Source organism: Suncus etruscus, chromosome X (assembly GCF_024139225.1).
Source record: "Suncus etruscus isolate mSunEtr1 chromosome X, mSunEtr1.pri.cur, whole genome shotgun sequence".
NCBI classification, from domain to species: Eukaryota; Metazoa; Chordata; class Mammalia; order Eulipotyphla; family Soricidae; genus Suncus; species Suncus etruscus.
Genome location: NC_064868.1, coordinates 51041937 through 51294208, shown reverse-complemented (window position 1 = coordinate 51294208; position 252272 = coordinate 51041937). Strand labels below are relative to the sequence as shown.

The window sequence follows — 252272 nt, the reverse complement described above, 5'->3', positions numbered from 1 at the left end:
GCCAGGAGTAACTCCTGAGCATCACTGGGTGTTGCCCAAAAACCAAAATAAAAAAAAAATAGAATGCTGAGATATCAAGAGAGAGTACACTGGGTAGGGCACTTCCTTGCCCTCCCAAAAGAGGTCTGATACTAAAACCCTCGGGTATCCCCTGAACTCCTCATAGGACTGATCCTTAAACTCAGAGCCAGGAGTAATACCTGAGCACCACTGGTTGTGGTCCCAAAACCAAAATAATTTTTTAAATTATTATGTGGGATCTGAGAAATAGTACAGTGGGTAAGACCTTGCACACAGCCAATTCAGTTCTATCTTTGGCACACTACATGGCACCAGAGCATCACCAGGCATCATCCCTCAGTATAGAATCAGAGGTAAGGGGCCCGGAGAGATAGCACAGCGGCGTTTGCCTTGCAAGCAGCCGATCCAGGACCGAATCCAGGTGTCCCATATGGTCCCCCGTGCCTGCCAGGAGCTATTTCTGAGCAGACAGCCAGGAGTAACCCCTGAGCATCGCCAGGTGTGGCCCAAAAAAACAAAAAAAAAAAAACAAAAACAAAACAAAAAAACAGAGCTAAGCTCTAAGCTCTGGTGGGTATGACTCAAAACACAAAGACAGAAAACAATGTGTATGGATACATGTTTCTAAGTGAAGAAAACAATGTGTACGGATACATGTTTCTAAGTGAAGGTGTGTTAAGTTTCAGGCACGTGATGCTACAAAGATACTCTGTTATGAGAAATGACCTTTATAAGGTCACAAGGAAACATTTGGAATATAGCCTCTTGCAAATTGTAAATTGAAAGTCAGAGTGTTTCAGAATTAAGACTTGGATCAATTTTTTTTCTGGTTTTTGGGCCATACCCGGTGATGTTCAGGGGGTACTCCCAGCTTTGTACTCATAACTCGCTCCTGGCTTGGGGTACCATATGGGACTCCAGGGGATCAAACCAGGGTCCATCCTAGGCTAGCACAGAAAGGCCTTACCGCTTGTGCCACCGCTGCGGCCCTGAGAGTTGGATAGATTTTGACAAAAACTGTATAGATAAAAGCAAAAACTTTGTAGATAAAAGAATACAATCAACATACAAAAATGCATGGAGGTACATGGGGCAACGTTTGCACTAATAATTAAATTCTGCATCTGAGACTGAAGACATTTGACGACTGCAATAGTGACTAAATTCAGAAATCGTCAAGCCTCCCATCTGTTCAAAGGCATAGGATTCTATCACAGCCCCAACTTGTTGCACAGAAACCTGAAACCCAGAACCTTCTCATAAGCAGCAAAGTTTTTGAGCTGAAGTAACAGGTCATATTTTGGTCTTAAAGAAAAATCTAGGGACTGGATAGAGTACATTCGGAACGTCCTTGCCTTGCATACAGCTAATCCAGGTTTGATCCCTTGATTCCCATGGTCCCTCAAGGCCACCAGGAATTATTCCTGTGTGTAAATGACAGGAACCAGCCAGCTATAAATGTGCACTTCAATCTAGTCTCACAGCATTAGTGTATGATCAAAACAGGCTGACCCACTGTAGCTAAACACAGAGAGCACACACCCTTCTTTCCCCCAATCCCCTAAATACGCAGATCTTACACTCTGTTATTCCCTAAACACACAGAGCTTACACCCTACTTTCCCCTAACCTGAAAGCATACGGACAATATACAAGGGGGGGAATAATTACAAATAACATTATCTGAGAATTTTCATAGAACTTTCATTATCTTAGAATGTGCTGAATGTTATTCTAAGCTATTAACATGTGTTAACTGAATCTTTACAGCAGCAACCTTATGGTACTGGTCTGATACCCATTTTTATAAATAAAGAAGCTCAGTTTAGAGACTTTGCATAATTCGAAACAAGAGGAAAACAGTGTTTTACTTACTTGGAATAAAAATTAACAAAATGTTCCCCAAGTAACTGAGAACATCAAATCATTTGTCCAAGGCTATTGCTTCTCCTACTTCTGCCTTGACATTTGTAATAATTTTTATCTTTGAACTTGTTACTTCTAAGAATAGTTCAATTTGACAGTGGAGCATAAAAGTACAGCAGGTGGAGAATTGGTCCAGTTCCTCATATGCAAAGTGCACTAGGGCAGTCTAGGACTCCCCAAGACCCTGGAGGGGACCCTTGGACTATTGACAATAGTGGTAACAGAAGTAGAAGCATTAGTGAGGTGGCAATTGCCATAGCCCTAACTGAGAGAATAGCCTCTGCATGAAACCAATGATAGGAGTTGTGAGGGGCAAACTTGCACTTCTGTCACCAAAGCCTGCTTCTGCAATATCTGCTCTAATACTAGCTATGTCCTGAACAATAGGGCAAGACTTGCTGATTTCAGGCAATGTGAATTTGCCAGTAAATTATTAGAAAATAAAATTACCATAGACTGAATCAGACACTTTAAAAACTGGGAGAAATATTAATAGCCATCATTTTTGTTATAACATCCTCATAGTTGGCCATCTTTGGGTCCCCAGCAAAAGTTGGCTTGCACTCAGCTGAACCAGATTCAATCCTTGACACTACTGAGCAGAGCCAGAAATTCTGACACTGCCAGATGTGCCACCCACCACCACCAAAAACCAATAATGGCCACTCTCACAGATGGCCATATTTTTTTATGTAAAGGAAGGGCACTAACACCATTTATAAAGGCTCTGCCATAAAAAGCTTACCAAAGTCTCCACCTAATACCATCATAATGGAGCTTCTAATTTTTGTTTTGGGGTCATAGCCAGCAGGATCAGGGAATACTCCTACCTCTTCACTTCAAAGTTACTTCAGGCAGGCACAGGAGACTATATGGAGTGCTGGGGATTGAACCGGGTCTGCTGCATCCAAGACAAACCCACTGCCATTTATGAGGATGTTATAACAAAAATGATGGGTACTTAATAAAAAATTATTTCTTTCAGTTTTATTAGAAGCCTCAATCTAATGTGGGGCTTCTAATATTTGGGGTGGTGGGTCATACCCAGCACCGCTCGGGAGTTACTCCTGGTTCGACGTTCAGAAATCACACTTGCTCTGTGCTCAGAAATCGCTCCTGACCACCAGGGGGACCATATGGGATGCCAGGAATTGAAACCAGGTAATCTAGGGTCAGTCCTGGCCTGGCCGTGTACAAGGCAAATGTCTTACCTGCTGTGCTATCACTCCAATCCCATGGAGCTTCTAAATTTTGACATAATAACTGGAGAGGATTAAGGCCCAAGTGACAGTATACAGTGGGCAAGTGTTTGCCTTGCACCAACCTAACATCCCATATTGCCTACAAGCACTGCTAAGAGTAATTCCTGAGTACAGAGCCAGGAGTAATCCCCTACACACCACCACTTATGGCCACAAAACCAAAACAAAACAAAAAGAATTGGGTAGGATGTAAATATTCCATTGTAACTAACCTCTATAGATATCTCTCCAAATGTTACAGAAAATTTCACAAGATGCATTAAAAACCACTGTATAAATTTATATTTGAAGTCACATTAAGTTTTATGCAAAACTGATTATTATAAAGTTAAATATTTTATTAAAAAAGTGTCCCACAGGGGCCGGAGAGATAGCATGGAGGTAAAGTGTTTACCTTGTATGCAGAAAGACTGTGGTTCGAATCCCGGCATGCTATATGGTCCCCCGAGCCTGCCAGGTGCGATTTCTGAGCATACAGCGAGGAGTAACCCCTGAGCGCTGCCCGGTGTGACCCAAAAACAAAACAAAAAAAAAGGTCCCACAATAAACTATTTACACTAAAATTTATTTTGAGATAATTTGTCAGAAATGGAGCCCAATATCACTACAGCGTATAAAATAGTGTCTCGGCTGGAGAGATAGCATGGAGGTAAGGTGTTTGGCTTTCATGCAGAAGGACGGTGGTTCGAATCCTGGCATCCCATATGGTCCACTAAGCCTGCCAGGAGCGATTTCTGAGCATTGAGCCAGGAGTAACCCCTGAGCGCTGCCGGGTGTGACCCCCCCCCAAAAAAACCCAAACAAACAAAAACCAAAACAGTGCCTCTTGCTTTGCATGAAGATGATGCTATGTGATTCCTAGCCTTACATATTCCTCAGGGGCCTTTTGCATGAGGGGCCTTTCCTTTTGCATTGGGAGGGGCCCCCAGACCTTCTATGCACCACTTAGGAGACTTACCCAAAAGATATATTTTTGAAAAACAATGTTTTACCATAAAACATTCCTTGTCAAATGCTTTTAAAGTTACATCAGTAGAAAGTTCCTTATCAAAATGAAGTTAGCAGATACTATTAGATCTGATGTTAGTTAGATATCAATCTTGTAATGTTATTTTTAACTACATTGATTAAAAATGATGTAGCTAAAATTTCTGATGACTTTACTGAACTTTCAGAAAAATTAGTCAAAAAGATCTTATATTCAAAGTACAGTACCACATTAGACCAAAAAGAAAGAAAAAAAGAGAAGAAATTTAACCACTTAAAAAATTCTTGTTCTAGGATGTTGGAGAGATAGCACAGTGGTGGGGTGTTTGCCTTGCACGCAGCCAACCCAGGACTGACAGTGTTTTAAATCTCGGCATCCCATATGGTCCCCTCAGCCTGCGAGGAGCGATTTCTGAGAGCAGAGCCAGGAGTAACCCCTGCGCACCACCGGGTGTGACCTAAAACAAAAACAAACAAAAACTCCACAAAATTCTTGTTCCAGGGCTAAAGTGATAGCACAGAGGGTAGAGAGTTTGCCTTGCACACTGTCGACCCAGATTTTATTCCCTGGCATCTTATTCGATCCCCCAAGCCTAAAAGAAGTGATCCCTGAGTGCAGATGGGTCTGTTTAGATCCAGGGATCCTCAAACTTTTTAAACAGGGGGCAAGTTCACTGTCCCTCAGACCATTGGAGGGTCTGACTATAGTAAAAACAAAACTTATGAACGAATTCTTATGCACACTGCATATATCTTATTTTGCAACGAAGAAACAAAACAGATACAAATATAATATGTGGCCCGCGGGCCATAGTTTGAGGACCACTGATAGACCATCCTGGTTTAACCTTGCAAGATTATAAGAGTCCAATAATTTTTTATTTTTCTTCCAGGTTCTCATGTTTTGTGGCATAAAGTAGTCTCTGATTACCCTTTAAATCTCTACAATATCTGTAGTAGTCTTCCCCTTTTCATTTCTTTTTTTGTTTTGTTTTCTTTTGTTTTTTGGGTCACACCCAGTAGGGCTCAGGGGTTACTCCTTACTCTACGCTCAGAAATCGCTCCTTACAGGTTCGGGGACCATATGGGATGCCAGGATTTGAACCACTTTCCTTCTGCATGCAAGGCAAATGGCCTACCTCATTCATATCTCTCCGCCCTCCCATATTCATTTCTTATCTGGTTTATTAAGTACCTCTTCCTCCTTTTCTTTGTGAGTTTTGCTAGTGGTTTGTCAATCTTGTTTATTTTTTCAAAGAACCAACTTTTGCTTTTGTTAATCTTTCTAACTGTTTTTTTTTTTTTTTTTTTTTTGGTTTTCCATTTCATTGATTTCTGCTCTAAGCCTTTTTTTCCAATGGCAACTTTTTTTAATTTTTTTTTGTTTTGTTTTTGGGTCACACCAGGCAGTGCTCAGGGGTTATTCCTGGCTCCAGGCTCAGAAATTGCTCCTGGCAGGCACGGGGGACCATATGGGACGCCGGGATTTGAACCGATGACCTCCTGCATGAAAGGCAAACGCTTTACCTCCATGCTATCTCTCCGGCCCCAACTTTTTTTAATTTAAACAACATTATTACATACATGATTGTGTTTGGGTTTCAGTCATGTAAAGAACACCATGCATCTCCAGTGCAACATTCCCACCACCAATGTCCCACATCTCCCTCCTCTCCACCCTACACCCACCTGCACTCTAGACAGGCTTTCTATTTCCCTAGTACATTCTAATTATTAGGAAAGTTCAAAACATAGTTATTTCTCAACTAAACTCATCCCTGTTTGTGGTGAGCTTCATGAGGTGAGCTGTAACTTCCAGCTCTTTTCTCTTTTGTGTCTGAAAGTTATTATTGCAAGAATGTCTTTCATATTTTTAAAAACCCATAGATGACTGAGACCATTTTGCACCTTTCTCTTTCTCTGACTTATTTCACTCAGCATAATAGATTCCATGTACATCCATGTATAGAAAAATTTCATGACTTCATCTCTACTGACAGCTGCATAATATTCCATTGTGTATATGTACCACAGTTTCTTTAGCCATTCATCTGTTGAAGGGTATCTTGGCTGTTCCCAGAGTCTTGCTATGGTAAATAGTGCTGAAATGAATATAGGTGTAAGGAAGGGATTTTTGCATTGTATTTTTATGTTCCTAGGGTATATTCCTAGAAGTGGTATAGCTGGGTCGTATGGGAGCTCAATTTCCAGTTTTTGGAGGAATCTCCATATTACTTTCCATAAACGTTGAACTAGACGGCATTCCCACCAGCAGTGGATAAGAGTACCTTTCTCTCTATATCTCCGCCAACACTGCTTGTTCTCATTCTTTCTGATGTGTGCCAATCTCTGGGGTGTGAGGTGGTACCTCATAGTTGTTTTGATTTGCATCTCCCTGATGATTAGTGATGTGGAGCATTTTTTCAAGTGTCTTTTGGCCATTTGTATTTCTTCTTTGTCAAAGTGTCTGTCCATTTCTTCCCCCCCCCCCCATTTTTTGATGGGATTAAATTTTTTTTCTTGTAAATTTCGGTCTATGCCTTGTATATTTTAGAGATTAGCCCCCTTGTCTGTTGGGTATTGGGTGAATAGTTTCTCCCAATCAGTGGGGGGCTCTTGTATCCTGGGCGCTATTTCTTTTGAGGTGCAGAATCTTTTCAGTTTAATATATTCCCATCTGTTAATCTCTGCTTTCACTTGCTTGGAGAGTGCAGTTTCCTCTTTGAAGATGCCTTTAGTCTCAATGTCCTGGAGTGTTTTACCTATGCGTTGTTCTATATATCTTATGGTTTGGGGTCTGATATCGAGGTCTTTCATCCATTTGGATTTAATCTTCATACATGATGTTAGCTGGGGGTCTAAGTTCAATTTTTTGCAAGTGGCTATCCAGTTGTGCCAACACCACTTGTTGAAGAGGCTTTCTTTGTTCCATTTGAGATTTCTTGCTTCTTTATCAAAAATTAGGTGATTGTATGTCTGGGGAACATTCTCTAAGTATTGAAGCCTATTCCACTGATCTGAGGGTCTGTCTTTATTCCAATACCTTGCTGTTTTGATAATTATAGCTTCGTAGTACAGTTTAAAGTTGGGGAAAGTAATGTCTCCCATATTCTTTTTCCCAATGACTGCTTTAGCTATTCTAGGGTGTTTATTGTTCCAAATGAATTTCAAAACTGCCTTATCCACTTCTTTGAAGAATGTCATGGGTATCTTTAGAGGGATCACATAAAATCTGTACAATGCTTTGGGGAGTATTGCCATTTTAATTATGTTAATCCTGACAATCCATGAACAGGGTATGTGCTTCCATTTCTGTGTGTCTTCTCTTATTTCTTGGAGCAGAGTTTTATAGTTTTCTTTGTATAGGTCCTTCACATTTTAGTCAAGTTGATTCCAAGATATTTGAGATTGTGTGGCACTATTGTGAATGGGGTTGTTTTCTTAATGTCTATTTCTTCCTTATTACTATTGGTGTATAGAAAGGCCACTGATTTTTGTGTGTTAATTTTGTAGCCTGCCACCTTGCTATATGAGTCTATTGTTTCTAGAAGCTTTTTCATAGAGACTTTAAGGTATTCTAGGTAGAGTATCATGTAATCTGCAAACAGTAAGAGCTTGACTTCTTCCTTTTCTACCTGGATTTTTTTCATATCTTTTTCTTGCCTAATCGCTATAGCAAGTACTTCCAGTGCTATGTTGAATAGGAGTGGTGAGAGAGGACAGCCTTGTCTTGTGCCAGAATTTAGAGGAAAGGCTTTCAGTTTTTCTCCATTGAGGACAATGTTTGCCTCTGGCTTGTGGTAGATGGCCTTAACTATATTGAGAAAGGTTCCTTCCATTCCCATCTTGCTGACAGTTTTGATCAAGAATGGGTGTTGGACCTTATCAAATGCTTTCTCTGCGTCTATTTATATGATCATGTGATTTCTATTTTACTTGTTCTTGATGTTGTGTATTATGTTGATATATTTACGGATGTTAAACCATCCTTGCATTCTGGGGATGAAACCTACTTGATCGTAGTGGATGCTCTTCTTAATGAGGCCTTGAATCCTATCTGCCAGGATTTTGTTGAGGATCTTTGCATCTGTATTCATCAGCGATATTAGTCTGTAATTTTCTTTTTTGGTAGCATCTCTGTCTGGTTTAGTATCAAGGTTATGTTGGCTTCATAAAAGCTATTTGGAAGTGTTTCTGTTTTTTGGATTTCATGAAAGAATCTTGCCAGGATTGGTAGTAGTTCCTCTTGAAATGTTTGAAAGAATTCATTAGTAAATCCATCTGGGCCTGGATTTTTGTTTTGGGGCAGACATTTGATTACTGTCTTACTTTCCTCAATAGTGATGGGTGTGTTCAGATATGCTACATCCTCTTCATTCAACTGTGGAAGATTATAAGAGTCCAAAAATTTATCCATTTCTTCCAGGTTTTCAGTTTTAGTGGCATAGAGTTTCTCAAAGTAGTTTCTGATTACCCTTTGGATATCTACCATATCAGTAGTGATCTCTCCTTTTTCATTCCTGATACGAGTTATCAAGTTTCTCTCTCTCTGTCTTTCTTAGTTTTGCCAGTGGTCTATCAATCTTGTTTATTTTTTCAAAGAACAAACTTCTGCTTTCATTGATCTTTTGGATAGTTTTTTGGGTTTCTACTTCATTTATTTCTGCTCTCAGCTTTGTTATTTCCTTCTGTCTCCCTGTTTTTGGGTCCTTTTTTTGAGTACTTTCTAATTCTATGAGCTGCATCATTAAGCTATTCAGGTATGCCCTTCTTCTTTCCTGATGTTTGCTTGCAAAGCTATAAATTTTCCTCTCAGTACTGCTTTTACTGTGTCCCATAGGTTCTGATAGTTTGTGTCTCTGTTTTCATTTGTTTCTAGGAAAGTTTTGATTTCCTCTTTGATTTCATCTCGAACCCACTGGTTTTTCAGTATTAGGCTGTTTAACTTTCAGATATTGAAGTTTTTCTTCTGTGTTCCTTTGCAGTTCACATATAATTTCAGGGCCTTGTGGTGAGCGAAGGTAGCCTGCAAAATTTCTATCCTCTTGATATTATGGAGGTATGTTTTGTGTGCTAGCATGTAGTCTATCCTGGAGAATGTCCCATGTACATTAGAGAAGAATGTGTATCCAGGCTTCTGGGGGTGGAGTATCCTGTATATATCTAGTAGGCATCTTTCTTCCATTTCTCTTTTCAGGTCTAGTATATTCTTGTAGGGTTTCAGTCTTGTTGACCTGTCAAGTGTTGACAATGCCGTGTTGAGGTCTCCCACAATTATTGTGTTGATATGGATATTATTTTTCAGATTTGTCAACAATTTTATTAAATATTTTGCTGGCCCCTCATTCGGTGCGTATATGTTTAGGAGAGTTATTTCTTCCTGCTGCATGTATCCCTTGATTAATACAAAATGTCCATCTTTGTCCCTTACAACTTTCCTAAGAATAAAGTTTGCATCATCTGATATTAGTATGGCCACTCCAGCTTTTATATGGGTGTTGTTTGCTTGGATGATTTTCCTCCAGCCTTTTATTTTGAGTCTATGTTTGTTCTGACTATTCAGGTGCGTTTCTTGTAGACAGCAGAAGGTTGGATTGAGTTTTTTGATCCATTTAGCCACTCTGTATCTCTTAACTGGTGCATTTAGTCCATTGACATTGAGAGAAAGAATTGTCCTGGGAGTTAGTGCCATCTTTATATTGAAGTTTGGTGAGTTTGTTGGTCAGTCTTGTCTTAAAGTAGGCCGTTCAGTTTTTCTTTTAAGAATGGTTTTGAGGGGCTGGGCGGTGGCGCAAGAGGTAAGGTGCCTGCCTTACCTGCGCTAGCCTTGGACAGGACCGCGGTTCGATCCCCCAGCGTCCCATATGGTCCCCCAAGCCAGGAGCGACTTCTGAGCACATAGCCAGGAGTAACCCCTGAGCGTCACTGGGTGTGGCCCCCCCCCCCAAAAAAAAGAATGGTTTTGAGTCTGTAAAGTTTCTGAGCTGTTGTTTGTCTGTGAAACCATGTATTGTTCCTTCAAACCTGAAAGTGAGTTTTGCCGGGTGCAGTATTTTAGGCGAAGCATTTATTTCATTGAACTTTGTCACTATGTCCCACCACTGCCTTCGGGCCTTGAGTGTTTCCAGTGACAGGTGTGCAGTAAATCTCAAGGATGTTCCCTCGAATGTAATTTCTCTTTTCGATCTTGCTGCTTTCAGAATTCTGTCTCTGTCTGTGGGATTCGTCATTGTGACTAGGATGTGTCTTGGGGTGTTTTTTTCTGGGGTCTCTTTTAGTTGGTACTCTTCGGGCATGCAGGATTTGATTGCATGTATTCATTAGCTCTGGTAGTTTCTCTTTAATGATGTTCTTGACTGTTGATTCTTCCTGGAGATTTTCTTCCTGAGTCTCTGGGATTCCAATGATTCTTAAGTTGTTTCTGTTGAGCTTATCATAGACTTCTATTTTCATCTGTTCCCATTCTTTGAGTAATTTTTCCATTGTTTGATCATTTGCTCTAAGGCTTTTTTCCAATTTCTTCTGCTGTATGGAATTGTTATTCATCTCATCTTCCAGTGTACTAATTCTATCCTCAGCTGCTGTTAACCCGTGGGAAAGCTCAACCATGTTTTTCTTCAATTCATCTACTGAGTTTTTCAGACCTGTTATTTGACCTGAAATTTCAGTTTGGAGTTTTCTGATTTCTATCTTCATATTCTCTTGATTCTTATTAGTGTTCTCTTCTATACTTTGTTTGAGTTCTTTGAACATCTTTCATATTGCGACTCTAAACTCTTTATCTGAGAGACTGACTACTTGGTTGGTCATGTTCAAGTCATCAGAGTTGCCATCATCATTCTCTATGTCTGGCTCTGCCTGCGTTGTTTCTTCATTGTCACATTTGTATTGTGGGTTTTTCTACATGTTGTGGTTGTATTCATTGGCTAAATGATGTGCATGGCCGGGAAGTGAAGCAGAGCGGCTGTGCTCCTCCTGCTCCACCCTTTCTGGGCCTGTAAACTCACCTCCAGGGAAGGCTCCAGGGAAGGCAAGCGGTCCTCAGATGAGCCACACACAGGATAAAATCAGGCCAGAAATGGAGCACAGCACAGAAGATAGGCAGATAGTGGTGTTGGCATCTGACTGCTCTAAGCTTTAATATTTCCTTTTGCCTACCTATTTTTGGTTCCTTTTGTTGATTCTTTTCTAATTTTGTAAGCTGTCTCATTTAGCTATTAATGTAGACTCCTTCTTTCTTCCTGATGTGTGCTTGCGAAGCTATAATTTTTTTCCTTAGTGCTACTTTGTATGTCCCATAAATTCTGATAATTTGTTTCTTGTCATATTTTCAGGAATGTTTTGTTTTCCTCTGTGATTTCATCTCTGACCCACTGGTTGTTCAGTAGTGAGCTGTTTAATTTTCAAGTGTTAAAGTTTTCCTTTTTTGTGTCTTTGTAGTTCACTTCTAATTTCAATAACGTGATCTGATAAGGTAGTCTGCACGATTTCTATTCCCTTGATTTTATGGAGATATGTTTTATGGGCCCGCATGTAGTCTATCCTGGAGAAGACCCATGAGCATTGGTGAAGAATGTTTATCCATTTTTCTGGCGATGGAAAGCCAATTATATACTAATCCACTTTCTTCCATTTCTCCTTTCAGAGCTAGAATATTCTTGATGGCTTTAATCTGGTTGACCTATCAATAGGTGACAGGGCAGTGCCGATGTCTTCTGCTATTATTTTGTTTCAATAATAATAAATTGTGTTTCTCCTGCTATTATTGATATTTCATTGGGCGAGTATATGTTTAGGAGTATGATTTCTTCCTGTTGTACATATTCCTTGAGTATTACAAAATGTCCATCATTGTCCCTTATAATCTTTCTGAGTCTAAGGTTTGTGTCATTTGATATTAATATGGCCACTTCAGTTTTTTAACAGAGTTGGTTGCTTGGATGATTTTCCTCCAATCTTTGATTTTGTGTCTATGTTTGTTCTGACTATTCAGATGTTTTGTTTTGTTTTTCTAGGCAGTAGAATGTTGGCTTTAGCTTTTTGATCCATTTTGCCACTCTGTGTCTCTTAACTGGTGTATTTAGTCCATTGATGTTGAAAGATATGATTGTCATGGGATTTAATTTAATCTTTGTGTAGAAGTTTGGTGTGTCTGTTCTATCTTGTCTTAAAGAAGACCTTTCACTTTTTCTTTTCAGGCTGATTTTGAGTCTGCAAATTTTCTAAGCTATTGTTTATTCATAAAGCTATGTATACTTCCTTTTAATTAATATCTTTATTTAAATACCTTGAGTACAAATATGATTGTAGTTGGGTTTCATCATGTAAAAAACATCCCCCTTCATCAGTGCAACATTCCCATCACCAGTGTCCCAAATCTCCCACCTCCCCACCCCACCCTCACCTGTACTCTGAGTTTTTCATTTCATCTATTTAGATTTTCAGACCTGCTTTTTGTTGTTGTTGTTGTTGTTGTTGGAAATTTTTTTATTTCTATCTTAATATCCTCTTCTTTTTTTTTTTTTTTTTTGGTTTTTGGGTCACACCTGGCAGTGCTCAGGGGTTATTCCTGGCTCCAGGCTCAGAAATTGCTCCTGGCAGGCACAGGGGACCATATGGGGCGCCGGGATTCGAACCGATGACCTCCTGCATGAAAGGCAAACGCCTTACCTCCATGCTATCTCTCCGGCCCTAATATCCTCTTCTTATTTGTGATCTTTTCACCTCGATCTATGCTTTCTTTAATTTCTATGTACAACCACCATATTTCTTATCTAAAAACTCCGTATCTGAGAGACTAACTAGGTGGTTAGCACTTTTTTGGTCATCAGAGCTGCCATCTTTATTGTCTATGCATGGTGTTTGCCTGCATTGCTTCCCCATTGTAATGCTTGTTGTATGGATTTTCTTCTTGTTTTATGTTGGGGTTCTTTGGATAGATGATGTGTGCGGCCACACCATCCTTGTGTGTTTCCAGCTCACCTCCAATCACACAGATTCCCAGATGCTTCTGGGCTGGGTTGGTCTCAAAAGCCACAGCTGATGGTCAGGCTTTAGCCCCTTGCAATGGTGTTTGGCAGAAATCAGGCCAAACCCTCCTTGGGAGTTTTCAGCTCACCTCCAATCACGCAGCTTCCCAGGTGCTTCTGGGCCAGGTTCGTCTCAAAAGCCACCCTGAATTCTCTCCAGCTATGTTCAGGGCTCACTCCTGGCTCTGTTCTGAGAGATTACTTCTGGTGGTTCTCGGTGAAGCAAAGTTCTAGGTATTTAACTGAAGTTAGCTATGTTCAATGCCAGCACTGGAGCCTCTATACTAAAAATTTTAAATTATTTTTACAAGTTACTCAGCCTTACCTTCCTGGGTCACTGTTCTGCTCACACATGTGCTCACTGGGCATAGCACTTCAAATCATAATGCTTGAATATCTTTTGTTGTAATGCTCACTGAGGATCACACACATTATCTGTCATCTACTGGAGATCACATTCTTTATTTCAGTGCTGGGTCCCAAAAAACAGAGATTCCTGAATTGGCTTTGGTGCATGAATTTCCAATCCAAAAATTAAAATTGGGACCTCATGCTTGCAAGGCTGGGACTGAACCATGCCTATCTGCCTACCATTTTGTAGTTAGTCTATCTTACTAATTTCCTCATCAAAACCTTTTTTTTTTTTTTTGCTTATCATGATCTCTTTCCCTCCATATCTTCCTATGGCTGAATCCTTTAGATCTCAGTTCAGGGCCCGGAGAGATAGCACAGCGGCGTTTGCCTTGCAAGCAGCCGATCCAGGACCAAAGGTGGTTGGTTCGAATCTCGGTCCCCCGTGCCTGCCAGGAGCTATTTCTGAGCAGACAGCCAGGAGTAACCCCTGAGCACCGCCGGGTGTGACCCAAAAACCCAACCCCCCCCAAAAAAAGATCTCAGTTCAAATGCTACTTCTTCTAAGTGGAATCTCCTAACTGCCCTAAATGAACCCACCAGCTCACCATTAAAATGTGCTCTTTGGAGCCAGAGCAATAACACAGCGGGTAGGGTGTTTGCCAGCCCAGTTTGATCCCTGGCATCCCCTATGGTCCCTTGAGCCTTCCAGGAGTAATTTATGAGTGCAGAGCCAAAGTAACCCCCAGGCCCCACTGGGTGGGCTCCAAAAACGACTAAATATTTTAAAAATATAAAATGTACTCTGTTTTATTATCTTGATTTTCAATAGATTACCTATTTGAAATTATTTTTTATCCACGGTCCTTCTTTATATTGTAACTTCCATACATATTTGATTGCAACTCACAAAGCTAGGGACTTTATCTTGTTATATTTTTAGAATTGTTTGTTTTGTTGTCTCTGAGCCATACTCGTAGGTTCTCAAGGACTTGCACTCAGGGATCTGACTCTGCACTCAGGGATAATTCCTGGAGGGCTCACAGGACCATGCAGGGAGCCAGGGATAGAATCCAGGTCAGCCACATGCAAGATAAGCACCCTACCCACTGTTTTTTTTTTTTTTCTGGTTTTTTTTTTTTTGGTTTTTGGGACACACCCTGTGACGCTCAGGGGTTACTCCTGGCTATGCGCTCAGAAGTTGCTCCTGGCTTCTTGGGGGACCATATGGGACGCCGGGGGATCGAACCGCGGTCCGTCCTAGGCTAGTGCAGGCAAGGCAGGCACCTTACCTCCAGTGCCACCGCCCGGCCCCTGCACCCTACCCACTGTAATATCACTCTAGCCCTGCTTCTAAAATTGTTTTAGAGCTTATTGTTGTGAATGTGATATTATATAGAGACAACCTTCCCCTTTCCCAAAGGAACCTTATAGTATGAACACCATGACTCTTCCAAATGATAATCATTTCATTTTCTTTATTTTATCCTCCTAATCTTTATTTTCCTAATCTTTATTTTCTCCTCCTAATAAACACTGGGTCAAAGATGGTTATCATTGTTATTCACTCTAGTAGTTCTCACTCCTGGTGATGTAGCAGAATCATATTTAAAATTTAAAAACAAATTTTAATGTAGGGCTATATTCATATCCTAGAACTGATGTAACAGGGTATAAATGAAAACAAGTGGCTTAAAACAACATAAATGTATCATCTCACAGTGGATAGAGCACTTGTTTTTCATGCAGCCCACCCTGGGTCTATCCCTAGCATCACATGTGCCTGAGCCAATCAGGAATGATACTTAAGTACATAGCACTTAAGCACTGAGACTACCAGATGTGATCTAAAAACAAAGAAAAAGTGTTGTGAAGCAAATAAATAAATTTAAAAGATAAAAATAAACTTTTCTATTTTTAAAGGAAAACAAACTTGCATTTATGTATGCCAAAAAAACTCATTTCTTGATATTATAATAAGCTCAGAAAAACACATATGAGCTCCCCCACCCCCGAAGCAGATGCGGCCAGTCACAAGTGCTTTTCTCTCTGCAAATGTAAGCTGGGTGTGACTCCCCCATAAGCACTCATCACCCCAATTTTGCAGACCCTGTCTTTTTATGAGTGTGAATGACAAACAGGGGGAACCAGCTTTTAAAATCTAACTACATATAAACACACCCCCATCAGCAGCCTCAACCTGTCACAAGCCCTACTAACTGTTAAGGAGAGCTCAGAGGTATCTACATATAAGCACTCTGACAATAGTGTCTCACAAACCCAGCTGACACTTCAGGCTATACCAGATAGTCCTAGCAGACCAGACAAGATGCACCTTCCTTCTCCCTTAGAAAATACATAGTCCCGGGAAAGCCAAGGAAGACTGTGTCCTAGAGTGAAAACCAGCTATCAGCGATAAATTGCAGAAAAGCAGGTCCTCTGTCTCTGTCTCTGTCCTCTATCGCTGACCTCTGATGCTCCTGCTGTGTGATTACCAATTGGGAGAGACTATGTCTGATGCCTGTGCATGTTTCTCTATCATCCTCTGTCCTGAACCAAGAAGGGCCCAGCAAAATCTATCTCCTAGAGGCTTCAGAAGACCACGGCCACGAACCCCACCATAACACACACACACACACACACACACACACACACACACACACACACAATAAATCACACTACAAATGTGACCATAGGGAAAACTTGCAGGCAAACACAATGCACAGAGAATGAAGATGATAGCTCTGATGACACAAAAAATACCAATCATCTAGTTAACCTCTCAGATAAGGAGTTTAGAATAGAAATATGGAGGATCCTCATGGAAATCAAAGAAAACATAGTTCTAACTGAACAGAACACAAAGACAGAAATCAGAAAACTCCAAACTGAAATAGCAGATCTGTAAAACATGGTAGCTCAACTGAAAACTCAATGGACAGCCTCTCCAGCAGGGTAACAGCAGCTGAGGACAGAATCAGTGAACTGGAAGATCAAATGCAGAACAACTCCATACAACAGAAGAGACTGAAAAAGAACCTTAAGGCAAATGATCATATAATGTATTTGTGTATAACAAATAATGATAGGGAAGAAATGGACATTAGTAAAACAACCCCATTCACATTAGTGCCACACAAACTCAAATATTTTAGAGTAAACTTGACTAAAGATGTGAAGGACCTATACAAAGAAAACTATAAAACCCTGCTCCAAGAAATAAGAGAGGGCATGCAGAAATGGAAGCATATATCCTGCTCATGGATGGGCAGGATTAACATCATTAAAATGGTAATACTCCCCAAAGCATTGTACATATTTAATGCTATCCCTCTAAAGATACCCATGACATTCTTCAAAGAAGTGGATCAAACACTTTTGAAATTCATTTGCAAAAATAAACACCCTCAAATAGCTAAAGCAATCCTTGGGGAAAGGAATATGGAAGGCATTACTTTCCCCGACTTTAAACTGTATTACAAAGCAATAGTTATCAAAAGAGCATGGTATTGGAATAAAGACAGACCCTCAGATCAGTGGAATAGGCTTGAGTACTCAGAGAATGTTCCCCAAATATATAGTCACCTAGTTTTTTATGAAGGAGCAAGAAATCCTAAATGGAGCAAGAAAACCCTCTTCACCAAGTACTGTTGGCACAACTGGCTAGCCACTGGCAAATAATTGAACTTAGATCCCCAGCTAACATCATGTATGAAAGTAAAGTCCAAATGGATTAAAGACCTTGATATAAAGACCTGATACCATAAGGTATATAGAACAACATGTAGGTAAAACATTTCATGACATTGAGACTAAAGGTATCATCAAGGGGAAACTGCACTCTCCAAACAAGTGAAAGCAGAGATTAACAGACAGGAATATATTAAGCTGAGAAGCTTCTGCACCTCAAAGGAAACAGTTCCCACTATACAAGATCTACCCACTGAGTGGGAGAAACTATTCACCCAATACCCCTCAGATAATGGGCTAATATCCAAAATATACAAGTCACTAACAGAACTTTACAAGAAAAAAAATCATCTAATTTCATAAAAAAATGGGGAGAAGAAATGAACAATTTGACAAAAAAGAAATACAAATGGCCAAAAGACACATAAAAAATGCTTCACGTCACTAATCATCAGGGAGATGCAAATCAAAACTACTATGAGGTACCATCTCACACCACAGAGATTGGCACACATCACAAAGAATGAGAACAAGCAGTGCTGGCGGGGATGTGGGGAGAAAGGAACTCTTATCCACTGCTGGTGAAAATGCTTTCTAGCCCAACCTTTATGGAAAGCAATATGGAGGTTCCTCAAAAAACTGGAAATTGGGCTCCCATATGATCCAGCTCTACCACTCCTAGGGATATACCCTAGAAACACAAAAATACAATGCAAAAATCCCTTCTTTACATTTATATTCATTGCAGCACTATTCACAATAGCCAGGCTCTGGAAACAACCAGATGCCCTTCAACAGATGAATGGCTAAAGAAACTGTGGTACATATACACAATGGAATATTATGCAGCCGTCAGGAGAGATGAAGTCATGAAATTTTTCTGTACATGGATGTACATGGACTCTATTATGCTGAGTGAAATAAATCAGAAGAGAGAGATGGACACAGAGTAGTCTCACTTATATATGGGTTCAAAGGAAAATGAAAGACATTCTTGTAATAATTTTCATAGACAAAAGAGAGGAGGGTTAGAAGTTCCAGCTCACTACAGTAAGCTCACCACAAAGATTGATGAGTGCAGTTAGAGAAATAACTACAGTGAGAACTATTATAACAATGTGATTGAATGAGGAAGGTAGAAAGCCTGTCTAGAGTACAGGTGGGGAGTGGGGTGGAGAGGAGGGAGGTTTGGGACATTGGTGATGGGAATGTTGCACTGGTGAAGGGGGTGTACTTTATATGACTGACACCCAATCACAATCATGTCTGTAATCAAGGTGTTTAAATAAAGATATTAATAAAAATAAATAAATACAATGAAAAAATACATAGTTCCCATATCTACTGGAAAACCCATCATCCCTACCATACTTGGGTAACTCGTGAACTTAGATTATTCTAAGTTTGTTTATACAAACCCTAAAACAGGCCTACCTCCAACCACCCCATACGCCATCAAACATGACAGTTTAAAAAACTCTCTGAAACTCCAGCACCTCCAAACACCCTATGCAAAGAACAATGGGGAAACTAAGGAAGTTGCCAGCATTGGGGGATTTGGAGAGAAGTCCTAGCAGACTCCCAAGTCCTCTAAAATGCACAAACTTCCTAGATGAGTCCCTAAAATCGGCACGTAATGTGTTATCAATGGAATTCAATGAATCACTAACCAAAGAAATTAAGAAATCCATAGATGAACAATTCATCCAACTCAAAGAAGTACTTTAGGGGCCAGAGAACTAGCATGGAGGTAGGGGGTTTGCCTTGCATGCTGAAGGACAGTGGTTCAAACCCCGGCATCCCATATGGTCCCCGAGCCTGCCAAGAGCGATTTCTGAGCATAGGGCCAGGAGTAACCCTTGAGCACAGCCAGGTGTGACCCCCCCAAAAAACAACAAAGAAGTACTTTATCAAAAGATGTGAGAGTCCATAAAAACGGAACTAAGGGAACTAAAAGGTATGCTAGCAAGTCGCAGTTGCAGAATCACACACATAGAGAATCACATGAATGAACTGAAAGACTAAATGTAGTCCAGCAACAAGAAAATCAATAAAGAAATGAAAGGCAGGTCACCCCAGCACCCCTCTACCTCCTTCCTCCGGAACTCCAGGGCTTTCCTTGGCCATATGCCTGGGCAAGCCAGTGAGGTGGGTCCCTTGGAGGAGCGTATTGGTTTCCCTAGGCTTTCCCCATTTCCCTCCTGGCTCCAGAGGGAGGGTCTGGGGTGGGGGCTTTGACCTTCCGGCCTTCCAACTCTGGAAGGATCTCTTTTCTTCCTGGGAGCCAGGAGGTTCTGACAGCATGGGGTTTGGCAGCCCTCTGCCATACCAAAGGCCTCTTTAATCAGGCCTAGGAAGGGGTGCGAAACATGGGTCACCCCAGCACCCCTGGCCCATATGCCTGGGCAAGCCAGCGATGTGGGAATAGCAACATAATAGGTTCTGGCTTCAGGAATTACCAGGGAATTTTCCTTACTAAACCTTTCTAGTGTGAAACCGTGCGGAACATATTGACAAAAATTGGATATCATTGTGTTTCATCTGTTTGTCATAATCTGAAAGCCATCCAGGAGCTCGTGTTATTCCTTTACTCCCTCACTCCCATCTCCTCTTACCCCACGTTTAACCATTTTTCTGTACTAATGATTTTTGTTTTGGCCAAAGTGGATTACATATCTTTCACAGTAATTCTTTGGGTGGAGTCTGAAGCTTCAGCAGGCAACACGTCACGGCAAGGGTCCATGCTGTAGGCATTTTGGCCAAGATAAGGGGAAGATGCAGCCTCGGTTGCCCCCAACAGCCTTCTCTCTCCTTCCTCCCAGTCCCCAGGGTTATTCACGGACACCTGCTCAGGGTCCCAGCAAGTGGTTTCCGGTGAGGTGCAATTTGAAAGAGACCCCAGGCTTCCTAGTTCCTGCAGGGGGCTGTGAGGGGACTGGTGAACTTCCAACTTCCAGCAATTAGGAAGCAAATGCCTCTCAGGGAGTCGGAAGCTTCAGCAGGCAACACAGGGAGGACATGGATTCATGTGCTCTTATCTTGTCCAAATCACAGACCAAAGTGGTGTCTCGGAAACAACACCCTCCCTCTTGACTATTTCTAAAACATAAAAGGGACACGTGTATCTCCTTTGTATATCTCAGAAGTATTCCCTTAACATCTATAACTCTTTTCGAACATTCTCATATAGTGAAAATTTTGCCCACTGGTTTTGTTATTTGATTGTTTGATTTTCCCCCTTTGAGATCTGTATTATAAGCAATACTGGTAGAAGAGTATCTCTGTATAGATTTCACGTTTGAACTAAGTTACGGGGAATGTTGGACTTTATTTTTCGGCCCCCAGATGCACCAACAATATCTTTTGGCATTGCTTCTCTTTTGCATAGGCACATTAAAATAGGAAAATAATACATATGCAAACAAGTTCTTATCTAATAGAGATGGGAACACACATTTGGTAATGCAATTAGGCCTTATACACTGAACATTGGCATAATGATTTGGCATAGGCCTCAGAAGAATGGGTATCGCCCACACACACCTGAACAATGGATATCATCTATGGAAACAACCACAATTGTTTATAACATTACCAGGATCCAAGCCTCTACCAGGGAAGACCTACCACTGCTTTGGCATTGACTTACTCCAAATAGTGCTCTCAAAACCCAGACGACTCAGCAACAGCCTGCTTGCAGGGCAGATTGCTCTGCATTTAATGGTGTGCTGAAACTAGAGGATGCTCCACATCAGCCTGACACCAATGAAAGAAATGCACAGAATCCAGAATCTTTAAATATAAGAATCTGATACCAACAATTGCTAAAATGTGAAAAAGTTTCACTGGGACCACGGAGAATGATTGGGTTGGACAGACTGGTATGCCTGGAACCCAGAGTCGGTTTTATGCCAATAAACTTCTGGGGTGAGGCCTTTTTGTAATCAGGTCATTTCCCCCCATTTTTCTGGACCTATGCAAACAATGGCAATTGCCACTATCACAACTTTACTATATTTTTTAATTTTATCCTTTAAGGAAAAATACAATTTACTGAACTTAAAACAAATAACTGTAGTAGAATGCCTGTCTCGAATACAGGCAGGGGATGGGAAGGGGGAATGTTACACTGGTGAAGGGGGTGTTCTGTTTGTGACTGTAACCCAACTATGATCATGTAACTTAAATAAAAATATATTTAAAAATTAAAAAAAGAAATGAAAGACAAAACATTGGCAAAAATGTAAAGTAACTGTAAATGTAAAATGTAAAAAATGTAAATTAAATGTAAATGTAAAATCAACAAAAACAAAAGAATTAATATACAAATTAAAGGAATACTAGAAGGGGAGGAAAAAAGAAATGGAAAAGAACAAGTAGCAAGGGAAATAATAACAGAGAACTTTCCCACCCTCACTAAAGAGGCACCTGTACAAATCCAAGAGACAAAAAGAGTTCCAAATACAATAGACCCAAATAGATCAATACCAAGACATGTAGTAATCTAAATGGCAAAAAATATAGAGAAGAATTCCTCAAAGCAATATGGAGAAAAGAAACCTCAAGTACAAAGGAAAAAACATAAGAATCAAACCAGACCTTCCATTTGAAATAATTAAGGCAAGAAGACAGTGGAATGATATATTTAAACTACTGAATGAATAAAACTTTCATCCTAGTGTCTACTACCTGGCAAACTCTCATTTTTGTGGATGAGGACTAAAAACATTCTCAGACAAAAAAGAACTCACAACATTGTGCTAACCAAACTGGCTCTAAATGGACTGCTATGTAGAAATGCATATTACTTATAGAGTCCTGAATGGTTGTGGATGATGGTGAGATGAATGGTGAGGCCTTTCTCTGCTGACCAGTGCCACGTGCCTCCATCACCTTCCTGCAGGCAGGTCTCAGGGTTCAGGTTAGCGTCGAGGAAATGATCCACAGCAGTCATGAAGTTTCAGGAGACAAGGTTTTATTACTAGCCATAGCCACCATGTGTGGCATTAATTTAACCTTTTAAGCAGGCTCGCTCCTTCAGCTGCCCAGCATTTCAACCTGTTTCTATCATCTCTACTGTCCATTCTCTGCAGGCTTTTCCACCCGAATCCCCCTTCTGCCCTGAGGCAACCCATCTGTTACCTTCCAAAGACCATTCCCTAAAATGGGCTGGTCTTACCATCAGGTAAGGTTACATAGGAAGATGGGGGATGGGGTGACACTGCTCAGAGATCAATTACACAATCCAAACACCCAATTGTAATAACAATAACCCTAAACAATGTAACAGTACAACAACCCCCTCTCTCAATAATCTCCTTAAATGACAATGGGCTAAACTCCCCTATTAAAAGACACAGAGTAGAAGATTAAATCAGAAAAAAAAATAGATATTTGCTGCCTGCAGGAAACACACCTAAAAGATCAGGATAGACACAGGCTTAGAATAAAAAGATGGAAATCAATTATTAAGACACTGGAAAACAATAAAAGCTGGAACAGCTATTCTTATATCAGGTCAAATTAAATTCAACCTCAGTAAAGTGCTCAGAGACAAAGATGGACACTACTTACTGATCAGGGGAACCTTAGACTAAGAAATACTAACTATGATCAACATTTATAAACCAAATGCCGGTCAGCAAAATACATAAGGTGCTTGATCACAAACCTAGAGAAACAAATGGAAGGAAATGTGATAGTAGGAGACTTCAACACACCATTATCAGTACTAGACAGATCCACTAGGCAGAAATCTAGCAAAGACATAAGAGCCGTAAATGAGAAACTATAAGAACTAGAACTAATGGATATATACAGGGACCTCCACCCTCAGAAAACAGAATACTCTTTCTTCTCAAGTGCAAACAGAACCTTCTCTAGAATAGATGATGCCTTAAGATATAAATCTAATTTGCACAAAGTCACAAATATAAGAATTATAAGAAGCATCCTATCAGATCACTATGCAAGAGATCAAGAATTGACTGTGAAAAGAAGATGTGGAGAAAATCCAACACCTGGAGATTAAACAACATGCTGCTCAACAACAGCTGGATCAAAGAGGAAATCAAAGAAGATATCAAAAGATTCCTTGAGATGAATGACAATGAAGAAACAAATTGCCAAAATCTATGGGACACAACCAAGCAGTAATTAGGGGAATAAACATAGCAATACAAGCCTACATTAGGAAAGATGGAAATGACAAAATCAGCAACTTAAAGGGATACCTTAGGTTCTGAAAAAACAGCAGCAAAGAAACCCAAACACAGGTAGAAGACAAGAAATAATAAAAATCAGAGCAGAAATAAACAACATAGAAACAAAGAAACAAAGAATCAATGATACCAGGAAATTGTTTTTCAAAAGAATAAACAAGATAGATAAACTGCTGGCAAGACTCACAAAGAAAAAGAAGGGGAAACATCCAAATAATAAGATCACAAATGAAAGGGAAGAGATTACAACAGAACCTCAAGAAATCCGAGACATCATGAAGGCTTACTATGAACAATTATACTCAGTTAAGTTAGAGAACCCAGAAGAAATTGACAGACTCCTAGAAAAATATCATCTCCTGAGACTTAATAAGGAGGAAGTAGAAAGCCCAAACAGGCCAATCACATCTAAGGAAACTGAAACAGTAATTAAGAAACTTCCCAATAATAAAAGTCCAGTACCAGATGGTTTTACAGGTGAAAATCCTAGGGCTCGTCCAAAATATTGAAAAGACAGGAATCCTCCCTAACTCATTTTGTGGGGCTAATATCACACTCATTCCCAAAGATAAACAAAGATATCACCAAGAAAGAAAATTACAAACCAATCTCACTAATTAACATGGATGTAAAAATCCTCAACAAAACCTTAGCAAACTGAATCCATCAATACATCAAAAAGATTTTATACCATTACCAAGTGGGTTTCATCCCAGGAATGCAAAGATGGTTCAAAGTATGCAAATTAATCAGCATCATACACCACATCAACAAAAAGAAAGACAAAAACCACATTCTCATATTAATTGACCCAGAGAGGGCATTTGATACAATACAGTACCCATTCATCATGAAAACACTTAGCAAAATAGGATTGGAAGGAACCTTCCTCAAGAAATTTACAGCTATCTATAAAAAAATCCCACAGCCAACATTATCCTTAACGGCAAAAAACTGAAAGCATTTCCATTAAGGTCAGGTGCTAGGCAAGGCTGTCCACTGTCTCCACTCTTAACATAGTTTTAGAAGTCCTAGCAATAGCAATAAACAAGAAAAGGGAATGTAATCAAAGGAATCCAAATAGGGTAAGAGGAAGTCAAATTATTTCTTTTTGAAGATGATATGATGATATACATAGGAAACCCTAAAGAGTCCACAGAAAAACTCCTAAAAACAATAAACCAATACAGCAAAGTGGCAGGCTACAAAGTCAATAAACAAAAACCAGTAGCATTCCTCTATACAAATAATAAACCAGAGGAGAAAGAGATAAAGAAGTCCATCCCATTTAAGATAGTATCTAATAATATCAAGTACCTAGGAATCAACCTAACAAGAGAAGTGAAAGATCTATACCATGAAAACTTCAAAACGCTCCAGAAAGAAATAAAAAAGGGCCTAAGGAATTGGAAGAACATCCCATGATCATGGATAGGGAGAAACAACATCATCAAAATGACGATCTTACCTAAATTACTATATAGATTCAACGTAATACCAATCCAAATTCAGTCACCATTTTAAGGAATTAGATCAATTATAAAGTTCACATGGAATCAGAAAAGATCTAGGTACTGGAAAAAAGACAGAGGCTCAGACCAATCCATCAGAATAGAATATCCAACATCATACCTCCAAATATATGGTCAACTAATATTTGACAAAGGAGCTAAGAATTTGAAATGGAACAAAGACAGTCTCTTCAACAAATGGTGTTGGAACAACTAGATAACCACCTCTAAGAAGTTAAAGATTGATCACACTTTACACAAAAGCCAACTCAAAATAAATTACAGACATTGAAATCAGACTCGAAACCATAAAGTTTATTGAGGAAAAATAGGCAGAACACTTCAAGACTTATACCTCATAAAAGTCTTTGATGATAGAATGCCAATGACAAGAGCTACAGCATCAAACCTAAATAATGGGATTACATCAAACTAAAACATTTCTGTATGGCAAGATAAACACTGATTAAAACTAGAAGACAGCTAATGGAGTGGGAAAATTTTTGCACTCAACACATCAGATAAAGGGTTGATATCTAGGATATACAAAGCACTCAGAAACGCTAGCTCCACAAAACCTAATAAAGCCATAGAACATTGGGGAGAAGAAATAGAAAGTTCTCTGAGGAAGGCCAACTAATGGCCAATAGACACATGAAAACATGTTCACCATCACTCATCATTAGGGAAATCCAAATCAATTCAACAATGAGGTACCACCTTATACCAACAAGGATGTCACCCATCAAAAATAAAGGGACCAATCTCTGTTGGCAGGGATGTGGTAAGAAAGGAATGCTCATCCACTGCTAGTGGGAATTCTGCATGGTCCAATCCCTATAGAAAACAGTATGGAGGGTTGTCTGTAAGATAAGAATTGAGATGCCATTTGACCCAGCAATCACACTCCTGGGTATCTATCCCCAAGAAAGACATTCATCCAGAAACATGTATACACCATTATTTGTTGCAACACGCAGCACAATAGCCAAGATTTGGAATCAACCTAGATGTCCAACAATAGATAGTGAATATATGGTACTTATACACAATGGAATACTACATAGCAATAAAAATACAATCATGCAATTTTCAGCAACATGGATGGAACTAGAAAATATTATGTTGGGGCTGGAGAGATAGCATGGAGGTAGGGCATTTGCCTTGCATGCTGAAGGATGGTGGTTCGAACGCTGGCATCCCATATGGTCGCCCAAGCCTGCCAGGAGCAATTTCTGAGTGTAGAACCAGGAGTAACCCCTGAGCACTACTGTTTGTGACTCGAAAACCAAAAACAGAAGAAAATATTATGTTAAATAAAGTAAGCCAGAAGAAGAAGAAGAAGAAGAAGAAGGATAAATACAGAATGATATCACTTATTTGAGGTATTTAGAATACACACACACACACACACACACAATGGCGGGTGTCAGGGTATAGTGAGGAGAAACAATCAAATCAAGTGAAAGAGGAGAACACGAAGCCTTTATTATCTTTTATACCATAAAGAAACAGGCAACAACAGAAACAGCTGTTTAGAGTGAACAGATGTTCAAACAACCTCTCACTACAAAGGCCTATAATAATGTTCTAATGTATTTATCCACAGAACCAGGTGCAGAATACGATTGGAATCCAGGGACTCCCGCTGCAGTGTTTACTATCAATATGTTTAATGCCTTAATTTTATTAGGTATAAAATAACTCTTCAACTTTTTTGTCCACCGTGTTTCTTGAAAATATAGGATGGACACGTAATATTGCAATTTGGCACTCTCTCGTATTAGATACCATATACAGTGGTCATTATGACAATGTCTTGATAAAATACTCCAATTTACCCATTTCATTTTGATTTTGTTTTCTATTGCACCTAAAACCTATGACCACTGAGACCACTGAAACAGACAACTGCACCCCAGACTTATGTTACAGGTCCCACTCACTGAGTCCTTTTTTGCAAATTTCTGTTATCCCTTTTCCTTTTTTAATTTTTTCTCTTTTCTTTCTTTTTTTTCAATTCAATCTATGTTACCATTATATCATAAATCCCATGCTGTCAGTTTCTTTTTAGGAAAGGAACCTCAATGCACAAGGCATGGTGGATTATACTACATAGGGAAGAACCTCTTTTAGTGCTCACTACCATATTGCTTAGTACTCTAGACGTGAAAATTATGCTTATCCTAAAATGCTCCATCCACAATCTAACCCTGAAAGCTTCATTTGGCAATGTTCACCCCTGCCATTGATTAAGTGTCTAGAAATGGAAAACCTTCTCAGTCCGAGGCGACAGCCCCATCTTTTTTTTTAATTATTTTTTCTTTATTTTTCCCCTCTTCTCTTTTTCCTCTTTCTCTCCTAATCTATATTTTAGTTATTTGTTTATATTTTCTTAATTCAATTATTTCTTAAGTGCTCATACCCATCCTATGAAGGTCAGGCATCCAACAACAATTTATGAGTAGATCTCTAATGTCTATACATAAGGAGGCATGACTTTGTATACAGTGGACTCATCTATGTCTGCCCAATCTATACTGTAAACAATCCATGCCTATATTGTATATAGCCCATTCTATATATCATTCCTCCTCCCCCATTCAGAACTCCTTCTATCCTCCCATCCCCTCAATTCTGATTCATTACTCTACCTATTTAACCCTCTTTACCCTTGTTCTTAAATCATTAGGTACCTAGACCGACCTCCTGTCCCAATAAGCCACCACCTAGCTCAAAAAGTGAAAGGACACCCTCTCAGTCCCATATCTCATGCCCCGGTAAGAAGCTGCAACTGCCTCTCCTACTGACTCATTCTATGTGGCCCTTCTTCTCATGCACACCCCTAATGTGGACTGTTGCATGCTACCAGATTCAGCTCTAGAAGGACCCAGAGCTCAAGGACATTACCTAAACTCTTATTGCTGCAAACCATTTCTCAAACTCAATAAACCATGGTATGGTATGCATCACATCCCCCCAATAATATCTCAAAAGACTAAATGGAAATATCCATATATTCTTTGTATGTTTCATTACTCAATAGTTATACTTCTTAGTGTGGTTATTTCCAAATGTAAATAAAAAAGAACAACCCAAATGAAAACATAAAATTCCAATAGTTTTATTGAGAGGGAGAGACATACTAAGGGGTTTAATATGCTTGTGGCTGCATTCAATACTTCCAAACACTGAGCAGACCAGTGGTCCCAAGCACCACCAGATGCCTCTCCCATACATTCACACAAATAATTTATACAGTGACATATACACATCAATAGAGATTTGATGAGATAATTATTCTCAACCACAATTAAAAATAAAAGTCAAAATAATAAAGCACCATCTTCACCTATGAGATTTGGAAATATTTAAAGTTTGATTATATTGAAATGATATATGTACAGCTATGTTCATTGATTCACCTTGTGTGATAGCTAAAATATAAAAACTGAAATGCAGGCTGGAAAGCACAGTAGGGAGGGTGCTTGCCTTACACTTGGCTGACCCAAGTTTGATCCCCAGCATCCCATATGGTCCTAAACCTACCATGAGTGATTCCTGAGTGCAGAGTCAGGAGTAACTCCTGAACACTGCAGGGTGTGGGCTTCCACCTCCCAAAAAACCCTGAAATGCCCAACTACATATCAAGAAAATGTGACACACACTGAGAGATGAATAAAATACTCTGTAGTTCAAAGAAAGAAGATCATACAATTTGCAGCAACTTAGGTAATGCTGAGTGTAGTCTATCAGAAAGAAAGGGATAGGTACACAACAATTTTTCACTTATGTGGGACTTAAAGATATGCTGTAAGATAACAACAAATCAAAAGTAAAATAATGGGAGTACTAGTGTGAATGGAGGGGGTGGAAAGGAGGGCTATTAGGATCCTTGGGGAGGAAGGGAGGCACATTGGTGATAGATATGGTGTTGGAATTATGTGCACGAGAAAGCATTAAGAGTATAGCAAAACATAGACTCTCCTTAAAAAATAAAAATAAGGGGCCGGAGAGATAGCATGGAGGTAAGGTGTTTGCCTTTCATGCAGGAGGTCATCAGTTCGAATCCCGGCGTCCCATATAGTCCCCTGTGCCTGCCAGGAGCAATTTCTGAGCGTGAAGCCAGGAATAACCCCTGAGCACTGCCGGGTGTGACCCAAAAACCAAAATAAATAAATAAATAAATAAATAAATAAATAAATAAATAAATAAATAAAAATAAAGTCTTATTATATGCAGAGTCAAGTGAGGATAAGTAGGAAGGTTCTTTTGTTTTGTTTTGTTTTGTTTTGTTTTGGGGTCACACCTGGCATTGCTCAAGGGATATTCCTGGCTCTCTTCTCAGGAATTATTCCAGGCAGTACTCAAAAGACAGTAAAGGAGCATGAGGATTGAACCCAGGTTGGGCAGGGCAAGGCCTTATCCACTGTACTATCTACCCAGCCCCACGAAGATACTTTTCTACACTAATGGTCTGATTGTATGTTTTTTCAACTTTTTTCAGGTGCAAAATGGCATATTGTTTCTACTAGAACAATTATATATTATTTGACTAGTGTGGATTTTGTTATTTGCCAACTCAGCAATCATTCACTACTTTTATTTTCCTAACAAATTTGATTTTTGTTTGTGTATCTCTTCTTGCACTCATAGCCAATCTCATAGAACATGTTTTTAAAGACTGTATTTTGGGGGTTAAGTGATGCCAGTTCTGGCCACAGACATTATTAATTTAAGGGACATCTTGTAACCTAAGCAAGGAAATTACAGTAAGTCTTGAGAGTTCTGTTCACTTTGAATGCTGGGTCAGAAATTTTCTCTGTGAGACTTAAGACAGAGAATCACAGCCTCCATTGTGACATTGGCTAAAGCAGTGATTGTCAACCTTTTCAGTGCATCAGAATCACCTAATTTATTAAAACACAGATCCCAGAGGTTTAGATTCTATAAATCCAAAGGAGAAATCAAGAATCTCATTTTCTTTTCTTTTCTTTTCTTTTCTTTTTTTGTATTTCAGCCACACCAGTGGTACTCAGTGATTATTCCTGGCTCTGAGCTCAGAAATCACTTCTGGCAGGCACGGGGGACCATATGGGATGCTGGGGATCAAACCCAGGTCGGCCACATGCAAGGCAAATACTCTATCCACTGTTATATAACTCCAGCCCCAAGAATCTCATTTTTTAAGAAATTTCTAGATGATTCTGATCTACTGGTCTAGGAAACAAACATAAGAATTGAGGGACCGGAACGGTGGCATAAGAGGTAGGGCACTTGCATTATGTGCACTAACCTAGTACTGACTGTGGTTCAATCCCCCAGTGTCCCATATGGTCTCCCAAGCCAGGAGTGATTTCTGAGTGCATAGCCAGGGATAACCCCTGAGCGTCACTGGGTGTGGCTCAAAATAAAAAAAGGAATTGAAAGGAACTGGGTAACTCTATTTCACTATACCACCAGTGAAAGAACTCCCCCGCAGGGGAAGTCCGCTCCAGGCTCAGGATATGCGCGCACCCAAAGAGACTCGAAGACCAGACTTGCTGTAATAACACGAGGGATTTTAATATCTCAGCATGCTGGAGACCGAATCTCATAACTCAGGACCGAGTAGAGAAGATTCGGCCCCCCTTTAGCATTCAGCAAAGCTTTTATAGGGTAAAAAGTCTATACATATCATGGGAACACACCTGCCAGGAAGGAGGCATTTCTCCTTATCTCCCGCCACAAAAGAAGTTATGCGTCAGAGCCCAGGAAAGAGGCATTTTGTTTTCCCTGTGTAACAGATGGGGCAGTGTTTGCCCCTGGGGTCATGTGCGTATCTTTGTCCTTCCCCTGACGGCATATGTCTAATTTAAAATGAGGGTCTTCCGCGAATTGTGGTGGTTAGTTCAAAGGAAGGGGAGTTAGGGAGTGGGGGAGTGGGAAGGTTCCCAGGGAAAGGAAGGGGAGCCAGGGAGTGGGGGAGTGGAGGAAAGGGAAAAGTGGAAAGGTTCCCAGTGAGCTTGAATGAAGTGTAAATTAAGGCACTTTAAGGAATTAGCTTAGTTGGGATCTTTCTTAAGGCACTTAATTAAAGTGTAAATTAGGGAAGTTAGAGTGCTTAGCCGGGAGCTTTCTTTAGGAACTTAGAGAAGCTTAGGGCTTGGCTTAATTCTCTTAGGAAGTGCAAGTTAGGGAGGGTGCCTAGTTTTTTCTTCTGTTTGCTATTTTCCAGTTCTTACTTATATTTATTATTTTCTTCACACCTTTTCATCCCCCACTTTTTTTTTTTGCACATAGCTCTAATCTTAGAGCATCCCTTCATTCTGCTGATATTGCTGTTTGAGAACCATTACATGGACTGTATTTATTCTTTGTTTCACAAAACTAACTAACTTATTTAAAATGCAGGGACCGAAAGTAAGCAGGAAGAATAGGATTATTAGGGGTTCTGTTAGAGTGGAGATAAGAGTTGTAAACCAAGGGGATCTGTTAAACCATCCCTCAAACCAGCCCTGATGAGAATCCCTTTCCAGTCTGCGTTTGTCTAATCTTTCTCTTAACTTTGCCATGGAGTCTCTGACGACTCCGGAGTGGTCTGCATAAAAACAACATTCTTCCTTCAAGGCTGCACACATTCCTCCTTCTTTTAAAAACAAGATATCCAGACCCCTTCTATTCTGGAGGACTACCTCTGATAGGGATGTGAGAGACTCTTCGAGCTTAGTGATGGATTGCTCTATTATTTCTAAGTCTGCATCCATTGCAGCACGCAGTTCAGTATAGTAGTGGGGCATTTGGACTAGGGCGGAGGTCCCAGTCCCAATTCCTGCTGCGACCCCCAAGCCTAGAAGGACTGCCAGTGTAATAGTTACAGGTTCCCTTTTCCAGCGAGCTCTTCTGTCAAACTCATTCACAAAAGACTCGCTATCATGGTACAAGAGTCTAGGGACTAGCTGGACTAAAATACAGTAATCCTGGAGATTGTTGAACACGCTGGTGGAGATGCATGGGGTGAGTCCCGTGTTACAGGCCCAAACCGTGTCTGGAGGGGGAACGAGGTATTGCCCCCGTGTAAAGGATGATTGTAGGGTTGAGCTGCAGAGGTGCTTTCTATCAGGGGGAACGGTACCTAAACAGAGGCCCTGCCCAGACACGGCAGCTAAGGTTAGCTTTCTGCTCCCTCCCCAGGCACATACAGAGGAACTTTCGCTTTCGTTAAAGGTTCTATTTTGGGCAATTCCTTCATAGTAGGGGGGGCTTGAGGCGTAACAGAGCCAGCAAGATTGGGTGATATCAGAATTGGTTCGGTTGAGTACCAAGAAGGCTCCTTCTATTAAGTTTAAAAGGCGGTTTTCCATCCCTGGGGGGGCAGGGGCGTCTTTAGATTCATGAGTCTGGGTTGTTGGGTCCGAGTTTAGGGGCTGTGAGGAAGCAGGAGTAACAGGGACTAGTGTTGGCCTAGGCTTGGGTAAAGGCTGGGTGTCCGTTAGGACGGGGTTGGGCCCTATTGGCTGAGAGGGAGGATTTTGAATTTTCAGTCTGAGTTTGAATGTGAACCCCGGATCGGTTCCAGAAACGTAAAATCTCAGGCCCCACTGTTTTCCTTTTATCCAGCCGCCTTTTTCCTCCCTCCCTTTCTGCGTGAAAGTGATGTTTAGGGTGTCACCTTTACTACCTCTAACTACTGTAATGAGGTCCCAGCTGGAAGAGGGGTTCCAATAGGCAGTGCCAGAGGTTTCACATCCCCATGCTTTACAAAAGAAACTTTCTATTCCCCCACATCGGCGACCTTCCCTCTTAGACTGTTTTTCCCTGGGGCAAACATAGAACGATGCCTGCCGCAACTTTCTCTGCTTTGCCAAGGAACTGCACCCTGGCAGGTCGGCTACGTACTGGCCCCTAGTGTACACTCCCTGTGAGAGGGCTCGTTTCTGAAAGACGACTTTTTCCTGGGGAACCGTTTCAGGTGACTCTTCCGGGATGTCCCATGCCTCTACACCAGCAATGAGGGCGCAAACCTCGGGGCGCAGTGGTGGCCACCAAGTATACGGGGGGGCCACCTTGGAAATGCTCCACACAGTGTCTCCAGCCTGGGAAATGACTTCCCAGGTCAGTGTCATAGGAGCGTGGGGGTTACCGCTCTGGGCAGAGGCGACGGCGCAGGCGAAGTTTAAGAGGATTATCAGTTGCTTCCACTTTCCATTCATTCTTAAGCTTTTCAGCAGGAGCTTTCTTTGTGTGTGACGCGTGGATCCAGGCAGCAATTCCGTCTACTTTCACAGCTGTTGGGGTGGTTAACAGTACTAAGTAGGGTCCCTTCCACCTGGGCTCGAGGGTTCCCACTCGATGACGTCTAACAAGGACCAGATCACCGACTTGGATCCCGTGTGGCACCGCAGGAGTCCCAGGTGAATAGGCTTCTTTAATCTGGTCCCAGATCTGGGTGCGGACAGCCTCTAGAGCCTTAAGGTGGATAAACAAAGCAGAGGGTGAGTGGGAATCTAAGGCGGGGTCTAATACTCCGTCTGGTCTGGTCAAGGGGGGAGGTCCCCCAAAAAGGATCTCATAGGGAGTGAGCCCGAAACGTCCGGGTGTGTTTCGGGCTCTGAGGAGCGCAAAGGGAAGGAGGCCCAACCAGTCCTTCCCGCCGGTCTCAATAGCCAATTTAGTGAGGGTCTCTTTTAGAGTTCTATTCATTCTCTCTACCTGCCCTGAACTCTGGGGTCTATAAGCGCAATGCAATTTCCAATTGGTCCCCAGCTGTTTGGCCAGTCCCTGACTTACCTGGGCGACAAACGCGGGCCCGTTGTCGGAGCCGATTACCTTGGGTATCCCGAACCGGGGCAAAATTTCTTCCAGAATTTTTTTCGTGACCACCTGGGCAGTTTCAGACTTTGTGGGGAAAGCTTCAACCCATCCGGAGAAGGTGTCTATGAAGACTAGAAGATATTTATTGCCATACCTACCAGGAACGATTTTTGTGAAATCTACTTCCCAGAAGACTCCTGGTCTGTTTCCCCGCAGCCGTTTTCCTGGTTCTACGAGCGGGTGGTGGGCATTTGTTAGAACACAGGCTTTACAGGACTGGGTTACTTGTTCTGTTATAGTTCGTAGTCGGAGTACGTGATAATTGGAGGCTTTTACTAGTTCGCACAATTTCTTTTTTCCTAAATGTGTTAGGTGATGGATACTCTTTACATAGTATTCACCTTCTTTATGAGGCAAAATGATTTTGTTGTCTTTAGTTTTTGCGATCCCATGGCAGTCAAATCCGCTGGATAATCCTTTTTCCTTTAGGCGTTCAATTTCCTCACAGTCTATTGGTGTGTAGTTTAGACTGAAATTATCTTCTTTTGGTTGGGGTTTCTTTCGTTGCTCACATAAGGCACAGGAGACAGTTCCTTGTGCGGCTTTCTTAGCAGTGTGATCTGCCATTCTGTTCCCTGCTGCCACGGGGTCCATTCCTTTTTGATGTCCAGGACAATGAATAATAGCTACCTTTTTCGGCAGGTGTATGGCTTCCAAGAGAGCAAGGATTTCTTCCTTGTTCTTAATTTCCTTTCCTGCAGCCGTGAGGAGTCCTCTTTGTTTGTAGATCGCGCTGTGAATGTGAGCGGTGGAAAACGCGTATCTGCTGTCGGTGTAGATGTTAATAACTTTTCCTTCTGCCAGCTCAAGGGCTTTTGTCAAAGCTTGTAATTCAGCTTTTTGTGCCGAAGTCCCCTCAGGAAGGCTGCTGGCCCATATTACTTGCTTCCCATCCACTATGGCTGCTCCGGCTTTTCTTTTTCCATCCATGATGAAGCTACTACCATCTGTGTACCAATTCGGCGCCCCATGCCAGGGCAGATCTGTCAGGTCTCTCCGGGTTCCAGTTTCCTCAGCTAAAATGTCTGTGCATGAGTGTACCGGCTGGGATCCGTCTGTCTCCGGGAGCAGGGAGGCGGGGTTAAGAATAGCAGGCGGTCCGAACGTTATACGGTCGTTTAGCAAGAGACTTTGGTAGTGAGTTATTCGGGCGTTGGTCAACCAACGGTCAGGAGGCTGCCTGACTATACTTTCTAATGCATGGGGAGCGACTATAACTACATGCTGGCCCAGAGTAAGTTTGTCAGCGTCTTTTACCAGGAGAGCCACCGCTGCGATTACCCTCAGACATGACGGCCAGCCGCTTGCCACTGGGTCGAGTTTTTTTGACAAGTAGGCTACTGGTCTTTTCCAAGGTCCCAGGGCTTGGGTTAGCACTCCCCGAGCCACTCCCGCACGTTCGTCCACATACAGGGTAAAAGGTTTGGTTAGATCCGGCAGGGCCAGGGCTGGTGCTGTGAGTAGAGCAGTTTTAATTTTTTCAAAGGCTTCTTGACACTCCTGTGTCCAAGCAAAGGGAGCTTGATCCCGTGTAAGTGGATACAGGGGAGCGGCTAGGGAGGCAAACCCAGGTATCCAAAGTCTACAGAAACCGGCTGTCCCCAGAAATTCCCGTACCTGCCGTGGAGTCTTGGGGACAGGAATGGTAACTACTGTCTTTTTCCTGGCTTCTGTGAGCCACCTCTTGCCGTCTTTCAGGACATACCCCAGGTATGTTACTTCGTTGCGGCACAACTGAGCTTTCTTGGCCGACACCCGGTACCCTAACTCACCCAATTCTTTTAGGAGTTCTCTGGTTCCTTCTTCACACGCTTCCTTGGTGGATGCTGCCAGCAGGAGGTCATCAACATACTGAAGAAGGGAGACTTGGGGGTTCCGAGCCCTGAAGGGGGCCAGGTCCCTATGGAGTGCCTCGTCGAATAGTGTGGGGGAGTTTTTAAAACCCTGGGGCAATCTAGTCCATGTCAGTTGTCCAGTGTGTCCCCCTTCCGGATCTCTCCACTCAAAAGCAAACATCAGTTGGCTGCTGGGGTGTAATTGGAGACAGAAAAAAGCGTCTTTTAAATCTAGCACTGTGTACCAAACCCGCTCCGGTGGGAGGGAACTCAGTAGATTGTAAGGGTTAGGCACAGTGGGATGCAAATCCTGGGCCCTTTTATTAACCTCCCTTAAGTCTTGTACTGGTCGGTAGTCCCCAGTGCCAGGTTTCTTCACCGGCAGCAAAGGCGTGTTCCAGGGAGATCGGCAGGGTACTAGAACTCCTTGCTGTATCAGCCTCTGGATGTGGGGACGGATGCCTTCCTTTGCTTCTTTACTCATGGGATATTGTCTCACCGAGATAGGTGAGGCATGCGCCTTCAGCTCTACCACTATCGGGGGTACTTGTTTAGCCTTGCCAATTCCTGCCTGTTCAGCCCAGACCTCAGGGAATTGGGTAAGCCATTCTGAAGCAACTACTTCTCCAGGCTTTGTTTCATGGAGGCGGTATTCCTCCTCAAGTCCGACTACCAGACAAGTCACAGGAGCTTCCCCCAAAGTTACTTCAGGTCCCTCAGGGGTAAACTGAATTTGTGCCTTTAATTTGGTCAGCAAATCTCTTCCCAGGAGGGGCGCAGGGCACTCAGGGATGACCAGGAAGGAGTGAGTTACTCGGCCCCTCCCAACGTCCAATTTTCTTTTTGTAGTCCAATGGTAGAATTTGCTGCCCGTGGCCCCCACAACCATGGTTTCTTTTGTTCCTAATTTTCCTAGGGGCCTGGTCAATACCGAATGTTCAGCTCCCGTGTCCACCAGGAAGTTGATGGGAGTCCCCTCTACTGGAAGCATTACCCTGGGCTCGGGGAGGGGGACCGAGCCCCGTCCCCCCTAATCATCGAGAGCCAGGACCTTGTTCCTCCTGAGTTGCTTTTTCGGGCACTCCCTTGCCCAGTGTCCTTTTTCTTTACAATGGGCACACTGATCTTTTTCGAGTGGACGGTCAAGTCCTTTTTCTTTACAATGGGCACACTGATCTCTATCGAATGGACGATCTTGTCCTCTCGGGGTTCTTCTTGCCCTGTCGCCCAGGTGCCCTGTCTGCCTGCTTCTTTCTCTTTCTGCTATACTATCCCCTACTACTGCAGCCAAAATTTTAGTTAAATTTCTCTCTTGTCGGCGATCACGCCGGTTCTCTCTGTCCTCTATCTCTTTCTTTTCTCTTTCCTTTTTCTCCTCCTCTGTTTCTCTCTTGTGGAACACTTTCTCTGCCTCCTTCACTAAGTCTCGCAACGAATAATCTTGAAGTCCCTCTAGCCTCTGTAGCTTACATTTTATATTTGTGGCTGACTGCCCAATAAAGGCCATTGCTATGGCCGCCTGTTGTCCCTCTGAAGCTGGATCAAAAGGAGTGTACCTCCTATAAGCTTCCATTAGGCGTTCCAGGAAAACCGAGGGCGGTTCAACTGGACCTTGGACAACCTCTCTTACCTTAGCCAGATTCGTGGGGCGTCTTGCAGCCCCTCTTAGACCAGCAATGAGAGCCCGGCGGTAGACGGTGAGGCGCTCCCTACCTTCTGCGGTATTGAAGTCCCAGGTTGGCCTGGTCAGTGGAAACCCTTCATCTATGAGGTTAGGGAGATTAGTGGGAGTCCCATCGGCCCCCGGGACGTTTTTCCTGGCTTCTAGGAGGACTCTTTCTCTTTCCTCTGTCGTGAAGAGGACCTGGAGCAGTTGTTGACAGTCGTCCCAGGTGGGCTGATGCGAAAACATGAGAGACTCGAGGAGTCCCGTCAGGGCAGAGGGATTATCTGAAAAGGTGGGGTGCATAGTCTTCCAATTATATAGATCTGCCGAGGAAAAAGGCCAGTACTGTAAAGGGGGAAGCTGGTCATCTCCTGGCGGGGGCCCCATTGCCCGAAGGGGGAGGGCAAGAGACCGTGACTCGGAGGGGCGAACAGTTTCTGGACTGCGGCCCTTCCGGCTCCGGGTTCCCCCTGCTGGTCCCGGTTCGCGTGGACCGGCCGCCGGGGGTTGCCCCACAGCGACGTGTGGCACGTTAGGTTGTGCCGGCTGGGGAGAGGATTGAGGTTGGGAGTACGGAGGGGGGGAGAAGTCAAGAAGAAGATCATTGTCTATCTCAGGGTAGAGGGGCGGGGGAGCTGAAGGTCGGGGGGGAACAGGCAAGTTGGGCTCGGGGTCTGAGGCTACTGCCATTATAGTGGAAGTTGGCTCAGGGCGGCCAAATATCCAGGGCTTGACCCACACTGGTGGATTCTGGACGAGGTCCTGCCAGACGAGAATGTAGGGTATTTGGTCCGGGTGTCCCCCTTCAGACTGAAAAATGACCTTTCTTACTGCGGAAATAAGAGAGAGGTTAAAGACACCTTCTGGCGGCCAGCCGACTCCAAAGGTTGGCCATTCAGAGGTGCAGAAGGTCTGCCAGGGGCCCTTCCGTACCCCGACAGACAGATTGTGAGCCCTAGCTTTTACGTCAGTCCAGTGGTTAAGGGTTAGAGTCAAAGGAGTCGTCACGGTCTGTCCCATCTTAGTCCTAATTTCAAGGAAAACTGACACAGAAGTTACAATCAAGAGACAAATGACCCAGAACAAGCGCCGTTCCCGCGTTGCCCAAAGGCACTTCAAAGAGTCGGATGGCAGGGGCCTCCGCCGCCAGCCTAGTTCAATGAGGAAGCTATTCTCCTCGCGACTCTCCAGACCAGGGGGGTACACCAGGCGTCCCTGGTCGTCCCCGCTTCCTCCCGGGACGTCTCCCAGGGTGATCGGACGGTGGACACCCGGACACGTCTGTCTTTATCCACGAAACCTCAGACTTGCTGAGCGTCCGTAAAGCCGAAACTGCGATCGCGCCAAACCTCAGAGAAAAGTACAGCCAGAAGCAAACGAACCCAGACTAAGTAGACACAGACACAGACACAAGAGCTCACCTCCAAGTGGGTCTGGGGTCTCTGGGTGGTCGCAAATCTCCCGGCCGAGCCCCCAAATGAAAGAACTCCCCCGCAGGGGAAGTCCGCTCCAGGCTCAGGATATGCGCGCACCCAAAGAGACTCGAAGACCAGACTTGCTGTAATAACACGAGGGATTTTAATATCTCAGCATGCTGGAGACCGAATCTCATAACTCAGGACCGAGTAGAGAAGATTCGGCCCCCCTTTAGCATTCAGCAAAGCTTTTATAGGGTAAAAAGTCTATACATATCATGGGAACACACCTGCCAGGAAGGAGGCATTTCTCCTTATCTCCCGCCACAAAAGAAGTTATGCGTCAGAGCCCAGGAAAGAGGCATTTTGTTTTCCCTGTGTAACAGATGGGGCAGTGTTTGCCCCTGGGGTCATGTGCGTATCTTTGTCCTTCCCCTGACGGCATATGTCTAATTTAAAATGAGGGTCTTCCGCGAATTGTGGTGGTTAGTTCAAAGGAAGGGGAGTTAGGGAGTGGGGGAGTGGGAAGGTTCCCAGGGAAAGGAAGGGGAGCCAGGGAGTGGGGGAGTGGAGGAAAGGGAAAAGTGGAAAGGTTCCCAGTGAGCTTGAATGAAGTGTAAATTAAGGCACTTTAAGGAATTAGCTTAGTTGGGATCTTTCTTAAGGCACTTAATTAAAGTGTAAATTAGGGAAGTTAGAGTGCTTAGCCGGGAGCTTTCTTTAGGAACTTAGAGAAGCTTAGGGCTTGGCTTAATTCTCTTAGGAAGTGCAAGTTAGGGAGGGTGCCTAGTTTTTTCTTCTGTTTGCTATTTTCCAGTTCTTACTTATATTTATTATTTTCTTCACACCTTTTCACCAGGGCTGAAGTACAGCAGATTGTATGCTTGCATAAGGCCAACCCAGTTTTGATACCTGGTATCCATGTAGTCCTGCAGAGTCATTCCTGATTAAAGAACCAGGAATAACTCCTGAGCAGTTCCAATTATGCTCTTCCCACAAGAGAAAAACTCCCTCTAAATCCCATGGTCCCCAGAGCCTCACAGATGTAAGTTTTGAACACAGAGCAAGGAGTAACCCCTGGGTGCCAGTGGATGTGACTCCAAAACCAAACCAAACCAAACCCAAGCAAAAAACTCACTGTTTCTCTAGAGTTGTGATTTGTTTCCTGAAACCAAAACCTTCCTAAAGAATATATTCAACAATCTTATTACTAAAATTTAACCCTTTGAATATTTTTGCAGCAGCTCAACAAAATGTATGTAAATGAATATTTGTTGAAGCTTGATTCAGCATTGTTTGTAATAGTTAAAACTCGAAGCATCCAAAGGATATATTAATAGGAAATTGTCCACTTAATGGAGTATGTAGTATTAAAATTATGAAATAGTCTGCATATAATCACAAATCAGTATCTCTAAGATGTATTAAATATAAAATATCAAATTAAAATGAATTATTTGGATTTTCACAAAAATAAACTAATATATAACCAATATTGTTTTTGTTTCGGGCATAGCCAGAGGTGCTCAAGGATTACTTCTAGCTTTGCTCTCAGCAATCACTTCTGTCAGGGCTCAATGGACCACATAAAGTGCCAGGAATCGAATCTGGGTTGGTTGCATGCAAGGCAAGCAAATAGTTCTAGCTCCCTGAAAAATTAATTTTGATAAGGATGGCTATAATTGAGGATAATATTTGGGACTGAGCTGGTATAAGAGTTTTTTTTTTTTTTTTTGTGGTTTTTGGGTCACACCCGGCAGTGCTCAGGGGTTATTCCTGGCTCCAGGCTCAGAAATTGCTCCTGGCAGGCCCGGGGGACCATATGGGACGCCGGGATTCGAACCGATGACCTCCTGCATGAAAGGCAAACACCTTACTTCCATGCTATCTCTCCGGCCCCGGTATAAGAGTTTTTATCAGACATTATTTTGTATATTCTTATTGTAAATGGATTGCCTAACATTAGGTAACTTTATTTTAAAGAAAAACATTGCATTGGAGTGGTATAGTGGGTAGATAGGACATTTGTCTTTGATGTTTCCATTCAAAGTTTAATCCTCAGCACCCAATATGGTCCCCAAAGCCTTACAAAGAGTGATACCTAAGCACAAAGCCAGAGCTGGGTATGAGTTTTTACTCGATTAAAAGAAAGAAAATTTTGTGTGGAGTTATGTGTGTGAGACAGGTCTTGTGTGCTTCTGACAGGGTGTGTAGAATATTAACTCACAAGGAATCACACCTATCAGACTGAAAATTAACTAGGCCACTGCTTATAATACTTTAGTAATGTTTGTATACCATCCCCTAAGAATTTTATAAAATATCTGGGTCTGGAGAGAGAGCACAGCGGCGTTTGCCTTGCAAGCAGCCGATCCAGGACCAAAGGTGGTTGGTTGGAATCTCGGTGTCCCATATGATCCCCCGTGCCTGCCAGGAGCTATTTCTGAGCAGACAGCCAGGAGTAACCCCTGAGCATGGCTGGGTGTGACCCAAAAACCAAAAAAAAAAAAATCAATTCTGATTTGAGTCGATCTTAGGAGGGATTCAATATTCATTTACAATAGGCTACCAAGCAATGTTGATGTTGAGCTTTTTTTTTTTTTTTTTGATGTTGAGCTTTTGATTACATTTCATTATTGCCTTTTCTGGCTGAGGGGAAGAAGCTTGGGACCACATCCACCTGTGCTGAGGTGTAAGTTCTAATAATGCTTGGGTGGCCTAGGCAGGGCCAGGGATCCAATCCAGGCCTCTTGCATGCTTTGAGCTATCTCCCCATATTCAATTACACTTCGAAGAGCAATCAAAAGGAAAATAAAGAAAGGAGAGGCAAGAAATGGAGGGGGATATATTTGAAAAATTGCAGAGGCAAAATGAACGAGTATAAGGGATTAGGAAAAGAGGAATGATGAGGTTTATGTCCTGGATGACTGTGAGGGAAGTAATAATATTAACCAGGATTACAGAAATAAAAACTGGCAGAGAATAATGGGAGAGGAACATTAAACCACACTAAGTTGTGATTTTTCTGGGGGAGTATTATCTGGATGTGTCCACTTGCCCATTTGAACACTGCATCAAGCTCAGCAGAGTTCAGTTAGAAACAAAATTTTGAATTATCTGTGTAATGATAATGGTTTAAAGACAATGTAATAGGTCAGGATGACTGAGAACAGAAAGTCCAAGAAATGCTAGTTTTAAGAGACAATGGGAATAAAGTAGTAGTCCCAGAAGAAAAATATATTCTGAAAGGCCCTTCTATTACTGAACTGCGGAATACATAGAGCATAACTTTTGTTACATTGCTGAATACTAAACCATTTCCAAGTCCAGTAAATTTTAAGAGAAATCATTTATTATATACTAATTGATATATAAATTGGCTACAAAGCTATGCTGATCCAGACTAGGCAGCTGACCTTAACTAGGTTCACTCAAAGAGTTGAGGTCTGTTGACTAGATTGGCTAAAGAGTCACAGAATCCTTACACATAAAATACACATACATAAAATCCTTTCTTATAGGCTTATACAGCTGGATTTAGATCTCACATTATTAGACTTACATGATGGGATTATGAGTTCAGAAGTGAGCAGAAGCATGCAAGTTTTACTGATATCTAGACTTGGGAGTGATATGGTATCAGTTCTGGAGAAGATTAACAACCAAAGCAAAATTAAAGATTAATCCAGATTTGAAAGGTGGAGAAATAGATGCCTTCTCTTAATATGGAAGATATAGACACAGGAAGATGTGAACAACCATGCCCTTTTAATAACTATTTTTGGGCCACATCTAGAAGCAGTATTCAGGGATTACTTCTGACTCTTAGGGATTACTACTCCAGGGAAGGCTTAGGGGACCATAGGATATATTAGGGATCTAATTCTGATCATCTGCTTGCAAAGCAAGTGCAATGTGTTCTCTTATCTAGAACATCTAACATTCATAGAAGCTGTATTATATTCCAGGAACTTGGCATATGCTGTATCAGCTAATTCTCACAGGGTTGGTTTATATTCACTCACAGAGAATCACACACAGAGAATCCTTATGAGAATGCAATGGGAATGAATGTTTCACTACTTCATTCTAGAATTTAGGCATGATTCAAGCAGCCAAGTAATCACAACTATCCTAAAGTTAATAAACCAAGTCTATTTATAAATAAATAGGTCATTTCTTTCTTTGATTTTATTAGTGCCACTCACACAATGTACCTCTCCCTTGTTATGAGAATAGTACAATTGTACCATTCTACCCCTATGAAATTAAATGCAACCACATTGAATTGCTTTGGGAAATAAAAAAGAGGAGCAATATGTAATAGTGTGCTTTTAAAAAGAGAAACACAAAACTTACTCATTTAAAGTTATGATCAAGGTTAACAGTGTTAAAGTGTGAACAATATTAATTTAATGTAACATTTCAAATTTATAGTCAATATGCAGTTTTGGTCAAATGCCTTTCCCATCTAACTCAGGGCTTTCATTACTCTGAGTTTTCAAGTGACCATAAAAGAATACATCCTTCGCAAATCTATGATGAACAATTAGCAAGTAGTTTACCTTTGTTATGTGATTGAGATTTTGGCGGTTATTGCAGCATGCAATAACCATTTTGAGTGCTAGAATTAGAAATTATGAAAGTATAAGGGCTGAATAATACAATGAAAATGTGTAGAAATATCTAAAGTTACTTAAATACTCTGACAGGAAGTCACCTTTCAATAGATGAGTTTCTATGTCTGTTTCTAATAAATGATCACAAACATTTATATTACATACAAATAAAGACTAGCTGTAGATATAAACAGAATGCGATGTTTTGTGTGTCATGTGGACCCAACTTAGATTCCATGTGATTGGACAGCGACCGTCCAACCCAGAACCCCAGATCCCAGAAGTGGAACAGACACAGGTCCCAGCAACAGCACCAAGAACCAAACTCCTCCTGGGGAAACTCAGAATACCATCCTGGCACCAACTTGCACCAATTTTACCATGACATCCTGACATGAGGAAAAGGTAACAACTTGAGCTAAGAGAGGGATGCCCTATCTCATCACTTAACTGTATGATGCAATCAGGAGACAGGTCATCCTTTGCCCTAAGCAAAAACCAAAATCGCTATCTAAAGAAGACTGACTTTGACAAACATGGACTGGACAGAATCTCTAGAGGGATCAATGAAGAAGTTCCTAGCTTAGGCCTTGGCCTGGGATTAGTACAAAAACCAAAGATTTCTAATTCCAGAGGTCTGACTTTGACAACTGCCACTGAGCAGAACTTCAGGAACCATGCTGAAAGACTATATCCTAGGCTCTGTTGTTTTTATATTTTTATAAAATAATGTCTTTAAGGACCGGAGTGGTGGCGCAAATGGTAGGGTGTTTGCATTGCACGTGCTAACCTAGGATGGACTGTAATTTAATCAAAGGGCGTCCCATATGGTCCCCTAGGAGCTATTTCTGAGCTCATAGACAGGAGTAAACCTGAGCATCACCGGGTGTGCCCCCATATAAAATAAAATAAAATAAAATAAATAAAATAATGTCTTTACTTAAATATCATGATTATAAACATGTTTGTAGTTGGCTTTCAGTAATAAAAAATACCCCCCCTTCACAAGTGCAACCTCATCTCTACTGTTTTTTATTTTTCTTAAATATCACAGATGAGTGAGACTATCTCTGACTTATTTCACTCAGCATAGTAGTTTTCATGTCCATCTACATTTAGGAAAATTTCATGACTTTATTTTTCCTAATAGCTGCTTAGTATGCCATTGTGTATAAGTTTCTTAAGGCACTCATCTGTGTTGGGCATCTTGGTTGTTTCTAGATTCTGGCTATTGTAAATAGTGCTGCAATGAATATAGGTGTGCAGAAGGCATTTCTGTATCATGTATTTGTGTTCCTATGGTATATACCTAGGAGTGGTATAGGTGGATCATATGGGAACTCAATTTCCAGTTTTTTGAGGAATATCTATATTATTTTCCAAAAAGACTGGACTAGACAGCATTAATACCAGCAGTGAACAAGAGTACCTTTCTCCATACATCCCCACTAGCACTAATTATTCTTGGGGTTGGTGTGTGTGTGTGTGTGTGATGTGTGCCAGTCTCTGTAGTGTGAGATGGTACCTCATTATTGTTTTGATTTGCATCTCCCTGATGATTAGTAATGTGGAGCATTTTTTCATGTGCCTTTTGTCCTTTTGTATTTTTTCTCTGTGAAAGTGTCGGTTCATTTCTTCTCCCATATTTTGATGGGGTTAGATTTTTTTTCTTGTTAAGTTCTGTCAGTACCTTGTATATCTTAGATATTAGCCCCTTACCTGATGGATATTCGGTGAATAGTTTCTCCCATTTTGTGGGTAGCCTTTGTATCCTAATCACTATTTCCCTTGAGTGCAGAAGCTTCTCAGCTTATAATTGTCCTATCTGTTTATCTTTCCTTCCACTTGTTTGGGCAGTTCTGTTTCCTTATTGAAGATACCTTTAGTCTCAACATCCTAGGGTGTTTTACCTACAAGTTATTCTATATATCTTATGGATTCAGGTCTGATATCAAGGTCCTTAATCCATTTGGATTTGGCTTCTTGCATAGTGTTAGATGGAAGTCCGAGTTTACTTTTTTGTATGTGGCTGACCAGTTGTCCCAACACCATTTGTTGAAGAAGCTTTCCTTTCTCTGTTTTGTTTTTTTTTCCCCATTTTGTTTTACCCCTTTATCATATATTAATTGATCGTATGTTTGGGAAACATTCTCTAAATACTCAAGTCTATTCCATTGATCTGAAGGTCTATCTTTTTTTCAATACCATGCTGTTTTTAATGACTATTGCTTTGTAGTACAATTTAAAATTGGGGAAAGTTATGCCTTCCATTTTCTTTATCCTCAGGATAGCTTTAGATATTTGTGGGTGTTTTTTGTTCCAAATGAATTTCAGGAATGCTTGATTCACTTCTTTGTAGAATTTCATGGCTGTCCTTAGAGGGATTACATGAAATCTGTACAATGCTTTGGGAAGAATTGCCATTTTAGTAATGTTAATCTTCCCAATCCATGAATAGAGTATGAGTCTCCATTTCCTTGTGGCTTCTTTTATTTCTTGAAGCAGTGTTTTGTAGTTTTATTTGTATAGGTCCTTCACCTCTTTATTTGACTCCAACATATTTGAGTTTCTGTGGCACTAATGTGAATGGGATTTTTTTTTTTTGGTTTTTGGGTCACACCCGGCAGCACTCAGGGGTTACTCCTGGCTCTATGCTCAGAAATCGTCCATGGCAGGCACGGGGGACCATATGGGATGCCGGGATTCAAACCACCATCTTTCTGCATGAAAGCCAAATGCCTTACCTCCATGCTATCTCTCCCGTCCCGAGATTGATTTTTTTAATGTCCACTTCTTCTCTATTATTATTTGTGTGTAAGAAGGCCACTGATTTTTGAGTGTTAATTTTGTAGCCTGCCACTTTGCTATATGAATGTATTGTTTTTAGACGCTTTTGGGTAGAGTCTTTAGGGTTTTCTAAATATATTAGTATGTCATCTACAAACAGTGAGAGTGTGACTTCTTCCTTTTCTATTCAGATGCCCTTGATATATTTTTCTTGCCTAATTGCTATGACAAGTACTTTTAGTACTATTTAAATAGGAGTGTGAAAGGGCCTCAAGGTGTTTAAACTGTACTTGATTTATTCTTTTTTTAAAAAAAAGTTTTTGGGTAACAACATGATACTCTTGCTCATGTTGATCTAAATAGTAATCTTTTAGGTCTCAAATAGTCCGGTTGCTGTGCAGGAGGCCATACAAGGTGGCAAAATCAATCTGGTCTGGCGTGTGCAAGTCAAATGCTTTACCTGCTTTACTATATAAAAATCCTGATTTATTTGAACATTCATGTGGTTTGGTTCTAGTTATCAAAAAGTTAGATATCACTGGACTGAATTGGGAGCAGAGATGCAGTAAAGTGTTTTAGGGACTTGCTATCATCAGTACCCTCTAATCAGGGATCATGAAAAGAATCAAATACCTGTGTTGCATATTGACAGCGAGTCAAGACTTCACCAGTGTTGTTGAAGTTGGTAATGTGAGACCCCAAGCAAATAGGGTCCTTATGGAATCTACAAACCATCCAAGAGTCACTTCGATAGGAACAACTTTCTATTTTTGGTGGGAATGGGATATTTATAAGGTGCCAGCTTTGTGTTTTGGGGAAAAACAAGATGTGTGCTCATTTAAGGGAAAACAGGATGTGTGCTCTTTATGTTTAGTTATATCTCCCTTTTCTGTGTGATAAATACAAATAATTGTGATGAGCTAGATAAGTTGAGTTCTCCATATGTACTACATTTCTCTGCATGAGGCAAGATCCCAGAATCAGTAATACTTATGCTGCCAACAGCATGGGTGAACAGAACCACTATACCCAGAACAGAGCTTATTGCAAAGTGATAAAGTGGCTGTTATTTTTGCACAGGCACAGAAAATGCTGGGATAAAAAATTCTTAACTAGATTTAGATTAGAGCAAGGTGGCCATTCCCAGGAAGCATTTGGTCATATCTTTCTGCTGCTGGCTTCAGGCCAGTCTTTACTTTGCCTAACCCCAGAGGGTTCTTCTTCTAGATCTTGGGGGAAAGTAAAGACTCCCATTCCCCATATTTTTCTGGTTAGTGTTTATCATTGTAAGACATCACACTTGAGCTCTTTGACTTTCTTATGCCCTATATCATTTCCAGGATGGCAGAAAACCTGCCTCAGTTCCATCCAAGGTCCTCAGTGTGACCCATATTTTGGGGTGTACAGACAATCTCAGATAAACTGAAGCTTAAGTCATGCCAATATGACAAATGTTCAGGGTTTTTAAGGACCCACTTGAAACATTTGAGTTTTAGAGTTCCGAGGTTTAATAGATGAGAACTCTTCTTTCAGTATGATATCCCATTTTACTGTATCTATGCAAAAAAGGAAAAAGGCTATTGCTACAAAATATTAGATATGTCAAAAGACCCATGGGTGGGGAAATTTTGGATGTTGGACTGGTGATGGAAGGAGAGGGAAGAGAATAGAGTAGGTCAATGGAGGTATACTATTGGGGAGACAGGAGACTATGACTTGGTTGTTGTATCTTTCTCTCAGTTGATTCCATTCTCCACTATCCTTAATTACTAGGTATAATAACATTTTTGTTCCCCAAAAATACACATAAAGAAATATACATATTCCCTCTTCATATGCTGTGATCATGTCCAAGGAATGTTCAGGAGGGCTACTTCAGCTAATGAGGAAATCTGTCAGTTCTGGATAACTACTTAACATTGTTCCTCAAGAAATGCACATATGCACCTATACCCCTTTGATCTGCTGTGAGCAAGTTCAAGGTATGTCTGGAGTAGTACTTCAGCTAACGAGGTAATCTATTAATGAAGAGCAGCCAGTGAGACAATGGAGGTGTCGATAATTTCCTGCAGCTGCTGGGCAAACTCATAGGTCAAGATCAGTTCCTGAGCAAGGGCCCCTCTTGAAAAGCCGATCAATTTAGTCAGTCTGGACACAAGCGGCAGTCCTATTATTACAGTGGCATGAAACTTGAAAGGGTAGAGGGGGAATTGGTGCTTCAGCACACAAAGTTTGTTGAGCTGCAGAGGTAGTGGGGGTTTAATCAGGACAGCAACAAATCCAAGGTAGGGAAGCACAGGGAACACAATCTTGGGTTTCTGGGATATTGGCAGTTGCCAAGAAGGTAGGTGTAGGGGGATAGAAAGGGCTTTGCTTAGGTACAACACAGAAAGACATAAGAATTTACTACAAACATAAAGGGGGACACCACACATACACACATGCTCAAAAATACATAGTTTATTGATCAATTTACTTCAGTTATTATTCTGATCCATCTAGGGTTGAAGAGATGAAACTTTTGATGAATTGAGAAATGAAAAGACAGTTCCCAGGGCAAAATTAGCCTTGTTAGCTGATTGGAAGTTGGTCCCATGTTTCTGAAACTCATACTGAACTATGTGAAAATGGGTCAAAGTGATTCATTAATATAAACCAGCTATGGTCTAGTATGTCAATCTAAGACAGTGAAAATTTACATATCAATTCTCCCGTTCTGAGGGAGAAAAATAATATTCTCTTAGACACATGGAGAGGCTGCCTTAGTGGCCTCTGCCAAAAGGATAAGTAAGAAAACTTTAAATCAGGTACTGTAATTTCTAGGAATAACTTCTCATGAGTATAAGCTTTTCTGTAAAAGTATCATAGGTTAAATTGTGCATTCATCATTCTCAGATCAATCAGCTTTTCCCATATCCTTTCTTTATATATATAACAAAAGCTAAGGAGTTCCAAAGACTGTGGAAAACTTTAAGCTTTCTTTATTCACTCAATTTTTGCACTTCAAGAGCCATTCTCCCATCCTGATGGTCTGAGTGATTCTATACCAAGCATATCAATTTAGGACTCATAGCAACAGTAGTCCCAGTTAAAATTGTTCATGTTATCTTAATTTTAATTGGGGTCTATGATAATTAATTGGTTTTGGACAGAATTTGTAAAAGATCATATCAATTACATTGAAGAAAGCCATTTAAAATTATCAGGCCCTGTAGCAGCAAAGGGCCCTCTCTATCCTTGGGAGGATAGAAGTTTGCTGGGATGGAGACACAGAAGTTAAATTCTAAGAACACTGGAATATGAATCTAGAGCATCCATGTACCTTTTATATAGATTTCTCTGAACAAAATCATCATAACCTTTCATAAATAAACATAATATAAAAACAAGTTGCTAAATATCCTTACACCAAGCATTGTAATATGTGTTTAGAGCATCTAAGTTCTTTTTCAATAGATTTCTCTGAACAGAATTATTAGAACCTTTCTACAGATTTACGTACTATGAAAAGAAGTTGCTAAACAATTTTACACTAGCTGGACAAAATTGTACTCTTCTTGAATATAAAACACTAAATTACTCCTACAGATAAACAAGTTATCTTAGGATATTCATAGTTAAGCATCATAGCATTTGGGAAACATTTTATAAGATTACTAAAAACCATTAAAAATATAACAACATCATGCATTTCCCCTGTATTGTGCAAATTGATTAACAATGTGGTTCAAGAAGGTAATCATAGTAGTTGGCAACATTTTAAGCCACTAGAGTTAGATATAACTTATATGCTTACAATGAGACATAGAGCAAAAAATAGCTGTTAAATTCTATGAAGGTAAAACACACAGTTTAACCAGCAATATAGAGATTGATGCAAATCAAATCAAGAGAGTAACCTACAGGAAAATTAAAAGGGGAAACAGGCATCAAGGGGCTGCAATATGAAATTGCTATTATTTAGGGGTGATCCAGGTGAAGAAGGTTCTGAGAACAGCCTCTCCCACTTGTGTTAGTTCTCTCATGTAGCTTAATGATGTATTGAGTTAGTGGCCTTTTTGAATTTCAGTAAATTTAACTTCTGATGAGGCATAAGGAGACCCAGAGTTTCTTGGTAGGGCTTCCATTTGTGTATATATAAGCACAACATTTTCGTCAAATGAGGAGGTTACCCACTACCTATTCTTTGTAAATTTTCACCCTGATAGATGAATGATCTGTTTTCTGAGTTAGAGAACCTTCTTGAAAGTGTTGTCTGGCAGCTGTGTGAGGATCTCATTGGGGTAAATTTTTTTTGTTCCTGATAATTAGTTTTATTTTTATAAATAATTTTATTGTGACCAAAGTGGATTACAAATCTTTCACAGTAATATTTTAGGTACATAGCAGCATTCATTGGGGGTAAATTTAAAAAAGTTAAAGAGAGTAATTTTAGGTATAAGGAATCAAGAGGGGCATACCCACATTTTGTTTTGCAGTTATTGTGTTTAGGGGGTCCTCTGAGCACATTCAAAGATGCTGTGTCCCTAAGGATTTTAGTGAATACCATGACATGTTTATTTGCTATTTATTACAGAATGATTGAAAAGTTTCACTAGTGTAGGCTGGGATATTATCAGTTTTGATATCATGGGAACACCCATAACAGAAAAACATTGTAACAAATGGGAACAAACAACCTTAGCTCTTTCAGAAGTTAAAGAAACAGCCCACCAAATGTGAGAATAAGTGTCAATGACTACTTGAAAATAAAGTTGTTTCTTTTTTTTTTTGTTGTTGTTGTTGTTGTTTGTTTGGATTTTGGGCCACACTCGGCGGTGCTCAGAGGTTACTCCTGGCTGTCTGCTCAGAAATAGCTCCTGGCAGGCACGGGGGACCATACGGGACACCGGGATTCGAACCAACCACCTTTGGTCCTGGATCGGCTGCTTGCAAGGCAAACGCCACTGTGCTATCTCTCCGGGCCCAAGTTGTTTCTTTTTAAATTAACATGTATAATATCCATTTTCTGCAGACCTTGAGGGTTAGCTTCAGCCACATGGGGGAATACAAAGTTAAGGATCACAGAAAAGCACAGTCAATTTGCCTGGCTTGTTGTAATGGGATGCTATTATATACATAAAGTTGGCGGGTACCTGTGTGTAGTTTCAGATGCTCTTCTCTAGATGAGGTAAAGATGGGCACTGCTAAGCAATCAGCAGTTTCATTTTCTTGAGCCATCAATCCAAAGAAATCAGAATGATATCTACATGAGTAATGAAAGTAGGGTCAGAGTACTTTGCGAAAGAGGTTGTAATTGCTGAAGTGATTCCTAAACCACATGGTAAACACATGGTTATGGGCATTTAGAGAAGCAGTGAGGATTCCAGGGCAAAGGCCAACCACATAGGCTGAGTCACTCACCATTTTAGAGGGGATGACTCATGGCAGAGTAAATAAACCAAAGAGCTCCACTTACTGGGCAGAATTATAATTGGTAAACACTGTTGCTGTCAGGGTGGGGCCAACAATACTGCCTTTCCCTGAGGATGAACCATAAATGTAATAAGCTGAAACACTGGGAATGGGGGAAGAGTGATTGATGGAAGAGATTACAAGGAGTGCCCTTCAGGAAAATACCCAAGCTTTCCAAGCTGGGTAGTGGGAGGAAAGTTCTGAGAAATCAACCAAAGATACTATAAAAACATACTTGAGGGGAAAATGGAGTCATTTTCTTTCTTAGGGATGGGGAGAACAATGGCATGAGGGTCATATCTCAATATAGCATGCCCTCACAGCCTTCCTTTAATTATAAGGGCAACTATTAACTCGAAATATGGCTCAAAAGTGCAAGAAAGTTTATTGTGTAAAGAGATATTAAAGCAGGCCTAATAGCTGTGCAATCAGGGCAATGGGTGACTGAGGGGTAGCAAAGAGAAATAATCACAATATTTCTTCAGGAGCAAACCAGAAAAGACTGGACTTGTGGAGCCTATCCGTAAAAAAAATTCCAATTTGTTCTGCACCTCGGGGGTTAACTATCTTGGGCTATCCAAGGCAGAGTCCTCTTCAAGGGTGAAGAATAGATCACTAAGGCCTGAGTTAGAAATGCTGAGGTGCTGCAGGCTTCTTGTGTCTTAGCATCTCTAATGGGGATGAAATCTTTACAAGAGGGAAGTGAGTACACGTGCAGACGAATATGAAATATGAAATAATGAAACCACACACAAGTATGCGGGTCCAACACATCTTCTGGCAGGAGTGTGACAAGTTTAATTTTTTCCAAACAGGGGATTTTATAAGGGTAAGCCAGTAACAGGTTCAGGGAAAGATGTTTATAATCACAAAGCAAAGTTTAACAACACTAACATATGTGCACGAGCTGTAACAATTGAGTTGCAAAAGAAAAGGTCACATTCAGGGCAGCTTTCAATAACCAACCTCAAATGCAAAACAAGGGAAACTAAAAGGTAGAAAAAAATCCAGGACCGTAGTTCCAACCAAGGTGAACTCTATTGTTTTAGGGGTCAAGGAAGGGGCCAAATCCCCCTAAAGTGCACCTCCCATTTTCTGAGAAGGGTCAATAGTCCAGGATCTGCATTCTGACTATGCCCTTGTTTACCAGACACTGAGGCTTCAAGGACATAAGAGAAAAATATTGTCTTTTGACTTTAGTGCTAAATATTATCCAGAAAAGGGGCTCTTTTAATCGTTGGTGCTGAGATTTCTGAAAAGAATTAGATTGAGGCCAATTTTTGCAGAGATTTTACAAAGGAGAGATAGCTAAATAATGACAAAAATGTAATACCATGCATGAATTTATCTCTTTGGGAAGTCCTCAACTGTCCACACAGGGAAAAAAGTGTTCACAGCCGGGCCTTTTGAGGAACCCTGTGGGGGTCACCTTAAATCACCACACCAGGGAAATCCAGGGACACATCTGATGTGCTGAGCACTTCTAAAATGGAGATGTTTTTGCATGCTGTGGCACTGAGGGAACAGTAGATCCAATTAATGTTTCTCACATTTTTAAATCATTAAGAGTTATGAGGTATTTCCAATATTTGGAAATTTTCTGGGGAATGCACTGTGGACACTCAAGAATATAACCCAGATATTCATACAGTGGCAGCATCTGAAATTTTCCTGTGGTGACCTGTAATCTGGCCACTGATAAGCATGTCATCACACCTCATATAATTTCTAAAGCTCCCTGTTATTAGAACACAAAGCAATATTTAATTCATATAGTTAATAATATAAGCATGGGGCAATATTGTACAAGAAGAATGTAAAATTACATCAACAAAATATTGACACAGCAGGGAATTAGTCATTCCCTGAGTACATTGAAATTCAGTTCATTGAAATCCGCACATATATGCCTTATCGTTAAAAGAGGGAAGAGAAAAATGCAAGGAGTTTAAGGTCTTGTTGGTGGATAAGGACTGTATAAAAAGTTTTTAAAATAAAATCATAATCAGCAGCCCATCTTAAATACTCGGAAAATGTACCCCAGAAATACAATCACCTTGTTTTTTATAAAGGAGCAAGAAATCCTAAATGGAGCAATGAAAGCCTCTTCAACAAGTGGTGTTGGCACAACTGGTAGCACTTGCAAAAAAGCGAACTCAGACACCCAGCTAACACCATGTACGAAGGTAAAATACGAATGGATTAAAGACCCTGATATCAGACTTGAAACCATAAGGTATATAGAACAACACGTAGGTAAAACACTCCATGACATTGATACTAAAGGCATCTTTTTTTTTGGGGGGGGGCACACCTGGTAACGCTCAGGGGTTACTCCTGGCTATGAGCTCAGAAGTTGCTCCTGGCTTGGGGGACCATATGGGACACCGGGGGATCGAACCGCGGTCCATGCAAGGCTAGTGCAGGCAAGGCAGGCACCTTACCTCTAGCGCCACCTCCTGGCCCCTACTAAAGGCATCTTTAAGGAGGAAATAGAACTCTCCACAAACAAGTGGAAGCACAGATAAACAGATGGGAATATATTAAGCTGAGAAACGTCTGCACCTCAAAGGAAATAGTGCCCAGGATACAAGAGCCACCCACTTAGTGGGAGAATCTATTCACCCAATACCCATCAGATAAGAAGCAAATATCCAAAATATACAAGGCACTGACAGAACTTTACAAGAAAAAAAATCCAATCCCACCGAAAAAATGGGGAGAAGAAATGAACACTTTGTCAAAGAAATAGAAATGGCAAAAAGGCACATAAAAATGCTCCACATCACTAATCATCAGGGAGATGCAAATCAAAACAACTATGAGATACTATCTCACGCCACAGAGATTGGTGCACAACACAAAGAACGAGAACAAGCGGTGCTGGCGGGGATGTGGAGAGAAAGGAACTCTTATTCACTGCTGGTGGGAATGCCGTCTAGTCCAACCTTTATGGAAAGCGATATGGCGATTCCTCCAAAAACTGGAAATTGAGCTCCTATATGATTCAGCCATACTACTCCTAGGGATATACCCTAGGAACACAAAAAATACAATATAAAAATCCCTTCCCCACACCAATATTCATTGCAGCGCTATTTACAATAGCCATACTTTGGAAACAACCAAGATACCCGTCAACAGATGAATGGCTAAAGAAACTGTGGTACATATACACAATGGAATATTATGCAGCCGTCAGGAGAGATGAAGTCATGAAATTTTCCTATACATGTATGTGTATGGAATCTATTATGCTGAGTGAAATAAGTCAGAGGGAGAGAGTTAGACACAGAATTATCTCACTCATCTATGGGTTTTAAGAAAAACAAAAAGACATTTTTACAATAATTTTCAGAGACAAAAGAGAGGAGGGCTGGAAGGTCCAGCTTACAACATGAAGCTCACCACAAAGAGTGATGAGTGCAGTTATAGAAATAACTACACTGAGAGCTATCATAACAATGTGAATGAATGAGGGATGTTGAAAGCCTGTTTAGAGTACAGGCAGGTGTGGAGTGGGGAGGAGGGTGATTTGGGACATTGTTGGTGGGAATGTTGTACTGGTGAAGGGGAATGCTCTTTACATGACTGAAACCCAACTAGAATCATATTTGTAATCAAGGTGTCTAAATAAAGATATTAATAAAAAATAAAAGACACTAGTAATGAGTAAGAAAAAGTGGAAATAAATGTAGGACTAAAAGCACCTCTTATTTAACAATTGACTAATTTATAATCCAATTCTATAAATGTTCTTTTCTAAATAGAAATTATTAGTTTATAGTTAATTTTTGTAAATTATTGTTCCTGACTATTTATTTTGTGTGCTTTCTCTATTAAAATGTAAATTTATACTAAAAGAATATCAAAGTTCAGGTGTCTTTTTTTTTTTTTTTGGTTTTTGGGCCACACCCGGTGACACTCAGGGGTTACTCCTGGCTATGAGCTCAGAAGTCGCTCCTGGCTTGGGCGACCATATGGGACGCTGGGGGATCGAACCTCAGTCCGTCCTAGGCTAGCGCAGGCAAGGCAGGCACCTTACCTCTAGCGCCACCGCCCTGCCCCTCAGGTGTCTTTAGACACTTTCTGCTTCAGCAAGAAGCTTTATCTTCCTATATGTTCTTCCTTTTATGACTCTTGTACTGGTTCACTTGTCATGATTTTCTTCTATAAACTGTGGCTGAATCCAGGAAAGGCAGGGCCTCATGACAGTGGTCAGGTTAAGATAACTGGGCAGTTAGCCCAGTGCTGGCCAAGAGGCCTTAAGAACTCCAAAATGGCTGCATTAAGCTCATCGAGGGGAAGCAGGCACCCTTATGCTGCCATCTGGTCTCTGGTATGAGGGACTGACACATAGCCTGTGCTTCCTGTCACTTCCCACCTAATGTAGATTAACCCAACTACAGCCTGCTTGCAGGAAACACGAATCACCACATTCCAGCACACTGCCGCAGATAACCCACCCTACTGTGGGTGGGAGATCTACCCCATATTCCCATCCCTTCCCTCTAAGCTTCTTTCGTGTGTGGGCTTTTTCTGCAATATAAATGGACACAGCACCAGATAAATATACATGTTCTCTGTATTAATTTGAACTGTAACACTGAACTGCCTTGGGTGGATCTCTCATGTCTCTGTGTCCCTTTCTCCTCTCTTTGTCCCAAGTAGCTGCTCTCCCTCCACCGCAAAAATGGCAACACAAACAAGCTTCTAAATCTCTGTTAACATTTTTAGATTGAGACAAACATACCTCCATTTGCAGCAAGAGACCCAGAAAGTGGAGAATACATTAAACTTCACACACAAAATAATTTTATAGCTCTTTACTAAAAGAATAGACTTTTATTAAGTGCTGTAAGTTTTTTCCATCTGCATTAACAGAACAACAGACAAATTTCCATTACAGAATAACTTGAAGACATTCTAGTTCCTTTATGAAACAGTTCCACTAACTCCCTCAGGTTCCCCTAAGAAGCATCCATTCAAACTTACATTAATAAACTATGGAGATTTTATGGTCAAGTGGGCCAAAAAGGCAGGGGATTTGGAATTTGGGTGTGGGGAAGATAAATACATATTATCCATTCACTAAACACAGTTAAAAGCACTGTTAAAAGATATTAATACAGGAAAAACAAGGAATTTCTTACTTTTGTCAATAACATAATTTATCAGGGAGCACTAAGAATCACTGACTCCTTGCAGTTAACGTTTCTTTACCTAGTATGTAAATCTAAAAATTAAAGAGAAGAAAATAAGAGATAGGGTGGGAAAATGTCTTCTGGCAAGTAACTAAAATAAAATAACCAGATTTGGCAGTTATGACAGATTTAAAAGTTCTGAAATATCTAGTTTGTTTAATTTACATAAAATTCACTAGTCATTAGTTACTACCAACACAGACAAAAAGAGCATTTATAAAAGTACAAGAATAACATCAAAAGCTAAACTCGGTATACAAGCACAGGGGTTATTTTTATTTTGCTTTTAAATTGGAAAAGATGATTTTGTAAAACATGATGTTCTTTGAACATCAAAATAACCTGTGACAATATTATGTAATTAGTGATAGCAGGGCAACAGGTGCACTGAGCTCTATTTGCACCAGCAGACTATTGCAATAAGCCAAGAAAAAGAAAACGAAAAGTTAAATAAAAGAAGATACCAGAGTCACAAACAATAATACATTGAAAATTTATCCCTTCCCCAAATCCCAAGCATATTTAGGAAAAATACATCAGGAAGTGAACAGGTAAAATAATTACACCTCAGATTTATACTAGCTACTTTAAACTGTGGTCTATTTGTATTTTCATTTGAAAATAGGTTAGAGGGGCATCTTAGGGTAGGACTGACATGCCCATGGGCACCTTCTAAAGTTCCAATGGACTGGACCACTATAATCAAATAGTTACTTCCACATTCTTTCTACCCTACAGAAGTATTCCTCCCCCACCCCACCTTATGTCTCCCCCTAATGTCCCATCCCACTGTTTTTCTCAGTGACCACAAAATGTTAATGGAACTTGGCCAACAATGTCAGAAAATCAGGATGGAGACAAATATCAAAGGTCAAAGCTAGTGTCATTCCTTGGGCTTTAATGTCTACCCAAAGTCCTACTGGCTCAAAAGAGAAAATAATGCAAGTGAGCAGAGAAGTTTGTCAGGCTTGGTCTAGAGGGACTGAGTAAGAATGGAAATTATAGGCTGACCCCAAAACCCATCAACAGAAATAAAAAACTAAGCTTTGGGATCAGGTGCATTTTCCTGTTACCCAACAAGAAAAGAGATCATCTCTAGGCATTTATATGTGACTGTCCAAGAAAGTTCACATCATAGTGAGAAATGGGACATTAAGTAAACAATGATAGTCTCTCCAAGTGATATTCAAATCAAAGATCAAAGCAGTCTTCAACAATTTGTCCTCCAATGAGAAAAAATTCATTTTCCAGTAATGAGCTCAGTCTTTCTGGATTCTAAATAGGTATTCTGGCATATATGTGAAATTATAGCTCATTCTTACAATTTTCCAAACTGAAAATGTTGAATCCAAGTAAAAATTAAGGTTAGAATTAAGCCATATTTTATGCTGGGACTGGTAAAAGTGGAGGTGTGTGGAAGGAGAAAAAAGCAACCCTTGTGGCAAACTGGAATCATTCGTGTCAGAGCAGCAATTCTATTTCTCACAGTAAAGGCCTGTAAAATTAGAAATCAATGCTGTGAGAGTTAACAATACTGTCATTTAATTGTGTGAAATAGTTTCAAGGTGCGCTGAAAGAGCAATACCTTTCCCCTGTAACTCCAAGCACTTCCAATTATAAAATGATATTTTATTTATAGTCAATTCAATGTAGCTTAGTTATTCTATTTGATTTTAGAGCTCAAAGGGTTCCTCCTTCTCTGGCTCCAGAAAGACATTTCCAAGACATTTCCTACTACTAAATCCCTCTTTTGTTGGGTATAGAGGTCATAATCTTTAGGATGTTCTAAAAGCTGAGCAGATCAGAGCAGAGGGAGAACCACATTATGAGAGCTGATTCCAAAGAGGTTTTTATTTTTATTTTGTTCCAGATTATTTCTGGCTAGGTGTGCACTTTTTTCTTCTTGCTTTGGTTTTATGTAAGTGTCTGTGCAGGGGTAAAGTATTGTAGGGCTCCATTCCTCTTGCAAATGATGGGTTCTTTTAAACTGGGTCAGAATAGAATAAAGCAGTCTTTCTTGATACATTGTGTTAGTGGGCAGTGAGCAAAAAGCCTTCTGGTCGTCTGGTGAAAAATTTACCAAGGCCTACTAAGGGTTCAGGTCCATGGCATCTTTCAAAGAGCCAGAAAACTCTGGTAGAAGTCTAGTCAGTTGTATTTTTGTAGAAATGATCATTTTTTTGGCTAAGAATATCACTAAGCCAAAAGGAGTGTGGGGCTAGAAGCCTCAATTTCTTAATGAAGTTCTTAATGTAATGTTTTCTCAATGAAAACACCATGCTTATCTGATGAGAGCCATGTTCCCATTCCTCATACTTAGGCTGCTGAGGTGGGACATAGGAAATGCAAGGTTGCCTTAAGAAGAGCTCTGATAAGACTGAACATTTTTGTTCTGCGTTGAGTGTGGACTCAAATGGGACTGACTAGAAACCTTTTTACAAAATATGCCTAAAGGCAAGGGGCATAATCCTCTTAAATTTTCCTTACAAAGAAAATTTAAAAAATCCACTAATCACAACATCCAAGGACAAATGAAACAATTTAGGCATGTAAAGTCAAATTATTGATATCCTCACACCCTATTACCTATTTTTCCAATGCTAGTCCTTTCTTCTTCTTTTTCTTCTTCTTCAGTGATTTATGGCAATCATTCCTAACCTGAGATTAATTTGATCCTGAAGTTCTGTGTGATATTTTCTCAAGTAAGTTGCAAGTTCCATAATCACTTCCCACACTCATATTCTCTCCAGACCAGGTTGCTCCTTCATGAGGAAATGCCCAATTCTTCCTAATCCCATTCCAAATTCTTTTATCACTCAGGATGTGCGGTCTCTATTCAAGAGTAAATTCATGAAAACTGTTTGTTGTTCTGAACAGGTAATCTCTGGAAAGTATTTCTGTCTGTTTTAGAAAAGCCCATTTTGTCATAATTGTGATGGGCTGTGACAGTAACTAGATTTTCAAGTGCAGTCTTTTGAAACGCACTACTCCATATCAATGGAAAGCATTTCTGGGAAATTCAGTAAGTCTTCTGGGAAATCAGCAAGTATGTATACATAAATGCATGTGTATATATGTATATATACACATACATATATATTTATATATAAAATATGTATAGATAAATAAATCTCTTTATATAAAGGGTATGTGTATGCATACAGATACAAATATTCATATATACATCCAACCACATACTTCTATATACATGCACACAAACAGTATTTTAAATTCTCTATCATACTTGAATCTCATCACACTCATTCCCACTTTTTCAGGGTGTGGGCAGCAGGGAGTAGATGAACTGCACCACATTATCGAAAATTACAAATAATGCTTTAGTTTAATGGCAGGAAAATCTGCCTAGTACTTTTCTGACTCACTTGAATTACCCAGTATAAAGGCCATTGGTAGACTTTGTGTGTGTTCTTAAGTGTATAAAATTAAAAAAAGGAAATAACCAATTCTACCTCACTTACCTGAAAACAGCTATTTATCTGATTGTCAGGCCAGAGTTAGAACTAAATCCCATTACTCCAGGGGTTTAGTAAATGATCATCATGAGAAAGACTCAGAAAATCAAGGTGGAACTTTTCTATGTGACATCAGCTTACTACTGAAAATCAATGCCTTAATAGATATGGTAAAGAGAATAGTGGCACAAATATATTCAATTTAAGAACAAGAGGGAGTCCTGCCTGCTGCCATTCATCATCTTTGACAAGAGCTTCCCAAGAGGCAGACCACTAGGTTTGGAGGTCCAGAAAATATGAAAATGGGGAAGATAGATACAATAAGATATTCATAAAATCCTAAATACATCTAGGTTAGCATTTTTATCTTCCTCTAACTTAGGCTTAGAATTAGAAAAGCATAGGTTTTCCTCTCTTCTGATTAGGTGAAGCTATCTTACACTTGTTATTCCTCTTTTTGCAATGCCACAGTTCCTATCTCTTGCTCTTCTGAGTGGATCTTCTCTTCATTCTTCATTGGGAAGTAGTGGTTACCATTATTATTACACTTGCTGCTGTCTCTGGATAAGGCACATTGTGATGGAGTTGGAGGCTGATGATTATTCTTCTCTTCTTTGACCAATGTGCCATTGTTTCCATTTACCTGTGAGTGGAACTGGCCTTGATGAGGCTCCAGGGATTTAGAAATTCCATCTGAAGTGCACTGTCAAAAACCAAGATAATCAGTAAAAATGGTAATCCCAAATGAGCTGATCTTCCCGAGCATATTCATTGGCTAGTCTAAGGAAACTGTTTCAGGTCATAACCAACAGAAAGGTCAAAGCTTGTTAACACCTATTCTGACATTTTCCTGACAACTTAGGGTAAGAGATGGATCTGACCAACAATTTAAAGGCAATGATAACACAATAATGATATAGCAATCACTTACAAGGTTTTACAATATATTTTTCTAATACAAATAAGAATCTTAAATGGTAATTACTATGATGTATTATTCATTTATTATGATGAACATGAGGAAGCTGAGGTTTTGAAAGATTAAAGTAACTTGCTCAAGGACACCCAGATAAAAAGTGATAAGGCTAGGATTCCACTCTAGGATGATTAATGTCTAAAGAGTGTCCCTTTTCCTATTTTTTGGTTTTGGGACATACCTGGTAGTACTCAAAGACCATAGATGGTGCTAGGGATTGAACCAGAATTGCCCAAATGCAAGATAAGCACCTTACCTACTCTACTCTCTGTCTTTTTCTCTTTCCTCACTTATCTCCCAGTTTAAGAAATATATATAAAATACGGTGAACTTATTTGGGAGGGAGTTTGGATCACACCCAATGGTACTCAGGTACATCTGGTTCATAGGACCATATGGGATGCTAGGGATCAAACCCAGGTCAGCAGCATGCAAAGCAAGAGCTCTACTCACTGTACTATCATGCTGTGATAGTACATATTTGGTGAATTGCTGCTCCTTTAAGCAAACTAGTGAAAATTAAAATTCTAATCAGATATTATTGGAAATATAAAGTAAAAGAAGTCATGCTTCACAGAATCCTCAATGAAAACCACATTTTAAACTGATTTAATTTAAATAAGTTCTTTTTTTCTTTTAATTCTTCAAGTTAATGAAATGCTAGTAATATATAAGATAGATAATAAATAATACTATATATATAGTCACATATACTATATTACTTTGTATTGCAGTATAGTCTCAATGAATACCTTCTGACTATGTGGTTAGGCATATCAGGTAGTAATGTTTTACAAATTAGAAAAACAAGACTTAAAAAAGTTAAAAGACCAACCCAAAGTCACTGGCATACTTAAACTTGCATCCGTGTCATTTTTAATTCCAAAGACCCATTTGTTCTATTATGATACAACATATTTACTATGTTGTATCTATTGATTTTTGATAGATAACAACTACTAAATTTCATTGAGCACTTACCATGTGTGAGGACTCATGCTAAACTTTTTATATATCATTTAGTACCCATAACAATTTTGTGATGCATATAGCAATTTCTCTATTTTACAGATGAAAAAATAGAGAACAGAGAGGTTAAGATAACTTGTTCACAGACTTTGATAAAAAAAAAAGAAATACAAATGGCCAAAAGGCACATGAAAAATGCTCCACATCACTAATCATCAGGGAGATGCAAATCAAAACAACTATGAGATACCATCTCACAGCATAGAGATTGGCACACATCACAAAAAATGAGAATAAGCAATGCTGGTGGGGATGTGGAAAGAAAGGAACTTTTATCCACTGCTGGTGGGAATGCTGTCTAGTCCAATGTTTATGGAAAGTGATATGGAGATTCCTCCAAAAACTAAAAATTGAGCTCCCATTAGATCCAGCTATACCATTCCTAGGGATATACCCTAGGAATACAAAAATACAATACAAAAATCCCTTCCTTACACCTATATTCATTGCAGCACTATTCACAATAGCCAGGCTCTGGAAACAACCAAGATGCCCTTCAACAGATGAATGGCTAAAGAAACTGTGGTACATATACACAATGGAATATTATGCAGCTGTCAGGAGAGGTGAAGTCATGAAATTGTCCTATACATGGATATACATGGAATCTATTATGCTTAGTGAAATAAGTCAGAGGGAGGGAGAGAGACGCAGAATAGTCTCACTCATCTATGGGTTTTAAGAAAAATAAAAGACATTTTTGCAACAACCCTGAAAGACAAAGAGAGGAGGGTTGAAATTCCAGCTCACTTCATGAAGCTCACCACAAAGAGTGGTGAGTGCAGTTATAGAAATAACTACACTGAGAACTATCATAACCATATGAATGAATGAGGGAAGTGGAAAGCCTGTCTAGAGTACAGGCAGGGGTTGGGTGGAGAGGAGGGAGATTTGGGACATTGGTGATGGGAATGTTGCACTGGTGAAGGGGGGTGTTCTTTACATGATTGAAACCTAAGCAAAATCATGTTTGTAATCAAGGTGTCTAAATAAAGATATTATTTAAAAAAGATAACTTGTCCATAGATCCCATTCTAGTAAATAGTAGGAAGCTACTGTGAAGAACCTGGAAATAAAATGAAACTAGTAAAATGTTTCACAATGGTTGGAACAAACCATATAAAGGAGTCAGCAAGGAGAAAAAGCCTTACAAATAAGTGATGTTATTTTAGGAACACACAAAATTCAAGTGGCTTAGGAATAATCACAAAAAATATAGGTCTAGAACCAGTGGAAGGGAGTGAAAATGTGTTTTTAGAAAGAAATGTGCAGGCTCATTCCCTTAATATTTCAGTGGTCTTAAAGGATAATCTACAGATTTATACAAAGTAACTTCTCTTAAGTGAGGTGATTTATAGAGAAGCAACATATTTGACTTGATAGGGAATTAAGCAATTTTAAATGTTGACTAGATTAGTGGGGCCATAGTGATAGTATAGTCACGTAGTGGTGGGCAACCTTTTTTTTCAACTGAGCCAAATCTCACCAAAACCACGACTGAAATTTGTTCTGAAAGCCACACAGGGCGTGCACTGACAGAGGCTAGGAGCAGAGTCCTGACTCCTGGAACGGCTGCCCAGCACACAGAAGAGCCACATCAAAAAGTGTAAAGAGCCGCACATGGCTCGCGAGCCAAGGCTTGCCGACCACTGGAGTGAATAGGGCTTTTTTGCCTTGCATATGGCCAGCATGGATTAGATTCCTGGCATCCCATATGGTCCCCTGAGCAAGGAGTAACCCCTGAGCACTGCCAGGTGTTGCCCAAAACACCCCCCCAAAATACCAACTACATTAGAGATTGCAGAAAAATGTCTAACAGTTTAAGAATTTTTATTCATATTTTTCTCTGGCATTTCAAGAACCACTCATGACCATTATTACACAATGACACTTTTGATTTGTTTCCATTGTAATGAGTGGCCAATGGTGGAGGAGGAATATTGGAGGAGGAAGAGAAGGAAGAAGAGGAGAAAGAGGGAAAGGGAAGAAGGAGGGTGGAAGGAGATAGGTTTATAATGTAAGAAGATTTTTATTTATTTATTTATTTATTTATTTATTTATTTATTTAGGTTTTTCGGGCCACACCCGTTTGATGCTCATGGGTTACTCCTGGCTAAGCGCTCAGAAATTGCCCCTGGCTTGGTGGGGACCATATGGGACGCCAGGGGATCGAACCGCGGTCCCGATCTTTCCTTGGCTAGCGCTTGCAAGGCAGATACCTTACCTCTAGTGCCACCTCGCCGGCCCGTCAGAAGATTTTTAAATGAGATATAGCAATCATCTCTCACTTTAGAGTAACAATGACTAAATATATAAAGGAGAATCAATAGACAAACTGCAGTAATTTCATTCATGGAAAATGCATCAGGTAGAAACAAAGTCAACCTGAGAATTTTCTTAACTAGGCTTAATATAGAACAGTTATCTGTGACTGACTAATAGAAATTTAAGATCACCTACCATCCCAATTTTTGTTGGTTTTCTCATCTGTAAAATAGAGAGAATAACAGCATCTACTCTACAGGTTACTATGAAGAATCAGGACAGTCCATGTAAAGCACTTAGATTATGTTTGCTAAGCAATCTATAGGAATCAATAAGTGTCACCTAGTGTTACTTTTCTGATTGCATGTATTCAAGCTAACTTCTGATAGCTTTCTATCTTACAGCTTGTGTTAAAGAAAACCCTTGCAGGGTAGAGTACAACAGGTAGGGTGCTTGCCTGCATACATGTGGCTGACCAGGGTTTGATTCTCAGCATCCTTTACAGTACCTTGAGTACAGGCAGGAGTAAATCCTGGGTGCAGAGGCCAGAAACATTGGCATAAGCCAGAATTATGTCTGAATCTTGTCTGCAATTATTAGAGTTGTTACACTGTACTGGAATCAATACTTCTAGGGCTTTAGAGTCAATTAACTCCGATTGAAATGTCAACTCTGATACTAAATTGATGGATAACTCTGGGCAACATGCTTCATCCCTGATACTCAGGTTCTGCTACTAAAAATGAGGCTAATACCATATAAGTATTTGTAAGCATGCTAGAAATAGAAATCACAGTACATTAAAATCACTTTTTCTTTCTACATAACAGTATTTGTCTCTCTTCTCCTTTTTATTTCCTTCTCAATTCTATTTTCCTTCTCAGTAGTTTTAAGTCCAGCACAATTTTTTGTCACACCGTGGAACAGCTCAGGGGTTAATTCTGAATCTACACTAAGGAATTACTCCTGACCGTGACCCAGGGGGGCCATATGGGATGCTGCAGATTAAACCCAGGTTAGCCACAGCAAAGCAAGCACCTTACCCACTATTCTATTACTCCATCCTTGCTCAGCACAAAAATTTAAATTATTACAAAACAGAGGCCTTCATATTTAGGGAAGAGAAATGTGTCTAATGACTAGTGATAACTGTGAAATAATTCAAAAGTAGAATGGAAAAGTTTAAGTCCATCTGAGATATTAAGAAAAATCAGAATGATAATGCCCATTTCTCTTCTATATGTACCCATAGCTAATCAACTTAAACACACACTCTACTTTTCCTAATCTACTTACCCTGTTTGCCCTAAACACAGAAGCACCCACCCTGTTTTAATCCCTCTCACATTCTTATTGGCTAACACAGAGTCCACAGCCTACTCCCTCCTAATATAAATATTCCTTTCCCACCACAAATAAACTGAGTTACTCTCCTAAGTGGCTAGTGGATGCTTCTTTGTGACTACTTGCCCAGGATCCTACCTCATCAGGATCTTCTATATCTGAGATCTGACTTTACCAGCATCATTCACAACTGTGCCTGAACAAGGACACCAAACAGGGCCCTGAAAAGGCCCTAAGGATAATGAGTAAAATGATCCCCTCATAGGTCAGGGCCATGGTTCCTTGGTGTATCAGGGCCAGAATTCCCTGAGTGTTCAAAGCTATGATAGTTTCTTGGTTTTTGACTGATACTGTTACACCTTTAAGTATATCTCTTACTGGGGTGGTGATATACATGCTGGGTGACCTAATATTTCTTTTGATGTTATTTTATGCATATACATTCATCTCTCTCTCTGGACTACAAAATTCTTGCTCAGGAATGTGAATACCAAACTCTGAAATATAAAGAGGGGGACTGGAGCGGTGGTGCAAGCAGTAGGGTGTTTGTCCTGCACGTGCTGACCTAGAACAGACTGCAGTTCTATCCTCCGGCATCCCATATGGTCCCCCAAGCCAGGAGCAATTTCTGAGCGCATAGCCAGGAGTAACCCCTGAGCATCACGGGGTGTGGCCCCAAAACCAAAAAAAAGGAAATAAAAGAAATATATTAGAGAATATAAGTGCTTTCCCAGTGGTGTTGTGTTCTTGAGATAGAAGACTTTCCAGGGCTGATAATTTGATACTCACCACTGGTGTAAAACTGGAGAAATCACCATCTGCTAGATCAAATGCCTTGGGTAAGGGAGAGATCTATAATGAAGTGGCTACTGCCCCTTTGGACTCAGAGGCTGAAAGTAGCTTTGTAGAAAAGTATATGTGGCAGATAGGCCTTTAACCCTGAACATTTGTCATACTGGCTTGAGTTAAGGTTCAGTTACTCTGAAATTGACCACACACTGCTAAATTTTGGGTCCCATCTATGAAACTAAGAATAGGTTTTGAGCCACCCTGGTGACAAGGGAACCAGTGGCAAGCTTCATGCCATGCTGCCAATGGCTTGATACCCGGGCATCCTTCATGACACCCTGGTAAAGAATGGGCATATTTCACGACATGGCAATGACTTAAGGCTTGTGAGAGCCCAAAGGACTCTAGTATAATGCCTGTCAGTGACATCCACTAAAGAGAAGATGAAGGAGAGATAAACTTTTACTTTTTCCAGGACCTAGAAGAAGAACCCTCTGGGATTAGGCAAACTAAACTTTGGCCTGAAGTCTGCAGTTGAAATGTATGACCAGATGTTTTCTGGGAAAGGATACCCTGTTGTAAAGGTGAAGTTTTTTCTAGGTGAAGTTTTTATCTCATTTTTACTGCAACTACACAAAATAACAGCTGCTTTTTAACACTTTGCTGTAAGCTTTGATCTGGGGTTCCCTCTTCTAGGGGAAGACAATCTAGCATGATTTGTCTAGCCCTTCTCTATTTTTTGTACTTAAAAAGCCACCTCAATTCTTGTTTAACAAACAGAAAAAGGGAGATGTAGCTAATCATTTTAAGTATACATTCTGTTTAAACACCCAGAGCACAAGTACCCTGCCTTCCTTAATTCTCTTACCCTGTTTTCCCTAAACACAGAAACACCCACCCTGTTTTATTCCCTTCCACTCCCACATTCTCCTGATTGGCTGACGCAGAGTCCACACCCTGCTCTCCCCTAATATAAATACCCCCTTCCTATGCAAAATAAACTGAGTTATCCTCCCAAAGTGGCTAGTGGATGCTTCTTTGTGAGTACCAAAAGTTGAGTTTCCTAAGCATCTACAGTTCAGGCTTATTATACTCACCATTAACCTTACCCTGACCCCTTTGGGCTACATATAGCATCTGTATGCTAGGTACAGGTCTTCTGGACACAATATGATTTTTATTTTGTGTTGTTATAAAGGGAAAAGATAGAAGATTGGCAGTTCTGTGGGAAGAGATAGAAGATTGGCAATTCTGGGCAGTGTAACCCAGCAAAATCATAAGTAAGAAGAACACAAGTTTCAATGTAATTTAGCTTAAAAGTACAGAGATAACAAACAGAATCTAAATAATATCATAAAGTGCTTACTTGTTTATTTCCTTTTCTATGTCCTTTGGATCCTCTACCAGTTTGTTCTTTTCCACGCCTTTAGAAAGTAAGGGAAATAATCATGAAGAATATATAAAACCCATATACCCATTTTATATTTAGTTAACTATTCATCTCTTTTAGCATGTTTGACCATTATTAATTCAATGACTTTTCTTGTATTTATACCTATAAACCTGTATCTATTGTTGTTTTTATAGCATTTTGAATTGTGTTCATATCCTCCTTCAGGCGAATCTCTGTTATTCAGGCAGAGAAATTAGTATATATTTGCTAATTGAATTTTTTTTTTGGTTTTTGGGCCACACCTGGCGTTGCTCAGTGGTTACTCCTGGCTGTCTGCTCATAAATAGCTCCTGGCAGGCACGGGGGACCATATGGGACACGGGGATTCGAACCAACCACCTTTGGTTCTGGATCAGCTGCTTGCAGGGCAAACGCCACTGTGCTATCTCTGCTGATTGAAATTTAAGATTGGCTTTAAATATGCCTCTTAATTTAATAAAATATTTATATATTTTTTTGGTTTTTTTTTGGGGTCACACCTGGCAGTGTTCAGGGGCCACTCCTGGCAGGCTTGGGGGACCATATGGGATGCTGGGATTCAAACCACAGACCTTCTGAATACAAGGCAAATGCCTTACCTCCATGCTATCTCTCCAGCCTCAATAAAATATTCATTAACTGGGATTTCTCTCCCTGGGAAACTTGACTGACACTGGCTTATACCAACCTATCTAAATATAACATACCCCTTTCCTGGACCACCAACAGAAACCACTTGCATGCCAAAAGAGCCTCGGCCCCTAGATGGTCTGCTTCCAGCCCATTGGCCCACAACCATTCCAGCAATCTCCAATTTTCCTCCTTGGGATGGGATTGGATGAAAACCTGTAGAGATAGGAAATATGGCAGTGTTATCATAATACAAAATAATATCATAATACAAGTAGGAGGTAGGATAAGATATAAAAGAATATCTTATATCTCAACTGCTTTGCTTATTTCCTTTTATGGTGTAGCAAATTTAGGGAGAAGGGGTTAAAGATATAGAATTCTAGTAAATGAAGTATGGAAGATTATTTTCAACTCAGAGGTTTATACATAGTAAACTTTTAAAATTTGTTCAGTGAAGTATTAAAATGTAGTTATTAGATAAATTATGGACCCAAACTAGAATGAGAATTCACCATACAAAAATAGAAAATAATGAAGTTAATAGTAATTTTTTTTGGGGGGGTTTTTGGGCCACACCCATTTGACGCTCAGGGGTTACTCCTGGCTATGCGCTCAGAAGTCACTCCTGGCTTGGGGGACCATATGGGACGCCGGGGGATCGAACCGCGGTCCGTCCTAGGCTAGCGCAGGCAAGGCAGGCACCTTACCTTTAGCGCCACCGCCCGGCCCCAAGTTAATAGTAATTTTTAAGTTTAAGAAAAACAGCAGATGAAAAACAGAATAAACAAGATACCTCCTCAATAGGAAATTCCAACTCTGAAATTTCTACAAAATACAGTAAAACTTTGTATTTTGGTATATAAATAAGTATTCATTGAATACAGAGTTTTGATAAACTTGTAGTTTATGAAAAAACACAAACATGGATAACCTTTCAATCATTAAGCAGGTTGTTGCTAAAGAGGTCTTTATTTCTATAAAAGTTGGAGACTAAGGAAATAGCATGCAAACTCCTACTAAGAGAACAAGGAAGAATAGCAGTTGAGGATCTCACTGTGGCCTTTTAGGAGGAAAGAGACTCCCCATGAACTATCAGTAACTGGAAATTAAGCATCGGCTGTGAATTATGGCAATATGAGGATGTCCAAAGAAATTAGCTTTGCATAAAATTGTCTTTTGAAACAATAATATCAGGAGGCAAAGAAAGAATATGTAAAGTCAACTTCAAGTAATGGAATAGTTTATTTGGTTTGTAAGACTTGATCATTAGCTGCCTAAATAGTGTATAATCAGAGTAGATGCTCACTGTTAATCTAAGCACAGTATAGACTTAAACATTTATACTAAATATTGTGACCTTATAATATACTTATTTTTAGTTTTACTATTTTAATATTATTTTTTCTTGACCAAGTGCTTTATATATCCAAGGCATGTGCTCTACTACTACTTTCCTGGTTTAAGCTTTATTATTATTCTTTGTGAGGGAGGAGGTTGGGCCATACCCATCAGTGCTTGGGGCTATTTCTGGCTTTGTGTTCAGTTGTGACCCCTGATGGTGCTTGGGGAACCATACATAGTGACAAGGATTTAAACTAGGGTTGGCAAAAATCTTAACTGCTGCACTATATCTTAGGCTCAAACTTTATTATTTTAAAGTAATGATGACAAACATCTTCAATCATAACAATGACACCTTCATCTGACCACAGAATCTCAATTTTTTTTTTTTGGTTTTTCGGGCCACACCCGTTTGATGCTCAGGGGTTATTCCTGGCTAAGTGCTCAGAAATTGCCCTTGGCTTGGGGGGAACATATGGGACGCCGGGGGATAGAACCGTGGTCCTTTCCTTGGCTAGGGCTTGCAAGGCAGACACCTTGCCTCTAGCGCCACCTCGCCGGCCCCAGAATCTCAATATTTTATGTTAAAGCATACCTATTAAAATATCCTGCTTTAGGGGCCGGGGAGGTGGCGCTAGAGGTAAGGTGTCTGCCTTGCAAGCGCTAGCATAGGATGGACAGACGTTCGATCTCCCGGCATCCCATATGGTCCCCCCAAGCCAGGGGTGATTTCTGAGCACATAGCCAGGAGTAACCCCTGAGTGTCAAATGGGTGTGGCCCAAAAACCAAAAAAAATCCTGCTTTACCAATAAACAAACTGAATGAATTATAGGATCAGTATATAATTACCTGTGCATAACTGTATATTATATTAATCATTAAGTTATAGCTAAGGTATCACCATAATATATGTGTGTTCTGCAACTCCAGGAATGCAAGAACCATGAGTAATTCCTTTCCACGCTTTTATATTTTTTATTTTTGGGGGGCACACCCGGTAGTGCTCAGGAGTTACTCCTGGCTCTGCACTCAGAAATCACTCCTGGTAGGTTTGGGAGACCCTATGGGATGCTGGAATTCGAACCACCATCTGTCCTGGATTGGCTGAATGCAAGGCAAATGCCCTACAGCTGTTTTATCTCTCCAGCCCTCCTCTCCATGCTTTTTAAAGTATGGTAAGATTACCTCCATGGGAAATAAGTTTATAGGCTACTGTTGTCCATTAACACTGTTCATTTTTCATTTACTCTTCTCTCACTCTCTTCTTGAAAGCTCCTATATCTGCCTATGGGGAATGAGTGAGCTACCAGCAACCATGAAGATCAGGTCGTCTAGGGTTATAGTTCTCAAGAGCAATAATTTCTGATTTCTGCAGTTACTTCATAAATATGGTTGGTCAGAGTCAAATCCTTAGAGACTCATCACCACCTTTATAGAGCATGATGTGGAAGATTAATGGACCTTATTCTTGAATGAAATCCCTAATCTCAATAAACTGCTCTTAATAGTATCATAACATAGCATACAAGGTAAATGTGATCATACAGAAGATTCTGTAACTCTCCATATCCATAGTATACAATATTATGAAACAGAATGAAGATGAACAATACTTTATTTTGAGATACTGACCTGCAAACCCCCGGCTCCTTCCTTGAGGGGGAGGTGTTACTGAGCCCATGGCTCGGGAATAAAGTGGTACAGGGTATAGAGACGGTACCATGGAAGGCACAAAGGTAGGTGATGGAAGTAGAGCAGAAGGTGTTGGATATTTCATGTTGACTCCTTCAAGGATACTTTGTCTCATTTTTTCCACTTTGGTTGCCAAGTCCGCCTTCAAACAAGGAACAAAATAAAAATAGCAGCTACCATTTTAATAGCTTCTCCTATGATCTGTATTGGGCACTCTAGTTATAGTTTTAGGATTGTATTCCCATTAAGGGATTCAAGGCCTAAAGTTAAATGATTCAAAGTAATAAACTCACAGAAGCCACCCTGCATCAAAATTCCTATTCTTTTATAATACCATACTAACATCACATTAGTTTTGATTAAGGGCTTGTAAGGAAGGCAAATTGACCACATTAAAGACAGAGATCAAATTTGGTTAAAGACAAAAGAAGATTAACATATAGAAAGCCTTTTATAACTGTCTTTTCATTTATAGGATTGTTGTATCAAATAATTAATGATGGGGCTGGATGGCGATGGATGGTGAAGGATTTCTTTCTGCCACTTCAGGCCACGTGGCTCAGCAACCCCCATGAACCGGCAGGTTCCAGGCCCAGGTAATCGGCGTAATCACTCACTCACAGGCAGGCGTTAGGGAGCAACAACTTTATTCATGCCCTATCCACCACATGTGTGTGGCCTACTCATAACCTTTCAAGCATTCAGCCATTCTAGGCTAGCCCTGCGTCTTAACTCACTTCAGCCATCTTCAGGGCCAAAGGAAACGGCCAAAAAGGGCCGAATTCCCTTGGTCCCAGCCTTATCTAACTTTTCCAAGACCCCTCCCAGGAATGGGTGGGTCTCAGATACACTACATAGGATCATTGCTCCTAAACTCTCTTGATTATCAGACCATGTTACTAATCTAGAGATCAGCAATCTTGTTCTTTTTGGGGGGTTTGGGCCACAGCTGAGGGCACTCAAGGGTTACTCCTGGCTCTGCACTCAGAAATCGCTCCTGGCAGGCTGGTAGGATCATATGGGATGCTGGGAATCAAACCCAGGTCACCCCAGTCAGCCATGTGCAAGGCAAATGCCTTATCGCTGTGCTATCACTCTGCCACAGCAATCTTGTTCTAAATGGGCCAGATAGCAGGAGGACCAGTCTATGTTAGGAAGCTTGCCGCAAATAGCAGTGGAGTGCAATACGAGCAGAGAAGGAACCATTATGACAATGACAGTTGGAAATGATCATCTGGACAAGTAGGTGCTGAAAGGAGATAAAACTATCCCTTCAGTAACAAATATTGCAAATCACAGTGTCTATAAGGGAAAAAAGAATGAGAGAGAAGAAAAAATCATAATTTTGAAAAGTGACTTTAAATTTTGATACATAAGGAAAATGAAAAATTAAGAACTGAAGAAAGACATATAGTAAATCTGAGTATTCTATGGACAAGAAATACTCAAGAGTAATAAAGGAATATGACAAGTTCAAGCTCATAAAATAACCTGCCAATGTCACTGCTACCGTCTTAGATACCATTGAGAAGGCCAAGTGAGAGGACTTTCCACAGTGCAGATGGCTGACCAAAGTTCTCTGATAGTGAGGGTGAGATTTCTCATGCTTAGTTACATTTATTTGGCATAAATATGAATCTCTCTTCTGCTGTATTAAGTTTGCATATATTTGAGCATTTACCTCCAAATATAAGGCTGGAGGAAAATCATCCAAGCAAACAACTCCCTTAAAAAAGCTGGAGTGGCCATACTAGTATATGATGATATAAACTGTAGACTAGAAAAGCTATAAGGGACAAAGATGGACATTTTGTACTAATCAAGGGATATGTATAACAGAAAGAAATCACACACCTAATCATATACACACCAAACAAGGGAGCATCAAACTATTAAATACAATTGTTGACAAATCTGAGAGAAGACTTTAAATGGCAACATCATAATAGTGGAGACCTCAATATTTCCCTGTCGTCCCTTGATAGGTCAACCAGACTGAAAATCAACAATAATATATTAGCTCTGAAAAGTGCCCCATATATGTATATATACATACATACATACACACACACACATATATATGGCAGTCCATCCCCCCAAAACTGGATACACATTCTTCTCCAATGCACATGGTTCATTCTCCAGAATATACCACACGCTGGCCTATAAAATATATCGACATAAAATCAAGAGGATAGAAATTGTAAAGACAATCTTCTCAGATCACAGTACACTGAAATTAGAAGTGTACTACAGCTCTCTCCCTGTCTCCTCTCTTCCTGTCCCTGTCCCTCTCCCCCTCCTTCCCCTCCCTCCTTTCACTCTTCCCTCACTCCTTTCTCTCTCTCATCCCTCTCCTCTCTCTAAAAAAAATGAACTATAAAGGGAAATAGAAGAAAAACTTCAACACCTGGTAATTAAACAATTCACAACTGAATAACCAGTGAATTGGGGATGAAATCAAAGAGGAAATCAAAACATTTCTGGAAATAAATGACAATAAAGAAAAAATTACCAGAAGTGATGGCACAAGCAGTACTAAGAGGAAAATGTATTGCTTTGCAAGCACAAATCAGAAAGGAAGAGGTCTATATAAAAAGTTTAATGTCGGGCCCGGAGAGAAAGCACAGCGGTGTTTGCCTTGTAAGCAGCTGATCCAGAACCAAAGGTGGTTGGTTCGAATCCCGGTGTCCCATATGGTCCCCCGTGCCTGCCAGGAGCTATTTCTGAGCAGACAGCCAGGAGTAACCCTTGAGCACTGCTGGGTGTGGCCCAAAAACCAAAAACAATAAAAAGTTTAATGTCACAGCTTATAAAAGTAGAAAATGATCAACAAAAGGAACCAAAAATAGGTAGGCAGAAGGAAAAACCAAAGTTTAGACCAGAAATCAATGAAGTGGAAAACCAAAAAAAACAATTCTAAAGATCAATGACAGCAAAAGTTGGTTCTTAAAAAAATAAAAAAGATTGATAAACCATTAGCAAAACTCACAAAGAAATAGAGAAACCTAATAAACCGGAATAGAAATGAAAAGGGGAGATCACTACAGATACTGCAGATATTCAAAGGGTAATCAGAGACTAGAAACTCTATGCCACAAAACATGAGAACCCGGAAGAAGTGGATAAATTCTTGGGCTCATAATCTTCCACAGTTAAACCAAGATGATCTAGCATAACTAAACAGACCCAATATTACTGAGGAAATTAAAATGGTAATCAAAAGTCTTCCCAAAAATAAAAGCCCAGGCCCTGGAACTACTACCAATCCTTTTCAGACACTTTCATAAAATTGAAAAAATAAGGAACACTCCCAAATAGTTTTTATGAAGCTAACATCACCTTGATACCAAAACCAGACAGAGATGCCACAAAAAAGAAAATTACAGACCAAATAACCCTGATGAACACAGATGCAAACATCCTCAACAAAATTCTAGCAAACAGGATCCAATACCTCATCAAGAAGGTCATACACCATGACCACATAGATTTCATTCCTGGAATGCAATGATGATTTAACATATGTAAATCAATCAACATAATATACCATATCAACCAAAAGAAAATTAAAACCATATGATCATATTAATAGATGCAGAGAAAGCATTTGATAAGGTCCAACACCCATTCTTGATAAAAACTCTCATCAAGATGGGAATGGAAGAACTTTTCTCAATATAGTCAAGGCCATCTTCCACAAACCAATGGCAAATATTATTCTCAATGGAGATAAACTAAAAGCTTTTCCTACTAAATCTAGTACAAGAAAAAGATATCAAGAGCATTCAGACAGGAAAGGAAGAAATCAAGCTCTCACTATTTGCAGATGACATGATACTATATTTAGAAAACCCTAAAGCCTCTACCAAAAAGTTTCTAGAAACAATAGACTCATATAGCAAAGTGGCAGGCTACAAAACTAACACGCAAAAATCAATGGCCTTCTTGTACATCAATAATTATAGAGAAGAAATGACATTTAAAAAACAATTCATATTAACCCCATTCACATTAATGTCATGAATTAATGTCACACTTATCGCATTCACATTGGTGTCACACAAACTCAAATATCTTGGAGTCAAGTTGATTACAGAGGTGAAGGACCTGTACAAAGAAAACTACAAAACCGTGCTTCAATAATAAAAGAGCGGGGCCAGAGAGATAGCATGGAGGTAAAGTGTTTGCTTTGCATGCAGAAGGACGGTGGTTTAAATCCCAGCATCCCATATGGTCCCCCGAGCCTGCCAGGAGCAATTTCTGAGCATAGATCCAGGAGTAACCCCTGAGCACTGCTGGGTGTGACTCAAAAACAAACAAACAAAAACAGACAAACAAACAAAAAGAAATAAAAGAGCACACATGAAAATGGAGCCACATACCATGCTCATGGATTGGTAGGACTGACATAATTAAAATGGTAATACTCCCCAAAGCATTGTACAGATTTAATGAAATCCCTCTAAAAATACCCATTAACATTTTTATATTTAATATGTTGTATTTTCATTAGTAGAGACATTCTTCTATGCAATGGACCAAAAATTTGGTGAGATAAAAGTATGGGCAGTAGGGTAGTAATCAAAGAAATAAAAATCTTTTATGGGGCCTGGAGAGATAGCACAGTGGTGTTTGCTTTACAAGCAGCCGATCCAGGACCAAAGGTGGTTGGTTCGAATCCCGGTGTCCCATATGGTCCCCCGTGCCTGCCAGGAGCTATTTCTGAGCAGACAGCCAGGAGTAAGCCCTGAGCACCGCTGGGTGTGGCCCAAAAACCAAAAAAAAAAACAAAAAACAAAAAACAACAACCTTTTATGGATAATCATTTATGTTCCAAGGACTGATATGTATGTAAACAAGGCTAAAAATATAGAAAATCATTAATTTTCCTTTATTGGTACAATAACTATTTTGGAGCAATCATGTTGTATTTAGCATTTTAAAAATACTTTTATAGTGACAAAGTCACTATATTATCAATCTTTCATCAGGGCCATACCCATCACTAATGTTCTCCTCCCTCCATACCTGTTCCCTGTATGCATCCTCATTTGTCCCTGGACTGCTAGTGTAACTTGTCCCCTCTGTGTATAGCTTGTTGTAGATTGGGTATCGATTCTGTTGTAAAGATACCCATGACATTCTTCAAAGAAATGGATCAAGCACTCCTGAAATTCATCTGGAACAATAAACACCCGCAAATAGCTAGAGCAATACTTGGGAAAAGGAATATGGAAGACATCATTTTCCCCAACTTTAAATTGTATTAAAAAGCTATAGTCATTAAAACAGCATGGTACTGGAATACAGACAGATTTCCAGATCAATGCAACAGACTTGAGCATTCAGAGAATGTGCCCCAGACATACAATTAATATTTGATAAAGGGGAAAGAAATTCAAAATGGAGGAAGGAAAGCCTCTTCAATAAGTAGCGTTGGCACAACTAGTCAGCCACTTGCAAAAGAGCGAAATCAGACCTCCATCTAACACCACACACAAAGGTCAGATCCGAATGTTTTAAAGACCTTGATATCAAGCCTGAAAACTTAAGTATATAAAACAGCACCTAGGTAAAACACTCCATGACATTGAGACTAAAGGCATCTTCCAAACAAATGGAAGCAGAGATAAACAGATGGGACTACATTAAGCTGAGAAGCTTCTGCACCTCAAAGAAAATAGTGCCTATGAAACAAAATCCACCCACAGAATGGGTGGTATTGGTATTCACCCAATACCCATCAGATAAGGGGCTAATATCGAAAATATGCAAGGTATTGATAGAAATTAACAAGAAAAGAAATCTAACCCCATCAAAAATGGGGAGAAGAAATGAACACTTTCTCAAAGAAGAAAGACAAATGGCCAAAAGGCATATGAAAAATATCCACGTCACTAATCATTAGGGAGATGCAAATCAAAATAATGAGTACCATCTTATATCACAGAGACTGGCACACATCCCAAAGAACAGTAACAATAAGTGTTGGCAGGGATGTGGAGAGAAAGGAACTTTCATTCACTACTGGTGGGAATTACATTTAGTTCAGTCTTTATAAAAAACAATATGGAGATTCCTCAAAAAACTGGAAATTGAGCTCCCATATGATCCAGGTATACCACTCCTAGGAATATACCCTAGGAACACAAAAACACAATACAAAAATGCCTTCTTCACACCTATATTTATTGCAGTGCTATTTATAATACCCAGACTCTGGAAACAACCAAGATGCCTTTCAAAGGATGATGGCTAAAGAAACTGTGGTACCTATACATAATGGAATATTAAGCAGCTGTCAGGAGAGATGAAGTCATGAAATTTTTCTATACATGGATGTACATGGAATCTATTATGCTGAGTGAAATAAGTCAGAGAGAGAGAAAGATGCAGAACAGTCTCACTCATCTATGGGTTTTAAGAAAATCAAGGAACCAGAGAGATAGCACAGCAGTGTTTGCCTTGCAAGCAACAGATCCAGGACCTAAGGTGGTTGGTTCAAATCCCGGAGTCCCATATGGTCCCCCGTGCCTGCCAGGAGCCATTTCTGAGCAGATAGCCAGGAGTAACCCCTGAACAAGCCAGGTGTGGCCCAAAAAACCAAAAAAAAAAAAAAAAGAAAGAAAGAAAATAAAAAATATTATTGTAATAATGCCCAGAGACAATAGACATGAGGGCTGGAAGGTCTGGCTCTCAATGTGAAGCTTACCACATAGAGTGGTGAATTTGAGTTAGAGAGATGGCCACACTATTATGACAATGTTACTGAGTGAGAGAAATAGAATGCCTGTCTGGAATACAGGCAATGGTGGAGAAAGAGGGAGATGGGGCTATTGATGGTGGGAAGGTTGCACTGGTGAAGGGGGTGTTCTTTTTTATGACCGAAATTCAACTACAATCATGTATGTAACCATGGTGATTAAATAAAGGAAAAAATTAATAATTATGAAAAAAAAAACTTTTACCAGGTATAGACTTGCATCTCTTTCACATAAGTTAGTCTCTTTTTATGCCTCTTCTAGAAAACTGTGTCTAGTCAAACTTTAGGAAGTTAGTTATCTGGGAAAGCTTTAAATGTAAAAAATCTGTTCCCTTGGGTAAAAAGGAAATTTAATTGGAAAACTTTGGCTTCTTGCTAAATCCTTTAACCTACAACAGAATTGACACCCAGGGCCTGGCCAGAGAGGAACTACTTTGTGATGTTAAAATTTACCCTATTTCATCCAGAAATGTATCTATTCATAAGGTCTGCAAACCACCTAGAGGCATGTGAATGGTTTTGAAGATCAACATATACTGATAAAACTTCTAATAACAAGAGAGATGTGTTGTACCTTACAAAGAAACTACTGGGATCATTTTTTCATACCATAAAAAAACCATGACTGGCAAAAATCCCCAATATATACCCGATATTTGAACAATAAACCAGGGTGCTGTTTTCCAGCACAACTGCGTGTGGCTTCTCATATTTCATAATCTGCCATTTGTGCACCCACTTTCCTTGAGAGAATTCTGAGAATTTCTCTAACATGTCTGAAGCAAGCTAGCCATGGCATGCCAACATATGCTATTATAGTATATTAATATTAGACACACTGGGCTGTGGGTCTATCATTGAACAAGTTGGTTAAGTTAGACACATTCTTGTACTTCTGCTGCCTCCCTCTACTGTGATTCTGATCCTTTGCCCTCTTGTCCATTCACCTCTAACCACATAGAAGAGATAGTAATTATCAGGTGACAGTACCTGGCCATCACAGAGCTCAACCAGGGATACTCGGTCTTGGCCTGCTTTAATTAGCTTGCTCTGGAACAGTTTTCCATCAAAGTATATCCAGGGGCAGCAATGCTCCCAGTGAACTGGCTGGCCACAGGCATCATTAGCAAACAAAGCTGTGTCAACCCCACTCATGAAGAGGGCAGCAAGTTGGATCCCTCGGGCATCTAGTTTCTCAATCTGAAATGATCAAAAATAAAAACTACTATGCAGATATTCTTATGTTACATTGGTTCTTACTCCTATTATATTGATTATTTCACTGAAATTTGAACATGTTATCTTTTAATATAGACATTTAAGTAAGTATAAGACAGTTTTCAGCCATGTCTTTCCTTGAGAAATTTTAAAGAATATACATTATTTAAAAACAAACAAGAGCTTTAAAACTTTTAAAATACATTAATTTCCAATAAAAGAAACTAAGATTTCTACTCTTAAAATTTATATAATAAAACTAAAATTAATTCTTACTCTTTTTGCCATACCTGATGGTGCTCAGGGCTTGCACCTGGGTCTGTGCTCAGGAATAACTCATGGAAGTCCTCAGGGGACCAGAGGGAGTGCTCAGAACCAAACTCAAGTCAGCCACATTCAAGGCAAGAGCTTTACCTGTTGTGCCAAGCCCCAATCAATCTTATTATTTTTGTTACAGATGTTGGTTTATAGTGATGAATAAATGAAACTTGTGTAATGTAATGATATTCAATAAGGTATTTTAAAATAAGACACTTGAATCCATATATCACTTAAGTTTGGTCAAACAAGAAAAATATTAAACTACAACTGAGAGAAGGGGCCACAGATCAGTTTAATGGGAGAGCAATATTGGACAAGATGCAGTGAAATAAATGGGTACATTTACATAAAGCTAATGGAGAATGTATTTTACAACTAAGCAATATATTAAAAAGGGTTTAAAGAGATAGTACAGGAGTTATGGTACTTGCCTTGCATGAACCCTGGTTCAGATCTTTAGTATCACATAATTCTACAATCACCATTAGAAGTCACTCCTGAGGACAGAGCTAGGGATAATCTTTAGCAAGTTTGGTGTGGCCCCTTTCCCTCCCCCAAATACATAAAGAACTTTAACAAATGTTCATATTTGGGGGCTGGAGTGATAGAACAGTGGGTAGAGTACTTGTTTTGCATGGAACTAACCCAAGTTCAATCTCTGGCACCTCATAGGATAACAGTTTAAGTATGACATTATATGTAATAGGGAAAAACTAGGAACTAAATGGTGAGCATTATAATTACATTATTAAGACAGTATTTAATAAGCCTTTATTAAATAGCATTTAATAAACGCTTTACTGTGAGATCTATATTAAGCACTGCTTAGGGCCACCAGAGCCATAGGGCATGGAGGGGCATGCAATGCTAAATATTTAACCCTGGGCCTCATACATACAAGGTGTATGCTCTACCATAAAGCCAGATCAAGTGGTAGAGCACATACCTAATACTTTATATTAGTAGCTATTATTTATTAGCTGGTGTAGAACACCAGGTATGTACTTTACCACTTGAAACAAAACTCACTGAATTAAAGTTTTTAGATACTTTCTTGTTTGTGGCAATACCCACCTCAATGCTCAGATGTCACTTCTCAAGAAAGCTTGGGGAAACATGTGGTATGAACCCGGAGCCTTTGCATTACAGGTGAGTGCTGTAGCTGTTTCAGCTATCTCTGGCCATGTCCACACTGCCCCCCCTTCTGTTAATATATATGCTATGCTTAGGTTAAACTCCCTACAACATAAAATTCACATTATATCACAAATAAATAAAATGCATAACTAAAGACTGGAAAAACATAAGAATGTTATAACTAGTTATCCCAAGATGGAAAATTAGGTGGCTTTTTCTTCACCACTCCACAAGGGGGTACTCTCATTAGTGCTCATTGTCTCAGGGGCTCTGACAGCCCTTTAAGCCATTTCTCTTTCCCAGAATATAGATGGCTTTATTACTTTTTTCTTTTTGTATTGAGGTAACATAATTTACAGTATTGTTAGTGATGGTTTCCTGTGTACATATTCCAACACCATACCTATCAGCAGTGTACACATCTTCCTCCCTCCAAGGATCCCTTTCAACTCCTACCCCTCAAACTCAGTTGTGAGGATTAGCTCTCTAATTATGATGCCTTTGGCCCTTTAGAATACCATTCAACTCTAAGAACAGGGGAAGTACTTGGAGATACCCTCCTAGAAATGCTTGGAAGTTGGTAACTGCTCTAGAAACATAACTCTACAAGCAATATTATATTCATTTAAAAAAGGAATTGCACAGGGCCAGAGCAATACCACAGTAGGTATGGCATTTGCCTTGCTGTGGCTGATCTGGGTTCAATTCCTGGAATCCCATGAGTTTTCTAGGAATAATTTCTGAGCACAGAGCCAGAAGCAATCCTACTATTTGACTTAGATTGTCTCATAGTCATTCCCTTAGTTGACTGTGTTTAAATTAATTTTTCTAAGTGTTATTAGACTTGATAGAGTTTTGCCTAAAGCTTTAAAACACAATGGTTACTAGAGTCAAGAGAAAAATATTCAGGGGTTGGAGAGAAAGCACAGCGGTAGGACATTTGCCTTGCATTTGGCCAACCCAGGATGGACCTGGTTTGATTCCCGGCATCCCATATGGTCCCTCAGCTTGCCAAGAGCAATTTCTGAGTGCAGAGCCAGGACTGACCCCTGGGTACTTCTGGGTGTGGCCCCAGAACCAATCAATCAGTAAATCAATAAAGTTTTAAAAAAGAGAAAAATACCCTGTTACTAATAGCTAATATTTATTGAATACTGTGTATGCAAAATAGGGATGGGAATGCCCAGGTTTTTTTTAGGGAGCATACCTGTGATGCTCAGGGTTTACTGTTTCTGCACTCAGAAATTACTCTAGGAAGTTCTGGGGGTCCTTAGGGGGGTGCCAGTGATTGAACTTGTGTGCAAGTCAAGCAACCTACCCACTGTATTATTTCTCTAGCCTGGGGAACATTTTGTGGTCTGTATAAGGCCTGTGAGATCATGTGGTCTAGTAAATGATGGGACAGACACATATACTTCTTGTCAGCTGTCAATGGCTAGTCTTCCTGTATTTTATAATCTGTGAACAATATTACAAATGCCCAATGACAACTAGCAGAATAAAAGACTCTCTACCCCTGTAAACCTGTTTTCATTAATCACTTTTCTGATTCCTCTAACTCTACAAGTGAAAACATTAACATTGAAAAGATTAAGAAGGCTGTCCAAGGTCACACAGCCAGGAGGTAATGAAGCCAGGAATTTTATCTAAGACAGTGTGCCTTGAGGACTTACCATCTAACCTACTATGTTCTACTGTCATCAATTATATGGAAGTTTTTTTTATCTCCTTATGTTTTTCTAGATTTTTCTGAGAGGTGTATTAACCCAGAGGTACTCAGGCTTACTTCTGACTCTGATCTATGGGATTACTATTCTTGGGGTTGGGGAAAACTATATGCAGTGCCAGATAGCGAACTGTGGTTGACTACATGCAAGATAAGTGGCTTAACCTTTGTATTGTCTCAGTGGTCCCTCTTTATGCCTTTAAAATTTCTTACTGCATCCTATAAGTATTAATAAAATGGGGAATTTATTCAGAGATAAACAGGGGAGACCAAATAAGTCCCTTTTGTATATCTTGCAAAAGACAGAAATCTTACTGAGTTCTAGGGGTCATAGTTTGTTTTAGATAATTTTCATCTTTTTTGTTCATTCTCAGCTAACAATAAAGAAGCAAAGATGAGGGTCCTTCTAGTTTAACAGACAAATATTTGAGTATATATATAATACATCATTTATAGTAAAACTTATTCTTCGTCCAAGCTCTACGGTAAAATATCTAAAGTAAAATTACAATTTTATTTAAAAAGGAGTTTAAATGAGGAGAAAGCAAATCACCTTGAGTTCTTGAAGTTGATCTGGCTCATAAAGGTGCGTAGATACTGCCTGTGCAAGGAAAGTGTCTAGCTCATGACGATGAAGGATTCGGCCACCAGGCCACTGAACCATGTACCTAAAAAATTAAGTCATATATATTTATTTAACAATAATTATAAAGCTAAGAAAATTTCATAGGTAAGGCCCTAATGTTAGCTTTAGGCAATTCCATTGGAATGAATAAAAGATTCTCTGCCTTTTTTTTTTACCTGCAATCTGTGTGATACAAAGTACAGGTACATATACCAACAATGACAGAACAGTATGCTAACTAGCAAGGTAAAAGAGCACAGAGTACTGCAAGAGCATAGAAAGGATTAAACAGGAAGAGTAAAGGAGAGTACCCTGAGGAAAAAAAGGAGTGCTGTTTCCAAAAATTATAGAAATCACTGTTTCCAAAAATTATAGAAATCAGTGCAACATAAAGTGAGAAAAGGACATTCTAGGCTGAGTGATCAATATGCACGAAGGTTTACTTATATAGTTTTTAAGACAATAGAACAATATCCAATTTTCTAAAAGCAAGTATATTTTCAGTAACAGAAAGTTCCAAGGCTATTAAAAACAAGACAAAGTCAACCGAAGAATGAAGGTCTTGAAAACAGTAATGAGGATTTTGAATCCTGGAATGATACCATTTTTCTCTTTTTTGTGTGTAACATCATCCCCCATGTAAACAAATCCTGAGGCCTAGGAAGGCATTAACTGCCGGAGGGAAGGTTTTTCAAAAGCTGTCTATTATTGCAGGATCTTTTCAAACTTCTTCTACTCACAGAGAGGAATAAAAAGTAGCACCTGTAAGAAAGGACTCTTGGAAAGTAACCTGTACATGCAGGTAGGTATTATGGCCCTGAAAAACCTTGGTTGCCTGCCCATTTGATTTTCAGGAAAAAGGGGGATGCTGCATAAATATTGATACAGAACTTCAGCTGAAAAATTAGAGATTACTCAGATTTAACATTTGCGTAGATTCAAGAATTTTCTTTGTTTTCTGGGGGGATGGGGTGGGTTCCACACCAGGTTGTGCTCAGGGGTTACTCCTGGCTTTGCACTTGGAAATTACTCCTGGCAGGCTACTGGGACCATATGTAATGCCTGGATTCGATCCAGGGTCCGTCCTGTATTGGCCGCATGCAAGGCAAACACCTTACCACTGTGGTATCACTTTGGCCCCAGATTCAAGTATTTTCTTTTAGTCTTACAAAATAAGACTAAAATCTAGCTTTGCTCTTAGCCTACATGCATTCATGTCAAGGGTTAACATTTCAGGCCCCAGTTCAGATTGCATAAACTAAAATAAGACCAACACAATACTAACTGACCTTGCTGGCCAGGGTCCTCAGATTAACAAAAAACAGCTTCAAAAGCGAAACTGCCCTGCATCAGAATAAACCTTTAACAATTTGTTCCATGCCTTTTTGGTAAACTAGCTTTGTCTGAAAATCATGACCTGTCAAGAAATTGAGTATAAATATTCCACCTTTTGCTTTGAATAAATGGAACAGAGCTTGAACCCCAACTTGAGTCTTTGGCCTCTGTCTCTCATAACCACCCACCTTTCAAGGGACCCCAGAAGATTCCTTATGTCAGGACTAATTAGTCTGTGACATTTTTGGTTATTAATTTTATGAAAAACATATCCTATAGATATAACATAGATATTATATATGCATGTGTTTATATATACACAGAAATACAATGAAATATTATTCAGTTATAAAATGAGGAAATCTTGCCTTTTGTGACAATAGATGTATAGTAGTGCATGCCAGGTTAAGTAAAATATCTGATGACCTTACACATATTTGATAATATAAAGAAACAGTGCAAGGGAGTGGACAATCCTTGATGATAACAACTCTTGGACTTTGATTATAGAACTGAGGACACCCAAGAACAACCAGTGCTAGTATGAAGGCAGGCAGAAAGGGACTCTCATTCACTGTTCACAGAAATAAGCTGATTCAGCCTTTTGGGATAAACAATATGGACATTCCTCAAAAAAAAAAAAAAAAACCCTTAGAAATTGAGCTTCCGGGCCCGGAGAGATAGCACAGCTGCATTTGCCTTGCAAGCAGCTGATCCAGGACCAAAGATGATTGGTTCGAATCCCGGTGTCCCATATGGTCCCCTGTGCCTGCCAGGAGCTATTTCTGAGCAGACAGCCAGGAGTAACCCCTGAGCACCACCGGGTGTGACCCAAAAACCAAAAAAAAAAAAAAAGAAAAAAAAGAAAGAAATTGAGCTTCCATTTGACTTAGTAATACTGCTCCTGGTAATATACGCCAGGGTCCTAAAATGACAATGAAGAAAAGGCATCTATATCCCTATGCTCACTGCAGCACTATTCACAATAACCAGAATCTGAAACTAACCTATGAGCCCCAAAATGAGTGCATAAAAAACTATGGTATATGGTATATGGAATATCAAGCAGTTGTTAAGAAACATAACAACCAGGCTCCTTTTTTTCCTCTACTTTTTTATTTTCTTTCCTGTGGTTGTTTTGTTGATTTTTTGCCGCTGTTGTGTTTTATGTCATAGCTTTTTTTAAATTTTGTTTTTGTTTTTCTTTTTACCCTTTCTTCTTTTAAACTGATATTTATAGCCTCTACCAGTGGTCCTCAAACTACGTCCTGTTAGTCACAAATTGTATTTGTTCCCATTTTTTCATCACTTCAAAATAAGATATATACAGTGTGCAAAGGAGTTTGTTCATAATTTTTGTTTTTACTATAGCCCAGCCCTCCAACAACCTGGAAGACAGTGAACTGGCCTCCTGTTTAAAAAGTTTGAGGACCACTGTTTTAGGATGGACTCCTCCCAGCTTTTTTACCCTTTCTTTTCTTTTTCCAACAGAGCCGCAGAACTTGAAACATTGAGTGTAAATAAAAAATGATCAGACTAAAACAACAAACCCAAAGTCAATGACAACAAAATTGATACCTAATCTACAACAAGCTATACACAAAGGGGACCAGTTACATGAGCAGTCCAGGGGGAAAATGTGGGATATATGGGATGCATGCTGGGAACAGGAATGGAGGGAGGACAACACTGGTGGTGGGAATGGTCCTAATTCATTGTGACTATGTACCTTAAATATACCGTGAAAGATTTGTAAGTCACTTTGATCACAATAAAAATTATTTAAAAAATAAAATAAAAGAAAATTAACATTATAAAATTTGTTTATACAAGGATATATATGGAGATTATCATGCAGAGTGAAATGAATCAGAGAGAGAGTGACATAAAATGATTACATTCATTTGAAGGATATAAAAATATAGTATGAGAATAATACCCAAAGACAATAGAAATGATGGGGGGAATACAATTAATACAAGAAGGGATCACTAAAAAAATAGAAAAGAAGGTAGAACTATGACAATAATAGTTGGATATGATCACTCTGTTTTTGTTTTTGTTTTTGGGCCACACCAAGCAGTGCTCAGGGGTTACTCCTGGCTCTGCACTCAGAAATTACTCCTGGCAGTCTTGGGAGACCATATGGGATGCCGAACCACTGTCCTTCTGCATGGAATGCAAACACTCTACCTAAATGCTATCTCTCCGGCCCCAGGATACGATCACTCTGGACAAGAACTAGGTGTGAAAGGAAGTAAAGTGATATGCACTATATCCCTTTAGAAACAGTATTGCAAACCTCAGTGCCTAAAGGAAAATGGGAAAAAAAGAGAAAGAGAAATTAGAAAATGTCTGCCATAGATAAGCTGACATGGAGGAGGAGCCAGAGGGAAACTGGTGGTTAGAAATTAACACTGGAAAAGGAATGTATACTGGAACATTGTATGACTGAAATACAACTATCAACAACTTTTTTTGATGTTTTGGGACCAGTGGTGCTCAGGGGTTATTCTTGGCCTGCACTCAGGAATTACTCTTTGCAGTGATCAAGGAACCTCTTGGGATGCCAGAGTTAATCACATAATACTTTTTAATTCTATATAACACAGTAATTTATTAAAAATTAATACAGATTACCAAGAAGTAGGGGGAAAGGAGGGCTTTAGAGTGGGGATTGAGAGGAATAGAAGTGACATAAGGACAGCAGTGGAGGGTATTGGGCACTTTGGTCATAGTGAAGGAGCACTAATTTTGTATACCAAAAAGCATAAACATACCCTACTATAGAATCTGGAGTAACAGTACAGCAGATAGAAATTAGCTCCTTGCAAACAAAGAACCCAGCTATTATCCCTGGCATCCCATATGATTCTCTAAGCACTGTAAGGAGTCATCCTTACAGCCTGGAGTAAGCGCTGCACACCACTATTTGTGTTCCCCTTAGAAAAACCACCCCAACAAACCAATATGCCATCTCAAGTAGAATAAAAATAAAGAAATCCTAGTAATGCTGAATATAAGAAAATTGTTTGAGGATTATATTTCATTATATATTTATTATTTAAGTTACAGCACTGGAGAAACTATTGATGAAGCTGGCCCATCTCCCTATCTCTGACCATCTGCTTGTTCCTCTACTCTTCCAAGTGAGGTTAACCCAAGGGGTTTTAGTTCCAGGGAGGGCCCCAGCACCACCACACCTGACCTTTTAAGAATCATCAAGGTCGGGGCCGGGCGGTGGCGCTGGAGGTAAGGTGCCTGCCTTGCCTGCGCTAGCCTAGGACGGACCGCGGTTCGATCCCCCGGCGTCCCATATGGTCCCCCAAGAAGCCAGGAGCAACTTCTGAGCGCATAGCCAGGAGTAACCCCTGAGCGTCACAGGGTGTGGCCCAAAAAAAAAAAAAAAAAAAAAAGAATCATCAAGGTAAAATCCAAATGGATTAAAGACCTCGATATCAGACCCAAAACCATAAGATATATAGAACAACACATAGGCAAAACACTCCAGGACATTACAGGCATATTCAAGGAGGAAACTGCACTCTCCAAGCAAGTGAAAGCAGAGATTAACAGATGGGAATATATTAAGCTGAGAAGCTTCTGCACCTCAAAGGAAATAGTGTCCAGGATACAAGAGCCACCCACTGAGTGGGAGAAACTATTCACCCAATACCCATCAGATAAGGGGCTAATCTCCAAAATATACAAGGCACTGACAGAACTTTACAAGAAAAAAAACATCTAATCCCATCAAAAAATGGGGAGAAGAAATGAACAGACACTTTGACAGAGAAGAAATACAAATGGCCAAAAGACACATGAAAAAATGCTCCACATCACTAATCATCAGGGATATGCAAATCAAAACAACTATGAGGTACCACCTCACACCCCAGAGATTGGCACACATCACAAATAATGAGAACAAGCAGTGTTGGCGGGGATGTGGAGAGAAAGGAACTCTTATCCACTGCTGGTGGGAATGCCATCTAGTTCAACCTTTATGGAAAGCGATATGGAGATTCCTCCAAAAACTGGAAATCAAGCTCCCACACGATCCAGCTATACCACTCCTAAGAATATACCCTAGGAACACAAAAATACAATGCAAAAACCCCTTCCTTACACCTATATTCATTGCAGCACTATTTACCATAGCAAGACTCTGGAAACAACCAAGATGCCCTTCAACAGACGAATGGCTAAAGAAACTGTGGTACATATACACAATGGAATATTATGCAGCTGTCAGGAGAGATGAAGTCATGAAAGTTTCCTATACATGGATGTACACGGAGTCTATTATGCTGAGTGAAATAAGTCAGAGAGAGAGAGAAAAACAGAGAATGGTCTCACTCATCTATGGGTTTTAAGAAAAATGAAAGACATTCTTGCAATAATACTTTTCAGACACAAAAGAGAAAAGAGCTGGAAGTTCCAGCTCACCTCAGGAAGCTCACCACAAAGAGTGATGAGTTTAGTAAGAGAAATAACTACATTTTGAACTGTCCTAAAAATGAGAATGTATGAGAGAAATGGAGAGCCTGGTTAAAGTACAGGCGGGGGTCGGGTGGGGAGGAGGGAGACTTGGGACATTGGGTGATGGAATGTTGCACTGGTGATGGGTGGTGTTCTTTACATGACTAAAACCCAAACACAATCATGTATGTAATCAAGGTGTTTAAATAAAAAAAATAAAAAAATATAGCTTAAGGTGAAAAAAAAAAAGAATCATCAGGATATATTACATCTCAGATGCTCTGCTTACTCCTCAACCCTTCTAGGTGAGGTTATGTTCCCAGTTGTCATCCCTATGGAATCTGATTTCATGTAATTCTATGTAACTGGAATTCCAATCAGATTCCTCTCCCAGCAGGTCCCAGGAAACTTCTGATCTCCACTATATTAGTAGGTTTCCACATCTCAGATACAGTGTTTGCTCTTTCAAAGCATCACTCATATCCTGAATGTAAATGCCTGCACAGAAGTTCCGCTCATCACATCTTACACTGCTTACAATTATACCTATCAGGTATGGTTATCAGGTGAAGATAGGCAGAGAAAGACAAGAGAAACTTCCAGCCTAATCCCTCACAGACTCCCAGGGGCCAAACTACCAACACTCATCCTCAGCAAAGCAAACATAATGTGTAATACTCCCTATAAGAGAATCCTACCAAACTCAATGAACAAAAATAGTAACATGGGAGACTACTATTAACAACCAAATTCTAATTTCTCAGAATGAAGTTTAATGAAACCATGCTGAGGATTTATATTAAGCAGAAAGAAATGGTGTCACAGGCAGTCAGCAGAGAACAAAAAATCCAGCTATATTATCATTTAGATTTGAAGAAACAATACAAAGCTTCATGTACAGGTAAAGTCTTAGGTGTTACCTCATTTGTTGGGTCCCGTTTACACCTTTGCTAATTGTTTAGTATCCGCAAAGAGCTCCCAGAATGAGAAATTGATTCCCATCCTCTTGTCCTCTTTTGGGGGGAGATCTTGGTAATATTTATCCGTGCAAATAATCCACACAGCCAGGAGGGTTAAGAGTTAAAAGGTTGGGAGAAGAGAGTCCTTTGTCAGCCTGCTGCTAGCTCCAAAACACACCTTGAGCCAGCCAGCCAACTCTGGCCAAAGACCTCGAAAATCTCTCTTCCAAACTATTTATTCGGCTCTCAACAGCACCCCCACCTGGAAGGTCAAGTTAAGACAACAGGCAAAGAATAATTTTATGGAAATATTTTCATATACAACATTAGGGAATTCATAAAATCAGTTCTCAGAAAGTTAGAAAGAGTCTTTACTTTTGGAGTTTGGGGCCATACTCAGAGATGTTCAGAGCTTACTCTTGGCCCCACACTCAAGGATCACTCCTAGGAGGGCTCAGTGGACCATATGCGATGTGGGGATCAAATCTGGGTTGTTTTGGGCAACACAAGCATCATACTTACTGTACTACCTTTGCAGCCAAAAGGAGTTTCTTAAAAAGACAAGATAAACTTCACAGTACTTTGTCAGTGAGTATGATATTTATTCATGGCAATTCCCTTACTAGCTTAGGAAAGGTTTGCTTACTCCTAGATTAAGTTTTCAATAATGAATTTACATTTTTCCCTCTATTATCTTACTAAGAAAGTTTTATTTAATAAAAAATACCTTGCTTTCCAATATGGAGATTCCTCCAAAAACTGGAAATCAAGCTCCCATACGACCCAGCTATACCACTCCTAGGAATATACCTGAGGAACACAAAAATACTATACAAAAATCCCTTCCTTACACCTATATTCATTGCAGCACTATTTACCATAGCAAAACTCTGGAAACAGCCAAGATACCCTTCAACAGATGAATGGCTAAAGAAACTGTGGTACATATACACAATGGAATATTATGCAGCTGTCAGGAGAGATGAAGTCATGAAATTTTCCTATACATGGATGTACATGGAATCTATTATGCTGTGAAATAAGTCAGAGAGAGAGAGAGAGAAAAACACAGAATGGTCTCACTCATCTATGGGTTTTAAGAAAAATGAAAGACATTCTTGCAATAACAACTTTCAGACACGGAAGGAAAAGAGCTGGAAGTAACAGCTCACCTCATGAAGCTCACCACAAACAGGGATGAGTTTAGTTAGAGAAATAACTATGTTTTGAACTATCCTAATAATGAGAATGTACGAGGGAAATAGAAAGCCTGTCTAGAGTACAGGCGGGGGTTGGGTGGGGAGGAGGGAGATTTGGGACATTGGTGATAGGAATGTTGCACTGGTGATGGGTGGTGTTCTTTACATGACTAAAACCCAAACACAATCATGTATGTAAGGTGTTTAAATAAAATATAAATAAAAGATGTGGTATCTAAACACAATGGAATACTACATGGCAGTCAGAAATGATACAATCACAGACTTTGCAGCAACGTGGATGGATCTAGAACATACTATGTTAAACGAAGTAAGTCAGAAGACGAAAGATAAATACAGAATGATAGCACTATTCTGAAGCACCTAGAACATACACCTTATATACAACCAATACTCAACAATCAAATAACAGGGTTTAACAGGGTAGAAACTCCATACACTGTAATAGTCAACAAATACCAGAAAGTAGTGCCCAAAACATATGAAAGAAGAACAACACAAACTTTTGACTACACATTATACCACAAAGAAACCAACAACAGCAGAAACAGCAGCATAAAGAGAATAAAGGTATGTAAATCAGCCTTCTACAACAAAGGCCCAAAATATCCCCTTAGGGATCTTATACAGAAATACAGGTAAAGAATACCGTGGGAAATCACTGACTCCAATGTAAACATCTCATAACAATATGTCTTAATGCCTTAATCTTACAATATTTAAAATAACCTCTCAGCTTTTCTGTCCACAGGCATTCTTGGATACAAAGGATGGACAAACTAAGATGGTATCTCGGGGCTCAGTCACATGAGATACCATACCCGGCTTGCACTACGAGAATGTCCCAAGAAAACTCTTTAACATACATTTTATCTCTAGGTTATACCTTCTTTTAGGACTTGAAGCACATGATGAGCCAGACCACCGAAGCAGCAACAGTAACCTATAGACTTATACTACAGACCCTACTCATCGAACACATTCAAGCAAACTAGAATTCCCTTGCTCTTTTCTCCTCTCTTATCACTACTTTCTTCTTTTTTTCTTCTTTTCTCTTCTCCTTTTCTTTTTAATGTATTTTCTCTTTTCTTCTTTCCTGCCCCTTCTATATACTTTCCCCTTTCCCCCTTTGGAAATCTGACTATCCCTTCACCCCCTATCCAGATTTCCCACCTTATTAAAACTCTTCACCCTCAATTCTTAATCCATTAGGCATCAAGACTGACCTCTGCCCCAACAAACCAGTACCCAGGGGCCCGGAGAGATAGCACAGTGGCGTTTGCCTTGCAAGCAGCCGATCCAGGACCAAAGGTGGTTGGTTCGAATCCCGGTGTCCCATATGGTCCCCCGTGCCTGCCAGGAGCTATTTCTGAGCAGACAGCCACGAGTAACTCCTGAGCACCGCAGGGTGTGACCCAAAAACAAAACAAAACATAACAAAAAAAACAAACCAGTACCCACCACTGAAGAGAAGGGACACCCAGTCAAATCCACACCTCATCCCCAGCAGAAGAGCCAACCAACTCCCCTGCTGACTCAAGCTGCGTGTCCCTCCTTACCAACTCTTCCTAATATGAACTGTTACTTGAAAACGGACTTAGCTCTAAAAGTACCCCAAAGCAAGAACTCTTCCCAACACCTTCCTGCCACGATTCTCTTACCAATCTGAAGAAGGTCAGGGTGCGTGATGAAAAGGCGCTTGGGAACTCACACATCACAAGAAAATCCCAAAAGACAATGGGAAACCTATACTTCCATCATAAGTATAAGACCTGTACACAGTACCTCTTTACCTGCTCTTCCCCCAAATGTAAGATAGTCTATTGCATCATTTTGTTCCTTTAATTACCTTGTTATTTCATTTTTTTTATATATTTATGTGAGCACATATAGTTTTATTTCTATATTTTTATTTTTTGGGGAGTGTGATCTGTTCTGTTTTCATCTCTTTTCACCCCCAAATGCACCGGCAATATAATGTAGCACCATTTCCCCCTGCAAAGACACACTAAAAAAGGGGAAATCTTACATATAAAAACGAGCTCTTATCTACTAGGGATAAGAACTCATACTTGTTTACAATACAGGGACATCTCCCACCCTGAAAATATGTCACGTGGACCCAACTTAGACCCCAGGTGATTAGACATCATTCATCCAGCCTTGAACCCTGGAACCCAGACATAGAAATAACACAGTTCTCCATAACAGCTACAGGAAACAAATCCCATCTGGGACATCCTTAATACTGCTGGGACACCATCAAGTGCCAACTCTAAAATGATATCCTGAGAATGAGGAAAATGCGAAGAACTTGACCTAAGAGCAGGTTATCCTACCCCACCATTTAACGATAAGACAAAATCAGAAGACTTGTCACCCTTTGGTTTGTCCAAAAGCCAAGATTGCGATCTACAGATGACTGGCTGATAAAACCATGACCGGACTGTATGTATCCTGGGACCAATAAAAAAGCCCTAGTGTAAGCTGTGGCTTGCACAACAACCATGATCTCCAGTCCCAAAGGTCTGTCTGAGAAAATTGCAACGGAATGGGTCTTCTGGAAACATCCTAGGATCAACGCAAAGACCAAGACCACCAACCACAGAAGACGGATTAAAATGACACTGAGGGATCAGAACTTCTAGAACCACAAAGACTTCATCATAAGTTCCACCCCTTGACTTGTGTAGATACTGAGATCTTTAGATACAGAGGCCTGACTTTATTACCCAGGACGGAGCAGAAGACTTCCAAACACCACGAAAGCAACAAGGGGAGAGTAAATGAACCTGTACGGAGTCTATAGTTAATCCCATGACAATATACTCCAATTGTGGAGAAACCTTGTAGCTCTTAGGCCAAGAGAATTCCTTTTCGAATGACCCCAATATTTACTGTGCCTGTGCAGGAGGGAAAAAAAAGCACAAAACAATTTTTCTCCTTTTTTTTATTTATGTCTAGTTTTTGTCGTTTTCATTGTTTTGATGTGGTTATTGAAGTTGTTGTCTCCATTTATATTTATATATTTACTTTCTTCCTTTCTTTTCTTTCTTTATGTGCTCTGCCATGTTTTTATTTCAAGATCATGGCTTTTATGTGGTGCTTACCTTTATTTTCAGAGTGCTCACTGGATATTTTATTTGACACTTCTTTTTGTACTGTTGGGGTGATTCACCTTTCCCCCCCTTCATCTCTCAAACCGATGATGAGAGCCTCTAGAAGGACTCCGCCCATTTTCGGCGTATTTGATTTTTACCCCAGTTTATTACTTTTCTCTTCTTCCAAAAAAACCATGTAACTTTATTTATCTAGTCCTGCCTCCCAGTAACAGGAGGAAATAAGGGAACTACCAAGACCAAACAGGTGTAAGACCACTAAGTAGCAAGTTAGGCACAGAGGAGATCACGTATTCTTGCAGCCCCGGGGGTGAGGGAGGAAGATATGGGAGGTAGGTTGGGAATGGAGGTGTAGGGAGAACAATTTGGTGATGGGAATCCCCCTGATATTAAGTTAACATGTACCTAAAATATTATTGTAAACAATATGTAAGCCACTATGATCAAAATAAAAATTATATATTTGGCCTGGAGAGATAGCACAGCGGCGTTTGCCTTGCAAGCAGCCAATCCAGGACCAAAGGTGGTTGGTTCGAATCCTGGTGTCCCATATGGTCCCCCTGAGCAACGCTGGGTGTGGCCCCAAAACCAAAAAAAAATATTAATAAAAAAACCTGGAAATTGAGCTCCCATATGATCCAGCTATACCACTCATTAGGCATATACCCTAGGAACACAAAAATACAATTCAAAAATTCCTTCCTCACACCAATATTCATTGCAGCACTATTTATAATAGCCGGACTCTGGAAACAACCAAGATGCCTTTCAACAGATGCATGGCTAAAGAAACTGTGGTACATATACACAATAGAATATAATGTAGCCATCAGAAGAGATAAAGTCATGAAATTTTCCTATACGTGGATGTACATGGATTCTACTATGCTGAGTGAAATAAGTCAGAGGGAGAGAGATAGACGCAGACTTGTCTCACTCATCTATGGGTTTTAAGAAAAATTAAGGACATTATTGTAGAGATGAGGGCCAAAAAAAACGGCTCACAATATGACACTCACTATGAAGAGTGGTGAGTGCAATTAGGGAAATAACTACACTAACAACTATCATGACAATATTAATGAGTGAGAGAAGTATAATACCTATCTGGAATACAGGCTGAGGTTGGGAAGGAGAGAGGGGGCATTGGTGGCGGGAATGTTGCACTGGTGAAGGTGGGTGTTCTGTTTATGACTGAAACCCAACTACAATCACACTTGTAATCATGGTGCTTAAATAAAGTCTTTATAAATATATATAAATAAATAAAATGAATTTTACTGTTTGGGGTCTAATATCTAGGTCTTTAATTCAATTGGATTGAATTGTTAAATATAGTATAGATGTGGTTTCATCTTGTTTTCATAAGCATATATAGTTTTTCTGACATCATTAGCTAAGACTGTTCTTTCCCCACTGAATAGTCTTAGCACCCTTGTCAGAAATCATTCAATTAGATATACAAGTACTTATTTCTGGATTATATATCAGTACCTTTGCATATTTGTTCACCTGAAGTCCAGCACCCACACACAGAATGGCAGGTGAAAATGATAACTCTAGACCATTCCATTGTTTGAATCTTTCTTCATAGCAGTACTACAGTTAATTAAAAAAATTTAGGGTACTATGGTTTACAAAACTTTTAATAGTAGGGTTCTATGCATAAAACATGAAAGCACTGGGAGCCAGAGAGATAGCACAGCAGTAGAGCATTTGCCTTAGACGCAGAATGACGGTGGTTCAAACCCCAGCATCCCATATGGTCCCCCAAACCTGCCAGGAGTGATTTCTGAACGTAGAGCCAGGAGGAACCCCTGAGTGCTGCCAGCTGTGACCCAAAAACCAAAACCAAACAAACAAACAGAAAACCATGACAGCAACACACCTTCCACCAAAATATCTATTTCCTTCAATTACTGTCAAATACCACCTCAACCTCCCCTTTGGTAAACTTCCTATTGAAGGTCAGGTCATAATTTCTGCTGCTTTTGGACATTTGTTATTCCCCTACTATATTTCTTTATATCCCACATATGAGAGACAATTCTGTGTCTCTCTCACTCCTTGTGACTAATTTTACGCTGCAGATTTGGCAACAAATTGCAAGAGTACATCTTTTCTTAAAGTCAAGCAGTATTCCATTGTGTATCCGTACCATAGTTTATTTATCCAGTCATCTGTCCTCGGATATGTTGTGTCCAGATTTTAGCTACTATGAATAGTATTGCAATCAACAAAGAACTGCAAATAGAGGCCGGAGCGATAGCCCATGCATTTTCCATGAATGCAGCCGATCCAGGACAGACAGTGGTTAGAATCCCGGCTTTCCATATGTGACCCTGAGTGTCACAGGGTGTGGCCCAATAACAAAAACAAAACAAAAAGAATGGCAAACATCTTTCTAAAAACATGTGTCCATATTGTTTCCCAAAAAGACTGGACTTGCTGACCAGCAGTTAATAAGGGTTCTCCTTCCCTTCCTTTCCCCACATCCATCCTAACACTAAATTTTTTATTCTTTGTGATGTGTGCCAGTCACATAGACATTGAATTATATCTCACTGTTATTTTGATGTGCACTTTCCTGATGAAAAGTGAGGTAGAGGACTTTTTAATATATCTTTTGGGAGCTACCCCTTATGCCTTCTTTAAGGAAGCTTCTATTTATTGCTTGAACCCATGTTTTGATGTTGATTGCTTCGTTCCTTGTAAAGTTCTGCTAGTTCCTTACATAGTATATATTAACTTGCTATGAGTAGTGGTCAAATATTTTCCCCTAGTCCATGGTATGTATTTTTTTTTCTTTTTTGGTTTTTGGGCCACACCTGGCTGCACTCCTGGCTCTGTGCTCAGAAATCGCTTCTGGCAGGCTCGGGGGACCATATGCAATGCTGGGGATCGAACCCAGGTCTGTCCTGGGTCAGCTTCATGCAAGACAAACACCTTACTGTTGTGCTATCAGTCTGGCCCCTGTAGGATGTCTTTATATTCTGATCATTTCCATAGTTTCCTTTGCAATACAGAAACCCCTTAAATTGTTGTAGTGCATTGCTTGGCCAATGGCACTGATTCACCGAAAATAATTCTAGATTCCATGTTATGAAGTGCTCTACTTATGTGTTCTTCAATATAATCTATAAATTCGGTTTTGATATTGAGGCCTTTAATCCATTTTGACTTGTGTGCATGGTGTTAAAAAAGGATCCAAGTTCTTTTTGTGTGTATAAGACCAGCCAATTCTCATAATACCATTTATTAAAGAGGCATTTATTATTCTACCTCATGCTTTTTGCTTTTTTTATTGAAGATTACCTATTCATATGCCCAAAGATATCTCGACTTTAAATTCTATACCACTGGTCTAACTTTATTGCTGCATCACACTATTTTGAATACTACAAATTACAATTATAATTTGAAGTCAGGGAATGAAAAGCTTCACATATTTTTCTATGTTTTGGCTATTTGAGAGGGGTATTATTACTCCATATAAATCTCAAAAGTTGAATCTGTCTTTACAAATTTAATTAGTAATTTTAGAGAATGCATTGAATCTGTATAATGCTTTGGGCAAGTCTACATTTTTGACTATATTAATCCTTCCAATATATCAACAGAGGATGCGTTTCTATTTCCATATCTTCCTTCCTTCCTTCCTTCCTTCCTTCCTTCCTTCCTTCCTTCCTTCCTTCCTTCCTTCCTTCCTTCCTTCCTTCCTTCCTTCCTTCCTTCCTTCCTTTTCTCTCTTTTTTTTTGGTTTTTGAGACACATCTGGTGATGTTCAGAGGTCACTCCTGGATATGCACTCAGAAATCACTCCTGGCTCAGGGGATCATATGGCATGCCAGGGATCGAACCCAGGTATCAAATAAATGATGAAAAACCCTTGAACCTACATTACAAAAGTGAGAATGCCATGCAAGGTAGGGGGTGGTAGAAGGGGGAATAAGAGATGAGCACTCAATAACTTAAGAGCATTGGTCGTGAGCCTTAGACATTTTAGTGATACAAAGGTAAGCTAACTATGTACACTAAAACCATAGGAGTCAGCACAAATATTAGCATGTGACCCAAATTATAATAAGCAAATTAAATTTAAAAAATATTTTGCTAAGGATGCAAGTGAAGAGAGGAAGGGAACCTTGGGTAAACAATGGAGAGAACCTGACATTGGTGGTAGGTTTTAAGTTGGAAAACTGAATGTCAAAAACACTGTTATCAACAACACTAAATCACAATAAATAAGTAATAATTTTTTTCAAGAATTCTGGGAAGGTTGGTGGAGGGAGGTTGACACTGGTGGTGGGATTGATATTGAAATACTGTATATCTAAATTTTAACTATGAATAACTTTGTAAATCACAGTGCTTTTTTATTTTAGTTTTTGGGTCACACCCGGCAGAACTCAGGGGTTACTCCTGGCTCCATGCTCAGAAATCGCTCCTGGCAGGCTCCGGGGACCATATGAAATGCCGGGATTCGAACCAATGACCTTCTTCATGAAAGGCAAATGCCTTACCTCCATGCTATCACTCCAGCCCCAATCACAATGCTTTTAATTAAAAATATTTAGTTAACAAAGGAAGAGTTGGATAAAGTTAGAGGTAAATTATGATGGTTAGACAAGATTTGACAATAAATATAAAGATGTCAATTCTCATAGCTGGAGAGATAGCTCAAAGGGTTGAGTATATATTCTAAAGGTAGGAGGCCTTGGTTTTGTCCCTAGAAGTACAAGTTTCCTTGAGCAATGCTGGCAAGGAACCCCAAGTACAGAGCTGGGCATATTCCCTGAACAACATTAATTATGGCCCCAATACTCTCCAAATCAACCTATAAATTTATTTATGGACAAACAAAAGCCCAAGATTTTATGAAAATTGGGGCAATTCTAAATTACATATGGAAGAATAATATGTGTGTGTGCCTAATTTTGTTCCAACACTATAAATATATAAAATTATAATAATAAAATGTTCTTGAAATTTTTGACTGTCTGGAATATATAAACATATATGTACATATTATATGTATATGTGTGTATGTTTGGGCTCTAGCTTGTGGTGCTCATGAATGACTCCTGGTGGTGCTTGGGGAACATATTGGGAATCCAAGTGGGGTTTCCATGTGGCATAGCCTTAACCCTTATACTACACTTCTGACTCCTAGAAAATCTATTTGCTACACACATATATGACAAGAAACCTCTATAACCAACAAGATAAAAGTTGAATAACATAAAACAAAAACTGAAAGATAAATACATACTTCCTTCAGAGAATGAAATATAAATGACAATATAAAATAGATCAGCTTCATTTGTAGTTGAGGAAATAGAAATTGAAATAAAAAGATACTACTTGAAATCTCTTGAACTAGCAAAAATTAAGAAACTACATAATACCTAAAATAAAAATTATGACTATGATAGTACTGATTTAATCTAAATATTTTGTAAAAAATACCTATAAGATTATTAGTAGGGTCTAGGAATTCTATTTCTGAGTATATATTTCAGATAAACTGATACAGAAACACACAAATATATATGAAAATGTTCCCTGTAGTCGTATTTTTTTAAAGCCAGTCAAATTGAGAAGTGGGGGGACCTGTAGTCATATTTGTAATATCTAAGAACTAGAAACAGTATTTATGATTTAATAAATAAAATACTGTGGGATTAGGATTTGATACACTGTAATTCAACAATAAAAATATGAACTCTATATAAATATTGATATATTTGAAAAAAAGAGTGAAGAAGAAATAAAAATAAGCTACAAAGGAACATTACAGATTCATATGTATAAATAAATAAATAAATATGTGGAAGGTGTCTTGATACATATCAAATGCTAAGAACAGATAACCACAGGTAGAAAAGAAGAGAGAACTGGATCAAAAATAAAGGTTGAAGAGAGGGAACTGGAATGATAGTATGGTATGTAGAGCTTTTGCCTTGTGTAGCCAGCTAAGATTCAGTCCCTGGTATCTCATAGGCTCTACAAGTATCACGAAGTATAATTTCTGAATGCAGATCCAGGAGTAATTCCCACGCATTGCTGTGTGTGACCCCAAAACGAATAATTAAATAATATTGTGGAGGACAAAAACATAAAACCAAATATAGGGTCAGAGAGTAGTGTGTAGGGAGCTTGTCTTGCACAGAGACACCCCAGTTTTAATCCCTGGCATCCCATATAATCTCCCAAGCACCAAGTGGAGTAATTTCTGAGTGAAGAGCCAGGAATTCCTGTGTATCACTGGTAGAACCCCAAAACAAAATCAAACAAATATAAACAGGGACCATGCATGAACTCATGACAGAGAATCATAAATTAAGGCTATTAACAGTTTCAGTTTCTGAAATATAAATATCAAACAAAAATTCACTCTTCCTAAAATCTATAAAAAATACTTGACTTAAAGAAAATGCCAAACAAGTAAGAAATATAATAATCACTTCCCTACATGGCTTACCGGAGTACACAGCACATCAGCAGCAAATGGGTGGGGACATTAGCTGGATTGAGCATACTGGGAGTGTCTGACTTCATACAGGCCAGAAAGGCTCGCATTCTTCTGTTCTTGTCTTCAACTGCTTTGCCTAGCCAGAGCTTCTTGAGGTTTGGGCAAGTCCATTCCCGAAAAGTCAGAGCAGACACTAGCTCAGGAGTTTGAGGCGACTTCCCTTTATAGGCAGACCATTCTTTGAGGATCACTGATGGAACTAGAAAACACAAGTTGAGGAAAAAACAGGCTTTAAAGAATCTCTGAGAAATTCTATAGTTGACCATAATGGACATTTTATTACAACAGACTATTTACTGTTGCTATAATTTTTAGTATTAGCAGACATAATGAGAGTAGAATTAAAAGCTTAGTATATATTAAATACTTTACATGTAATGTAAAGCTCATTTATTTCTTGTAACAGCACTGAGAGAAGTATTTTGATCACAGATTCACAAAAACAGTACTCATGAGAGAGCTCAGTGGGCTGAGTCGGATCCCTGGTATTGCATGGTCCCCTGATCACTGAGCTAGGAGCACCCTTCAAGCATTACCACATGGACTCCAAAACAACCATAAAAGAAATAAAGGCTCAGTGTTACAGTTCTTTTTTTAAATAAAATATTTAAGCACTATGATTACAAGCATGATTGTAGTTGAGTTTCAGTCATAAACAGAGCCCCCTTTTCACCAGTGCAACATTCCCACCACCAATGACCCCCCTCTTCTCTCATCCTTGCCTGTATTTGAGACAGTCATTCTAGTTCTCTCACTCATTAACACTGTCATGATAGTTGTTAGTATAGTTACAGTTCTTAGTTACTAGGAAATTAATTATTTTTGGTTGTTGGGCCGCACCCGACGGTGCTCAGGGGTTACTCCTGGCTGTCTGCTCAGAAACAGCTCCTGGCAGGCACGGGGGACCATATGGGACACCAGGATTCAAACCAACCACCTTAGGTCCTGGATCGGCTGCTTGCAAGGAACTGGGGATCATGGTTGTTGTGCAGGTCGTAATTCAAACCCTAGACTAGGGCTTTTTTATTGGTCCCAAGATATATACAGTCCAGTCATGGTCTAGTAGCCAGTCATCTGTAAATCGCGATCTTGGCTTTTGGACCGACCAAAGGGTGACAAGTCTTCTGATTTTGTCTTATCGTTAGCTGGTGAGGTAGAATAACCTGCTCTTAGATCAAGTTGTTCCCAGTTTCCTCATTGTCAGTTGTGAGGTGGAATGGAGAATAATGTAGAGGATTAACATAAGAACAATGGAGGAGAGTTTTAGACTTTGGTGTAGTAACTGTACTCCAAAACTGCACAGATCAGTGTTACAGTGTTATCTCATAAAGAAAGTATGACATGCTTGGACTGATATTTTTTCTCTGTATCAAGCTGTAACAAAGCTACATTTACCTTCTACAGGCAGCCTCCTCCGCACAGCAAGGCGTTCCATTTTTCTCTGTGTTTCTGCGAGACTGAAAAGGACCCCGTATACATATTGACGAGCTGGCACTTGTTGGTGGCTCAGCAGTATTAAGGATGTCCCGGATGGGATTTGTTTCCCATAGCTGTTGTGAAGAACTTTGCTGTTTCTATGTCTGGGATCCAGGGTTCAAGGCTGGACGGATGGTGTCTAATCACCTGGGGTCTAAGTTGGGTCTGCATGACATATGGATTGCCAAGTACTAAATACAGGCAAGCCATGTGCCATTTGTACTATCTTTATGACCCTTAAATTGTGTAATTTAGTAGGAGCTTTCTGATACTAGTCTGGTGTGTGAGGGGAGAATTTGAATAATTATTCAACCTACAATGGGAATAGAGGACCTCATTCTCAACTAAGCTTTGTCTGACACTATTCAACCTAAAGTATATATATAGGACAAACTGTTACAATTTAGAAAGAGTAGATGTCTAGATTAGTATTCATTTAACTTTTGCTGGTAGATAGAAGCTGTAGTCTTCCTATTTTGTTTGGCTGGTGCAGAGTGGTTATCATCAAAATATTTTGTGTTGTTAGTTGTTCCTTTTGGGTTCTTTATCCAGAGACAGAGCAGTTTTTCACTAAGGCTTTTCTGAATCTGTGCCTGTTGGTATTTCTGGGCTACCAGCTTCTCCCATATCAACTCTGGGATAAATGAGGTAAAAAGAAAACCACCAATGTATCATTCCTGGGATACTGAACATCTTAGCCAATCTGCCTTCTCTTCATTTTCTAGAGTTCGTACACACACACACACACACACACACACACACACACACACACACACACACACACATACACGATTGTATGCACCCTGGGATTTTAGTTGTATTTACTAGGAGAAATAGGGTATAGTATATCTACTCTGTGTCACAAAAGAAAAAAATCCATAGGGTTCCTTTGAATACAATAATTTAATCAAGTCATTCTGGATCTTAAAATGCCTCAATCAGGGTCAAGAAAATAGCTCAAAGTACTAGAGAGCAAACTTTGCATGAAGGAGATTGTGGGAGGAAGGTACAATCTCTAGCACTAAATGATCTCCCACAACAGTCATGAGGAATGCGTTTGGAGTAGCCCCCGGATACTGGTCTCTGAACACCCCCAAACAAACAAAAATATCAACTACAATGACTTCAACTGCCTACAGGATCAAATTCCACCCCCTCAAAAATCCCAGGAATGGGTCTACAGAGATAGTACAAGGGTTCAGGTGCTTGTGTTTCTTGTGACCAATGCCATTTCAAATCCCGGGTACCAAACATAGATGCCTGAGTGACAAAGTAATGAAGGGTTACTCCTGAACTCAGAGCCAAGAATAGCCATTGAATGCAGCAGCTATGGCACAAAAACAAACAAAAAAGAACTATTATTAAGGAGGAGACACAAAAATCATATATAAATGTGGATATATCCAAGTCCAGTCTATTTTACTTAGGCGCAGTAGTCACTAAAAACAGGGCTTAAGCAGTTGCATTTCCCATATCTATATTACTCTTGTAAGTTATAAAGTTTCTCAGACTACTCCATAGTTAAAATATGTCCTAAAATGGGATAAGAAACAGAATAAACATTTACTCAAAGATACAAAGATAGCCAAGAGGCATATAAAAAGTGCTCATTATAATTATTGGGGAAAATGCCGTAAATAATTTTTAAATAATAATTAAAAGTCTGGAGAGATAGTAAAGCACAAGCCCTGCATGCTACATTTGCAGATTCAATATTTGGCACCACCTAGACTACTGTCAGGGTGATCCCTGAGCACAGAACCTGAGTAAGCACTGAACAACACCAAATGTGGCCCAAGGACCAAAAGAAAAATGAGGTTATCACCTCATATAGTGAGATTGACCACTATAAAAACATGCAGAAAGAACCAGTACTAGTGAGTATGTAATTAAAAAAGGAACCTACTGGAGCTGGAGAGAAAGTACAGCAGGTAGGGCATCTGCCTTTCAGGAAGCTTACTCAGGTTTAATCAATGGCATCCAATGTGGTCCTTTGATCACCATCAGGATTAGTTTCTGAGTTAATTTAGGAGTAACATCTGAGCCCTGCTTGGTATAGCCCAAAAACAAAAGCCCCTCCAAAAAGATAAAACCCAAAATCCTCAACCACTGTGGTGTTATTAGCCTCTACAGCTGTTTCTCAAAAAAGTTAAAATAGGACTTCCACATCATCAAGTGGATCCACTTCTTGGCATCTATAAAAAATTTAATTAAAAAGATGTGCATACCTATGTTCTTTGTAGCACTATTTGCAATAGCCAAATGCCCAATAATAGACGAGTGGATAAGGAAATATCTATATACAAAAAAACTATTATAAAATATATGAAACAGGGCCAGAACAATAGTGCAGTTGGTAGGGAACCTGCCTTGCATATGGCCAACCCGAGTTTAATCCCTGTCATCCCATATGGTCTACTGAGTATTGCCAAGAGTAATTCCTGAATGCGAAGTGAGGAGTAATCCTTGAGCAGGCTGATGTGAAGCCCCCAATACCAACAAAAAAGAAATCATGAATACTTGACTTTTACCGCAATTAAGGTGTAATTAAGATATGTTAAGAAAAATAAGTTGGGGCCGGTGAGGTGGCACTAGAGGTAAGGTGTCTGCCTTGCAAGCGCCAGCCAAGGAAGGACCACGGTTCGATCCCTCGGCGTCTCATATGGTCCCCCCAAGCCAGGGGCAATTTCTGCGCGCTTAGCCAGGGGTAACCCTTGAGCATCAAACGGGTGTGCCCCCCCCAAAAGAAAACAAATAAAAGAAAAAGAAAAAGAAGTCAGAGAGAGAAGGATGAAGAATGGATGATCTCGCTTTTATGTGAAATATAAGGAAACAAAGCAAGGGAAAAATAGTATACAGTGAAAACAAGCCCTAAGATTCTGGGTAACAGAACTGAATTTGTCAGTTGTGAGGTGGAATGGAGAATAATGTAGAGGATTAACATAAGAACAATGGAGGAGAGTTTTAGACTTTGGTGTAGTAACTGTACTCCAAAACTGCACAGCTCAGTGTTACAGTGTTATCTCATAAAGAAAGTATGTCATGCTTGGACTGATATTTTTTCTCTGTATCAAGCTGTAACAAAGCTACATTTACCTTCTACAGGCAGCCTCCTCCGCACAGCAAGGCGTTCCATTTTTCTCTGTGTTTCTGCGAGACTGAAAAGGACCCCGTATACATATTGACGAGCTGATCGGAACAGGAGAGTGGCTGGAGGCAGCTCCATGTTACATTCATCTTCAATACATACAGGGATTTTAATCTCACCCTAACAAAATGGTCCAGAATCAGGAAAAAATAAATAAACTCAAAGTTCAAAAATGAACCAAAAAGAATCAATGAAGTATATATAGACTCTGAGCCTGAACCACATTTTCTAATTACATTTAGACAAAATTTCAGACTTACATAAAAATGTTAGTTTTTTAAAATGCAACACAAAGATGTTTCTGAACCATATCTGATGGTGGCAGGGGTCCTCAAACTTTTTAAATAGGGGGCCAGTTCACTGTCCCTCAGACCATTGGAGGGTCTGACTATAGTAAAAACAAAACTTATGAACGAATTCTTATGCACACTGCATATATCTTATTTTGCAATGAAGAAACAAAACAGATACAAATACAATATGTGGCCCACGGGCCATAGTTTGAGGACCACTGGTAGAGGTTAAACCAACTCTGTACCTAGGCTCTCATTCAGTGGTGTCCAGGGGACCATGTACTATTAGGGATCAAACCTGAGCCACTGTATGCAAAGCATACACTTTAGCCCATTTAGATATCTCCTTGGCCCCAACTATAGCCAGTTTTAGAGTTATAATTTATTTTAAGAGTCTCTGCTGTGATGTGTGAGACCTGAGTTCAACCTCCAGTCGCATGGTCCCCTGAGAACTGCTAGAACCAACCTCAGAGAACAGAGCTGGGAGTAGCCCCAAAATTATAATAATAATTATAAAATAAGGTCTCTACTGTGACAGGAAAATCCACTTGAGACATTTTGTGGATAGATTTTTTTTATGGTAAGACTGAAGGAGAGAAGCAGTTTTGAAGAGGTAAAAGAATGAAAGTTTAATAAGAGCAAAGAGTTTCTATCTTGTGTCTATCCTCTAACTTGTGTCTACTTGAGATCAAAATCCAACCATTTGTGTTTTATCTTCTTCCAAATTTCATAATTATCTTGTTCTCCAGGGGGTCACATTTACTAAACAGTTCCATAGCTAGTTGATCATGCCTCACCTGAGGCCTTCAATACAATATGGAGACCCAAAATATTTGAACTTTTTGTTTTGTTTTGCTTGTTTTGGGACCATACCCAGCAATGATCAGGGTTGGTTTTAGCAATATTCAGGGGACCCTGTGGTACTGCATTTCAGGATCAATCCTGGCAGTACTTGGGGATCATATGAGATGCCAGGTCACTGGTCGAATGAAAGCCAAGTTTCCTACTTGCTATATTATCACTCTGGCTTATGATCTTTTTATTTTCTCTAAGATACAGACAATTTTTCTTTGGTAACTTACAGTTCTAGGATGTATGGCATATAATTTTAACAGCAGGGAGGCAGATACCGTATACTCTCTCACCTTAGTAAGGATATGGTAGATATAAGGATACATAAGACCCCTTCGGTGTCTGTGTTCAGCAACTCGCAAAACTTCTGGAGCTACTGGAGGTAAAGGTGGAATGGTGATATCCAAGTGGTTCCTCGTGGACATAGACAGAAGAGATGGGATGTGGGGCTCACCACTACCCAGGCTGGTATCTGAAACTCCAGCATTGATGGGTTGTACCCAAGATCCTCTGTCACCATTTGAGTCCTCCCATCCAGGCTGCTGCTGAAGTGTTTCTGTGATGTGACTAAAAGTTTTAGAAATACAGTATAGAAGAAAGAAAGGAGGTTGATAAAGATATCCCAAGTGGTCTGCTATTGGTATATATATGTTAATCTCTTGTAAGAGTAATTGGACCTGGACATGCCTCAGATATGTCCTGGGAATTGGACCTGGGCATACCTCGGACATGCTCCCCAGAACAGACAATGGTCTCGTGGGTATTTAATGAATAAGTTTGACAGTTTACGGGGGGTGGTGGCACAGAGTAGAGTCTGGAGCTCAGCTCTATTCTCTCTTTTAAAGTCTGAACCAACAGGTCTCCCCTGGGTCCTCTCTGGCTGGTAAATTTCCTATCTCTTTCAGAACCCCTCCTGCAGCGGCAGATATCAGACTGGAAATAAAATGATGCATTGTTTCTACCCCCTCTCAATCCCCTCTCCCAGGCCACTCCGGTGGCAGTCCCAGGTCATTACTTTTTGGCGTCCCTGGGTGAGCACCTCATCCAAGCAGTTGGGTCCCCTGGCCCTTGCAGCCTTGCAGCTTTGGGGCCTTTGCAGCTAGTACCCTGAACAGTTGAATACTATTTAACCCTGGATTCTACAAGGACTTTAGAAGAAAAATGTGTAAGTAAAAAGGTCAGAACGCTGAAAAGAGAAAAATGAATGAAAGAGAAATAAAGAAATAAATGAGATAGAGAAATAAAAGAGAAATAAGAGACATGAATAAGAGACAGAAATTGAGTAAAAGAGAAAAAAGAAAATAGCAAAAAATAGAGAGAAAATAAAAAATTATTTTTAAGAAAAGAGACTCAAAATAAATGAGCAAAAAAGAAAAATGTCAGAGAAAATGAACGAAAGATTTTTTTTGTATAAAGAAAAATGAAAAAGACATACAGAAAATGGGGAAGAGAGAAAATGAGCAAAATAAAAATTTAAATTGATAATATCTGCCTCTTGAGTAGATAGAAAGAAATAGAAAGTGAAAAAACTCTAATGACCCCACAAAGTCCATTATCAGCATGAAGCAGCTAGAAAGAATTTGTTGCCTCATTACCCAATAGGATTGGAGTTTTTCACTTTCTTAAGCAAGGCATAGGTTTCATAGAAAGTTACTGTTTATGTTTCCTAAAATATTGTTTCCTTTCTCCCTTACAAGTTGTCTCTAGGCTTTGGAGCTTTTAAATTAACTCTCAAGAAAAGATGAATGCAGCTGACAACCACAATGACTAGAAGTGCTACAAAAGACAGTTGCTTGAATAAGCTCCACTGACCGCTGGTTAAGGATAACTCTCCATATAATTTTATAAAAAAAGAGGGAATTGTTCATATATATACATATATATGTATAATATTAATCTCTTGTAATGGTAATTGAACGTGGACACAAACACTGGGACCACCCTTGAAATGAACCTGGACACGCTCTCAGACACAGCCCCTATAACAAACAATGGTTCCACAGATAGTTAAGGAAAATGTTTAACAGGGGTCCCAGGGCAGAATCTGGAGCATAACCCTGCCATTGGTGAGATACTGCCTATTCTGCCTCTACCTTTCTGTATTCTCTCTCTCTCAAAGTCTGGAGCTACAGGCCTCCCCACCTTCTCTGCTGTGGCAGACTTCAGATAGGGAATAAAACAATACATGATTTTTACCTTTCTCTCTCTCCCAGGCTGATGGCTGTCCTGGGTCACTGAATTTTGGCATCCCTGGGGGGACACTTCACCACACCCAGCAGCCAGGTCCTCCAGTCCTTGTAACCTTGCAGCTATGCAGCCCTTGCAGTCTGTACTTTACTCAAGGAATCTTATGAACCCTCTGAACCCTATACTTTTCTTCTCACAGTCCATCACTACCTTCTGGTTTCCTTCATCTTACACAAACCCAAAGGGTCAAAAGTCACAGTAATCATCCTTACTCCTTTCCATCTTAAAATTGGACATGTTTAAAAGGGTTGATATAAATCATTATAGAGCACGTATCTTAAATGTGTATTGAACTTTCATGCAAACACAGAAGAGAATACAAGCTGTTACATATGGACAAATGAGTACATTTAGAGTGTGCTTATATTCTAAGAAAATAATTTTAATTGATGTGCAAGCAGATAGCTAATGGGATGGAATACATGCATGGTATGCAAGGAGCCTGGGTTTGTTTCCCAGCACCAGATGGTCCTCCAAACAATGCCACCAGGAGCAACCATTGAATACTGAGGTAGGATAAGATGTAAGCACCCTGAATAAAGCCCCCAAACAAAAAAAGTACAACTTAAACTTCAAACCCCATTTCTAAGGAATAATCTATAATATGTTTGCAAGAATACGCTAAGGATGAAGCTAATATAAAATAATATTCTGTGCACATGTGTTGACTGAATGCATGGTACATGAGCACACGTTGCCTGCATTTCCCCTCCTGAGATGTATATTTTCATACTATAACTCTGAGACATGTACTAAGGGCTCTCCATCTTTAAACAAGTCTGCAGATTTGGGAGACATACTAAACAACCATTGCTCAGCTCCTGCCCTGCTCAGTTCCATTTGAAGGCTGAGAATCATGGCAGCCATTACAGCTCAAGCACCTAAGCAGAGTTAAGCTGGTTTCGCCCACAAAGGGTAGAGACAGGGGAGTGTGGCCACTCCACTTCACAGCCATGCACATCTGCTAGCGGATGAACCCCAGCAAAACATGAAGAAAACATCACAATAAGAGCATGAATGGGGAAATAATGCAGATCAACACCATGCATAGAAATGAAGATGGCAGCTCAGGTGACCTGAAAAGTGCCAACCACCTATTTAGCCTCTCAGATAAGGAATTCAGAGAAGAAATATAGAGGATGTTAATAGAAATCAAAGAAAGCATGGATCGAGCTGAGTGAGCCACAAATAAGAATCAAGAGGATATGAATATAGAAATAAGAAAAATTCAAATTGATATAACATATCTAAAAAACTCAGTAGAGGAAATAAAAACCTCAGTGAAAAGCTTCACCAATAGAGTAACAGCTGCGGAGGGCAGAATCAGTGAGCTGGAAGATGAGATGCATAACAACTGAATACAACAGAAGAGATTGGAAAAAGCCTTAAAGCAAAAATGATCAATGAAAAATCCTCAAATAATGTGAACAGACAAAATAAAAATATTTGATAAACTCAACAGAAACAACATAAAAATCATTGGAGTCCCAAAGACCCAGGAAGAAAATCCTCAGAAAGAATAAACAGTTAAGGATATCATTGGAGAGAAACTCCCAGAACTAAAGGTTGCATGCAACCAAATTCTGGATGCCTGTAGACTACCAGCTAAAAGAGATCTGAAGAAAAGCACCCCAAAGCACATCTTAGTCACAAGGACAAATTCCACAGATAAAAATAGAATACTGAAGGCAGCAAGATAAAAAAGGTAACTTGTATTCAAGAGATCATACTTAATTTTTACAGCAAATCTATCACAAGAAACCTTCAAATCCAAAGACAGTGGTGGGATTTAGTGACAAAACTCAATTAAATAAATGCTTCGCCAAGAATACTGCACCCAGCCAGACTCACTTTCAGGTTTGAAGGAAGCACACACAGCATCAGAAATAAACGACAACCACTTCCAGTGGTGCGGGTATCCTGAGTGGCGTATGGTCTAAGTCAGTGAGATCTTTTTTTTTTTTTTTGGTAAAAGATGGCTAAGAGGCTTGCGAAGTAAGTGGAAAAGGAAAATGCGGGCTGAAAAAAGAAAAAAGAATGCCCCTAAAGAGCTCAGCAGACTTAAAAGTAATCTTAAAGTAGATACTGATGTTTTAATGAAAGATGTTCAAGAGATAGTAACTGTAGTGGTACCTCAAAGTTGCCAGATGACTGAAGGTGCAGTATAAGATGAAATAAAAGATGATATGAAAATGGAGACTGAAATTAAGAGAAACAAAAAGACTCTTCTAGACCAGCATGGACAATATCCCATATGAATGAACCAGAGGCAGAGGAAAAAACTGAAGGCAAAGCGAGAGAAAAAGAAAGGCAGAAGCAAAGCAAAAGCAGCTAAGGGTTTGGCCTGGTAGCCCTTTGAAAAGTTGAAGAACACAATATGGACAGTTTTTCAATAAATGTGTAGTACATTGATTTCAGTTTCTACCAAATGAACAGTCTTTCATTTTAACTTGATCTTTTTCTTCAATTCATAATTTCCCACATTTATTTTTGATGCTTCAATAAAAACTTTTCTTTGCTGAATAAAAGCTATTTGATATTGTAATTGGATACTATCCAATGTACAAGGATTGTCAGATATTGAAATTTTATCAAGTATTAGCATGTAATTTTTTTGTTCTTAGTACAGATAAAACATGTTATGCTGACAGATTGAGCTAATTCAGATTTTAAAACTTAGATAATTTTAAAATAAAAAGAAATCTTGTTTCAGGTTTGAAGACATAGTATAGCAGGTAGGGCATTTGGCTGGCATGTGGCTGATGTGGATTCAATCCCTGGCAAACCATATGGTCCCCTGATCCTGCCAGGAAAGATCTTGGCTCTTGGACATGGAAGAGTATGAATTTTAAGGCACATGTCTAGTGTGTGGCTGTAGCCATGACATTGGTTTGAATTCTGGCACCACATTTGCTGCTCCCCCTATTCCCCAGCACCTCCAGGCATGATCCCTAAGTGCAAGTAGGGTATCTTCCTCTAACCCCCATTGTGGATCCCATATATTTTCTAGAAATTTATCTTATTTATATCCCCAAATAGCTGTTACAATATATGTTCCTTAGACAAGTTTTCTAAGTGCCTCACAGGAAAATAATTTTTGGACATGTAATTTTGAGAAATACTAGTCACTTAAAGTTCACAAAAAGTATTAATTAGTTCAGTATATTCTTTTGGGATGGGGAGACTACACCCAGCTGTACTCAGGGTTAATTCTTTCCTGGATCTGAACACAGGAATAACTCCTGGTGGTGCACAAGAGACCAACTGCAATTCCAAGGATTAAACCTGAGCTGGCCGCATGCAAGGCAATGCCCTACTGCTGTAATATAACTCCAGCCCCTTAAGATATATTCTTTTAATGTTTTTGTTTTTTGTTTTTGAGCCATACCTGATGCTGCTCAATAGTTGATCCTGGCTCTGTGCTCAGAAATAGCTCCTGGCAACCCTGGTTGCCACATGCAAGGCACAATACCACTGTGCTATCACTGTGGCCCTTGAATTTCTCGTGCCTCCCTGTCAGGGAACCTTAGTATACCATACTTAAGGAGTTCTGAAGTAAAGAAACCTATTTAACTTTGACTCTTTGACATCAGTATTTTGAATAATAGAACACTAAAAATATCTGTTGAAAATCTTGTAATAATAAAATGATGATTTTTGTTAAAAAAAGAAATAAACAATAGCTCAGAAACTTTACAGACTCAAACCAGCCTTAAGAAAACCTGAAATGTCTAATTTAGGACAAGACAGACCAACAGACACAATAAAACTTCTACACAAAAGATGACACTAAATCCCATCACAATTATCTCTCTTTCTTTTTTTGGGGGGGGGGGTCGCACCCGGTGGTGCTCAGGGGTTACTCCTGGCTGTCTGCTCAGAAATGGCTCCTGGCAGGCACGGGGGACCATATGGGACACCGAGATTCGAACCAACCACCTTTGGTCCTGGATCGGCTGCTTGCAAGGCAAACGCCGCTGTGCTATCTCTCCGGGCCCAATTATCTCTCTTTCAAGAGAGTTAAGAGACAGTGAAGAGACACAGAGTAGCAAAATGGATCAAAAAGTGGAATCCGGGGCTGGAGAGATAGCATGGAGGTAAGGTGTTTGCCTTTCATGCAGGAGGTCATTGGTTTGAATCCCGGCGTCCCATATAGTCCCCCGTGCCTGCCAGGAGCAATTTCTGAGCCTGGAGCCAGGAATAACCCCTGAGCACTGCCGGGTGTGACCCAAAAACCAAAAAAAAAAGTGGAATCCAACATACTGCTGCTTTCAAGAAACACATCTGAATAGCCAGAACAAACATAAACTCAAAATCAAAGATTGAAGGAAAACCATCCAAGTCAAAGACTCCTTAATTAAACTACAGACCAATATCCTTGATGAATATAGATACAAAGATCCTCAACAAAATTCTGGCAAAAAGATCCAGTGCCTCATCAAGAAGGTCATACAACATAACCAATTAGGTTTCATTCCAGGAATGCAAGTATGGTTCAACATATGTAAACCAATCAACATAATATACCATATCAACAAAAAGAAAAAGAAAAACCATATGATTATATCAACAGATGCATAGAAAGCATTAAGTAAGGTCCAACACCCATTTGTGATAAAAAAAAAACTCTTAAGAAGATAGGAATGGAAGGAACTTTTAAGGCCATCTACCACAAGCCAATTGCAAATACTATTCTCATGGAGATAAACAAAAAGCCTTTCCTCTGAAATATGAGACAAGGTTGCCGTCTCTCACCACTCCTATTCAACATAGTGTTGGAATTTCTTGCAATAGCAATTAGGCAAGAAAAAGATAACAAGGGCATCCAGATAGGAAAGGAAGAAATCAAATTCTCACTGTTTGCAGATGACATGCCACTATAGAAAACCCGAAGGACTCTACCAAAAAGGACTCTACCAAAAAGCTCTGGAAGCGATAGATTCATGTAGCAAAGTGGAAGGCTACAAAATTAAAATGCAAAAATCAATGGCCTTCTTGTACACAAGTAATGATAGATAAGAAATGAATATTAAAAACAATCCCATTCACATTAGTGTCACAGAAACTCAAATATCTTGGAGTCTACTAAACTAAAGAGGTAAAGGATCTAAACAAAGAAAATTACAAAACCCTGCTTTAAGAAATAAAAGAGCACACAATGAAATGTAGACACATACACTGTTCATAGATTTGAAGAATTAACATCATTAAAATGGTAATACTCCTCAAAGCATTGTACATATTAAGGCAATTCCTCCAATGACACCCATGACATTCTTCAAAGAAGTGGATCAAACACTCCTGAACTTCAGTTGGAACAATAAACACCCACAAATAGCTAGAGCAATTCTTAGGAAAAATAATATGAGAGGAATCACTTTTCCCAACTTTAAATTGTTTTACAAAGCAATAGTCATTAAAACAGCATGGTGGGCCCAGAGAGATAGCACAGCGGTGCTTGCCTTGCAAGCAGCCGATCAAGGACCAAAGGTGGTTGGTTCGAATTCCGGTGTCCCATATGGTTCCCTGTGCCTGCCAGGAGCTATTTCTGAGCAGACAGCCAGGAGTAACCCTGAGCACTGCCGGGTGTGGCCCAAAAACCAAAAAGAAAAAAAAAAGAAAACAGCATGGTATTGGAATAAAGACAGAGCCTCAGTTCAATGGAATAGACTTGAGTATTCAGAGAATGTTCCACAGACATACAATCAATTAATTTTTGATAAAGTGGCAATAAATGCAAAATGGAGCAAGGAAAACCTCTTCAGCAAGTGGTGTTGGGACAACTGATCAGTCACATTCAAAACAGCAAATTCAGACCTCCATCTAACACCATGCACAAAGGTCAAATCAAAATGGATTAAAGACCTTGGTATCAGGCCTGAAACCATAAAGTATATAGAACAACATGCAGGTAAAACACCATGACATTGATATAAAGGCATCTTCAAGAAAACAGCATTGTCCAAACAACTGGAAGTGAAGATAAACCGATGGGGCTACATTAATCTGAGAAACTTCTGCATCTCAAAGAAAATAATGACTAAGATACAAAGGTCTCCCACAGAATGGAAGAAACCATTCACCCACTACCCATCAGATAAGGGGCTAATATCAAAGAAATACAAGATACTGAGAACTTAGCATGAGAAAAATATCTAACCCTATCAATAAATGGGGAGAAGAAATGAACAGACAATTCCTCAAAGAAGAAATACAAATGGCCAAAAGGCACATGGACAAACGTTCCACATCACTAATCATCAGGATGATAGAAATCAAAACAACAATGAAGTACCATCTCATGCCACAGAGACTGGCACATGTCACAAAATATAGAAACAATAAGTGCTGGCAGGTTTGTGAGTACAATGGAACTCTTATTCACTGTTGGTGGGAATACCATCTATTCCAGCCTTTATGGAAAAACAATTTGGAGATTCTCAAAAAACTGGAAATTGAGCTCCCATATGATCAATCTATACAACGTCTAGGGGCATATCCTAGGAACATGAAAATACAATACAAAAATGCCTTCCTCACACTACATTCTTTGCAGCACTATTTACAATATCCAGGCTCTGGAAACAACCATGATGCCCTTCAACAGATGAATGGCCAAATAAACTGTGATACATATACACAATAAAATACTATGTAGCCATCAGGAAAATGACATCATAACTTTTCCTATACATGGATGGGCATGTATATTATACACTGAGTGAAATATGTCAGATGGAGAGAGATAAACATAGAATAGTCCCACTCACTTATCAATTTAAAAAATAACAAAAGATATTATTGTAATAATACTCAGAGGCAATAGACATGAAGGCTGAAAGGACCAGCTCATGATATGAAGCTTGCTACAAAGGGTGGTCAGTGCAGTTAGAGAAATAACTACACTAAAAACTATTATGGCACTGGAAATGACAGAAGTAGAATGCTTATCTCGAATACAGGCAGCGGGTCGGGGATGAGAGAGATGGTGTGCATTGATGTTGGCAATGTTGCACTGGTGAAGAGGGCTCTTCTTTTTATGACCGAGGCCCAACTGTAAACATATTCGTAATATTGAAATTATTTTTAGTTTAAAAAGGAAGAAAAAAAGAAGTCTGCAGTGTCCTTTGAGGCCAGTACTCTCTCTTATCTTCTCCTGCTCCTTCCTCAGTACTTCTGAATAAACCGGTTTTTCCTTTAAAAATTAAATAAAACACTACTCTTTGAACCCTCAGATCATGCCTTAGTTATTAATATAATTGTCTGCTAAACTGTTTCAATATTTCAACTCTGTAAATTCTTATTGTTTTTATTTTTGCAGTCTTCCTAAAATGCATGATAAACTAAGAAATGATAGCCATTTTATACCTATATCAGTCTGGTACTCCCATACCAAGGCTTCTTTAACCAGATGCTAAGCTGTCCTTTGGTTGTCTGGGTAACTGTAAATTATCACCCATACAGGGTCAAAATGAATGTAAAGCGGTTCAGTATAGTTTTCTTACTTCTCTCAGGAGATGGGAAATGCAGAGAAAAGCCATGAACATACTGTTCCCCAATGCTCCTTCCCAGGTTGCCAGCAGAAAAATATAAATGCTTCTGAAGGTTGTTCCCTTGGGTGGTTATACAAATACTTACTCAGAACTGGTTCCATTTGGCTCATCACCATCAGAGGAAGAAGAGTGAGAAGAGTCTGGTCCCAAAGAAGGTGAGGCTTTGGAAGTTATATAACTGGGAAACTGAGATGCAGAGGAATCATAGGAAACAGCCCAATTTGCAAAGGGGCTGTCCTGTAGCACAGGATCCTCAGAAAAAGTCTGAGGTTCACCCAAAGCTTGGGGGGATAACAGTAGAGAGGAGCTGGGTCCCACTGGAAATGTTGGAGAGTATTTCATTTTCTGGGACATGTGGTGAGAGAACTAAAGGATAAAACAGAGAGAAAAGTTATTAAGCACTTTAACAGACACTAAATTAGTTCCCTCACAAGTTGTATTATTTTGAGAATAACAAAAATTCTAAAAGGGGCATAGACAGGATCTTCCAGAAGCAGGGACATGGACCTACTTTCTAATACCTAGCTAATATCTTTCCAATGCTCTAGCAGTTACAATTTGGATATTCTCTTTTAATAGTATATAAGTATTAGGTTGAGACCACGGCATAGGTATATACAGCACCGATATTCTGACAACACAGAATCATCTTAACCCTGATTCTAATAGTAACAAATAGTTTCAGGCCTCTCATAAGATACTCACTGCTGGCTTTTCAGCAGGGATAGTTCCCATTTGATTTTGTGGAATGGAAGGATTTCCAAGTCTATTATTCCGAAAACCTGAAGCCAAAATAAAGAATGATACTTTAGCTAATCTTAGTAATTTTACCATGTTACCCATGTTATATTCTTTTAAGTACATGTCAAATTAATTATTATTATTAAAATAAGTTATAATTTATGAAATAGATATAATGTGCCATGCCAGGAATCCAACATAAATTTTACCTATAATAACAATCTCATAAAGTAGGTATTATGAACAACATTTCACAAAATGTAACTTGCCAAGATTACACATCTAGTAAGCAACAGAAGATGGAATTAAAACTTACTCATGACTCTAGAGAGCAATTTTACATATATCAGACCACAAAAGGAAATAGCATTGGATTCCATCTATAAATTCATTAAATTAGGGCTCTATCTCATGCCATATCTTTTACTATATGAGCTTTAAAAGGAGAATGTCTATTGAATAAGAATGACCGAAGGAGCTTGTGATAATCATTTCATAAGTACATTTCAGCCTAGGATTTCCTGGGGGGCTAATTTAGTCCTTACCGAGAAAAGAGGTGGGACCCACTGGCAGTGAAGATAGTTTGGTTGTGATTGAATAGTACTCAACTGCTTTCTTGAAGCGTTCTATTTTATCTTCTGTCCTGGACTGGATGTCAGAACATCAAATGTTCAGAAGAAGAAACAGTAGTAGATTTTTCATGCAATTTATAATTTGAAAGTCAAAATAATAGCAGAAATCAAATATTTAAAGAAACCCAAGAGAGCAATATTTTTATGTTGTAGAAAAAGAATAAGTAAGTTTAACATAAACTCTGTAACTTTTTAAAATATTAACGTTAGGGGCCGGAGAGAAAGCATGGAAGTAAGGCATTTGCCTTGCATGCAGAGGGACGGTGGTTCGAATCCCGGCATCCCATATGGTCCCCTGAGCCTGCCAGGAGCTATTTCTGAGCATAGAGCCAGGAGTAACCCCTGAGTGCTGCAGGGTGTGACCCATAACACAAACAAACAAACAAAAATATTAACTTTAAAAATAAGATAGTTATGTGTCCAGATAAAATCCACTAAATGATCACACAGATCAAATTTTACCTAATTTACATACCTACATAAAATGCATTAAATGATCACACAGATCTACAGAACTACAGTGGTGTTTCAGCCACTTTTGGTAGCTTCTTAACCATTTGATCTACTGCTTTATTTGGGTGTACTTAAAAAATTAAAAATCTGGGGCCGGAGAGATAGCATGGAGGTAAGGCATTTGCCTCTCATGCAGGAGGTCATCGGTTCGAATCCCGGCGTCCCATATATGGTCCTCCCGTGCCTGCCAGGAGCAATTTCTGAGCCTGGAGCCAGGAATAACCCCTGAGCACTGCCGGGTGTGACCCAAAAACCACAAAAAAAAAAAAAAAAAAAAAAAAAAAAAAAAAAAAAAATTAAAAATCTGAAAACAATGCATTATTACTTCTTAGAAGTTCATTTATTTACCACTATAATCTGTAAGTAGTATAATGGTCTACAAAATTATTGATAATGACTCATGATTAATTAAGTGTAATGTATTTGTAACTTCAGATGTGTTGTCCTGAAAACAACTCAGTCAGAAATACTACATTTTACTTCATTGGTCCTTTCTTTTTTGGCTGGTGAGCAGGCCACAAATGGCAGTGTTCTGGGGTGATACAGGCTTTATACTTGAGGTAAATAAGGTGTCAAGAATGGAATCGGGGTTGATTGAATGTAAGGCACATACTTTTTTTTTTTTTTTTTTTGGTTTTAGGGCCACACCCGGTGACACTCAGGGGTTACTCCTGGCTATGCGCTCAGAAGTCGCTCCTGGCTTGGGGGACCATATGGGACACCGGGGGAATGAACCGTGGTCCGTCCTAGGCTAGCGCAGGCAAGGCAGGCACCTTACCTCTAGCGCCACCGCCCGGCCCGACATACTTTAACCCTTATATTAATGCTCCAATAAATTCTCCAGTAAATTTTAGATGGGGAAAACTTAAATTATACTTTACTACACTTTGCATAAGGTTTCATTGTTTTGACTTTCCATAGGGCTGTCATAATGAATTTATTACATGAATAAATAAGTTATTCATTAATTAATTTTATTACCCAACAGATTATGTCAACATTAGAATGTCAATTTCTTTGAATGTAGTAATTATAGATTTAAAAATATTTGCTATAAAGCTAAATTCTTTCTTTGTCAGACTTTTGGATCAAGTACATTTAGAGAAATATTTATTTATTTATTTATTTTTTGGTTTTTGGGCCACACCCGGTAACGCTCAGGGGTTACTCCTGGCTATGCGCTCAGAAGTCGCTCCTGGCTTGGGGGACCATATGGGACGCCGGGGGATCGAACCGCGGTCCGTCTCCTAGGCTAGCGTGGGTAAGGCAGGCACCTTACCTCCAGCGCCACCGCCCGGCCCCCATTTAGAGAAATATTTAAATGTAAACTGCTATAAGAGAAGACTGAATATTAAGAATAATTGAATCCCAAGGAAGTGATGATAAACCCATGTCATGCAATATTGCTGCTCTTAGGTGATACTGCAATTCATTTCACTTGTATAATTTATAGAGAGAGAAAATTCTAGTTATTGTATTTTAACTTATATAAGGTTGGGAATGTAGCTTAATGATAGAGCATGTGCCTCATTCAGATGACCTATTGACTTTATCCCAACACTAAAAGAAGCAAACAAAAACTTCAAAATTTTATAATTTGAATAATCAAAATTATGGATATTTCTACTAAAATTTCAATGATTTTGAAACTATTGTAAATGTCTGTTCAATAAAAAAATCAAGATTTAAATGAATATAAAATATAACTAAATATGTGGGGGGGGTAGTGAGATGGCTCAAATTCTTGGACCATGTGCTCAGCATGTGAGGATTCTGAAACTGATCTACAAAACAACATGATTCTTTTTTTTTTTTTTTTGGTTTTTGGGCCACACCCGGTGATGCTCAGGGGTTACTCCTGGCTTGGGGGATCATATGGGACACCGGGGGATCAAACCACGGTCTGTCCTAGGCTAGCGCTGGCAAGGCAGACACCTTACCTCTAGCGCCACCGCGCTGGCCCACAACATGATTCTTAGAGCATATTAGGAATGACCTCTATGCTGGAAGTAGTTCCCAAGCACTGCTGGTGGTAATGAAAAAGTTTAAAAAAAAAACAATGTGTTTTTGTGCTATGATTAGAATCAAGGACTTCACACATGGGAAGTATGTATTCTACCACTGACATATCCCTAGTCAAATGTGTATAATTTAAAATTATTACTATACACATAGTTTATATTTTTGCTATAAAATGTTCACATAATTATTACCCCAAATATAACATAATAAGGGGAAATTATTATGCCTACCAAAGATATAAAAGAAGCCGTTTAAAAAGAACTAAAGCATTCCAGTCTACTTGATTTTGAGAGGAAAAGCGAGTTGGGTAACATTTGGCTATAATTAGAGCCTACTCTTTGCTCTGCTCTCAGGGGATCATAAGTGCAGAAATTGAAGCATGACGTGCTTTTTTCAATGGAAGTACTTTAACTCCTATCTCTCTAGACCAGCCAGTCTTTTATAATATGTATATTTTCTATAGCTGGTTCCATGCTCTATATACAATCTCATATCTTGCTTTTTTATAATTTAGAATATTTCTATTTTTCATTGTTTTGACTGTATCATATAATATTGATATTTAGGTTATTTCCCACATTTCAATATTACAACTTATGCCACAAAAATGTACACAGCATATAGTGTGTGTACTAATTTATTTTTTTGTGGATTCAAGATTATGACCTTAGGAAAATATCTTCCAAGTGGAATTATTAGTCCAAATATTATGACCATTTTGACAATGTCATGTCTCAAAGGGCTGGAACATAAATTTTGCATACTGGAGTCCCAGCTTTGGCCTCTAGTACTCTATGGTTCTTCAAGCATCATATTAAGTACACCTTTTCCCAAAAAGTTAAAACTGCAAAACACATATTTGAGGTCATAATGAATCCACCAGAATGGTTAAAATGAAAGATCATTAACTGTCAGGTACTAGTAAGGATATGAGGTTATAGGAATTATGATACAATACTGGTAAGTATACTGACAGTTTACAAAAATAATTTGAAAGTTTCTTATAAAGTTAAACATAGATAGATAAAGAGATAAAGCAGCAGTAGGGTTTGCATGCAGCTGATCAGGTTCAATGCCCAGAATTCCATATGGTCTTTACAGCACTACTAGCAGTAATTCCTGAGTACAGAAGTAATCACTGAGCATCACTGGCTATGTCCCAAACACACACACACACACGCACACGCACACTCACACACACCCCAAACCAAACCAAACCAAAGAAAAAATAAACAGATATTTACCAAATTGCACAGAATTCTACTATTGAATATTAACCCAGATTTATCACCTATATATTTCTCATTCTAATCTGAACAAGAATGAGAATATGAACTTCATTAATAATATATTAAAGTAATATTGAAACAATTCAAAGGTATATCAATGAAAAAACATATAAATGGAGTTATAATTATGATCTAGAGTACTATATAGCAGTAAAAAACCCTAAACACTCATACTAGCAAATAATTGAATAAATGTCTAACAGTTTACAGAGTAAAAGAAGACAAACATCAAGAGTTCAATTAATGAAGTTCAATCAATGTAAAATCATTTGTGGCAACAGAAGTGAAAAATACAGATACTTCTAGAAGGATGGGTTGAGTGAGAAAGGACCTTTCCTTATCAACCCTTTCAAGTATAATTTACAAAACCTCTAACTATAAGTTTACAAACTTTATATTATTTCATTAAGTGAATATAAGGTATTGAAGTCATTTTGTGACTTCAAGGTATTCAAGTCATATTGTGGATACAGTTCATTGATAAAATGCATGCATTACAGGTTTGAGGTTGTGGGTTTGATCCTCATGACCATAAGACATAGAAACAAAAAAAACACAGTAATTTTCTATGCCTACCACGAACAGCTGCTGTAGTCAATAAACAACAGAAACTTATTTTACAAAGATATTAAAATATGAGAGTGAGAAGTGCAAGGACAAGATCATTAACTATCAGGATATGAGGTTACTGGGATTATGATACAATACCGGTAGGGAGGTGCTGGAAAAAAGCCTGAAAATAAATGAAGAGCTGTTAAGAGAACTTTGAGATGAATTAAATAGGAACAACAAAAGAATAGTGGGAATTTCAGAGGGCCAGAAAGACAAGTCCTATGAAGAAGCAATAGTCAAAGAGATAACTGCTGAGAATTTCCAAGACTTGGTGAGAGCATGCAAATACATCCTGGGGGTCAGTTAAAAGAGATCCAAATAAAAGTTCTCCAATATATATCCTATTCAGAATGATGAAAATCATAAAAATAACTGAAAACAGCAAGATAGAAAAAAGAAAATCACATACAAAGGACATCATTAAAATTTACAGCATACTTATCAAAGGTTAAATCAACAGATTCACAGCAGATTTATCCAAGCCCAAAGACAGGTGGGATAGTGAAAGAAAACAAAAATGAATGCTTAATCAAGAATACATTATGCAGCAGACTCATTAAAATAGGAAGGAATGCTACTCAGCTTCACTGATAAACAACAGCTCAGGTATTTCATAGATTCAAAATAATCTTTATAAGAACTATGGGGATTATATCAAGACAAGACAAATCCCACAAAGTTGCCAAGTCCAGCCAAATGTAGCCCAAAATTTCATGACAATAATCTCTCTCAATATCAATGGGCTAATACACCAATTAAGAATCAAAGAGCAGTGGCCGGCGAGGTGGCACTAGAGGTAAGGTGTCTGCCTTGCAAGCACTAGCCAAGGATCAGGACCATGGTTCGATCCCCCGGCATCCCATATGGTCCCCCCAAGCCAGGGGCAATTTCTGAGTGCTTAGCCAGGACTAACCCCTGAGCATCAAATGGGTGCGGCCCGAAAAACCAAAAAAAAAAAAAAAGAATCAAAGAGCAGCAGTGAATATTAGAAAATTGAACCCAATATCCTACTGCCTTCAAGAAACACATCTGAACAGGCAGTGAACATAGACTCAAAGTGAAAGAGTGGAAGATGGAAGACAATTCTTTAAGCAAATAACCTCTTCAAAAGGGTCATTGTGCTCATACTGATATTAGACAATGTAGACTTGAGGCTTTAAGGGTTATAAGAGACAGTGAAGGTCATTTCTTATTAATAAGGGATATATATCAGGAATAACTCATACCCTAAACATATATGCATGTGATGAGGGGCCAGCAAAATACTTAAAACAACTGCTAATAGAATGAAGACATTGACAGCAACACAATAGTAGTTGTAGACTTCAACACTACTTTGGCAACTCTTTTTTTGTTTGTTTTTTGTTTTTTGGGCCACACCCGGCGGTACTCAGGAGTTACTCCTGGCTGTCTGCTCAGAAATAGCTCCTGGCAGGCACGGGGGACAATATGGGACACCGGGATTCAAACCAACCACCTTTGGTCCTGGATCCGCTGCTTGCAAGGCAAACACCGCTGTGCTATCTCTCCGGGCCCTACTTTGGCAACTCTTAATAGATCAATTATACTAAACCACAATAAGGTTGAAAGAAGAAATGGAAGAGAAACGTATACTAGATATATATGGTATATACTGGGCTTTTCACCTTCAAAAGGCTGAATAAACATTCTTCTCTAATGCACAGGGACATTTATTTAAGTTTATTTTTTTAGTTTATTTATTTTTTATTTTTTTAGTTTTAGTTTTTGTTGTTCTGTTTTTTTTTTTTTTTTTTTTTTTTTACCGTAGCTGATGGTTTTCATTTTTGGTTTATTCTTTTTATAATTTTGTTGTTACTCCCTTATTGTTTTTTGTTTTTGCATTGTTTGTTACCTTTTTTCTTCCTTTTTGCTTTCCTTCTTCTAAATAAATATTTATAACATCTAGACGGACTCCTCCTAGCTTTTCTCTTTTTTGTTTGCATCCCCTCCCCCAATGGTATCAGGATAAGACAGTCATATGTTCATTAGGTGGAAATAAAAAATGATCAGACTTGAATAACAAATCCAAAGTCAACAACAACGGGATCGATACCCAATCTACAACAAGCTGTACAAGTGGGAAACAGTTCCTCTTGCATTAAGTGGGGGGGGAGATGTGGGATGCATGCTGGGAACAGGGATGGAAGGAGGACAATACTGGTGGTAGGAATGCCCCTCACGCATTGTCACTACTGCCTAAAATATTACTGTGAAATATTTGTAATCACTTTTACCACAATAAAAATGTAAAGAAAATAACTACATTATGAACAACTTTGTAAGCCATGGTTTTTAAAATAAAGAAACTAAATTTTATATTTTGTTTATTTTTGATTTTTAATATCTTTATTTAAGCACCATGATTACAAACATGTTTGTAGTTGGGTTTGTTATAAAAATTAACACTCCCCTTCAGCATTGCAACCTTCTTACCACCAATGCCCCTATTTCAGTCCTCCACCACCCCTGCCTGTATTTGAGACAGACACTCTACTTCTCTCACTCATTGCCATCGTTATGATAGTTGTTAGTGTAGTTATATCTCTAACTTAACTCACCACTCTGTCATAAGTTTCATATTGTGGGCTGGTCCTTGCAGCTGCCATCTCTATTGTCTATTATTACAATAATGTTTTTTATTTTTTTAAATCCCACAGATGAATGAGACTATTCTGTGTCTATCTCTCTCCCTTTGACTTATTTCACTCAGTAAAATAGTTTCCATGTCCATCCATGTATAGGAAAATTTTATGACTTCATTTTTCCTGATGGCTGCATAGTATTCCATTATGTATATGTACCACAGTTTCTTTAGCCACTCATCTGTTGAAGGGCACCTTGATTGTTTCCAGATTGTGGCTATTGTAAATAGCGCTGTAATGAATAAAGGTGTGAGGAAGGCATTTCTGTATTATGTTTTTGTGTTCCTAGGATATATCTCTAGAAGTGGATCATATGGGAGCTCAATTTTCAGTTTTTTGAGGAATCTCCATATTGTTTTCCATAAACACAGTACTAGATGGCATTTCCACCAGCAGTGAATGAGAATTCCTTTCTCCCCACATCTCCACCAGCACTGATTGTTCTTGTTCTTTGTGATGTGTGCCAGTCTCTGTGGCATGAGATGGTACCTCATTGTGTTTTGATTTGCATCTCCTTGATGATTAGTGATGTGGAGCATTTTTGTGTGTTTCTTTTGGCCTTTTGTATTTTTTGTTTGAGGAATTATTCATTTCTTCTCATTTTTTGATAGAGTTAGATGTTTTTTTCTTGTTAAGTTCTGTCAGTACCTTGTATATCTTAGACATTAGTCCCTTATCTGATTGGTATTGGGCGAACAGTTTATCCCATTCTGTGGGTGGAAGAAACTAAATTTTAAAAAAGAAGTCTCAAAGATCTCACTAGTGAATCCATCTGGGCCTGAACTTTTGTTTTGGGGAAGACTTTTAATTAATATTTCAATTTCCTCGATAGTGATATACCTATGATAAAATATTGCAAATCATCTTGTTTCAATCTTGGGAGGTTATAGGAGTCCAAGAATTTGTGCATTTCTTCTCCATTCTTTTGGGATTTTTTTGGCACAAATATTGCCAGAGTAATATGATTATACTTGGAATTTCATTTATTTTTATTAGAATTTTATTTATAATTCTTCTTATACTACTTTATTAGTAAGTCTTCCCAATGGTTTACCGATTTTTAACTTGTTTTCAAAGAACCAACTCTTGCTTTCATTCATCTTTTGTGTTTTGTGTTTTGTGTTTCCAGTTGATAAATTTTTGCTCTAAATTTTATTATGTCCTTCCTCCTGCCTGTTTTCAGCTCATATTTTTGTTCATTTTCCAATTTTTTAAGCTGTATTGCCAAATTATTTGTGTGGGCCCCTTTTTTCTTTTCTGATGAATGCTTGCAAAGTTATAAATTTTCCTCTTCAAACTATTTTTGATGTGTCCCACAAATTCTGATATTTCATAATCTAATTCTCATTTGTTTCCAAAAGTCTTTTGATTTTCTCTTTGATTTCCCTCTGAGCTACTGGTAGCTTGGTATTGAGCCATTTAATTTGCAGTTATTTTTTCTGTTTGTAATTCATATCTATATTCAGTGCATCATAGTCTGAAAAAATAGTTACTATAATTTCTATCCTCTCGATTTTATGTTTTGTGGCCCAATGTGTGATCTATCTTGGAGAATTGTCCATGTGCTCTGGAAAAGATTGTGTGTATTCAATGTAGTACTTCAAAGTTGTTTTCTTTTTTTTTTTTTTTTTGGTTTTTGGGCCACACCCGGCGGTGCTCAGGAGTTACTCCTGGCTGTCTGCTCAGAAATAGCTCCTGGCAGGCATGGGGGACCATATGGGACACTGGGATTCGAACCAACCACCTTTGGTCCTGGATCGGCTGTTTGCAAGGCAAACGCCACTGTGCTATCTCTCCGGGCCCAAAGTTGTTTTCTTGATGCTGCTGATCTCTTGCCTGGGCAGTGTGGCAAAGCAAGATATATTATCAACTCTCATTTTCATGTAATTCTTATCATTCAGAGGTGTTCTGCTGCTGTTTTCCAAAAACTACCTTATATTTTCTTCATCAAAAATTACTTTCTAGGGGCCAGAGTGGTGGCGCAGTGGGTAGGGCATCTGCCTTGCACATGGCTGACCTAGGGACGAATCATGGTTCGATCTTGCGGCATCCCATATGGTTCCCCAAGCCAGGAGCGATTTCTGAGCACAAAAACCAGGAGTAACCCCTGAGCGTCACCGAGTGTAGCCCAAAAACCAAAAGAATTTTTTTTCTTTCTACGGGACGTCAGAATGATAGCATACAGGGCATCTGCCTGGCAAGCAGCTGATCTGAGTTCCATCTCTGGAATCCCATAAGGTCTCCTGGGCCTGCCAGTAGTAATTTCTGAGCACAGAACCAGGAATAACTCCTGAACAATGCTGGCATGACCCCCCAAAATTCTTTCTAGGGACTGGAAAAATAGTACAGCAAGGCAGGGTATTTGCCCTGCACATATTGTTAACAAGGTTTGATCCTAAACACAGTACCGTACCCTGAGTCCCACAATTAGTGAGTGCAGAGAGTCAGGAGTAAGCCTTGACTACTGTTGACTGTGGCCCCCAAACCAAAGAAAAAATTATTTCCTGGTTCAGAGTGATAGTGCAGTGTGTAGGGAGATTACCTTGCATGTAGCCAACAGAGTTTTTATCTCCAGTATGCAATATGGTCCTCTGAGACAACCAGAAATAACTCATGAGCACAGAAACAGGAATAAAGTTTGAATACAGCTGGGTGTGGCCCCACAAAATATCTTTCTTTCCTCATCTCTTTTTGGTTTTAGGCTACACCCAGAGGGTACTTCTGATTCAATCAATGTTCAAGACTCACTTTTACATGTTTGGGAAAGTACATGTGGTACTGGGAATTAAACCAAGGTTTTCAAGGTGTAGGTCAAGCATCTGACACTTTTTACAGTCTATCCAGCTTCCGCATTACCTCTTCTTTTTGATGATATGAGCTTTGTCCTTGAAGTCACTTATTAATTTTTTGCTTTATCCATTCTAGTGCTGTTTTCTTTGGCTACTTCAACTGTCAAATAAATTATTTTTTTCCATAAATCTTCCTTGAAATTACTGAGTTTCTCATCCAAGTGAAATTTGAAAGGACTGTTGTTCTTCATTTGCGGGGGGGTTCTGGGCCATAATGTTTGAGCACAAGATACTGCAGATCAAACTCAGGTCTGCCACATTCAAGTCAAATGCCCTGCCTGGTATACTATTATTTATTTATTGGGCTTGCTCTTACATTATCTTCAGGATACATCAAAAGTCCTGATATACCCAAGGACTGAAAAGAACTCTGCCCCTCTTTGTTCAAGGGGATCTATTCCTTCATCTTTTCATTACTTCTGGTGTTTCATGTATGCTAACATTAAAGTTTTGGTTTCCAGGTTGTCTGAGGATTGACACAGTACTTTCCTTTACAATATAAAGCTAATAATTATGACTCCACTAATTTCTGAGCAGCCACTGCTACCTTGTGAAGATTTCTTCAGAAGATTTCCAAAATGAGGTAAGAGGAAAGAAAGATTTTTTTTGTGGGGGCCACACCCAGATGTATTTAACTACCAGAGGAGATAGATCTAAGTCTTTTTAATTTTTTTTTATTTTTTAACTGAAACCCAACTACAGACATGTTTATAATCAGAGTGCTTAGACACTATTATAATAGAAATTAAAAATAAATCTTCAGTCCATTTTCCTTTTTTTTTTTTTTTTGGTTTTTGGGCCACACCCGGCGGTGCTCAGGGGTTACTCCTGGCTGTCTGCTCAGACAGACAGGCAGGCACGGGGGACCATATGGGACACTGGGATTTGAACCAACCACCTTTGGTCCTGGATCGGCTGCTTGCAAGGCAAACGCCGCTGTGCTATCTCTCCGGGCCCTTCCTTTTTTCTTTTTCTTCTTCTTTCTCTTACTCTTCTTCCTCCTCTTCCAATTCTTCCTTTTATCTTTCCCCTCTTCTTCATTTTCTTCTTCCTCTTCTTCTTCCCCCTTATTTTTCTTTTCTTCTCTTCTTTTTCTTCTTTTCATTCTTCCTCTTTCTCCTTCTTCCTCTTTTTTCCTCTTCCACTTACTTCTCCTTTTCTTCTTCCTCTTCTTTATCCTCCTCTTCTCACACTTCCTTCAATTCTTCTTAATATTCTCTTTCTGAGTCTCTGAGACTCCAATAATTTCTATGTTGTTTCTGTTGATTTTGTCAAAGACTTCTATTTTTATTTGTTCACATTTTTTGAGTAGCTTATTCATTGTCTGATCATTTGCTTTAAGGTTCTTTATCAATCTCTTCTGCTGTATGGAGTTCTGCATCTCATCCTCTGGCTCACTAACCCCATCCTCATCTACTTTAACTCCTTTGGAGAGGCTTTTCATTGAGGTGTTCATTTCATCTACTGAATTTTTCAGACCTCTTATTTCAGTTGTAAGTTCTGTCGTTATGGTCTGTTCAGATCTATCTATGCTTTCTTTGAGTTATTTGAGCATCTTTCATATTAATACTCTAAACTCCTTATCTGAGAAGCTTCTCGGGTCATCTTCATTCTCTATGCATGGTGTTGTCATGCATCGTTTCTCTATCGCAACACATGTATAGTGGTTTTTACTATGTTAGAAGATGTGTGCAGCCGTGGAACAAAGCAGAGCTGCCTGGCTCCTCTGGCTCCACCTTATTGGGTGGGGCCCTTACCAGATTTGGGCCCTGGAGATTATGTTCGATGGCGTCTTCTTGGCTGTCTTGGGCAGAAAAGCAGACAGGGAGCAAGGTAGCAGTCTTTTATGAGGCTCCCCTGTGCCCAATCACATGGCAGGGATCAGCACCCAGAACTAAGTCTTAAATTCTAATCATACAAGATCTCAAAGATTTGTGATGGTGGGTGGTGTTGTGGAAGAGTGTGAGGAGTAAGCTCTAAGTATTGCCAGGTATATCCTAAAAATAGAAAAAAAATTTTAACTTTAATTTCATTTTCTTTTTAGAGTATTAATAGTTTCACTGAGTTTTAAAATAGTATTAAATTCCAAAGATTTAGCTCTACAGCCCTATATATGTATAATTGTCACTACCCTTCTAAATCCCTGTATTATCCTACCACTATAAAACCCCTCTTCCATTTCCCTCTGCTAATCCATGTTTTTTACTGAGTCTAGGAGTTCTGGGGTTTTTTGCCAGTTTACTTGCTTTAGTAATTCATATTTGTGTTGATGATTTAAATGTCTTTCATGTCCTTACATATTTCTCTTAGCATAATCACTCCTAGTTTGCTTGTGCCAGACAACATAATTTCCTTTGTATAAATGGGATGGCTGTATTTGAGCAATTATATTATAACTTCATTATATAGTTATTTATTAATAGAAAGACAGAAATTAAGGTTTGACTATTTTATTTTACAAAAAACACCCAGCTGATTCTTGTTTTCATCATTATGAATAAAATACTGATTCCTGTTTTTTTTTTGGCTTTTGGGGTTTTTTCCCTTGGTTTTGTGTCATACCTGGCAGTGCTCAGGGTTACTCCTGGCTTTGTGCTCAGAAGTCACTCCTGGCAGGCACAGGGGACCATATGGGATGCCAGGATTCAAACCTCCATCCATCCTGGATCGGCTGCTTGCAAGGCAAACGCCCTATTGCTGTGCTATCTCTCTGGCCTCTGATTCCTGTTTTAAATCTTTTTATTCATTACTTATTATCTTTCAATAAAGAAAAACTATCTTTTATGTCAAAATATATATTAAAAGCAACAAATGACACAAGCAACAAAGACACACACCACAGTAGTTTTGGGTAATGAGCTTTTAACTGATTTGTTATATTTTCTCAATTTTACAGAATAAACTTGTATAAATTTGATTTTAGTAGAGAAAAGGTAAAGGACCCATTCAATCTAGACCTAGTAATATTTTCTAAAGATACCTTTGAAAATCCAGTTTGTAAGCATGGAGAAGACAAAGTGGCTGGGAGAGAAAAAGTAAGCAGCAAAGGAAAAATCAAGTAGCACTAGTGAAGGTTTATAAAATTGTTAACTCTTAGAACTGGGAAAGCTATCTCACCTGAGACTGCTTGAAAACATCCTTCCCAACCACATCCAGGTTTGAGGGGTCTTTTATGGAACTAACATACTCAGAAACAGCTTTGATCACCACATCACAGGGAGGAAGAACCAGCTGATGAGCTCGAACCTAGAAGAAGTAAGATAACCAAAAAACAGACATCAAAGATGGACCACTAAGAACAAGAGTGTATTCTGTACCTTACCTGTTGCCCACCCCCATTCTTCCTGTAACCTTACCTGCTAATAAGACTTGCCCATTTCTGGGAGGGATCTTTAGTAGGTAACAAAAGGTTTGGCTGGAAGGGAAGTGGAGAATTGATGAGGGGATTATGGATGATAGAGGGAGCAGGAGGAGAGATGGCTGAAACACAAGGTACAATGCAGGGCTGAATAGGGATCTAGCATAAAAGGTTTTGATAGGCCACATATGTTGGTCAGGGCTGAATAAGGATGATATCTCCTGAAACCTGTCTGTGGATTTCCTCGCCACTACCCTGAAACCTCAGACCTGCTGCCTGAAGGGGGTTGGAGACATGTGGCCCTGGGTTGGAGGAGAAAGGCCTCTCATCCCTCCATCACCATCCACCACCATCCAGCCCATCCAAGGGCTTTTTATGCAACACTTACCCTCTAGGATTATGACACAAAAATAAAGATTTTTTGAGTGATGCCCTTAAGGGAGATGGGACCAAGAAAATAAGTAGGGTTGTTATCCTAGTAAGATGGAGATACACTTATAGTTAATAGGAAGAAAGTAGAGCATGTGATCACACAGATGTATGAAGGTCAGAAGGTGAAGGGGTGAGAGCTGCTGTAAGTATTCTCCCCATTACTTCCATTGTCTCAACAATAACATGAGCAGAATGAGCTAGGAGGAAGGACAAATAGATGCTTGAGAAGAAAGAGTATAAAATAGTTGGGGCAAAGGCAACAGTAGAGTGGGTGGGGTGCTTGCTTTGCACATGGTCAACCCAGGTTTGATACCGGACATTCCATATGGTCCCCAAGCACTGTCAGGACTAATTACTTAGCTCAGATTCAGGAGAAACACCTGAGCACCACTAGATGTTGCCAAAAAAGAGCATTAAATAGTCCTTCAGAAGAATGAAAGAACATATAATACAATCACAAACTTCAATTATATGTCATAATCTCAATTGGAGGGCAAAAATGAGTTTGTCAATATTTGCTAAACCTAAGGTTAGGGATATGGTTCAGTTTTAGGGCACATATTTTGTTTGATCTCTGGCACCAAAATACATGCACATATACAGGTAAATGCATTTAGCTTGTATGTTCAATCACTGATGCTCTTACATACTATTGGCCACTGCATTTCCTTTTTGTGAATTTTTTGTGACTTTTGCTCATAATTTCAGTATTTACTGGGGTATTGTTTTTTTTACAGATTTGTATAAATCCTTTAGACATAGAGGTATTCATTGTGACTCCAAATTTTTGCCTTCAAGTATTTGAAATGTTTTAAAGCTAATAACATGTCAATCAAGATGCCAATCAAAATCTGATGTACTCTACAAACTAGGAAAATGGAAGAAATGGGGTGTATTACCTTAAGTGATGCAAGGGGATGTTCTGGTCCCAACAGACTCCAGTGAAAAGCAGCCAGGTCCTCATCTGGGAGAATGTGATTACCTATAAAGAACATTTGCCATTTAATGATAGCACAAATATTTTCTCAGAACCATGGTCATGAAAAGGGCATTTGTGAGAGAAAATTATGAAGTAATTCGTAATATAGGTATCTAAGATTTCTGTGGTATCCAGATCCTCATATATGCAAGGCATATGCATCTGACTGAGACCTATCACTGATCGTTATTTTTATCATTTTGTTTTGCCTTTTTTTGTTTTGGGGTCAGAACCAACAGTGTTTAGGAGTACCTCTGGCTCTGTGCCAATATCATCACTGGTAGTGCTCAGTGAACCAGATGTGGTGCTGGGTGTCAAACTAGGCTTGGCTGTATGCAAGGCAAGTTCCTTAACTCTTGCACTATATATCCAGCCCATAATCAATTATTAAGATTACTTATTAAGTACCATATGTATTATGTATAAATCATTAGCTATTTGGAGATATTTTGTATGTTGTTTTATTTTTAATTTATGGAGCATACCCAGCAGTGCTCAGGAACTACTTCTTGCTCTGCACTTAGGAATTACTCCTGGCTTGGTGATGTTAAATTGAAACTGGGCTGGCCATGTGCAAAGCAAATGCTTTACCTATACTCTAGCCCCATAATTATCAGTTATTATAATTGTACATTGCCCTCTTATTTCCATTATTCAGAAAAGGAAATTGAGGTCCTAACATTTTATGACTTAGATCTAAGTGGCATAGTTACCCAAGTACCTATAGTAGGATACAAAACTAAAACTGAGCTTGTTGTTGTTGTTGTTTTTCAGCCACACCCAGTGACGCTCAGGGGCCACTCCTGACTACGTGCTCAGAAATTGCTTTTGGCTTGAGGGACCATATGTGACACCGGGGGATTGAACCATTGTCCGTCCTAGGCACCATTGGTCCAGCCCCAAGAACTGAGATTTTTTATCAGAAAAGGTCTTTGTCTTTTGGGAGAGTGGGAAGAGGACAACCTAAGACAGGTGCAGAACCGGGCTGGTAAGGTATCCCTTCCCCCAAGTTCCTAACCTAAACTTCTTTTTGAGATGTTAATCCCACCTGGATGGTCATAACCGCCCACACCTGGGATGGGTGGGTTATTTTGAACAAAAATAAATAAAAATAAAGAACAAAAGGTGCTAGCTTGTGGGAAGGAGAGGAGGAGAAAGACACATGAAGAAGAAAGCAGAACAAGCCCGAGAGATGGGCAACCACGTGAGGAAAGCATATGGTGGACAGGGCCTTGGAATCAAAACAAGTGATGAAACTTTGACTGCCTGTGAATTATTTTTCCGCCATTATCCAGCATCTTCAAACCCATCTACCTGAGAAGTTAAAAACATGGTGCCTGGGGTAGCCTCACCCAACATAGACTATATATACTATATACTTTATACTTTAATCTACACGGGCCCATACAGCTTTGAGGTGGCTGCCTAAGTCCTGCCACGCCAATTATAAATTGGCTCATCTTTAGTTAAATAAATTAGGGAGCAATGTGGGAGTCTTAATTAGCCGACATTCTTTCTTGCTTATGAGGCTCTTCTCCCATGCTCCCAACCACCATCTATGTCTCTATATTCTATCTTGGACAGGCCGGACATAGTTATCAAAATTTGATATAAAGCTAGAACAAAGAGTGCCTGAAATCAACTGTTAAACATTCTACATTTGGCATAGTATCTGGGTCACTGGTATGGCAGAAATGTTCTTGTGTATGTCCTTAACTGAAAAAACACAGGTGCTTCCTTCCCTTCTACTGTATAAAATCCCATGCTTGTCTTAAGTAAAATGAACTCTGCTCTGACACATTCCTGCTGCTTTGGTGTGTGTTTCTTCCAGCAGTGCTGCTCTTTTCTAACCCTGTACCCTTTAGGAAGAAGTTTGGTAGAGGGAGACACTTGCCCATCGGGGGCCCCAGGTCTGCTATTCACCCCTGTATCCCCCAACATCCTATTTCCCTTAACTTCCCTTATCTAAAAGGAACTATTATTCCTATGTCACAGATAATGAAATAAGAAAATAGAAACCAGTATGGTAGTTCAATGATTTGCTTAAAGACTAATTCCATGGTAGAAGTTTGATTCCTGGTGCTGGTGCAGAAAACCGTGCTGGTTCCAAAGATGGAATACAGATACTCCTCGCTTAATGACCTACCTGTTTAACGACCACTCGCATTTACAACCATCTCTTCACCGTTATTTTATTTTAAATATCCTTTTTTCCGTCTTGTACACTCTACAGTACAGTACTGTGGTTTTTGGAGCTTTTAATGTACCTACTTTACTAACTTTATGTTCTGTAATACATTGCAGTACTGTGTGTAAATTACACAACTTATGCAAATTAAAACAAGCAGAAGTTTTCAGTTTGATATTTCTCATTATTTTACTTATTCAGAATACTGTATTGTCAAGTACCATGCATATACTATACTACTGTATACAGTACATGCAGTTCCTCACTTAACGACCAATTCGCTTAATGACCAAATGCTCTTGATCATTAAGCGAGGACTATCTGTATAAAGTTCAGGCATGAATGGCCAATGTCTGATCAACTGAAGCCTAAGTCAAGTCACTATGACAAATGTTCAGGGTGAAAGGCCCCTGCAATATAAAATTTATGAGTTCCTATTCGTATTACATAAGAATTTCTTTTTTTTTAAGAATATCTTTCTATATATAAGATTTCACTATTTTAATGTGCCTAAGCAAAAGGAACAATGCCATATGATACTACTGGTGCATATGTGGTAAAAATAACAAGCTAAACAATCCCTATAACCTGGTTATAACATGAACTTCAAAAGTCAAGGGAAACTTATTTACTAAACTTTCCTACTAAATAAATCAGAAAAGGGGATGGCAAAAACTACATCTACATAAGGAAATACACAATAAGAATTATACCTTTTAAGGAAATATATCTAAAGAAACTATGAAGGAAATATACATATCCCTTGGAAAGATAGCATGGAGGTAAAGCATTTGCCTTGCATGGAGAAGGTCTGTGGTTTGAATCCCAGCACCCCATATTGTCCCCTGAGCCTGCCATGAGCGATTTCTGAGCATAGAGACAAGAGTAACCCCTGAGCGCTGTGGAGTGTGACCCAAAAAGATTATTCAAAAATAATCTTTTGAAATAGCCTGGGGGTTGGGGATAAAATCTGCAGCACAGCTTCAGTCTATAACATGATCTTGTGGAGTCTGAAAAATGGCTTGCAGTAGTCAAGGATCAGGAAATGTCCTTAAGCTGAGAGTCACTCAAAATCTGAATCTACTGGGAAGGCCCTAATGCTGACCTGGCACCGACTTGCACCTGGTGGGTTCATATGACACCCTGATGACTTAGAAACAGCAACAACTGGATTTCAGGGCAGGTTTCCCTACCTCACCAGCTAACAGTGAGATGAAACAAGAAGATGCTACATGACACCCTCACTTCGACCTAGGATCTGTGTAAAAACCAAGATCTCTGATTATCGAAGCCTGATTGTGATAACTGTGATTGAGGAGAACTTTTTCTGAGACCATGAAGATAGACTTTGGGGTTAAACAACTTAGTATGCCTGAAGCCTGTAGTTACTCTTATTATGGCAGGATGCTTCATAGATAGAGACACTTTGTTTTTGGGCCAAAATTTTCTCCTTGATATTTTCCTCAACTTTTGCTGTGCCTATGCAAAAAGCTGCCAATCTTTTTTCTTCTCTTTCTATTTTTTAATCTTTTAGATAGGAATTCCTGCCTTTTTCATAGAACTTTGGGACACAGATTACTTTTTTAACCCATATTTCTGCATTTTTCTATAAAATTAAGAAATGAGGGGTGGGGTCCAAAATTAAGGAGGAATAAAAAGAAAGAATGGGGGCAGGGGTCAAGTGGTCTCAGGTGTATTGGTGGAAAATAAAAGGACAGACCTAAATACTCAAGGCAAAGTCAACAACAATAGAATCAAGAGATCCAAACTATCTATAACAATCTAAACTTAAAATGGGTTTATTATATTGGCAGACCAGGGAAGAAGGAGTAGTGTATAGGATGCACACTGGAACATTGGTGGAGGGAGGTTGACACTGGTGGTGGGATTGTCCCTAATTATTGTATATCTGAACTCTAACTTTTTGTTTTGTTTTGTTTTGTTTTTGAGTCACACCCAGAAGAGCTCAGGTGTTCCTTCTGGCTCTACACTCAAATCGCTCTTGGCAGGCTCGGGGACCATATGGGATGCCGGGATTCGAACCACTGTCCTTTTGCGTGCAAGGCAAACGTCTTACCTCCATGCTATCTCTCTGGCCCCTGAACTCCAACTTTTTACTTTTACTTTGTAAATCACAATGAAGTCAATAAGATAAAAAAGACTAATTACAAAACTTGTGCTGACTCCATTAGACTATCTAAATTCAAATATTCAGGATCAATGAGTATAAGATACTTTTAAAACAAGATATTGGTACTTATGCATTAAGTACTTTAAAAACAAACTGAAACCATAATCTATAATTGTTGTGAAATACAATTTTAAAGATTGACTTTTTAGGAAAGATGATGGAAATGAACAGAACATGAATAGAAAATGGAAATATATATGATAAAGAAATATAATGCAATGTTAGTGGTAATAAACAGATGGTTGATTGAGGACTTTAACTGTTAAACTATTACTTTTATATAATTTTGCATTTTAATAATAAATATTAACATATCACAAACAATAAGAAAAATATAAATAATTTTACTTTTTTGTTTGGGGGCCACACCTGGCAGTGCTCAGGGATTACTCCTGGCTCTGTGCTCTGGAATCACTTCTGTCAGGCTCTAGGGACCCTATGGGATGCCGGGATTAAGTCAACATCAGCTGTGTGCAAGGCAAATGCCTGACACACTATACTATTGCTCCAGTGCCCAATTTGTATTCTTGATCTAAATTTAAATACAAAGGAATACATGGTTATACCCTGAGTGGAAAAATCAACGTTTTCCAGGGGTACAAGAATATTTGACCTGAAATAGCACTCTACATAAACTATATATGGTATATAACAAAAAAGTTTAAAAATTAAAATAATGTTTGAAATATCATAAATCATATATAAATATCATAAATCATAATTTCCTAAAATTGAATTTTTGATTCTCTATTAATTAGCCCAAATATCTGGTGGTTCTCTGCAACAGTGTTTGGAATACAGGTTTAGAAGCTAAATCTCTCGCGCGTTCATCTCTTAATACTGGAATAGGTAACTAATACTTACTGGAGACTTTCTCTAAACTACATACCTAGCAGTGCAGCAAATATGGGAAAATTCATTCGCTTCAGGCCCAATTGCTTGGCCACCTCCTGCATCAGGAACTGATTGGTAGTAAGGTTCTTTCCATTCCAGCTCAATTTCAGAGCATGAGAACTATAGTAAGAGGGAATATTGTAGAGGGCATATTCGGAATCATGGGCAAGAAGTCCATGGAATCCATGTTCCCTGAAAAAAGCCACTACTTCCAAATGATGGTCTTCAAGGCTCTGAAAGACCTAGAAGGGAAAGAAAAAAACATGTCATACAATAGAATATTGTACATTGATTAGAATTTAGGATGGTTAATTCTAGTCCTACAGTACAGTATCTGTTGTTGGGTAGGAGCAGCCTACAATAAAGGGCATTAATGTTCATGTATGGGTTATAGACCAGATTATGAGAGAATTAATAATCATAATAACAGTGCCTACTATAGGAACTTTTAAAAAGGGTAAGAGTATAGCACAACTCCTACTTCTCCCATTTGTAATGCCAGGGCACTCAGATTGCCAAAGGATCAGAGGATTTGGCAGCACAAATCCCTTACAAGCATCTACAGACCTTCTAATAGCATTCACATATAGCCTACACAAAAAAGTTTGCCCAGTAATTCTCCAACAAATTGATAGCAAGCAATCCAGGGGTATGACTGATACTGGGGCAGATCTTTCCATCATATTCCCTTAAGACTGTTTTCATAATTGGTCTCTATAGAAGATTCCTGATGGCTTACAAGTAACAGGCAATATGCCTTTTTTTCCATTTGACAGAGTACTAGGAGACTAAAAGCCATAATCACCAAAAGAAATATAACCACTTTCCAACCTTTTGTGGCTCCTGTGCCCCTGAATATATGGGAATGAGATTTACATGATCAGTGGTGTGCTGAGTTTACCATTCTTCCTCCTATAAATCGGCCTGCCACTCCTCTAGCTCATAACTTAAAAGGACTAGCATTTTCTAATTGAGGTCACTGAATTACAGTGCCTACCTACACTCACAATCCACATACAGTGGAAATCTAACCACCCAGTGTGAACAAGTCAATTGCCCCGTAATAAATTAAAACTCAAAGTGCTTACAAATTTAGTAGAGAAACAATCAAAATTGGAACACATAGAAACACATTTTTCTGAATGGAACTGTCTTTGTTCTACTGAAAAAAATCAGGCTAATGATGACTAATCCTTGTGTAATGTTAATGCCACAATAATTCTGATGGCAACCCTTAAAACTGACCTTCCTTCTCTGGTAATGATTCCTACAATTGGCATCTGGCAATGATTGATATCAAAGACTGTTTCTATAATATCCTCATGCATCCAGATGATCATAAACAATCCGCATCCCCCATTTCTTCTTTAAATCCTAAGGCACCTACACGCAAATTTCAGTGGTCTGATTTGCCTCAGAAAATGAATAATGCACCAACGATGCATCAGTATTTTTTTGTTTAGTTCTACATCAATTCCTTGCAATATTTCCTTATACTTATGTTATACACTACATGGATGATATTTTATTACTTCATTCAAATGAGAGGTAACTTCAAAACTTGTATGAGGATATTATGACAAATTTGCAATCAGCTGGATTACAGGTAGCAATAGAAAAATTCCAGATGATGCCACCAAATGAGTACTTGGGTTATATTCTCGAACACATGGTGATACATCATCAAAAAAAATTCAATCTAAGGGAGCCCTGTCCTGTGCTTCTCTGTCTTTTCTGAATCCTTGAAGCTCTCCTAAGAGCCCTGGGAAGCGAACCTCCAAAATACTGCATTCTGAAGCTACCTAGCGAGTGAGTGAGTGAGTAAGAAATGGCTGACTGTGGGGACTGCCAGGTGAAGTGCCGATTGCTTCACCTGCAGAGTCTCTGCCCTGCTATGCTTCTTCTGAGGAAACTGAGGAGATGAAGGGAGCCCTGTCCTGTGCTTCTCTGTCTTTTCTGAATCCTTGAAGCTCTCCTCAGAGCCCTGGGAAGCGAACCCCAAAAAAACTTAATTCTGAAGCTACCTAGTGAGCAAGTGAGTGAGTAAGAAATGGCTGACTTTACAAGCCCAGAAAGGGAAAGCCACTGAACTCTGCTGGAACTCAGATGCCAGCACCCCTGTCTGCCTGTCTTCTGTGCTGTGCTCCATTTTCGGCCTGATTTCATCCTGTGTGTGGCTCATCTGCAGACAGTTCAACTTCCCTGGAGCCTTCCATGGAGGTGAGCTTACAAGCCCATAAAGGGGAAGCCACTGAACTCTGCTGGAACTCAGATGCCAGCACCCCTATCTGCCTGTCTTCTGTGCTGTGCTCCATTTTCAGCCTGATTTCATCCTGTGTGTGGCTCATCTGTGGACGACTCACCTTCCCTGGAGGTGAGCTTACAAGCCCATAAAGGGGAAGCCACTGAACTCTGCTGGAACTCAGATACCAGCACCCCTATCTGCCTGTCTTCTGTGCTGTGCTCCATTTTTGGCCTGATTTCATCCTGTGTGTGGCTCACCTGCGGATGGCTCACCTTTCCTGGAGCCTTCCTGGAGGTGAGCTTACACGCCCATAAAGGGGAAGCCGCTGAATTCTGCTGGAACTCAGATACCAGCATCCCTATCTGCCTGTCTTCTGTGCTGTGCTCCATTTTTGGCCTGATTTCATCCTGTGTGTGGCTCATCTGCGGATGGCTCGCCTTGCCTGGAGCCTTCCCTGGAGGTGAGTTTACAAGCCCAGAAAGGGGAAGCCGCTGAACTCTGCTGGAACTCATATGCCAGCACCCCTATCTGCCTGTCTTCTGTGCTGTGCTCAATTTTTGGCCTGATTTCATCCTGTGTGTGGCTCATCTGTGGATGGCTTGCCTTGCCTGGAGCCTTCCCTGGAGTGAGTTTACAAGCCCAGAAAGGGGAAGCCGCTGAACTCTGCTGGAAATCAGATGTCAGCACACTTATCTGCCTATCTTCTGTGCTGTGCTCCATTTTCGGCCTAATTTCATCCTGTGTGTGGTTCATCTGCGGACAGCTCACCTTCCTGGTAAGTGAGTTTACAAGCCCAGAAAGGGTGGAGCCAGAGGAGCACAGGCGCTCTGCTTCGCTTCCCGGCCATGCACATCATTTAGCCAATGAATGCAACCACAAGACGTAGAAAAACCCACAATACAAATGTGACAATGGGGAAATAATGCAGGCCAGCGACAGACATAGTGAACTCTGATGAGTTGAACATGACAAACCAACTAGTCAGTCTCTCAGATAAGGACTCTAGAGTCGTAATATGGAAGATGTTCAAAGAACTCAAAGAAAGTATAGAAGAGAACACTAATAAGAATCAAGAGAATATGAAGATAGAAATCAGAAAACTCCAAACTGAAATTTCAGGTCAAATAACAGGTCTGAAAAACTCAGTAGATGAATTGAAGAAAAACATGGTTGAGCTTTCCCACGGGTTAACAGCAGCTGAGGATAGAATTAGTACACTGGAAGACGAGATGAATAACAATTCCATACAGCAGAAGAAATTGAAAAAAGCCTTAGAGCAAATGATCAAACAATGGAAAAATTACTCAAAGAATGGGAACAGATGAAAATAGAAGTCTATGATAAGCTCAACAGAAACAACTTAAGAATCATTGGAGTCCCAGAGACCCAGGAAGAAAATCTCCAGGAAGAATCAATGGTCAAGAACATCATTAAAGAGAAACTACCCGAGCTAATGAATACATGCGATCAAGTCCTGCATGCCCAAGAGTACCAACTAAAAGAAACCCCAGTAAAAACACCCCAAGACACATCCTAGTCACAATGACGAATCCCACAGATAGAGGCAGAATTCTGAAAGCAGCAAGATCGAAAAGAGAAATTGCATTTGAGGGAACATCCTTGAGATTTAATGCAGACCTGTCACCGGAAATACTCAAGGCCAGAAGGCAGTGGTGGGACATAGTGACAAAACTCAACGTAATACATGCTTCGCCTAGAATACTGCACCCAGCAAAACTCAATTTCATGTTTGAAGGAACAATAAATGGTTTCACAGACAAACAACAGCTCAGAAACTTTACAGACTCAAAACCATTCTTTAAAGAAAAACTGAATGGATACTTTAAGACAAGACTGACCAACAGACACACCAAACTTCGATATAAAGATGGCACTAACTCCAAGGACAATTCTTTCTCTCAATGTCAATGGACTAAATGCACCAGTTAAGAGACACAGAGTAGCTAAATGGATCAAAAAACTCAATCCAACCTTCTGCTGCCTACAAGAAATGCACCTGAATAGTCAGAACAAATATAGACTCAGAATAAAAGGCTGGAGGAAAATCATCCAAGCAAGCAACACCCATAAAAAAGTTGGAGTGGCCATACTAATATCAGATGATGCAAACTTTATTCTTAGGAAAGTTGTAAGGGACAAAGATGGACATTTTGTATTAATCAAGGGATACATACAGCAGGGAGAAATCACTCTCCTAAACATATATGCACTGAATGAGGGACCAGCAAAATATTTAATAAAATTGTTGACAAATCTGAAAAATAATATCCATAACAACACAATAATTATGGGAGACCTCAACACGGCATTGTCAACACTTGACAGGTCAACCAGACTGAAACCCAACAAGAATATACTACCTGAAAAGAGAAATGGAAGAAAGAGGCCTAGTAGATATATACAGGACACTCCACCCCCAGAAGCCTGGATACACATTCTTCTCTAATGTACATGGGACATTCTCCAGGATAGACTACATGCTAGCATATAAAACATACCTCCATAATATCCAGAGGATAGAAATTTTGCAGGCTACCTTCGCTGACCACAAGGCCCTGAAATTATATGTGAACTGCAAAGGAACACCAAAGAAAAACTTTAATACCTGGAAGTTAAACAGCCTAATACTGAATAACCAGTGAGTACGAGATGAAATCAAAGCGGAAATCAAAACCTTCCTAGAAACAAATGACAATGGAGACACAAACTATCAGAACCTATGGAACACAGCAAAAGCGGTACTGAGAGGAAATTTTATAGCTTTGCAAGCACACATCAGGACAGAAGAAGGGCATACCTAAATAGCTTAATGATGCAGCTCATAGAATTAGAAAGTACTCAACAAAAGAACCCAAAAATAGGGAGACAGAAGGAAATAACAAAGCTGAGAGCAGAAATCAATGAAGTGGAAACCCGAAAAACTATCCAAAAGATCAATGAAAGCAGAAGTTGGTTCTTTGAAAAAATAAACAAGATTGATAGACCACTGGCAAAACTAACAAAGACAGAGAGAGAAACTTGATAACTCATATTAGGAATGAAAAAGGAGAGATCACTACTGTTATGGTAGAGATCCAAAGGGTAATCAGAAAATACTTTGAGAAACTCTATGCCACTTAAAATGAAAACCTGGAAGAAATGGATAAATTTTTGGACTCATAATCTTTCACGGTTGAATGAAGAGGATGTAGCATATATAAACACACCCATCACTATTGAGGAAAGTAAGACAGTAATCAAATGTCTACCCAAAAACAAAAGTCCAGGCCCAGATGGATTGACTAATGAATTTTTTCAAACCTTTCAAGAGGAACTTCTATGAATCCTGGCAAGACTCTCATGAAATCGAAAAAACAGGAACACTTCCAAATAGCTTTTATGAAGCCAACATAACCTTGATACCTAAACCAGACAGAGATGCTACGAAAAAAGAAAATTAAAGACCAATATCGCTGATGAATACAGATGCAAATATCCTTAACTAAATCCTGGAAAATAGGATTCAATGCCTCATTAAGAAAATCATCCACTACGATCAAGTAGGTTTCATCCCAGGAATGCAAGGCTGGTTTAACATCCGTAAATCTATCAACATAATACACAACATCAACAACAAAAATAAATAGAAATCACGTGATCATATCAATAGACACAGAGAAAACATTTGATAAGGTCCAACACCATTTTTGATCAAAACTCTCAGCAAAATGGGAATGGAAGGAACCTTTCTCAATATAGTTAAGGCCATCTACCACAAGCCAGAGGCAAATACTGTCCTCAATGGAGAAAAACTAAAAGCCTTTCCTCTAAATTGTGGCACAAGAAAAAGCGGTCCTCTCTCACCACTCCTATTCAACATAGCACTGGAAGTACTCACTATAACGATTAGGCAAGAAAAAGATATCAAGGGAATCCAGGTAGAAAAGGAAGTCAAGCTCTCACTGTTTGCAGATGACATGATACTCTTCCTAGAAAAGCCTAAAGTCTCTACGAAAAAGCTTCTAGAAACAATAGACTCATATAGCAAGGTGGCAGGCTACAAAACTAACACACAAAAATCAATGGCCTTTCTATACAGTAATATTAATAAGGAAGAAAAAGATATTAAGAAAACAACCCCATTCACAATAGTGCCACACAAACTCAAATATCTTGGAATCAACTTGACTAAAAATGTGAAGGGCCTATACAAAGGAAACTATAAAACTCTGCTCCAAGAAATAAGATAGGACATGTGGAAATGGAAACACATACCCTGCTCATGGATTGGCAGGATTAACATCATCAAAATGGCAATACTCCCCAAGGCATTATACAGATTTAATGTGATCCCTCTAAAGATACCCATGACATTCTTCAAAGAAATGGATCAGGCACTTTTGAAATTCGTTTGGAACAATAAACACCCTAGAATAGCTAAAACAATCATTGGGGAAAAGAATATGGGAGGAATTACTTTCCCCAACTTTAAATTTTACTACAAAGCTATAGTTATCAAACAGCATGGTATTGGAATAAGGACAGGCCCTCAGATCAGTGGCATAGGCTTGAATACTCAGAGAATGTTCCCCAGACATACAATCACCTAATTTTTGATAAAGGAGCAAGACATCATGAATGAAGCAAAGAAAGCCTCTTCAACAAGTGGTGTTGGCACAACTGGCTAGCCATTTGCAAAAAATTGAACTTAGACCCCCAGCTAACATTAGGTATGAAGGTTAACTCCAAATGGATGAAAGAACTCGATATCAGACCCGGAACCATAAGATATATAGAACAACACATGGGCAAAACACTCCAGGACATTGAGACTACAGGCATCTTCAAGGAGGAAACTGCACTCTCCAAGCAAGTGAAAGCAGAGATTAACAGATGGGAATATATTAAGCTGAGAAGCTTCTGCACCTCAAAGGAAATAGCACCCAGGATTCAAGAGCCACCCACTGAGTGGGAGAAACTATACACTGAATACCCATCAGATAAGGGGCTAATCTCTAAAATATACAAGGCACTGACAGAAAATTACAAGAAAAAAACATATAATCCCTTCAAAATATGGGGAGAAGAAATGGACAGACACTTTGACAAAGAAGAAATACAAATGGCCAAAAGACACATGAGAAAATGCTCCACATCACTAATCATCAGGGAGATGCAAATCAAAACAACTATGAGGTGCCACCTTACACCAAAGAGAATGGCACACATCACAAAGAATGAGAATAAACAGTGTTGGCGGGGATGTGGAGAGAAAGGAACTCTTATCCACTGCTGGGAATGCCGTCTAGTTCAATCTTTATGGAAAACGATATGGAGATTCCTCCAAAAACTGGAAATCGAGCTCCCATACAATCCATCTATACCACTCCTAGGAATATACCCTAGGAACACAAAAATACAATACAAAAACCCCTTCCTTACACCTATATTCATTGCAGCACTATTTACCATAGCAAGGCTCTGGATACAACCAAGATGCCCTTCAACAGATGAATTGCTAAAGAAACTATGGTACATATACACAATGGAATATTATGCAGCTGTCAGGAGAGATGCAGTCATGAAATTTTCCTATACATGGATGTACACGGAATCTATTATGCTGAGTGAAATATGTCAGAGAGAGAGAGAGAGAGAGAGAGAGAGAGAAACGCAGAATGGTCTCACTCATATATGGGTTTTAAGAAAAATGAAAGACATTCTTGCAATAATAACTTTCAGACACAAAAGAGAAAAGAGCTGGAAGTTACAGCTCACCTCATGAAGCTCACCACAAACAGGGATGAGTTTAGTTAGAGAAATAACGAAGTTTCTAACTATCCTAATAATGATAATATATGAGTGAAATAGAAAGCCTGTCTAGAGTACAGGCGGGGGTTGGGTGGGGAGGAGGGAGATTAGGGACATTGGTGATGGGAACGTTGAACTGGTGATGGGTGGTATTCTTCACATGAGTGAAACCCAAACACAATCATGTATGTAATCAAGGTGTTTAAATAAAATATAAAAAAAAAGAAATAGCGCTCAGGATACAAGAGCCCCCTATTGAGTGGGAGAAACTATTCACCCAATACTCATCAGACAAAGGGCTAATCTCCAAAATATACAAGGCACTGACAGAAATTTGCAAGAAAAAACATCTAATCCCATCAAAATATGGGGAGAAGAAATGGACAGACACTTTGACAAAGAAGAAATACAAATGGCCAAAAGACATGAAAAAGTGCTCCACATCACTAATCATCAGGGAGATGCAAATCAGAACAACTATGAGGTACCACCTCACACATTGGCACACATCACAAAGAATGAGAACAAGCAGTGTTGGCGGGGATGTGGAGAGAAATGAACTCTTATCCACTGCTGGTGGGAATGCCGTCTAGTTCAACCTTTATGGAAAGCAATATGGAGATTCCTCCAAAAACTGGAAATCTATCTCCCATATGACCCAAGTATACCACTCCTAGGAATATACCCTAGGAACACAAAAATACAATACAAAAATCCCTTCCTTACACCTCTATTCATTGCAGCACTATTTACCATAGCAAGACTCTGGAAACAGCCAAGATTCCCTTCAGCAGATGAATGGCGAAAGAAACTGTGGTACATATACACAATGGAATATTATGCAGCTGTCAGGAGAGATGAAGCCATGAAATTTTCCTATACATGGATGTACATGGAATCTATTATGCTGAGTGAAATAAGTCAGAGAGAGAGAAAGAAAGACGCAGAATGGTCTCACTCATCTATGGGTTTTAAGAAAAATGAAAGACATTCTTGCAATAATAACTTTCAGACACAAAAGAGAAAAGAGCTGGAAGTTACAGCTCACCTCATGAATCTCACCACAAACAGGGATGAGTTTAGTTAGAGAAATAACTACGTTTTGATCTATCCTAATAATGAGAATATACAAGGGAAATGGAAAGTCTGTCTAGTGTACAGGCAAGGGTTGGGTGGGGAGGAGGGAGATTTGGGACATTGGTGATGGGAATGTCACACTGGTGATGGGTGGTGTTTTTTACATGACTGAAACCAAAACACAATCATGTATGTAATAAAGTTGTTTAAATAAAAAAAATTCAATCTAAAATAAAGATCTTAAAATACTCAATGACTTTCAAAAGTTGCTAGATGATATTAATCGGATCAATCCCTGTCTTGGGCTGCCAAATTCAAAACTAACTAACCTACTCTTTACCTTAGAAGGTGATGCCTTGAATAGCCCAAAACAACTGATCCAAAGGCTCAGAACAAATTGGACTTTTAATGGGCCATCTCCTGAAGTTGTCTCTCACTCACTTTACACCCAGAGTGAAGGTATGGCTACTACTATTTGCAACTCTCAAATCAACAACAGTTGCCATTGTTCAATTCTTATGAACTCTGGAATAGATTTATTATTATAACAAACAACAACATACAATCATGTCATACTTAGAACTAATAACTAATTATTAAAAGGAGGTTGTGAACTCACACTTTATTGGGATATGACCCTAATATCATAGTTCTGCCAATACCCAAAAATGAAATTGAATCAAACTACCCCTCATTGAAGTTCTGCAAAGAGCTTTGGCTGACAGGGGAACCTTTTCCATACTATTCACCAAGAAAAAATAGGGACTTCTTTACAATGTATAATTTTATAATTTCTTCAATGATTCAGACCTCTCCTATCCCGATGTGCCCATGTTTTATATTGATGGATCATCCTCAGGGAAAGGTGGAATTGTTGGTATATCCCTAACTGTGACAGTGTGAACTAATTACAACTCTTCACAACAACCAGAAGTTACTAACTTAATTTACCTATTATCACATGTATCAGGTCCCAGTAATATTGTGAATGACCCTGCATGTGTAATCAGCCAGTTTCCAGTCATTGTTACTAAATAATAATTGCTCATAATCCTGTGGTACAGTATCTACTTATATAATTACAAACTGTGTTACAAAAAGATATCTGAATCTGTTTACATCACCCGCATAAGATCCCATTCTGGTATTATTTGGAGCTGTTTAGTCTGTGCTCCTCTGCACTGAAAAAGTCATGTGGTAGGAGCTAACCCTCGTGGTTTCAGAACAAATGAACTATGGGAAATGGATGTGACACATGTTACTTTTTTCCAAACAAACTATACCTGCATGTGTTCATTGATACTTTAAAAAAATTATATGGTCAATTACTTGTCATCAGAGAGCTGAAGCAATTTGCACCTTTGTATTGCGATGCTGTTCAGTTATGGGAATTCCTAACACAACCAAGACAGATAATGTAGCAGCATATGCCAGCAAAACTTTTCAAGCCTTTTGTAATGAGTGGCAGATATTGCACATAACGGAGATACCATACAAATCCACAATGACAAGCAATAATTGAAAGAGCATATAAAACATTAAAACACAATTAATGAAAAAAATGGGGAATGACTCCAATTGACATATCAATATCATTGTTTTCTCTAAATTTTCTAAGTCTACAACAAGGAGAACCATTAACAGTCACTGAAAAATATTTTCAGGAAAACCTAAGAACCCAGAGTACAATTAGCTCACTTATTTGGGTAAAAACTGACAATGATTGGGTTGCAGGAAACTTGTTCATCAGAGGAAAAGGATATGCTTAAATTTTACAAAAGACATTCCCCAAAAGAGGCTACTACAATTGCACCAGATAAGGACTCATCAAATTTAAATCCCAGAAAGATTTTGGATTTTCATTGTTTTAAAAGACTATGAAAAAACTATATTTAAAGCAGCTTACCTGCATTTACACATCCCTTTAAGCTTATTCAGGAATTTAAATAGTCATTTTTAAATTTTATTTCACTTTTTTTTTTTTGGTTTTTGGGCCACACTCGGCATTGCTCAGGGTTTACTCCTGGCTGTCTGCTCAGAAATAGCTCCTGGCAGGCACGGGGGACCATATGGGACACTGGGATTCGAACCAACCACCTTAGGTCCTGGATCGGCTGCTGGCAAGGCAAACGCTGCTGTGCTATTTCTCCGGGCCCTTATTTCACTTGTTTCAACAAATAAGATCCCAGTTAGCTATTGTTTATATTCGTTGTGATAAAGAAGAAAAATCCTTACATTAAAATGCCCCTACATCAGCAAAAGTAAAAGATCACATTGTCCCTATTCCCTGACTATAGAGTTTGCATTTCAATGTATTTCACGTTTAGAATTTAATTTTATAAAATGGTAATAATTTCCCACGTTGTAAATAGTTTTTGTAAATAGTTTTTTATAATTGATCTTTTTTCAGATAGTTCTCATACACACATGCAACTTAGAAATAGGAATCTAATTATAAGTAAGTAAACTCTTGTTGATATTGTAAATTTACTAAACCAAGTTTCTGTTTTTCCCTTTCTCTTCCCTTGACAATAAAGTGAAAAGCCTCCCTGGAGTGAAAAAGTGAATCTTAAAACATGACCTGCAAAGGGATCTTGAAATATGCTAATTCCTGATTCTACTGGGCAGATATGCTGATGTCATCAGCTGAAGCACTTAACTATGATAAACTAGCCATACCCTAATTACTCTGCGCATATCTTAAGATATCATCAAACTATAGCCCTTTGAATCTAACCTACCTGGAACTATTTACTCTAAAAAACGTTTAAATATAAAAAGAAAGAGGGAGATCTAGTCCTACAGTCAGCACCAGCCAGCCATAAAAGGGGTCCACCCCATTAAGTAAGACCTTAATTGTAATTGGCTGACTGAGTTTACAACCAGCCCTGGGATATACATGGGGGTGAAGAGGTTTGGCAGTTAGAAGACATAGTTGAAGGAATAACTGGATTGAACTGTTTCTACCCTTGGCTAAGGCTTTTTCTCCCTGGTTTGGACAGATCTTTAGCTACTTTTGGATATATCCTCTTACTTTACATTGTATACCTGTTCCTTTTACCTGGCCCTCTGACCTTACCCTGGTCCCAAACCCATTTTTCTCTCCCTCTTTCCCTCTCCTGGCCTAGGGGTTTGTCATAGGTTTCTCTAATAAAAAAGTATTGAGATATTTATCAGAGTCTTGCCTGGAGTTTGGCTCTGACAGTAACTAAATTTTATACTTGTTTGACACGTAAAAAAAAAGAAAAAACATGTTCTCAGCCTACATCTTGACTACTCCTGTAAATATTGACAGCATTATTTATGTGTTGAATCCCAGTCTTTTTTTTTTTTGTGGTTTTTGGGTCACACCCGGCAGTGCTCAGGGGTTATTCCTGGCTCCAGGCTCAGAAATTGCTCCTGGCAGGCACAGGGGACCATATGGGACTCCGGGATTCGAACTGATGACCTCCTGCATGAAAGGCAAATGCCTTACCTCCATGCTATCTCTCCGGCCCCATCCAGTCTTTTTTTTTTTAACTGTTCTTATAAAAATGTGATTTGGGTTCTTCAAAATTAGAATTCTGAAATTAGCACATATGACTGAAGTTTTTCCTATATTCTAAAAATGAAGAGAACTTTGCTAGAAAAATAAAATGAGTATTGTTTGGCATCTTCTGCATGCCATACATTTTACATAAATGATCGCACTGTCAGAACAACCTTGGCAAGTTAGATGTGAATGAAAATCTAAACATTATAGTTAGAAAATTAACATATGGGGCCGGGTAGGTGGCGCTGGAGGTAAGGTGTCTGCCTTGCAAGCGCTAGCCAAGGAAGGACCGCGGTTCGATCCCCCGGCGTCCCATATGGTCCCCCCAAGCCAGGGGCGATTTCTGAGCGCTTAGCCAGGAGTAACCCCTGAGCGTCAAACGGGTGTGGCCCAAAAACCAAAAAAAAAATAAAAGAAAATTAACATATATAGAATATGTTCTTTTCATTTGTTTGTTTTGGGCCACACTTGGGGATGCTCAGGAGTTACTCCTGGCTATGTGCTCAGAAATAGCTCCCAGCTTGGGGGACCATATGGGACACTGGAGATCAAACACAGGTCCATCTTGAGCAGCTGCCTGCAAGGCAAAAACCCTACTGCTGTGCTATCTCTCTGTTCCTTAGAATATGTTCTTAATTTTTAAACCAAACACAGCAGTGATCAGGTCTTACTCGTGTCTCTGTGCTCAGGGAACCTTATGTCATCTGGGAATGAACCTTTGCTACAAGCAAAATTAATCTGTGTACTATCTCTTTGACACCACACAATCTAAAACTCAGTCCATCTAATCCTTAAAAAAATCTTTGCTTTCATATCTGGAGAGGGTGAACCAACTCCTTATCCTTCCAAAGTCATGCCAGCTGTAGCCACAAACTACAACTGTTTGATCCCCAGCACCCCATTAAGTCCCACAATCACCACCAGGAATAATTCCTGAGAGCAGAACCAGAAGTAAGCCCTGAATATCAAGACAGTACAGCCCCCCCAACCCAGTATCTTTGCTTTCACTAATATCTAGAAATAAACCTTTTCTAAGTAGTAGAGAACAGATGGGAGCATAAAGACATGGATTGATAGATGCATAGTAAGGGAATAACAAAAGGCTAGTTAACAGAATCTGAGAGTCCTGGCTACAGAGCTAAACTTGCCAAGGAGAGAGAGTGGAGATATGGGTGGAAGGGAACCTGGAGATATTTGTGGAGGCTGCTCTGTTGATGGGTGTGGTGTTGGAATATGTACGCATAAAACTTTAATTGAAAGATCCTTTAATAAAAGCAGTCCTTTAGTAGAAATTGAAAAAAAAAACCTTGCTTTCTCAGGAACATTTTAGAACATAGAACACTCCAACAGAAAACTTCAAATAGTAGAGGAGAAATAATTTACCCCATTTTGAAAATGGGAAAACTAAAGAACATAGTACGCAATGTTCTAAGTATGTTATGTGCACAAATTAATTACCCAGTAAGTAAATGGTAGATAGGATTCCATGATAACTTCAAAATATACACTTTTACTTATCAGTTTCTTCCCAAAGAACAATATTTTAATGCAATAAAGGTATACTGTAAGGGACCTTCCTATGTATATATGCCTCTGTCCCTATACTTAAAACCAAGTTACTTGACTGCTAGAATTTTTCTTTGTGTAAGACCCAGAACATAAACATATTAATAATAATGGTTAGCAAACATAGAACACATACTATATACCAGACAGTGTTCTAAGTACGTTTTATGCATAAACTCATTATTCAAAACAACAATATAAGATTAGAACTATTATTATCCTTATTTTATTTTAATAGTTAGTTTTTCGTTTTGAGGCCATACTTGGTGATGCTCAGGGATTATCCCTGACTTTGCACTCAGGGATCACTACTGGGGAAGCTTGGGGAACCACATGGAGTACAGGGGATAAAACCTAGGTTGGCTTGGCTATAGGCAAGGCAAGTTCTTCACCTACTGTACTATTATCTCTCAGGCCCCTAACCCTATTTTATATTTATTTAAATGAAATAAAAAGTTTGAGATAATATATCTTCTTCATAGAGAAAAAAAGATAAGAGTATACATTTCTTTTTTAACTTTATTTATTTTTTTGGTGGGTTTTTTTTTGGGGGGTCACACCCAGCAGTGCTCAGGGGTTTCTCCTGGCTCCAGGCTCAGAAATTGCTCCTGGCAGGCACGGGGGATCATATGGGACGCCGGGATTCGAACCGATGACCTTCTGCATGAAAGGTAAATGCCTTACCTCCATGCTATCTTTCCGGCCCCTAACTTTATTTATTGATTGATTGGTTTTTGGGCCACACCTGGTGGCGCTCAGGGGTCACTCCTAGCTCTGCACTCAGAAATCAACCCTGGTAGGCTGAAGGACCATATGGGATGCCAGGAATCAACCAGGTCTCTTCCGGATTGGCCGGATACAAGGCAATAACCCTACTGCTGTGCTATCTCTCCAGGCCCCAAGTGTATACACATTTCATGTTGAGATGTGGGCCAATCTTCAGGGTGGAGAATGAGCCTTAACTCAATTTGCACTGCTAAAGCCATGAGGCTATAAGAAGCAAAGCCTAATATTTGGCTTCAGAACCTAGGGACCTTGAAGATTCTGTTAAATCAGATTAGCCTATTTTTTACATTTATGTTTTATAGAAGTGATAGATTTTTGGAAATGAAAGTAATTTTAATGAATAATCCAGTAGGGGTGGATTAAGGTCTAAACCATAGGCCTTATAAGTCCCTTGAAATCATGCTGTCTGGCCCTGGTATATCATAGAACAGACATGTATGCTTCTCTTTGGCTCCTGGAATCTCATTCACCTGTATTGTAAGGCCTGTGATGATGTTATAAATATCAAAATGGCCTTTGCAGAAAATAGATTACCATTTACTACAGTAGATAATTATCAAAAATTAGGAGGGCCCATAGTAAATAGAGCAAAGAAAAGTCTGTATTTGTTTAATATTTAGAAAAGGAAGAAAAAGCTCTTAATCTGTAATAAAAGAATTTTACACTAGAGAAGTCTAATAATGTTTGTTGGTAATAATTTAATCTAAAATACCTCTATCATGTAAATTGCTTATTGAACTATCTCATCACAGAACTGCTGAAGCAACTTTCTAAGTGTGATTCAAATGTCTACATACAAAAGTAGGTTCCAGTAGACTCTGATGTACACTCATGTATATCATTGTCTTTTCTCCTATATGAAATGGCACTGGGTGTCAGAAGTCAGCTTGCAGCTTCCCAGAGGCATGCACAAACCTGTCAATTATCAAGGTGAGTGACTAGTGGAAAGATATATGTCTGGTAGAAGTTGTGCCTCATGGAGCCAACCTGAAGCTATATATGGGGGGGGGGGCGGATACCATAAAACCAGCCTATAGTGCTAGCCCAACTCTAGCCCCAGAGAAATACAGGATGTTGGTAGCATTTTTCCAGCTTTCTAGTGGCATCCCCAATCCTGCCAAGGAATGCAAAAAGATTGAATAGAGCCCTAACTTTATCCTACACTGCCTGAATACTGAATTGGTTATGTGATCATGTGAGACTTCTACTCTTTCAATTTGACAATGAAGACACCAATATTCCCACTGAAGTTGACAATTCTAGGGTATAAACACTAGAAGCTGAATCACTAAAAGCATCGATATGGAAGTGAATTATGAAAAATTCAAACTAGAAAACAGCAGAAACAATGGGGAAGCTGCATAAAAGCCTACCAAATCCAAGATTATATCAGAACTAATCAACTTTATAACCCCTCAGATATAGACGATAGAATCACCATAAAGCAGATGTTTTATTTTTGGGTTTTTTTTGGGGGGGTTGGAGGCCACATCCAGTGGTGCTCATGGTTTACTCCTGGCTCTGTGCTTAGAAATCGCTCCTGGCTCAGTGGACCATATGGGATCCCGGGAAATGAACCTGTGTCCATTCTAGGTCAGCTGAGTGCAAGGAAAATGCCCTACTGTTGTGCTACCACTTCGACCCCCATAGTGCAGATGTTTAACTTACAGAATGAAAGGTACACTTAGAAGTGACAGAACAGCAAAGCATAGTAGTTGAAATTTTAAAAAAATCAATGAAAGGCCTCAATAACAGGATGATTAACAGCTAAGGGAAAAAATAGTGAGCTACAGAAGATGAAAGAAAGACAAAAAAGAGGGCCTGAAGAGATAGTACAGTAGGTAAAGTGCCTGCCTTGTAACCAGCAGATCTGGTTTCAACACTTCATGTGTTTTTGAGATAGCTAGGAATGATTCCTCAGTGCAGAGCCAGAAGTAAGTCAAGAATAATGTTGGGTATGGCCTCCAAACAAAACAAAACAAGAATAATATTGGGTATGACCTCCAAACAAAACAAAACAAAAAGGAAACACTAAAAAGAAAGAAACAACATAAAAGTAGTGAATGAGTTCAGGAGGAGCATTATAAGAATCCTGAGGAGTTCCTTAGGAGCAGGAGGAAAATCCAGTAGCCCAAGATCATAGGAAAGATTTTTCTAGAGTTGAGGAGCACATATACACAGACTTATGAAATCTAAAAGGCCCAACAAAGATGGATCCAGGAAGAAAAAAATTCAAGAAATATTGTAAACACAGTGACAAAGAGGGGCCACAGAGTAGGATATTTGACTGCCTTGTACACAGCTAATGCAGGTTTAATTGCTAGCACCCCATATAGCTCTCTGAGCACCACCGGGAGTGATCCCTGAGTGCAGAAACAGAGTAATCCCTGAACTACAGTGGATGTGGTCCAAAAACAAAACAAAGATGGTAACAAAAACCAAAGACAGAAACCATATGGCAAGTAGTAAGATTAAGGAAAAAATTCACATATGGGGCCGGGCGGTGGCGCTAGAGGTAAGGTGCCTGCCTTGCCTGCGCTAGCCTAGGACAGACCGCGGTTCGATCCCCCGGCGTCCCATATGGTCCCCCAAGCCAGGAGCGACTTCTGAGCGCATAGCCAGAAGTAACCCCTGAGCGTCACTGGGTATGGCCCAAAAACCAAAAAAAAAAAAAAAAAAAAAAAAAAAAAGAATTCACATATAAAAAAAATCTCATGATTTATTAAATGAAACTGCATGCCTAAAATATTGGGGATATACAAAATATTAATAAAATTAGTGCCTTACCAAGAATATTTTATACAGTTCAATTATTATTCTGAGTTGAAGGAAAGTTATAAATTGTTGTGGACATGTAACAGCTAAGCCTAAAACCAAGTTTGCAAGGAGCATTTAAGGTGCCACATGTGCAACTTCTATACAATGAAAGCAATATATCCTTTCATATCAATAACTAAACTCACCAGTCAATAGACAAAGAGTGTAATGGATAAGAAAACTGAGCACTCAATAATCTGCTGCCTAAAAGAGACAAACCTGAATGGACAGGATAAATTAACATTATTGTAATAATACCCAGAGACTGTAGAGATGAGAGCTGGAAAGACCAACTAACAATATGAAGCTCACCATGAAGAGTGCTGAGTGCAGTTAGGGAAATAATACACTAACATCTAGCATGACAGTTTAATGAGTGAGAGAACTTGAATGCCTGTCTCGAATACAGGCAGGGGTGGGAGAGTTGGGAGGGAGGGCATTGTTGGTGGGAATCTTGCACTGGTGCATGGGGGTGTTCTGTTTATGACTGAAACCCAACAACCATGCTTGTAATCATGATGCTTAAATAAAGATTTTATTTAAAAAAAATAAATGGGGGAGAAAGAAAGAGGCTTAAATGCCTCTACCAGAGTAAGGCAGGGGTAAGGGCGGGAAGTAAATCAGAGATATCATTTATGTGTGAAGGTTGTGTAAATGATAAGACTGAAACTCAATCACAAGTCATGCAATTTGCAGCTACATAGAGAAACTTGTCATGCTGAAGTTAGAGTGAGAGATATCAATACAGAATGATCTTTCTCATATGTGGGAATAAAGAAACAGTGGAATAACAAATACACAAAGACAATGGAAACAATGAACATGAGAACAGATATTCAGTATCAATCTCTTGAGGAAACTGGAGGATTTGGGGGGTTCAAGTGGAGGGTGGAAAACTCCTATGGTGGAAGATAAAGTGGTGTGGGAAAGGGGCTAAATGTTATTCATATAACTATATTAACAACAGTATTGTAAACCATGGTGCAAAAAGTTATATATATGTGTGTATATATATATATGTAATTGCCTCTTGTAGTAGTAGACTGCTGTAAGGTAGATTGGATTAGAATATTGCTGATGGAAGTGGACACTACTGATGGGATTGGTGTTAAAATATTGTATCTCTGAAACTCATCATGAATAACTTTGTTTATATAACTTTGTTTCATGGTGATTTTATAAAAAAATAAAATTAAATAAAAGACAGAGTGGCAGGGTGAATTAGAAAATTGAATCAGGCAAAAGCTGGCTCCCTGTGTGTGACACCAGGCGGGGAAAATCCGCGAAAGTACACCGGCCCAGTGGGGCTCAGCTGTGAAAGACTGTGAGTGTGACCTGTCTATGTCTGTCTACTGTCCTCTTGCGTGAAACTCTTGCGAGTGGGGCAAAAAGAGCCTCCAGAAACCTCGCTCGCCCAGGCGCCATTTTCAGGGAGGGACTTCAGAGCATAAAAGCCGGCTATCCTTTGCAAAAGCTGGCTCCCTGTGTGTGACACCAGGCGGGGAAAATCCGCGAAAGTACACCGGCCCAGTGGGGCTCAGCTGTGAAAGACTGTGAGTGTGACCTGTCTATGTCTGTCTACTGTCCTCTTGCGTGAAACTCTTGCGAGTGGGGCAAAAAGAGCCTCCAGAAACCTCGCTCGCCCAGACGCCATTTTCAGGGAGGGACTTCAGAGCATAAAAACCGGCTATCCTTTGCAAAAGCTGGCTCCCTGTGTGTGACACCAGGCGGGGAAAATCCGCGAAAGTACACCGGCCCAGTGGGGCTCAGCTGTGAAAGACTGTGAGTGTGACCTGTCTATGTCTGTCTACTGTCCTCTTGCGTGAAACTCTTGCGAGTGGGGCAAAAAGAGCCTCCAGAAACCTCGCTCGCCCAGACGCCATTTTCAGGGAGGGACTTCAGAGCATAAAAACCGGCTATCCTTTGCAAAAGCTGGCTCCCTGTGTGTGACACCAGGCGGGGAAAATCCGCGAAAGTACACCGGCCCAGTGGGGCTCAGCTGTGAAAGACTGTGAGTGTGACCTGTCTATGTCTGTCTACTGTCCTCTTGCGTGAAACTCTTGCGAGTGGGGCAAAAAGAGGCTCAGAGGAGCACGGCCGCTCCGCTTCGCTACGCGGCCGTGCACTCTTTCTAAGGAAAGAACTCCATTGCAACAAGAAGGAAAAATCACACTAAGAACGGCGCTATATCACAGAAGCAAACATTTCTCTCTGGACTGTCTTCTCTGTTACATGCTCGGGCCTAAGATTTGACCCAGTGTGAGGCTTCATCCACGGAGGACTCCCCTCCCTTAGAGGCAAGTCAGCCCATCCAGAAAGGGAGGAGCCAGAGGAGTGTGCTGCCTACATCATATAGACAATGAATACCACTACAACACGTAGAAAAACCCACAATACAAATGTGACAATGGGGAAACAGCGCAGGCCAGCATCAGACATAGAGAATGAAGATGACAATTCTGAGGACCAGATAATGACTGAACAACTAATCAACCTCTCAGATAAGGACTTTAGACTAGCAATATGGAAGGTGCTCAACAGACTCCAAGAAACCATGGATCGAGTTGAACAGAACACTAATAAGAACCAAGAAAATATGAAGGCAGAAATGACAAAACTCCAAACTGAAATAACATGTCAACTAACAGGCCTGAAAAACTCAGTAAACGAAGTGAATGACAAAATGGATAAGCTCTGGGACAGGGTATCAGAAGCTGAGAATAGACTTGGTGCTGTGGAAGATGAGATACATAACAATTCCATACAGCAGGAGAGATTGGACAAAAAACTTAAAGCAAATGAGCAGACAATGGAAAAATTAGTCAAAGAATGGGAACAGACGAAAATAGAAGTCTATGATAAGATCAACAGAAACAACTTAAGAATCATTGGAGTCCCAGAGACCCAGGAAGAAAATTTCCAGGAAGAATCAATGGTCAAGAACATCATTAAAGAGAAACTTCCAGAGCTAAAGAATATATGTGATCAAATCCTGCATGCCCGAAGAGTACCAACCAAAAGAGACCCCAGAAAAACCACCCCAAGACACATCCTAGTCACAATGACAAATCCCACAGATAGAGACAGAATTCTGAAAACAGCAAGATCAAAAGGGGAAATCATGTTCAAGCAAGCTTCCCTGAGATTTACAGCAGACCTGTCACCAGAAACGCTCAATGCCAGAAAGCAGTGGTGGGATATTGTGACAAGACTGAATGAAATGAATGCTTCACCCAGAATACTATACCCAGCAAAACTCACTTTCCGGTTTGATGGAAGAATACATGGTTTCACAGACAAAAAACAGCTCAGAAACTTCACAGACACAAAACCAGTCTTAAGAGAAAAACTGAAAGACCTAATCTAAGACAAGACTACCCAAAAGACACACCAAATTTTGAAATAAAGATGGCGTTAAATCCCAGGACAATGACAGAGATTCAAAGGGTAATCAGAAACTACTTTGAAAAACTCTACGCCACTAAAAATGAGAACCTGGAAGAAATGGATAAATTCTTGGATAATCTTCCACGGTTGAAGGAAGAGGATGTAGCATATCTAAACACCCCCATCACCATTGATGAAATTAAAACAGTAATCAAATGTCTGCCGAAAAACAAAAGCCCAGGTCCAGATGGATTCACTAATGAATTCTATCAAACTTTCCAAGAGGAACTACTGCCAATCTTGGCAAGACTCTTTCATGAAATTGAACAAACAGAAACACTTCCAAATAGCTTTTATGAAGCCAACATCACCTTGATACCTAAACCAGACAGAGACGCTACCAAAAAAGAAAATTACAGACCAATATCACTGATGAATGCAGATGCAAAGATCCTCAACAAAATCCTGGCAAATAGGATTCAATGCCTCATTAAGAAGATCATCCACTACGATCAAGTAGGTTTCATCCCAGGAATGCAAGGCTGGTTTAACATCCGTAAATCTATCAACATAATACACAACATCAATAACAAGAAAAATAAAAACCACATGATCATATCAATAGATGCAGAGAAAGCATTTGATAAGGTCCAACACCCATTCTTGATCAAAACTCTCAGCAAGATGGGAATGGAGGGAACCTTTCTCAATATAGTGAAGGCCATCTACCACAAGCCAGTGGCAAATATTATCCTCAATGGAGAAAAACTGAAAGCCTTCCCTCTAAATTCTGGCACAAGACAAGGCTGTCCTCTCTCACCACTCCTATTCAACATAGCACTGGAAGTACTTGCTATAGCGATTAGGCAAGAAAAGGATATCAAGGGAATCCAGATAGGAAAGGAAGAAGTCAAGCTCTCACTGTTTGCAGATGACATGATACTCTACTTAGAAAACCCTAAAGACTCTATCAAAAAGCTTCTAGAAACAATAGACTCATATAGCAAGGTGGCAGGCTACAAAATTAACACACAAAAATCAATGGCCTTTCTATACACCAACAGTAATAAAGAAGAAATGGACATTAAGAAAACAACCCCATTCACAATAGTACCACACAAACTCAAATATCTTGGAATCAACTTGACTAAATATGTGAAGGACCTATACAAAGAAAACTATAAAACTCTGCTCCAAGAAATAAGAGAGGACACACGGAAATGGAAACACATACCCTGCTCATGGATTGGCAGGATTAACATCATCAAAATGTCAATACTCCCCAAGGCATTATACAGATTTAATGCCATCCCTCTAAAGATACCCATGACATTCTTCAAAGAAGTGGATCAGACACTTTTGAAATTCATTTGGAACAATAAACACCCTCGAATAGCTAAAGCAATCATTGGGAAAAAGAATATGGGAGGAATTACTTTTCCCAACTTTAAACTGTACTACAAAGCAACAGTTATCAAAACAGCATGGTATTGGAATAAGGATAGGTCCTCAGATCAGTGGAATAGGCTTGAATACTCAGAAAATGTTCCCCAGAGATACAACCATCTAATTTTTGATAAAGGAGCAGGAAATCCTAAATGGAGCAGGGAAAGCCTCTTCAACAAGTGGTGTTGGCACAATTGGATAGCCACTTGCAAAAAATTAAACTTAGACCCCCAGCTAACATCATGTACAAAGGTAAAATCCAAATGGATTAAAGACCTCGATATCAGCCCCAAAACCATAAGATATATAGAACAGCACATAGGCAAAACACTACAGGACATTACAGGCATCTTCAAGGAGGAAACTGCACTCTCCAAGCAAGTGAAAGCAGAGATTAACAGATGGGAATATATTAAGCTGAGAAGCTTCTGCACCTCAAAGGAAATAGTGCCCAGGATACAAGAGCCACCCACTGAGTGGGAGAAACTATTCACCCAATACCCATCAGATAAGGGGCTAATCTCCAAAATATACAAGGCACTGACAGAACTTTACAAGAAAAAAACATCTAACCCCATCAAAAAATGGGGAGAAGAAATGAACAGACACTTTGACAAAGAAGAAATACGCATGGCCAAAAGACACATGAAAAAATGTTCCACATCACTAATCATCAGGGAGATGCAAATCAAAACAACGATGAGATACCACCTCACACCCCAGAGAATGGCACACATCACAAAGAATGAGAATAAACAGTGTTGGCGGGGATGTGGAGAGAAAGGAACTCTTATCCACTGCTGGTGGGAATGCTGTCTAGTTCAACCTTTATGGAAAGCGATATGGAGATTCCTCCAAAAACTGGAAATCGAGCTCCCATACGATCCAGCTATACCACTCCTAGGAATATACCCTAGGAACACAAAAATACAATACAAAAACCCCTTCCTTACACCTATATTCATTGCAGCTCTATTTACCATAGCAAGACTCTGGAAACAACCAAGATGCCCTTCAACAGATGAATGGCTAAAGAAACTGTGGTACATATACACAATGGAATATTATGCAGCTGTCAGGAGAGATGAAGTCATGAAATTTTCCTATACATGGATGTACATGGAATCTATTATGCTGAGTGAAATAAGTCAGAGAGAGAGAGAAAAACGCAGAATGGTCTCACTCATCTATGGGTTTTAAGAAAAATGAAAGACACCCTTGTAATAATAATTTTCAGACACAAAAGAGAAAAGAGCTGGAAGTTCCAGCTCACCTCAGGAAGCTCACCACAAAGAGTGATGAGTTTAGTTAGAGAAATAACTACATTTTGAACTGTCCTAATATTGAGAATGTATGAGGGAAATGTAGAGCCTGTTTAGGGTACAGGCGGGGGTTGGGTGGGGAGGAGGGTGATTTGGGACTTGGGTGATGGGAATGTTGCACTGGTGATGGGTGGTGTTCCTTTTATGACTGAAACCCAAACACAATCATGTATGTAATCAAGGTGTTTAAATAAAAAAAAAATTAAAAAAAAAAAATAAAGAAAATTAATATAAAAAAAAAAAAAAAAGAAAATTGAATCAAATATTCTGCTGATTACGTAAAACATCTGAATAATTAGCTATACAGACTCAAAATCAAAGGTTAGAAGACAAGTTTTCAAACAACCAATCCCTAAACAAGGCCAAGGTGGCCATATTGATATCAAACAACATAGGCCTTAGGACTACAGGAGACAGAAAATGTGAATTTTGTAATGATTAAGAAATATGGTGGCCAGAGAGATAGCATGAAGGTAGGGCATTTGCCTTACATCCAGAAGGACGATGGTTCGAATCCCGGCATCCCATATGGTTCCCTGTGCCTGTCAGAGGCGATTTCTGAGCGCAGAGCCAGGAGCAACCCCTGAACGCTGCCAGGTGTGACCCAAAAACCACAAAAAATAAAAAAATAAAAAATAAAAGAAATATGTTCACCAGGAAGAACACACACTCCTAGGTATATATGTATGTATTGAGTATCAAAATACTTTAAACATCTGCTAATAATCTTGAAGAAATACATTGATAGCAGCATAACAGTAGCTGCAGAGTTAACACCACTATCTCAATTCTCATTCGGAAATACTTTGTTGGAAAAAATGGAAAACAGGGTTTATGAAATATACACATATTTTATATATTTATATGTAATATATACTCAAATAATACTGATATATATTAAATATATACTAAATAATACTGATATATATATATACAGTATTTTTGGGGGGGGTTTTGGGCCACACCCAGCATTGCTCAGGGGTTACTCCTGGCTGTCTGCTCAGAAATAGCTCCTGGCAGGCACGGGGGACCATATGGGACACCGGGATTCGAACCAACCACCTTTGGTCCTGGATAGGCTGCTTGCAAGGCAAACGCTGCTGTGCTATCTCTCCGGGCCCATATATACAGTATTTTTTGCTCTATAATCACACATGACCATAAGACGCACATAAATTTTAGATGCTCTCCTACTTACCTTTGGGGATAAAATGTATCTTGTGGTAGAAAAATATGGTGATTATGTATATACATATATACACAATACACCCAAAAGGTAAATGCACGTTCTTCTCCTATACATATGGATTATTCTCTACAATATATTACATGTTGTGTCACAAAACATAACTCCACCAATTCAAGAAGGTAGAGATCTAGAACTCACAGTATCTTCTCTGAGTCTGATGTATTAAAAATGGACATTATTCACAAACTGAAACATATTAGTAATACAAACACTTGGAAATTACATAACTCATTACTGAGCAACCAGTAAATCATAGACAACCTCAAAATACTGTTGGGAAAAATGAGGACAGAAACTCTAAGAACATGTTGGACATAGGCTACTCCTGGCCTGGAACCCCAAAAATCACACTCCTGAAAGACTGGGGATCCCAGCCTTCTTTCTGTGTCAATATATCCCATTCCCAGTCCAGAGATTGTGACCATTTATCCTCTAAACAATGTGGGTGCCCCGCAGACTCAAGACTTGTCCCTCCCTGCCATGAGACCACATGCCTGCAAACCTAGGGAGCATAACCCTTCTGTCCTGTGCCATAATATCCCACCCTTAGACCAGGAATTGCTCCATCACAAACCCATCTATCCTATAAGCTGAGGAAAGTGCCCTGCAGAACCTGAACTTGCCTTTCTGCACCCTGAAACCTACACAGCCACATACCTGCAAGCCTGGGAACCCCATTCTTTTGTTCTGTACTACTGTGTCCAGTCCATACTCCAGAGATTTGATCCAGTCTTATGTCTGTTTATTCCCTAAACACCAAAGAGCATGGACCTTAATATGCCCACATGAAAACATGATTACATCCATCTTTTTTATTAGAAGCACTTGGGAATTGACTATCTTATTTCTGAGAAAGCTTTAAATCTCAGTTAACTCAACAGAGTAACTAAGTGACAATTGTCTGGGAAATCTCAAATAGCAATGCAAAGAAACAACAGCAGATATATTATTAATGGCCATAAGCAACTCAACAGGTCAGTTCTCAAAAATTGAGCAACAAAACGTCTAACATTAACAACCACAGAAACAAAGAACAAAGGCCAGAGCAATAATACCGTGAGAAGAGTGCTTGCCTAGAACATGGCTGTCCTTGGTTCAATCCCTGGCATACCAAACGATCATCTGAGCACTACAAGGAGTATCCCCTGAGCACAGCTGGGTGTGGCCACAAAACCAAACAAAAAAAACAAACAAACAAAAGAAAAACAAAGAGAAAACTAATGAACTCAGCTGCAGTCAGAGATAGGGAAAGAAACTTAGGCAAGCCCTAGAACCCATCAAAATGCTTTAACCTTCAGAGCACAGCAGGTAGGGCATTAGACTTGCACTTGGTCTTCCTGGATTTAAAAAAAACCATAGATGAGAAATTCAACCAACTCAAAGAGTAATTTTTTCAGAGAATGATATTCTAAACAAATAAAGAGCTAAAGAAAACACTAGCAAGACATAGTAGCAGAATCTAACGGGGGGAGAACCATATAGAGGTACTTGAAGATTATATACTACCTAGCATTGATAAAGACATGGTGGGAAAAAGGGAAAAATATGAAAGAAAATGTAAGGTAACTGCTGAACAAAGACAAGAACAATCCGTGAATTACAGGAATAACAGAAAGTAAAGAAAAAGACAACTAGAAAGTAGTGTTAGTAGAGATAATAGCTAAAATATTCGCAACTTTCTGGAGGGAAACAGCTGCACAGTTTCAAGTGGCCAAAAGAGTAGCAAACAAGGTCATCATCCAGGCAGAAAAGCAGTGCAGCTCCACTACAAACTACAAAAGAAAATAAAGAATGCTGACTCTTCGAAGACCTGTCTTGGTAGACTGATCCAAGATGAGTACTCTGGAGTCTTCTAAGAAGAGATGAGCATATTCTCCATTCTACATGAAAGCACAGAAGCCCACAGTCCCATGTGATACCTTCTGACAGAAATGGCCCAGATATGCAACTCAACATTATAAACTAAGCCACCAAATTTGTTCTAGATCTATATATCCTGGACCACATAGCCACACGCCACTGTGTGTCACCTCAAACTTCATAGTAGTGTTGGCCCACTATGATCACAGCCAATCTGATGCATAAAAGATGACCAAACTCAGTGAGTCTAAACAATAACATAGAAGTTCAACTAGCAACCACAGCCCAGTAAACCTTAGAAAAAGACTTCAGTAACACCATTGAAGGAAATAATTAACTATTTATAATTAACTCTCAGTGTCCAGACCAATTGCAGGTAGGGAATTTGCCTTGCACAGTAGACCAGGGTTTGATTTGTCATCCCTTATGTATCCTAAAGATGCCAGGGGTAATTTCTGAGTACAGAGCCAGGAATAAATAACCCCTGGGCACCACTGTGTATGGCCCAAAAGCAAAAACAAAGCAAAATAAAATTAACCCTGCATGAGCTATATTATCTTGAAAGTTTCATTTGCTTCTGTGTTGATAATAAACAATATGAAGTACATTTGTTTGTGCCTACAAGGGGACAGTCTAGGGTAATGGGTGGGAAAATGGGGATACTGGTGGAGGGAAGGTCACATTGTTGGTGGAATTGGTGTTTGTACAGTTAATGTCTGAAGCAACTAAATTATAACGACTTGGTAAATCAACGTGTTATATTTTTTCTTTCCTTTTTTTGCTTTTAGTCCAGATGGACCTCATCTCTGCCCCTCTCAAAGGAGGCAAAGGGAAAGGGACAAAGGATAGAAGATGTAAGGTGTTGCTACAGATTCTATTTCTGACTTGAGTTTGGACCTAGGGCAATATTAGCGGGGTGAGAATGACAGGAAGTTTTATTTGAAGAGTGAGAAAATGGCACAAGTGATTTCCCCATCGCCCCTGTTTCAGAGTGGCCTGTTTTTCCTGATAAAACTGCTCCAAATGGCTCTCAAAAAAGTGGCACATGATGTGCCCGCTTCAGACTTCAGAATCATCTTGGCCACTTCAGAATCACTTTCGTTGAAAGTCTGGCAGTTTTCAAAGACCAAGAGCACATCTGCTGAAAACTCCTGAGTTTGGGTATCTCCCTGGTGCAGCCTCTCTCAACTGATGGTAAAAATCCACAGGATTTTTGATATTCAACAGTAGTCACTCACCAACCATGGGTTAACAGGCTCCAGAAAAGAACAGGCTGCATAATGGGACTCTATCTCCACCAAGATAATCTTGCAGAATGTGAGATCACTGTGGAGGTTTCACACAGTCATCATCCCTTGAAGGGGGAACAGCCCTTCCTGAGTACCAAGTCACTGCTGAGCCATCACCCTTTGGGAATCTCAGAATGTAACTACTTTTCTGCTTTTAGCCTTAGTTTGGGAAATTAGACTTCTGAACGAATTCACCCTCTAAATGCACAGAACCAATCTCCTTCTGGAAATGCCTCCATCCTGGGCTGATGGCAGTATGTGGCAGCCACAGTCAACTCAACACAAAGCAGAAAAAACTCAACACTGTCAACCTTCTGACAGAATAGACAGGTCACTAATTGACAGACTTCTCCCAGGCAATAGACCTCTCCATCTAGCCCAGGCAAAAGCACACCTGGGCTATACTCATGCACCACTCCAGTGTCTTGAACCAGGTCCAAATCCAAGGAATAATCTCATAGATTTCGTTAGTGGTACACTGAGGGGGCACTATTAGGTGTGCTAAGCAGGGCCTTCTCGAGCATAACCTCATGTGTGGGCCAGAGGGACTCCTGCAGGTACTGTTGCTCTACATTCTGCTCTAGAGCAGCCAATCACATCAGTCAAATCTACAGGTTTTGTTTCTTTATGCTGGGATGCCAGACCTTCTCGGCCTCTACCTCACCAGGTTATATCCTCCTGAGTCAGAGAGATGCTCACAGCAGGTCAAATCTTCACAAGTTTGGGCTATGGCATGTCCAGCCCTGAATCTGTAACTCAGACAAGATAGACTGCTGTTCCAGCTCTGCTACTCACTGCAGCACACCAGCAAACTGCACCTTGACACAGGAGTTCTTTCAGCATGACCCCCAGGCTGGGCACATCTTTGGCCTGACTGAAGCCCAGCACCTTGCCAAAGCTACACAGGAACTCTACAATGGTCAAGCAGTTTGAGAAGGTCCCACTTGGTAAGATCAGACCAGGGATGTGTGAGAACTCAGGCGGGCCTGGTGATCATTAAGGCACATGTATTCTGTGGGTTTCTTCATCTCCTCCAGAATCTTCTGCTGCCTCAATCACTCCTCTAAGTGTCTATGGGTGGCCAGGGTTTGGCTTTGACTGTACTATCCCTTTCCTTCATGTTTACCTTCTTTTACTTTTTTCTTCACTTTTTCTTGTTCTGTATTTACCTTATCTTTCAGAGAAAAAAATTGCAACTCAGAAAATGGTGAATTAAATTCTCTAAAGGAGAAGCCAGAGAAATAGTACAGCACAGCAGATAGGGCTTTTTCCTGTGCATGTGGTCTACCCCAACATCCCAAATGGTTCCTTTGAGCTCACCAGGATTCGTAAGTGCAAAATTACGAGTAACTCCTGAGTACAACCAGGTATGATCTAAAGCTTTTAAAAATAAAAATAAATTATCTATAGGAAAATAGACCAAACAGCCCAAGAAAAAATTTTGTTTTACAAAACAACACAAAAGAAAACAAAACAAAAAAAAAAGCAAAAACAAAAAACAGGGCTGAGGAGATAGTCCAAACAACAGGATAATGTGCTTTGCCTGTAAAAGCCCATGTTCTATCCCAGCACAGAATGCCTCTCATTTTGGCACCACCTATTCCAATCAAATTACTGCAGAAATCCTCATCCTCTAAAATTATTAATTGATTCATATATTAAAATTAAGTTAAAAAGGGGCCAGAGATAGCATGGAGATAGGGTGTTTGTTTGCCTTGCATGAAGAGGAAGGTGGTTCAAATCCCGGCATCCCATATGGTCCCCCGAGTCTGCCAGGAGCGATTTCTGAGTGTAGAGCCAGGAGTAACCCCTCAGCGCTGTCATGTGTGACAAAACAAACAAAAAATCTTAATAAAATTAAATTAAAAAAGGAACTGTGTGAACAACCATTAGAAAATTAATCTTGGTACTTGCAGATGTATTTATCAAACACAAGGCAAGTGCTTTATTGCTGGGCCACATCAAAAGGTCCATATGTATAGTCTCTTACTGGCCTTGTATATTTAATGCTATAACAGGTCCAGTTATGGGACGAAATGGCAGAGCAAACAGCATACCTTTTGAAAAAATGATTGAAGATTAGCATGAAAAACCCCAAATTAGATGACTAATAATACTATCTCAAAAGAGGCATATGCTATCACTCCCCAGGACTCAATAATCAGTCATACCAGGAGGACAGAGTGAAAATAAAACATCTTTTTCTTGTTTGCCAACTACCTTTAAGTTTAAAAAATTCATAACCTCTGCAACCTGTAAAATTATAAAATCACCTCTAAAATTCCTCTATGGCCCACCATAAAATTTTCTTTTAAGTTACTTTCCCAAAAATGTTCTACATATGAAGCTCATGTACTAGCCAGTTTTTTAAAATAATTTCTTTATTCTTATAAACATGTTCATTATTGGGTTCAGCCATAAAATACATACCTCTCTTTCAACAGTGCAAATTTCCAACCAATAATGTCTCCATTTCCCTCCTCTTCCATTCCCATACCTTTATTAAGATAGGCATAGTATTTCTCTATCACTGTCATGGTAGTTGTTAGCGTAGTTATTTCTCTAACTGTACTAAGCATTCTTTGTGGTAAGCTTCTTATCATGGATTGCTCCTTCTGGCCCTTATCTCTATTATCTCTATACTGTTTTTTATTTTTCTAAAATAACACAGATGAATGCGACTATTCTGTGTTTATATGTCTCCCTCTGACATATTTCATTCATGATAATAGTCTTCATGTCCATCCATGAGACAAATCTCATGACTTCACTTTCTTAACAGCTGCATAGTATTCCATCTATTGTCTGGCATCTGCATTGTTTTCAGATTCAGGATATTGTAAATAGCGTTGCTATGAACAAGGGAGTTCACATGTGGCTGACCAGTTGTCCCAGAACCACTTGTTGAAGAGGCTTTCCTATCTCCATTTTGCATTCCTTGGATTGATTTTATGTTTGGGGGTCATTCTATAAGTATTCAAGTCTATTTCACTGATCTGAGGGTTAATCATTAGTCCAACACCATGTTACTTTAATATCTATTGCTTTGTATTACAATTTAGAGTTGGGGAAAGATGCCTCCCATTTCCCCCCTAAGGGTTGCTTAGCTATTCTTGGACATTTATTTTTCCAAATAAATTTCAAGAGTGTTTGATCTACTCTTTGAAGAATGTCATAGGTATCCTTAGAGAGATTGCATTAAATCTATATGAAGCTTTGGGGAGTATTAGCATTATAAAATGTCAATCCTGCTGGTCCATGAACAGGGTATATATCTCCATTTCCTTGTGTCCTTTTTATTTTTTGAAGCAGTATTTTATAGTTTTCTTTAACCAGTCCTTCACCAGTTATGTTGATTCCGGGTATTTGAATATCTGTGGTGCTGTGAATGGGAGTTTTTTAATGTATATTTCTTCTCTATCATTATATGTGTGTAAGGCCACTGATTTTTGTGCATTATTTTGTAGCCTGCCACTTTCTGATGTGAAGCTATTGTTGCTAGCTTTTTTTGGTGAGTCTTTAGGATTTTCTAAAAAAAAAAAAAGTGTCATGCTTGACTTCTTTCTGCCTTTCCTATTTGAATGCCCTTGACATATTTTCTTGCCTATTTGCTATGGCAAGTACTTCCAGTACTGCATTGAATAGGAGTGGCGTCAGGGGGCAGCCTTGCCTCATGCCAGATCTTAGGGGAAAGTCTTTCAGTTTTTCTCCACTGAGTATAATTATGCCATGGGCTTGGCTGTATTGAGAAAGTTCCTTCCATTCCCATCTTGTTGGGTTTTTATTATGAATGGATGTTGGACCTTATCAAATGCTTTCTCTGCATCTATTGATATGATCAAATGGTTTTGTTTTTCCATTTGTGATGTGGTATATTGCATTAATTGCTCTGCATATATTGAACTATGCTTGCATCTCCGGAATGACGTCTACTTGGTCATGGAGTATGACTTTACTGATGTGTTTTTTTATCCTATTTCCTAGGATAGTGTTGAAGATCTTTGCATTTCTATTCATTAGGGATATTGGTCTGTAGTTCTCTTTTTGTGGCATCTCTGTTTTCATTGGGTATCAGGATGATGTTAGCTTCATATAAACTATTTGGTAGTTTTTATGGTTCTTCAATTTCCTGGAAGAGCCTGAACAGTATGTCCTCTTGGATGGTTTGAAAGAACTCAATAGTGAATCCATCTGGGCCTGGGCTTTTGCTTTTAAAAAGGTAAAATTACCATTATAATTTCCTCAACAGTGATGGAGCTGATCTGAAATGCTAAATTATCCTGGCTCAATCTTTGGAGGTTATAAGAGTCCAAGAGTTTTTCTATTTCTTCCAGGTTCTCTTGTTTTGTGATACAGTTTCACAAAGTAGTCCTGATTACTCTTTGAATTTCTGTAGTATCTTTAGTAATCTCCCCCTTTTAATTTCTAAATCAGTTTATTAAGTTTCTCTCCCTTTCTTTGTGAGTTTTGGTAGTGCTTTATCAATCTTGTGGATTTTTCAAAAAAATCAACTCTTGCTTTAATTGATATTTCAGATTGTTTTTGAATTTCCTTTTTTGTTTGTTTTTTGTTTTGTTTATGGGTCACACCCAGCAGTGCTCAGGAGTTATTACTGGCTTCAGGCTCAGAAATTGCTCCTGGCAGGCACGGGGGACCATATGGGACGCCAGGATTCAAACCGATGACCTCCTGCATGAAAGGCAAACACCTTACCTCCATGCTATCTCTCTGGCCCCATTTTTGAATTTCCTATTCACTGGTTTCTGCTCTAAGCTTTGTCTCTTTGCCTTGTTTTGTTTTATCTTTGTCTTTTCTCCACGGGCTTTGTCTTGGATTCTGTCCCTTCACCTGGGCACTCCACACGTGGCTTCCTGGTCAGAAATCCATCACTGTTGTGAAGTGGGTTCTACTGTTGTGCTGCCATCTCAGATTCTGTCCATTCACCTGGGTGTCACCAACATGGCTTCAGAATCCTAAAGCCAGGACTTCTACCAAAGCAAAGTGCACTCCACTGCTCTAAGTCCCCACCATGGTTTCTTTTTTTAATTTTTAACAACACCCATCCCCTGCTTTCAAACAATTAGCATACTAACATGGGGTTGGTAACAAATTGTTGGGTATTCAGATCACACAGTGTGACAATTTGAAATTAATAAAATACAATAAACTAAACCCTGATCATAGCAAGAAAGTTTTCGATGAGTACCTATTTTGGAGTGCAGTATTTCTTTACTATATGGAATTCGTGTTCTATTTTTCTGTTGAATCCAACAAATATAACTTGTGGGTGTGCCAAATACTATGATGCAGACAACACAGAAGAGTATTATTTTTATTTTATTGAAAATATCGTGGGGGCCAGAGAGATAGCACAATGGCAGGGCATTTGCCTTGTATGCAGCTGATTCAGGATGGACAGTGGTTCAAATCTAGGCATTCCATGTGATCCCCCTTGCCTGCCAGGAGTGATTTCTGAGTGCAGAGTCAGGAGTAACCCTTGAGAGTTGCAGGGTTTGAGCCCCAAAAATACAAAGCAAAAAAAAATATTGTGATTAACAAAGCCTTTCATAGTTACGTTTCAGACACACAATGAATCAGAACCAATCCCTCCACCAGTGTTGACCTCCCTCCAACAATTTTCCCAGAGCATATCTCATACAACTACCCATTGCACACCAGCCAACAAGTATAATGTGCCCAATTTAGATTGTTAAAGGTTGTGGCTCTTGATTCTACTGTTGTTGCCTTTGGCTTGGATACTTAGTTCTATCCTTTTCTGATCTCCAAATTATTCATCTGAGACTGCTTAGACCCCAGCACATATCCTTTCATATTTTTTCTCCTACTCCAGTTTCTTTTATTCTCTTTGCTATACTCTAGGGCCAAAGATATTTGAAACAACTCCCAATAAAAAGAATTGCATTTCTTTATGGAGTTATTCTATATACCACATATAAGTGATATCATTCTGTATTTATTCTTTTTCTGTCTTATTTTAACATAATGTCTTCCAGTTCCATCCATGTTGCAGTGAACTCAATGATTGCACCATTCCTTACAGCTATGTCTTATTCCATTATATATATATATTAACCATAGCTTCACGATCCACTCATCAGCTGTTAGACATCTAGGTCTTAGCTACTGTACAGAGTGCTGCAATACATCTTTTTGAATTAATATTTTTCTGTCCTGGGTATAAATACCCAACAGAGAAATTGCCGGGTCTTATGACAGCTCAATTTTGAGTTTACTGAGAACACTGTATACTGTTTTCCATAGGGGATAGAGTAGATAGCATTCCCCTTTGCAGTAGATGAGAGATCCTTTCTCACCACATCCCTGCAAATAAAGATTATTTCCAGTATTACTGACATATGTCATCCTCACTGATGTAAGATGGTATTTTACTGTTATCTTGATTTAGAGTTCCCTAATGGTAAGTGTTGATGAGCATTGTTTTCTATGCCTGTTGGCCATTTGTTAGTCTTCCTCAGAAAAATGTAGTTCATTTCGTTTTCCCATTATTGATGGTGTTTTAGGTTTTGTGGAGTTAACCTTCCATCTTAAGTTGGTTCCTAGGGACTTGGTAGTTTTGGATACTATTTTAAATGGTTCTTCCTCTGTGTGTGTTTGTAGTTCATTCTAATTTCAGTGCACTATGAGCTGATAAGGTAGTTCGCACAATTTCTATACTCTTGATTTTATGGAGGTATGCTTTATGGGCATGCATGTGGTCTATCCTGGAGAATAAACAATGTGCTCTTGATAAGAATGTGTATCCAGATTTCTGTCGGTGGAGAGATACATGTATATATACACAATATATAAACACACACATCTACTAGGCCACTTGCTACTATTTCTCCTTTCAGAGCTACTCTATTCTGGTTAGGTTTCATCAAGGGGTGACAGGGAGATGTTGAGGTCTTCCACTATTATTGTGTTGCTATTGATATCTTCTTTTAGATTTGTCCACAATTATTTTAGATATTTTCCTGGTCCTTCATTGGGTGCATGTAGGTTTAGGAATGAGATTTCTTGTACATATCCCTTGATTATTAAAAAAATGTCCACCTTTGTCCCTTATAACTTTTCTGAGTCTAAATGTTTTGTCATCTAATATGGCCACTAAGCCCTTTGAAGGGGACCTCAAACTTTTTAAACAGGGGGCCAGTTCACTGTCCCTTAGACCATTGGAGGGTCTGACTATAGTAAAAACAAAACTTATGAACGAATTCTTATGCACACTGCATATATCTTATTATGCAATGAAGAAACAAAACAGATACAAATACAATATGTGGCCCGCGGGCCATTGGTTTTGAGTCTATTTTTGTTCTGACTATTCAAATGTGTTTCCTGTAGGCAGCAGAATATTGAATTCAGCTTTTTGATCCACTTTTCCACTTTATGTCTCTTGGTGCACTTAGTCCATGGATACTGAGCGAGATAATTGTGTTGGTATTTAGTGTCTCCTTTGTATGGGAATTTCATGTGTTTGTTGGTCTGTCTTGTCTTAAAGTAGATGTTTCAGTTTTTCTTTTAAGGCTGGTTATGAGTCTGTTAAGTGTCTGAGCTAGTATCTGTGAAGCTATGTATGCTTCCTTCAAACCTGAATGTGAGTCAGAGAACCAGTTATTTCGTTGAGTTTTGTCACTATATTCCACCACTACCTTCAGGACGTCAGGGTCTCTTGTGAGAGATCTGCTGTAAATCTTAAGGATGCTCCGTTGAATATAATTTCCCTTTTTGATCTTGCTGCTTTCAGTATTCTATATCTGTGGGACTTCTCATTGTGACTAAGATGTGTCTTGGGTGCTTTTCTTCAGATCTTTTAGCCTGCACTTTTGGGCATGCAGAATATGGTTGCATGCACTCATTAGCTCCGGGAATTTCTATGCAATAATATTCTTGATTACTAATTCTTCATGGGGATTTTCTTCCTGTGTCTCTGGGACTCCAATGATTCTTATGTTTTCTGCTGAGTTTATCAAAGACTTCTATTTTCGTGTGTTCACATTCTTTGAGGATTTTTTCCCATTATCTGATTGTTTGCTTTAAGGCTCTTTTCCAATCTCTTCTGTTGTACGGAGTTGTTTTGAATCTCATCTTACAGCTCAATGATTCAATCCTCAGCTTGCTGTTACTCTGTTGAAGAGGTTTTCCAATGGTTTTTTATTCATCTACCAAGTTTTTCAGTCCTGTTATTTCAGTTTGGAGTTTTCTCATTTCTATTTTCATATCCTCTTGATTCTTATTTATGGTTCATTCAGCTCAATCCATGATTTCTTTGAGTTCTATGAATATTTCCCATCTTTCTTTTCTAAACTCCTTATCTGAAAGGCTAAGTCAGTGCTTGGCCCTTTTTTGGGTCATCAAAGCTGCCATCTTCGTTATCTATGCATGGTGTTGGCCTCTTGTAGTGTTGTCACTCTTGTAGTGTTGATGTTTTCTGCGTGTTGTGCTGAGGATCACTGACTAGGAAATATGTGTGACCACAAAGCGAATCGGATTGGCTGGGCTCCTCTGGCTCCTCTATTCATTGGCATGGGTAGCTCACCTACATTGATGTGGTTTCTGCAGGCTCTTCTTGGTGGGGCTGGTCTCAGCACCAGTAGCCATGAATTTGGGGCAGCAGCCATGTTGAAAATCATTTGGCCAGGGCCAGAGAGATAGCACAGCGTTTGGGCATTTGCCTTGCAAGCAGCTCACCCAGGACCAAAGGTGGTTCAAATCTCGGCATCCCTTGCCGGCCAGGAGTGATTTCTGAGCAGATAGCCAGGAGTAACCCCTGCACGCCGTGGGTATGGCCTCAAAACCAAAAAAAAAAAGCATTTGGCCACGATCAGTCACTGCCCTTTGGGACACTATTTTAAATGGTATAGACTTTTGGATCTCTTTCTCCTCTCAGTCATTATGTTTATAAAGGAATGAAACAGCCTTTTGTGTATTGACATTGATACCAGCCACTTTGCTGCATTGGTTTATTGTTTCTAGCTTTTATGTTGTTTTTGTTGTTGTTATGGAGTTTTTAGGGAATTTGATATACAGATACTCCTCGTTTAACGACCTACCTGTTTAGTGACCACTTGCACTTACGACCATTTCTTCATCATTATTTTATTTTATTTTAAATATGCTTTTTCCATCTTGTACACTTTACAGTGGGTGCTTTCATGTACCTACTTTACTAATTTTATATTCTGTAATACATTGCAGTACTACGTGTAAATTATACAACCTATGCAAATTAAAAGTGGAAGTTTTCAGTTTGATCTTTCTTGTTATTTTACTTACTCAGAATACAGTATTTTCAAGTACTATGCATATACTGTACTACTGTACACTACAAGCATATCAGTGGAGAAAAAATGTAGGACAACACCATGTATAGAGAATAAAGATGACAGCTCTGATGACCTGTAAAGAACCAACCAGCTGTTAACTCTCAGATAAGAAGTTTAGAGAAGAAATATTGAGGATGTTCATAGTATTCAAAAAGAGCATAGATAGAGCTGAAAAGACCACAAAGATATAAATCAGAAAAATCCAAACTGAAAAGCAGGACTGAAAAACTCAGTAGATGAAATGAAAACCTCAGTGGATGGCCTTACAACAGAGTAACAGCAGCTGAGGGCAGATATCAGTGAGAGCTGGAAGATAAGATGCAGAACAAATCCATACAGCAGAATGGAAAAGAACCTTAAAGCAAATATTCAGACAATTGCAAAATATTTAAAGAATGTGAACTGATGAAAATAGAAGTATCTGATAAACTCAGAAACAACATAAGAAACATTGGAGTTCCCAGAGACACAGGAAGAAATTCCCCAAGAAGAATCAACCGTCAAGGACATTATTACAGAGAAACTCCCAGGGCTAAAGACTGCACGCAACCAAATCCTGCATTCCCAAAGAGTACCAGTTAAAAGAAACCAGAAGAAAAGCACTCCAAGATACATCCCAGTCACAATAACGAATTTCACAGATAGGGATTGAATACTGAAAGCAATAAAATCAAAAGACCACATGCTGGTCCATAAAATCAAGGGATAGAAATCGTGCATTTCCTTCTCAGATCACAAGGCACTGAAATCAGAAGTGAACTACAAAGAGACAAAGAAGAAAAAAATTTAACACCTGGAAATTAAACAGCTCACTTGTGAACAACCAATGGATCAGAGATGAAATCAAAGAGGAAATCGAAAGATTCCTAGAAACAAATGCCAATGAAGAAATTATCAGAATTTGTGGGACACAGTAAAAGTGGTATTAAGAGGAAAATGTATAGAATTTCAAGCACACATCAGAAAGGAAGAAATGGCCTACATAAATAGCTTAATGACACAACTTATAAAATTAAAAAATCATCAACAAAATGTATCCAAAATAAGTAAGCAGAAGGAAGTAACAAAGCTTAGAGCAAAAAGTAATTACTTGGAAACCAAAACAATTATCCGAAATAGCAACAAAAGCAAAAATTGATTCTTTGGAAAAATAAACAAGATTGATAAACCACTACCAATACTCACAAAGAAATGGAGAAAAACTTAATAAACCAGATTAGAAATGAAAAGGGGAAGTTCACTACAAATAATACAGAGACCCAAAGAGGAATTGGAGACTACTTTGAGAAACTCTATGCCACAAAACATGAGAAACAGAAAGAAATGGATAAATTCTTGGACTCTTACAATCTAGCACGGTTAAATTAGGATGATCTAGCATATCTAAACAGTCTCATCACTATAAAGGAAATTAAAATGGTAATCAAAAGTCTTCCCAAAAGCGGTGCCAAAGAGATAGCATGGAGGTAAGGCATGCAGAATGGTGGTTCAAATCCTGGCATCCCATATGGTTCCCCGTGCCTGTCAGGTGCAATTTCTGAGTGCAGAGCTAGGAGTAACCCCTGAGCACTGCCGGGTGTGACCCAAAAAACAAACAAAAAAAGTCTTCCCAAAAAACAAAAGCCCAGGCCCAGATGGATTCACTAATAAATTCTTTCAAACCATTTAAGAGGAATTACTATCAATCCTTTTCAGACTGTTTCAGGAAATGGAAGAAATAGAAACACTCCCATTAATTTTTATGAAGCTAACATCAACCTGATAAAAAAAATTATACAGAGATGCTGCCTCAAAAGAAAAACACAGACCAATATCTCTGATGAAAATAGATGCAAAGAAAAATCCTGGCAAATAGGATCCATTGCCTCATCAAGAAGGTCATACACTATGACCAAGTAGGCTTCATTCTAGAAATGCAAGGATGGTTTAACATACATAAATCTATCAACATAATTCATCACATCAACAAAAGGAAGAATAAAATCCATATGGTCAAATAAATAGATGCAGAAGAAGTATATGATAAAGTCCAACACCCATTCATGATAAAAACTCTCAACACGATGAGAATGGAAGGTTCTTTTCTCAATATAGTCAAGGCCATTTACCACAAGTCAAAGGCTAATATTATTCTCAATGGATATAACTAAAAGCCTTTCTCTAAAATCTGGTACAAGGCAAGGTTGTCCTCTTTCACCACTTCTACTCAACATAGAACTAGAAATACTTGTAATTAGGCAAGAAAAAGATGGGGGGGAGAATCATGTTAACTATGGGATTTTTATATTTGTTGAAGATTTTATATTTTGTTGAAGATTTTAATCATGAATGGGTGTTTAGTCTTGTCAAATATTTTCTCTGCATCTACTGATATGGTCATTTGATTTTTATCCTTCCTTTTATTGATATGTTATATGATGTTGATTGATTTTCATATATTGAACCATCTTTGAATCCCAGAGATGAAATTAATTTGGTCACAATGTTTATACTCTTTTTGAAGTGTCATTGGATTCAGTTTCTTAAAATTTTGTTAAGGATTTTTACATCTATTTTCATCATTGCGATTGGTCTGTAGTTTTCTTTCTTGCTATCATCTCTCAGCTTTTAGGATCATCATAATGTGGCTTCACAGAAAATATTAGGGAGGATTCCCATCTCTTCAATATTTTGGAAGAGTAAGGATCAAAGTAAGTAACTATTCTCTGAATGTTTGAGAAAAAAATCACCCATATACCTATCTAGTCCTGGACTTTATTCTTGGAGAGATTCTTTTCTTTTTTTGGGGGGGGGGGTCACACCCGGCAGCACTCAGGGGTTATTCCTGGCTCTATGCTCAGAAATCGCCCCTGACAGGCACGGGGGGGGGGGCATATGGGATGCTGGGATTCGAACCACCGTCATTCTGCATGAAAGGCAAATGCCTTACCTCCATGCTATCTCTCCGGCCCCTTGGAGAGATTCTTTTTTTTTTTTTTTTTGTAAGAGTTCAATGAGGTTTATTTGCAAATATTACAGGGAACCACATTCACACAGCTCACACAGCGTCCTGAAATTCTTCCCAGCAATGGGCTGGGTGACCTGCAAGTTGGACAGACTGCCGAAATCCAAGAGCTTCAGCATCTCCTTAGTGTCAGGATCCACCTCAATGATCTCCTGGTCCAGGGCTGAGACCTCGGGCATGTAGTTGTCTCTCCGCTCCCGCTCCTCCTCCTGCAGTTTGATGGAGATGCCGTGCACGGGGCCCCTTTAAATGCGCTTCATCAGGTGCGTGACATAGCCGGCGATCTTGTTGCGGAGCGTCTTGCTCGGGGTGATGGCGATCTCCTCACACACCGCTTGTTGGTGTGGAAGTCGTTGCCCAGGCGCATGTAGTACTTCTTGATGATGACCCAGGCCGCCTTCTTGATGGTCTTGGTGCGAACACGGCCCATGTTGGCAGCTTCCCGGTGGTGATTCTTAATTACTGTTTCAATTTCTTTCCTTCCTCTTTAGGCTTTCTACTCCATCCTCATTTAGTTTTGGGAGATTGTTTCCAGAAATCTGTCTATTTCTTCTAGGTTCTCTAGCTTAACAGTATACAGTTGATCATAATAAGGTCTTGAGATGCCTTGGATTTCTATGGATTCTGTTGTAATTTATCCCCTTTCATTTCTGATCCGATTTATTTGATCATTTTATTTGATCTATTATTCCTTGTGAGTCTTGTCAATGGTTTGTCTATCTTACTTCTTTCAAAAAACCAGCTACTGGTTTCATTCTTTGTATTGTTTTTCTTGTTTCTATATTGATTTCTGCTCTGGCTTGCTTTTCTTCTGCTTGTATATTTGAGTTCCTTTGTTGTTGGTTTTCCAGATATTTAAGGTGTGACTTTCACTTATTGATTTTTGTCTCTTTTTTCTCTCATTATGTAAGCCTATACTGCTATTGTTTCCCCCTAATTTCCCACAGTGCATTTGTTGTGTCTGCTTTTGTTATGCTTTTGCTTAAATTCTCAATATTTGTTTCTTCATTATCATTAATCTCATGGGATCTCTCTAGTCTTTCCTTAATTTCCTATTTCATCCAACTATTATTTAGCAGCATATTTAGCAGCATATTGTTGTGGTGTTAGATTTTTATCCACATCTTTTTACAAACAATCTTGATCTCCGGCATTGCAGTATCAAAGGGTGCTTGTTATAATTCTTTTTTGTAAGTTTTTGTAAGTTAGACCTGTGTTCTAAAATGTGATCTATCCCAGAGAATGTTTTGTATGCACTTGAGAAGAATGTATATTCCGTTTTTTGAGGACAAAAGGCCCTATATGGATCTATTAATCCCAGTTCTTCTACTTCTTAATCTAGAGTGTTTATGTCCTTGCTAATGTTCTGCCTAGTGAATCTATAGTGTTGAGACTAGCACATTGAAATCTCAAACTACTATGTTACTATCCATATATTTCTGTATATTGGTGAAGAAAAGCTTTAAAAACTTGGCTGACTCTATAATTGGTATGTAATATTGATCAAAATTAGTACTTGGTCTGTTTTTCCTCTGAGAAGTGTTCAATCTTGTCTCTAAGTTTTTTCTTGAGCTTGAATGTAATTTGGTCTTATATAAGTATGACTATCCACGGTTTTTTGTTGTTTTCCATTAGTTTGTGTAAGTGTTTTCCATCCTTTCACTTTCAGCCTGTGTCTATCCTGAGATTTTAAGTGTCACTGCAAGCAGCAAATGGCTGGGCTTTGTTTCTTAATCCAATCAACCATTCTATGCCTTTTGATGGGAGAGTTTAGTCTATTGACATTTAAGAAAACTATTGACAGAGGAGGGGTGATGTTCTATTATAATTTTTAAGGTTGTTGCTATTACAATTGAGTAGTAAAAACTAATCTTTAGTTAAAAAACTAATCTTTGAGTAGTTAATTTAGAGTTGGCTTGGTTAGCGTGGCTGTTACAAGTTCTTTTTGTCTGAGAATATTTTATCACTCCCTCCCATCCAAAGTTTGCTAGCTAGTGGACTCTAGGTTGAAAGTATCTTTCGGGGCCGGTGAGGTGGCGCTAGAGGTAAGGTGTCTACCTTGCAAGCACTAGCCAAGGAACGAACTGCGGTTCGATCCCCCAGCATCCCATATGGTCCCCCCAAGCCAGGGGCGATTTCTGAGCGCTTAGCCAGAAGTAACCCCTGAGCATCAAACGGGTGTGCCCCCCAAAAAAAACAAACAGAAATATCTTTCATTCAGTAATTTGAATATGTCATTTTACTCTTTTCTTTCCTGGATTGTTTCAAATTGAATATCTGATTTGATTCTTATGTTCTTTTCTTTATACTTAAGTTTTTCCTTCTCCTTAAATGATTTAAAGAGTCTATCACTCTAGGTTTTGCCATTTGGATTACTATATGCCTTGGTGTTATTCTGTTAGGGTCTATTTTGTTTGGAAATTTTGGCCTCTTTCCAGAGAGTTGGGAAGTTCTCTATAATATTTCTCAATACTTGTTCTTCCCCTTTCCGTTTTTCCTCCCCTTCTGATATTCCTATAATTTGGAGGTTATTTGTCTTGCCTTTGTTCATTAAGTACATTATATATTCTTCCATTGTTTTGTCTCTCCCTTATTTCTGACTTCTTTAGCAATGGTGGCTTGTAATTTTCTTCAAATTCATCAATACAGTTTCCATCTGTGTAATTCTGCTACTATGGCTTGCTAACATATTCTTTTATCCCTTCAATTCCATTGGTATGGACCATCTCATCTAAAAGTTTTTTGAGTTGGTTGAATTGTTCATCTATAGATTGCTTAATTTCACCAACTATCATCTCCTTGATTCCTGTTACTAAATAATTAATTGTTAATTTTAGGTCCCCATCTACAAGACTCAGGTGTTTTGGTGGGCCTGAAAATTTGCTTAGGGTTCTCTGCATATCTCCAATTGTCATTGTCCACCAACATTTCCCCTTTGTTCTTTGCATCTAGTGGGTTGGGATGATGAAGTTTCAAGTTCAAATAGAATAGATCACTTTCAATACAAACTGGTTATATAATAAGTGGATAGAAGTATATCTGCCTTGTAGGTTGTTTTCCTAATCACACAGGTTATATAAGTGTGATAGGAAAATTTGCCAACTATTTGGTTTGTTCTACTGCATTTTGAGGCTGTATATTTTCTAAGAAGTATTGAGGCCAATCTGCCTGGGGAAAATATAAATTAATTGCAAATAAATAAAATGAACTGGGAAGTGGATGACATATGGGTGGGAGTCAGGAGGGGAAGCGGACTGACGGAAGTGCTGGGGCTAAGAGACTGAGGGTGACACTGGTGGCCAGGAGGGTCCTGGTTGGTAGCAGGTACAAAAAAGTCCTTCTCTTGGTAGACATACCTGAATTGGGACGGAAGTATTCTTAATATGTGTCCCATGGGAAAAAAAAAGAATGCCAAATCATAAGTCAGTGGGCATTGCCTATTATAAAATCCAGAAAGAAGTAGCTCATCAAATTTAGAATCTTATTCCAATCATAGCCTAAAGCAATAACTTTCATATTGTTTCTCAAACTAGGTCTTGGTAGGTAGAAAACTGTATATTCTTGGGGCCGGGAAGGTGGCGCTAGAGGTAAGGTGTCTGCCTTGCAAGCGCTAGCATAGGATGGACCGTGGTTCGATCCCCCGGCGTCCCATATGGTCCCCCCCCAAGCCAGGGGCAATTTCTGAATGCATAGCCAGGAGTAACCCCTGAGCTTCGAACGGGTGTGGCCCAAAAACAAAAACAAAAAAACACTCTAACTGGACAACTCAGGTGCCTCTACTTTCTTTTCAATATGTTTCTTGTCCGTTTTTCTTATTTAATATTTAGACTTTTTCAAAACAATTGAATAATATTTGCTATAAAATAAATAGAAATAGAGGCTGAATCAATAGCACAGCAGTAGAGCATTTGTTTTGCACATGGCTGATCCAGGATGAACCTTGATTCAATCCCCAGCATTGCACATGGTCCACATGCCAGGAGAAATTTCTGAGCACATAGCCAGGAGTAACCTCTGAGTGTCACCATGTGTGGCTCAAAAACAAACAAAAAAACTAGAATTATTTAGCACTAGAAAGTCAGCTCTAGTAAGTTCAGAATTTTTAAAACTTATTTTGTTTACTGCTGTTTCTCCCTCCCTGCACAGAACACTTGCATGGAGTAGGGAACCAATAAACAATTTCCACTTATATATAGTCATCTAATTACCATTAGTAGTGACCCCTGAGCAAATCCAGCAGCAACTCCTGAGCACTGCTGGGTATGGTGTAAAAATCACAAAAAACAAAAACAAATAAATAATCCCTAAGATTTACTGAACCAGGCATCTATATCAAATACTAATGTATATATGTTAATACAGAATGAACAAGGACAAAAAGTCCTATCCTCATAGAGCAGACACTGTGCTTAGCAACATAAGACACAAGGCATAAGACATAAGACATGTTTTATTTATGCTCCTAAACCTGTGAAATGGGTATCATTGGGCCATTTCTCCTTTTTTCTCCTTTCATTTTTTAAACAAAGGAAATGAATATTTAAGTAATTTAATACCTTCTACATTGACACAGCTAACAATGTGACGTATTTTTAAGGTCTGGCTTTAAAATAATGTTTGTTTCTTCATATATATTGTTTTTCAAACAAAAGGGTGCCTATATTACTTGAGAATAACTTATAAAATCATACATTAAGCTCAGGTTATCAGAAAGCGCATTAGTTACAGAAAATGCATTATATCCTTCTATATCTGAAAGCTTTATGTACTTTAAAAAGACTTCAATAAAGAGTTATTTAAAATAACCTTGTCAGAGAAATACTATTTCATGACCTCTGCAATATAACTACCTCCAACTATCCCACAGATTCTAATCTCACTCCCATCTACTATGTTAAATATACCTAACTGGTATCTGACTTGGGCAAGGTAGTTTGTCTACTTTATCTATCTTGATTACAAAGCAAAAATATGTCAGGGGCCTGAGAGATAGTACAGCAGGCTTCACACAAGGCCAACCCAGGTTCAATCCCCCACATCGCATATCTCTAAGCATCACCAGGAATGATCCCTAAATGCAAAGTCAGGTGTAAGCCCTTAATACCACTGGTGTGGCCTCCCCTAAAACCACAAAAATTTTCAAAGGATTATAATAATTATATTTTCATTATCTATTCTCCTCTGACTTGTAAGTATGATATTGCTCTATTTTTGTCTTAAAAATAAAGAATACTAGAATATGGGGCAGGAGATGTTACTCTGTAGTAGAGTCCATGCTTCATATGTGTAAGACCCAGGATCCAAGCTCCAGTAGCAAAATCCTCCTTAGGGGCTGGAGAGACAATGGCCTTGCATGTGGCCAATCCAGGTTCAATCCACAGCATCTCATATGGTCTCCCATGCACTGCCAGGAGTAATTCCCAAACATCACTTTGTACATAGCCCAAAGCCAAAAGGAAAGTATACTTGTTATCCTATTTCCTAGCAGAAACAACAATTGAGAAATGTAGGCATTTACCAATGTCCATACTTCACCATTCATTCACCTACCGCTCTCTGCAGACACTAATGTGACCAAAACTCCAAGTATGCTGGTATTTGAGCTGGCATCTCCAGGACTTTTTTGGAATGAAGGTGGATACCCTTTCCCCATCTTCTCATATTTCCAGAAGCCCTGGCAGCCAAAAAATATATTCATAAGCACAGTTACAATGTTTGCATTCAGCCAGCTCCACAGACTCTGTTCTTCAAAGAGACATAAACCAAAGTATGAAAAATTATGGGTACACTGGCCACATAGCTAAAAGCTGACAATCTTCAGAGGAGAGGGCAGGCCTCATTCTGCTCTGCTGTTAGGCCTGCTGTACCCATCATGCACAACTGCAGCTTTGTCAATGACCCTATTTCACTACTCCTCTAGAGATCTCTGCAGAAACACCAATCTGACCAAAACTTCAGGTATGCTGGTATTTGAGCTAACGCCAAAACATTTTTGGAGTGAATCTAACTATCCTCCCCACATCCCCCATCCACCTTCTCATACTTCTAGAAGACCTAAAACTGAAAGCATGGCCCCCAAAAGCTGCAATATTGGCAATAGTGCTTGAAATTTTGGAATGCACAGCTGCAAATTGGTGTTTAATATTAAGAGCCTCATATAAACACACCAATTTTGACATCAGTGTATATATGAAGTCACCTAATGTTTAGAAACAACTGCAGTAACAGACTGGTCACAAGCAACAAGAGCTTACTAAAACTTCTAAAAATGATTAAATGATTTCATTGTGAGATATAATAATTTTCACAAACTTTCTTGTTGCTGTACACTTTTTATCTTTATTCCATTTCTTTTTTAATAAATTTACTTCCATTTACCTGGAAACAAATGTATTATGATCAACTATTTCAACTATGTGATATATGGTCTTTAAATAAAGTAATTTATATTAAGAAAAAAGAAACACAGGCATTTTCAGACATTTGGCAGTACTTTTATTTTTGTTTTTTTGCTTTTTTTTTTTTTTTGGTTTTTCGGGCCACACCCATTTGATGCTCGGGGGTTACTCCTGGCTAAGCACTCAGAAATTGCCCCTGGCTTGGGAGGACCATATGGGATGCGGGGGGGATCAAGCCTCGGTCGCGATCTTTCCTTGGCTAGCGCTTGCAAGGCAGACACCTTACCTCTAGCGCCACCTCACCGGCCCCTTATTTTCGTTTTTTTAACTTTTTATTTATTGATTGATTGATTGGTTTTTGGGCCACACCAGCGGTGGTGCTCAGGGGTTACTCCCAGCTCTGCACTCACAAATCACCCCTGGAAGCAGGATGGTGGCCATGGAAGTCGGAATCCGCTAAGGAGTGTGTAACAACTCACCTGCTGAATAATAAAAAGAAAATAAAAAGAAATCACCCCTGGCAGGCTGGGGGACCATATGGGATGCTGGGAATTGAACTGGTTCCTCCCGAGTTGGCTACATGTAAGGCTAATACCCTACTGCTGTGCTATCTCTCCAGCCCGGCAGTGCTTTTCTTACTTGTGGTAAATACTCCCAAATATTGTAGCAGGCTAACATTTTAGTGACATTGCTTTCTATTTTCAGTACCAATGTAATTCAGTATTTCCACTGTACCTCTTTCTCTTGTACCATGAACATTGATAAAAGATAACTGAAGGGCTAAGTACACTGCAGTAAAAGTGTCAGAACTTTTCCTGGAATTCAAATCATAACTCTACATTTTTTAGAATGTTAATTCAGGCCAGCACTTCAATTTATAGAAACCAATTTTAGCAAAGAAAAGCCAGCCAGTTTATCTCTTGCCACAAGATTTTCCCAAGGCATGACTTTGCTTAGGAATGAAGAAATACAAGCATACATTTGTGAGAGTATTTCTGAGCAATCTTGCTTTTAATCGAAGTGAATACAGTTCTGATGTCAATCCAACAGATAACTATATTTCAATTTTTGCTGGTATGCTGATTCATGTTGAATCTTTTTCTCATAAATAACAAATCTTGACAAGTGACATTAACAAAGTATTTTTATATTCAAATTGATGTTTTGTTAAGTCCAATAGTAAAACTACTATAAAGGCACCATCACATTTATTTTATGACTCTTTTCTAAAACCCTCCCAACTTTGAAAGATGTCAGTTTTGTGGCTGACATCTCTGGAATGATTTGGACCCAGGCCAGACCACCTTCTCCTTACCCATGCTTCTGTACTTCCAGAAGTTCCAGCAGCCATGCTCCAAACCCAGAGTTTTCTCCATATCTGCGCAATAAGCCAATGCCATAGACTCATCTATCTCTGGGAAAAGAGGTCCAACTAGCAGGAAAAAAACTCATGGACATACCAGTCTCATAGCGGCTCACACTGAGATCCTTTGGAAGGACCTTATGAATCACTGATGCCTCTATATAAGTTCTTCAGCCCAGCTCCAGACACTCAAATTCCTGGACCAAGCAGCCACTTAAGCAGCTGCGTGAAACCTCATTTTTAATACTGATTAACCAGTAGTAATACAGCAAATTAGATGCAAAATCTTCATAGAAGCCACAGAAGTTCAACAAAGCCAACAACAAAGCACTCAACAAGCAACAGACAGATTAGCAGATTGTGTCACACATAAGATCTCACTTCGAGATATGACAAATATCACAGATTTTCTTCTAATGAAGTTTTTCCGATAATTCTATTACCATTTAGTTGTATCAATCAATATTAAGTAAATTATTCATACCTGCCAAGGGGATTTGGGAAGGTTGGGAAACTGATGACAAGAGTGGTGGGATTGGCATTAGAATACTGAATGACAAAATTATGAATGACTAGAAACCAGTATTATGAATGACTAAAAACCAGTACCTAAAGAAATTTAAATTTAAAAAACATCTAAAACCTTCCCAACTTTTGAAACATACACACAAAATCTAAGCATTTCTAGATTGGAGTCTAGGCTCAAAACTACAATTACAAGTATTATACTGCATCAGAAATTTTTTTTGGCTTTTGGGTCACACCCAGCAGCGCTCAGGGGTTACTCCTGGCTCCATGCTCAGAAAATCGCCCCTGGCAGGCACAGGGGACCATATGGGATGCTGGGATTCGAACCACCATCCTTCCGCATCAAAGGCAAACACCTTACCTCCATCCCCCAGAATTATTTTTAATCATAATTTAAAGAGCTCATGATACATTATTTACATGAGAGTGATCAACATTTGATCTCCAGCATCACCTAGTCCTCTGATCTGATCCCTTCCCTCAAACTTTTTACACATGAGTTTTATCGAGAAAGTGTTTCTCTAACTTAAACTTCACAAGTAATTTTGTTATGAGCCATACAGCTTGGTGCTCATGGCTTACTCCTGACTGCACTCACGGATCACTCCTGGAAGGGCTTTAGGAGCATAGCAGGTACAGGTGATTAAACTAGCATCAGCCAAGCATTTGACCCACTGAAACCCACAAGTAATTTCTTGACCTAATTTGTTTCCCAAATGTTCAAGCCCCTGAACTCTCTGAACAGTATTTCCTATGCTTGCAAATGCCTACTTGTGAGTTTCTTCTATACTCAAAACACTACTCTGGAACATCTACCTGCAAAAAAGTGGGGTTTTTGTATGTTTGTTTTGGAGCCACATCCAGCAGTGCACAGAGCTTATTCCTGGCTCTGTGCTCAAAGATCATTCATGGCAGTGGTTGGGGACCATCTGGGATGCCAGGTATCAAACCTGGGTTGGCCAAAAGCAATACAAATGCCCTACTAACTGTACTAACAGCTTTGGACCTTGCATAAAAGATTTAAGCTCTGGTAACTTTTTAATTGGGGGGGGTCTTGGTCATACCAAACTGTGCACAAGGCTCATTACTGACAGGATTTAAAGGATGAAATGTGGTACTGGGGAATGAACCTAGTCTTACCTGCGATACTCTCCAGTCCCAAGTCCTGGCAATTTTTTTCATGCAATACACAACTGCATCTCAGGTTAGGTACAGAAAAAGAACTTAACAGATTAAGCATATAGTTTGTAGGCTCAGGATCAATCCTTCACACCATTGAGCCCCTGATCACTTTTGAGAAGGCCCTGAGAGTAGAGCTGGGAATAGCCCTTGAGACTTCTAAGTGGTGGATCCCTCCTCAAACCCACAGTCTATTGAAATTCCAAGTGCTTTTAAAAGTTGTTTTTCTTGGACTGGCCATTAGTCGGAGGCTGCCCTCAATTTCTTGACATGTGGGCCTCTCCATGAGGCAGCTCACAACTTGGCAGCTTGTTTCATCAGAGTGATCAAGCAGACCAAGAGTGAGAGCAAGAGTGAAAGACAGAGAGGAAAAAAGATAGAGAGACAGAAAGAGTGCAAACAAGATGCAAGTTGCAATTTTCCCTTTTCCCCCTCCTTCACCCCTTTGGTTCATTGCTGTTAATATTGCTAGGGCTAGGGAGGATCACAGTGCTTGCATGCATTCAGCTGTGGTGCTCACTGGGGGTTGTATATCAAGTTTTAGTGCCATAAACTTGTCTTGTGGCACTAATCGAGATTTGCACTCCCTTTGAGATATTTTGCATATATGCCTGCTTCAATTCAGGCATGTACATACTGGCTATAATACCAGGGGTCCACACCTTTTGTATTGCTTATAGGCAACTGGCTATAATGTATCATCACATTTCTGTGGCACTAGGGAGCCAGAATCATGCTGTGGATATGTGCCAACAACAGGGATTTGAACTTGTACTCATACCTTTGGAAGGCAAGTGTTCTAAGTCACTAAGCTGTTCCTTCAGGTCCAAGTTGTAATTTTTAGTAACCTAATCCTAGAAGTAAAATCTCATTATTTTTGTTGTATTCTGTTCAGTTAGAAGCAACTCATTATATCCAGAACACACATAGTGGATAAGTGGCAGGAACTATATAATATTGTGAATTCTCAGAGGTGAGAATGACTGGTAAATATTACAGATTACTTGTAATAAAATGAAGTGGCATTTGGTCACTGGGGTCAGGGAACATCATATAGAGGTTCAATTTACAATAAACAAAAACTACAGGATTCACCAAAAATGGTCCAGCCAGAGCTGTATTTCTTTATATATATTTTCCAATGTATGTAAATTTTATTTGGGGGCCAGTTATCTAAACCCATGGATCTGTACTTCAGCATCACTCCTAGTGGTGCTGGGGTGCTAAAGATTGAACCCTGGCTGGCTGTGTGCAAGGCAAGCACTTTATCCACTGTACTATCACTCCTGCCTCTGTTCTGATTATTTCATGAATGATAGGATAGTGAGATATTTGGGTAATACTTCACAACATCTGCACCAGAAAGATAGTACATCAGGTAGAGCACTTGCCTTGCATACTGCACATCTGGATTCAATCTCCAAAATCCCAAATAGTCCCCTGAGTCTGCAGAGTCAACTGTGGGCACATAGCCAGGAGTAAGTCTTCCGAACTGCCATTGTGTCACAAAAACAAAAACAAACAAAATGCACAACTTCTAAAATCTTGACAACAATATCTGCCCGAGAGGTTGGCAGGGGTGAAGGTGGTAGAGGGAAATGGACACTGGTTAAGTAGGTGTACATTGTATAACTGAAACTAAATCATGAACAACTTTGTAACAAAGGTATTTAATTAAAGTATTAATTAATAAAAATATGTGTTCAGGACTTGTGTGATAATAGGGCACTTGCCTTGCAATGGCCTATCCAGGTTAGATCCTAGGCATATTATATGGCTCCCTGAGCACCACTAGAAGTAATTCCTGAGTTCAAAGTCAGGAGTAACTTCTATGTGCCCCCCAATGTGCCCCCCCAAAAATAAGGTGTTAATGTACTGCAACCTAAATGATAGAAATTAAAAATCATCCAGGAGACAGATAAGGTTGTTCAGGCACTGGTTTTCTCTGTAGCTAAACTCAATCAGCATATGATCCACCTGAGTATGATCTACAGTGATCCCTGAGTACAAAGCCAGGAGACAGCCCTTAACAAGCCAGGCATGGCTCATACCAAACTCCCCAATTGTCTGAATTACATTCTGATTTTTGATACAAGGCTATCATTTGCTTTCAGATTCTGAGCAACAATTCTAGTCAATAAAAATCCATTTTTTAAATGTGTGACCTTCTGGCCAATCTACCATTTATATATCCTATATGGTTCAGATAAAATGATATCTGGTATGCAGATCCACATCTGTTCTTTCTACTCTAGCCTATAACACTAGCTACATAACTAGGGCTCAAAATGTATTTTCTTGTGTGTCCCCCACTCTATCAGTTCTTGAAGGCATGGACTACCACCCTTTCCCTAATATTTTTCCTCTTAATTTTTCTACTTAATTTTTCACCATTACACTTACTAGGATCATGTGAAATACTATTTTTCTTTTATCTTGTTTATTATCTATCTCCCTCCCACTAAAATATAAACTTCATGAGGTCAAAAATTTATGTAATACATGGGGCTGGAGCAGTACCACAGGAGGAAGGACATTTGTCTTGCATGTGGTAACCCAGGTTCTATCCCCAGCATCACATATGGTTCCCTGAACCTGCCAGGAATAACCCCTGAGCACCACTGGGTGTGGCCCCCTAAAAGAAATGATAAAGAATGAGAGTTAAATCATTGTTCAACTTACTTGTCACATAAGATTGATGTATCTTGTCAAAGTAATAGTAGCTGGCATTCACATGGCATTTACTATTATTTACTACTATTATTACTGTATCATATAATTTACTATTATTTACTACTATTATTACTGTGTCATATAATATTAATACTAATGTGAAATAGTTTAAATACATGTTAATGTTAAACACAAAGAATCAAAACATAATGTTCACAATAAATTCTATAATGTAGGTTTCACACTTGCAGCTAAGAAAAAAAGGCACAGAGGTTAACGTACTCAGGTATATATATTGAAAATGCAGAACAGTCATTTAAACCAAGGTAGACAGGCTCCAAGATCTGAGTTCTTAGCTATTATGCTACACAAACTAAAGGTAAAAAAAATTATTTAATAAAATATTACTGAAATCTAACTATAGGGGCCAGAGCCATAGCACAGTGGATAGGGTGTTTGCCATGCATGTGGAAAATCCAGGTTTGATCTCCAGCATCCTATATGGTCCCCCAGGGCTTGCCAGGAGTGATTCCTAAGTGCAGAGCCATGAGTAATCCCTAAGCACCACTGGGTATGGCCCAAAACTCCAAAATAAAATAAAATCCAACTATACATAAGGCAGCTATGTTATTTTGAGATGTGTTAAAATATAGATTTGGGGGGGAGGTAGAATACTGCAGGAAGTGTGATTATCTTGCACACAGCTGAATGACCTAGGTTCAATCCCTGGTACCACATATGATCCTCCTGAACCCACCAGGAGTGAACCCTGAGCACAAAGCCAAAAGTAAGCTCTGAGCACTGCCAGGTGAGGCTGAAAAACAAAATTAGCAAAAAGTGTTTATACAGCGTGATTTGGGTGTCAAATATATTTAGATTGGTCCAATCATAATTTGGTCTAGCAGTACAAGTCACTTTGAGCAAGTAACTATGGTGAAAATTAATTTTAACTATAAAACAGGAATATAGGGGTCAGAAAAATAAGATAAGAACAAGATAATAATAGAGCAGGTATGGCACTTGCTTTGCATATGGCTAACTGAAGTCCAATGTTTCTCACCCTCACCAGGATTAATCTCTCAGCCAGGAGTAAGCTCTGAATGCAGCTCAATGTGGACCAAGCCCTTCTCTCAAATCCTCCCCACATATCCTGAAAGTCGATTATGAGAATTAAATATGTTACTCAAATTATGTGGCAACTGTTATTAACCACCAAGGGGGAAATTGTTCTAAAACTGCTGGGCTAGGCAGCTACAAAATTTATGTAAAAGCATTTTAGTATCTACTTATATATTAACATGGAATGAACATATAACATTATAAAAGCAAGTTCTAATGGGATCCCTTATCTGACCACTAAAGTTCTCCACATTTTTGGGAGGCCACACACAGCGGCACTCAGGAGTTACTCTTGGCTCTAAGCTCAAAAATTGATATGGGATGCTGTGGATCTAATTCACATCCATCCTAGGTCAGCCACATGCAAGGCAAACACCCTACCACTGTCCTACCACTCCGGCCCAAAGCTCTCCACATTTAAACAACCAACTGTTGGTTGAATAATCATCTATGTTTCTCAAAAACATTACTGTATGTTTGAAGCTTGAGGGAAAATTCTTGCTTCTTGGAACTAGACTAAAAGAAAATTATGTAAGACTTGAAGTTACAAAGTAAATTCTGGGATAAAATATACAGCAGAAAAAGGGAAATATACAGGAGGGGAAATTATTAAAGATTAAAATATTATTTGAAACCTATGATTTGACAGGAAGATACAAGCTGTCAGAATCTATGGAATACAGGAAAAGAGAAAAAGACCAAATCAACAACCAAAATGCAAATATCAAAATTCTGAAGGAACAGTAAACAAACCCATATGGTAGCAGAAAGAGGGAAACAGTAAAAATAAGAACAGAAATAAACAATAAAGAAAACTAGAAAGAAAGTGAAAGAATAAATAAAGCCAGGAGTTGCTACTTTGAAATTAATAAGGTAGATAAATGTTTAGCTAGACTCATGAGAGAAAAAAAAGAAAATGTTCAAATAAACTGGATCACAGATGAAAAGGGAGAAATTACAATGGACCCTTCAGTAATTCAAAATATAATGAGATGTTACTATGAACAACATTATGATCTTAAGCTGGAGAATGTAAAAGAAATGGATATCCTTAGAGTCAGGTACTCTCCAAAAGCTGAATGAGGAGAAAGTAGAAAGTCTAAATAGGCCAATTCCAAATAAGGAAATAAAAACTGTAATTAAGAATCTTCCCAACAAGGGGTTGGAGCAATAGCACAGAGGTAGGGTGTTTGCCTTTCATGCAGCTGATCCAGAATAGACCTGGGTTTGATCCCAAATGTCCTATCTGGTCCCCAGAGCCAAAAGCGATTTCTGAGCGCATAGCCAGGAGTAACACTTGAGCGTCACCAGTTGTGGCCCAAAAACAAAAACAGAAACACAAAAGAATCTTTCCAAAAATAAAAGTCCTGTTTCAGATGGGGTCACTGTTGAATTCTATCAACACTTCCGAGAAGATTTACTGCTTGTACTCATTAAATAATTCCAAAACATAAAAGACACAGGAATCACTTCTAACACCTTCTATGAAGCTAACATTACAATAATACCCAAAGCAGACACATTTTCAAAAAAGAAAATTCAAATCAATCTCTCTAATGAACACTGATGCCAAAATAATTAACTAATACTTAACAAATGGAGCCGGAGAGATAGCATGGAGGTAGAGTGTTTGCCTTATATGCAGGATGGTGGTTCGAATCCAGCATTCCATACGGTCCCCCGAGCCTGCCAGGAGCAATTTCTGAGCGTAGAGCCAGGAGTAACCCCTGAGCGCTGCCAGGTGTGACCCAAAAACAAACAACAACAAAAAAAACCTAATACTTAACAAAAAATCTTAGAAAACCAAATACAAAAGTACATCAAAAAATCATATGCCCCAATCAAGAGGGATTCATCCCAGGGATTCAAGGATGATTCACCATATACAAATAAATTCACATGGCACATCACATTAATAAAAGGAAAGATAAAAACCATAGGATTATATCAATCAATGCAGAGAATTTTTTGAAAAGATTCAACTTCCATTCATGATAAAAAAAAACCCTCAACAAAATAGTGGTGGAGGGAACTTTCTTCAAGATAATAAAGGATATCTATAACAAACCCACAGCCAGGTGAAAACTGAAATTATTTCAACTGAGATTATGCATAAGGCCAGGTTGTCCACTGTCTTCACTTTTATCCAATATAGTATTAGAAGTCCTGACTACATAATCAGGCAAGAAAAACAAATTACTGGGATACAAATTGAAAAAGAATTCAAATTATCAGTATTTGCAGATGGCATAATATAGAAGACCCTAAAATGTCCACTAAAAAGCCCTAGACTTAGAACAACAAAGTAGCTGCCTTCAAAATCATAAATGAGGCAGGTGGTCGGGAGCGGGCGGGTGTAGGGCCTATTGGGTGGGGTGGGTGGCAGGTGTGACAGGAAAGGAAACCCCAAACCCTTTCTGCAACCCCTCCATGAGCCCGCTGTATTTTCCTTATATGATCCAGCCCCACTGCGGAGCGGAGAAGATTAGGAGGACAGGTCTGGCCAGAGGGGCGCTGGTTGGGTGGAGGGCAGGCTAGCTTGAGGTCCTCTGCACCACATCTGTGAGCCCGGGTTGATAATGAGGAGCCCACTACGCAACCTGAGTTCTCTCTCAGGAACCTGGTGATGGAGCTCTGAGAAAGGACTGAGATCGTGAAAAAAAATTATTTTAAAAAAAAGAAGAAAAGGGCCCGAAGAGATAGCACAGTGGCGTTTGCCTTGCAAGCAGCCTATCCAGGACCAAAGGTGGCTGGTTTGAATCCCGGTGTCCCATATGGTCCCCCGTGCCTGCCAGGAGCTATTTCTGAGCAGACAGCCAGGAGTAACCCCTGAGCATCGCCGGGTGTGGCCGCAAAAAAAAAAACCAAAAAAAATGTAAATGACACTGGTGATGTCAGATCACAAGATGTAGAAGTCACGATCAGAATCACTGGTGAGGTCAAAGTCACTGATAAGGTCAGTTCTCAGGTGAGTAGAGCACTCAGAAATAAGAATCCACCAGCCACTAAGGGAGAGTAATTATATTTATTGTAGGTAGGAAAGGGATATTTATATTAGTGGAGAGTAGGGTGTAGACTCTGTGTTAATCAATTAAGTAGGATGTGAGAGGGGATTAAAACAGTGTGTGCCCTATATTCATTGCAGCACTATTTACAATAGCCAGACTCTGGAAACAACCAAGATGCCCTTCAACAGATGAGTGGCTAAAGAAACTGTGGTACATATACACAATGGAATACTATGCAGCCGTCAGGAGAGATGAAGTCATGAAATTTTCCTGTACATGGATGTACATGGAATCTATTATGCTGAGTGAAGTAAGTCAGAGGGAGAGAGAAAAACACAGAATGGTTTCACTCATCTATGGGTTTTAAGAAAAATGAAAGACATTTTTAACAGTATCTCAGAGACAAGAGAGATGAGGGCTGGTAGGTGAAGCTCATGACATAAAGTGATGAGTGCAGTTAGATAACTACACTGAAAACTATCATAACAATGTGAATGAATGAGGGAAGTAGAAAGCCTGTCTCAAGTACAGGTGTGGGGAGTGGGGAGGAGGGAGATCTGAGAAATTGGTGGTGAGAATGTTGCACTGGTGAAGGGAGGTGTTCTTTACATGACTAATCATACAACTATAGTCATATTTGTAATCACGGTGTTTAAATAAAGATAATTTAAAAAACAGTGTGTGTGCTTCTGTGTTTAGGGAAGACAGAGTAAGGGGATTAGGGAAAGTAGGGTGTGTGTGCTCTGGGTGTTAAAACAGGGTATGTGTTTATTGTGTAATGTCTGCATAAATGTTCTAGTGTAAGGAACTTGGATACTATACTCTTATTACAGTGCTCATTATGACAATGTTTTAGAAAACTTATTTTGAAACTATGTATATCTGCAGAAATGTTCTAATAGTTTTTTCCAGAGAAATTTATAAGAAAGGAACTTGGATGATTTAGACTCATAGGGCGTGGTGTAAGAATGCTGAGTAACTTGTTTTCAAATTAAGTATATCTGCAGAAAGGTTCTAATGTTTGTGTTCAGAGAAATGTATGAAAAATTGTTGTGATATGTATAAGGGTATAGAAAATATTTTGAGAATTATGTACATACAATTTACCAGTGGTCCTCAAACTATGGCCCACGGGCCACATATTGTATTGATTCCCATTTTATTTCTTCACCTCAAGATATATGCAGTATGCATTGGAATTTGTTCATAGTTTTTGTTTTTACTATAGTCCAGCGCTCCAACGGTCTGAAGGACAGTGAACTGCCCCATTTAAAAAGTTTGAGGACCGGGCCCAGAGAGATAGGACAGCGGCGTTTGCCTTGCAAGCAGCCGATCCAGGACCAAAGGTGGTTGGTTCGAATCCCGGTGGCCCATATGGTCCCCCGTGCCTGCCAGGAGCTATTTCTGAGCAGACAGCCAGGAGTAACCCCTGAGCACCGCCGGGTGTGGCCCAAAAACCAAAAAGAAAAAAAAAGTTTGAGGACCACTGATTCTAACCTATGAAACTTTACAGCCAAGTCGACCCTCACTAGCAGTGATTCCTAGGAAGTAGCTACAAGAGTAACTGGCTTAAAATTTCCTCACCATTTTACTTGCTGCTTTTTACCATGTCTATGCAAAATAACAACCACTTTTATAAGTTCTGATCTGGGGTTTCCACTTATAGCAAAGATTTATCTAGCCTCTCTATTTTTTGTGTATTTAACAAACCATCTCAATTCTTGTTTAACAAACAGAAAAGTGGGAGACGTGTCTAATCATCTTAAGCAGAAACCCTGTTTTAACACCCAGAGCATATATCCAGCTTTCCATAATCCCCTTATTCTGTCTTCCCTAAACACAGCAGGACACACCCTGCTTGGCTGACAGAGTTCACATTCTACTCTCCCCTAATATAAATATCCTTTTCCCACTACAATAAACTGAGTTACTCTCCCATAATGTCTGGTAGATACTTCTTTGTGAATGCTCTACTTGCCTGTGAGTCAACCTCACCAGTGACTTCTACATATTGGGATCTGACCACACCAGTATCATTTACAAAAATCAATACACAAAATTAGCTGCATTGTTATATATAAAAATAATAAATCAGAAAAGAAAGAAATCAACGAGTCTATTCAATTTAAAACAGTATCCAGGAGCTGGACAGATAGCACAGTGGTAGGGTGTTAGCCTTACATGCAGCCCACCCAGAACGAACCCAGGTTCTATCCCTGGAATCCTATATGGTCCCCAGAGCCTGCCAGGAGCAATTTCTGAGCACAGAGCCAATTTCTGAGCTGAACGCAAAGCCAGGAGTAACCCGAGTGCCATTGGTTGTGACCCATCAAGTAACTAGGAATCAACTTCACAAAAGACACAGGAAATCTATACCATGGTAACTTTAAATCAGTTAAAAATAGAAGAAATGGGAGCCACAGAGATAGCACAGCAGTAGGGAATTTGCAAGCAGCCAACAAAGGACCAACAGTGGTTCAAATGCTGGCATCCCATATGGCATCCCTGTGCCTGCCAGGAATGATTTCTGAGCAGAGAGCCAGGAGTAAGCCCTGAGTGCTGCTGGGTGTGCCCCCCCCCAAAAAAGAAGAAATGGGGAGACACAGAAGAATAGAATAGAAAAATGCAAAAATATCCCATGCTCATGGATTGGAATACTCAATAATGTTAAAATGACTATCCTACCTCAGCTATGACATAATTCTATGCAATCCTCATACAAATTCAGATGGCATTCTTCAAGAATCTAGCAAAATAAATAATAAAGTTTTCATGGAATCAGAAGAAACCACAAATGACCAAAGCCAAACTGAAAAACAATGTGGAGGTAGCTCATTATGTAATTTTGAATTGTATTATAAAGCCATAGCGACTAAAACTGCCTTGAATACCCAATGACAAAATCGCATATATTTGGACAGTTAATTTTTGATACAGGACCTGAGAGCATGAAATGGTGCTCGACAAATGGTGCTGGGAAAACTGGAAACTACATGTAACTAATTAAACTCGATCCCTATCTCATACCTTAGTCAATCCGAAGATATCTGACCGGAAACTATAAAGTATGCTGAATAAAATATAGGCAGAGAGAATATTCCAGGGCCTCAGAGATAGCATGGAGGTAGGGCATTTGCCTTGCATGCAGAAGGACAGTGGTTCAAATCCCAGCATCCCATATGGCCCCTTGAGCCTGCCAGCAGCGATTTCTGAGTGTAGAGCCATGAGTAACCCCGGATTGCTGCCGGTTGTGACAAAAGGAAGGAAGAAGGGAGGGAGGGAAGGAGGGAGGAAGGAAGGAAGGAAGGAAGGAAGGAAGGAAGGAAGGAAGGAAGGAAGGAAGGGAGGGAGGGAGGGAGGGAGGGAGGGAGGGAGGGAGGGAGGGAGGGAGGGAGGGAGGGAGGGAGAGACACTCCAAAATTTGAACCTCAAAAGTATCTTCAATGATCTGAGCCAAAGGCAACAAAAAGAATAAACAAATGGGGGTGGAGGAATAGCACAGCAAGTAGGGCATTTGACTTGCACGCAACCAACCCAAGTTCGATCCCTGGCATCCCATATAGTCCCCCAAGCCTGCCAGGAGAGATTCTGAGTTCAGTCAGGAGTAACCCCTGAGCACCACAGGGTGTGGCCCAAAAATCAAAAAATAATAATAAAAATAAACAAATGGGACTACATAAACTAAAGAGTTTCTGCACGGCAAATGAAACATTGGCTAAAATTAAAAGACAGCTAACTGAATGGTAAAATATTTTCATTCAACAATTCATATAAGGGCATAATATCTAGGATATATAAAGTACTAACAAAGAGATCAATAAGAACAAATTTAAAAAACCCTATGAAAAACAGGTGAAAAGGAAATGAACAGACATTTCTCAGAGGAAGAAAAGCAGATCACCATTAAGTATATGAAAAAGTGCTCAGCATCAGTTATTATTAGGGAAATTCAAATCAAGACAACAATGAGATACTGTTTTTCCATTCTCTAAACTAAGCTGCCCAGTTCTCACAAAAGGCTAGGAACCAAGACACATCTGTAAAGATGCTTGCAAATATTACTCCCTCCTGCATTTTTCATCCCTTGCAATTGGCTTACAATATCTCAACTTTGTTTTCAGTTTGTCTTTTCTTTCACTAAATCCTGACCTCACTGAAGGCAGAAATTCTTTAATTTAATACTTCTGAATCTCAGCAGCCAGCATACCTTATCTATAGCAAGCACTCAATAAATGAACAACATAAATAATCCAAAACTATCACTTCACAGGAACTAGGGAGAATTATCAAATATGTGAATGATCTATTTGTACTGGTACTTTTTCTAGAAAGATCCATTTTATAGTACTGTTGTTAAAAGCTGTGAGCTTTGGAGCCAATATGCATTATAATGAATCCCACAAAACCGAGCCTGCTGGGTTCTGAGCATAGAGCTAGGAGTGGCCCTGAGCACTGCTGGGTGTGACCCAAAAACCAAAAAAAAATTCTGTGCTTCAGCTTCTTCATTTAGAATGCAGGGATAGTATTGTACAGGTTGTACATATACATATGGTATAGGTTGTACATATCAAATGAAGTTTCTTAAAAGCGTTATTATTACCAGCATATAGTTATTATTACATTATTACCTGGCATATAGTTAGTATTCTATCAATGTTAGCCTCTTTTTCCAGCTGCCAGGTTAATATTGGCAATGAGGTAAAAAAAATCTTAAAGGTGGGTGGTAACAGTGAATATGAAGTGTACAAATGACCATTAAGAATGACCATTCAAAATCTCCAAGTCGGAAATGAAGCAAATGAGGATTTTTTTTCACTCAGAGATTACTAGCTCTGTGTTCAGGAATCAATTCTGGCAAGTTTGGGGACCATATGTGATGCCAGGGATTGAAGCCAGGTCAGCCAAGTAAAGGTAAAGGCCCTATGGGCTTTGCTATCTCTTAGGAGCAGAGTTGATGCTGAACTGACTAGCATGACGATCAAGATCTATGAACATTGCAAGTTTCTCTATGAATATTTTTATATTTTGTTTTGGGGCCACACCTGGATGTGCTCAATAATTACTCCTGGCAGTGCTTCAGTGTTCCAGGAGTCTTATGAGGTGCTGAGATTGAACCAGAGTCGGCAAGGCAAGTGCACACTCTATACAACTTTCTCAGTCCTCAGTGGACACCTCTTTCCTCATTTCTTCACAGTACACCATTTTATTCATTTCTGATGATGGAAATTTTTGTGGTTATTTTTGGGGTCATGCCTGGTGGCGCTTAGAGGTTACTTCTGGCTCTGCACTCAGAAATTACTCCTGGTAGGCGTAGGTGACCATATGCAATGTCAGGGATAGAACCCGGGTTGGCCATGTGCAAGAGAAATGCCCTACCTGATGTGCTATGGCTCTGCCCCCTAATTCCTGTAATTTCCTATCCTGTCTTATAACTGTGGGCACATCATTAAGAGCTTCAGTTGGTTGGTTCAGTTAGTTTCAAAGTTTTACTCCCATCCATCCCTATTTTTCTTTTAATCTTCTTTCAGCTATATCCATACTTCTCAAACCTTGCTATTTCCTACATGTAGGAACTAGAAACCTAAGGGTATGGAAAAGCAACAAAGCAATAAGTATTGCCAAGTCCTGGAAATGCAGCCATGCCATTCCCCAGGTCCCATAAGCAGTGACCCAGCAACACGAAAATATTGGATTTAACTACCCACAGGGCCTGGTATATATAATATTTCTTTTTACTTTTGATAATTTTCATTCTCCTAAATAGCCTTGCCTGTCCTGTCCATTTTTGTCCTCAGATATTCTTCCCCACATCCACACAATAAAAATAGGCACTGTATTTATCAATATTTTGCCATAAAGCATAATCAGAGAAACATATACATTAAAAATGTTTCATGTGTACATACTTGATTTTCAAGCACAGGTACCACCATGTCTCCTGTTTGAAAACACCCATACTTTAAGGGGTTAAGGCTGTTTAATAGTGACTACATCCCTGAGTTGGTTTAGACCCAGGAAGGAGGAAATAGAAATCAAAAGAGATAAAGAGGATGGGCTAAAAAAAAGGCACTGGCTCAAAATGGTGGTAAAAAAGGATGTTTGGTCAATATGCCAGATTTACTACAAGAGGGAAGACAGACATTTTGATCGACTAAAGCATTTCAGGTTAAGACCGTAGACAGTAAGGAGAAAAACAGGGTTATAAAATTAATTCTAAAACTTATAGATAGGCCAATTCGATAAAAGGAGCTCTTGAGATGACATGGGTTGACATGTAGGTATATAGGTGTGAAAACAACTAAGAAGATGGTATGAAGGGATAGGCAGATGGATAACATGGTCTAGGATAGGCAAAAGGTTAAAGGCTGGTCCCTCAGCGAGTAGAGAGAGACAGTAGGCAGGTAAATGGGTAGGTAAGTTTGGTGTTCAGTTGGAAGGGAACAGATAGAGGAAAAAATTTAAGATCCGGCCCCTCCCTCACCTTGACCCGGAAGCGGATGAGTGCTAGCCTCACGCAGTGACTCAAGCATGCCGGTGGCAGGAACCAGGCCCGCGGAGGCGGGGTGCCCTTGTTGCCCACGTGTCCTACGATGAGCTGCGCTGTCTGCCGCTCGGCTTGGCACCGACGGCCCCACTCAGCCAACCTGTCCTTACCCAGGCCCCCGGGGAACATGACGACCAGTTCCAGGCCGTCCCCGCCGGGATAAGCACAAGCCTGGCAGAGCGCAGACAGGTAGCCCAGCATGGCGTTCCACTGACCGCCACACACCCAATCAGTCTGGTAACCGCCATAAAGCCGCGGCAGTGCTGAGCCCGCATCCACTAGTACGCGGACCCCGGGCAGCGAGGGAGGCAGCAGCGGCGGAGGCAGATGCAACCCGGGCTGCGCTTGGCCGTGGTGGTAGAAGTGGTGAGCAGGGCGATGAGGCCCCGTCGGCCTGGCGGGCCCTTCGCAGACACTCAAGGCGGCTGGAGGGAGCGGCGGTGGCAGAGGCGCAGAGCCCTTCGGGGCGCGTGGAGCTCCGGGCGCTATGGCTACAGGAGGTGGCAGTTGGCGATGCTGGTGCTGATGTTGCCGCGACAACGTGCGCGCGAGTTTCAGGAGGTCCACGGGCACCACGGCCCCAGGACAGCGTTTCTCCAGGAACTCTTGGAAACCCTGGACACCCATGCTTAGTCGGTGGGGAGATGAAACTGCGGCTGCGCGAGCTGACCAGGCTTCGGTCTTAGCGCAAAGTCGGGGGCGGGCGCATGCGCACTCCGAGGGGGGAGTGAAAAGGGGTGGATAAAGGATTCCCGTAAGGAGGTGTGAGATTGCGAGCGTGGGAGCAGGGTGGAGATGAGAAACTGAATTTGGGTGGAGAGAAGGGATGACGACTCTGACTGGACTCAGGAGAAACTGGAAGGATAAAAGCCATGATGGATTCTAGTCTTTCTTCCTCTCAGATCCGCTTTACCCATTTCAAAGGAGGGGAAGGAGCACCTCGGGGAGCCATGTTGACTCATCTTGTCTGTGTTCCCAGCTTTTTAGCAGGCACATGGGGAGGTAGACGGGTGGGAGCGGGGTGGCAGGGCTTCTTCAACGCCAAGTTAGCCCCGCCCCCGCCCCATCAGCCCTTGCAAAGTCACTTGTACCTGGGAATCATTTGTGATTTGTGTGCCATGCATTTATAACCACCAAGTGCTTTTGCCAAAAGAAGTAATGGGGGTGGGATAGAAGTGCATCATGGGAAAAGAAGTTGAGTGGATTAACCGACTTTATTTTTTTAATGATTATTTAAGCACCATGATTACAAACGTGATTGTAGTTGGGTTTCACTCATAAAAAGAACACCCTCCTTCACCAGTGCAACATTACCACCACCAAGGCCCCCCATCTCGCTCCTCCCCACCCCCTGCCTGTATTTGAGACAGGCATTCTGCTTCTCTCACTCATTAACATTGTTATGATAGTTGTCAGTATCTTTATTTCTCTAACTGCACTCACCACTCTGTGGTGAGCTTCATATTGTGAGTCAGTCCTTCCAGCCCTCATCTCTATTGTTTCTGGACATTATTACAATAACCGTCTTTAATTTTATCTTAAAACTGATAGATGAGTGAGACTATTCTGTGTCTATCTCCCACTGACTTATTTCACTCAGCATAATAGTTTAAATAGCAGACTTTAAACATATGTTGATTTGATAGGGAGGAAAATTTTCCTTTTTGGGGAATAGATGCCTATAGTCTTTTGTTTGGGGCCACACCTAACAAGTTTAGCGGTAACTCCTAGCTCAGGAATTACTCCAGGCAGTGATCTGGGAATTTGTTTGGGGGGGGGGGGCACACCCTGCGGTGCTCAGGGGTTACTCCTGGCTGTCTGCTCAGAAATAGCTCCTGGCAGGCACGGGGGACCATATGGTCCACCGGGATTCGAACCAACCACCTTTGGTCCTGGATCGGCTGCTTGCAAGGCAAACACTGCTGTGCTATCTTTCCGGGCCCTGATCTGGGAATTTTATGGGATGCCAAGGATAGAGCCCGGGTCAGCCGCATGCAAGGCAAGCACCCTACCTACTGTACTCCAATCCCATCATGCATCACTTTTAATGAATGAGAAAGGATACATAAGAAACAAAAATAGGACGCCTGAATGGTATATAGTACAGCATGTTGGGCACTTGCCTTGCACTCAGCTGATGTCGGTTAGAACTCCAGCAACCCATATGGTTCCTTTAGCCCAGCAGAAGTAATTCCTGAGTGCAGAGCCAGGAGTAGTCCCTGAGCACTGCCTGGTGTGGGTCCAATACAAATAAAAACTACAAGAAAAAAAGTAAAATTAACATTTGTGGCAGTCCACTTTTATATACTTTTTCATTTAATTATAATTTAGGCTACATCTTTACAATATTTGTGGGTTTGATGTGTTTAGTTACCACACCAAATCACCAAAGTATCCAAAGCATTCCATCAATGTTATTAGTTATTTCTTATCCATCTCTTCATTCTCTCCACTGCCATGCCTTGTTTTGGTCATCTGTTTTTTTAATCCAAGACTAAGTGTTTCTCATCATTGATACTTTCTATTCCTTTGTTTTGGTTCTCTTTGTGAAATAGATGAGTGAGGTCATCTTGAATTTGTTCTTTCTCTGCCTACTATAATTTTTTTCTTTTGCTTTTTGGGCCACACCCAGTGACGCTCAAGGGTTACTCCTGACTATGTGTTCAGATATCGCTCTTACCTTGGAAGACCATATGGGACATCAGGAGATAAAATCGGTCAGTCTAGATTAGCACATGCAAGACAAACACCCTACCGCTTGTGCCACTGCCTCCGGCCCCCTAATATTACTTTTTATTTTACACTTTATAATAGGGAAAACAGGGTCTGAGCTTCCATTATATTGGGGATGAGAGAGTGGTATAACTATATATCCCAAGCACAAACTCAATAACACCAAAAGCAAGGGATCTAAACTGAAACCACCAAAGTGGCAGGAACAAGGAGGAGGTCGGGGGGTGGGGTGGCGGCTGGAGGATCATGGAGTACAGGAACGCTGGTGATGGGCGGTTCTTTAAATACAAAAATTTTTTAAAGAATTTTACATTTTCGTTATGAATGGGTAAACCTAATTGTATGCCCATGTACTGCAGATGTGAAGTGATCTTTGTCCTTGAGATTTTTTTAGTCAGGGGAATAAACAAAAGTTATAATTTTTTGGTACTGAGTTACATACAGTGTCCTATTGAAAACCTTTATTTCCAAACTTCATAGTCTGAGATTGAGCTAGGAGAGATTTAAAAGCCTACCTGCCTTTAGGCACCTGATTTGTTTCTAAGGGCCATCTACTTTATTACTGAGATATGTGGAACACTGCTGTCTTTTTCATCTTTTACATAGCCTTATTCAAATTGGTTTTCTATTATTTACACAAATACATTATACAGGAAAAACTATAAACTTTATGCAGTATATGTTGTAGGCCATGGAGTAGGTAGAGATCACTGAGGCTAAAACTCTGAAATCAGAAAGGGACAGTAGATTACACAAAACAGTGATTAAAGGTTCAGTATAGTTCAATTCCTTATTAGCCATATAAATTTAAGCCCTTACTGTATATATGAAATAGAGATATATATTTAAAATTATTTGGTACCAAGGAACAGAGATGAAAACTGGAAGAAAACAGTTTTCATTTCAGCTTGGAAGAGAAGGGTCTGGAGGAATAGTACAGTGACTCAGCCTACATTTTTGCAAGCTTTTGGTCAAACGATAAAATCTCCAGTGTCACTAAGTACACCTTGTACAATCCTGGTAACTGTTGTTTGAGCCAAACAGTTTTGCTGCCTTTGATTCCCAAATCTACAATTTTTGGTAATGTTACAACTGTAGCCAATTTTAAACCTTATTGAGCAATACAGACTTATGTGTCTCTTGGTCATCACAAAGTCAGCAATGATAAAGGAAATAAAATTTGGAAATGGAAATATTAATTTTTTATTTAATATTAATTGCTATTAAATTGTAAAAAATATTTTTAATATTTTATTAAATATTACATTTTCTCCACACATAGGATGAAAAGATCTCTCATTGACTGCTGATGGGAATGCCATTTAGTCCAGCCTTTCTGGAAAGCAATATGGAGATTCCTCAAAAAACTGAAAATTGACTCCCTTATGATCCAGCTATACCACTCCTAGGAATATATCGTAGGAACAAAACACACAATACAAAAATCCATCTGCTTACCTATATTCATTGCAGCACTATTTACAATGCCAGAACCTGGAAACAACCCAGATCCCCAACAACAGATGAGTGACTAAAGAAACTGTAGTACATATATGCTATATATGAAAACTTATTATGTTACTGATCCTACCCTAATAAATAATTGTGCCCTACCATAGGGTGTGACCTGGCATTCTGCTCCCACCCTAGGGTGGTACCTGATTTTTGTGTATAAAAGCAAGGGTCTGTGGAAGGCTGGGCCTTTTGCTTCAGCCTTATCCACTGAATAAAGCTGATAGCTCCTGAAGTCTGACTGCCTGTGAGTTTTCTACCCGCCGTTATCACCTCAACTGCCGGCTGAACTGGGTGGCAGACGCGTGGTCCGAGCTGGAGGAGAAAGACCTCATCCTCCATCCCACCATCATCCAGCCCCATCAAGAGCTGACTTGCAACACATATACACAATGGAATACTATGAAGACATCAGGAAAAATGAAGTCATGAATTTTTCCTGTACATGGATGGACATGGAAACTATTATGCTGAGTGAAATAAGTCAGAAGGAAAGAGAAAGACACAGAATAATCTCACTCATCTGCGGGATTTAAGAAAAATAAAAGAAATCACTGCAATAATACCCAGAGACCATAGAGATGAGGGTTGGAAGGACCAGCCCATGATATGAAGCTTACCAAAAAGAATGGTGAGTTCAGTTGGAAAAATAATTACACTGATAACTACCATTACAATGGTAGTGAGTGAGAGAAATAGAATGCTTGTCTCAAATACAGGCAGAGGGTGAGGGAGGAGGGAGATAGGGGTCATTGGTTGTAGGAATGTTGCACTGGTGAAGGGGGTGTTCTTTTTTTTTTTTTTTGGGTTTTTGGGCTACACCCGGTAATGCTCAGGGGTTACTCCTGGCTATGTGCTCAGAAGTTGCTCCTGGCTTGGGGGACCATATGGGACACCGGGGGATCGAACCGCAGTCCATCCAAGGCTAGCGCAGGCAAGGCAGGCACCTTACCTTCAGCGCCACCGCCCGGCCCCGGGTGTTCTTTTTTTAATGTTTATAATCATGGTGCTTAAATATATTAATCGTAAAAATAATAAAAAAGAAAGACAAGACAAATAACTAATCATAAAAACATAGTAAAAAGAAAAATGAAGCAGTCACAGGACCCAAGCCAGATCCAGAGAGCAGAATGATGCCCAGACTTAGACATTGGGGTGCTCTCCTCATGAGAGAAAAAAATGAGCAAGAAAAAAATGCCACAAAGAGTGGTGAGTGCAGTTATAGAAATAACTACACTGAGAACTACCATAACCATGTGAATGAATGAGGGAATTGGAAAGTCTGTCTAGAGTACAGGTGGGGGTGGGGTGGGATGGAGGGAGATTTGGGACATTGGTGGTGGGAATGTTGCACTGGTGAAGGGGGGTGTTCTTTACATGACTGAAACCTAATCACAATCATATTTGTAATCAAGATGCTTAAATAAAGATATTATTAAAAAAGAAGTGAGGGAAAGTTTGAAAGCTCTGGAATTGTCTCTTCAACAGTTTGAGATTTCTAGGACAGTCTCAGTCCATTCCTGTATCCACTATGGATTTATCTGTGAGCTGAGTGACATCTTACTAGGTGAGCTCAAGACTTCATTCAGCTGTGCACTGGTAGGATTTGTAGAGTCATCTGCATCAGTGCAGCCTCAGTGTTTGTCTACAGACTTAATATAATGCTTACTTGAGTATATTCTTAGAGTTCCTAGTATCTGACATCCTCCAATATTATTCTTGTATTCCTTTACTCAATAAAACTGATGATCATTGTGAAAAAAATTTAATTTTTCGATTTATAAGCACCAATTATGATGTTCAGTCCAATGAGTCTTTTCTACATATTTTTTTCCTTTCAATCTCTCCTTTTATACATAACTGTCTAGTATTTTTCACTTTAGGAAAAATATCAAGTAAAATTTAATGAATAAGCATCATTTAAGATGAAAGATTACAATCATACCATTCATATAGCAAAATTAATGGCCCAGGTACTTCATACAAAGTACTGTATAATGAGGCCCTTTCCTATTAAGTTGGTTAGATAATAACATTTTTCTTTGTTCTCCTTAGAAAAGCTTCATTCATTTATTATTGAGTTTGAGAAAAATCTTTTGGAATAGTCAGACATATGGCCTGACTAACTTTAGCATTATTAGGATTTTAATTATTGTTTTCTCTTTGCATTCACCATCTATTTTTTAAATAATTATTCAAATAAATGTTAATTTTCTTGTTCCTGAGCACAGAGCCAGGAGTAGCGCCTGAGTATTGCCAAAAAAATCAAAAAGAGAGAGAGTAGGTGAAGGAAAATTGTGGGCTTCTCCAAAGGCAGAGAGAGCTCTGGCACATGTCTCAGAGTTAAAGTATGAAAGTACATATCTCGGGGCCAGAGAAATAGCATGGAGGTAAGGCATTTGCCTTGCATGCAGAAGGTCAGTGGTTCAAATCCTAGCATCCCATATTGTCCCCCGTGCCTTCCAGGAGTGATTCTGAGCATAGAGCCAGGAGTAACCCCTGAGCACTGCCGGGTGTGACCCAACCCCACCCCCAAAAAAGAAAGTACATATCTCAGGAGGAGAGATGTAGGCTACATGTTTATGCAGACACCATGTGCATTGACTGGCAGCACACATGTGCTTATTGCTTGTTTCTTGAGTCAGCTAGTTGTTAGCAACATAGAGGTAATTTCATTAATAGCAGAAATAAAATGACCATAATTATCAAATATAATCATATTAATAGGTACATGTAACATATATGATGCATATATGCATAAAACTTGTACATAAATAATATATAAATTAGCCAGAGAGATAGCACAGCAGTGTTGCTGTGCAAGCAACTGATCCAGGACCTAAGGTAATTGGTTCGAATCCCGGAGTCCCATATGGTCCCCCGTGCCTGCCAGGAGCTATTTCTGAGCAGATATCCAGGAGAAACCCCTGAGCCCTGCCAGATGTGGCCCAAAAAACAAAAATAAAAAAAACAATCAAGGCAATATAATATAGGTCATTTCTGAAGGAAGGAAGGAAGGAAGGAAGGAAGGAAGGAAGGAAGGAAGGAAGGAAGGAAGGAAGGGAGGGAGGGAAAGGAAAGGGGAGGGGGAAAAGAATGTATAAATTAAAACATGACACTATTAACTGGGGAGGATTTTCTTAGGATTGTTTTATTTTATTTGGGAAGTTTGGGACACCTCTGTAAATGTTGAGCTTACTCCTGAGCCTGCTCAGGAATCACTCCTGGCATTGCTAGGGGAACCATATGCAGTGTTGGAGATCAAACTGGACATAGTAGCTTCCAAACAAAAAATACTGATTTTAGGAATAGGATACACATTCTAATTTTTATTTTAAACTATGGTATAATATCTATAAAATTTAACAGTTTACTTTTTAAGCATGCACACTTACTTGATTCTGTAAAGTATTCATATTGTTGTATAACAAAGACACTTTGAAAAATAGTCTCTGGGTTACTTTAATATGAAGTCAGGGTTGAGAATCTCTAAACTAAAATGGGAAATCCTAGAAATATTGGTTAAATTCCTATTTCTTTATTTGTATGTGAGTGATTTTCAGTCCTCCATTTTATCAATCTCAAGGTTCAACTCATATTTGGAAAAGGCATCTACTGGGGGCAGCAGTTCCCAAGAGTGCTCAGGAGGTCTCAGATACTCACCAGTGGTTGCTTGGGCATTTGAGCCACCTCTTCAGTGTCGGGGGCCATTAAGGGCACACCCAGTACTGTGGTGATGTTTAAGAGAACATGTGGTGCTGAGAATTGAACACTGGACAGGTTCATGGTAGGCATGCACCCTAGTCATTGTACTATCTTGCAATTCCTGCAAAAGTTATATTTGCTTTATTTGGGAGGATCATACTCCATGGTGCTTAATGATCACTACTCCAGCAGTACTGGGGAACCATTTGTAGTGCAGGACACTGAACATTGGTAAGCTGCATGTTGTACTATCTCTCCTACCATTGTGTGTACTTCTTCACTTCAGTTTTCTTTCTCCACTTCTGTCTTACTATGCTGAGACCTTTATTTTCCCCAGTACTACTTGAGCATACTTTTGTGTCATTCCTTATCATTGAAGCTCATTAATAATATCACATTTTAAAATTTGGTGTATATTATCTCTTCCCAAGCTTAGAATTTTTATTTTGAGGGCTCAGCGAGATAATACAGCAGGTAGGGTGCTTGCTTTGCACAGGGCTGATTTTGTTTTAATTCTGGGCATCCCATATCATCCACCAAGCTCGCTAGGATTGATTTGTGAGCTCAGACCCACAAGTAATGCTTAGGCATCATCAGTGTGCCGCCCCTGCCAAAAAATACTTTTACTTCTTAACCTATATCATAAAGGAGCTTTTAGATCAATTTTTATATCTCCCAATAGCAAACCTCCCAGTGATCTAAAGATTGAATATAGTTTTTACAACTGTTTCATCTACTCCTAAAATGGTGATATGTAATGTCCCTTCATAAAATTTTATTACTTTTTAGCAAATCTAGAAACGTGTCAGATACATGTTAAGTCCTTTATATGTCTTCTGTAAGCCCACAGAGCAATTACCCTTCTTAATGAATAAGGAAATTTAAGCAAATTTCTAAAGTTTAAAAATCTAGAGTACAAAACCATGACTACTAGACTTCAAAGCTATCTATATTAATTGTCTAAGAATAAGATTTATTAACTAGATTTACCAAGTGAAAATTTAAGAGTGAATGTCACCAGAAACATCTAACAATGAGTACAGGTTGCAAATTAGAAATAGTGGTAGTTCCCTATATGTATGTATACATATAACACTTAATACAATCATTTCTCTTTAAAAAATAAAAAAATTGAACATTTAGGGCCAGAGTGGTGGCACAAGCTGTAGGGTGTCTGCCTTGCATTTGCTAACCTATAACAGACTGCGGTTTGATCCCCCGGCATTCCATCTGGTCCCCAAGCCATGAGCAATTTCTGAGCACATAGCCAGGAGTAACCCCTGAGCGTCACCAGGTGTGGCCAAAACCCAAAAAAATGTGAATATTTAGAAATGAATAACTCCAAAACTCGGGGCCGGAGAGATAGCATGGAGGTAAGGCGTTTGCCTTTCATGCAGAATATCGATGGTTCGAATCCCGGCATCCCATATGGTCCCCCATGCCTGCCAGGAGTGATTTCTGAGTATAAAGCCAGGAGTAACCCCTGAGCGCTGCCGGGTGTGACCCGAAAACCACAAAAACCAAAAAAAAAAAAAAAAAAAAACAAAACCCAAAACTCCAAAACCCATGATTTATCCATTATGTACTCTATTGGAATTGGATTCTGGGATCACCTAAGGTAGAATGCCTATGATATTAGGTCAATAAATCTAGATAATAGACTTTTAAAGACATTTAAAATTATGATATAATTTTGGGGCCGGAGAGATAGCATGGAGGTAAGGCGTTTGCCTTTCATGCAGGAGGTCATCGGTTCGAATCCCGCGTCCCATATGGTCCCCTGTGCCTGCCAGGAGCAATTTCTGAGCCTGGAGCCAGGAATAACCCCTGAGCACTGCCAGGTGTGACCCAAAAACCACAAAAAAATTATGATATAATTTTGAATATTACTGGCATTCCTCTTCCTTTAGTGCTATCTGCATAAACATATATTATTATTTATCTAAACTTTATCATAATAAGTGATAACAGCTTTATGAATCTCTGTAGTACGGTAAATGGAAGCGGTAGAATAGCGATTTCCTTTTATTTCTAATATATTTAAGCACCATGGTTACAAATATGTATGTAGTTGGTTTGGGTGATAAAAAGTACACTGTCCCTTCACCAGTGCAACCATCCCACCACCAATACACCCCATCTTCTTCCTCCATGCCTGTCTTCAAGACAAGCATTCTATTTCTCTCACTCACTACCATTACCATGATAGTTGTTAGTGTAGTAATTTTGCTAACTGCACTCACCATTCTTTGGGGTAAGCTTTATATTTTGGGTTGGTCCTTCCAGCCCTCATCTCTCTTGTCTCTAGGTATTATTACCATACTGTCTCTTATTCTTCTTAAATCCCACAGAACATTCTTCTTCACCAGTACAACATTCCCACCACTAATGTCCCCCATCTCACTCCTCCCCACCCCTCTCTGTATTTGAGATAGGCATTCTACTTCTCTCACTCATTATGTTCTTTTATGACTTAAGCCCAACTACAATCATGTTTATAATATGGTTCTTGAATAAACATATTATAAAAAAAAGAAAAAAAATGTAATTGGGGCCAGAGTTGAATCTCAATGCTATAGCCCTTGTCTTTCATGTATAAAACCCTGGGATTCATCCCATACCATAAAAACTACAAAAGAATCCTAAATGAAAAAGAGACTTATATATGAAACTTTTTTTTTACAAAATAGAAGCCCCTATTTGAGTTTATCAAGGATCTGGATCATCCAGCAAATTTGCCAAGAACTGCTCTTAGCTCTTCAAGTTTTTTTATAGCTATGGTGAGAGGGAAACTAAAACAAGCAGGTTATTTTATTGGAAAAAGAATGACTATTGGAAATGAATATTTAATAAATATTAGAGATAAAAACTGACAATGTTGGCATTCTGGGAGGTAAAGTAAAATTCTCATTTGCAGATGAGCTGGCTCTATACTTAGAAAACCATAAACACTCTAGAAAAAAAAAACTCCCCAAACAATGTATGTGTACAGTAACATGGCAGGCTACAAAAGTCAATGAACAGAAATTTATGGCAATAAACAGGAGATAAAAGCATTTTGTTTTGTGTGCTACATCTGGCTCTACTCAGGTTTACACTCAAGTATTACTTCTAGCAGGCTGAGAGAGTATATCAGTTTTGGGGGATTGAGCCCAGGTCTGCCATATGCAAGATAAGCCCTACCCAATGCACTATGGTTCCAGTCTCCCAAAAAGAGAGAGAATTTTTTTTAAATATTCCAGTCACAATTGTGTTCCTCCAAAATTTAGCACCTAGGAATCATCTTTAACAAAAGAGTTGAAAGACTAATACAAAGACAATTCAAAATATTATCAAAAGAAGTAACAGAGGACATGAGTAAATTGAATACATTTGTTCATAGATTAGGAAATTAACATTGTCAAAAAGGAAATACTCCTCAAAGCATTATACAGATTCAGTGTAGTCCTTATAAAATATATGTCTTTTTCAAATAAATCAAATACTCCATAAATTCATATGAATTAATAACCCCTATCCCAGAATACTCAAAGGAACCACAGAGAAAGATGGAAGGCATTGGTTTCCCAACTTCAATACTGTAAAACTGTAGTAATCAAAGAGGTACAGAATTTTAATAAGGTCAGACTCTCAGAAAAATTAAAAAGAATAAAAAATCCAGAGCTGGATGATCAGATATATTGACATGTTTGATAAGGAAGCAAAGACTATGAAGTAGAGCAAGAAAAGCCTCTTCAATAACTGCTACTGAGAAAACTGGTCACCTACGTGCAAAAAAAAAAAAAAACTCATCACCATTTTGTTTTGTTTTGTTTTTTGGGCCACACCCATTTGATGCTCAGGGTTTACTCCTGGCTAAGTGCTCAGACATTGCCCCTGGCTTGGGGGGACCATATGGGACACTGGGGGATCAAACCGCGGTCCTTCCTTGGCTAACGCTTGCAAGGCAGACACCTTACCTCTAGCGCCACCTCTCCGGCCCCCATTTCTAACTCATCATCATACACAAAAGACAAAATGAATTAAAAGTCCAAGTATCAGACCTGAATCCCTAAGCTATATTGAGGAAATCAAGCAGAACTCTGTGTAACATTGAAGCTAGAAACATTTTTAAGAATCCTACACCTACAATCTAGGGGCGTGAGGGACAAAGTAATTGTACATGGATTCTGTTTTATTTATCTTAATGTTCTTTGGCTGAAAGTTTAAAGTTAAGATATCAGCAAGGGGACTTCTTCTGAGAATTAGGTTATGGGTGATTGTCCTTCCACTGTAACTTTACCTTGTCCTCTTTCTTTGCATCTTTGTTCTCATAATTAAAAATAAAAAAATTAAGAAAAAAGAATCCAACACTATTCGCCAAGCAAGTGGAAGCAAAGAGAAATTAAGATGCCCTGTATCTCAAAGGAAACAATAACTAGAATAATAAATACAGTCCACAAAGTGGGAGAAAATATTTACCCTTTAATCATCTTATAAAGGGATAATATTCAAGTATATAACCAGTAGAAATTTATTTAAAAAAATCCATACAACCACATCAAAAATAATGTGAACAGAAACTTCCTCAAAGAACACATACCCAAAAGCATAGGAAAAAATGACTTGTATCCACTAATCAGAGAAATACAAGCTAAAACCAGATATTGCCTCATACCAGAGAGACTGAAACACATAACAAAGAACAAGGAAAACCCATATTGTTGTAAATGAAAAAAAGGGATTGGGTAGAGACCATCATCCACTGCTGCTGGGTATGTTGTCTAGTCCACTCTTTGGAAATCAATATGTATACTCCTTCAGAAAACAAAATTAAACTTCCATATTTGCACTCCTATGCTCATTGTAGTATTACTCACATTAGTCAAAATATGGATACAACCCAAGTGTCCAAAAACAGATTACTGGATAAAGAAAATATATAAAATGGAATACCACTGTACTGTAAGAAAAAACTGAAATCACTCAATTTTCTGCTAGGTGGAAGGATCTGGAGACTATCATGAAGTTAGTTAGAAGGAAAGGGACTTAAAAAGAATGATCTCGATTTTCCTGGGGCGCCCACACGTGGAGGACCGGAGGCATCTGCGTCCGCCACCTTGCACGCGACCCCCCCCCCCCATAGACTCCAGAGGCCAGCCGCTCCAAACCGGGGTGTAGGGAACCCCGCTCCTGACCCCGCGGCGCCCAGGGTGAGTGCATTTTCCTGGGGCGCCCACACGTGGAGGACCGGAGGCATCCGCGTCCGCCACCTTGCGCGCGACCCCCCCCCCATAGACTCCAGAGGCCAGAGCCGCTCCAAACCGGGGTGTAGGGAACCCCGCTCCTGACCCCGCGGCGCCCAGGGTGAGTGCATTTTCCTGGGGCGCCCACACGTGGAGGACCGGAGGCATCTGCGTCCACCACCTTGCACGCGACCCCCCCCCCATAGACTCCAGAGGCCAGAGCCGCTCCAAACCGGGGTGTAGGGAACCCCGCTCCTGACCCCGCGGCGCCCAGGGTGAGTGCATTTTCCTGGGGCGGCCACACGTGGAGGACCGGAGGCATCTGCGTCCGCCACCTTCCACGCGACCCCCCCACCCCCATAGACTCCAGAGGCCAGAGCCGCTCCAAACCGGGGTGTAGGGAACCCCGCTCCTGACCCCGCGGCGCCCAGGGTGAGTGCATTTTCCTGGGGCGCCCACACGTGGAGGACCGGAGGCATCCGCATCCACCACCTTGCGCGCGACCCCCCCCATAGACTGCGGTAGACTGCAGAGGCCAGAGCCGCTCCAAACTGGGGTGTAGGGACCCCTGCTCCTGTCCCCGCCAGTAACCAGGGCACTCGGAGAACACCGCACAGGCCAGATTTTTGGCACAGAGACCACACCAACCATTGCCTCAATTTCCAGGCCCCAGAGTTCACCCCACCCGACCCAAGCGTAGACAGAGGAGGGCATTCCCTAGTACCTAGTGGGCCGGAGTCACCTGCCCCGCTGGGACAGGTGGGACGAATAGACTGGGTGAGCTTGGGCCTGCCCCCTGGACCTTTAGGTAACCTAGAGCAACCTAGCCCTGAGCCCCAGAGTGGAACTGAGACCCCCCAAGGGCTGAGAGCAGCTACCAGGAAGGCTTGACTAGGGGAATTTCTTCCGCGGAAACTCAGAGGAGCATAGCTTCATTGACCCCCAGAAAAGGGAGGGAACAGAGAGTCAGGCTCAACAGCGCCCGCAACCAGTGTGGCCAGAAGCGGAACTACACCTTCTGACAGGAATAAAGAGGAAGACTGACTTCCAAGTAGTAGAGGAGAGGAGAAAGAAGAGAGGAGAAACAGTGCCCCCCACCACTGTGGTCAGGAAAGGGCCAGTACTAGCTGCCAACAAAAGGGGAAAACAACTAATCAGGCCACATAAAGAGTACAGGAGGATCCAAACCTCAGCGAGTTCACCCAAAAGTCCCTCTAGAACCACCCTCGGGGAGGGAACCCACTCCCACACCACAGGGGATCAAAACAGGTGAAAATTAGAAGCACAACACTCTAAAACACACCATTAAATACAAAGAAATATGCGTAAATCAAGGAGATCTCTAATATCTGGAGATATGGTGACAAACCCTTGCAAGCTTCCAAGTCCACCAAAACGCACAGATCCACGCGATGAAGACCTAAAAGCAGCCATGATGAAGAAAATGCAAGAATTAATAAAAGAATTGAGAGAAACCCTAGCTATCGAGTATAAGAAATCTATGGATGAACGAATCAGCCAAATTAAAGAAGAAATGTTAAAGAACATGAGAGATTCCATACAAAAAGAAGTGAAGGATTTAAAAGACAAAGTAACAAGCCTTACAAGCAGAAACACAGAATTGGAGAAACACATTGAAGAACTCGAAGGAAAACTGCAAACAAAAAATGATCAAGAAACCAACAAAGAAATAAAAGGCAAAGCACTGGAAGGAAAAGTCCAGTATCTAATGAACAAGGACAAAAGAAATAATCTAAGAATTGTGGGTATACCAGAAGGAGAGGAAATAGGGAAAGGGGAAAAACAAGTAGTCAGAGAGATAATAGAGGAGAAATTCCCCACCTTCTGGAAGGAAACTGCAATGCCAATACAGGAAGTAAAAAGAGTTCCCAATAAGATAGACCCTAATAAACAAACACCAAGACACATGGTAATCCAATTGGCAAAAAACAAAGAGAAAGAGGAACTCCTTAAAGCAATAAGGAAGAAAAGAAACCTCAAGTACCAAGGTAGGGACATAAGAATCAAACCAGATCTCCCATTCGAAATAATTCAAGCAAGAAGACAGTGGAATGACATATTTAAACGACTGAACGAAAGAAATTTCCAACCTAGGGTCCAATACCCAGCAAAACTTACATTCATATGGGAGGATAGACTAAAAACATTCTCAAACAAGAACGAATTTGAACTATTTGTGCAAACAAAACCGATCCTAAGCGACTTACTCAAAGACGAATTACACAATCCAAACCCCCGATTGTAACAAAAACCACCCTACACAACACAACTACACAACAATCCTCTCTCTCAATAATCTCCCTAAATGTTAACGGACTAAACTCTCCAATTAAAAGACACATAGTAGAGAACTGGATTAGGAAAAATAAACCGGACTTCTGCTGTCTGCAAGAAACACACCTACAGATGCAGGATAAGCACAGGCTTAGAATAAAAGGTTGGAAAGTAATTATTCAGGCCAATGGAAAACAAAAAAGAGCAGGGACAGCCATTCTTATATCAGACCAAATTGCATTCAACCTCAAGAAAGTGATCAGAGACAAAGAGGGACACTACTTACTGATCAGGGGAACAATAGATCAAGAAACACTAACCCTGGTCAATATCTATGTAGAGCCAGCAAAATATGTGAGGCAACTACTGGCAAACCTGGAGAAACACATGAAGGGAAATGTGATAATAGTAGGGGACCTCAATACTCCACTATCACCACTGGACAGATCCACCAAACAGAAAAATAGCAAAGAAATAAGAGTTCTGAATGAAAAATTAGAAGATTTAGGGCTAATAGACTTATATAGAGCCCTCCACCCCCAGAAAGCAGAATACACATTCTTCTCAAGCCCACATGGAACCTTCTCCAGAATAGACCATGTCTTAGGATACAGAGCCAACCTATATAAGACCACAAAGGTAAGGATCATTAGAAGTACCCTCTCAGATCACTATGCAACAGAGCTCAAAATTGAGGTCAAGAAGAAGCAATGGAGAAAAACTAATACCTGGAAATTAAACAACATGCTGCTCAACAACAGCTGGATCAAAGAACAACTCAAGGAAGAAATAAAAAGATTCCTTGAGACAAATGACAATGAAGAGACAACATGTCAAAATTTATGGGACACAGCAAAAGCAGTAATCAGGGGGAAACTCATAGCAATGCAGGCCTGTGTCAAGAAACAGGAAAATAACAAAACCAACAGTTTAAAAGATCACCTCAAAGAATTGGAACAACAGCAACAGAGAAACCCAACCACATCCAGAAGGCAAGAAATAATAAAAACCAGAGCAGAAATAAACAACATAGAAACTAAGAAAACAATACAAAAAATCAATGAGACCAGGAGTTGGTTTTTCGAAAAAATAAAAAAGATAGACAAACCACTGGCAAAACTCACCAAAAAAAGAGGGAAAACACCCAAATCAGTAGGATCACAAATGAAAGGGGAGATATTACAACAGAACCCCAAGAAATACAACATATCATGAGATCATATTATGAACAACTATACTCAACTAGGCTAGAGAACCCATTAGAAATCGATAGATTCTTGGAAAAACACCCTCTTCCAAGACTGGAAAAGGAAGATATAGAAATCCTAAACAGACCAATCACCTCAGAGGAAATTGAAGATGTAATTAAAAAACTCCCTAAGAACAAAAGCCCAGGCCCAGATGGATTTACAGGTGAATTCTATCAAACATTTCATGAAGAGTTACTACCACTTTTCCATAGGCTCTTCCAAACCATAGAAAAAACAGGAATCCTCCCCAACTCCTTTTATGAGGCTAATATCACACTCATTCCCAAAGAAGGCAAAGACACCACCAAAAAAGAAAACTACAGACCAATCTCACTAATGAACATAAATGCAAAGATACTCAATAAAATAGTAGCAAACCGAATCCAGCACTTCATCAAAAAGATCATACATCACAATCAAGTGGGATTCATCCCAGGAATGCAAGGTTGGTTCAACATACGCAAGTCAATCAACATTATACACCACATCAACAACATGAAGGATAAAACCACATGATCATATCAATTGATGCAGAGAAGGCGTTTGACAAAATCCAACATCCTGTCATGTTAAAGACACTCAGCAAAATAGGGTTAGAATGAACCTTCCTCAAGATAGTTACAGCCATATATGAAAAGCCTACAGCCAACATTATACTCAATGGTGAGAAACTAGAAGCATTCCCACTAAGATCAGGAACTAGGCAAGGCTGTCCACTCTCTCCACTTTTATTCAATATAACCTTAGAAGTCCTAGCAAGAGCAATCCGACAAGAGAAGGAAATCAAAGGAATTCAAATCGGGAAAGAGGAACACAAGCTATCTCTATTTGCTGACGATATGATGATATACATCGAAAACCCTAAAGAGACCACAGTAAAACTCCTAGAAACAATTAACCAATACAGCAAAGTGGCTGGTTACAAAGTCAATACACAAAAGACAGTAGTGTTTCTATATACAAACAATGAAGTTGAGGAGAGAGAGATTAAAAATACAATACCATTTAAGATAGTTTCAAAAAATATCAAGTATCTAGGAATCAACCTTACAAGAGAAGTGAAAGACCTATACCAGGGAAACTTCAAAACACTTCAGAAGGAAATTGAAGACGATCTAAAGAAATGGAAGAACATCCCATGCTCATGGATAGGTAGAATTAACATAATCAAAATGACTATCCTACCCAAACTCCTATATAGATTTAATGCAATCCCTATCCAAATCGAGACACAATTCTTTAAAGAATTAGAACAATCATTCACAAAATTCATCTGGAACCACAAAAGACCCAGGATAGCCAAACAAATACTGAAAAACAAGAAGCTGGGAGGCATCTCCTTACCTAACCTGAAACTATACTATAAAGCCATAGTAATCAAAACAGCATGGTACTGGAACAGAGACAGGACCTCAGACCAGTGGGCCAGAACAGAATTTCCAGACATAAACCCCCAGGTATATAGCCAACTAATATTTGATAAAAGAGGCAAGAATCTGAAGTGGAGCAAGGAGAGCCTATTCAACAAATGGTGTTGGTACAACTGGAAAACCACATGTATGAAAGTGAAAATCAACCCATACCTTACTCCTTATACAAAAATCAACTCAAAATGGATCAAAGACCTTGAAATCAGACCCGAATCCATAAAGCTTATCGAGAATAAAATAGGCAGAACACTCGAAGACCTATATATCAAAAAGGTCTTTGAGAACGGAGCACCAATCGCAAGAACGTTAGCATCAAATATAAACAAGTGGGACTACATCAAACTAAAAAGCTTCTGCATGGCAAAAGAAACCCTACTTAACGCAAGAAGACAGCTAACAGAATGGGAAAAAATCTTTTCACTCGACATATCAGATAAAGGGCTGATATCTAGAACATACAAAGCACTCAGAAAGCTGAGCCCCCCAAAACCAAACAAAGCTATAAAAAAATGGGAAGATGAAATGAATAGACACTTCTCTGAGGAAGACAGAAGGATGGCCAACAAACACATGAAAACATGCTCACCTTCACTCATCATCAGGGAGATCCAAATCAAGACAACAATGAGATACCACCTTACACCAGTGAGGATGGCTCACATCAAAAATAATGGAAACAACCTTTGTTGGCGGGGATGCGGTATGAAAGGAACTCTCATCCACTGCTGGTGGGAATGCCCCCTAGTCCAACACCTATAGAGGAAAGTCTGGAGAGTGCTCAAAGAACTCAGAATTGAGCTGCCATTTGACCCAGCAATTGCTCTCCTAGGCATATACCCACAAGATGGAAGGACATTCATTCCAAAATACGTATGCACCCCACTATTTATCGCAGCACTCAGTATAATAGCCAAATCTTGGAACCAACCTAGATGTCCAACAACGGATGAATGGATCATCAAGATGTGGTACATATACACAATGGAATATTACATGGCAGTTAGAAATGATACAATCACAGACTTTGCAGCAACGTGGATGGACCTAGATCATGTTATGTTAAACAAAGTAAGTCAGAAGACAAAAGATAAACACAGAATGGTAGCACTATTCTGAAACACCTAGAACATATATTTTACACACAACTAATACCTAACAATCATACAACAGGGTTTAACAGGGTAGAAACTCCGAACACTGTAATAGTCAACATATACGTGGGAGCAGTGTCCAAAATACATGAAAAAGGAACAACGCAAACTCTTGACTGCACATTATACCACAAAGAAAACAGCAACAACAGAAACAGAAACATAGAGAGAACAGGTACGTAATCAGACTCCCACAACAAAAGCCCACAATAATCCCTTAGAGATCGTAAACAGGAACACAAGTATAGAACACCACGGGAAATCACGGACTGCAATGGCAACATACCATAACACTACGTTTTAATACCTTTACCTTGCTATATTTTAAATAACCTCTCAGCTTTTCTGTCCACAGGCACCCTTAGATACAAAGGGCGGACTAACTAAGATGGCAACTCGAGATACCACACGAGATACCATACCTTGATTGCACTACGAGATGGCCACGAGAAAACTCTTTAACATACACTTTATCTCTAGGTTAAACCTTCTTTTAGGCATTGAAGCACGGGACCAGTCAGACCACCAAAGCAGTACCTGCGACGTACAGACCTAAACTACAGGCTCTAGTCATCAAACACATTCAACCAAACCAGCATTCCCTTGCTATTCTCTCCCTTCTTCTCGCTACTTTTTTCTTTTTTTCTCTTCTATTCTTCTCTTTACTTTTTCCCCTTTCTCTTCTCCATTTCTTTCTATGGTATTTTCTCTTTTCTCTTCCTTCATACCCCTCCCATATACCTTCCCCTTTCTCCCCCCCGGAAATCCAACTATCCCATCACCCCTCAATCCCATCCAGATCTCCCACCATATTAAAACTCTCCACCCTCAGTCCTTAATCTTTTAGGCATCAAGATCGACCTCCTACCCAACGAACCAGTACCCAGCACCCAGGCGAGGGGACACCCAGCCAAACCCACACCTCGTCTCCTGCAAGAAAAGACAGCCAACTTCCCTGTGGACTCATGCTACGAGACCCTCCCTACCAACTCCCCCTAACGTGGACTGTTTCCTGAAACCAGACTTAGGTCCAATAGTATCCCCAATGCAAGAACTCCTCCAAGACTTCCCTGCCGCAAATTTTTACCAATCTGAAGAAGGTCAGGGGGTGGGATTGGAAGATGCCTGGGAACCCGCACACCACAAGAAAAATCCAAAAGACAACGGGAAAAACCGTACTTTCAACATAGGCATAAGACCTGTAATACACCACCTCTTTACCTGTTCTCCCCCAAATGTAAAGTAGTCTTTTGCACCACTTTGGTCCTTTAAAAACTTTGCTAACTCATTTTATTTCTTTTTTTTTATTTTTTTTTATTTTGTTAAATGTTTGCCCTACATATACATTTGTGGGCACTACACTTTTATTTCCTTTTTTTTTTTAAATCGTTTTTGGGTATGCGACCTATTTCTGTTACCCACTCTGTCCAACCCAAATACACCGACAATATAATGGAGCACCACTTCCCTCTGCAAAGGCACACTAAATAAAGGGGAAATCTTACATATAAAAAAAGAGAGCTCTTATCTACTAGAGATGGGAACTCATAGTTGTTTACAATACAGGGTTATCTCCTACCTTGAAAATATGTCATGTGGAATCAACTTAGACCTCAGGTGATTAGATACCATTCAACCAGCCTTGAACCCTGGATCCCAGACATAGAAACGGCACAGCTCTTCACAACAGCTGCAAGAAACAAACTCCATCTGGGACAGCCTTATTACTGCAGGGTCAACAACAAGGGCCAGCTCTAACATGATATCCCGACAATGAGGAAAATGTGAACAACTTGACCTTAGAGCAGTTTAGCCTACTTCACCAGCTAACGACAAGACAAAACCAGAAGACGTGGCACCCTTTGGTAGGTCCAAAAGCCAAGATCGTGATTTACAGATGACTGGATACTAGAACCACGACCAGACTGTATACATCTTGGGACCAATAAAAAAGCCCTAGTCTAGGGTTTGAACTAAGACCCGCACAATAAGCATGATCCCCAGTCCCAAAGGTCCGGCAGAGACAATTGTAACGGAAAGGGGCTTCTGGAAGCACAAAGAAAGACGCTATCCTAGATGCCATCCTAGGTTCAGGGCAAAGAACAAGATCACCAACCACAGAAGATGGATTAAAATGGCACTGAGGTAACAGAACCTCTAGATTCACAAAGACTGACTTCACCATAAGTCCCACCTCAGGATCTGTACAGATACTGAGACCTCTAAACACAGAGCTCTGATTGTATCACCCTGGACAGAGCAGAAGTCTTCCACACACCAAAAAAACAAAAACAAAAACAAAAACAAAAAAAACACCCACCACCGGAAGAGTAATGATCCTGAGCAAAGACTAGAGCTGATCCCATGACAGTATACTCCAAGGACGGAGAAACCCCATATCGAATAGGGCAAGTGAATTCCTTTTTGAATGACCCCAATATTTACTGTGCCAGGGCAGGAGGGAAAAAAAAATACAAAAAACACAAAACCTTGGACATTTATATATATATATATATATATATATATATATATATATATATATATATATATATATATTACCTTCATTTATTATTATTATTATTATTTTTATTTACCTAGCTATTTTGGTTGATTTCTCTGTTTGGATGTGATTATTGAAATTGTTGTCCCCAATTATCCTTATTTTTTTTCTCTTCCTTTCTTTTCTCTCGATATGTGCTATGCCATGTTTCTTATTTCAAGACCACGGCGTGTTTTTTTGTTTATTTTTGTTTTTTGTTTGTTTTGTTTTGTTTTGTTTTTATCTGTTTTTTTTTTGTGGTGCTTATCGATATAGCTGGAGTCCTCACTGGATATTTGACACTTCTTTTGGTACTGGTGGAGTGTTTCACCTTCTTTTTCTCATTCATTTCCCAAATCGATGATGAGAACCTCTAGAAGGATTCAGCCCATTTTCGGGGTATTAGACTCTTACCCCCAGTTTATTTATTTTCTCTTTTTCAGGCAAAACCACGCAACTTGAACTAGCTAGCCCTGCCCCCACTTAGAGGGGGAAATAAGGGAGGCATCAAGACCAAACTGATGCAAGACTACTAAGTAGTAGGTTAGATACAGAGGGGACCACATATTCTAGATGCCCTGGAGGTGAGGGAAGAGGAAATGGGAGGTAGGACAAAAACGGAGGAGTAGGGAGGACAATTTAGGGATGGGAATCCCCCCTGATTTTATGTAAATATATACCTAAAATATTATTGTCAACAATATGTAAGCCACTATGATCAAAATAAAAATTATATTATTAAATAAAAAAAAAGAATGATCTCTTGAGAGATTGGGTTCCTGGGAGAGAGTAAACTAGTGAACAAAGACACAGAGTTAAGACAAAGTTAAGACAAGACAAAGACACAGAGTTAGGGCAAAGTTAAACACACACAAAGACATAGAGTGAGAGAATGGGAAAAATTCCATTTATTCAGTCAATAAAGGTGACTTAAATATACTGCAGGCTAGCTTTTTAGGGCAAGCATGCTGATGCAAGCAGGCAAGATGATTATGATAACAGGGACTGATAAGCCTCATAAAAATGTACATTAAGCTGTCAACATTCCTTTCTCAGAAAGGTCAAGATATTTCCAAGGGGCCCATTGTCACAAGGAATTGCTCAAGCCTAGTAAAACATCTATAATTGTTTTATTGCCTAAAGAAGTTTACTTCAGACAAGTTTCCCTGACAGTACATTCCTAGCCCTGGCCCTGATAGGGCTTCTGGATTCCCACACTCTCTTATAGGTAGGATATAAAGAAACATATTTGGGGAATAACACAGAACTAAAGGTGACAGAAACCAAGAACGTGGAAACTGAAAAGAAACTTGAAAAGAAAGATTACAAGGAGAAGTGGGTACTGAAACACTGCAACAGCAATGCAGGGAAGTTGCCATTCTGTAGCAGGAGGTGATGCTGGGAAGTTGCAAAGTGTTACGTGTGACACACTATCAGTAACAGTATAGTAAACCACTGTGCCTAAAGGAATAAAGTGTCTGTCATAGAACACGCTGGTGAGTGGGAGATGAATTAGAGTCAGTGGGAGAGTGAAGCGGACATTGGTGATGGGATTTGTATTGAACTTCGCATGCCTGAAACTTAGTTGTGAATAACTATGTAAATCACATTGCCTCAAGTTTTGCAAAAAGAGAACTCTGAGTCCCTGAACATTTTAATGAAGAACCCCTAAAGAAATCTTAAATAAAATTTTCTCAGAGATGTGTATTGTAGCCCCTATATTCAAAGAGCCAGGAGGCCAGAAGATCCCAATGATTATTGATCCAAATAGAAAAATTCCAAGAGATAGTAAACTAAGGCATACACAGAATATTAAAAGCAGCAAGATAAAAAATCCATGGCTTTTCTATACACAAAGAATGAAAGAGAAGAATTAAGAATTGTGCCTCAGAAAATCAGGTACCTTGGAGTCAATTTAACTAGAGAGGTAAAAGACCCATGCAAAGAAAACTGCAAAACACTGCTTTAAGAAATAAAGGAGGATACAAGAAAAAGGAAACACATGCCCTGCTCAAGGATGGGAGGATCGATATTACTAAAATGGCAATATTCTCCAAAGCATTGGACAGGTTTACCGTATATACTCAAGTATAAGCTGACCTGAATATAAGCCTACCCCCAATTTTTTACCCTAAAAATTGGGTATACTAAGTGACTCAAGTATAATCCAAAGCAGAAAATACAGCAGCCACTGATAAATTTCAAAAATAAAAATATATACCCAGGGGGCTGGAGAGATAGCATGGAGGTAAGGTGTTTGCCTTTCATGCAGAAGGTTGTTGGTTCGAATCCCGGCATCCCATATGATCCCCCGAGCCTGCCAGGAGCGATTTCTGACTCTTGGAGCCAGGAGTAACCCCTGAGCACTGCCGGGTGTGACCCCAAAAAACCCCCAATATATACATACATATATATATATATATATACCCAAAACAATTACAATAATTGAGGTATCAGTAAGTTAAATGTTTTTCAATATTTATTGCTAAAGAAAAACTATAAACTAGCAAAAATAACTTTAAATAAAGTGAAGAAAACCATAGCTTAACAGATAATCAAGCTAAATCACAAAGGTTAAAATCCTTTAAAATTAGATTCCTCATCATCACCATCTGTGTGTCCAAAAAGCTTCAGCTGTATCTGATGTGAGGGTATCAGCATAGACATTGTCATTATCTGAGTTTGCAGATACCATCATCACTGCTGTCAGTCTCATACAAAGCGCAGAATATCATAGGTTAAATAGTTCAGTGGCATACAGTTCAGCTCAGCCGCCTATCTCTTCAGCTCAGCCATGACTTGTGGACTGAGCTGAAGTACCACCCCCTCCAGCAGATAGCAGAAGTCAACTGGAGAATACATGCATTTGATTCAGTGCATGCAACAAATCAAATAATCTGCACGACCCAAGTATAAGCCCAGTTTTGTGATGAAAAACTCAGCTAATACTTGATATATATGGTAATTCAATCTCGATAAGATTACCTATGACATTTTTCAAAGTTGTGGATCAAAGAATTCTGAAATTTCTAACGAACAATAAATGTTGACGAATAGATAAAGCAATTCTTTGGGAAAAGGAGATAAGAAAAATCTCTTTCCCTAACCTTAAGCTGTACTATAAAGCAATAGTCATTAAAACAGCATGGAACTGAAATAAAGACCCTCAGATCAATGGAATAGTCTTTAATATGATGAGGCAGATCCACAGGTATATGATCAATTAATCTTTGATAGAGGGGCAAGAAATACAAAGTGGAGCAAGGAAAGCCTCTTCAACAAGTGGAGTGGGGAAAACTTCTCAGCTACTTGCAAAAAAATGAACTCAGATGCCTAAACAATAGCACTTCCAGTGAGGCATTTGCATGCAGCAGACCAGGGAATGACCCAGGTTTGATCATTGGCAACACATATGGACCCCTGAGCTTTCCAGGAGCAATTTCTTTGTGCAAAGATGGGAGTAACCACTGAGCACTGCTGGGTATGGCAAAAAAAAAAAAAAAAAACAAAAAAAAAACGTGAACTCAGATCTCTATTTAATGCCATAAACAAAAGTAAAATCAAAATGGATTAAAGACTTTGATATTAGACTTGAAACTATATGTTTCACTGAGGAAAATGTAGGCAGAAAACTCCATGACATAGAAGAAATACCACTGGCAAGAAAGTGAAAACAAAGATAATCAAATGGGAGTACATTAAACTGAATAGCATCTGAACCTCAAAGGAAAACTGACTAGGATACAAAGACTATGCACAGAATGAGAGAAACTATTCAGCCAATACAAATCTGATAAGGGCTTACTATCTAAGAAATACAAAACACTGGTAGAACTCAGCAACAAAAATCACCTAACCCAATCCAAAAATGGGGAGATGCTATAATGAGATATTCTCAAAGCAAAAATACAGATGGCCAAAAGGCATGTGATAAATGCTCTACATCAGTAATCATCAAGGAGATGAAAATGAAAACACAAGGAGGTATCATCTGATATCAGAGACTTGCACACATCACAAAGAGGAAGAACGAACAGTACTGGCATGAATGTGAAATGAAAGAGACTCTGTCAGTGTTGGGGGAATACCAACTTACAAAGCCTTTCTGGAAAACAATATGAATATTCCTCAAAAAACTGGAAATTGAGCTCTCATATGATCCAGCAATACCACTTCTAGGGATATTCCCTAGGAACACAAAAACACAATACAAAAAAAAACCTTCTACACTATTATTTTCATCACAGCACTATTTACAATAGTGATAATCTGGAAAAAAAAATCCAGATGCCCAACAACAGATGAGTGGCTAATGAAACTATGGGATTATCCCACCTTAGTAACAATATTTATCCTCAGGTCTTAACCCAAGGGTCCCAAACTCACAACCCGCGGGCCGTTTGCAGTCCTCCGTACAACATTTCGTGGCCCGGCGGGCAGCCTTCAAATATCGCAGTAAATAATCGCAATAAAAATTGCATTCGTAAGGAAAAATCATATTAAACATTTGCATACCCCGAGCAGTTCTGTTCGAGATATGCAAATGTTTAATGCAATTTTTTGCAATTTTAATATTTAATTTTAATTAATTAATTAATTAATTTTTTATTTTATTTATTTTTTTTTTTTTTTGGTTTTTGGGTCACACACGGCAGTGGTCAGGGGTTACTCCTGGCTGTCTGCTCAGAAATAGCTCCTGGCAGGCACGGGGGACCATATGGGACACCGGGATTCGAACCAACCACCTTTGGTCCTGGATTGGCTGCTTGCAAGGCAAACACCGCTGTGCTATCTCTCCGGGCCCAATTTTTTTATTTTTAATGCGATTTTTATTGCGAATATTCAGTAAGCGAATAATCACGAATACTTTGCGCCTAGCGCAGATGTCAATTCCGCTGCTCCTGCCTGCTGTCCCTTGCATTATTGGAGGCTTAAAGGAGAGAAGGGAGAGAAGTTTATTACAGAATTAGATTTTGCCATACCTTCATCATGACTTCATCAAAGCCTGCAGTGAAGAGAAAGATTGATGACGAGCACAGACAATTTCAGGAAAAGTGGGAGACACAGTATTTCTTTGTTGAGCACAGGGGCATCCCCACATGTCTTATTTGCTCAGAGAAAGTTGCAGTGCACAAGGAATACAACTTGAAACACCATTATTCAACTAAACATGCTGAGGAATGTGCAAAATATCAAGGAAATGAGAGATGCAAGCGGGTTGCCAGTCTTAAAGCATGTCTAATGAGGCAACAAGATTTCTTCAAGAAAGCAACCAAAGAGAATGTTGCATCAGTCGAAGCTAGTTACATGGTTAGTGAGATGATTGCTAAGGCAGGGAAACCATTCACAGAAGAGTTTGTTAAAAATGCATGTTACAGGCTGCAAGTATTATCTGTCTGGAAAAGAAAGGTCAGTTTAGCAAAATCAGCCTTTCTGACAACACTGTGGCAGAGCACATTTCTGACATGTCAAGTGACATTTATCATCAACTGTGTGAGATAGCCAAATGTTTTGATGCATACTCAGTTGCTCTTGACGAGGGCACAGATATAACAGACACTGTGCAGCTCACAATTTATGTCCATGGTGTTGACTGCAATTTTGAATCGACAGAGGAGCTGCTCACAATAATTCCAATGCATGGCCAGACCACCACTAATGAGATATTTCGTTATCTGTGTGATGCCATTGAGAATGCAGGTTTGACATGGAAGAGATTTGTTGGAAGAATAACCAATGGAGCGCCAAAGATGACAGGGAGGAAAAATGGACTGGTGGCACTTGTTCATAAAAAAAACTTGAAGAGGAGGGTGTAGAGAAGGCCATTGCTTTTCACTGCATTATCCATCATCAGGCCCTTTGCAGTAAATGCCTGCCATGTGACAATGTGATGTCTATTGTGAAATGCATCAACCAAATCAGACCCAGGGGCTTACAGCACAGGAGGTTCTGTGCTTTTTTTTTTTTTTTTTTTAGAGAAAATGGAGTCAGAATATGGAGATGTGCTCTATTTCACTGAGGTACGTTGGCTCAGTAGGGGAAATGTCCTGAAAAGATTGTTTTGAGTAAGGAGAAGTGAAAGCCTTCATGGAGAAGGATGGGAATGCTGTTTCTGGGTTGAGTGATCACAAATGGCTCATGGACTTAGCTTTTCTTGTTGAAATCACAATAAGCTTAATGTACTAAACAAGATGTTACAAGGCCCGGGGCAGCTTATCAGTGCTGCCTATGACAACGTGATAGCATTCTCCACAAAACTTGTGTTATAGAAATCCCAGCTCTCTCAGACAAACCTTTGCCATTTCCCAGCATGCAAGGAACTTATGGATGCAGGCATACCATTCAGTGGTGAGAAATATGTTGATGCTATTTTTAAGCTAGAGAAGGAATTGGATCACAGATTTGCAGACTTCAAAAAGCACAGAGCCACTTTCCAAATTTTTGTGGACCCCTTTTTCTTTGATGTGCAAGGTGCCCCTCCTGTGCTTCAAATGGAGCTCATTGACCTGCATTGCAACTCTGATCTCAAAGCCAAGTTCAGGGAGATTAGTGGAAAAGCAGACATGCATGGGCAGTTTTTGAGAGAATTGCCCCCCAGCTTCCCTGAGCTTTTCTGAATGTTCAAGCGCATCATGTGCCTTTTTGGGAGCACATATTTATGTGAAAAGTTATTCTCCACATTGAACTTCAATAAGTCAAAATACAGGTCTAGACTTAATGATGATCATCTTCAAGCCACACTGAGGGTCTCAACTGCCTCCTCTCTAAAGCCAAATGTGGTTCAGATTTGTGAGAAGAAGCGCTGTCAAGTCTCTGGCAGCAAGGAATAGGCAAAAGATGCCATGTTCAGAAGAACTGTTCATGATCTTCACTCAATGTTCTATTCATGTTCAGAAGAAATAATTAAAACTGTTAATAATGACGTTTGAGGACTTTTTTTTGGTGAAATCCCTTATGCGGCCCTGCCTCATTCCGACTTTGTCTCCTGTGGCCCCCAGGTAAATTGAGTTTGAGACCCCTGTCTTAACCCATTAGGTATCAAGACCGACCTCCTACCCCAATAAGCCATCACCTAGTTCCCAAGCAAAAGGACACCCACTCAGCACCACATCTAGTCCCCTGGCAAGAAACTACAACCAACACTCTTGCTCATGCTCTGTGGCCCACCTTCTCATCCCCTTTCCATATGTGGACTTTTGCTTGATACCAGATTCAGATCCAGAAGGATCCCCAGGGGAAGAACTCTACCTGAGCCCTTTCTGCCACAAATTACTTTTCAAACTCAACAAGACCAAGGTGTGTGATGAAAGTGCGCCCTGAATTCCACCCCCACAAGAATATCTCAAAAGACAATGGGGAAGCCTATATTTCTTTTATAAGTTTAAGACCTTTATAATACTACTTCTTAACCTGTTTATCCCCAAATGTAAGGTAGTCTCCTGCATCACTATGTTCCCTTAATTACTTTTTTAAACTCATTTTATTTATATTTTCCTTTATATATGTGTATATATATTCTTGATTTTGCTTTCTTCTCTTCCTTAACTTCACCTGTTTTTGTTCTGCTTGGTACAAAAACCTACAAGAAAATGTCTTACCTGGGATAAAAGCTCAGGTCAAAATCAGGGCACAGAACCTGACACTCTCACCCCCAAATACATCAGCAATATAATATAGCACCATTTATTCTTGTAAAGACATACTAAAAATGGAAAAAAATTATGTATAGAAATAAGCTTTTATATACTAGGGATAAGAACTCATACATTTTACAATACAAGGGTGCCTCCCACCTTGAACATATGTCATGTGGCCCCACCTTAGACCCCATGTGATTAGACAGTGACTGTCCAACCCTCTACTATAGATCTCAGACATAGAACTGATACAGTTCTCCGCAACAACTTCAGGAACCAAACTCCCTCTGGGACATTATTAATACTGCTCTGGCACCAATATGCACCAGTTTGATATGACATCATGACAATAAGGAAATGGCAACAACTTGATGTAAGAGCAGGTTGTCTTCTCTCACCACCTAACAATTAAATAAAATCAGAAGACATATCATCCTTTGATCTGTGCAAAGCCAAGATCGCTAACTATAGAAGACTGACTGTGACAACCATGACTGGGCAGAACTTATCTTGGGACCAAAAAAAGGCTTTGACCTACAATCTGTACAACAACCAAGATCTCTACTCCATAGGTCTGAGACAACTGCAACTGAGCAGAAATTCTGGAAAGATAATGAAAGACTCTATCCTAGGCTTTGTCCTAGGATCAGTGCAAAAACCAAGACCACCAACTACAGAAGACTGATTAAAACAACAGTGATGGAACAGAACTTCTAGAACTGTAAAGAAAGACTCCATCTGAGGCTCCATTCTATCACCTGTGTAAATACCAAGATCTCTTGTTACAAAGGCCTGATTTTATCATCCACGACTGAGCAGAAAGTTTCCAGACACCACGAAAGGACCTAGGGGAGAGAAAAGGGGCATATATGGAGTCTGGAGTTATTCCCATGACAGTATACTTCAAGGGTGGAGAAACCCTGTATCTCTTAGGCCCTTTATAATCTCCCCAATACTTACTGTGCCTATGCAAAAAAAAGAGAGACAAGCACAAATTAATTGATGTTGTTTGTTTTTTGCTTTGTTTTATTTCAGGACTGTGGTTATTGTTTGGTTGTTGTCTTTATTGCTGTGGTGCTTTTCATTTTTTTTCTTTTTTATTGTTTGTTTTATTTTTTGTATTGTTGTTATGTTTTTCTTCATTTTTCCATTTCTTCTCTTAAACTTATACTTATAGCCTCCTGTTTTTTGCTTGTTTGATTTTGCCCTTTTCCCCCCTTCAAACAGAACCACATAACTTGAACCATCTTGTTCTGCCTTATAAATTGAGGGGGGAATAATGGAGAATACCAATACCAAGTAGAAATAAAAATTATCAGACTTAAACACCAAATCCAAAGCCAAGGACAACAGAATCGATACCCAATCTACAACAAGCTAGTCATGGAGGGGACCATTTATACTAGCAGCCCCGGGGGGGGGGAGGGCCAAAGGAGGGGGATATGGGATGCATGCTGGGAACAATGGTGGAGGGAGGTCAACATGAGTGGTGAGAATGCCCCTGATTCAATGTCATTATGCACCTAAAACAATACTGTGAAAGATTTGTAATCCACTTCGGTCAAAATAAAAATTATTAAAAAATAAAAATAATAAAAAATAAATCAATAAAATAAAAAGTTTTAAAAAAGAAACTGGTATATCTACAGAATGGAACTATGTGCAGCTCTCAGGAAAAATGAAGTCATGAAATTTGCTTATACATGGATGGACATAGGAGTATTATGTTGAGTGAAATGAGTCAGAGGGAGAGGTATAGACATAGAATAATCTCACTCATTTATGGTATATAAGAAAAATAAAAGCTAATGTGGTAATAACATCCAGAGACAATAGAAAGGAGGACCAGGAAGTCCAGTCCTTAGTCAGAAGATTGCTACAAATAGTGGAGCAGTGCAGATAGGGCAAATAATGGACCACTGTGACAATGATAATTGAAACTGATCACTCTAGAAAATAATTGAGTACTGGATGGAGATATGTAAACAGTATACTTTTATTAATAATAGTGCAAGCTACAGTGTATAAAAAGGAGAAAATAGAAGAGAGCCAGAAAAAGAGACACACAGAGAGAAGCAGAGTGCCTAACCCAGAGGTAGGTGGGGAGTAGGTAGATGGAAACTGGGGACAGTGTTGGTGGGAAAAGTTCATGGGTGAAGGAGGGCATACATTGTAAGTCTGGATCTCAATTTTGAACAACTTTGTAATAACAATGTTTAAATAAAAATGTATTTAAAAAGCAGCAAGATGGGGCTGGAGAGAGCACAGTGGTAAGGCATTTACCTTGTATGCAGCCAACCCAGGACAGACCCAGGTTTGATTACTAGCATCCCACATGGTCCATCGAGCCCGCCAGGAGCGATTTCTGAGCGCAGAACCAGGAATAACCCCTGAGAGTCACCAAGTATAGCCAAACAACAACATCCACAACAACAAAGTAGCAATATAAAAGAAGGAACTTACATACAAAGGAAAACTCATAAGATTCACAGCAGATCAAATGAGATTCTTCAAGTCAGAAATCAATGGTGGAATATACTAAAAAAAAGTAGAAAACAGATCCACCAATTCCACATAATTGAGTGGGAGGTAGGTCAGGTCTTGAGAGTCCTTGACTGAGGGAGGTATGGTGACAGGTATGATATTAAAATTATGTGCATGAGAAGCAATTATTAATAGCATTGTAAGATTTCTAAAAAAATCTCAAAAAATTAAAGCATTTCAAGGAAATGAATACTTCAACAATAATAATCTATCCAGCCAGATTATTATTTGAATTTGAAGAAACAATACAAAGTTTCAAGGAAACATTAATAGTCTTAAAACCAATTTTGCAAGAAGCATTAAAGGAATTCTTAAAAATAAAAATATTTCTTAGCACTTTGCCACTGCTTATGGTTGTCCACTACCAGATTAAGAAAGTTCTGTTTAACAGTGCAAACCAGTGTCTAAAGGAAAAATATGAGGGAGAGAGAGAGAGGAGAAGGGGGAGAGGGAGAAATACCTGTCCTAGAGGCAGGAGGGGGAGTATAGGAGGAAAACTGGGGACATTGGTGTTGGGAAATGTGCACTGGTGTTGTATAATGTAATACTGAAACCTAGCCATGAACAAATTTGTAACCATGGTGTTTAAATAAAAGGAAAAAATAGGAAAGATTTGTTTATTCTTAGTAGATTTTTATACATTTTGAATGAATAGTAAATATTTTATTTATATTTAATATTTTATGTTTGTTCAGGTGAGTTTATATCTATAGATTTTAATTTTAATTTTACTTAAGCATTATCTATTGTGAAATTATTTTCTAACATAAAGCTAATATCCCCTTTCTCAGTTAAAACACACTTTTATAAGCCTATTCAAATTTTTAATTTTGTTTTTGGTTTTTGGGCCACACCCAGCGGTGCTCAGGGGTTACTCCTGGCTGTCTGCTCAGAAATAGCTCCTGGCAGGCACGGGGGACCATATGGGACACCGGGATTTGAACCAACCACCTTTGGTCCTGGATCGACTGCTTGCAAGGCAAGCACCTCTGTGCTATCTCTCCGGGCCCCAAATTTTTAATGTTTTAAAAATTGTCCTTTTATCCCTCTTACTAAATTATATACTTATTGGATTTACCTATTTCATATAAATGTTAAAATGTATTAGCATAGAATTACTAATACTAATAATTTTAAAAAATGTATATACCTATAAAAATAGAGACATGGGCCGGCTCCAGCTGGGTCTCTCTTGCTCCAGGAAGGGCCGCGCGAACCGCAGCCAGTCCGGCTGGGTTTCACTTGCCCCCAGAAAAGGTAGGGAAGCCCCGCCCACCCACGCTGAGCGCGCAAAAGGCCGCCGGCTCCAGCTGGGTCTCTCTTGCTCCGGGAAGGGCCGCGCGAACTGCAGCCAGTCCGGCTGGGTTTCACTTGCCCCCAGGAAAGGTAGGGAAGCCCCACCCACCCACGCTGAGCACGCGAATGGCCGCCGGCTCCAGCTGGGTCTCTCTTGCTCCGGGAAGGGCCGCGCGAACCGCAGCCAGTCCGGCTGGGTTTCACTTGCCCCAGGAAAGGTAGGGAAGCCCCGCCCATACACGCCGACTGCGCGAACACCCTCCACGCCCCATCCCCCGTCGGGTTAGGCCACAGAAAGAGCACAGGAGGAGCCAAACCGCAGCAAACCCACCCAACAGTACCCCTAGATCCACCCTCAGGGAGTGGACCCATTCCCACACCACAGGGGATCAAAACAGGCTGAAATTGGAAGGAACAGTACTCCAAAGCACACCATTAAACACAAAGAAATATGGGTAAATCAAAGAGAACCCTAAGTTCTGAAGATACGGAGACAAACCCTAAAAAGTTTCCAAGCCCGCCAAAATGCACAGATTCGTGGGAAGATGATCTAAAAGCAGCAATGAGGAAGGAAATGCAAGAATCAATAAAAGCAATGAGAGAAACCTTAGCTACCGAGTATAAGATATCTATCGAGGAACAAATTAGCCAAATTAAAGAAGAAATATTAAAGAGTATGAGAGAGTCCATACAAAAAGAAGTGAAGGAATTAACAGACAAAATAACAAGCCTTACTAGCAGAAACACAGAGTTGGAGAAACACATTGAAGAACTCGAAGGAAAACTGCAAACAAAAAATGACCAAGAAACCAACAAAGAAATAAAAGGCAAAGCACTGGAAGGAAAAGTCCAGTACCTAATGAACAAGGACAAAAGAAACAATCTAAGAATCGTGGGTATACCAGAAGGGGAGGAAATAGGGAAAGGGGAAGAACAAGTAGTCAGAGAGATAATAGCAGAGAACTTTCCCACCCTCTGGAATAAAACTTCAGGGCAAATCCAGGAAATCAAGAGGGTCCCTAATAAAATAGACCCCAATAAACCAACACCAAGACATATAGTAATCCAAATGGCTAAAAATAAAGAGAAAGAGGAACTTCTTAAGGCAATAAGAGAGAAAAAACACCTCAAGTACAAAGGTAGGGACATAAGAATCAAACCAGATCTGCCAGTCGAAATAATTCAAGCTAGAAGACAGTGGAATGACATATTTAAACGACTGAATGAAAGAAACTTCCAACCTAGAGTCCAATATCCAGCAAAACTATCATTCATATGGGAGAACAGACTAAAAACATTTTCAAACAAGACCAAACTAGAGCTATTTGTGCAAACAAAACCGCTCCTAAACGACCTACTCAGAGATGAATTACACAATCCAAACCCCCGATTGTAACAAAAGCCACCCTACACAACACAACTACACAACAATCCTCTCTCTCAATAATCTCCCTAAATGTTAATGGCCTAAACTCTCCAATTAAAAGACGCATAGTAGAGAACTGGATTAGGAAAAATAAACCGGACTTCTGCTGTCTGCAAGAAACACACCTACAGCTACAGGATAAGCATAGGCTTAGAATAAAAGGATGGAAAGTAATTATTCAGGCCAATGGAAAACAAAAAAGAGCAGGGACAGCCATTCTTATATCAGACCAAATTGCACTCAACCTCAAGAAAGTGATCAGAGACAAAGAGGGACACTACTTACTGATCAGGGGAACATTGGACCAAGAAACACTAACCCTGGTCAATATCTATGCACCTAATCTAGAGTCAGCAAAATATGTGAGGCAACTGCTCGTAAACCTGGAGAAACACATGAAGGGAAATGTGATAATAGTAGGGGACCTCAATACTCCACTTTCACCATTGGACAGATCCACCAAACAGAAAAATAGCAAAGAAATAAGAGCTCTAAATGAAAAATTAGAAGATTTGGGGATAATAGACTTATATAGAGCCCTCTATCCCCAAAAAGCAGAATACACATTCTTCTCAAGCCCACATGGAACCTTCTCCAGAATAGACCATGTCCTAGGATACAAAGCCAACCTATATAAGACCACAAAGGTAAGGATCATTAGAAGTACCCTTTCAGATCACTATGCAACAGAGATCAAAATTGACATCAAGAAGAAGCAATGGAGAAAAACTAATACCTGGAGATTAAACAACATGCTGCTCAACAACAGCTGGATCAAAGAACAACTCAAGGAAGAAATAAAAAGATTCCTTGAGACAAATGATAATGAAGAGACAACATGTCAAAATTTATGGGACACAGCAAAAGCAGTAATTAGGGGGAAACTCATAGCAATACAGGCCTATATCAAGAAACAGGAAAATAACAAAACCAACAGTTTAAAAGATCACCTCAAAGAATTGGAACAACAGCAACAGAGAAACCCAACCACAACCAGAAGGCAAGAAATAATAAAAACCAGAGCAGAAATAAACAACATAGAAACCAAGAAAACAATACAAAAAATCAATGAGACCAGGAGTTGGTTTTTTGAAAAAATAAACAAGATAGACAAACCCCTAGCAAAACTCACCAAAAAAAAAGAGGGAAAACACCCAAATCAATAGGATCACAAATGAAAGGGGAGATATTACAACAGAACCCCAAGAAATACAACATATCATAAGATCATATTATGAACAACTATACTCAGCTAGGATAGAGAACCCAGGAGAAATCGACAGATTCTTGGAGAAAAACCCTCTTCCGAGACTGGACAAGGAAGACCTAGAAAGCCTAAACAGACCAATCACCTCAGAGGAAATTGAAGATGTAATTAAAAAACTCCCTAAGAACAAAAGCCCAGGACCAGTTGGATTTACAGGTGAATTCTACCAAACATTCCGAGAAGACTTACTGCCACTTTTCCATAGGCTCTTCCAAACCATAGAAAAAACAGGAATCCTCCCTAACTCCTTCTATGAGGCAAATATCACACTCATTCCCAAAGAAGGCAAAGACACCACCAAGAAAGAAAACTACAGACCAATCTCACTAATGAACATAGATGCAAAGATACTCAACAAAATCTTAGCAAACCGAATCCAGCACTTCATCAAAAAGATCATACATCATGACCAAGTGGGTTTTATACCAGGAATGCAAGGTTGGTTCAACATACGGAAATCAATCAACATTATACATCACATCAACAACAAGAAAAACAAAAACCACATGATCATATCAATCGATGCAGAGAAGGCGTTTGACAAAATCCAACACCCTTTCATGTTAAAGACACTCAGCAAAATAGGGTTAGAAGGAACCTTCCTCAAGATAGTTACAGCTATCTATGAAAAGCCTACAGCCAACATTATACTTAATGGCGAGAAACTAGAAGCATTCCCACTAAGGTCAGGAACTAGGCAAGGCTGTCCACTCTCTCCACTATTATTCAATATAACCTTAGAAGTCCTAGCAAGAGCAATCCGACAAGAGAAGGGAATCAAAGGAATCCAAATTGGGAAAGAGGAACACAAACTATCTCTATTTGCAGATGATATGATGATATACATCGAAAATCCTAAAGAGTCCACAGTAAAACTCCTAGAAACAATTAACCACTACAGCAAAGTGGCTGGATACAAAGTCAATACACAAAAGACAGTAGCGTTTCTATATACAAACAACGAAGTTGAGGAGAGAGAGATTAAAAATACAATACCATTTAAAATAGTATCAAAAAATATCAGGTACCTAGGAATCAACCTTACGAGGGAAGTGAAAGACCTATACCAGGGAAACTTCAAAACGCTTCAGAAAGAAATTGAAGACGACCTAAAGAAATGGAAGAACATCCCATGCTCATGGATAGGTAGAATTAACATAGTCAAAATGACTATCCTACCCAAACTACTATATAGATTTAATGCAATCCCTATCCAAATCCAGACACCATTCTTTAATGAAATAGAACAATCAATCACAAAATTTATCTGGAACCACAAAAGACCCAGGATAGCCAAACACATACTGAAAAACAAAAAGCTGGGAGGCATCTCCTTACCTAACTTGAAACTATACTATAGAGCCATAGTAATCAAAACAGCATGGTACTGGAACAGAGACAGGACCTCAGACCAGTGGGTCAGAACAGAATTCCCAGACATAAACCCCAAGATATACAGCCAACTAATATTTGATAAAAGAGGCAAGAACCTGAAATGGAACAAAGGAAGTCTATTCAACAAATGGTGTTGGTACAATTGGAAAACCACATGTACGAAAATGAAGATTGACCCATACCTCACCCCTTATACAAAAGTCAACTCAAAATGGATCAAAGACCTTGAAATCAGACCCGAATCTATAAAGTTTATCGAGAATAAAATAGGCAGAACACTCGAAGACCTATATATCAAAAAGGTCTTTGAGAAGGGAGCACCAATGGCAAGAACGTTAACAGCAAATATAAACAAATGGGACTACATCAAGCTAAAAAGCTTCTGCATGGCGAAAGAAACCCTACTTAATGCAAGAAGACAGTTAACAGAATGGGAAAAAATCTTTTCACTCGACATATCAGATAAAGGGCTGATATCTAGAACATACAAAGCACTCAGAAAGCTGAGCCCCCCAAAACCAAATAAAGCCATAAAAAATGGGAAGATGAAATGAATAGACACTTCTCTGAGGAAGACAGAAGGATGGCCAACAAACACATGAAAACATGCTCACCTTCACTCATCATCAGGGAGATCCAAATCAAGACAACAATGAGATACCACCTTACACCAGTGAGGATGGCTCACATCAAAAATAATGGAAACAACCTTTGTTGGCGGGGATGCGGTATGAAAGGAACTCTCATCCACTGCTGGTGGGAATGCCCCCTAGTCCAACATCTATGGAGAAAAGTCTGGAGAGTGCTCAAAGAACTCAGAATTGAGCTGCCATTTGACCCAGCAATTGCCCTCCTAGGCATATACCCCCAAGTTGGAAGGATATTCATCCCAAAATACATATGCACCCCATTATTTATCGTAGCACTCAGTATAATAGCCAAATCTTGGAACCAACCTCGATGTCCAACAACAGATGAATGGATCATTAAGATGTGGTACATATACACAATGGAATATTACATGGCAGTCAGAAATGATACAATCACAGACTTTGCAGCAACGTGGATGGACCTAGATCATGTTATGTTAAACGAAGTAAGTCAGAAGACAAAAGATAAACACAGAATGGTAGCACTATTCTGAAGCACCTAGAACATATATTTTATACACAACTAATACCTAACAATCAAACAACAGGGTTTAACAGGGTAGAAACTCTGAGCACTGTAATAGTCAACATATACTTGGGAGCAGTGTCCAAAATACATGAAAAAGGAACAACGCAAACTCTTGACTACACAGTATACCACAAAGAAAACAGCAACAACAGAGACAGCAGCATAGAGAGAACAGGTATGTAATCAGACTTCTACAACAAAGGCCCACAATAATCCCTTAGAGATTGCATACAAGAACACAAGTATAGAACACCACGGGAAATCACTGACTGCAAGGGAAACATACCTTAACACTATGTTTTAATGCCTCTATCTTACTATATTTTAAATAACCTCTCAGCTTTTCTGTCCACAGGCACCCTTGGATACAAAGGGCGGACAAACTAAGGTGGCAACTCAGGATACTTCACGAGATACCATACCTTGTTTGCACTACGAGATAGCCGCGAGAAAAATCTTTAACATACACTTTATCTCTAGGTTATACCTTCTTTTAGGAATTGAAGCACGTGACCAGCCAGATCACCGAGGCAGTAACTGCGACGTACGGACTTAAACTACAGGCTCTATTCATCGAACACAATCAACCAATCCAGCATTCCCTTGCTATTTTCTCTTCTCTTCTCACTACTTTCTTCTTTTTTTTTCTCTTTTTTCTTTTCTTTTTTTTCTTTCTTCATTTCTCTCTTTTCTATTCTTCTCTTTACTTTTTTTCCCATTCTCTTCTCCCTTTCTTTATAAGGTATTTCTTCTTTTCTCTCCCTTCATACCCCTCCCATATACCTTCCCCTTTCTCCCCTCCGGAAATCTAACTATCCCTTCACCCCTCAATCCCATCCAGATCTCCCACCATATTAAAACTCTTCACCCTCAGTCCTTAATCTATTAGGCATCAAGATCGACCTCCTACCCAACGAACCAGTACCCAGCACCCAGGCGAGGGGACACCCAGCCAAACCCACACCTAGTCTCCTGCAAGAAAAGACAGCCAACTCCCCTGCGGACTCATGCTGCGCGGCCCTCCCTACCAACTCCCCCTAACGTGGACTGTTTCTTGAAACCGGGCCTAGGTCCAAAAGTATCCCCAATACAAGAATTCTTCCAAGACCTCCCTACCACAAATTTTTACCAAACTGAAGAAGGCCAGGGGGTGGGATAGAAAGATGCCTGGGAACCCACACACCACAAGAAAAACCCAAAAGGCAATGGGAAAAACTGTACTTCCAACATAGGCATAAGACCTGTAATACACCACATCTTTACCGGCTTTCCCCCAAATGTAAGGTAGTTTTTTGCACCACTTTGGTCCTTTAAAAGCTTCGCTAATTCATTTTATTTCTTTTTCTTTTATTTATTTATTTTTTTAATTTATTTTTTCAAATGCCTGTCCTACATATACATTTGTGAGCATATACATTGTCATTCCCTTTTTTTATTTATTTTATTTTTGTTTTATTTTATTTTATTTTATTTTTTATTCTTTTTTTTATTTTTTATCGTTTTTGGGGATGTGACCTGTTTCTGTTATCCCCTCTGTCCACCCCCAAATACACCGACAATATAATGTAGCACCATTTCTCCCTGCAAAGGCACACTAAATAAAGGGGAAATCTTACATAGAGAAAAGAGCTCTTATCTAATAGAGATAGGAACTCACAGTTGTTAATAATACAGGGATATCTCCTACCTAGAAAATATGTCATGTGGAATCAACTTAGACCTCAGGTGATTAGATACCATACATCCAGCCTTGAACCCAGGATCCCAGACATAGAAACGGCACAGCTCTTCACACAGCTGCAGGAAACAAATCCCATCCAGGACAGCCTTAATACTGCGGGGTCAACAACAAGGGCCAGCTCTAACATGATATCCTGACAACGAGGAAAATGTGAACAACTTGACCTTAGAGCTGATTAGCCTACCTTACCAGCTAACGACAAGACAAAACCAGAAGACTTGGCACCCTTTGGTAGGTCCAAAAGCCAAGATCGCGATTTACAGATGACTGGCTGATAGAACCACGGCCAGACTGTACACATCTTGGGACCAATAAAAAGCCCTAGTTTAGGGTTTGAACTATGACCTGCACAATAAGCATGATCCCCAGTCTCAAAGGTCCTGCAGAGACAATTGTAACGGAATGGAGCTTCTGGAAGCACAAAGAAAGACGCTAACCTAGGTGCCATCCTAGGCTTAGTGCAAAGCCCAAGACCACCAACCACAGAAGATGGATTAAAATGACACTGAGGTAACAGAACCTCTAGAATCACGAAGACTGACTTCATCACAAATCCCATCTCAGGATCTGTGCAGATACTGAGACCTCTAAACACAGAGCTCTGATTGTATCACCCTGGACAAAGCAGAAGTCTACCAACCACAAAAACGCCACCGGGAGAGTAAATGATCCTGAGCAAAATCTAGAGTTGATCCCCATGACAGTATACTCCAAGGACGGAGAAACCCCATATTTTTTTAGGCCAAGTGAATTTCTTTTCAAATGACCCCAATATTTACTGTGCCAGGGCAGGAGGGAAAAAAACAAAAATACAAAAAGCACAAAACCTTGGTTATTTATATATATTTTTTTACCTTCATTTATTATTATTATTATTATTTTCATTTACCTATCTATTTTGGTCGATTTCTCTCTTTGGGTGTGATTATTGAAATTGTTGTCCCCAGTTATACTTATTTTTTCTCTTCCTCTCTTTTCTTTCGTTATGTGCTATGCCATGTTTCTTATTTCAAGACCATGGTGTGTTTTTTTGTTTGTGTGCTTGTTTTTGTTGTTTTTTTGTTTGTGTTGTTTTGTTTTTTTGTTTGTTTTTTGTGGTGCTTATCGATAAAGCTGGAGTCCTCAATGGATACTTAACACTTCTTTTGATACTGGTGGAGTGTTTCACCTTCTCTTTCTTTTCACCTCCCAAATCGATGATGAGAGCCACTAGAAGGATTCCGCCAATTTTCGGGGTATTAGACTCTTACCCCAATTTATTACTTTTTTCTTTTTCAGGCAAAACCACGTAACTTGAAATAGCTGGTCTTGCCTCCAGTTAGAGGGGGAAATAAGGGAGGCCTCAAAACCAAACAGGTGCAAGACTACTAAGTAATAGGTTAGATACAGAGGGGACCACATATTCTAGCCACCCTGGGGGTGAGGGAAGAAGAAATGGGAGGGAAGACAAAAACGGACGGGTAGGGAGAACAATTTGGTGATGGATGGGAATCCCTCCTGATTTTATGTGAATATGTACCTAAAATATTATTGACACCAATATGTAAGCCACTATGATCAAAATAAAATTATATTATAATAAAAAAAATAGAGACATGGTTTTTGAAAAAATATTAACTTAACTTGGTTTACAATTAGTTTACAATTTTTTTAAATTTCAGGTTAGTTCTGCTCATCTATATGTGTGTAGATGTCAACACCTCCACAATTAAAATTTTCTCTTGTATATGGAAAATAAAAAACATAGGAACGGAACAACAAATAGCAAATTAGGAAGTGGACATTTTGTCTGCTCAACTGAGTGAGAGAGGTGTGGGTTGGGGTGATAGGACTTGAGACACTGGTTGAGGGACATCAGCACTCTGGTAATGGCTTTATTGTTGGCAATGATGTATGCATGAAAGGAATAATTAACAGTACTTTGCCTATATAAAATGTTTAAATGATATGGGTAAAACAAGATAGAAGGTTAGAGCTGGGAAGGTAGGAAAGGGAATATAGAAAAAATGGTGTGGGCAAGTTGACACTGGTGGTGGAATAAGTGCTGGTGGAATTGGTGCTGAAACATTATATGTCTAGAACACAACTATTAATAACTTTGTAGATTAAAGTCCTTTAATAAAATAATAAATTAAACAAAAATTATAAATAAATTAATCAAAAATTATATGGGCCAGGGAGACAATTAAAAATGATGCGTATGTTTTATATGCAAAAGCTCTGAATTTGAACTATGTGTTTTCCAGAGCATCACTAGTGATTACCCTCAAGTTCTTCCAGGTGTAGCCCCTCAAAAAAAGACAAAATAGCTTGTATAATCTAGTTATGATAAAATAAATACTAAAAGTATGTTGCATAGAAAATGTCTAGAAAGCTTTAAAGATATTTCTTAGAGATGGTATAAAAGTTAATTTTAAGGGACCAGATCAATAGCACAGCAGTAGGGCATTTGCTTTACACACAGCCAACCTAGGATGGACCCAGTTCCATAGCTAGCATCCCATATGGTCCCCCGAGCCTGCCAGGAGCAATTTATGAGCACAGAGCCAGGAGTAATCCCTGGCCACTGGGTGTGGTCCCAAAACAAAAACAAACAAAAAAAAGTTAATTTTAAGGTTTTACTTTTCTGCATATTTAGAAAGCATTTCTGAGATATGTAGAATAAAATAATTAAAGCAAACAAAAAGCAAACAATGAAACTAAATTTCTCTTTTGTAGCATGAATTACAAATTAATAGAAAAATATCTTTCAGGGGAAAGAGCAGTAGATGCTTGTATTGCACATAGCAGACCCAAGTTTTAATCCCTAAAACCGCATATAGTCTTCAAGCTGGCCAGGAGTAAGCCCTGAGCACAGCTTGGTATGACTCAACAAACAAACAAAAAAGCCTGCAGAAATACAATATTGTAAAATAAATATCTACATTATCTACTCAGTCAAGTTATACTTCATGTATGTATGTAAATGAAGGGTCTTTTTCAGATATCCAAAGATTATAACTTATACACCCAGTTGAAATCTTAAAAAATTACAAATAATAAATCTTTAAACCACTACAGAAACTTTAAGCAAAAGTTAAGAAATAATTGGAAGGAGTGGTACAGAAAATAAAATGTTAAAATGCCGGCCTTGCACGTGGCAGAACCAGATTCAATAGCCCACAAAACATAATGTCCCCTGAGTTCCTTCAGAAGTGATCTCTGTGATTGATTGTTTTTTGATGTCCTTATTTTGGTGTAGATATTGAAGTTGATGTCTCCTTTTTTATTTTATATTATTTTATCTTATCTTTCTCTTTCTTTTTGCACTCCGCATGGTTTGATTTCAGAACCGAGACTATTGTGTGGTGCTTCTCTTTATTGTTGTATGGCTCACATGGATATTTAAATTGACATTTATTTCTGTATTGTTATGGTGTTTCAATTACCTTCTTCATGTCATCTCTCAAACTGAGGTTGATAGACACTAGAAGGACTCCACCCATTTTCAGCATATTTTAATTTTTTAATATATTTTATTTAAACACCTTGATTACATACATGACTGTGTTTGGTTTCAGTCATGTAAAGAAAACCACCCATCACCAATGCAACATTCCCATCACCAATGTCCCAAATCTCCCTCCTCCCCACCCGACCCCCACCTTTACTTTAGACAGGCTTTCCATTTCCCTCATACATTCTCATTATTAGGACAGTTCAAAATGTAGTTATTTCTCTAACTAAACTCATCACTCTTTGTGGTGAGCTTCCTGAGGTGGAGCTGTAACTTCCAGCTCTTTCTCTTTTGTGTCTGAAAATTATTATTGCAAGAATGTCTTTCATTTTTCTTAAAACCCATAGATGAGTGAGACCATTCTGCGTTTTTCTCTCTCTCTGACTTATTTCACTCAGCATAATAGATTCCATGTACATCCATGTATAGGAAAATTTCATGATTTCATCTCTCCTGACAGCTGCATAACATTCCATTGTGTATATGTACCACAGTTTCTTTAGCCATTCATCTGTTGAAGGACATCTTGGTTGTTTCCAGAGTCTTGCTATGGTAAATAGTGCTGCAATGAATATAGGTGTAAGGAAGGGGTTTTTGTATTGTATTTTTGTGTTCCTAGGCTATATTCCTAGGAGTGGTACAGCTGGATCTTATGGGAGCTCGATTTCCGGTTTTTGGAGGAATCTCCATATCGCTTTCCATAAAGGTTGAACTAGACGGCATTCCCACCAGCAGTGGATGAGTTCCTTTCTCTCCACATCCCCAACAACACTGTTTATTCTAATTCTTTGTGATGTGTGCCATTCTCTGGGGTGTGAGGTGGTATCTCATCGTTGTTTTGATTTGCATCTCCCTGATGATTAGTGATGTGGAGAATTTTTTCATGTGTCTTTTGGCCATGTGTATTTCTTCTTTGTCAAAGTGTTTGTTCATTTCTTCACCCCATTTTATGAAGGGATTAGATGTTTTTTTCTTGTAAAGTTCTGTCAGTGCCTTGTATATTTTGGAGATTAGCCCCTTATCTGATGGGTATTGGGTGAATAGTTTCTCCCACTCAGTGGGTGGCTCTTGTATTCTAGGCACTATTTCCTTTGAGGTGCAGAAGCTTCTCAGCTTAATATATTCCCATCTGTTAATTTCTGCTTTCACTTGTTTGGAGAGTGCACTTTCCTGCTTGAATATGCCTGTAGTCTCAATGTCCTGGAGTGTTTTGCCTATGTGTTGTTCTATATATCTTATGGTTTTGGGTCTGATATCGAGGTCTTTAATCCATTTGGACTTTACCTTCGTACATGATGTTAGCTGGGGGTCAAAGTTCAATTTTTGCAAGTGGCTATCCAGTTGTGCCAACACCACTTGTTGAAGAGGCTTTCCCTGCTCCATTTAGGATTTCCTGCTCCTTTATCAAATATTAGGTGATTGTATGTCTGGGGAACATTTTCTGAGTATTCAAGCCTATTCCACTGATCTGAGGGCCTGTTCTTATTCCAATACCATGCTGTTTTGATAACTATTTCTTTGTAGTAAAGTTTAAAGTTGGGGAAAGTAATTCCACCCATATTCTTTTTTCCAATGATTGCTTTAGCTATTCTAAGGTGTTTATTGTTCCAAACAAATTTCAAAAGTGCCTGATCCACTTCTTTGAAGAATGTCATGGGTATCTTTAGAGGGATCACATTAACTCTGTATAATGGCCTGGGGAGTATTGCCATTTTGATAATGTTAATCCTGCCAATCCATGAGCAGGGTATGTGTTTCCATTTCCGCGTGTCCCCTCTTATTTCTTGGAGCAGAGTTTTATAGTTTTCTTTGTATAGGTCCTTCACATTTTTAGTCAAGTTGATTCCAAGATATTTGAGTTTGTGTGGCACTATTGTGAATGGGGTTCTTTTCTTTCTTTCTTTCTTTCTTTCTTTCTTTCTTTCTTTCTTTCTTTCTTTCTTTCTTTCTTTCTTTCTTTCTTTCTTTCTTTCTTTCTTTCTTTCTTTCTTCTTTCTTTCTTCCTTCCTTCCTTCCTTCCTTCCTTCCTTCCTTCCTTCCTTCCTTCCTTCCTTCCTTCCTTCCTTCTTTCTTTCTTTCTTTCTTTCTTTCTTTCTTTCTTTCTTTCTTTCTTTCTTTCTTTTTGGTTTTTGGGTCATACCCAGCGATGCTCAGGGGTTACTCCTGGCTGTCTGCTCAGAAATAGCTCCTGGCAGGCACGGGGGACCATATGGGACACCGGGATTCGAACCAACCACCTTTGGTCCTGGATCGGCTGCTTGCAAGGCAAACGCTGCTGTGCTATCTCTCCTGGCAGGGTTGTTTTCTTAATGTCCATTTCTTCCTTATTACTATTGGTGTATAGAAAGGCCATTGATTTTTGTGTGTTAATTTTGTAGCCTGCCACCTTGCTATACGAGTCTATTGTTTCTAGAAGCTTTTTGGTAGAGTCTTTAGGGTTTTCTAAGTAGAGTATCATGTCATCTGCAAACAGTGAGAGCTTGACTTCTTCCTTTCCTCTCTGGATTTTCTTAATATCTTTTTCTTGCCTAATCGCTATAGCAAGTACTTCCAGTGCTATGTTGAATAGGAGTGGTGAGAGAGGATAGCCTTGTCTTGTGCCAGAATTTAGAGGGAAGGCTTTTAGTTTTTCTCCATTGAGGATAATATTTGCCACTGGCTTGTGGTAGATGGCCTTAACTTTATTGAGAAAAGTTCCTTCCATTCCCATCTGGCTGAGAGTTTTGATCAAGAATGGGTGTTGGACCTTATCAAATGCTTTCTCTGCATCTATTGATATGATCATGTGGTTTTTATTTTTCTTGTTGTTGATGTTGTATATTATGTTGATAGATTTATGGATTTTAAACCATTCTTGCATTCCTAGGATGAAACCTACTTGATCATAGTGGATGATCTTCTTAATGAGGCATTGAATCCTATTTGCCAGGATTTTGTTGAGGATCTTTGCATCTGCATTCATCAGCGATATTGGTCTGTAATTTTCTTTTTTCGTAGCATCTCTGTCTGGTTTAGGTATCAAGGTGATGTTGGCTTCATAAAAGCTATTTGGAAGTGTGTTCTGTTTGTTCAATTTCATGAAAGAGTCTTGCCAGGATTGGTAGTAGTTCCTCTTGGAAAGTTTGAAAGAATTCATTAGTGAATCCATCTGGGCCTGGGCTTTTGTTTTTGGGCAGACATTTGATTACCGTTTTAATTTCATCAATGATGATGGGGGTGTTTATATATGCTACATCCTCTTCCTTCAACCGTGGAAGATTATAAGAGTCCAAGAATTTATCCATTTCTTCCAGGTTCTCATTTTTAGTGATGTAGAGTTTCTCAATGTAGTTTCTGATTACCCTTTGAATCTCTGTCATATCAGTAGTGATCTCTCCTTTTTCATTCTTTTTTTTTTTTTTTTTTTTTTTGGTTTTTGGGTCTCACCCGGCAGTGCTCAGGGGTTACTCCTGGCTCCATGCTCAGAAATTGCTCCTGGCAAGCACGGGGGACCATATGGGACGCCGGGATTCGAACTGATGACCTTTTGCATGAAAGGCAAACGCCTTACCTCCATGCCATCTCTCCGGCCCCTCCTTTTTCATTCTTTTTTTTTTTTTTTTTTTTTTTGGGTCACACCCGGCAGTGCTCAGGGGTTACTCCTGGCTCCATGCTCAGAAATTGCTCCTGGCAGGCACGGGGGACCATATGGGACGCTGGGATTCGAACCGATGACCTCTTGCATGAAAGGCAAACGCCTTACCTCCATGCTATCTCTCCAGCCCCTCCTTTTTCATTCTTAATATGAGTTATCAAGTTTCTCTCTCTTTCTTTGTTATTTTGCCAGTGGTCTATCAATCTTGTTTATTTTTTCAAAGAAAAATTTTTTTTATTATTTACCCAATTCTATTGCTTTTTCTTTCCCTCAAACAAAACCACATAACTCGATTTATCTAGCTTAGCCTCTCAAATAGAGGGAGAAACAAGGGAGGGCACCAGGACCAAAAAGATGTATGATCACTGATAGTAAGCTAGACAAAGAGGGGACCACCTATTGTAGCAGCCCGGTGGGTGATGGTGGGGGATATGGGTTGCAGAAAGGGAATGGGGAAGGGGGGAGAACAAATTTGGTGGTGGGTATTCCCCTGATTCAATTTTAATATGTACCTAAAATACTAATGTGAAAGATATGTAAGCCACTATGATCAAAATAAAAATTAAAAAAATAAAGAAGTGATCTCTAAGCACAGAGACAGAAATAAGTCCTAAAGATGGACATATATGGCATCAAAACTGGTAAGAGTGAATTTTTTCCAGAAGCTTGTCCCCATGTGCACTCTGAGGCTACATTTTCCTCTGCTGCTGGGGAGGACTGCACATTCATGCCATAGAAGACAGAATCCCAGACTACAAAATAAACTACAGTAAAGCAGAACAGAGCCACATTATGGGGAGTGGACAAATATAATATTGAAGAATCAATCATTAATACAATACCCTCTATATAATATTTTAAAAGGGACAAAAGCACAGCAGTCAGGGCATTTGTCATATATGTGACCAACCTGGTCCAATCCACAGCATCCCATATGGTCCCCTGAGCACTGCCAGAAATGATCCCTGAAAACAGAGCTGGGAATAACCCCTGAGCACTTCAAGGTATGGAAAAAAATTCGGAGTAGAATTGTTTATAATGCTTAATGACCACAAAGGAAGAATAGAATGGGTAGCCAATAAAAAATGAGAATATCTCTCTTCTGCCCCCAGCCTCCAGGCCTTCTGGGGTTGCAGCCCAGGCGGCAAGACAAGGTGGGTGTCGGGGGGTCCCTCCTGGATGGGGTCCCAAGTTTTCCCTGCCCTTCCCTCAGCTCTAGGGTGGGAAGGGCACAGAGTGTAGGGAGGGCAGATTCTGGCTTCGGCTCTCTCTCGATCCTCTCTTGAGCTGGAGGCTAGCTCTAGCCAGCATGGGGTTGGGGGAGACCCCATGTGGAAGGTCTTCTCCCTAACTTGGGTGCGCTGGGAGCCTTGATAGGCTCCCAGCCTTCCACTCTTCTGCCTCCGGCCTCCAGGCCTTCTGGGGTGGCAGCCCAGGTGGTTAGACAAGATGGGTGTCGGGGGTTCCTCCTGAATGGGGTCCCAAGTTTTCCCTCCATTCCCTCAGCTTTAGGGTGGGAAGGGCACAGGGTGTAGGGCGGGCAGATCCTGGCTTCTGGCTCTCTCTTGATCCTCTCTTGAGCTGGAGGCTAGCTCTAGTCAGCATGGGGTTGGGGGAGACCCCATATGGAAGGCCTTCTCCCTAACTTGGGTGTGCTGGGAGCCTTAATAGGCCTCCAACCTTCCCCTCTTCTGCCCCCGGCCTCCAGGCCTTCTGGGGTGGCAGCCCAGGGGGCCAGAAATGGTTGGTCCTAACTTGGGGTGGGCTGAGATTTGCTCGGTTGCGCTGTTTGTCACTGGCAATTTCTGACCACTCTGCATATGGAAAATCGCGAGGGTGCTAGCGCCCCCACGAACACTACATGCATTAAGAGTATGCCTTATCTTTATGTTATGTTTTGCGTATCCAGAATGTCCATTTTGTATTCTGCCCTTTCCCACACCCCTACAAAGCTCATTTTTACTCCTTAACTCTCTCACTCTCCCCCAAACATCACTAACCCACATTACTCTTTTTAACTTCAGTATTGCACAATCCTAATCACAGACCAAAGCTGTGCATTGTGTGTAACAACCCTACTGTTTCAAGAGACATAAAATGGGCACGTATTTCTTTAGAATATCTTGTGTTTTTTCTCTGCCAACTATAAGTCTTTCTAAATATTCTCTTATACAGTGACAATTATAACCACTTTTTATCTTCTCTTTATGAGCTGTTCAACAAGGAATTTTGGTGAGAGTCCCCCAGTTTAATGCTTATGATTGAACCATGTCATGGGGATTTTTGGACTTGTTCTTATGGCCCCCATATGCATCAATAATGCTACGTGGCATTGCTCCTTTTTTGCATAGGCACATTAAAATGGGAAAATACTATACATACAAATAAGATCCTATCTAATAGAGATTGGAATACACAAATCTTGTAGTGCAAAGGGACCTTACACCCTGAACATTGACATAATGACCTGGCACAGGCCTCAGAAGAAAGGGCATTTTCCATTCACCCCTGAACCAGGGAAGCCATCCACGAAACATCCAGGTTTGTCTATAACATCACCTGGAAGCAATCCTCTACCACAGAAGACCCTACTAATGTTCATACATCGACCTGCTCAAAAGAGACCTCCCTTAACACTGAGAAGACTTAACAACAACGACCTGCTTACAGGACAGGGCTTCCTGCATTGCCCTTTAATGGTGAGGTGAAACGAGAAGACGCTCCACATCCTGACTTCAATGTAGGATATGCAGATTCTAGGATCTTTAATACAGAAACATTATACCAACAACAGAGACTGTGTGAAAAGTGTTGGCACTACGGACAATGTCTTGGATTGGATGATCTAACTTGCATGGAGCCTTGTAGTGTTAAATAATTAAGGATGGGGCTGGATGGTGGAGGATGCCATCCAGCCCACGTGGCTTTGCAACCTCCATGCAGTCGGCGAGTTCCAGGCCCAGGTGAAATCACTCACTCACAGTCAGGCGTCAGGAAGCAACTTTATTCAAGCCCTAGCCACCACGTGTGTGTGGCCTATTCATAACCTTTCAAGCACACAGCCATCCTAGGCTTGCCCTGCG

At 39.6% G+C, this 252272-nt stretch overlaps 2 protein-coding genes, 1 non-coding gene and 2 pseudogenes across 3 annotated transcripts; 2 read left to right on the top strand and 3 right to left on the bottom strand.

Moving 5' to 3' along the window:
• Positions 1 to 33116: 33116 nt before the first annotated feature.
• LOC125998846 (uncharacterized) lies at positions 33117 to 38372 on the bottom strand. Its single transcript, XM_049766902.1, is given in 2 exon segments — positions 33117 to 36835; positions 36914 to 38372. Coding segments are annotated over 2 exon segments (5178 nt in total).
• A 21100-nt stretch (positions 38373 to 59472) lies between these two features.
• Positions 59473 to 202392, bottom strand: FAM120C (family with sequence similarity 120C). Its single transcript, XM_049767161.1, has 16 exons — positions 201672 to 202392; positions 138177 to 138423; positions 132829 to 132911; positions 131257 to 131385; positions 118105 to 118207; positions 117524 to 117600; positions 116904 to 117184; positions 107312 to 107585; positions 105822 to 105993; positions 101199 to 101448; positions 83528 to 83642; positions 79563 to 79772; positions 71747 to 71948; positions 68847 to 68985; positions 68074 to 68131; positions 59473 to 61007 (listed from the first exon to the last, which is right to left on the bottom strand). Exons 1-16 carry the CDS (start codon positions 202359 to 202361, stop codon positions 60750 to 60752), a joined length of 3288 nt encoding a protein of 1095 aa, XP_049623118.1. The 5' UTR covers positions 202362 to 202392; the 3' UTR covers positions 59473 to 60749.
• Positions 107713 to 111793, top strand: LOC125999367 (uncharacterized protein C12orf31 homolog; annotated as a pseudogene).
• On the bottom strand, positions 124395 to 179352 carry LOC125999301 (40S ribosomal protein S17-like; annotated as a pseudogene).
• On the top strand, positions 194753 to 194836 carry LOC125999685 (small Cajal body-specific RNA 18). The gene has a single exon (XR_007492166.1). It is a non-coding gene; the product is annotated as a small Cajal body-specific RNA 18 (non-coding RNA).
• Positions 202393 to 252272: the final 49880 nt, after the last annotated feature.

Excerpts from the sequence above, each read along its gene's own strand:
- FAM120C (XM_049767161.1), bottom strand. The coding sequence starts at position 202,361 with ATGGGTGTCCAGGGTTTCCAAGAGTTCCTGGAGAAACGCTGTCCTGGG. Across the intron at positions 118,208-131,256 it reads ATGTTTTCAAGCAGTCTCAG|TCCAGGACAGAAGATAAAAT; the intron begins GTGAGATAGCTT and ends TCTGACATCCAG. Across the intron at positions 68,986-71,746 it reads AAGGAGCCGGGGGTTTGCAG|GTTTTCATCCAATCCCATCC; the intron begins GTCAGTATCTCA and ends CTATCTCTACAG.